Raw genomic sequence first — 288,358 nt, 5'->3', positions numbered from 1 at the left:
AGAACGTGAGTTCCATGTCAATCACTGCAGTTAATCCAACCTATAGGCCAAAACAACATCATGCATTGAACTTTCTGGCAAAAATGACAGTTCCCAACCACATCAACTCACTTACACTAAAGGACACATCCAGACAGCATTATCAAAATCCACAGCCACACTCCAGCCCCAAGAGAAATCTTCTGATAGACAGTGACGGAAGGGTAGCTGAAATTCCCTACAAAAGATTATTCTGCCTGTGGTGCTAGCCTCCACAAGCGCTGTCTTCGTCCCAGTAACTGTGAAAGAGAGAGAGAGAGAAGCTGGAGATGCAATTAGCCTCATCAGACCGACTTTGAAAGTGTTTAGATTAATGCAATTAACAGTGAGTTGAAGCTTTCTGTCTTCTAGATGATCCCCCCAAGACATGGCCTTGAAGAACAGCCTTAGCTCGGCAGAAAATGACTCCAGGAAAAAGACTGCCTTGTTTAAAAAAATAAATGCTACTGTGCAAATACATTTCAGCCATTTACCAGGGGAACAATCAAGTTTTAATTTGGCTGCTAATTTAATTATCCGCTAAGCTTCCCAGAAGTGTATTTATCAGAGAGCGAGCAAGCAAGGGAGGGAGAAGGGTGGCCATTTTACAGCAAAAAAGAAAAAGATTCATAAAGATTCCAAAACTTTCAGTTAGTACATGCTGTGAAGTTGAGACAATGATTCCTCTTTGGTCATGGCTTAAAATCCCAAGTTTCATATGAAAAAGGAGCCCAAAATCCTACTTCCATTCCTGTGCAATGACACAGTAAGACAATTCCAAGTGTATAGTTCACTTGCCAATGAAAAATTGTATTAGCCTGCAAGGCAACTTTTAACATTTAAACCAGTGTTAATATATCCAAATCAATAAGTGACTAAATCATTTTACTAAAGGCTAATAAGAGGAAGGTATCAACAGTCATTTGCATAATTATTATCTAAGCTGACTAAGCTGGCGTGTGATTGGGAATTTTGACTAATGGTGGTTTGGAGAAGGGAGGTTTTCTGGGTGTCTTTATGGGGATGCACAAATCCAAGGCATGGGTGGCAAACAGTGTATATGTGTGTGTGTGTGTGTGTGTGTGTGTGTGTGTGTGTGTGTGTGTGTGTGTGTGTGTGTGTGTGGTTCGATGTGCTGGGCTTCAGCAGGCACACAGGGACGAGTTGAGGAGGCAGTGAAACAAACACATGCCACTCAGTCTGCAGGCAAGGGGGCCAGGGGCTTCATTAGAGGGAGCCAGAGGCTGACCCTACCTGCCGCAGGGCACAGACCAGGGGGGTGCAGGAATCTCTGGATACTGGGGGGTGGTGGGGGCTGGGGGTGCGTGAAAGCTGAGTGAACCACCAAGGAGCCTCTCCCCTGGGTTCCCCTTCTGCCCGACCTCCCGGATTTCTGGACGGAGTAGAAAAATCAACAGCACTCCCCTTTGAAGCTGTCTCCTCTGTTTCTCTTTCTCCACGCTCCCTTTCTCCATGGACCTCATAAATCATGCATGCAACACACACACACACACATCATATTTTTGCTCTTTCTGTCTTTCTTTATTCTTTCTTTTTTTAAGACAGACTGCCTTTCAAACAAGCATGAAGCAAGCAACAAAGGATGGGAGTCTATTTGTGTCATGGCTCCATGGTACAGCCCATTATCTGGTATGGTTGACAAATTACTTAACATGGCTGTGATGCTGATTTGGCAGTAGCAGAAATTCATGATGCACCCACAAGCCTGAAATTTAACAAGCGAGCGACGCTCAAATGAGGTAGACCAACAAATCACCATGCACAGCAATAAAGAAACAGTGCTATCCAGAAAAATCAATTAGCAAAAGCCAAAAAAGACAGTTCTTCAGACGAGATGGATGATTATTTTAATGCAATAATTGGTGTGGAGATAATTCATAATTGCCATAATGAAAACGAGTTTTTCACATGAAAGGCAAGAAAATGAATTGAGAAGAGCATCTTGAAAGGGCCTGGGAATCTTGGGAGACTCTCAAAGATGATCTTTTATTCCTTCTCTTCAGAGTGCAATTCTGATGTGGAACGTCAGCAAAAAAACATGCCCAACTTGGGGTATCAAATCGGAATAAAGCCCCTCTCTCCTGCCCTTCAGGAAAAAAGGAGGTGGGAGGGGTAGAGAAACAGAAAAAGTTAGTTGGCTCCAAAACATCTTTGAACGTGGAAAAAATGGTGTGTCCCTTGGCATGCAACTCAGATCAAAGCAAGGGAAAATGAAATAATCATAAAGAAATATAAGAAGACAAAGTTTTTAAGAAGGGGGCACAGAACTTGTGGTGGAAGACACAGGCCTATTTAGCAATAACTGAGAAACGTCTGGCGGACAGAGTAAGTTTAACCAATCTGCTGCCTGTGCCTTGCTACTTATGACACTCTGTTCTGATCCAGGTCTATTTCAACATGTCTAGAGGTTAGGCTTTAAACTCATAGGCATACTGAAATAGACCTGGGTAATAACATAAAATGGGGGTTTGTCCAGGATCCTCCAGAAGTCATTCAGTTATAGTGAGAATGCCAGGTACTAAGAACAGGCTACTCAAAGTAATTTGTTGAAGCACATAGAAAATGAAATGTGTGCATATTTTATGCATTGCACACCCAAGATTGTATTCCTTCTAAGACTGTAATTTGCCCTACATGCAACAGTTATGAATTCAGACTATGTCCCAAAAGGTTTTTTCTCTCAAGTGCTTCTTTAGCCATTACCATCTGTTTTAATCTTTTCTTCAGGAGTTAGAGTTGCCTAGGATTTGGCTTGGCCTTGTGTGAAAAGAGACCTCACTGTAAAAGAATGTGGTACTACAGAATATCTGTCCAGCCCTCAGCATCAACCAAGAAAAGCTCCCTCCTGCAAATCAGGAAGATTCCCAGCAAGTCAAGTTTGAACCGCTTTCCAAGAAGTGGCAAGACATCAAAATTAAAAGTGATGACCAGCTTGTTACAGGCTAATTATAAACCCAGATATGGCTGTCAAACTATTCCTCAAGGGAGCCAACCAAAGATCCTCCGACATGAGAGAAATGAACACCATCTGTCTCTGGCCTGATTATTGCAAAATATGTATGTGCATGTGCAAGTGTTTGAGGTTGAAGTGAATGCCCTGTTTAAGATTTCAGACTGGGTTAATGGAAAGTCCAGTGGGTTCATCTAAGATCGGGGTGCGCCAGCTCAAGACACCATCATTTGGCATGTTGTTTGCTCAGAGCGGAGACACTGTCCCTGGCCGAGGGAAAGGGAGCTTTTAAAAAACGTCTTTTGATTGATGTGCTCTTATTTCAATCTTATGATCAGTCATTATCTAGGATAAATAATTTAGGGCACTAAAAAGTTAAAAGAAATTACGATGAACCTCATCATTTAAGCAGAAGGCATCTTAGAAGACAGGAAGGGGATTGAAGGTTCGATGGGGAGATGACAGAATGGATGGGTGGTCAGTAGGAGCAGAGAGAGGTGTGAGGACATACGGACAGTCAGGAAGGTGGAGGAAGAGGGAACATGGGAAGGAAGAGAGATAGGGAAGGAGAAAAGGTGTGGCAGAGAGGACCAAGGGAACCAGGCCCCTAATTGGTACTTAAACACTTGCACTACTCCAAACTGTTGCTATCATAAGAAATTGATGAATTAACAGAGAGAGAGAGAGAGAGAGAGAGAGGGATAGAGTACGGGAGAGGCTTCTAAATCTTTTAAGAGGATAACTTACTTGGGCAAAACAGCTGTTTATGCATTATTTGTGTTGAGAGCCATTTACCACCATTTAGGAGGGAACCAGAGCCCAGGTCTGAGGAGACACCCATTGGGAGTAAGGTCTGGATAGGATCATATACAGAAAAATAAAAGATGACAAATTAATCATCTAGTCATTTTTAAAGGCTTAAAAAAACCCAGCCTGTCAGCCTGTTTAGTGACAAACTGCCAAAGTAAAAAAAAAAAAACGATTAGCATGTTTTAAGGGAGGTCAACATGCCCCTTGCCGGTCTCAACTTGGTGCCTAATTAACCTGAAAATTTGACTGATAATCAGAGAAGATGAAAAGGAAAACAAGACATTAGGAAGTACAAGCTTACACTATATGGCCACCTGAACACCAACATACATATTTGCTTGTTGAACATTTAAAATTCAAAACAATGAAACATCTTCCACTATTCTGGCAAGGCTTTCCGCTTGATGTTGGAATATAGCTGCATGGATTTGCTCCCATTCAGACAAAAGAGCATCAGTAAGGTCAAACAGTGATGTTGGGTAATGGACCATGGCTCAGAGTCAGCAGGTCAGGTTCAGGTCTGTGCTCTGTGCAGGCCAGTCAAATTCTTCCACACCAGACTCAATACATTATTTCTTTATGGACCTAGCAGTGTGCACTGGGGCACTGTCATGCTGGAACAGAAAAGGGCTCTCCCCAAACTGTTACAATAAAGTTGGAAGCACAATTCTTTAGAATGCCACTGTATGCTGTAGCATTAAGGTTAGTCTTCACTGGAATTAATGGACTAGCTAAACATGTTCATTTAAAGGGGGTGTTCACAAACTTTTGGCCAAATAGCATATCTTACACAAAATTTGCAAAGCAAGTTTGTCCACTTCTTACAAAAGGTGACTGAGTTGAAGATTGTGAATTTGTACTGAATGTCTCTGTGCTTTTGTTGGTAAGAGAGGAGAAAAAAAAATGAGTAGAGCAAACAAGGCCAAATCCTTGTGACTGCTACATGATGTGTGTGTCACCTGAAGCCCCCATTGCTGGTTCTACACCTTCTGTGTGCAGCTCTGTTGTGCCTCAGGGTAACAGACTGCTCCATTTCAGCTGCCACAGACACTGATTGTAACTGAAAGATGAAAGTTTGCTCTCTGTATGTTATCTAACACATCGCTTTGTCAGTCAAATGCCTGCGGGTGACCAGCATGTGACAAGCCATGAGAGACTACTTCTATAACAGTGGTATTGCTATGGTCTATACTTAACTATAGGACAAATTCTGGAGCAGCATCTTTAAAGGCAAGTAAGGTGATTTTTTTTTTTATTTCTAAAAATGCCTCATGTGGCCTTATTCACATCCAGAAGAAGCCGTAAACATATTAAGGATGTCATGATTACTGAATTTTATTTGATTCCTCAATTTAAAAAGTTCCTCGATAACAAAATTGCTGAATCGACAAATCGAAAATAAGGCGGAAGTGGTGCACGCAGTCCATGGACGAGGGTCCAAACACAACAAGAGGTGTCAGCTGTGTAAGAGCACTTCACTTTAGATTTGAAAAACAATGTAGATGTCTGTTGACCTGAAAAACCATAACAATTTCAGCAATGCAACAGCGTTTGAAAAGATGAAAAGTGTCCCGCCGGACACAGAACGGTAAGTTCACTATGTTGACTACATGTGATTTGCGGTGCTGCATACCGATCTGGGAGAGAAGTTGAGCCCTGAGTTGGCACACATTGGAATGCACTCTAAACCTATTTATCGACACAATCATTTGCTATATAGGCTTTTATGAAGCAATGTAAAATAATGTCATGAAAAGACATCCGCTGGACTTGACTGAAGCTACACATGCAGTGGCGGATGCACAAAACACTTTGTTCAATAAATCTGACTGAATCCATGTGATCTAAGAAGGTTATTTTCAGCAAATTGTGGTTTGAGTTCCGTTCTGAGTAAATTAATTACAGTTTGAATGTAAATATGATCTTCCTCCTCATATAATTTAGATTTCATGATGATTTTGTAATTGTTTGCAATGCCCCACTTCTGATAAATATTTTATAGTTTGTGGCCATTCTCACAGGTTAAACTCAATATGGGAATCCAGAGAACTTAAAGTCACAGGTCTGTATGCTGTAAGTTAAAGCTCAACATGAACCTGACATTAAAGCCACACAGATGCGCATCTCTCGCCCTGCAGACGCAATATGAAACAGCCACTCCTAAGGGAGTAATGGCTATTATTGGCATGTGAAATTATTAAAAGTGTTAACTCAAGAAGGAACTGAATGTCAAGATGGTTAAGGGCATTTTACACGGTATTTGTTGAGCGACAAGCTTTTGTGATCTGGGCAGCATGTTGCACAAGCGCAACAATGTCCGCAACTGCTTCAGCTTTACGCAAGAGAGTGAAAACATCTCTCAATGACACAATCATTGTAAACAGCCTATTATATACCTTGTTGCATGTAAGTAATAGTAAAAAAAAAAAAAAAACAACAACCAAATATAATGTCTTTTATATCTCCATAAACTATTAAACATGAATATAACTCATCCTCAATAAACAAGATTGGTATAAGATATATCGGTCGGCCGATATTATCGGCAACAAGCTTACAACGAGCTTATAGCTAACTAGCTAACCACACAGCTACTTTCATTGCTTGTCAGCGTGTAAACATGTATTCACCAAACTGTTTTGTTCAGGATTCACAGTTTGGTGCCCCCTTCAACCGAACAATTCCAGTCGTTGCATATATAAAATTTAATATTTAAAAGTCTGGTTTTCCAGACATTATAATAGGATTCACTATAAAAGTAGATTTAATAAATAGTATATTTGCCCTGTGTAAATAATAATAATAATAATAATATATAGGAACAGTATCTAAAATCAAAATCAAATCACTTTTATTGACACACAACCATATACACAAGTGCAATAGTGTGTGAAATTCTTGGGTGCAGTTCCGAGCAACATAGCAGTCATGACAGTGATGAGGCATATACCAATTTACAATAACATCAAATTACAATACAAAACACAATTTAAAATCTAAGATACACATAATTACACACAACACAATATACAAATAACATACAATGTACATTATACAATACACACAATATAGAATACACATTATACAATTAAAAAAAATAGTATATATAGTATATATAAAATATACAGTAGGTTGGATTGTACTGTATTGATATCCAGGCTGTCAGTTGATAGTCAGTTGCCAGTGTGTTGTTAAGAGAATATAATTTATGACAGTCCAGTGTGAGATAATAAGATTAATAAATTGCAGTGCTGATGTATAGTGATTGTGAGAGATCAAGAGTTCAAAAGTCTGATTGCTTGGGGGAAGAAGCTGTCATGGAGTCGGCTGGTGCGGGTCCTGATGCTGTGATACCACCTGCCTGATGGTAGCAGTGAGAGCAGCCCATGGCTCGGGTGGCTGGAGTCTCTGATGATCCTCTGAGCTTTTTTCACACACCGCCTGGTGTATATGTCCTGAAGGGAGGGAAGCTCACCTCCGATGATGTGTCTGGCAGTTTGCACCACCCTCTGCAGGGCTTTGTGTTTATGGGCGGTGCTATTGCCGTACCAGGCAGTGATGCAGCCAGTCAGGATGCTCTCTACAGTGCAGGTGTAGAACCGTGTGAGGATGTGGCGGTTCATTCCAAACTTCCTCAGCCGTCTCAGGAAAAAGAGGCACTGATGAGCCTTCTTCACAACGGCCTCAGTGTGGACGGACCATGTGAGTTCCTCAGTGATGTGGACAACTTGAAGCTGCTGACTCTCTCCACCGGTGCTCCATTGATGGTGATGGGGCTGTGTTTCTTTGTCTTTTCTCCTGAAGTCCACCACAAGCTCCTTTGTCTTGCTGACGTTGAGGGAGAGGTTGTGCTCCTGACACCAGCGTGTCAAGAGTGTGCACCTCCTCTCTGTAGGCTGTTTAATCATTGTCAGTGATCAGACCTACCACCGTCGTATCATCAGCAAACTTAATGATGCCATTGGAGCTTTGTATTGCCACACAGTCATGTGTGTACAGGGAATACACTTTTACATTTTTACTGCAGGGCTCCAGTGTTGAGGGTGAGTGATGAGGAGATGTTACTGCCCATTCTAACCACCTGGTGTCTGCTTGACAGGAAGTCCAGGATCCAGCTGCACAGCAAGCTGTTTAAGCCCAGAGCCCGGAGTTTCTCATCAAGTTTGGAGGGCACTATGGTGTTGAATGCTGAGCTGTAGTCTACAAACAGCATTCTCACATAAGTGTTCCTTTTTTCCAGGTGGGAGAGAGCAGTGTGTATTGCAGATGCATTGGCATCATCAGTGGAGCGGTTGTTGCGGTAAGCAAACTGCAATGGGTCCAGTGATGGAGGCAGCACAGAGCAAATGTAATCTCTGATTAGTCTCTCAAAGCATTTGCTGATGATGGGGGTCAGAGCAACAGGATGCCAGTCATTTAAGCAAGTGATGTTCCTTGAGTGCCCGGTCTGTGTCGGCTTGTGGGGCGGGATGTACACAGCTCTGATAATGACCGCTGTGAATTCCCTCGGTAGCCAGAATGGTCGACATAGAAGCATGAGAAATTCCAGATCAGGAGAGCAGAAAGACTTGATAGAATGTACGTTCCTCTGATCACACCAGGATTTGTTGATCATAAAACATACACCACCACCTCTGCTTTTACCTGAGAGGTCTTTCGCTCTGTCCGCTTGTTGCATGGAGAACCCCGCGGGTTCGATGGCTGAGTCTGGAATCTCAGCAGACATCCAAGTTTCTGTAAGGCAGATAATGCAGCAGTCCCTCATCTCTGACTGGAAAGAGATCCGCGCTCTCAGGTCGCAGAGCTTGTTATCCAGAGACTGAACATTCGCCAGTAGAATACTGGGTAGCGGGGGTCGATCTGCGCAACGTCTTACTCTGATGAGAACGTCGGCTCTGTTTCCCCTTTTCCTTCTGCATTTTCGCGGCCGGGTAGCCCAGACAAAGGGCTCCGCGGGCGTGTTTGTAAACAGCGGGTCGGCATTGAGGAATTTGAAGTCCGGTTTACGGTGTGTTATTGTAGAACCAATGTCCAAAAGTGTTTGTCTGTCGTAGACAATAAGGCAGACAACATCCAAGACAAAAACATAAGAATTGTAAACAAAACACAAAAAACTACAATGTTGTTTCAGAGCTCGCAACGCAGCAGCCATACTCGGTGCCATCATGTATGTGTATGTATGTTTCCAAATAAATGAGGGGTGATAAATACTAATACAACAGGATGGAAAAAAAGACATTTATTCATTTTAATATTCTATATATATTTTTTGAATGTGTTGAAACTTGACACCAGGCGACGCACCCTAAAAACGGCAACGTTAGAACGGTTTCATGCTGAAGAACCACTTAAAAGTTTTTTTTCTCTTTCGTAAACGTAAATGAGTGTAAATGCCAACATCATCATATATGTCGAAAGGACTGATGCCTGTCAACCAAAACATGAGCTCATTGATGTCATTAAATGAGTCTCCTTTTTTTATTCCATCAGTTGCTCCTGGTCGGAGGCTGCCATATATATTTAGCTTATACGTAGGGTTACATTCTACCTTCACTACCGTTCAAAAGTTTAGGGTCACTTACTCATTCTTTATTTTTATATTTCTTTTTTTCACATTTTAGAATAATCGTAAAGTCATCACAACTTTGGAATAATAGAAATGGAAATATGGGAATTATGTTGTGAATCCAAAATAAATCAATATTATGTTATATTTTAGCATCTTCAAAGTGGCCACACTTTGCCTAGATTTTGCAGACATGTACTCTTGACATTTTCTCAACCAACTTCTTGAGGTATCACCCTGGGATGCTTTTTAAACAGTACTGAAGGAGTTCCCATCTATATGCTGGGCACTTAGTGGCTGCTTTTCTTAATTATTCAGTCCAAGTAATCCATTTAAAAAAAAACATTCTTTATTTTTTTAAATACAATTTTAGTTTTGTAATTAAATTAATATGTTGGCACGATTATATTTTTGTCTACAAAACTAATTTCAAACATTTAAGCATATGCCTTCAGATCAAAAGATTTTTAAGATCATGAGAAACATTTCAGGCAAGTGACTCCAAACTTTTGAACAGTAGTATAAATTTGATGGTGCAACGGTCAAATATTTAGTAGAGCGTAAATTCTGACTTAGTGCCCATTTACACCACAGCTAGGCTAAGTTGTAACATACGTATAGCTAGTGCAACCGGCCCCTGATGTTTATTTAGCTATTTGTTTTATTTTTATTTATTCTTTATTTTAATGGTCAGCAACTGACATACTAAACAGTTCTGATGTCTATTTAGCTACTTATTTTATTTGAATTTATTATTTATTTTAATGGTGGGCAACTGACTGATAGTAAATATACAGTACTGATGTTTTTTTAAGCTATTTATTGTATTTTTATTTATTCTTTATTTTCTCAGTGTTTATTTCTAGAATTTGTTGACAATGTATAATAATAATGTAAAATGTTCTTTGATAAAAAATATTTGTTTAAGAAAGCAGCCTTATGAGTACCTTTGCATAGTCATATCGGTGCAAAATCGGTGCACAATCCACATTGAAAAGGTCTGTTTTCATTCCAGCTCAAAAATTAACTATATCAGTCACATCGGTAATCGGTGAATTTTCCCTTTCTAAAATCGGTATCGGTCTCAAAAATCCCATATCGGTCGGGCTCTAGTGTAAACGTATTCACCAAACTGTTTTGTTCAGGATTCACAGTTTGGTACCTCCTTCAACTGAACAATTCCAGTCACTGCATTTACAAAATGTAATATTTAAAAGTCTGGTTTTCCAGACATTGAAATAGGATTCGTAATAAAAGTAGATTTAATAAATAGTATATTTGCCCTGTGTAAATAATAATGTATAGGAACTGTCTCTAAAATAAATGAGGGGTGATACATACTAATACAACAGGCTGGAATATAGACATTTATTCATTTTAATATCCTATATATATATATATATATATATATATTGAATGTGTTGAAACTTGACACCAGGCGACGCACCCTAAAAACGCACCATTGGATCAGTTTCATGCTGAAGAGCCGCTTAAATTTACGTTTTTTTTTTCTCTCTCGTAAATGTAAATGAGTGTAAATGCCAACACCATCATATATGTTGAAAGGACTGATGCCTGTCATGCAAAACATGAGCTCATTGATGTCATTAAGTGAGCCTGCTTTTTTATTCCATCAGTTACTCCTGGTCGGAGGCTGCTGTAAATATTTAGTTTATACGTAGGGTTATGTCCTACCTAAGTTGAATGGTGCAACACTCAAATATTTAATAGAGCATAAATTGTGACTTAGTGCCCATTTACGCCACAACTAGGCTAATTTGTAACGTACGTATAGCTGGTGCAACCGGCCCCTGATGTTTATTTAGCTATTTATTTTAATTTATTCTTTATTTAAATGGTCAGCCATTGACTGATACTAAACAGTACTGATGTTAGTTAAGCTATTTATTTTATTTGTATTTATTCTTTATTTTAATGGTCAGCATTTAACTGATACTAAACATACAGTACTGATTTTTATTTAGCTATTTATTGTATTTTTATTCTTTATTTAAATGGTCAGCAATTGACTTCTACTAAACAGTACTGATGTTTATTTAACTATTTATTTCATTTGAATTTCTTTATTTTAATGGTCAGCAACTGACTGATAGGAAACAGCACTGATGTTTTTTAAGCTATTTATTGTATTTTTATTTATTCTTTATTTTCTCAGTGTTCATTTCTAGAATTTGTTGACAATGTATAATAATAATGTCAAATGTTCTTTGATAAAAATATTTAAGAAAGCAGCCTTCTGAGTACCTTTGCATAGTCATATCGGTGCACAGTCCACACAGAAAAGGTCTGCTTTCATTCCAGCTCAAAAATTAGCTATATCGGTCACCATATCGGTAATCGATGAATTTTCCCTTTCTAAAATCAGTATCGGTCGGGCTCTAGTGGGCAGACATTGTTTCTGGAACAATAAAATATTTTCTTTCCATGGCCTGTTTTCCCATATTTGAGTTTTAAACTGAAATGGCTAAATCATGTTGAACTAGTTAATGAAAAAAGGTCTTGCAAAACATAGGCTAATTAATGCATTTTAGCATAATGTAGGCTAAAGAACACATTTTAGCAAAAAGTGACTTCACCTCGACAACAATTAAATTAGTTAAAAAATATTTTTTCAGATTACTTGATTAATACTCAGTCTAATCCTTAGATTACTCAATTACAGAAATAATCAATAGTGACAGCCCTAAAAAATATTTCTATATTTTTCACTGTTGGAGCTTAGGCACAGATGATCCTATAGATCCTCAAATGGTCCCTGAACAGTCCATGGGCAACAGACCAGTCAGAGGATCATGAGCTTCAAAAACAGTGTTGACTGGAAAATAAGTGTATTTGCATAGTATGTGCAATGCACACAAAAATCGGCAAACCCTGGGCAGTATTTTTTAAAAGCATTCTAAGCCTAAGTAGATCGTAGAAACCACTGGCGCCAATAGTCTCCACGATCAACTTTAGCTTATGATGCTTTTGGGAAACACAGCTCTGGTCAGTCAACCCTGTATCACTCTGTATCCTATTCAGTATTCAGCTCTGTATCCTATATAAAGTTTGCTCCCTGTAATTTCTTGTGTTCTCTCTACAATCCTATCAAACTGAAGCCATAAAAAGCCAATGAATAAACTAAATGAATAAATGATGCCAAAGGCTGCAACAGCCTGTAAATAACTCTGTACATTGCAACATTTCTGTTTTGCATTTGACACTTATCTGAAGAAACAATACAGATCAGTTTGCTCATTATATGAGATGAAAGACTATAAAGATTTCTTCTTCCTCTCCTTCTGACTGGATTCCACATTAATAACCACATAACCCTTAAGTGCCCCTCTCACCAATAACATCATCATGCAGGTCTGTGCTCGGACAGGCCGAGGTTAGCCATGATTATCCAGCAATTTATTCTCTCCCCACAACTGAGAAGCAGAGCACCCACATGGTAATGTGTTTAAAATGTCAGTGGAGAGGTAAGGATCTCATCAACCCTTGGTCACCCAGACTCTTTGAATATTCTTATTGGCGTCATGCATTAGTAATGCACTTTTGAAAAGTAAGTCAAATTTAACCTTCCCTGTACCTGGCCCCTGTCATGAATATTAACCAGGCCTATTATGTGTACATGATCTTAAAGAATTTAACCCCATGGCGCTGGGCTCCTGTGCCCAGCCACTTGGGCAATGGAGGGGGAGAAGGGAGGGTGTTTACCGTATAGAGATGGTGTTTGCCCAGGCTCTAGAATGCCTGGCCAGACTAATGGGTTATCAAGGAACAGTGCCCCAGAGATTGATGGGTCTATTGGAGAGTCAGGCAGGGTTACATGGGGAAGTGTTTGTTCAGGCACAGGGAGGTGCAGATGCTAATTTAAAGACTAATGTAGATGAAATGGTGTGGGCGGGGCCTTTCACACATGCATACAAACTGTTTCCATTAGAACTGGAGTGAATCTCACAAATGAAAATAGAATAAAGAATAAAAAAGAATAAAAACAAACACCCACAGGCAGGGAGTAAGGCTATGCAAGTCCTGATTGTAAATTAAAAATGCTAAATTACATTCCAATGTGCTAAAATGTCTCTAGAGGTTCCTGGGTAATTGAATCTTTGTACTATCATTTGTCCACAGACTAGTGTCATGATAGGACAGCAAACGATTGTAGGTGCAAAAGAACCACAATTCCTGTGGGTCTGCTCAGGCTTTCATATCTGAGATAATGTGGAACAGCTTGGGTCAGTCCTCATAAAAGTCACGCTACTATTATCCTGTCGGAAAGCTTTAAAAGAGCCAGGTCTTATTATGATCTGTCTATTGATTTGATGAAGAACAAAGAACAGTCTTTTCCTCATTAGCAGTAAATGAAGTCGTAATCCACTAGGCCGGCTGCCATCTTGCCCTGGCTATTATTATTCTACACCATCACTGCTGCTACACTGTGATGGTTGCCAAATCTTCAACAAATGAATTTCACAGGGACTATATCAGTTATTCAGTATCGGTTAGTGTGATATCGGTCTTAAAAGTACTTAAAATAAGCACAGATATATCAAGAACAACCTAGTGCAGCCTCGCTAAAAACTACACAAGTGTATACCCAGCACCTGTTCCTCTAGATTATCTATCAATCAATCAGCCTGTCAGTTGCCTTTCCTCTCAACATTCCTGCTTTTCCTCTGGTGTTTCAGGTGTATTTCAATCAACCAGGGATTTTTTTGCCCAGCCTTCTCATCGCTCTGTGCTTCGAGTTGTGCTATCGATTAACGAGGGGCCGCACTCACAATGCAGCCCGGGCCCAGTTCAGCCCTGCATCTTTCAGAGGGGGCATCGATCCTTCCTCTCTTTTTCACCCTCTCTTTCTTTTTTCCTCTTCAAAACATTTTATTCAGTGAAACAGAGAGAGGAAGATGTGAGGAGCAGAGGAGAGGGTAGAACAGGAAAGATGCAGTAAGCGTGCTGCCTGGGCCCTGGATTGCTAAAAATATTGGATTAGGAATCAATGCATTCCATATGCCTACTGGTCATAGCAATAACTTATTATGTTGTTGCCACTACCAAGGTGCAGTCTACTCAGTGCAGCTCAATGAGTGTCACTGGGGGGCATGACTTCCCCTTTAGGCTACTTGCCGAAAACTCGTTTTTTGTATGGGATGTCACACCTACAGTTAAGAATGGAAGTGGTGTGACAGACTAACCTGCCTCTGACATTTCAGTCTGATTCAATCTGATGCAATGCTCCATTTTGGCAACATATCAATTTAAAGCTGAAAACAAAACAATTGTAATAAGGGAAATATCAACACAATTCATTAAAGCATTACCCTATGAATGTGCATTTGACCCTTCGGCTTCAGGGCTTGCCATAGAAAGTATGTTCATGGACAGCTTCAGTGATAGAAATATTTACAATCAATACACAGAATGTTCTGCAATAGCTTGTCACTTCTTCAGTGCAAGAAGATTTTCATTGGTAACTGCCAAGGCCATAGATGTCCCTTCCACCATAAGAGGACTTGTTTACATTTGGTGTTAAGAAGCATATTGGACAATTTGATCATAAGTGGTCAGGCAAGGCACATCACCGTTGACACCTGCATCTCTTTTGACCACTTGTGTTCGGATTTCAAAGGAAAGGGTCTTTAATGACTGCATACATCTCTCACTATGTCAGAGTATTACTGCATGATGATAAAGCAGGGGAAAAAATTTCTGGAAGGATACTTAATTTTAAAGCCTCAAATATACTGGTTTAAAACTCTTGTTTTAGGGCAATGGTTCATCAACCGGTTAGTAGACACAGGGGTGCATTAAGGTACCTCGGGGCCCTTGGGCTGATTGTTACGTGGGGCCCCCCTGCTATATGTCCTACCGCGCACCGTCTCCATGTTTATAACGGTGTCTCCCGTTGAATGTGTTTAGATGCACGCTTCTTCCATGAATGTCAAGGGGGAGAATAGGGTGACAGACGCCGCAAATGGGGCCCAACTAGGAGTTGTGGGCCCCTTGGCTTCAGCCCGTGAACGTCTGTGCATTAATGCGCTCCTGGGTAGGCAGTGCGTTGCTGCTTTTCCAAAGCATTTGAAAGGATGAGCGCTTACACTACAAGCCACAATGTGTCATCTATTTTTTACCACTTTCGGCCACCTTCAAATGTGGTTGAAGTGGACAAACCTCAAAACATTTTGGACCCCATTTACACCTGTCTGCCCAAAATGCATATTACTACCAGGTGTAAATGGGGCAAGATAGAGAAAAAAAAAAAAAGGACGATGTTTTTGGAGAGTCATCGGGGCCAAAAATTCAACGAGTTGCTGGGGATGTGAACACAGAGACATAGGGCCCTATTTTAAGAGCACTAAGCCTTAAGCGCAGCATTATGCAATTCGTCATACATGCAAAGTCAGTAGGCATGTATGACGTTTTGATATTTTCCTGCAAGCATGTGCTATGTCTAGGTGTAAAAGTGCTAATGGGCTGGGTCAAGTGCATTTTAGTTCTGACATTCTTTTCCTGTTATTGCACTGTCTGTGTCCTATTACCTGTCAAGTCAGATTGATTTAAATGAAGACAGTCCATTCATATGATTTTGGTTGTGTAAATTGGCTGTAAATTATGCATTAGAAAAATAGAAATATGGACCATTTTTGCCTTACGTTCTTTTGAGCAATAACTAAGTCCTGGCTGTGAATTATTTCCATTTTGTCTGCCATTATTCCAGTGCTATGTTGTTTAGTGGTGAAATACTATAAAGGATGTTTGTGTTTCCTCCTGCCTCCGGACCACGATGTGTTCTCTATCGGCCTATCTTATCTGCAGTCTTGACGATGTTATGGGTGATGCTTTGCTGCTCTCCCATTGTTCATTGTTTTGTAATGTATATTTGTTGTTTTTCTGTGAATTTTTTTTTTTTTAAATTTCTGTACAGCATCCTTGAGCTTTGGAAAGGCACCATACAAAATAAACTTAATATTGCTGTTATTATAATTGATCTACTGACACACAAATCATGGTTTTAAAAGTGACTGATAGCTCTTCTCTGCTGGTAGAATCCCCAAACTGCAAATGCAGGAACTTTTTTTTTTTGACTTTGCACTGAGAACAGATGTGCTTCTCAAACGTCTAAGCACAATAGCTCATTTCTAAGAAAAATAGCAAATTGCGCATTGCACCACTTTGTTAACATACAATACACCCAAAATTTGCACACATTCAGACAGCACAAACACTCCCACCCACGGCCACTTGTGTTTTACGCTGGCATGAAAATTGCACATAGAATTAGATGTGAAGGCACGGTCGTTGAGCTGCGCCTAGCATGCTCACGAAAATAGAGCCCATAGTCGTATGCACCGACTTCGTCTTTTCCTTCAATAGCTATGTAAATGAAGCTATTGAATGAAAATCAGATAGTGGGACACCAATCTTTGACAATTCGAGCGCTGTTAGAGTGTTGACTATCACAGTCAATTTTCTTGAACATCTTTCCTTGTCATTCGGTACAAAGAAACATCTCATTCATGTCCAATTCTTTGGTCTCTTCTGCCCTTAATGCCTATCTCAACCAGTATGTGTATGGATCAAACAGTGTTTGTGAAACCAGAACAATGGAGGAAGCCACATAACATGTCTGTTTAGTGCTGATACAACATCTGTGCTATGTCAACTGCTTGCACTAGAAAAAAAGGAACAGAATAGGCATTGATACATGAATTTGGAGATGAATTTGTAAGGTTAAAGCTGAACCATTAATAAACAGAGCAAACAAAGCACTAATTAATGCATACAGTAGAGAGGGATGCTCCCACGAGGCCTGCTTTAAGTCATTAGTCAGGCTGCATATGTATCTACAAATAAACTCTAAGCCCTTTGCTTTTATTAGATGTGTTAAATGTTGAAGGCAGACTGAAGATATCAGCTAAGGCCTTTTTTTTTTGGGTTTAGTACGTCAAAACTGTGTAACCCCAGGCAACTTTCACATGAACAATAACATGGATCATAACAATATACTTTCCTTTTTGTCACAATCAGTTATAATCTCAGCTGATATTTACTGATTCAGAAGCAATAACATTTTTGTTAAGTATGACCCCCCCACCCCCAATAAAAAACACAACACCCTCACACACACATTTTTTCAGCGCAAGTTCACAGTAATTTGATGTTCCAGTGCGGGAGATTGTTGGCTTTAATACAAATCATGTTCGAATCGTTTCTTTAAGACCTTAAGCCCTCCCTGGGCGTCAGGAGGATTCGGATAATGAGGTCTGCCGGGAATTCAATCATTTCTACATCTGTTGAAAAATGAAGGGGAAAAAATCTAATTCATTTTGAGGATTAATAATAAAAAGAGACTCTGCTCTTAACTCACAGACTTTTGTGCTCTCTAAATTTATTGGCCTTGAACTCCCTCAGTACTTCAATGCTAAACTCCCCAAACAATTTCAAGCCTGCCTTCAAACACCCACCCCATCAGAAAATAAATAAATCCCTCAGATATCGCCTTTCAGACACCTCTTTATTACGTTTCCCTCCGTTTGTCTACATTCACTCTATCTCCAAGGTTTTACACATTTTGCCTGCAAACAGGCAATAAGTGCACTTGAGATCCTAGGCTGACATGTATTGAGTTTTTTGCAAGTTTTAGCAAGAAATTGAAAGAGCTGGAAGTTTAAATAATTTGTTTTGAAGACTCAACCCAAGTTTTAAGTTGACAAAACGGTTTCGAGAACAGAAGTTTTTAGAATGTCCACAAAGAGTCATCTTTCGATTCATTTGGCAGGCTTATTGTTAATTTGAACACCAATCAAATGAGTAGAGAAAGTGCAATCATGGCGTCATCCGTTCTCTCTCTTTTTTTTGTATTTCTTTTTTTTTTTTATGATGATGATGATATTAACAAGTTTTAATAATGACAGGAAACAATGACTTGCCATATCAGTTCATGTGTTCAAAGACATTTTATGGGGATATGATGTGTATGATGTGTATATAGTCAATGGGGTCCAACACTTCAAAGCTCCAAAAAGCTGCTGTACAAGCATTCTGTGCATGGGTCAAGCACAAGGAAGTGTAATCAATTCTCAAATCATGATCCCACAAAGGAGACTGCAGATGTCAAGATTTTTATATATATATATATATATATATATATATATATATATATATATATATATATATATATAGATAGATAGATAGATAGATAGATAGAGATATATATAGATATATTTATATATATATATATATATATATGTGTATTTATATTTGTTACAATTTGGTTAGTTTCTTACTCAAAATGGACCGTACCGCTTCATAAAATAAGTGTTGGACCCCTTTGAGTTTACTTATATGGATATAAACACATATCTCCATCCAAAATCTTTGTGTGTTCTCTGCATAAAGTCATACAAGTTAGATGGCATAAGGGTGAGACATTTTTGGGTTTACTGTTTCTTTAAACATTAATCCTAATATGCTACATCTCTGTATGCTATCTTGAGTCCTAATCTAGCCATTTTTTATTCATTTAAAAATAATGATGCTGATTAAAATGCTTTAAAAAAATAATAATAATCCCTTAAGCAATGTAATTCCCCTTATATTAGACTACTGTATAAAACTTCTTCCTTATCAAAATGCCCAAAACATTCCAAGAAGATCAAGTATACGTTTATTAAAATAACCTACTACAATCATCTCTGTAATCGCAATTTATGAGTCTCAGCATTGAGACGTTCAACTTTTTAATTAGTAACAGCACACTATCTTACCAGAGAATAGTTTTTCAACCGTCGACTACAGTGCAAACGTGCAAACTCAAGTTTGATAATACAGCAACACTGCCATCTGTCGGTTACATTTCGTAACGTACACCATGATTTGTTGAGTTGCACAGATCATTTACCTGACTTTAGCTTGATAATTGAACAAGATGTGTCTGTGTCTTTTTAAATAATAAAACTGGCCAATGACATTACATTTTAGCCACAATGTGCACATATAACGGTGGAATAATCTCAAATGTATCCTGTGTGTAAAGACACACATCACCACTAGATGTAGACAAACCCTATGGCGCAGCACTTCCATTTGTGTGACATGCTAATTGCGGGGAGCTAATGTCTTAGCTAATCTCTTATCGTCACCCTTAAAATTTCAGAAACAACAAAAATGTATTCTGTACATGTTCACACCAGCTTGTGGTACAATTATTAAATAAATGTTTGGTACTACTTAGTAATAGGCTACTGGCATTTGTAAATTAGTGATAAGCTGAGAAATAGTAAAAACACATGCACACAAATCATAAAAAGCCACACATGCAAAAACAGGTAATTTTATAAATCCTAATTCACTTAAATGTATTAAGTAACAAGAAAAAAAATATGTTCCTGCTTCAAAGAAATTATAAATTGAGGCATGTATGATTAGCTATGTATATACTGTCCCTGCTAAAAAGGACCAGCTTAACCAGCATGCAATTACCATGCTGGTTATGCTTGTTAGTGCTGGTTTGGTGATGGTCTAGTAGCTGGTGGACCAGCATAGCCATGCTTTGGACCAGCTAAGCCATGCTTTGGACCAGCTAAACCTAGCTGGTGAATAGGGTTGCCACTTTTGAAGTTTTAAAATAAGGAACACTTAAATGCGGGACAAATTGACGATCCTATATTTTCCGGGATGGGTGGCAACCCTACTGGTGAAGCTGGTTGACCAGCATGATCTCTCTGATGAAGCTGATAAAGGTAAGTTTAAAAGCCAAGTGGGGACACCAGCACAGCATTCTTCTGTTCTCAGCCAGCAATGCTGGTCTTTTCAGCAGGGGTAATATAGATAAATCACATGATGAGCTGACAGTCAACCCCTCTTTAGCTCTTTAGATTTTTCCTGGATCAGGCAACATTGACAGTTACAAGCATAAATATAGCTGCAAGCAGCAATGACGGGCACAACTGGTCCATTTCCACCCGGTGGCTTTTGGAAAACAATGCAAGGCGGACACATGCATTTGCCATTATTCTAAACAATTTTGAAGCAATTTGGGTAAATATAAGAGGACTATTTTGAAGTCTGTTGTAAAAGCCACACTTCCTGCTGCCAGGTGTTGGTGCTATGTGACCCAAAATAGTCAAATTCATGTGATTAGCCCCCAAGACTAAACATACATCTCAATTTTGATCTAAATCACACATTGCACACAGAAGATATGAGACACTTCCTGTTTCCCATTTTTTGCCATTAATTTAATGCCTCGCAATGGCAACACTGTTCCATATATCAAAATTTGTTCTCAGTTTAGCATCTTCAATGTCTTGGCATAATTTCTCTAAATGTGGTGACAGTCTCATGAATCAGCTAGGAGGAGTATTTAAAAGTTCAGATACTGCAATATTAAATAAAATCCAAAATGGCAGACCTAATGACTATAATAATGAAAGTTGTCTGGCTTGATGAGAACTATATATGTACAAATTTTGGTGACTGTAGGTGAAAATGGGGGTGCTACAGATGGCGTCTTACACACCCATTTTAAAGGGGGCACTACAGAGCTCCCCCCACACACGCCCATGTGTGAACTTTTGCCCAGAACTAATGGCCAATGACTCTGATGTGTGTGCAAAATTTCATCAGCCCCCATTAAATGCATATTCAATACAAAATGGCTAACTTTCTGTTGGGTGGAGTTAATGACTGTAATTTTTAAAGTTGTCCGGCTTGATGAGAACAATATATGTAGCAAGTTTGGTGACCATAGAAGAAACTGACCCTACCACTTTTGTCAAAAGGTGGCGCTACAGAACTCCCCAGCCACGACCATGTGTTAACTTTTTCCCAGGCCTAATGGCCAACAACTCTGATGTGTGTGCAAAATATCATGAAAATTCAAGCATACCAATACCTCAAAAACATGTAAATATGCATAAAAAGGAATAATGAAATTTAATGCATTGCCATGGCAACACTATTTAAGATATCAAGAATCCCTTCAGAATTTTAAATCTGCACTGTCTTTAAAAAAAATGTATCCCCTTTTCTCCCAATATGGAATGCCCAATTCCCACTACTTAGTAGGTACTCATGGTGGCGTGGTTACTCACCTCAATCCGGGTGGTGGAGGACAAGTCTCAGTTGCATCTTCTTCTGAGACATTCAATCCACGCATCTTATCATGTGGCTCGTCGTGTATGACACTGCAGAGACTCCGCATGTGGAGGCTCATGCTACTCTCCGCATTCCATGCACAACTTACCACATGCCATATTGAGAGCGAAAACCACTAATCCCGACCACGAGGAGGTTACCCCACGTGACTACCCTCCCTAGCAACCAGGCCAACTTGGATGCTTAGGAGACCTGGCTGGAGTCACTCAGCACACACTGAATTCGAACTCACGACTCCAGGGTTGGTAGTCAGCATCAATACTCGCTGAGCTACCAGGCCCCCAAATCTGCACTGTCTTGACATTATTCTTAACATTTTTGAAGCAATTCAGGTAAACATAAGAGGGATATTTCAAAGTCTGTTAAAAGTGCCACACTTCCTTTCTCCAGTTGGTGGCGCTACAAACGTGTCCTACAATAGCCACATCAATGTAATCAGCCCACAAGGCCAAACATTTGGCTCAATTTTGATGTAAATCACATGATGCACACAGAAGATATGAGACACTTCCTTTTTCCCATTTTTTGACGTTAATTTATCTTGTCGCCATAGCAACACCATTCGATATATCAAAAATCTGTTTGTAATTTAGCATCGTCAATGTCTTGGCATGATGTCACCCACATTTGGTACCTGTAACATGAAATTCGTAGGAGGAGTATTTCAAATTCCAGAGCGTGCATTTTTCAAACAATCCAAAATGGCCGACTTCCTGTTGAGTGGATCTTATGACTGTCAGCATGAAAGTTGTCCTGCTTGATGAGATCTATATGTGTACAAAGTTTGGTGATGGTAGCTTTCAGTGCTTGGGCCCTAATAAAGAATCATCCTTAGAAGAGCAATAGCGTCTCCGCACTTTCAGTGCTTGGGCCCTAATAATAATGATCCTTACAAGAACAATAGGGTCTCCACACTTTTAGTGATTGGGCCCTAATTAGAAAGTCAAAGAAAGAGCAAAAGTCTGTTTTATCAACTGAGAACAATCACAAAGTACAAGGGAAATGCTGAAGCAAACGTAATCATTTCCTGAGCATGCTAAAGTCAAGCGGTGCGAATGAACTTAATAAATATAACGGCAACGTAATATTGTTTCCTGAGGAGGAAATACATTTAGGATAAGCATGCCACTAAAGTATGCCAAGCTTGAGGATACGCCAGAGTCAAACAACACAGGCCAAGTGTAGATGGAGCTGAGCACAGATATAACCATAATGATGCAGAGATGCACAATGTGTTTCTTAGAAGTCTATGAATTGCTGAATACTGAAAATATACAACTAAATTAGTAATTTGATGCCATCCTTATAGCTTAATTTTATAAAAAGGCTGTTCAATTATCCTTTTCCACAATATTTAGCAACATGCGCCTATATGCAACTAGGCCAGGCCTTAATATTCCTAAACAAAAAAAGTGTGTCGACATGGAGTGGTGCATAAGGGGGAAGATCTTCAGCAGGTCACTCTTAGAAAGTAAGGATGTTGATGGCTAGTGTGATGTATAACTTCTTCCTTCCTCTGAGCTCAATGGCTCCCCTAATGGGCGACCTGGGGCCTCTTGGTGGAGTAGTTGTCATCGCCTGTTTCCGGTCCGCAAGTGTGGGAAAGTGGACGAGGCCTCTGCTGAATCCCCCAACCCATCTCTCTGCCTGCTTCCTGACCACCGCTAAATATACCGGGCCTTTTGTTCCGCACAGGCCCAAAAATACGCTGGCGCTGACATCAAAGATGTTCTTTCCAAGTTCCTCCCGATGGCTTTTTCAGCCACTGACGTTCTTCCCGCTTGGCAGTGGGATTTTCCTGAATGCTGTGAAGTAGCAGGAATAGAGAAGAGAAGTGGGAAAAGGAAATGAATGTAGCCCTCTGAGTCACTGTATTATCAGAAGTCGATTACACAGTGACTGACAGCCCTGCTACAAATGCTAAATACATTTTTTAAGTACAATGCTGTTTGCACCACTGACAGTGACAATAATTTTCTTCTTTTAAGCTTTTATCCTGCTGGTTATATTAAACAGACTGAAATAAAAATTAAGTTTTAACGTATTGGATTTTGTTGCTTTCATTTAATCTCTCCTTGTTTTTGAGAATGTAAATGTTTCACATATGTTGATATAGCATTTTTTCTATATTGTAACTACTGCTTGAAAGGGTAAAATTATTTGAAACAATGACAGGACTGCATCTATCATCACTACACTTTGCCTATCATATGCTACTCTTTGGCTAATCAGCTAATTAGGCCTCTAGTTTAGCCTCCAGCGGCTAAACAAAACATCAACAAAAAAGGGCTTCATTCTCAACCTTTTTATTTTGTCACCTTCTTAAAAAGCAAACAACATGCAAAATGTAAAGTGAACTCACCACAACTCTCTCTCTCTCTCTGATTCCCTGTCATGTGGAGCTCGCCAAAATAACAACATGAGTAACGTGTGAGGAGAAACAATTGCAATAGAGTGATTTAGGGCGTTTTCATGGCAGTAGCATGCTTAATTTGTTTCCGAAACAGGGGCTAAAATAGTTACAGTGCTGCACTTTCCTCATGGTTCGGTTTGCTTTCATAGGGTTATATTTTAAAACAGACCAAAATTGTAAACATTTCTGTTGTGTTTTTTTTTTTATCCATCATTAGTTGCTTTTCTATTATTTCTGCATTCAAAAGTACCTGTTCTCACGGTCACAGAGCTCTCTCTCTCTCTCTCCCTTAGGTACCCGCACACTCGTACACACACATACTGTACACAGAGTGAAGCCACGTTTTTATTTGTCAAAAAGTTTCAGATGCCATCCTACCTGTGTCTGTTCCGCTGCTATCCAAAAGAGAGAAGCGATTGTGAAGATCGACCTATATCTAATATAGCCGCCAAAAGGTTATATCTATGTTTTGATGATGAATTACAGTGATGAGCTGACCTACAGATTTCTTCTCTGTCCAGGTGTTCTCAGACCAATTGTTTTGGTGCGGATCTGAGTGTGATTGCCATGTTCATATGTGCCTATAAGAAGCGAAACAAGGGAGAAAACACAACAGCTTCCGAAAACAAATTCTGCAAACGAGCCAGGTGTGAAAATACCAATAGGATGTGATTCATGGAGTAACTTAACCTTGTGAAAATGCGTGATTGTGTATTTATCCCATCGAGGCTTGTCGCAGAATGCGCACATCCATATGCAGCTTTTAGTGAGTAAAGAAATTACGTTCAATAAAAACAGAGTGTTGTGGCTCCGCTTTCTGATGTCATTTGAGTGTAGGAAAAAAGGCAGGAAAAATGCTTGGTGAAAGAATCACCATGGATTACTATCATCAGCATTTGTGATAATATGCAGCTGAGTACTATGTAAGTGTTCAGATCAGCTTGATGTCTTGTCAGTTCTTTAGTAAAAGAAGTTAATTGGTCACTTGACAAAAATGCAAGAGCCTGCCTCGGCGAGAGAAAGATTTTTTCAAGCAAGTCTGATGTGCTTTTTCAGTTTTTGAAGCCATTAACTCAGCAGGGAGTCCCGACATTCAAGGTATTAACAACCTCCCGCTGGCATACGAAAATGCGCACTTCATCTCCCTCTGCCTGGCCGGCTATTAATGAAGCTCACACCTGAAATCTGTTGTGGCGGATTTAGTGGTTTAGAGCAGCAAGTGCACGTTTACCATGGCAGCTGGGGTGGTGAAAGGCCATTCTGGATTGTTAACATCTGTATACCCTCCCCAAACCAACCAATATTACATGTTCGTTGCAATTTCACCAGTTTCAGTCAAAGCTTAATTTGTCAACATTTCATTTGGGAACACTTTTTGGTGTATTTCATGACATCATAGAGCACTATTCTTTTTGCTGAGTGGGATAGGCACAAGTTAGGGGTCCAAGCACAGAAGATGTTGGTCCAACTTCAAAACCCAGACAGATGAAACATGGCCTGTGAAGTTTATATCTGTCAGACTTTCAACATTTTCGGCAACAGAATTCTGAACTGCTAACCTCAATCTTTATGTAATGTCAAGAGAGTTAGAGATATACAGCTGTGAATATCTTTTATGTATCTGTTAATGTGCCAACTTTGATAACTGCGTATGGGGACAAAATAATTCTATGAATTTATTTTCATAAATGTACTGTATAGTTTTAAAGGCATTTGTGGAATAATTACTACAGAAAAGAATCTTGCCATTTATTTAAAAAAATAAGCTACAAAAATTGTGGTTACAGTAAAGCACTTACAGTGGAAGTGAAAGTGGCCAGTCCATAAATATTAAAATACACACTAATTCAAATGTGTAGCCAAAACACGATTTTAGTGTGATGAAATTGCTTGCTAGGATTAAAGGGTTTACGGCCGTTCTGTTGTCATGACAATGAAGCTGTATATCACTTTACACAGATAATGTTAAGCGATTTTAAGTGATTTTAAGCGTTTTTATCACACTACAGTGAGGTTAACACGTGTAATGTTTATGTCTTGTGGCTATTGTTCTGAAACAGTGTGTACTTTAATGTTTATGGACTGGCTCCATTAATTTCTGTCGTAAGTGCTTTATTGTAACTGCGATTTTTGCTTTTTTTTTTTTTTTTTAAATAAGCAATGGATAAGTCAAAATAAAAAAAAAAATTGTGTTAATTAACATTATGCCACAAATTGTATTGAGCCTAAATATTCCTTTAATATTTGGTTTGTGCTTTTCCTGTCAGCTTGTGAAAACAGAGGTAGAATGTGCCAGCTACCAAAACTTACATAATTTACAACAGAAAACATTCATGTTCAGAGTCTCCCTTTAAAATACTGAATGGACCCTGCTCTTTACTTGCGTTAGAAGGCAGTGAATTTGAGTGAGTACTCAGATTTGATAGAATGCTCTCAATAATTTATTTGTCTTTCTTCATTGGATTGCTGGAATTTCACAATTCATTTTGCTAGAATTTCAGCCTCGCTTAACCTTATTCCCTTCTCTTGCCTCTACCTTCTGTACGTGCAAAGAGAAAGAAAACATCACCAAGGCTGCCTTGACCATCAGCAGCTGAGACTTCCTGCCTGAATTGGCCAACTATTTATCCGCTTTCCTTTCGGAAGGACTGGACATTTCTATTCTTTGCTTTCCTCTTTTCAGTCTGAGTCACGCATCAGGCTTGTTAAACCAGAGCGACTGGTTATTGGTGGTGTTAAAGCTGAGTAATCACCCAGGCTCTGGTGACTAAAGCCTTTTTGGACTCCTCTGATACATCCTTTCATAAGATACAATGACCCATTTTAATGTAAAAAGCACTATTTTGTGCATTACTGTATTTATCTTTTCAAGTTGGGATGCAGTTGCACACTGTCATAGAATTGATGAGTATTTCGGTGTGCACAAAGTGGCAGGTTATAAATGGGCCCACAAATCTTGAAATACAGATTGTGTGAGTGAAACAGAACAGATAGTTTTTTAGTGCTCTCTCCCACATGTGCATCTCTCTCTCTCTCTCTCTCTCTCTCTCTCTCTCTCTCTCTCTCTCTCTCTCTCTCTCTCTCTCTCTCTACTCCTTTTGATTTCTCTCTCTCTTTACTTCCCAGGTCAGTGGTTATGTTCAGTCAAAATGATGTGATCAGCAATTTGCAGCATTTTGAAAAATGCAAGGAATGCAACAGTGTTTCCTGTTTCCAGCTTTCAGCCACCCAGGATTACACACACACACACACACACACACACATACACACACACACACACACTCACAGTAGGTACAGCAGGGATCATATGCGCCAACATCTCAACCAGTATCACACATTCAAATCTATATCCAGAGAGTCTTAATGTATGTCTATCAATTACATATCTTATCAACCATATTGTACTGTACAAGTGATATTTCCATAATCAACCCCAACATTTTGGGCTGTTCTAAGGACAATTCTATTGCTCAAAGGTCTCATTTATGTTTAACTGAAGTTTCAACTTTGTCTTAGATCGATGTTTCTCCCAAAATTCTTATAGGAAAAATACAAAGAGAAACAAATGAGAGAATTTTTGACCTATAGCATGAAAGAGTGTAGAGATATATTGTACTTTGCAAAAGTCTTTGGCACATTATATTTTTCACAAAAACATTTGTCTTAGGATGGTTATTTGATATATTCTGCTTTTAGTGTATCAGAAGGAAATATCAATTTTAGATTTCATCATTCACTTTGCAAATAGAATTGAACAGAAGAAGAACAATGACCTCTACAACAGATGGTATGGCCCTCAAAGAGCCCGGATCTCAACATCGAGTCAGTCTGAGATTACAGAGACACAAGCAATTGAGACACCCTAAATAGATAGAATAACCATTGCAACCAAGTTCTCCAAGAAGCTTGAAACATCCTGTTTATATGTTTGAGTTCATATTGAGATCTGTGACTTTTAATTGCAGACTTACAAATCTGAGCACAGTGTTGGGTGTAATCAAATTACAAAGTAATTAATTACTGTAAACTAATTAATTTTTAGACAAAAATGTAGTGTAATACATTACATTTTAAATTATTGTAATCAGATTACATTTATTGATGTTCAGTAAAGTGAATAACTTTTAAATACATAACTTACACTGTAACACTACAATAAAGTTCTATTCGTTATCATTAGTTAATGCATTAGGTAACATGAACTAATAATGAACAATACCTTTTTTAAAGCATTTATTCATCTTTGTTAATGTTAGTTTACAAAAAAATATATAATAGTTCATTGTTAGTTCATGTTAACTAATGCTGTTAACTAATGTTTACAAATAGAACCTTATTGTAAAGTGTTACCACATACACATAATTCTAAAATAATACTATTTATGTAGAATGTATTTAAAATCTTAATTATGTTAATATTTGTGTTTTTTGTACCTAACAAGCCATTGTAAGGGAGAAATGTGTGTTAATGAGTGAATGACTTATTATATTGAAACTGTTTTGAATTTCTTGAGCGAAAAAGACAAAAATATCTGTGAAGTGTCTTTGAAAGTAACTTAAAAGTAAAGTAATTAGTAATGTGATAACTTTTTTGATGTGCTATTGAAATACTAAAGAGAACTGATTTAATGTCTGTTTTTCTTTCCTGTGGGTGCATGAGCTTGTCTCTCATTATGAACTACATGTATGTATTATATCGATTATAATAATCATAAATAAACGGACCACCAGAAAACAAATATCGCTTTCGTCCTCTTACCACACCAGTGACATATCTGATATTCAATGACTTGCTCCCAAATTTTCAGAGGAAAACAGACTCAATCTAAAATAATGTGGGGAAACCCTCAAAGGGCCTGGGTCAGCATTATCGTTGTGAGAATCTCTCCCTTCCTTGCCCCCAAGGGAAATGTATAACAGCAATCTTTTTTTAGACAGCGGAACACAAGAGGATATTGGATCACCACAATCGAGAACATCTGCATGGAGATTTTGCACTGCTCATTCCCTCTAGTGCATGTATGTGTGTGTGTGTTTGTGTGTGGGTTCTGTCATAATTTACTCACCCTCATGTCATTCCAAACCTGTAAGACTATCTTTATTATGCTGAATTCAAAAGGAGATGTTTCCCCTCTGTCTTTTCAAAACAATGGCAGTAGATAGTGCCTCACTTTGAAGCCATAAAGAAGAACTTTAAATCAATTTTTCAGTGAAACAACCCAGAATTTCAGTGCGTTTTAGAGCTAAAAGCAAGTTCATATACTGTAAGTTCTTCCTGAAATTAACCCCATTCTGCTGAATTACTGACAGGCGCCGTCCTCCATCAGACATTTTTGCATCAATTCAAACTCGTTCACCTTTCCCTGTAGTGCATTGTGCAAGCTATCTAAAGACATGGGTTCTGCTCCCATGGAAGCCAGAAAGTAATTGCGTTCACATGAACAATGGTGAAAATGATTTAAAGGTTGCACTTTCACACTAAAATAATATTTTCACTCCACTGATGGTTAGGTTTAGGGTAGCAGTTTGGGTAAGGGGGTAGAGTTAATAAAATATGCATTCCAATTGACTGTATAACATCATTTACCACGAAAAGTACAACTTGCTTTTGGCTCCACCATGTGGACATTTCACCTCAACGACACTTCCAGCTTCTACTGGGGACAGTAGTTTGAAATTCAATAAGCGGAGACCGATTTCAGCAGCAAAACTTTTGACCTATGATAGCCGAATTCACATGTGATCAGCCTGGTGCCACTGTTAATGTGATCCTCTCATAGCGATCATAGAAGAGCAACAGGCGTCAAGATTTTAGGCACTATCCACTGCCATTTTATTGAAAAGATGGAGGGAAATCTTCATTAAAAAACTTTTGTGTTCCACATAAGGAAGAAAATTATATGGGTATGGAACGACATGATAGTGTGTAAATCACGACTTAATTTTCATTTCTGAGTGAACTATCTCTTTAAGATAGTGAGAAACACACACACAGATGATGAGAGAATCATGTTACAAAAACATGCCTGTATCACATTCAACCCATGCTATCTTGTCCCTAAGAGGCCACACTAACTTTTCTACAGAGACATGCTCTCTCTTTCTCTCTCACACACACAAACACACATACACACACACACACACACACACACACACACACACTCACACTAATGCCCTTTAATGGTAGTGCAGTGTGTGCTGCTTCCCTGGCTGGGGCCAAATAACAGATATTATCCTCATCATAGTTTGGCCTCTTTGCACAGCTGTAGCAAGGGCCATCAGAGCACAGAGAGAAACACAACCACTCGATATGCACACAACCCGAAGATCTCAGCGTTTCCGCTGTTGAAATGACAGAGCTTCATGGATCGAGCAAGGGCAGATCTATATTACAGCTGCAGCAGTGGATCCATACTGCCATTGATTGACTGGTGCACACACACACACATATGCATGTAGGCCACTGCATGGATGAAACACATTAAAGTTACAGATGTGGGTTGGAAAGATGGAAAAGATTATATGCAGTCTGACACCAAGGAGGACTTTGGACACATTGAACCCTTCCTCTGCAAAAATCATTTTCTTGATCAGTATTTTTGTCTTGTTTTCTAGTAAAATATCCATAAACATCTCTAAAACAAGATTAGTTCACTTGAGAAGCAAAATTTGTTAGAATTAAGTTTAAAGGGATAGTTCACCCAAAAATGAAAATTATCTCATCATTTCTAACCCTTATGCCATCCAGATGCGTATGGCTTTATTTTTTCTACAGAACACAAATTAAGATTTGTAGAAGAATATCTCAGCTCTGTAGGTCCATACAGTGCAAGTATATGGTGATCAGACCTTTGAAGCTCAAAAAGCACGTAAAACCAGCATAAAAGTAATCCAGAAAACTTAATCCATGTCTTCTGAAGAGAAATGATAGGTGTGGGTAAGAAACTAATCAATATTTATTTTGATCCAGGAGGTGGCGATAAGCACGAAGAATGTGAATCTTTAATAACAAAATAAGAAGAATGTGGAAGTGAAAGTGGAGATTTATATTAAAAAAATGGTATTACCAAGATATATGATTTAAAAAAAATGGTAATTACATGGTACTTTAAGAACATACATAAATACACACATAGGGCCAACAAAAGGAAGTGAGGAAGAGAAAACAGCTGAAAAGGGAAGAAACATGGCTTAAACACATACACACACATGCTTGAGTAGGAGCTGGAGGAGCAGAATTCCAGAGACTGGAGAGCCATGGGGCCGGCAGCGGAAGTGTGCTAAAGCTCTCTCCAGTGACCCCTGACCCTGCAGATACCATTCCCATCAACTCCTCCTCCAGCTGTCTGCACTCAGCCACCCAGCAGGCCCACAAACCACCCTCCTCCCCTCCCCCACTCTCTCCCTCTTTCTTCCCTCGTGCTCTTCAGTCTCCCCCGCCACACATCACTCAACCACCATGCTATCCTTTCATCACGTACAGTCCCACCTCAGCGCAAAGCACGGCTCTTTCATTACAACTCACTGACCAAACTGCTCTGTTCTTAAGAAGGTGAATCTCTGTATGACTAATATTTTAATAGTATTTTCTGTTGTGTCTAATTCTGTTTCCATAAATGTAACTTTGTAAGAATAGAAAAAAATACAGAGTAAAGTAAATACAGTGGCCCCCAAAAGTAATTAGACACTTAAGCCTCACTTAATATTGTATAAATGAGATACCAAGTGGCATCTGCAAACAAATAATGCCAGAGCTTTTTTCAGAACTAATTTCACTTTTCTGAGCCATTTTGGCAATGACTTTTAACCAAATGGTCCCAAAGTATGTGTGAAAACAGTCCATGGAAAAGACGGTGCTGGATGGCAGTATATGTTGCTCCAAAATTTGTACATATCTGTCTGCAATAATGGTGCCCTCACAGATGTGCGAGTTACCCATGCAATGGGCACTGACACACCCCTGACCCATACAGACACTGGTTTTTGAACCTGATGTTGATAACAGCTTGGATGGTCCTTTTTCTCTTTGGCCCGGAGAACACGATGGTTGTGTTTTTCAAAAAACATTTGAAATGTGGACTCATCGGACCAAAAAAACACTGTTCCACTGTTCTACTTTCTATCTAAGATGAGACTGAGCCCAGAGATGTCAGCAGCACTTCTGGACAGTGTTGATGTAGGGCTTCTGCTTTGCATAGTAAAGTCTTAACTTGCTTATGTGGATGCAGCAGCGAGTGGTGCTGACTAATAAAGGTTTATTAAAGTAATCCCAAGCACATGTTCATGATATCTATTACAGATGAATGATGTTTTTAAGGGATCAGAGATCATGCTCATTCAGAAGTGGTTTTCGTTTTGCCCTTTACCAGATTCCTTGAATCTTTTAACTATATTGTGCACTGTAGAGGGTGAAATGTCCAAAATCCTTCCAATTTGTCTTTGGGGAACATTGTTCTCAAAGTGCTGGATTATTTGCTGAAGCATCTGCTGGCAAATTGACAAGTCTCGAATGATCCTTCCTCTTGAAGGACTAGACTGTTTTTGGAGGTTCCTTATATACTATGACACGATTGCCTCACCTGTTTAACATCTCCGGTTTCACATTGCCTTGTTATTTTAACTCGTCAAATTGTTATTAGTTTTAAATTGCCCCTTTTGGAGCGTGTTGCAATCATCTGATTTGAAATTACTGTACATAAAAAAAAAAAATAAAAAAAAAAAGAAATTCACAAAGTAAAACATCATATAATGTGTAGTTGTAGTGCTTTCAATATAGCAAAGGGTGAATATAATTTACAAATCACTCCTTTTTGTTTTTATTAGCATTTTTCATACTGTCCCAACTTTTTTGGAATTGTGGTTGTAATAAAGTATCATAAATATCCCAGGTTTTTTAATGCATTTGAGAATGTTGACTATTACTTATTTCTCGAGGGATGATGGAAAGAAACTGCCAGGAATTTAAATCCCACTGGGTTGAAAATGGTTCACTGGGAACATGTTAACAGAGAGGAAATCTCTCATCTCTCCCAAATTTCCTTTTTCCCACCATCCCATTGCCCAAATAAGAGCAGCAGGATCCACAGACCCGCCTCAGCCTCTCTGCCATCTCTCCTTTAAAACACACTTCACCAACTTTAACACATAAACATCACTAGCCTCTGACCAATCACTCAATCCAGATGGGCCCTCGGCAATTCAACAGAATGTCATTTAAACTCTATCATGGCCGTGGCCTTCAGCTATGTCTAGAAAGTCCATAATTGGGATACAATTACTTGGACTATACCCATCCATTAACAGACTGAAATGAGGAGAAAACATTTTGTACATCATTTTGGATCAACCCACGCTTTTAACAGTAATGAATACTGCTCATGTCTTGTAAATAGAAAATGTGAAAACTAAAATGTAAAATTCTGTCTTGTAGAAAGAATATGCAGTTGTGAGAGACAAGATGCAAAAGCTGTGTTAATGGCAACAAACATGTCTGACTCTTTGTTATAGGGGCAAAGAGGATATACGGCCAGTAATGCCCTGCACTCTTCCAAATCCCTGTTATGAGGCATTGTAGGCTGGCTCCACTCTGCCCCGGCGCTCTGGCCCTCCTCAGGCCCTTTCAGCTCTCTCTGGCGCCTGCTTCTCCATCACACCTCCACCTGTCAACAGCTCCAGTTCTCCCCCCCACCTCGGAGACTCCAGTGCCCCCCAGGGTGGCTCAGGCCACGGCTACAAGTCTTACCTTTTGGGAGCCACCATGTTGGAAACCAACCACTATGTATTCAAAACAGCCATAGTAAAATTGTCTAAAGTTATAGATATGTTTCAATTTGATCAGTGCATACATGAGAAGGGATTTAATGTCTGAACTGTTTTTGGAAAGGCTGATGATTACCTTGATGTGGATCATTACTTAATGAAGCATAAGGTATCATGAAATAATGCCTACTTAAAAGGGAACATTCCAACAACTTTGGCTAACATCATTTAAAGGTTAGGAACAAATGTTGTAAAATAAGGGTAATGAAACATCCTGATGATGTTATTAGCATATTAAAAGAACATTCTTATAACACAGTTACTGGTATTATAAAATGAAATGTTTTCAGGAAGTTTTCACATTTTCTGGAATGCAATGCTAACCTTTAAATAACGTTCTATTGACATTTAGAAAACTGTACATTTTCATGTTCCTACAATCAAAATGTAACGTTTGGAAAACGTTTTTCAAAATGCATTTGATAGTTGGGAACAATGAACAATATGCAAAATATTTTTTACAGCATTTATTAATCTTGTTTAATGTGTAGGGTACAACGGGGCTAAAGGCCACATAGGGTAAAAGGCTCCTATGATTTTATTTTCTCCCATTACACGAAATTACAACAAAAACTAACACAGTAATTTCCTAAACACACGTTTGTCACTATACACTGGAAAATTTTCCTGTTCCATGATATCTTTGCGTGTGGTGTCTAAAGGTTGATTTTGAGGCAATTTGATCTAATTTTTAATATTTTTTTAAAATGTTGCAAATTTATGTAACTAATGAAAATCCCTGAAATTAACAAATTTCTTTTGAAACAAAATACTTATTTATCATTTTTAGTTTTGTTTAAGGTCATTAAATGAACATTTTACAATAACTGTCCAATAAGTGAAAGGATAGTATTTGGGGTAAAAAGCCCCCCTGTTGCAGGGGCTAAAGGCCCCTATTAAACAAATATTGTCTTTTTTAAAGTGGGGCGAATAGATTTGTAATGAAAAATGTTCAAAGTGGGTTCACTTTGACTCATCTAAATATAATAAAGTTTAGCTTTTATAGAATACTTGAGACATAATAAAATGTCAAATGTGTTTGAAATTAACAGGAAATGGTTGAATATTTCTTAAGTAGTTCTTCTGAGTAGGCATCATCTTAATTTGTTACTCAAAAAAGCATCTTGCTGTCTCAAAATTATTTGCATTAGTTGACAAATTGTGCCATATAACTATTGCCCCGGTATCTACACAATATCACTTTAAACCCCCTAGAGGCCTTTTACACCAAGTGAGGGAGCCTTTAACCTCAAGTGTGGGGTAAAAGTCTCCCTCACCACCTTTTTTTTTTTTTTTTTTACTGAATTTTAAAAGAAACAACCTTCTGTTTTTATTTCTTTTCACATAAATTATGTTGCTCTATCAATATTCAATAACAATAAATAAATTTGTTTGAGCTTGAGACATTTTGTGACCAGAAAAAAGCTAAATTCCTTAAGGGGTGCCTTTAGCCCCGTTGTACCCTGCTTTTACTATTGTTTATTGTTAGTTTGGGTTAGTTCATAATCCATTAACATACAATATGTTGACATGCATTAACACAGGTTAAAATATACAACTTTTAATGTTAAAAATGTACTAAGATTAAAACGTTGTCATGCATTAACACATTAACATACAACTTTTAATGTAAAAACAAAAAATATTAAACTTTAAAATATTAAATTTGCATACAAAGCACACGTTTTCAATAATTGTATGCTCTTGTTTATTGCAATGCTTAAAATACTCTAACTTTGCATGCAAAGCCATATTGTCTCTAATTGTTTGCTCTCATTCATTGCAAAGTTTAAACTTATTTTAAGTGCTTTTAACATGCTCTCTGTCTAATTGCATTGCAATTTTTAATATATGTAGGATTTCACATAAACCAAAAGCATTGTTCATTGTTAGCTCATGGTAACTATTGTGTTCATTTTAAATAATGTTAATGTTTACAACTTTAGGCTAAAGTGCTACCCGAAAAACTCTCAGCATTGAGCATTGATATTGCTCAATTATGTAAGTGATTTGTAAGCTCTAATGCTGCAGCTTTTAAGTGGAACGTTTTTACATTTGGATTAGGGTGGCTTAGAAAAGGTTCATTTTCACACCCCACTGCACTGTGATTGACATCTGCATGGATCTCTGACTGACAGCCTCTATAGCTCCATCCCTCACACTGCAGCTTTGAGCCTGACCCCTGGAGTGTCCTACAAACAGCCTGTCCCTGCCTGACAAGGGCCACATAGGGGGATTAGCTGGTTACAGAGGGCACAGGGTCAGGATGGTAGAAGATCAACCGACCCCATCCCTACTGGCTCTTTATTAGTTGGGTTAAAGGTTAAGAAAGCAAGGAGCATCGCTCCAGAGTCAGCTTCTGCTTGGGTACAGAAGTATTTTCTGACTTTTGACAGCATTGGTGTATACTGCTCTTATCCCATCAGGCTTCTTAATGAACTCTTGATAATTGCACACAACCTCTGTTTGAGTACACAGACCATAAAAGTAATCCATAAGACTCCAGTGGTTAAATCTGTATCTTCAGAAGTGATATGGTAAGTGTGGGTGAGAAACAGATCAATGTTTAATTCCTTTTTTACTATCAATCTCTACATTCACTTTCTTCGTGCAATTCACATTTTTCGTGCATATCGTCACATACTGGGCAGGAAAGAGAATTTATAGTAAAAAATTACTTGAGAGTTTTTCACCCACACCTATCATATCGCTTCTGAAGACATGGATTAAACCACTGGAATCATATTGATTACTTATATGCTGCCTTTATGTGCTTTTGGAGCTTCAAAATGTTGGTCACCATTCACGTGCATTGTATGGTCCTACAGATCTGAAATATTCTTCAAAACTGAATATCTATGTTTGTTCAGTTGAAGAAAGAAAATCTTCTAAAAGCACCAGACCGATGTATGTATGTCTGAATTTATACACACACAACTAGATGTAAAAGTGTTTGCACAAGGACTGAATCTGTATTATTCATGCAGTGTCCTCATGTATATACAAAGTCAAAAGAGAGGGTGGGTATTGAGATGTTGGGGTACAGTGTACAGTGCACAGTGTAATGCTTCTCAAGCTCTGGGAAAATGGGGAATGGTTGTGTGGTGGCTGTTATATACTTTACACTCTTCTTCATCTGCCCAGGTATCTCTAGTCACTCTTTTCCAAGGCCATTAGTACGAGCTGGCCTTGATTACTTATTTATGAGGCAAACAGGCAAAAGTGTGGGGAGTGGAGTAAAGAGACAGACAAAGACCGGAACTCCCCTGACACTGAAACTAAGATGCACCCACACACACAAGCTCACTATTTTACAGCATTTTGTTCTAAACAGACCACTTACACACATAATAACTTAATCAGACTAGAAGTGATTCTTGCACTAATGTCATACACCACAAAACTCCATATTCAGCCACATGGTACTGTGACCACATAGATTCAGTATCTGATTTCATTTGTAGCTGTGGATATTGAAGGTACTTTCAAAGTCTTGCATAGCTGAGTAAAGCTTAACTTTCCCTAAACATCTCGACTCTGCATCAGAGATCTTAAGTGATCTTAAGTTCAGTCATAAAATTCTACATGGGCCAAGCTGAGCTGGACAAGGTTCTTTGAACATGTAATCTGTAAGCCAATCAACTTGCTTTCTCTCTTTTTCTCTAACATTTGATATGCCTCAGTTGTTTGCAGGTAAGCCGGTTTCACTGCACCGTGCTATGGGAGGCTCTGAAAATAAGAGCTGAGAGATGAGAGTTTCTCTGACATCCTCCTCCTCTCCATCACCACTTGTCTAGATCTGCTATAAGGAGATTGTACGTCTAATTGTGCGGCAGTAAGCCTTACATGCTTGATGCAGCATGTCTGTGTATGTTCTAGCAGTAGCAAGTCTTCACACTTGCTCTGAAGCAGCAGTGTAAGCAGACCTATACCGCCAAGACCAAACCTACCAACCTACCAACTTGTCACAACAATTATAACACCTTCATTTTATTCAGAGAGTTGTCATGACTGAAATTTGATTTACTGTGCTCATGATCACAGATTAAAAACTATAGTACAAGCTGGCTATTTGAAAACATTTTATTCCATATCCTTGGCCCTATGGCCACACCCAACACTTCACTCTGAAAAAAGCTGAAATCATCACATGGGTATTTCATTTAATGTTTTTTCAGCATTCACCCAAAATAAATACATAGCTTTCCTTGCAACCATTTAAATAAATATCTGTGGCTTTATGATAATAACAGCAACAAAAATGTGTAATATATATATATATATATATATATATATATATATATATATATATATATATATATATATATATATATATATATATATATATGTTTATATATTCTTCTTAAATTCGTATAACTTATAAGATGCCAATTGTACCAAAGCAATACTTATTAATACAACATGGTGAACTTTTAGTGGTTAACTTAAGAGACTGCGGACAGCACCAGTTAGGTATTCCTGTAAACTGCGTGTACCTACACATTGAAACCCATACCCATATAATGGCCTCTCCTTTGAGAACCCATTCTTTTGGGATGCAACTGTGGAAGAGAGGTCCCTTCTCACTATTTAACACTGTACAGGGCTGTCAGTGTTAACTGTTAAAGCTTGCCACTAATTTTGATACTGATGCATGTTTTCTTTGCTCTCATGCTAGCAAAAGTAAAGGCAATATGTCTAAGTTCTGCAGCTAGACATAAATTGGCTACTTAAGACCTCGTCTCAGAAACGGCCTTGTGAACATTAAATTCTGAGCTGTTTTGCACATTGAAATTTTCCACAATGTGTTAGGTCTCTTGTGTATTGCAATGCTCTGGTGTACTTGTATGTGGAAATATGTGTAATGAATTGCTTTTCGTTTTAGGGCAAAAATAATTTGTGATAAGGGCTTAAAAAGGTGCAACCAAAATAAAGAGCTCAATTATTAAGATTTTTTAGTAATTACAGCAGTGCAATGCAAAACAAGTGTTATTCACAAGGGACCTCTCCTCCACAATACAAAATCAGCCTTTTGTTAGTCTTAAGAATTATCCAGGCCTCTGACAAGGTTAATGTCCAACAGTAATAGAAAATAACGGTAATAATAATAACCAGATTAAACCAAATGGAATAAAAATACAAATACAATAACAATTCTATGTACATACAAAAATATAGCAAAGGAACTCACAAGGATGTGCATTATTGGGGAGAAACACACACTTGAAACAGTTTTCATTCATCTCATGTCACAGTTTTGGATGCCTGTGCATCTGTTTCACTGTTCCCAAATGTGGTACTTTACTGGGTTCTGGTCAGGTGACTAGGCCCTTGTCCTTATCCCTTCTTCTTGTCAGCTGACACAATAGTCTCCTTTTACCTCACTTCCTGTGGATCATTCAGGTCAGATCAAAAAAGCTCTGATGTTCATGGTCCATGTATGGCAGAATAAGGGGACCCCCAATGGCCTCCTTTTACTGATACTGCTCAGGGCTGAGGGTCTGATGTTAATCTAAAGCTTAGCTTACATAAAATCCTTCATATCCTGCGTTGACATGATCCTAGTGTTTTTTCTGGCCAATTTGCCCAACGGCTCTCCAAGTAATGGCTTGTTTCTCATCCTGAGATCACTGTCAAGGTGGTCAGACAGTAACTTGTGAAGTTTGGTCCCACAGCATGGCTGGATGCAGAAAAGGTCAAGAATCCTATCAGCAGTTGGAAAGCACAATGGGCAGTAGAGGAAAGGAGAGTTAAGGATGCAAGAGCAGTTGGGAGAGGTTGGCGTCAGGCTGCCCTGAGCTGGAAACCTGACCAGACACTTTATCTTTCAGAGTTGCTCCTCTAAAAATAAAAGGAGAGGCTTCTGCTGACAGCAGATGCCGGCCTGAGACTGCACACACATACATACATGCACACACACACACACACACACACACACATTTTACCTCCGTCTTTCCTTACACACTCTCGTGAACACATAGCGTCTCTACCCCTCTTAGGTGAGCTTAATATTCTGATTTCAAATGGTCCCATTTTTGGTGTCAAACAGAATTCAATTACACAGTCAGAATTTTTGGTTAGGCTCTTGTTTCTCCTTAACCAGAACCACTTTATCTGTGTAGAATCTAAAGTCAGCTAGCTTTCTTACAGTTTGTCCATTCAATAAAGTTGAAGAAGACAGACTCAAGACTAACTTTCATGATGCTATGCAAGCCAATCCTTACCAAATACAGCCTCTGCATTTTCTGATAGCTTACTCCCTGTATGTGTTATATATGGTCCGCATTACCCAACCCTATCCAGGCATGTCTAATTAATAAATAAATAGACCAAGGGTTACTAAAAAGGGGAAGGAGGTTGCATGAAGGACATGATGCAGGGAGGCCTGATTGGTTTAGAGAAGGTCAGTTCATTGAGCAGAATACCCTGGCTGCTTCAAGGAAGAATACAAGAGGCTCATCCAGGCTGTCATACAGGCTTCTCCAGGGATTTGCGAAAAGGTGCAGGATTGGTGGCAGAGATCTTGCGGCACACAGTGTTGGTGTTGCTGCATCGGCAGCCAGGACGGGTGGTGCGGTCATAGCCACGCTGGCACAGGGTGAGGCACAGCTTGGCAGGGGGGTAGCAGCACAGGCAGGGCAGACAGAGAGCCAAGAAGGCCATGGCACTCCAGCGTGAGCAGGCATGAGCCGGGGTGCAGGAGCAAGGACGGTCAGCGCAGTTGTCCTCTTTATCTGCTGAACAGTGGTAGAACAGACCTTTGACACAGCACAGGCAAGTGCCATATTCCAAGACATTTTCGGCCGAGCACAAGCAGCGTTGGCCACAGGTCCAACAGGAGGGCAAACTGCGAGGGGCACAGCACTCCTGGCACTTGCAGCGACCACAGCATTCACAGATGAAGAGGTGCAGGCCTAAGTCCTCGCCGTCAGCCAGTCCTTTGCCTAGCGAGTCAGGTTTCAAGTCACCTTTGGGCTGGGACCTCACCACAGTGGCCAGACCAGAATGAGATGGCGATAGTCCCGTGAGAAGTCTCTGATCTGAGGTGGCACTGCCACGGGACATCGAGCTGATGGTACTGGAGCGGCTCAAGTGAGCCAAGTGGGAATGTTGATGCTGACTTTGACTGCGAGGCATCTGAGAATGTCGCTCATTATGTGCACAGAAGATGCCAACCTGAGAGGCAGGCTCCAGCGCAATGGGGCGCTCCACGTAATCATTACTAGCCCTTATAGCACGGATCTGGTCAATGGATAATACAGGAACCTGCTGGAGGTCCAGACCTTCAGGGTCCATCCGAAAAGGAGGTACTGGATCCATTCTTCTGTCAGGGCCACCAAGGTAGGGGCTGAGTTGCAAGGCTGACCAATATCAGGGTACATCGGATAAACCTGTAGTAAGATAAGAAAGAAATAAAGCCATCATTTTTAGATTCAGAATTAAATGTTGAAGTTTTTCAATGAAATGTTTGAAGTTTAAAGAGATAGTTCACCCAAAAATTACAATTCTGTCATCATTTTTTTCTAGACCTGTATGATCTTCCATGGAACACAAAAGGAGATGGCAGTCAGAATGTTAGTGACTGACCACCCCAGTCCCCATTCATTGTACAGGAAAGAGCAGTGTTGACAAATTTTCTCCTCTTGTTTTCCACAGAAGAAAGTAAGTCATAAAGTTTGGAACAATATGAGGGTGGCTAATTAATGACAGAATTTTCATTTTTGGGTGAACTAACCCTGGGCTGAGACCAATATGGGTCCAATCTGTCGTATGTATAAACTATTAGCAAAAACCCACGTTTGTTTAAGTCCCTTTTACTTGGATGCTATAAAGCTTATTATAGGTTATTATTAGACACAGAGGATGGAGAGATAATGCTATTGACATCACACTGTAATTTAGCATCTGGAGAACACAGCTGTTGACACAAGGGAAGGGAACCAGAGCGAAGAATTTGACAGCAATGAATTGTGAGAAACTGGGGAACCCAGAAGACTTAGTGTCAGTGTCCTGAGGTATCTCTTCCTCAGCAGCTTGGAGGAATTTGCTGCAGCCCCTCCCTACAGTCCTTCTTTTGTTAAGCCTTATCCTCCATAAACAGGAACAACATGGTTATTGGAATGTGCATGGAAAAAATCAGCATCCTGGAATTGGGAAACATGCTGCTTGCATTATTGAATGTCATAGCCAAACAAGACCTCGGCTTGCATTGAATTAGGTAGTTATGGATTTTGTTTAATTCTATAGAGAAATGTAGAAATAGAAGAAAACTTTCTTCACATCTGTCACAGCCTTTTTTATTTATTTGGACTCCATTAAAATAAACAATCTCAGATTGTTCCGAAAATGATAGGGACAAACACATTTTTAGATGTTTAAGACATGTTTTGAAGGGATAGTTCACCCAAAAATGAAAATTCTGTCATACTTTACTTAACCTAACATCTCCTTTTGTTTTCATGGTAGAAAGAAAGGTACATAGGTTTGGAACGACATGAGGGTAAGTAAATGACATCAGAATTTTAATTTTTGGGGTTAACTATGCCTTTAAGTCAATGATAAAGAGATTGGATAGGAAAGGAAAAATGTGTCTGAGATAACTAAGAACAGAAATCCATAGACAAGAGCAGTGATTAGAAGAAGCAACGTCTGCTCCCCAAACTGTCAGCTGAATTCCTGGCAAAAGCCCTGAATGCTCCCTTGAGAAAAAAAAAAAAAAAAAAGGTAAGATAGCATCCACCCCCACCCCCACTGCCCATCCACAGACTCAAGATAAGGAGGCACAGGTCGGAAGCACAAAATGCATTTGCAAATTACACGGAGGAGGAAAGAGAAGTCCTGTAGAGTAATTACATCAAACCCAGCAGTGAGCTGTAGTCAGGTCCTATCAGTCCATCTAATTATTGAAAGGGGTCTGCTGTTCATTTTCATGAGCTCATTATTTGAAGTTCGAAAACATCCCATACATAAATCTGGTATATGGCAACACATGTAAAACGTATATATATAATATGTATGCTCATGAATTGTTTTCACTGATAAAGAAAAAAATGTCACATACTTGCTAATATGTGCAACAACCTGTGTATTCCAAAATACTTCAAAAACAGCTATTTTCATATACAGTATGTACATTTTCATATATATTTTCCATCCAGATGGATGGATGGACAGACAGACAGATACATACATTCATATATGCATGCATACATACAGTACAAACATGCATACATACAGTACATACTGTACATAGGTGTTCATATATGGCTATATATCAAGTTTCTGTAAGCGCAGCATTGGACTTTTAGTCTTGCGTTTGCAGGCATGCCAGAGAGGAAGTTTTGGGTTAGCTCATCTGTGTCATGTCAGGCACTTTTGGTTGCATATTTGTTTGAGCATTTGCACATGTCCTCTCCATGTGGTTTTCCTCAAGTGTGTCGGCACTTGGGAGCATTTATCACTCGCGGCTACACTTATTGGAGTTTATTTGGAACTTTCCACTGACTTACAGTGCTTTCATGAAGAAACAGACCCAAACTACACCTCAAAAAGTTGTTTTCTGGGCTCTTAAGGGTAGAGTATATTTAGTTTTTCTGCATGCGTTACATTTTGTGCATGGCAAGAGTATACTCCTTTGATTGTTACTGTGCACTATAAGTGCTTTGTGATACTCTTTAGTTCAGTCATCTTCAGACACATGCGCAAACAAAGTGCACAGACACATACAGGTGTGTGAGGTTACGAAAACTGGTGTGCACACTGAAAGTACTGATGGACTGTGCTGATGCGCACTGTTTGCGAGATGTCAGCATGTGGAAAACCAAGGTATACTTTAGCAGTACAAATGGCACAGAGAAAATTTCTACATTTTGCAACTCCCACTTACTAGTTAGCTGCTCTTCCCTCACTGACTTCATTCACATTCATTCTTCTCAACCTATTATCTACAAAATAGCCTTTTCTACTGTAGATGGTGGTGGTGGAAAGCCACCAACCATTAACTGAAAACTGCCTCCCAATAACGTTCCCAATGCTAACTCTGTCAATGACCATAGCACATTTGCAAAGTAATCTGTAAAGCAGAAGACCACAGCAGAAGCAGCTATATAAAAGCCCCCCACCCCCTCCACACATACTTCCACCCCACCAAACACCAACAGCCAGGGTGTCAGAGGATCAATAAGCCACACTCCAGTGGCAGAGCAGGCAAGGCGCTGACATCAGGAAGCCCAGCAGTTCCCCCCACCTCTCCAACCCCCCAACAAAGAGCACTCTACCACTCCCTACCAAGTCCCAGAGCACTCTTCAGCCCACGTGCCCCAGAACACAAACCAGGGCAATAAACTGGACTATCATGTCTCTAAAATGGAGATAGCACAATTGTTTTCACTTAAATTTATGCTGTGGATAACTGTTACATCAGAAGCATCATAAAGTGCTGCTGTTTGTTTGTTTAGTGGACGTTCCATTGACTGAGGATGTGTTGATTCAAGTCCACTTGCACTGTGACAGTGTGCACTGGAATATTGATTGTGTTTGTAAGATTAAGACTTCTCAGTCTTAGACCATGAACTCCAAAAGTGTTCCACTAAATGAGGCCGAAACTTGTTGAAAATTCTTAAAGGGATAGTTGACCTCAAAATGAAAGTTCTGTTGATGATTTTTGGGTATACTATCCTTTTAAGATTAAGAATAGACATTAATTTTAATTGAGTGATGACTGTGAATGTCAAAGAAAATAGGAAGGTTAAACTGCACCACTTCAGCATTTACTCTGAAACAGATTGGCTTAGACCGGCTATTCCAGAAGCCGGGTTTGGGATCTGTTTCTGCAATCCAGCATTCATCCAAAGCATCGCTTCCTGCAAGGTCTACACTTTTTTTCCGGTCCAACATCTGAAGACTCCATCTTCCATTTTTTTGTGAATGGTTTTATCATTTAAGTGGATATCCTGTACTGCACTCTACAAACTTGATAGCATATCTTACACTGGATGAAGTAAAGCAAATCCAATAACCATTCACCATTAATGGCCGTCTGTATTTCACTTGATTTTCAGGATACAAGTGCCCCAAGTCCTGCTTTGTGTCACTTCCAAACCAATTATAAACCAGTATAGTTAGAGGAATAGACAAGCAACAGACATTTGATCTAAAGAATAAAAACTTATAAGAGCTTAAAGAGTTTATATCACACAAAAATGAAAATTCTGTCATTTTCTCACCTTCATGTTGTTCCAAACACATATGACTGTCTTTCTAGCATGAAACTCAAAAGGAGATTTTTGGCAGAATGCCAGCCTCAGTAACCATTCATTCATACATTGAAAGAAAATGGTGACTGAGGCTCCTGAAACTTTGTCCACTTTTGTGTACCAGTTCCTGTCCAAGGTTGAGACTCACAAGGAAGTGCAGAGCCTAGCACTCAGGTCAGAACGAATAAGAGACAGCTGCATCTGGAGCAGTGGAGAGCAAAAAAGAGTGGAGAGAGGGACATGTTTATTCAGCCCTGCCTGCCATGAAGGGTAACCTGAAGACAGGCCCCTGCGCTCTGGGAGTATCAGTGCTGAGTGAGCTGTGCCTCACGGCTCTGCTCCGGGGCTACTTGCACCCGTTACCTTGCACACATTCTTGGCCAAAGTAATCGAATCCTGGGCAGGAAGATGATGAGAAGTGCATATTATTCATAAAAGTCACCACACACCACTGACTGGGAGAAACTTTAAACCTCCAAACAGGGAGGAGAGAACAGGCGAATGAGAAAAGGCAAAACAGTCATCCTGTAAAGGATTGTTGGACAACTTTAGAATGGACACATCTGAAGATCTGTTTATAATGGGATATATCCAGACAGTAGAATGAAAGTGAGTTTGTAAAATGATTTATAATTTTAGTTAACCATATGCCCTAACACAAAACCTAAACCTAACTGTCAGTTGAGTAAAGTTTTAATCTTAGAGGTAAAAATCCAACCTCAGAATAGCGCTCATCGTTGATTATGTGAATGCAATTACTTCCTGGTTTTCATGGGACTAGAACCAGTGTTTCAGTGGTTGCTCACATAATGTGCTATCAATAGTGCCAAAGGATAAGGTAAACGTTTAAATTTATGCAAAAATGATTGCGCTTGTCAGTAACTCTGCATAATGGGGTTGATTTCAGGGTACCAGAACATCCTGTAGCAATATGTCCAGTTCTCGTGTGATCATGTTGATATACCAGTGGGTGTAGCCATCAGGTGAATGAGGTGCTCATTCTGTCTCAATGTTTGGGGATGTTATGGGATGTGGGCCAATGGCATCATGATGTGGTGCTATTTTAAAGCCTCCAGTCTCCTTTCATTGACCCATACTGCAGCTGATAAGCATCCAGCAATTCTCTAGCCAGCCATCAGGCCACTCTGACTTCCTGCAGGCTAACTGTCATAAGAGATATCCATTTTCCATTTCTGCTCTCTCTCTCTCACTCTCTTTCTGACTCAGATGGACTGGCAGATTGGCAATTGCTGACTGAGGCTTGATTATCTGGTAGTTGTGGGGGGGGGGAGGGGGGTGGCTGGGGCCCTGCAGAGGGCTAATATAGGCTCCTAGGGGTCAGGCTTAACTAAAGGCTGGACTTGATGTTGGCAGGCACCAGGACCCTGGGATCTGCCCCTCTGGCCCCTCTGGGAACACAGTGGGATTGAATGACAATAAACTGTATGAGATTCCGGATGTGCTGAATCTGACCCCCAGGAAGTACTGAAATAGACACTGCAGACCAGCAAGTTTGGGTGAGAGAGAAAGAGACAGAGAGAGAGACTGAGAAGACAAAGGGGGAGGGTAACTTAAAGATAAGAGGAATAAAGATGGAATGAAAAAGAGAAAGATGAAAACTTAACAGAAAGATTGACAAATATGCCAGGAAACAAAAAAGGTAACTCAAAATATCAGTAAGTATCTTAAAATAAAATCATATGCAACATCGCCTACTAATGTAACAATATAAACAGTTAGGCCTATCTGCTATAACTGACAGATATTTCAGCCAATCAAGACCTTTTTGATATTGTAAACGTGCTTCACTCACAAAAACATCACTCTGCCGCCCTCCACTACAAAAAATGTATCACCCAGGTCCAAACAGTTAGTACTCTTCTCTTTGGTACTTTTCTCTACAAACAAACAGAAACTTCACGAACACTGTGTGTCGTGCGCACATGTAAAGTGCTGCCCCATGTCCTCTCCCATTCCACTTCCATGCTCTCCATCAGCCCCTGCCAGCACAAACTGAGTAGTATTGACATATCCGACCTTGAGGACAATCAATTGCATGCCTATACGCCTGCAGCCCCGTGCATCGGCTGGGTCAGGGTAGGACTTGAGTTTCGGGAACTACGCGACATGCAACGGTCAACTCTCACTTGTATTATGTTGTCCACAACATTATTTTTCATTCTGAGAATATCTAGATTTAGAAATGTAAAAAAACGTGAGAGCCAAAAAGAAAGAAAAAATGAAAGATTAAAAGACATTGAATCAAAGAAGCACTTACCCCTAAAAGGAGGGCGATCCATTTTGCACCAAAAAAGTGTTTTATCTTTGTTTGTTTCTTGTTTTTCTCTCTTTCCTTTTTGTTTTCTTGAGCAGTTTTCTCTCTTCTGCCTCCTTATGTGTCTTTACAAATGTCCCACACGTGCAGGCAATCCTGGTTCCTCAGCGCTCAGTCATTCCTTGTGAAGAACCCCAACAGCCTTTATCAGGGAACAGCCAGAGCACTGCACGTTCAAAGAGCGCTCAGAGGACAGCCACAATTCTCGTGGAAATGAGGGCAACATGTCACACAGAATATCCCAATTTATTTGAAAAAGAAACAAAAATGTCCTCTGGGGGGCAAATTAATGTTGAGTTTTCAGAAGTACTTCCACAACACTGTGGAAAGAGCGCAGCAGAAGCTCTGCAGTTTGTCTTCTATCAGTATGAGGTGAGAGTGCTGGATTGTCTCTCTCTAACTGTCTCTCTCTCTCTCTCTCTCTCTTTCTCTCTCTCTATCTGTGTATGGTCAGCTCTTCCTGCTTGTGCGATCATCCACTCACTCTCAAAGCGTGTGTGTGAAACAGACAGAGAGATAGAGATGGAGGGTGGGAAACAGTAAGGGGGAGAGGGAGGGAGAGAGATGGGAAAGGGGGGAGGAAGGGTGGTTGGATATGAATGGCAGAAGGAGGGAGGGCTGGGCTAGATGGGGGCACTTGGTTTTGCTGGAGATAGTTAATGGCTAAGTGGCATCATCAGGCTGAAACCCAATCTCTCATTTTCTCCCCCTCAGGAACTGTTCTATATGATTCTCTTAGCCAAGCCTAACAAGATGGAGAGAGGGAGGAAGAGAACAGGAGATAAAGAGAGAGATGAGACAGTGAGAGATAGAGAAAGAGAGAGAGAAAGAAGATATGAGTCAACAGTATGTTAGGTGATGAAAACAGTAAAGAAGAGGGAAAGAAGAAACATGGAACCATAAAGAGTAGAAGCGCTCTGTCAGCATTGCAAAGAAATATCAACTATTCCATTCATTCTTGCTTCTGTTTCCCAGACATACAGGTATTTGGACACTTTAGCCACATAAAAACAAAATATGCATGTCATTGCATTATATAACAAAATATCAACCAAGTGCACTTAGGATACAAGCACACTTTTCACGCAAAACATTTCATGAGAAGTTTGTTAGGTTTTAAAATAATAATAATAAAAAAAATAGATATATTTTGTTCAAAGTTAAGAAGAAAGTTGTCAGAACTTATTGGTACATATTTATAGTAAATGTGATGAACTTCACCTGTGGTTACTCTACTAGGACACCTAAGGGGAACTGACTTCATATCCACTAAAAACCACCTTAACACCAGTTAGTTAAAAGCAGTTGTAAGAAGTACATGCAAAAATGGCTACTAAAATAATATTAGTCTAAGTTAATTGATTTTGGCTGAAGTGTCCAAAAACTTTTGGGGGGCATTGTTTAGCAATACTAAGTAGATGGCAACTCTAAAAAACAAGACTAATTCAGAGAAACCGTCAAACTTCGCCATTGACATCAACAGAGTGTGGAGGTACATGAACATCATGGCATGCTGTTTTTCAGAGCTTCACATGGATGTAGACTCAACATTTGTGAACTCACTGTCCCATTCTGATGTGTTTGTGCCAGCTAGCAGCTGTCTTAGTGCAGGTTACATCCTAGAACAGTGAATAATTCAGTGTCTCAATTGAGTGCATGACGGATTGGAACGCAGCCCATGTTCCTTTCCAGTTCACTTCAGTCATTGCCAACAGACAACATGATGCCTTATCATAATGGCAACAAGCTCGCTGTGAAATGATCAAATATGAACAAATGTGTGTGAAACACCATCAGTGTGAACTACTGGTAATTTAGAAGAGTAAATAAAGGATTACTTATGGCTTACATTTTTGAAAACTTTATGATTTTTCTGCATAGACTGTGATGGATTCTGAATGTATTGGCTGGAAATGTAGAGCACAAAACATAAAGGAGTTTCATACGTGTTCATGTCAGCCTATTGATAGCACATGGATGGTATCTCCAAGGTAACAGGACACATTTTTTGTGTATGTGTGTGCATGTGTATGTGTGTGTGCATAATGGGGCAGGAAGAGGGGTGCTTCCTTGCTTCCTGTTGAGGGAAATAGCTAAGATGGCCAAACAGTACAGAGAATAGAGAATGAATCAGGTTTCTCTATATTGAACACACACAACCTGAGGTTCAAAATGCATGACAGAACAGCTCAATTTCTAAAACAGAATCTCTGCTTTATGAATCTATGCATCATAACTCTTATAAAGTTAACATTTTTAAAGTTCAAAAGTTCAAGAAAAAATGTCAAGAATTAAATAAGACATTGTATTGACAAATGTAATTTACACTGTACATATAAATTCCTGACATGTAAGTGGGGTCCAAAATTAACACTCAAGTACCACATATGTGAAATATTTCTCTCATTAAGCCACCAAAACGAAAATGTGGGGAGCTAAATCCCTTTTATTTTTGTAACAGGTGCAGTATTAACGAAACACAGAGTTTGCTCATCCAACCTGAATTTTTTTTTTTTTTTTTTTTATAGAAATAATGTGAAATGCCAGAGATGCGGCCAAATGGAAAGTGAGCATGCTACAACATGTTGTGTGGTATAGTGCTAGTGTGTGAGCGGGCAACCCAAGTTCGAATCTGACTTGGGCCCACCACCCATTTCCTGTCACTTCTCCACTGTTGTGTAAATAAAATTGCCAAAATGCACAAAATAATAATAATGGCAAATAATGATACACAATACAGTTTCTGGCTGGTAAGGAATATTTATGGCTGGTGAAAATTTGCCCGCCATAGACAGGTGTGACAAAATATAATTTTGGACCCTGTACATACTGTAAGGCTCTAGGTCTGTACATACCAGATATTGAACTGAATCTAATGTCCTGAAACCTGTTACCTGAAATTGTTAAACTTTAAATTCATCATCAGCTTATTGAATAGTTCTTTTACATCCGAGTATAGTACTTTATAGTCTGATTGTCGACCGTGTCCACATTTGAATCAAGTTCATCAATCTTCAGCGATGGTTGTAATTAAAATGTTTTAGCACCCATTGAAGCTCCCTTACAGCTTTAGGTCAAAGACCTAAAGTGTTTTAGTGACTGATGAGACATGTGAATTTACATTTTACATTGACATGTATTTCAATGGCTTTTTAAGAGAAGGTAAAATGCAGTGATTGATTAGCTTGTTAACTCAGAAAGAAAGAAAAAACAAATCTTTTATAAAACATCAGCCATCGACCTGTCTATGGACGATCGCAGTTTTTCTAAATAAATGTAGCCAACTTGGATGTAGTAAACATCAGACGTTTAATTGTTTCTTTGGATTAACACAGCACTTCACCATATGTGTTATCTACCACTTTAATGTGTAATAGTATCTGAGTGAGGCGATTATCAGCACAGAGTTTTCCCATTTCATGAGGAGCTACACGTGCTGTTCAGCTAACTCCCAGAGGATTATTATGCTGTATATAATACAGTTGTAGACACTGGGACATTTTCATCTTTATGTTTTATTTACATTGCATTCGGTCACGACTCGCCAGTGGATGCTTCCCCAAACATCGTACTCAATCCACAAGGATATAACTCCACGTTTACAATGATTAAACCAGTTATTTTCTGTAGTCGGACTCTGGGATGGAAAGGTTTCTTTATTTGAACATTTTTAAATGGATCTTATGTCATACACTGAGATTTTAATAAGTAAGTACATGAAAGCAATGTGATCATTATCATAGCAAATACTCTGTATAATCTTTACTCTGAATATATGTTTTTTTGTGACTTACTGTATACCCCTGTCTTGTTCCAATGTTCATTAATGTGTAAAGGTACTCTTGTTTGTATTATTTTCTTGTATTCCTCTAATAAAAAAAAAGCGTACTTCTACGTTCTAAGTGTCTGAGCAGGGAACTTCTAAGTGTTCCCTGCTCAGATACATCCTGTTTAAAATAATAAAACAACATGACACTGTTTTTCTTTACTTCATCATCCTTGAGTAATGATTGTACAGTGAGGTAAATCTGTTTAGATTAAGTATTTGAGATGAATTGTACATAAAATAGTCCATAATAATTCTGCGCTGTGGGCAGTGTCATCGAAACAGACTGCAGAGGAAGCTGTTTTACGCTACTAAGCGAAGCTTCCGCTCTGCGAACGCGGAAGTGTGATAAAGGGCTATATATAAGTAGGTCCTATTGAACTTGCAGGGTGTAAAAAGCTTCTTTTTTTCATAGAAATGTAAATGTGTAAGAGTACTAGTAGGCTACTAGTTTCAAGAGTACTTGAGCACAAATTCTCCATATATTACTGATCAACAAATACTCAAGCACTTCTTTTTTTATATCAGTAACCATTTGTATCATGCAATAGCATGTATGCATCTCTCATTCTCTCAGTATGTGAGAGTAACGGGAGCAGTGACTACTGTATCTTTCGTCCCCCCAAGGCTGTTCCCCACTGCCTCAACCTCAGCTCATGGCTTATGATCATACTGCCAGAAATAGAGAGAGAGAGAGTGAGTCAGTACAGGGCCATAGTAGGATCAATGTTAAATGGCCTGGTTAATGACCGGCACACAGCTGACAAAGTCATTCATTTCTGGGCGCACTGTATCCTGTGTGTGCGAGCAAGGGGGAAAGATTTGCCAGTTTGTCTGCTGGAAACACAAATATGAAAAAGAAAAGCAGAAAAGTAGGCGGAGAAGCAGACCAACCTGCTAGTCAGGAAAACAAACGAAGGCTCAAGTTGATCCTCCCGCTCACAGATGTCTGATAGTGGTGTTTGATAAATAGGGAAACTATGTTTTGTGACAGAAAGCATTTGTGTGAATGAGAATGTGTGTTCTGTTATGATAGTGTTAGTGTAAAAATCAACTCCCATGTCAAACCACCAGTGTGGATGGAGCTGTTGGATTGAGTTACAAAACACCACTCACTTCCTTAGCTCTGTCTCTTCCATAGCGCTTAAACTAAACCCCAGATAGAGAAGCAAGCCAGTCAGCTCGATTCCTTGAAGTATCATTTTTTAAAGTGGTCTTAACCCCATGCACTCAGGCTGAGCTTATTCCTCCAAACAACTGGTCAAGCTCCTTCATCCTTCTGCTCTGTATAACTGAGCTACATAAACAGCACCATCTGTATCTGATCAGAATTAATGCCCACCCCTCTCCCTCTTTTTCTTGTTCCCCGCTGCCCCTCTCGCAGCCTGGTCCCATGCACACATGGAGATACTTACACATCATCACCCCCTTACAAAGACATGGGTGAAGATACATACGTTTGTTTTTCTAGCATGTTGTAGACTCGTCATTGACTTTAATTGTTGTGTAACTGAGCTTTCTCCTACTACCCCTAAAACTAACCCAAACTGAAACCGTTTTGCATTTTCATGGAGACAACATTTAGTATGTTTATGAGGCTATTTGTCTTTGTAGGGACCATTGTTAAAGATTGGAGGGGTACTCGGTTTATGCACCTCATGCCACTGGGTTTGGCCATTCTTGTATTGTATACTTCTATAAAATAATGCTACTTATAATTACCACAGACTAACTTTAACCAAGACACTAATTCTACCCCTAAATGAAAACCTTATATACTTTATTTATGAATAATTTTTCCACTTGAGGATGTCCCCAAAGGGACGTTTTGTCAGACCTTGAAATCTCCTGGTGATAATTTTGTTCCCAAAACAGTGTTGGGGAACCTATTTTGAAACTGTGCTGTAGATTCCAACAGGTTTCTCATAACTTAAAGGGAGAGTTGTGGCGTAAGGAAAAAGGTGTTCTCGTTTACACGACTTTAGCCCTAGAATAAAAAGTTTTCTTAAGTGCATGTAAACATGGTCAGTATGATACATGAAGCATTTTGTGATGCTACAGTGCTTCTCGCCGGACAATTTACCTTGTTATTGGAAAAGCTAGACCAAAGTATAGCTAAGTTCACCAAACATACAGTACACACAACTAATGCCCTTTGCTCCTGACACAGCAAAATCCATTCATATCCACCAAATCACACCCCAAAACTCCTTTCACGCCACACAACAATTGTTGCTAATAGTTTGGGGGTGAGGTATCCATATTCCATTAAGTGAAGCAAGCTCTCTGATTGGCTGAGCCGACGGCCTCTCTGAATAGTTGAGCTGGCTGCCAGCCAGAGGCACATTTCCTGCTGTCCTGAGAGCCTCCAGCCGCTCCCACTGCAAATGCACTTCCTGACTATGTATAAAATTTTTATTAATGGCCAGGAGTGCATCAGCAAAGGCTCCGCGAAGGAGAGAGAGAGAGAGAGAGAGAGAGAGAGAGAGAGGATGACAGAGATGGATGGAGTGAGGCGAAAGACAGCATTAAGTATGATTGAGCTCTGATAGAGCGAGGGAAGAAGACGGAGGGAGAGAGACAGAGAGTTTCCAGCATGTCCTTTTAAGAGCATCTTTAAAACAGTGCAGACCTGCCTGTTCACTTGTGTCTGTTCGTTATCTTATAAATAGATAAAGTAGGGAAAACAGAGAAAGAAATGGTTAGATAAAATAAAAAGACAAGATATAATGGATGAAAACTAGAGAAAGCACTCTGAGAAATCAATAACTTCTATTAAAGTGTATTCAGTAATTTTTGTTTACTGTATGTTTTAATTACCAATACTGTACAATGAAGGTCTTTGATTTTATACTGACACCTGTAGGTGTGGATGCAGAATTTTTTCAATACCAATGCCATTGTAGAAATTGTATTTGCAGGCATATTTGTGGGTACATGAAATTTGGCAAGAATTTTTAGACGAATACTGCTCACTGTATTCATATAAATGCATCATGTATGCAAATTTACTAGAAAAAAACAAACAAACAAACAACTTTTTGGTCTTATTTGGTAAAGCCAGGCTGTACATTGACAGTACTAGAGATTTTGATATGTACTTTATATTTGGTATTATGAATTCTCCCTATTTCTTGATTTGTTTTGTTCCTTTTTGGTTATTTTCTTTTTATAGTGTAACACGTCTCAGTGTAAGGAGGAGGCGAGAAGCAGCTTTCCTGGTTCAGGTAAGGATTTTTATTTTCTCTCTGCAGCAGAATTACACTCTCAGAGTCTTTGCATTGTTCACAAAGTCAGTCTATAATCACACACACCACTTCACAAAGTAAACTCTCAGCATTTGTAATAACAAACTCTTTGCTTCGTATTCCGCTCTCTGGTGCCCAGGCTCTGTCTCTTCTACCTGCGGTGTGGCTCTATTTATGCCACTCTCCCCGTGCTCACTGAAATTAGAGACAGGTGTTAGACATAATTTAACTCAGGTGTAAGCGCCCTTACCGCTTTCTCTCTCTCCGGAGAGATGCTTGACCACGCCCCCACTGCCACATATCCCCACCGCTCGACTCAGGCTGGGGCGGCATCCGGCCTGCCTACCACTCCCCCCCCATTCCTGGAAAGGAAGTTGGCGACAGCCATCTGCGCCCCCGGTCTTTGGACCACCTTGAACTTAAACGGCTGAAGAGCCAGGTACCAACGGGTGATCCGGGCACTGGTATCTTTCATGTGGTGGAGCCACTGGAGTGGGGCGTGATCGGAACAGAGGGTGAAGTCCCACCCCAACAGGTAGTATCGGAGAGTGAGGACCGCCCACTTGATGGCGAGACACTCCTTTTCTACGGTGCTGTACTTAGTTTCCCTCAAGGAGAGCTTACGGCTAATGTACAACACCGGGCGCTCCTCCCCCTCCACCACCTGCGAGAGTACGGCCCCCAGCCCCCTGTCTGAAGCATCTGTCTGTAAAACAAAAGTGAGAGAGAAGTCAGGTGAATGTAAAAGCGGCCCCCCGCAAAGTGCAGCTTTAACTTGCTTGAACACCCGCTGACACTGCTCCGTCCACTGGACCGGATCTGGAGCTCCCTTTTTAGTGAGATCAGTCAGCGGGCTGGTGACGTCCGAATAATTAGGCACGAACCTTCTATAATGGCCAGCCATCCCCAGGAACTGTCTCACCCCATTTTTGGTCTTGGGTCTCGGGCAGGTCGCAATCACCGCTGTCTTGTCAATGGGGACGCACCTGCCCGTGGCCCAAGTGGAACCCTAGATACCGTACCTCCACCCGTCCAATTGCGCACTTCTTTGGGTTCGCTGTGAGTTCCACTCGGCGCAGCGATCTCAGAACCGCCCTCAGATGTTGCATGTGCCGCTGCCAATTATTGCTATAAAATGATGATGTCATCTAAATAGGCAGCGGCGTAAGCTGAATGTGGTCTGAGGATTCGGTCCATGAGACGCTGAAACGTAGCCGGGGCTCCAAACAAACCGAACGGAAGTGTCACAAATTGGTGTAATCCAAACGGTGTGGAGAAGGCGGTTTTCTCACGGGAAATTGGTGTCAAGGAGATCTGCCAATAACCCTTCATCAAATCCAATGTCGAATAAAATCAAGCAGTGCCCAAACCGATCGAACAACTCATCAACACGAGGCATTGGATATGCATCAGATTTAGACACCACGTTAGCTTTTCTATAATCCACACAGAATCGCACAGACCCGTCGCTCTTAGGCACTAGAACAACTGGGCTGGACGAATCGCTGTGGGATTCTTCTATTACCCCCATATCAAGCATTGCATCCAATTCTTCCAGAATTATTTTCTTCTTGTGTTCGGGTAATCGATAGGGGCGGCTACGTACCACGACCCCCGGCTCGGTCTTAATGTGGTGCTGAATGAGGTTTGTTCGTCCCGGTAGAGGGGAGAACACATCCGCAAACTCCTGTTGTAACCTAGCAACCTCCGCGAGTTGACTCGGTGAGAGGTGGTCTCTGCAAGTGACCGGGGTGAACTGTTTATGTTTTGAACTCACCTCCGGTCCGAGCTCCGCCTTCTCGGGAACTACCGTAGCCAACGTCACGGGAACCGCCTCCCTCCACAATTTCAGGAGATTGAGGTGGTATATTTGACGTGTGCCCCCTATCTCGGTTCGTTTAACCTCATAATCGAGATCTCCCACTCGTCGTGTGACCTCAAAGGGTCCTTGCCACATGGCGAGTAATTTAGAGCTCGATATGGGAAGCAATACAAGCACTTTATCTCCCGATGCAAATTCCCTTAGCTGAGTTCCCCTGTCATACAGTCGGCGCTGTCGTTCTTGAGCTTGGAGCAAATTCTCCTGTGTTAGCTGTCCCAAAGTGTGGAGTTTTGCTCTAAGATCAAGAACGTATTGAATTTCATTTTTGCTGTTTGAAGGTCCCTCCTCCCAGGCCTCTCGCAATACATCAAGCACGCCACGTGGGCATCGCCCATACAGCAGCTCAAATGGGGAGAAGCTAGTGGAGGCTTGCGGGACCTCTCGTACTGCAAATAACAGGGGGTCGAGCCATTTATTCCAATTTCTAGCATCGTCGTGCACGAACTTACGAATCATGTTTTTGAGGGTTTTATTAAATCGTTCCACCAGGCCATCCGTTTGAGGATGGTATATGCTGGTGCGAATCGATTTAATATTTAACAACTCGTACAGTTCGCGTAGTGTCCGTGACATAAACATTGTGCCCTGATCGGTGAGGATTTCTTTCGGAATCCCCACCCGGGAGATTATTTTGAAGAGTGCCTCCGCAACACTGCGTGCTGAGATGTTGCGAAGAGGCACTGCTTCCGGATATCGTGTTGCATAGTCCACTAGGACCAATACAAAGCGATGTCCGCGTGCTGACCGTTCTAATGGCCCGATGAGGTCCATTCCAATTCTCTCAAAGGGGACCTCGATCAAGGAGGGCTTTTGGGGTGGCCGGTGGGTTAACCAGTTGGCATTCGCGGCATGCCGCACACCACCTGCGGACATCGCCGCCAATGCCCGGCTAATAGAAACGGGCTATTAGATGGTTCAGTGTTTTCCTTTCTCCTAGATGACCCGCCATGGGATTATAATGAGCCGCCTGGAATACCATTTCCCGACAGCTCCTTGGAATCAAAAGTTGGGTTGTATCCTCTTTAGTTTGAGTGTCCTGTGTCACTCTATACAACCGCTCATTTATAATCACAAAATAGTGGTATGAAAGGGCGATGTCCGGCTGGAGTCGTTGACCATCGATGACTCTCACTTGGTCGAAGGCGTGTTTGAGGGTTTTGTCTCGTGACTGCTCCAAAGGGAAATCCCCCTCAGGGAATTCCCTGAGAAGGGGAGGGGTTGCAGCCTCTCCCCCTCTCTCATCATTATGACGTGGAGCTGTCGAGGACGGCCCCGGCTCTGCCTCCCCTGCCAGTGCATCGCACATTACACATCTCCCTAACTTCGTACAGGACCCATCCGCACAAATTCCCTTTAATAAAACTCTAAAATCAGGCCAATGGGTCCCCAAAATCAGCGGATGGGTGGGAACTAACCGCGGCCTCCACTGTATGCTTTTTCCCCACGGAATTTAATCGTCAGGGTCACCACCGGATACTTGTGAATATCCCCGTGTACACATTTCACCTTCACCGTTTTAGTTGTGACCAATGCCTCGGGTTGAACCAGGCGTTGGTGGATAGTGGTTTGATTACACCCGGTGTCCACCAACGCTTGGTGAGTACCCCCCTTGACACTTACCGGTATCCGGTACGCTCCGGCCCGGTCGGGGGCAGCCTGTGGGAGGTCAGAGACCCGCACCACCGTCCCCAGCTCCATCAGAGGGCACTGATCTCGGAAGTGGCTTGGGTCTCCGCACCTCAAGCAGGCTGGCCCAGGCACTACGCCCGCACTTGCGTTGTCGGGCGCCCCCACCCCCCCCCCCCCCCGAGGGGTGAGTGGCGGGGCATTGGAATAGGGGAAGGTGTCGCCTCCCACACCCGGGGAACTGGTCTCAGGTGCTGAAGTCCTCCTCGTCTGCGTGGGGCAGGAACGGGACCTGGAGAGAGAGCAGAACGAGAGGGGAGGGGGAAGAGACAGAGGGAGGAGAGAGAATGTAGGAGGGATCACCGCCATGTGGTCCTCCGCAAGCCAGACAGCTTCCTCCAACGACGCCGGGCGGTGGCACTGGACCCACTCCGCCGTCCCTTTTGGCAGTCGATGTGTTAATTGCTCCAGTACCACCTGGTCGATAATTCCTTTGACGTCGCGGTCCCCCACTAGCAGCCATCTTTGGCAGGCGTCATGGAGCCGCTGGGCGAAGGCAAATGGGCGGTCGGAGCTCTCCAACTTTAAGCTCCGGAAGAGTTGACAACTTTCCTCCGGAGTGCGACCAACCCGTTGCAGGATGGCTCTCTTTAAATCTCCGTAGGCCAGGAGGCTCATCGCTGACAGTTGTTGAGCCGCGAGCTGGGCTTCCCTGGACAACAGTGGGATAAGTCGGGCTGCCCATTGGCCGAGCGGCCAGCCCCAGATCTCGGCGGTCCGCTCAAACAAATCCAGGAAGGCCTCGGGGTCGTCCGCCGTCCCCATTTTCTGTAATGCGGGCGGGGGTAACGGCCTGTGAGTGTCCGGGGTCGTGGTTGGGGACGCCTCCTGGCTGAGGAGGCTCCGGATCGCCTGCCGGTCCTCGGCTTGAGTGTGTAGGAGCTCGACAAACCAGCAATCTTGATCTTGTCGGAGCTCAAGCAGTGTCTGCTGGTGGCTCTGATGTCGGCCAGCGAGGGCTTGGAGGATCTCCGCCAACTGGTAGGACTCTATGGGGTGACTTCCATCTATCTTCAACCCAAACTTCAATTCCCAGGTTTCAGCACCAGTGTAACACGTCTCAGTGTAAGGAGGAGGCGAGAAGCAGCTTTCCTGGTTCAGGTAAGGATTTTTATTTTCTCTCTGCAGCAGAATTACACTCTCAGAGTCTTTGCATTGTTCACTAAGTCAGTCTATAATCACACACACCACTTCACAAAGTAAACTCTCAGCATTTGTAATAACAAACTCTTTGCTCTTATTCCGCTCTCTGGTGCCCAGGCTCTGTCTCTTCTACCTGCGGTGTGGCTCTATTTATGCTGCTCTCCCCGTGCTCACTGAAATTAGAGACAGATGTTAGACATAATTTAACTCAGGTGTAAGCACCCTTACCGCTTTCTCTCTCTCCGGAGAGATGCTTGACCACGCCCCCTCTGCCACATATAGTTTTATGCATACCTTACTGTATAATTTTTAATGTTTATAATTACGCATTTTGTATAATTCTGATGTTTATTGAACACACACACACACACACACACATACATACATATATACACTATATTGCCAAAAGTATTCACTCATCTGCCTTTAGACGCATATGAACTTAAGTGACATCCCATTCTTAATCCATAGGGTTTAATATGACGTCGGCCCACCCTTTGCAGCTATAACAGCTTTAACTCTTCTGAGAAGGCTTTCCATGAGGTTTAGTGTGTTTATGGGAAGTTTTGACCATTCTTCCAGAAGCGCATTTGTGAGGTCAGACACTGATGTTGGACGAGAAGGCCTGGCTCGCAGTCTTCGCTCTAATTCATCCCAAAGGTGCTCTATCGGGTTGAGGTCAGGACTCTGTGCAGGCCAGTCAAGTTCTTCCACACCAAACTCACTCATCCATGTCTTTATGGACCTTGCTTTGTGCACTGGTGCGCAGTCATGTTGGAACAGGAAGGGGCCATCCCCAAACTGTTCCCACAAAGTTGGGAGCATGGAATTGTCCAAAATCTCTTGGTATGCTGAAGCATTCAGAGTTCCTTTCACTGGAACTAAGGGGCCAAGCCCAGCTCCTGAAAAACAACCCCACACCATAATCCCCCCTCCACCAAACTTCACAGCTGGCACAATGCAGTCAGACAAGTACCGTTCTCCTGGCAACCGCCAAACCCAGACTCGTCCATCAGATTGCCAGATGGAGAAGCGTGATTCGTCACTCCAGAGAACGCGTCTCCACTGCTCTAGAGTCCAGTGGCGGCGTGCTTTACACCACTGCATCCGATGCTTTGCATTGCACTTGGTGATGTATGGCTTGGATGCAGCTGCTCGGCCATAGAAACCCATTCCATGAAGCTCTCTACGCACTGTTCTTGAGCTAATCTGAAGGCCACATGAACTTTGGAGGTCTGTAGCGATTGAAGTTGGCAACCTCTGCGCACTATGCGCCTCAGCATCCGCTGACCCCGCTCTGTCATTTTACATGGCCTACCACTTCGTGGCTGAGTTGCTGTCATTCCCAATCGCTTCCACTTTGTTATAATACCATTGACAGTTGACTGTGGAATATTTAGTAGCGAGGAAATTTCACGACTGGACTTGTTGCACAGGTGGCATCCTATCACAGTACCACGCTGGAATTCACTGAGCGCCTGAGAGCAGCCCATTCTTTCACAAATGTTTGTAGAAGCAGTCTGCATGCCTAGGTGCTTCATTTTATATACCTGTGGCCATGGAAGTGATTGGAACACCTGAATTCAATTATTTGGATGGGTGAGCGAATACTTTTGGCAATATAGTGTATGTACTGTGTATATATATATATATATATAATATATATATATATATATATATATAAAAAAAATGCATGGTCATGTAATGGCCACTACCATGAGGGTGCACCCACCCCCAGCCTTTTCTAGGCCACTGATATGATTGGATTCTTTGCCTTAAAGGAATATATTCCAGGTTCGATTCAACTTAAACTCAATTGACAGCATTTGTGGCAAAATATTGATTACCACAAAAATTAATTTTGACTCGTCCCTACTTTTCTTTAAAAAAATCTGGGTTACAGTGAGGCACTTACAATGGAAGTGAATGGGGGCCAATCCCTAAATGTGAAAATACTCACTGTTTCAAAAGTATTCAAAAGTAAAAGCCACACAACATAAATAATATAAATGATTTTAGTATCATAAAACCTTTACTAACCATAAATTTGTCCCCATGCTAACCTTTTCTGTGTAAAATTATAGCCAATTTTACAACTTTGTTGCCATGATGACGTAATGGCATAAGCCCTAAACTACAATTAAAACAATGATTTTACCAACTATACAGCACAAAAAATACACAAGTTTTAACAGAAGAATTAAAGTGCTTTTATAAAATTAGAAGCTTCACATTCCTGTATTTAAACCCTCCACAAATTGGCCCCATTCACTTCCATTTTTGTGGTAATCAACATTATGCCACAAATGCTGTCGACTGAGCTTAACTTATATTGAACCTGGAATAGTACTTTAAGTGTACATCATAAATAAATAAATAAATAAATAAATATATATATATATATATATATATATATATATATATATATATATATATATATATATATTAATTTCTATAGAGATTAAAACTTTTTTTTTTTAAATGAGAAATACATTACTGAGTATACCTTTAAATATACAAAACAGAAATTAAAATACTGAGTTAATGCTTCACTCCTAACACGACTTTATAACAGGTATATAGACTGCAGGAGCAAGTGGGTAGATAACAAAGTGAAAGAGATAATGTCTGCTACCTTTCCCCTGGAGGAGGTCTCCAGTGAGGTCAAATATGAAGGGGGTCTCCAGTGACCCTTGACAGGGGCCCTAGTTATAGCAGCAAGGGGGTCGACAGGTCAAATGAAGTAGAAACACTGAGATGTCACCACTCACAATTCTTCTGCCGAGAATTTAAATGGATAGTTCACCCAAAAATAATCATCCTGTTATTATTTACTCACCCTCATGTTGTTCCAAACCATTGAGTTTCTTTCTTCCATGGAACATTAACGTTAATGTTCAGGAGAATATCCAAGTGGTTCTGTTCCATACACCGAATGCATAGAGGCTGTGATGTAATCCATACAACTCACATGATATATTCCAAGTCCTCTGAAGCCTTATGATAGCTTTGTGTGAGAAAGAGACTGAAATTTCAGTTGTGACCATTAAAAAATCTTCATCTTTAAGAGTCGTAGCCTTGTGGGCAAGTCCTCTGACACATGGTGTGGAAGCATCATGGGCAACCTGAGTTCGAGTCCTGACTTGAGGTCCTTTCCCGAACCTGGTCTCCCTCATTTCCTTTCTCTCTTCACTGTACTATGAGGATATAAAATATACCTTATAAAAATCTTCACCTTCACTCTGAAGTCATTAAAGCTTTGACTTATTCAAACACGTCGCAATCCGTTAAAAGACATGGTGTGCACACATTTGTGTTGATTAACTTAACTGCACTAAGCGACCACCCAATGACAAGATGGGACTGTATGCTAACTAACAGGCGCCAACTCTGGCTGTATGTGATGCAGAATTAAGCTATTCATTTATGCTGATGTGACAATGGAAAATTATGTTGGTGATGGGATCAGTCATACCACAGAGGAAGCTGAGGGTGTTCTGCTGACATGATATGCAATTATGAATATTAATTATTGAAGTGCAGCTATGAGTGAGGAAATATGAACCTGTGGCGGAAGCACTTCTGTCCGATCACTGTCTCTGTCTCTCCACACTGCTGAGTACAGAGTAGACAAAGGCCTAACAACAACTTACTGAAAGTCTTCACTTTTCTATCACTCTCCTGCCATTAGTGTTGAGCAGACTGAAGATGTACATTTAATTGGGAAATATTCATATTACTAATAAACATAATGTCATTATACAAAGCTTAACAGATCATTAGTTAATATTAGACCAATCAATTTATTGGTTAATGTAGTGCGTTTAAATACATGAAAAATAATGCGTTAAAAAAATTCATGCAGTTCATAACGCCCCCGAACTGTGTCAGTTCCGTAATAAGGAATGTTTCTAATTGGACCAGTTCAAGCTTGATGTATCACCTTGATGCAGTAGGGGGCAGTTATTGTTCCAGCTGTACAGGCAACGCTCCTCATCAAACCAACAAACAGGCAGCTAGGCCTTCAACAGATGCAATTTTGCACTCAAAGACAGCTGGACCAAGCACAACAGAATGGGGGGATCTCAAGACGTACTTTTCAAAAGTTTCAAACTTCATTTAACTTGACACATTGTCTTATAAAACAACAGTTAGACGCGACTCAACCAAAGTGAGACGCACCAAAACCATCCATCTGACGCAAAAATACAGAGGCCAACGATTACAAATGGAGCAGTGGGAAGTAGGCTAATAATAGGGTTGTGTTCAATGACACCGAAATAAATTAAACAATATTTTCACTTTTAAAGCCACTTTTTGTATTGTCTAAATACTTGTCTGATGCCAGAATATGATGTAATGTATTATCTGAATTATAATATTTATGTTTTATGGATTTGCTGTTTAAAAAAAAAAGGAACATTTATTATATTTTAGAAGCTAAAAGTAATTCCACGTTCTTCATAAAACATTTTTTGTCAGAACTTTGTGTTTGTTAAGGCTCCAGGCTGCGAATCATACATGAAGAATGATGCACAATGCTGGATATTATAAAAGACAAGATAGAACAGATAAGCATGTTTTGCATAAACTTTACCCTTTTTAAACAACCAAAAAATCCATCTGAGCATACATCTGATGGTCTAATTCAAATACAGATTTTTAAACAATAAGTTGGTTACTGCAACCTTTTGTAAAATGCATTTGCGATTAGCTGAAAATGGTGAAAACACTCTTGTGAAAAAAGCAAGTGTGCAGAGGATTCCAGACACAAACAGACACATCTAAATAAATACAGCGGAGACATACTTGTGCAACACAGGATAAAAGATCATGGAACACATGATTTACACAAGAGAGAGAGAGAGACATCCTGACATACACACAAACATACAGTACACAGAGAAGGATACAGTGCAGGTATGCATACATACACACACACACACACACACACACAATCATACAGCAACCAAGGATGAGAAAGAGGAAAAGCGATTGCACAACCAAACACGAGTTTGCAAACAAGGAAGAAAAAGAGAAAACCTTCCTCTTGTATAATCAATTTAATGATTAATACAGTATTTTAATGCTGTATAGTGACACCAAAATGTACTTGGATACATAAGTAACACTTGTATAAATGCCATTACAATAGATATCAAATCAAGTGTCATCTGAATACAAAGGGTCTTTTTCAGAACTGATTTCACTTTTCAAAGCCATTTTCGAAGCCACTTTTAACCAACTGGTGGCGAGATGATTTTTAGTGGCTGCATGAAGTCAGCTCTCCTCAAGTTCACATAAGTGTAGCAGAGTAGCATTAATACATACAGGACTTACCTAGCGGCCAGTAAGAGGCGCTAGTTGAAGTTGGACATTTATTTTGAAATTTGGGATGTCCCGATACCAACTGTGCTCATATACTGGTACTCGTAAAAATGTTCCAATACCAACTGACGTACAAATGTAATTACGTAAACATTCAGCCTACAAATTAAAATCACGTTATATCTTAGTGAGGTTATTGCAGTTTAATAATCACTTGAGTCACTTAGCAACCGACTTTTCCAGAGTGGGAATCTGCCATCATAACATCAGAACTCCTTGGTCAAAACACAGAAACAATTCAAAATAAAAGCTCTGTCAAAATTAAAGGTAAATTTATAGGAAAAAAGTATGACAAATACATCACTACTGTAAAGTTACGTAATACTCACTGTAATACTACTAATAATAATAATAAATCAGTAGTAATTGTATTATACTCAAGCAGTACCTAACATCTGTGATGCTCTGTTATGCAGCACTTTATTTGTCAAAATATAACTCCAATGTTGTATTTTGGATTGTGCTGCGAGGTTTTCTAAATATGCACTTCATATGATAAAAATAATACATTATGTTGAAAATTGTTATATTTTCATTTGATTTTTAAACACCATTTTGATAATAAAATTAAAATAAACTGTTAATATGGTGTTTAGAAAAAAAAATAAAAAATAGGTATCGGCGAGTACCAAAAAAAATGGTATTGGGACATATCTATTTGAAATACTGTTCTTGATTCTTGTCTTGTCCTGTTTCCCTGGTAATTAGTCCCAGGTGTGTCTTGTTGAGTCTTGTTAACCTTGTTAGCCCTTTAATATATAATGCCCTCATGTTCTCTGTGTCTTTGGCAGTTCTTGTAAGGCTGTAGTGTTTGTTGTGTTCTGGTTTCTTATTTTATTCTTATACGTCACATTGCATTTTTTTGGCTCTTCACCCAGCAATGCCTCTTTGTCAGATCTGTGAGCTTGGAGGAGGAGAAGAAAGGCATTTGTTCCTGTTGTGATGTCAGGGATACCTTACCCACTCCGACGGAGGCCCCTTCGCTCCCTGCTCAGGTGGTCCCAACAGAGACCCCTCCGCTCTTCATTCCAGTGGTCCCGGAGGTCCCCGAGATGGAGGTCACTCAGCTCCCTGCTCTAGTGGTAACGGAGATCCCTGCGACAGTGGTACCAGAGGTCCCTGCAATAGAGGCCCCTATGCTCCATGTTTTGGTGGTCCTGGAGGTACCTGCTATGGAGGCTCCTCTATTCCTTTCACCTGCATCCCTTAATGCTTCGCTGGAGTCCCCAGCTGCCTCGACCTCGCTCTTGCAAGAGTGCCCTGGTCTATGGCCACCACCCGAATCTCTAGGTCTGTCAACACCACTTTGGTCTCCTGATCCATGGCCACAACCTGGGTGTCCAGATTGCCCGGGGTCTCCATCCCCTCTGCTGGATCCCCAGTGGTCTCCTGGTTGTCCATCGGTGGCCCGTGGTCCCTAGTCACCTGCTGGCGCCCCTATTGCCTCCTGTGGTCTTCTGCTCCATCATGGTCTCCTGCACTACTGGTCCTAGAGCGTGCTCCTTGCCAGCCCTCACCCGCTTTGAATTTGAAATTGAACCCTTTTTTTTCTTGTTTGAGAGTCAGGAGCCACCCATTATGGGGCGCTAGTTGAAGTGGAACTTTTCATTCGAACTATTTCTAGTTGTTCCTTGCCTTGTCTCATTTCCTATTTCCCTTGTAATTAGTCCCAGATGTGTCTTGTTAATTAGTCTTTTTAACCTTCCTAGTCCATCTGTAAATAATGCTATCATGTTCTGTCTCTTTTCTGTTCTTGTAAGGCTGTAGTGTTTTTTGGTTTCTTGTGTTTTTATTTAAATTTCCATTAAAAGCTGAACTTAGATCCACATCTTGCCTCTCAAGACTTTAATCATTACAGTAACCACAGGCATAGCTCATCACATTAACAATGGACATGTTCCACAAACGTTTGACAAACAGAAATTTTCCAAATACTTCTTGCCTTCGTTTTAAATAATGTTGTTTTATAATTTGAAGCCTAACAAAAGGTTTGTTTTAAAAATGTTTGTGGAATATTTCTTAAAAAGAAATGCCACTTGGTTTACTATTTTGTTATGCAAAGGCATTCATACATTTTTAAGAGTGGCTTAAGTGTCTAAATACTTTTGGGGCTACCTTATAATAAAATACTCTGCTGCAAAAAGTAAAAAAAAAAAAAAAAATCTTTGCATAAGAGAGGGATTGAATGATGCAGAGAGAGAGAGAAAAAAAAAAGAGAGAGAGAGCATGAGTGAGCGAGCAGTGTCTGTAAACCCAATATCCTCTGTGGCCCCAGGGGCTGGGAGTGCATGACCAGTGCAGGAAGAGATGGGCTGCATTATCCACATCAAAGCTCTGAATTATCAGCCATAATCAATGCCTTTGCATTACTGACCCTGCTCTCCTACCGCACCGTACAGCACAGCAGGGCCGTGGGATCATCCAGAAAGAGAGTGCGCTAGCAAATGAGTAAAATGCGAAGGGGAAATGAAGGGGTAAATGTCATTGTCTGGATTGATGTCTGTTCTTAAAGTCTTTGTAGTTGCTGTGGGACTCTTGTACAACACTAGTTTGATGGACAATTAACAGGAGAGTTTAGGGACTACTGTACACTCAATTTGTTGTTGGGTGTGGTCTTTTGAGTTGGATGACATTTTGGAAAGGATCTACTTAATTTGTGAATAGCAAAAGATTAGATCACATTTTATTTTTGATTGTCATTATCAGTTCCTGCACTTCACTTTTCATATGTGCAATAGGTTGCATTTAAACTGTATCAGCCTGATATTAAATAGGTTGCACCCTAATATTACATTTGACAAATTATCTTTGTATTTACAATAGCCTAAATAAAAAAGAAAATTGTATTTGATGCCACTACCACTGCTTGTACACTCTATAGTTTTGAAAATGTCTTTTAGGCATTTAGAAAAAATTGCAATGGTATTTGACCAAAGCTGTGAATGAATTAAAATGGTAGCCATACAAGCTATTCCAGATATGATTAGCTCATTTTGCACATGGAGGGGCAGCTTAACCACTGTCCTGTGATAGGACAATTGGAAATGACGGCCAATAAAAATGATCATGCTTACAGGTGATCTTCATCTTGACTTTCCTTTGTTTTCTTCAAACATTACTTGTCTCATTTTTGACCCCAAGCATGCTCTTCACTGACACTTTTGTCGATTTAACAAGTATACTAACTTTTGAAAAAACTTTATTGGGGGCAAAATTGTTTTGTGTGGCGGAAATTACACCACAACTGTGGGACAGCTGTAATTTTTTCATTTACACACAATAAATATTGAAATGGTTCATGTTTATTTCACTCTTTTTTAAGATCATCAAAATTTTAAACATGTAATTTGCATTTTGATGGATTTTGTTATGGAGTCAATAAACAACGCTACACCAGGGTATATGAATGTTTACTTTACTGGTTTAATATGCTGTCAGATGAAATGGCGTGAAACACATAACACTTCTTCACCTCCTACCGGAACACACTCTTCCTCCACATAAATAACATTATACTGATATCTAGTGGCAGCTCAGGAACAGGGCGTTGTTCAGAATAAATCAGTGCAGAACACAACACCCCCCAGGATGTAGACAAATACTAATAAGACTGAGTAATAAGCAATACAGGACCCTCTATAAAGTACTAATGTAGACAAAGCAATAAGCAATTCAGGACCCTCTATAAAGTAACTGACAGTTCATTTACACAGAGCATTAATATAAAACTTCATCTGGTGATGAAAGTACTCCATCGTTGAATGGCTTACCATAACACTGTTATACATAAAACATAACTTAGAATATGCAGATGAAATAAGCAATTAAACCCCTTGAAGTAAACATATGAACAAGGTAACAGCAGAATTGAGCATGCTCATCTCAAATGTTACTCTGCCAGTTTAAGTCTGGTAATCCTTCAACCAGTTTGTTGGTTTGTGGTTTCTAGCAGGACACATTTGATTGTTCTGTACTACCCCCAGTTCAGCTGATATTACAATTGTCCCCTTATTTGAAGATTCCAACTTTTGCAGTGCCATAGGCACTTGAGTGAGGTGAGATGAATGCCAGAGCTTTCCATCAGCTAAAGCGTACGTGCAAGGGCTTACTTGTTTACAGATTACTGTGGGATTGGATAATTTTGGATGTCCCTTAGGAATGAGAGTCTGCTTGCACACTCTCACCTTGTCCCCAGTCTTGAAGGTGGGCAACCGCGCTCCCCTTTTTGCGTCGTAATAGTCCTTTATCTTCAACTGATGATTAGAAACGCGCTGTCGCATGTCAGCATCACACGTTGAGGATGAGTTTTGTTCTCATTTTTCGGCCATGCATCAGTTTATACAACGAAACCCCCGTCATGGCATGTGGCACTGCATGATATGTTTGAAGAAACTCTCTCACTGTTTCCTTCCACAGTGTAGATTGTAGGATGGCAGTTTGCACACACCCTTTGAGCACCTTATTGAATCATTCCAGAGCCCCATTTGAAGCAGGGTAATACACAAGGGCTTTGACGTGAGTGATGTCCCGTTTTTTCAAGAATGCAGCGAGCGCACAGGCAGTTAGTTGCGGGCTGCTGTCACTGACGAGACATTCTGGGTTGCCATATGGACCGATTACGCTACTCTGATATCCAATCACAGTATACATTGTGATTGAGTATGTGAATACTACTTCAGGCCACTTTGAATAGTAGTCAGTAAGGGTGATTGCATACCTACAGTCCCATTTTGCTGCTTTGAATGGACACACTATACCTAGGGCTACCTTAGTCCAAGGGGCAGGTTGCACTGCAAATTTGCCACCAATTCTTCCATGTGCGGGAGAAGATAACGGTCAACAACTATGGCCTTATTAGGCTCTCTAATGTCCACACACATACGTATGCCACCAGTTTTCTTTTGCATCACTATTAATGGTGAGATCCAGAGAGACATGTCAACGCATTCAATAACGCCAGCAGACAGCAACCGGTTCAGTTCTTCTGACACCACAGATCTCACCGAGAAGGGTAAACATCGCAATTTTTGACATACAGGTGTGGCGATCTTGGACACTTCTACCACGTGCATAAACCCTTTGACACAGCCCAGTGGAGGAGGTTCCCCTACTGCTGTGGCGAGCTGCAGAACCGGGGTAGAAGCAGAGAATGACACGCTTGCACTCAATGCAGGTAACACTGTATTCCCTTCAATAAAACGAAAAAATGGTTAAGTGTCCAAGTCAGTTTTAATGTGACCTTTATATAACAAAAAGAAAATTTTTAATAAAAATCATACCCTAGGAGTTGCCAGAAGTTGAAGAAACACCTATCTGCTGATCTGTTAAGCATTATACATGTATTATGCTTGCTAATGATTCATTCATGAAAGTTAATATCAAGTGTTACCCTGTTTGACATTTGTGCATGTGACAGATAGTTAGAGACATTTTTAAAGCTATTGTAAGCTATTTTTTAAAAATGTTATTAGTCCATTTTGGATATACAAATTAATGGACATATTACATTTTAGAGGCTATTTATACAGAAATGCAAGTAAGATGTCAAAACTCTGGGTCTGTAAAGTCTCCAAATGTGCGAAACCACAGGCTCCAGCAGTCATACATGAAGATGCACAATGCTAGATAATATAAAAGACAAGATAGAGCAGCTGAGCATGTTTTGCATGAAATTTGCGCTTAAATTTAAAAAAAAAAAAAAAAAAAAAAAAAAAAAAAAAATCCAATTAAGCATATATCAGATGGTCTAATTCAAATACAGCTTTTTTTTTTTTTTTTTTTTTTTTAAAAGGGGTTGAAACAAAAAACAAAACCTGAGAAAAAACCAAGAGAGCAGAGAATTCCAGACACAAACAGACACAACTAAATAAATAACGTGAAGACATACTGGTGCAATATAGGATAAAAGATCATGGAACACATGATTTACACAAGAGAGAGAGAGACATCCTGACACACACACAAACATACAGTACACAGAGGATACAGTGCAGGTATGCATACATACATACATACATACACACACACACACACACACACACATACATACACAATCATACAGCAACCAAGCATGAGGAAAAGCGAGTGAACAGCCAAACACGAGTTTGCAAACATGGAAGAAAAGAGAAAACTCAACTTCCTCTTGAATAATCAGTATAATGATTCATAAAATGCAGTATTTTAATGCTAAATAGTGACACCAAGATGTATTTGGGTAGTTAAGTCATACTTTTGTATGAATGTCATTGCATTAGATAACAAAATAACAAACCAAGTGTCATCTGAATACAAATTAAGATTTTGCATGAAGAATGAGTTCACTTTTCTTAAGTGGATATGTTGAAGTTTAGCGCCCTCTGGTGACTGGACCAAGTATTTCTCGAATGTGCGTCGATGTAGTCAGGCTGTTTACTGTTGTGCCAAAAATATATATATATATATATATAGCCAGTTGATGTGTACGTTATTCAGAGTACTTCTGAAGTTTCTCAAAATCTCCTTTCAAAAATCTATACTGTGCCATTATCATGATACTTTGATATATAACTTCTATATGCTGTATATTCTATATACATGTTACTCAAGAGGGTATTTCATAGGACACCATTGCAGGCCTACTACCACGATACATATATTGTCAAGACATTAAAATATCATGGTAGCCTACTTTATCGTGTAGAGCCTACTGTAATTTAGACTTTCTTCATCACTGGCAAACGATAATACAGGGACGATTTCAATCGTTTGAAGGTAACTATTCCACTTCATCCCGCGCTAGTTCTGTTCCAAGTCAGGTGAGACAAACGAAAACACTCTAAATGATTCAGTGCGTGAGTGAGCTGTCCAAATGATTCAAACTGAACCTCGAACCGATTCAGACCGTTTTGCTAACTCATTAGACACACTCATTTCAAAGAACTGCATTAAAATCGATTCATGAATCGGACATTTTCTAGTTCTGATTCTGAACTGCCGACAGGAAAATCTCGGGTTGACCAGGCCTACTTGATTTCATAAAGTTCACTGACTGATTGTCAAGTAATATTTACAAAGAATATTGGACTTGCTCTGATAGTTTTGCCCACTAGCAGCCTTTTTTTCTCCTTTCAACATTTTTTGTTGCCATATTTATGCGTTATGGTTAGCTAAGGCAGCTGAGTTTAACATTTATTCAAATACATCAACTTTACAAAGTGTTAAACTGTGAAAAGTTGCAGAAAGTCAAAGCAAACACAACAAAGATGTATATACTGTATATTTACTCATTCCAATTTGGAATAAAAAATTTGGCAAAAAAGCAAGGTGCTTTGCCAAAACTACAGGTTCAATAAAACAGAAATTAACACTCTCAAGTCCATCGAAGGTCAAAATATACTTTATTTCAAGCACACACCGTTACAGCATGTTAAATTCCATCCATTAAAAAAAAAAAAAAAAAAAAACAGTTAATGCTACAGATGCAACACTGTAATTGTGAAGTTTATGAATTTAAAGTGGCTCTCCAAGATATTTAAATAAAAGGTGCATTTAATTTTCTATGAAAACAGCATTAATCGAAGAATATAAGAGAACAAAAGAAGCTCTGGATTTCTAATGTCACTCAAGTATTTTAAAAATTGAGATATTTCAAAAGCTTTTTGAAGCTTTACCACTTCAAATTTTTTTGATGTCTAAACTACCCATTTTGCAACCATTTACCTCTTACTGACATCAGAAATGGCTCTTTTCTGGCCATTCTCTTACATCGTATACCACTAACTTGAGCAAAATGAAATCTTGACGTTTTGCACTTTAATGAAGGTAAACCCAGCAAAACTCTACACTTAAAAATAACAGAATGTCCCATGAAGTCCAAGATTCCTTTAAGGCACATTACATTGAATATTAAGAGCGGAAAAAAACAAAAAAACACTTGAGTAGGTCAGGACAACTGACAACTACAGCAGATACTGTAGAAATAGACTATGTGCCATAACAAAAATACTCCCAGCAGTTGCAGAGATTAATGAATAATTGTGGAGGCCCTGTAGCTACCAGCATTTTCTGAGCAGTTTTGCTTTTACTGACATTTCAAGAGCCTTAAAAATCTATTTTTATATGATATCTATTACGTTAAATACAGCAGTGATTTCTTCTATCAAATTTGTCAGAGTTTTGGATAGTTTAAACCTATCACTGTTATTCCATTTGGCGTAAACCACTTAAAAAAGCAGTAAAACCCTACACCATCTTAAATTGCGTATAACCGGTATACTGATCTATCGGCAAGGCCGGCTAATTGCCAGATTATCAACATAGCCGATGACTGTGCCTCTACTGACAGCTTTGTAAATTAATAATGTAGATATCAGCATCAGCCATCGAAAAGCCCTTATCAGTTTGTATACAAAGCATCACCTCTAATGTTTTCAGAACATAAACATAAAAAGCAAAAAACATCATAAAATTTGCTAAAGTAGCACAGCCAAACAGATGGGAAGAAAACAAACAAGACCAGCAACCACCATTTACATTACGGACAATACTTGACTCAGTTTTATTCCAGTAAAGACACATTTCTCTCCAAATATGTACATGCTTACAGTAGTGCTGACCAGAGGCTGCTGAAGGTTTTGGTGGTACATATGAGGAAAGAATGCTATTTTTAAATGGCATTACCTGGTTCCACAGGCCAAAAATGTAATGTTAGAACCACCATCACCATTAGCCCCTGAGATGAGGGAGAGGGCAGCATGCAAGGTGAGAGCCAGGGAATCGGGTCTGGAGGAGGAAATGGAGAGGCCTCTGGGTCTTCTTCCAGTTGATTCTTGTCGAAAAAGAAGCAGTTTCTTTAAGGGTTGGCAATTACTTTCTGCCCAAAACAGAAGACACAGCATTCATTACAGCCTAGAGAAAGGTTTGCACATTTTGTTATATTTGCTTATTTGATTAGTGACCTAGAAATAAAGCAGGATCTTTAATATTTTTTCTTCAGTCACATCATAATATTTCTTTGTTTTGAATTTTCCTATGCTTAAATTTCCAAGTTTAAATACAAATTTAAATCCCAGATTTTCAATGTGTTCAGACTTTGTTTGAGCACTTATTTCGGGCAAATGAGACAGTCCTAGGTACCATTAGCAGGTACGGCTGGTTAGCAGGGGCAGTAAGCAAAGATGGCAGAATGCAGGTTGCATACCTCCGGGGGAATGCAAACGGATAACTCTGTCAAGGTATTATACACCTCCTTGGTCTATCAGAAAGATGTTGTAGTGAGTATGCATCAAAGCATTCTCCTTTATCATTGTGCATTTGCATCATTAATTGCATGTAAAGTAATTATGTCACTGTCAAATATGTGATCACATAATTAGGTTCAATCAGAACTTGTTTATGAGGTCAGACACTAACAGAAGGACAGCCCCATTCATTTATTAGTTACATGTTCTAGTAGAATTTAGCATGGTCCCTCGATACCAGGGGGAGCAATCTATCAGCAACCACTGAACACAAATGTTGACATTCTGGAAATTCTAGAAATTATGTGAAACTTCTGGTGCAACCAAAGTGAACATTTTCTTCATACCAATTCTTTATCATTCTTAATTTACACTGACAAATACACTGAATCAATGAAAAGAGAAAATCAATGGGCAAACTCATTTCATGCTAAATGACCTTGGTAAGACCGCATGGGCCATTTCTACACTAAACCTGGTGAAAAATGTGTCCCTTACCAAACAAATCCCAACGTTACAGCCTAGATAACCCGCTTGGTAATCCCTCCTGTTGTCTCGATGACGACAGTCCTGTCCTCTTTAATGGGTGGTGTGTACTGGTAATCATCACTCAGCAGACCCAGAATAGGGTACTGGCTCATGTATCTATTCAATGAAAAGAAAGAGCAGACTTCAAAATTAGTAATTATCGTTTGCATTGAATGGCATGGAACAATTTATCTTGCACGTGACATTTTGACTATTTATAAGTAATAAAGTATTTTCTCTGCAGATGCCTTTTCTTTATACAGTATATTTCTACATATGACCAGAGTTTTACTATTTCTTTGATAGAGTTAAATCTATTAAATAATGTCACAAAGTTCACTATCCTGTTAAATATATAGGCTACAAGTCATGAAGAAAACACACATAAATTACAAATGACATCGTTTTCTGAGATTTAACCATATTTATACAGTATATCGGGTAACAACTTACAATAAGGTTCCATTTGAACTAACAATGAACAATAATTATTAAGCATGTATTAATCTTAATGTACTCATTCATTTTTTAAATCAAAAGTTGTATTAGTTAACATTATTTATTGCACTATGAACTAACAAACTAACAATGAACAATTGAATTTGGATTAACTAACATTAACAAAGATTAATAAATGATGTAACAAATATATTGTTAATTGAATGTTCATGATACAAAATGCATTTACTAATGTTAAAAATGGAACCTTATTGTAATGTGTTACCGTATATCATTTAAGCACTTATCCCCACACCTCCACCAAAGACACACACACACACACCTCTTGGTAACGACAGTTCTCGATGTACTGCTGGAGCTGTCGCTCTGCTGCTGCTTGAGTCGCCTGAGCTCCTAAGGGAGTACACCAAAGGTCAAAGGTTAGATGCATTCAGAATGAAGTACTGCGGTAGAAATCTGGAGAATTATCTCTCAGTCAAATTCACAGTCTACTCTGCATTCGCATTCCTCAAGGGTAATGAAGCTGAGGTAATGCAGAGAGGGAAAAAAACGAAAGAATGCGTTTCATCTATGATGTCAACTTCTGAGCAATTGGCAGTCTTTATGATGAGGACAACATCCATGTTCACTGATTCAATCGGAAACAGAAGAATGTTGTTTTCCTGGAGTCTGTCAAAATGACCTGCTAAATACTTGGCATTATCTATTTTTCCTACAGCTAATCTGAAAAAGAATGGTGTACTGAATGAATAGCTGATTTAAGCTTTAACCATGGCTTGTTCCGCTGTTCTCAGGAATACTTGATTTTGATTAGTCAATCAAATATTTTTGTGTAATAACCATTAAACTGTTTAACTGACCGCTATCCCAAGCAACCCATTTCCTACATATAAATTATGAAATTAGCATTCGCCACGCACCAAATTTGGGTATTTCATGCACAATGGTGGGTAATTTTGCTCATCTTCCCATCACTGTGGTGGGTAGCCTGTAAAGGCCAAAGTATACGTTGCTGATCGCTCCGCACACAGTATGCGTGATGTAAATTTTGCCATAATCCAGTCCGCGCGGTCAGGCCAGATTTTCTTGACTCACGGACGTGGTTCTCGTCTGTGCACATCGTTGGCACATGCACCGGCCACTGACTCTACTATCAGAAAGATGTTGTTGTGAGTATGCATCAAACACGTTCATATATACGTTCGCGGCCAGAGGCGTATACTCAAAGGCAACGTGGTCGACCAGGCGCAAGCCAAAACAGAACACGCAAAATCTAAGTATACCTGGGCCTTAAGAGGTCTCGCATATGAAGAGTTGTCACTGTTTCTTCTCTGTCAGTCATCTGGGAACAATTTGCAAGAATAGTCTTATCTATAAGAACGCTGCATATGATCTCAGACCATCTCAGGGTGCAACGACATTGGGACTACAGGTGAATTATCGGTAACACTTTACAACAACGTTAAATTCGTTAACATTAGTTAATGCATTGGGTAACACTTAACAATTTATATATTTTTTTACAACATTTATTAATCTTTGTTAATGTTAGTTAATAAAATACAATTGATCAATGTTAGTTCATAGTGCATTAATTTTAACAAATTTTAAAATGTATTTGTATATGTTCAAATTAACATCAACTAAGATTAATATATGCTTAATTATTGTTCATTTTTAGTTCATGTTAACTAATGTTAACAAATGGAACCTTATTGTAAAGTGTGACCGAATTAGCATGCGTGTCATAATTCAGTACAGCCTTAGGAATGATTCTTGAATAAGTCTCTCTTCTTGTCTACTCTTTAGCCTCAATTTTAATGTTGCAAAATTATCATTATGATAATAATAATAGCCTGGAATCATGTTATATTTTATATTCTAAAATGATTTTTAAAATTGTGACAAGCCCATTTGTGTGTCCGGCAGCAGATGTCTGTATGTAGGTGTATGTTTATGTACCTCCTCCTGGTGTTTGATGACACTGTCACGTTGCTCAAGTTTGGTGAGGAGCTCAGTGATACGCAGTTCCAGGCTGCTGTCAGAGGTCTTTGAGATGGTGGTGTGCTCTGTCTGGATCTTTATCAGCTGAGACTAAAATACACACACAAATAATACAACATACAATATAGATATGATTTTAGAGTAAAAACTAACTAGATGAGGCACATTCAAAGTCATTGCAAAAAACATACATTATACTATACTGTATATGATGACCTGTGATGGCTAATTACTATAATAATAATAATAATAATAACAAATGTAATTATTCACTGATTCATTATTCATTCTTTTATCATATTTCTGTTTTCTAAAAGCAATAATATGCCATGAGAGGTTGTGCATTACAGTTCTTTTAACAAATGATAGACAATAACCATGAATGATGAGTGGTCATAAATTCACTGTAACAGATGGTCATTTGTGACTTCTGGATTTATAATAAAATGGATAATCATTCTAAAATGGATAAGCGGATAAAAACACACACACACCAGTGACCGAAAATTCTATTTTAATGCACAATGTTGCTACAATCAGAAATCTAACTATTTACTGAACGTTTGTATCTTATCATATTGCATTTTATAAAACCACTAAGCCATAAGAAACTGTGTATGACAGGAACTTGGACATGAAGGGGGTTTTAGGCACATTGCTTATGCACTGCCTCTTCTAGGTTATTGCCTTAATCCTTAAATGCACACCTTGGGTCTTTAGAGACCAGACCTCATTCCACCCCCTGTACCTCATCCATTTTTTGGGTATGTGCCCACACCTCTTTAGTATTCCTCAATCTCTCTCATAAAGAGTGTAGCACAAAAAATATAAAATAATGGCAAAATTGCAAAAAAAAATAATTATAATTTAGTACCAAAAGTGTATAGGGTCTTTAGAGACCCGAGGTACATAAGTGTGTCGGTTTTGTTTTTGCAATTTATTATTTCATATCTATTTAAGTTTACTATCACAGGATATCTATTTCTCTGTTTATTACAAGAGAAATGAGTACTCCATCCATATAAATAAATACTATATCACATTGAATGTTCTGTGCAGCAATGTATTACCAACCATGGTGAATTATCAGTATCCCATATGCATGTACACATACATATTATACATGTTATTTCTTATTCAAGGTGGTGCTGATGTTTCAGTGATTGATTTGATTTATATTTGACATTGCTAGCTGATGTAGAAACAACACTGAAGTAAACTATAGCAAGTGTTACACATGAACAGTATGATATGACTATTGTCATTTGGGTGTACTACTGAAATTATGTAAGTTGTGCACCTATTTAGACTCAATAAGTGCCTGAGAAAATACTTGTGTAACGTTTGGGTAATTAATGTGTAGCTTATGTGTATCTTACATGTATTTTATGTGTAGATTATGTGTTATGTGTAGCTCAGTATGTGTTTGACAGCCAGTTGCATCATGAAATTTCAGTGTGAAAATCATGAATCCTGTTCTAGATTTGTCCCGATTTGTTGCATTTTCTCTTTGATTTATGAAAAATGAAACATCAAAATATATTTTATTATTTTCTAATTGTCTTGAAAATATTTTGAAATTTTGACACTATCTGCGCATTTTGTACATCCATTTTTGATAGATATAAGTGCCGGGTCACTAAAGACCCAAATATGTAAGAGTGTTTGGGAAAATGACCATGCATTTAAGGACATACTGAGGAGTCATCATTAATACATTCAATAAAAATTAATCAATCCCTATCTATTCTGTCTTTATTTATTTACCCGCAGGCTCTTGAGTTCTCTGTCCTTCTCCTCCCGTAGATCATTCAGCATCTGTTCGTACTGTTTGGACAGCTCTTGTGTTCTGATTTGGACAGTGGAACTGCTGCACTGACCTGCCATCTAAGAGACACCCATAATTTCACATACACGCATATTCACACACAAAGAGAGAGGGGGAAATGTAGAATCAGAGACTATAATTATGTGGATTTCCACTGCATAATCTCTAGTTTACTGTTTCTGAAGTTTATAATGGTACCAGTGGCCACAAGATTCAGGACTGCTAATTACAGTTTTACTCTGTTTAACAATACATAAACAAATATTCGAACATAAAGTTAAAAAATGTATAGTTCTGGCTCTGAAATCATTTTCTCACCCTCATATCGTTTCCACACCACAATGACTTTCTTTAAAAAAAAAACAATCGTTTTGTGTTCCATGAAAGAGACAAAGTTTGGAACTTTACAAGGGTGAGTAAATGATGACGGAGTTTAAGTGAGTGAACTATTGCATTAAGATTTGTTTTGGAGCAATCCCAACGAGGTCCTTCAGAAGTGCCCACCTTCTTCCTCAAGAGCTCATTCTCCTCCTCAAGAGCCCTCTTGCCACACTCCAGCTCCTTGATGTGGAAGTCTTTGTTGGGATCATTGCTCTGGAACATCAGAAGCTGACTCTCTAAAGTACGCCGAGCATTGTTACTGTCTTTCACAGACGCCTGAGAAAGTAAGAATGTAAAGATCGTGAAGATCGAGATGGGCATCTTACAATGTACAAAAATTCTAGTTATCAGTATGGAATTGACCACCTAAACCATTACCAATTAACTAAAATTAGACTTTATTAATCATATAATGCCATGAATTGAGTGTTACTGGTGTTGTATTGTTGGCAGGAGTGATGTTTGGAAGTGAAGTTAATGTTGTGGTTTTATAGTGGCGCCCCCTACCTGCAGTTGCCTGTTGTGCTCACGTACGGTCTCCAGCAGTCTGTCATACTGCGAAGCCTGATTGGCCTTAAAGCTCAGATCTCTCTCCAACTCCTCCTTCTCACTCTCCAGACGCTGCAAACACACAACAAATCCAGCTTACAGTACAACTGGACACACAAATGATAATGCTTTATGTAGTGGAGTGTATCCAACAATCATGTCAATCATTTCAATATTAAAGGTATGCAGGTTCACAAAGGAACAGTTCACCCAAAAATGAAAACTTTTTTTTATTTGCTCAACCTGATGTTGTTTCAAACCTGTATACTAAGAATCTTTTAAGAATCTTCACACTGTTCTTTTTGTAACACATTTGGTTTCCTGACACAATCCTGTCTTATGGTTTCAGAAGACTTGGAATATAGCCAACAGAATACATTTATAATATTTTTATGGTACTTTTATGGCGATATTTTGTTCTTTTGGACCTTGAAAGACATGGTCACTGTGAAGTATGAACTGCTGTTGTATTTTTATATTCCACTGAAAAAATAACAGCATACAAGTTTGGTCAGTAAATAACAAGACAGCACTTAATGACAGAATTCTCATTTTTGGGTGAACTATTCTTTTGATGAATCAACAATGTGATTAAAGATTAAAATGACTACACTAGCTGAAATTAAACCATTTTGATGATGTCAAATTTATCTAAATCCAGATAAATTCCCTCTAAATTTGATTCGACCCTCAGACAAAATAACCAATGAATTGAATATTCCCCCCCAAAAGATTCCCTTCTTTAGCTACTGATTAGTTGTTGCATGCACACGTGCACAGTGCATTCAGCATATTTTCATGTTATTATATTTCCAGCTCCCAAAGAAACCTCACACAAACTTAATTACAACTAATTAAGTTTAATTTTAGTGAATGAGTATCTATTGAGAAGTGGAATGACATTGTTGGATGCCATCTCAACTTCAAATTTCAAAAGATACTGAAGTAGTTGCTTGCAATAAATCTTTAGTAGCTTTTGGCAGCATATGCTGGCTTCCGCCTCTGGTATTTGTGGAAACCCTACGATGGTTTATGTTTAACAAACTGAACAGAGGCTTTGTTTAGTCAAACAGGAAATTAACTTTCTGGAAAATTACACCCTTGCTGATCATGTGTACCAACAAAGCAGGCTGGCTCTTTGTGGTATACATTCACAGTAACCTGAATTTTAAGCCTTGTGTGTCGTGAACAATATACTGTAGGTATTTTATTATTTTTTTTACAGAGGTTTACAAACCAGTTCAATCCATTGTATTGTGGTCCAATATAAAACATTTTTGGGAAGTTTACATTTACATTTAGTCATTTAGCAGAATAGTTGACATATATAAAGGTGACATCTCACTGGCCAATTTTTCCAATGATTTTCAGGTATTAGCTTCATTAACATAATCACCGGCCAGGCAGAGGGAGACAGAGCACCCATTAGCGTCTCTCAGCGGAAGGTGTTAATCACTTGACTGTCAGGACTCCCTGCTGAGTTAATGGCTTCAAAGACTGAAAAAACATCCAATTTGTTTGAAAAAAATCATTCTGTCACTGAAGCGGGATCTTGTGTTCTTGTCAAGTAATCAATGAGCTTCTTCTTTTACTGAAGAAGGGACAAGCTGATGTGAATATTCATCGCACTCAGATTCTGTCGCCAAGCTTTTTTCTTGCACTACAATTTGCCACAACAGTCAGTTTTTATTTGAGGCATTTCTTTACTCACTGAAAGCTGCATGTGGACATGCGTTCTATGACAAGCCTCGATTGGATAAATAATCATGCACATTCACAAGGAAAAGTTACTCCATTTTTATGATCACTTCTTTTGTATTGCGGCACAAGACACAGGAAGAGAGTGGGCTCAGTGACTGTAAGAACAGGTACTTTTCAATGCAGAAACAATGCAAAAGCAACTAATGACAGACAAAAATAACCACAGCGTAAATTTTCCAGTTTTGGTCCATTTTAAAATACAACCTTGCAAAAGCTGACCGAACCTGCATTTGATGAAAAGCTTATTGCTCTTTGGAGTCAACAAGTATGTTTGTATGACATATCTAATATGTCACATTAAGACAGACTACTAAAAGAAAAACATTTCTGCTGCCCAGATCTTTGCACAACTTGACTATGTGTAAAATCTTTTGCATTTAATACTTAATATTTTATATTATTTTATATAACGTAAACATAAGCTTTATATTTGTATACAGCTTTAGATTATATAAATATATTGTAGTCTACATTTATTTAACATTATGCATACCTTACAAATTTGTACTTTTAATGTACTTTTGAATAGTTCACTTTCTACCAAATGACACACGTTTGTTGCCAAGGAGGGGCTGTTGACCCCGCTCATGCCTGGACCATTCCATGGAAAATTCCCCAACCTTCACAGAGCCCTGTTTCAGATTCCCCTTTATTTTGATCACCATCACCATTCCCCCTGGACACTATTTTCCCCATTTATGAACATTTTTGTTTATTATTATTTTTAATAAATGCCTCTCCGAGGTGTGATACCACACCCACTGTGTCGGTCTCTTCTCACCCCGCCAGTGTCCAATAACCAATATGCAGGAGCAATTTTATAATTATATTGTTAATTAAATAATTAAAATAATAATTGTTTTATTTCTGTTTTTTGGCACAAAAAGAATGAAATAATCATAAATTTAAAAACAACAAGTTTAAATACTTTAAATATTTTAGTAAAAGTCCAAATGAATTTTAAATACTTTAATAAATATTTCTATATTTATATAAAACATTATTTTAAAAAAGATTTGTATGCACTTATATGTATGCATCGCATATTTTCATCTTGTTTTAGGCTGTCAAAGTGTTAAACTTTAAATGTTATGTGTTTCTCACTTGAGAATGAATTTTACATAAAAGATGAGTAATTTATGCAAAAATACATTAAATATGCAAATTACTTTACCTGTGAAAACCTTTGATACACAGTGATGTAATGGTATTGCTGGGTGCTACTTTTAATAGACATACCAAATTACACAATATATCAGACTCAATATAAAAAATATAATTATATAAAATTATTATATAAAAAAATATTGAAAGTAAAAATATTGGTCAAACTGATATCAGTCTCTCTCTACTGTACTTTGTCATCTTTTTGCCTTCAGGAGTTCAATAAATAGAACAGAATATTCCTGCACTATATAAAATGAAATAATCCATGTAGTCTCAATTAATATAAGGTAAAAAAACTTGTATAATGTATAGTAATATCAAGCAATATAATTGGAAAGATGTTTAAAACAGTTTAAAATAAATAATCAAATGTCACAGCTCACTTTATGTTGAAAAACCTATGTAATTTCATGTTAACTACCCAACTATTAAAATAACAGCTAGTGTAATGTCAAATGGCTTGGATCTGTATGAGAGATGTCACCACATACTCTTGAATCTGTGTACACAGGCATCACACCTTTAAAAAGTCAAGGTCAGCTCAAAGCTGTTACACAACAAATGAACACCCACACGGTAGGACCAAATATGGTTAATTTTTGCATCTTCAGTGGAAACTAAGGACTGCATCAGCAGGACAGATGACTGATGGCTGGTTTAGAGGTAGAAAGATCTTTCTCTTACCCTCATATCCTCCTGCAGATGCATAAGCTCCTCTCGTAGACTGCTAAATGTGGTCAACATCAGACGCATGGTCTTATCAGCCGTCATACGAGTCTAGATAAGAAAGACAGAAAACAATAGACTTATGATTGATCTTTGTGTATAATACTACAGTAAAATTGCTCAATTCAACTCATTTATTTTATATATATAAACTCAGCAAAAAAATAAACGTCCTCTTTCAACTGCTTTTATTTTCAGCAAACATAAATTTAAATATAAAATATATGTAAATATTTGTATGAACATAAAAAGATTCAAAAACTAAGACATAATCTGTACAAGTTTCACAGACATGTGACTAACAGAAATGGAATAATGTGTCCTTGAACAAAGAGGGGGTCAAAATCAAAAGTAACAGTCAGTATCTGGTGTGGCCACCAGCTGCATTAAATACTGCAGTGCGTCTCCTCCTCATGGACTGCACCAGATTTGTCAGTTCTTGCTGTGAGGTGTTACCCCACTCTTCCACCACTTGCAAGTTCCCGGACATTTCTGGGGGGAATGGCCCTAGCCCTCACCATCCAATCCAACAGGTCCCTGACGTGCTCAATGTGATTGAGATCCGGGCTCTTCGCTGGCCATGGCAGAACACTGACATTCCTGTCTTGCAGGAAATCATGCACAGAACGAGCGGTATGGCTGGTGGAATTGTCATGCTGGAGGGTCATGTCAGGATGAGCCTGCAGGAAGGGTACCGCATGACGGAGGAGGACGTCTTCCCTGTAACTCACAGCATTGAGATCGCCTGCAATGACAACAAGCTCAGCCCGATGATGCTGTGACACACTGCCCCAGACCATGATGGACCCTCCACCTCCAGAGTACAGGCCTCGGTGTAATTCTCATTCCTTGAATGATAAACGCGAGTCCGACCATCACCCCTGGTGAGACAAAACCATGACTTGTCAGTGAAGAGCACTTTTTGCCAGTCCTGTCTGGTCCAGCGAAGGTGGGTTTGAGCCCATAGGCGATGTTGTTGCCAGTGATGTCTGGTAAGGACCTGCCTTACAACAGGCCTACAAGTCCTCAGTCCAGCATCTCTCAGCCTATTGCGGACAGTCTGATCACTGATGGAGGGATTGTGCGTTCCTGGTGTAACTCGGGCAGTTGTTGTTGCCATCCTGTACCTGTCCCACAGGTGTGATATTCCGATGTACCGATCCTGTGCAGGTGTTGTTACACGTGGTCGGCCAATGCGAGGATGATCAGCTGTCCTTCCTGTAGCGCTGTCTTAGGCGTCTCACAGTACAGACATTGCAATTTATTGCCCTGGCCACATCTGCAGTCCTCATGCCTCCATGCAGCATGCCTAAGGTACATTCACACAGATGAGCAGCGACCCTGGGCATCTTTCTTTTGGTGTTTTTCAGAGTCAGTAGAAAGGTCTCTTTAGTGTCCTAAGTTTTTATAACTGTGACCTTAATTGCCTATCCTCTGTAAGCTGTTAGTGTCTTAACGACCGTTCCACAGGTGCATGTTCATTAATTGTTTATGGTTTATTGAACAAGCATGGAAAACATTGTTTAAACCCTTTAAAATAAAGATCTGTAAAGTTATTTGGATTTTTACTAAATTATCTCTAAAATCCAGTGTCCTGAAAAAGGGACGTTTCTTTTTTTGTGGAGTTTATTATACTACATAATATTATATGATAAATTTACTAATATAATCTAAAATATTATTTAATTATATTTATATGATTTGATATGATATTAGATTATTAGGACTGTGGATAGAATAAAATAATCATGATGATTAATTTCATGATTGCTTGTTAATGCTCTAAATCACAAATTTGCAGAGGTTTTCCTCTAGAAACACACACACACGCACACGTACAAATATTCCTTTCAAACTGAAGAGCATTCAGTTATACATTGATGTATTCAGATCCCCTTTTAAGGAAAAGAAGCTAAATAATATGCTTTATTTAGGCTGCAGCAGTTAAAGGGTGGCCTTCTATCATTATAATAATGCTATATCATCAATAGTGTGTTTCTCATATATGTGATATTTCATACTTGTTATGATTCATTTACAATTAAATTAAACAATACACAGTCTTTAAAATACTTTTCTTAAAAGTCTCATATAGATTTGGGTCATCATTTATGGTTTAGCCGTAATATACTATAATTTAGAGCATGGCAATGGGATTGTAATGGTGTGAACTTGGACAATTGTGCGCAGGCTTTAGAAATCACACAAAACAATGTAACAGGTGTAGTGTATTGGATAAATTGAAATACATTTAACTGAGTTAAAACCATTCACTTTTGGAGCTTTATTTTATATGTATTAATTTGCTAGATGTTAAACAACTTCAGCATATTATTTTGAGGTGACTTGTATACATTAGTCTTACTCCCTTGTGGAATAAACAGAATGAGTGTGTGTCTCCATTGTGCCTGCAGGGTCATGTGTACCAGGGACAGGTTAATACTCTAAATAAGCAGTCAGGAGAGGTGTCTACGGGTGGGGTGCACTAAAAGATGGGTGGGGCAGAGTGGGAGTGAACAGGGCAGCCATTCATCATGTGTCCATGTGCTCTCACCTGCAGCAGGTAGCGGATCTGTTGCTTTGTCAGTTCAGACCCTCCTTTAGGAATAAGAGCCTCTATTTCTTCTTTCTCCACCTGTTTCGAAAACACATGTACAGACAGAAAAAATATTTATCAACTGACATATTCTGTATATTCTTCTGGAATAGCTAAAGAAATAGCTGACCCAAATATGAAAAATCTGTAAAATCTGCAAAAACTTGTCTTTGTGTTGTTCCAAACCTGTATGACTTCTCTTCTTTAGTGAAGCTGCACTTTTCCAGGCAATGGAAGTGAATGGTAACCTGGAGCTGTAAAGCTCCAAAAATGACAGAAAAGCACCAAAAGTATTGTTAAAAAAAAAAAAAAGTTCATTTGACTCATGCACTATATTTCAAGTCTTCTGAATTCCTTCAATAGCTTTGTAAGAGGAACAGTTCAAAATTTAAGTTCACCTCAAGCTTCACCTCAACCTAAGCTCTAAAATCTCATTAACCTTTAATTATATTAAGATATGGTGCATCAAGACATTTCAAGCAAGGTTTGATGTCAATGATACCAATTTTTCATTGGTCTTTGTGTTCCTTGTAACCAATCATGATCCGGCGAATCAGAATATGTGCATATCGGTGGCGACTGCTTAAAGACAACACAGGCAGCGATGGTAATCTTAACTTTTGCCATTGGCAAATGTGTATGTTGTAAATAAAAAATGTATATTTACAATATCATGTTTTTTTTGTGAGTTGGCAACATAGCTGCTTACAGGGTCAAAATGGCAGACACTGCTAATGTTGTTGACTAAATTTTGGAGAAAATCAATCAAATCAAAATGGACCATTTCGTGCAAAAAATAAATAAATAAAATAAAAATAGGAGAGCAGACTTCACATTTAAGTTGCCTAACTAGACCAATACCTCCCCCCATTTTATTAAATAAATAAATAATATTAAAAATGAAAATGTGCAAGTACACTTTTTTACCGACATCTGTGCTTTCCCTCTTTTTAAAACCACCAGCCGCCACTGATGCATATTAAAATCACCCAAATGAGATTTAAGAGTAACGGTAAAGGGTTAGATTGTCAGTGATTAACAGCTTAAATTTCAATTGGTATGGTATGGCCTTTGAAGACTTGGAATATAGCACACAGGTCATATGGACTACTGTCAAGGTAGTTTTGGCATGTTTTTGTCATATTTGGTTACCTTTCATTTTCCTTGTACAGAAAGGAGCAGCATAAACATCCCACCTCAACATTTACTTGTGGACTATGTAAAACAGGTTTAGAACAACATGAGGGTGAGTAAATGACGGCAGAATATATTAATTACACAGATTAACATAACTATAAAGCATAGCACCAAACTATAATCAGTGAGCTCACAGAACTGCCTGGAATATAACATACTGAAGAAAACTTTCAGCCAATGTCACAGAATCAACTGATTAACCTGCCACTCCCTACCTTATAGTCATTGGTGGGGTCCAGATGATGTTTCCTGCAGAGACAGAACAATTTAAATGAGTAAAAAAAAAAAAAACCTTAAAGCAGAGGTGTCTAGAGGTGTTACAGTTGTAAAGTTAAAGTTGAGAATCTATGAGGTCATTATGAATCACTGGATTGAGCATTGCTCTTAGACAGTTTTGGGCAAGGCCTAGGGGTTTCACTCTGATTCATTTGAGAAAGTGACTGTAGTGTTCTCAGACTAAATATACCTGCTTTCAATTTTCCTTTAAGTAAAAGATAAGATTTTCTATTAGATAAGGCCCTTTCCCACCTACAGTTCTGGTACTTTTCCATTAGTAACTTTCTAGATTATAACTTTTCTGAAGAACGGGACGCCCGAGGAGACTTTTCCCCTGTTGTATTCGCATTCATCGTAGTGACGTCATCTAGTATTGACCATTTTTATTCTGGCGTTATTTGCACATGCATTTCAATAGCAACAACAACAACAAAATCAACAACACTGACGGAGGACGCCAGGATCGGAGTTACACTTTTGTTTGCTTAGGGCTGTTTTATACGAACTTGGCTGCAACGAAAACGTAGGCAGTTAATGGTTTACACAACAGTGTTTTTGGATGAATGGAATTATCTGAACAGTTTAAAAAAGCACCTTATTTCATCCTTCATCCATTTTTATACAGCCTCCGAAGGCAGCATTTTCCAGTTTACAGACGCAGCCTGTGTCTTCAGGTTACAGTTTAAACAGGGCGTGTGTGGGTGTGAAAGTGACGAAAAGCACTAGTCCCACAGAAAAGTACCTAAAACAGGCTTTAGTACCGGAAGTGGGAAAGGCCCTATAGTGATGTCTCGCAGGCGTTAATAGCTTTCCTCGCATATTTTCATTATTCTAATTTCTTTAGTCATCTAGATAGAGGTTGACAGGGTTAATGGGCTGTTTCGTCTTATCTGCAAGCACATCTTCAACTTAAAATCTCCATCAAGACACACATGATATATGCCCTCTCGCTAGATTGACAAATGTGGCAAAAAGCAAACCTTAAACACTAGATAAATTAGTAATGATGTATGGATAAACTGACCCCTGGAGCTACCTGGGATTAAGTGATTTGTTTTGGGCCCGGCCCCCCAATTTGGGCTTAACTTACAGCCTTGACATCTGCAGCCCATATTCTTAAGACATTCTGTTGCCAGCATCTAGAACCATCGATATTTGTGTCCTCAATATTTCTATTATGTTGTACCAGTTTTAAAAACATAATAACCATTGCACCTAACAACAGCCTTTAGCCATGACTTTACTGACAGCATTGCATGACCTCTCGCATTATTCCTTAAATATTCTTTACCTTCCCCTGATCTTGGAAACATGCTCGGAGATGCAGGTGTGAATGTCGCAGTTCTTGCGGTAAACCTCGGCAAGAAGCTCGCCAAAGAAGCGGTTGTCCATCTTGGGGACCGGCTCCACCTCGGTCACCTCGGTGGTCGTCTGAGTGGAAAACCCATTTTTCACCTCCACAACCTCCTCCCTGAAGCTTGTGTTCTCCACCGACTCTGACTGGAAAGAGAAAGACAGGATGTACATGTATAACAGACTTGTCAGATTAGTCGACCAAGGTTCTGATATATGGCCGAGATAATGGCAAAAGATACAGATCAGGCACAACATTAAAACCACCTGCATAATATTGTGTAGGTCCCCCTCGTGCCGCCAAAATAGCGCCAACCCACATCTCAGAATAGCATTCTGAGATGATATCCTTCTCACCACAATTGTACAGAGCTGTTATCTGGGTTATCGTAGACTTTGTCAGTTCAAATCAGTCTGGCCATTCTCTGTTGACCTCTCTCATCAACAAGGCATTTCCATCTGTAGAACTGATGCTCACTGGATGTTTTTTGGTTTTTGGCAAAAAACCTTGATGAATTAAGTTAAACGCCACACCTCTGTGTCAAGCCAGAGCAGACACTCCTGACTGACTCTATGTGTAATAAATGACAATGCTATTGAAGGCAGCAAATAAAACTACATGCCTTACACTGAGTGGATCATACATCCTGGAGAAAAAGTTTGTTGCATGCGGTTACTGAGGCTGCAGATGCAAATCGCGCACCTTGTTCATTGTCATACAGAGAATGAATTTATTTTGTTTATATGAAAAGTGATATAAGTTGTATCAATATTTGTCAATCACAATGACCAATTCTGATGTCCAAATGTGAACATCTTTCTCATTTCTACTTCATCTAAACAAGAATGGGAGGTAGTTTTGTAGTTGTAGAGATGCACAATATACAGTACATTTGTATGATAATATTCGTATCAGAAAGCATTTTATTATTATTGATATCTGCCTGATTAGGTGGATATGGGAGGCAGATAATATAAGGTCTTATTTTTTTCCAGTTCAAACAGCACAACCTTTTTCTACGCCTTTTATCGGCTTCATACATCTCACCCATCTTGAACATGTGGTCACATCCTTGGTTCTAAACAATTCTCAGTCTTTCCAGATGTACATTATGTTTTGATGTCTGCTTTCACTTCAAACATGTAAAATTATAGTTTGAAGCTTTAGTGCCAAAGCTGTTTTTATATTTTCACAATGTCGGCAATCACATCAGTTATTGGCCGTAACATAAAAATAGCTGATATATATCAGTGTATCACCTAATAAGTGTTTTTCTAAACTGACGGATGGCATTGCATTTAAGAAGTATTCTTAGCAGCTTTTAATGATTCAAACTGATTGATGGTGTACCATTGAATTCATGACACAGAGCTACAGTTTTGTCAGTCCTCCACTAACATCCAGAACTAGAGGTGTGACAGAGTGGTCGGGCTGGAATCCAATGAACCGTGAGAGCGAATCAGACAAGGTGGTTTCGTGCAGGGTCTGGTTTCATCCAGATTTATATAAGGACTGACACTAGATCAGATTGTTGGTTTAAAAATTAATCACATCCACATCATAGTTAATCATTTACTCAAACATCTATAATCAGGATTCTGATCCTTAGTCATTTATTGGCTACACTCCTCATTTACCCTCAATTTAAGTTAAAAAATAAAAAGTTTGGTGATAAGACTGGATTTGAGGTGCATTTTTGGTACTCTTTGGGACTCTTATGATGAATCCTGACTTGTGCTCTGATCCCCCCAGGGCATAAGACACCAAAGAATGTAATTTTTATGTGTTAACCCATAAAATTACTTTTGTTGGTGTAACATAATTTGTCAGTGTTTGATCTAGCCATTAGATCAAATAGAAACAGATCCTTGAAGTAACAATTGCAAGTTACCACTTGATTCAGTTTGTGTATTCCCTGTGAATCGAACCCATGACTTTGGCATTGCTAGCTCTATGCTCTAACAGATGAATTATAGGGGCTTCAAACGAAAAACCAACAACCACCAAAAATATACAGTAAAGCGGTTTATCAATGCATGACACTTTTCCACGCACACAGCAAAAATGCACATTTAGGAAGGAAGTTGATGATATTACGGTAAAAAGAAACCTGTCTTGAAGTTTGCATTGGTCAGCAGATGTTTTTGCATGTTGAGAGAGTGCTTAAACAAAAACAAGTGTTTTTGACGGAGGGTGTGACACGCCTTGAGGACATTCCACACATTCTGTGGCAAAAACACCAGCCTTGATGGTGTTAAGGGGGGGGGAGGGGAGGGTGTGTGTGTGTGTGTGTGTGTGTGTGTGTGTGTGTGTGTGTGTGTGGACGGACTCACTACTGATCCTGCCATGCGGAAACCAGTTTGAAGTTGCAACAACAAAAGACAGAGCTGAGTTATTAACAGTTGCTCCTATTACTAAACTACTTTTCCACTATGATTAACTTATCATGTTTTAGTAGGATCAGCAGATAGGGTGTGAATGTAGAGTTGTGTGAATTAAAGATTGTGTCTGGGTGTGTTCTTCCGAGATTAGGATGATAACAGATGTTCATGAGACATACTTTGGACATTACAGTTACTTTTACTGTCTAACAAGACGTAGCAGGTACTGCACACGGCAAGCGAGGGCACATAAGAGTTTAGTGATTCTAGTTTTACTGACATCACTAGAACTAATAATCCAACTACTACAAAAATTCCCACTTATGCATAAGTCTACTTGTTTTGGTGCATTACAAGACTACACCAGAGTTACATTATACAGGTGCATCTCAATAAATTAGAATGTCGTGGAAAAGTTCATTTATTTCAGTAATTCAACTCAAATTGTGAAACTCGTGTATTAAATAAATTCAATGCACACAGACTGAAGTAGTTTAAGTCTTTGGTTCTTTTAATTGTGATGATTTTGGCTCACATTTAACAAAAACCCACCAATTCACTATCTCAAAAAATTAGAATATGGTGACATGCCAATCAGCTAATCAGCTCAAAACACCTGCAAAGGTTTCCTGAGCCTTCAAAATGGTCTCTCAGTTTGGTTCACTAGGCTACACAATCATGGGGAAGACTGCTGATCTGACAGTTGTCCAGAAGACAATCATTGACACCCTTCACAAGGAGGGTGAGCCACAAACATTCATTGCCAAAGAAGCTGGCTGTTCACAGAGTGCTGTATCCAAGCATGTTAACAGAAAGTTGAGTGGAAGGAAAAAGTGTGGAAGAAAAAGATGCACAACCAACCAAGAGAACCGCAGCCTTATGATTGTCAAGCAAAATCGATTCAAGAATTTGGGTGAACTTCACAAGGAATGGACTGAGGCTGGGGTCACGGCATCAAGAGCCACCACACACAGACATGTCAAGGAATTTGGCTACAGTTGTCGTATTCCTCTTGTTAAGCCACTCCTGAACCACAGACAACGTCAGAGGCGTCTTACCTGGGCTAAGGAGAAGAAGAACTGGACTGTTGCCCAGTGTTCCAAAGTCCTCTTTTCAGATGAGAGCAAGTTTTGTATTTCATTTGGAAACCAAGGTCTTAGAGTCTGGAGGAAGGGTGGAGAAGCTCATAGCCCAAGTTGCTTGAAGTCCAGTGTTAAGTTTCCACAGTCTGTGATGATTTGAGGTGCAATGTCATCTGCTGGTGTTGGTCCATTGTGTTTTTTGAAAACCAAAGTCACTGCACCCGTTTACCAAGAAATTTTGGAGCACTTCATGCTGACCAGCTTTTAAAGATGCTGATTTCATTTTCCAGCAGGATTTGGCACCTGCCCACACTGCCAAAAGCACCAAAAGTTGGTTAAATGACCATGGTGTTGGTGTGCTTGACTGGCCAGCAAACTCACCAGACCTGAACCCCATAGAGAATCTATGGGGTATTGTCAAGAGGAAAATGAGAAACAAGAGACCAAAAAATGCAGATGAGCTGAAGGCCACTGTCAAAGAAACCTGGGCTTCCATACCACCTCAGCAGTGCCACAAACTGATCACCTCCATGCCACGCCGAATTGAGGCAGTAATTAAAGCAGAAGGAGCCCCTACCAAGTATTGAGTACATATACAGTAAATGAACATACTTTCCTGAAGGCCAACAACTCACTAAAAATGTTTTTTTTTTTATTGGTCTTATGATGTATTCTAATTTTTTGAGATAGTGAATTGGTGGGTTTTTGTTAAATGTGAGCCAAAATCATCACAATTAAAAGAACCAAAGACTTAAACTACTTCAGTCTGTGTGCACTGAATTTATTTAATACACGAGTTTCACAATTTGAGTTGAATTACTGAAATAAATGAACTTTTCCACGACATTCTAATTTATTGAGATGCACCTGTATACTGTAATTAATGTCAAGCATTAAGCTTGAAAAGGTTACAGAGAATAACTCAACCTCTTGAATTCTCTCTTATATGCAAATTCTACTAGGTTAGAGTATTGCAGAAGCCTCATTCTCATTGAACAGAGCCTGATTCCCACAGCAGTGTTGAGCAATACCACATGCTGCACATGCAACACTACAATGCTTCTTTGATGCTGCGGTCTGATACCTAAAATAAACAATATGGCATGCCTAAACACTTCTGTATTCCAAGAATTTAAGTAGATTTGAAAATACTTTGTGCTTAGCCTTTAAATCAACAGTAAGAATTTAAATGACAAAAACAAATTTTGGTTTCTACCATTAATGCTTTGGTCCACAATACTTCACAGTGTGCAAAAACAGGTCAACGTGTGAGCCAAAAGCTTCTCTGTTCCAGTGTAAGAACAGCAGGTCATTGCTCTGGTCTACAGTGAAAGGAAGGTGTGGCTTGGTTTTCAAACTAAAGCTGTGTCTGGCCACAGGAAGCTACTGAAGAGAGAAATTAAGAGATTTAATATTTGAAGGGCTGAAGCACCAGGATGTTTTGTCTTTTATCATAGTAAAAAAAAAGGCTAGTTCTCTCAAGTAAAACATTATGAAGCAATTCATCTATTGGTGGAATCAGGTCATGTTATCAAACTTTAATTATGTGATCAAGTTTTAGTTATCTGGTCAGCTCACACACATGCACACTCTTCAAAAACCTGTAAGAACGCCGCTTATGAGTTTACATGGCCACATAAGACACGTCCTCCGGGAGAAACCCAAGTGTGTTAAACCGCCTTCTCTTAATCCCTTAAATGGTGTAAGGAAAACGGTGTTCTCGTTTACATGACATTTCAGACAATGCTTTCTGCAAAAACCCTGGAATAAACGGTTTTCTTAAGTGCATGTAAATGTGGTGATTAGGTTAGACCAACAAAACTTATTTTTAGGGAATAGGGTTAGGTGGAAATATCTGCTTAAGGTAACAACTGCACATGACCGCTTTTTACATTATAATAAAGTATAAATGAAGCAAGATTACAAACCATTACTAAATGTACTTCTAATAATATTTGTAAAGCAATCTGAATTTCACATATAATTATTAACCTGGAACTTTAATCTTAAAGCTCTATTTTAGTGCATTCTCTGTGCCACCAAACGGAATTGCAAAAATAATTACTGTTTTCAAACAAGTTTCTTGAGCACCCCCCAACCCCTCCATTGGCCAGCAAACAGATAGTCCTGATAAGTACTCGTGCCATTGGTTGAGCCAATGTTGCTACTGTATGTTGGGCTGGTTTTAATATCGCCACTGTGTTTACACTTTTGGAGGGATCAACCAAAGAATGGCTTACTTACAGTAACACTGCATATCAAGCTGAGAAAATATTTTTAACATTCAAAATGTTACACACATCGCCTTCAAGTCTAAACCCTATGTAAAGTAATTCCTATCAGCAAAACTTTTTCGGTAAAGCGTTTCACACCAGTATTGAGAGGTATGGAGTGATGACTTCACACTGCACGAATGTCTGGTTTTGAATATACAGATTCACAGGGCCCATGATTTTGTACATTCATTTGTAAAATAACGCAATATCAATAACAGCAAACAGAATAGCTAGCTCACCCCACTATACTGTGGATAACATTAATAGTTTGCCAATTGTTTGCTACCATCCTTCAGCCTTATTGTATGAAAATGTGTTGTCTTCAATGGCAAATTACATGGTGCAATTGTTTCAGATCTGCACATATTTGACACTTCCCTCACAAATTGCTACACAACATCTCAAATCATCAGCTCAAACCCCAGTAAAGTCACAAGTGCAATCATGTCAAAGTCGAGACTTGTGTCTTCTGAATTACAAAGTCGTTAAAAAAGACTCCAGGTCACAAGGTTACCATCCACATGTCTATTTAAATTAATTTGCTGATGAAGTATCCTCATCATATGGCTTAAGCCCCATAACAGGCCTTAAAAGTTAAATAAATAGCACCTGCTTTTTACGTCTATTGATTTTCCAAATCTCAGTTCATCATTTGCTGCAGCCACTACTAATGTACTTTTTGTATTCAATATTTTGCATACTTCCATCACTACAGCTACTGTATATGATATCATAATGATATCATGTGAAAAACCAAATTCAATGCTACCACACATAACCCTTACATTTAAGACAACCCAAGTGTGTTGTGTGAAATACGCCTCATTATAACCAACTAAATCCACCTTTGTGTATGAAACTTGCAAATTATGTCCTCCCAACTCCTGTTCCAGCATGCCTAGAAACACAGCCCTACAGTGACAACTGACTTCAAATTGCTGTAATGCTTTAGAAAATTAGGGATAGGCCGTATAAAAGCCTAATGACTCATCTTCAAATGGAACACACAACGCCTGTATGTCCATGTATTAGAACATCAGAGAGAACAAGGAGCCCCCAGGCAATCTCTAGAAACCAAAACCTTGCAAATCATGGGTCTCATAGAATCACATTACCTACATTTTTGCAAAATGATTTTTTACCTGGCTCGTTGTACATATCGCTGCACTTTCCTTGTGAAATCAACACTTGAGATGCTACAGCAATAATGACTTTTATTGTCTTTTATACAAATCACGAGTAAAAGGGCAGATTATCAGTTCATAAACACTTTTCAATCTGTTCCTCACACAATGCTATCTTACGACATCAAAACACTTTTACTGTAGTGTATGATTTTTAACGCAATACATTTTAGCATCTGCATTATATTTACAAGCTTGTTTAAGAGCAACCGTATTGTGTGGTTGCTCAATTGATAGACTGTTACACTTGCATTGCAAAGGACTAGGGTACAAGTCCTGAAGAGCATGTGAATCGACACGTGAGCCAAAAGTGTCATAGAAGCTCCATAAAATGACGTGGTTGCTTCAACAATTGCATTTTTCATGTTTGCTTTTTATGACACAATCAGTTAGGTTTATGGTAGGGAGGTAGGTTTTGTGGATTTAAAACTCATTAAAGCATTCACATTAAAAACCTCTGTTTGGAAGAAAATTAAACCCTCTTTTGGTGTCACACAGTGAACATTTCACTCAGAACTGTGATACGTGTAAGAAACCACACCAGTGGCATAACTACAAGCAGCCAAACTGGAATTCATGGGTGAATGGGGGTCCCATGACGGCCGACCGAAAGGGGCAGATGAAAACGAGTGTTGGCCCGATGACGAGAACAACCAAGGGGGAAGGCAAACAGATAAGTCCTGTCCCAAATGAATGCCTTTGATTAAGTCAGTCTGGCTGCTCGAACAAATTGAGCATTGTTTTGACAGCGCCACAATGTTTTCAGGGAAATCAAATGAATGGCTGACTTATAGTTGTTATATCATTGAACTGGGATAGAATAAAGTATTTTAACATCGAAAACATCACATTCAAGACTTCAGACATTACCTGTTTGGTGTTACACAGATAAGCAATAACGTCCCTCTACATAGCGAGTAAATCAGTAGCGATCAGTCGTGGATTCAGCCTCGTCTTTAACAGCGTGTTGTGTCTCGTGAGTGCGCCCTTAAGGAAATTTACCTTATTTGGCTGCATTGGGTCTGGATCTGTCGTGATCGCGCCGTCTCCATCACCTTAGTTGAGCCTTGGAATGTCACTGACATTGCATTTAACAACGTCAACTCTGATTTTGGTTAAACTGTTTCACGGACTGTTTTCACAACATTCTCCATTTTAGAGCAAGCCTGCTGGACTTCAGTTAAAAGGTAAAAAGTGTTGAAAAACTCGAGAGCTTGTAGATTTGAATTTGAGAACGTGTAAAATAAGTATCTGTACAAGCAAGTCATACACACCACACAAGTAAAAGCTTATTTTTGCTTCATTCTGTGTATTTTGTATCCAAAGATGAGACCCAGGCACCCCATTTTCATTTCATTTCGTCTCTTTTAATATCCATTCTGTTATTTACAGTCAGTTGGTGATCAAAAAGATAAAAAGAAACATTATTTATAATCATACATTGCACGGATGAGTAAAACCACCGTGCAACTTCTCTCTTGCTATACATAATGTAAACTCAATGTAAATCGCAGAAGTGTTTATCTTTTTTTAGCTTTCAGTTGCATTACGCTTACATGTTGTCAAAAGTCTGGTGAGTAAAAACTAAAATGTACTAGCCAGTGACTTAATTCTTCAATGTGTCCATAGAGGGTTGCTAGTTGACAGCAACAGTTGTGATTAAAGGACAACTTCCTCCAACACTTCACTTATGAATATTGGCAGGCCCAAATGTAAATGGGCATCTCTGCTGGTAATTACTGAGTCCGTACTTTTTCAGATACACACACTAAACCCTGCAGGTACTGCACTTTTACTCCAACTCAGAAATTGCTGTTACATAACATAAGCATGTGCGTGCAACAACACACACAAACACACACATGCTACAGCCTGAGCAGAATTCATCCGTTTCACACACAGATGAGAAAGGCTTATGCTTTTTTTTAAAAAAAAAGAGTATTCCATGATAAAAGCATCAAAGTCAGGAGGTCAAGCATAAATTTGGGTGTGTATGTTTAATGTTACTGTGTGTGCAGGAGGCATTATTTACCTCTGAGGGTTCAGGGCTCTTGACTGGACTAGACGACTGGCTGAAGATAGACGAATTTTGTCCAGTGAAGCTCTGAATATAAGAAAGGAAATACAATAAAATCAGGAGTTCTTGCGGGAAGCCAAAAAAGCAGAGTACAACAGGAATGATTGTACAAATATTTCACAAAGCTCATAATAAAAAGGTTGACACCATACTGGTCCTCTTGTGCAATGTGGTCCAAAGAAGATAAGTAATGAATAAAACCATTGCATTATGCACATATTTCATATTAAAACCTGTCTGACATAATTTTGCAACCTCAGATGAAGTTTTTGAGTGCATTAAACATAGTTCAGTCAGTGAGAGAATTACGTCATTCTGTTCTTCTCCTTAATTTTGTTATCTGTTATTATACAAAACCACCTGCATAATTTTGTGTAGTTCCCCCTTGTGTGCCACCAAAACAGCGCCAACCCGCATCACAATAGCATTCTGAGATGATATCCTTCTCACCACAATTGTACAGAGTGGTTATCTGAGTTATCATAGACTTTCTCAGTTCGAACCAGTCTGGCCATTCTCCATTGACCTCTTTCCTCAACAAGGCATTTCCGTCCACAGAACTTCTGCTCACTGGATGTTTTTTGTTTTTGGCACCATTTGGAGTAAATTCTAGAGACTTTTGTGTGTGAAAATCCCAGGAGATCAGCAGTTACAGAAACACTCAAACCAGCCAGTCTGGCACCAACAATCATCCATGTGATTATCTAATCAGCCAATCATGTGGCAGCAATGCAGTGCATAAAATCATTCAGATATGGGTCCGGAGCTTCAGTTAATGTTCACACCAACCATCAGAATGGGGGGAAAAAATGATCATTGATTTGGACCTTGTCATGATTTGTTGGTGCCAGATGGGTTGGTTTGAGTATTTCTGTAACTGCTGATCTCCTGGGATTTTCACACACAACAGTCTCTAGAGTTACTCAGAATGGTGCCAAAAACAAAAGAAAACATATAGTGAGCTGCTTGTAATGACACAGTAACTGTTGTTATTACTATAGCAATAAAGTAATAATGTCATACAATTTATAGTTTAGCAACTATGTAAAACGTGTAATTTGCACTGTAAAGGAAAAGGCAACAAAGTCCACAATAATGTCATAATGTGCAAATGAACACTCACTACTTGTCTGTAGACGTCAGTCTCGTCGAGGCTGCTGACGCTCACCGGCCGAATGTTTTGAATGTACATCGGTGAGACGACGCGCGGCGCCTGACTCATGTACACGTACGACTCCGCAGGCCGCTGCTGAACGGGCACCAGGTAACGCGTGCCCCCGTACATCACATTTCCGTCCACCCCATGCGAGCCCCCGTACACCACATTTCCATCCACCCCATGCGAGCTCCCGTACACCACATTTCCGTTCACCCCATGCGCGCCCCCGTACATCACATTTCCGTCCACCGCACTGTTGAAGTACTGGACCGGCTGCAGCTGAGCTCCCGTGAGATTCACCGTCCGGTACGTCGTCGTGCCTTCGTTCATCGCGACCGGAGTGTGTGACAAGAGCGTCGGAGTGCTCTGTTCCGCTACGTTCACGGTTTTGAGAGTCGTCACGCTTTGGGTGTAGGGAAGCGTCATGTTTTCGGTAGTGTTATGTCCAGAAGTTAAAGAAGAAATAACATTAATGTTGAAATTAGTTGTGTATGGTCTTATTTCAACACGCGCGCGCGCTTCTGCTGGACTCCTGAAGTGAAGTTGTGTAAATGAGAGGCGGTCTTTATCTCGTAGCTCAAATGTCTGATAGGAAGCCACAGAACAGGGCAGGGCGGAGGTGACGAATAACTATTGTTTTCTACCTGTTCACTGTGGTTGTGTCTCAAAACCTAGTGAATTAAATACCCAGACAACATTGTGGGCATCAGACTGCACGTGGCATGTGCTAACACATACAAGAGGCTAGTTAGACACTGTTTAAGGGTTTAAAACCTGACATTAAGTTTTAATAAAAATACATGCATGTAGCCTGGTGGTTAAAGGTCTGGGCTGCTACTCAAAAACAATGTTCAAACCCATATGTGCTTGAATGCACAAGAATGATCTCATATTATCATTAATTAAAATGACACTGCACACTTTTTTCATTATATGATTCAGGTAAATATAGCCTCATAAGGAGTTACCCAAATCAATTCACACGGTAAGTAGTAGTTACTGTTTCTTTAGCATGTAGACCAGTGTCAGAAATTAACTTGCCCTCTTAATTTGATTTCTGTGAGCATTTTTTACCTTTATAGGGGCGACTGTTTTCTAACATAAAAAATATACTGCGAGTCATCCTTTTAGGTTAAATGCTTCCATTTAACCAGTTCATTAACAAGAGACAAAAAGCAAAACTATGCCTACAATAAAAAAATTAAGGCCTACATCAGATGTTACACACACACACAAAAAAAACAAAAACAAAAACAAAAAAAACTGGTGAATTCATTGAGGGCATTTTTTGCCCCAACATTTAAATTCTTTTTTTATTTCTGGCCCTGATGTAGACTTACAAATGTCACTAGCTGATACTTTTGTATTTACTACATATTTAGGGATACTACCCTATGATGTTATCGTTTTTAGCAAGCATGAGTTTCTCTATTATGAGACTTGAGCAGCTATTTAAAGCTAAATACAACTGAATGAGAACTAAAATCATCCAACATTCAGTGAACATTTGTATTTATTTTTTATTGTCAGGGTGCATAGTTACATATGACAAAGCAAAAAGAAAAAACACTAAAAAGGGCATTTTTAATACAACTTATAATTTATTCATAATTTGTTTTCCTCACTTATTCAACACTGTGCAGTCTGAACAATCATCGTGCCTTACATTTTGTACCCTACAGAAATGAACTGCTAACAAACTTAAAGTACCTCTACTGAACTGTATATTCATTTAGAAATACAAATGTAAATTAAATATCCTCTGAATAATTTTTTTTTTTTAAATCATTGAAGATCTTCAAAGCAAAATAATTAGCAAATGATAAAATGAATAAAAACAGTGAGAGAACATAATAGCAGAGAATGTGAGATTCTCGACCTTGATCTGGGAGCGGCTCAAAGTACATTAAAGTGAAAATACTGGCACATGAATGAATGTGGTTCTTTGTCTTACCTACACATGGGAATAAGCATTTTCACAAGTTAACCAGAGAAGAACATCATGCACCATGCTGTAGTCACCAATCCAGCAAAAGCCAAAGTTTGAGAAAACACTGGAAGCGGGTATACCAAACAGGAGAACACAGGACTTAACCTCAACCCCTTAGTCATATAAATAACAGTTTACCCATATAACTAAAGGGATATTTCACCCAAAAATGAAAATTCATCATTTATTCACACTCATGTTGTTTCAACCCAAAGTAGGGCGGTCAACAGGGCTGAGAAACTAAATTATTATTATTTATTTTTTTTACTTTAATATTACCATAATTCAAATTATATTTGATTTAATTTGAATTTTAAAGACATTATTTCAGTTAGGAAATAAAAGCAACATCAGTGATCACCAGATTTACGTTTTTGACCGTTGCTCCGCGTTCTCGCTGATTTTTTCAGTGTCTCTTGAAGGAACAATGCGTATTTTAGATGCTGTGTCAAGTTGAAAAGAACTGAAACCTTTAAAAACGCCTCTCGAGACACCTGCGTTCTGACATATTTGTTGCGCTGCGTCTAGCTTTTTCTAGCGCAAGAATGTGATCGGTCTGAACAGTCCAAATATCATCGTCAGTGCTTGGCACACATTCAAAATTCAAATGCACCATTTAGCATTTGAATGTGCATTTTTTTTCCCTTCTAAAAGTTGACGAATATTTGAATTTTTAATTTGAATTTGACAGCCTTATAGGGCAGAATGCCAGCCTCAGTCACCAAATACTTTCATTGCATGGAAAAGGATGGAATTAAAGTAGTGACTGATGCTGTAATTCTACTCAACATCTCCTTTCGCGTTTCTCGGTAGAAAGTCATATGGGTTTGGAACAAGAGGGTACGTAAACAACAACATTTTTACATTTTTGGGTAAGCTATTTCTTTATGAAAACACTTAAAACACAAGACTTAATGTTTGCTTACAGTTTGATTCATTTATGAGCAAGTTACATGTTATGAACAATGGTGCAATATAAATATCTATAATTCTGTATAATTCTTTGATTTGTTAAGCACAATACGAGGCAGAAACAGATCAGGCGAAGGCATACATATAAAAGCAGGAACTGATAAGGCTTGAAATATAGATGACAAACAGTTATGCATATATAACAGTACTTTACCAATATTAGTACTGATGTGTCACTTTTGAAAACTCCGCAACAACAGTACAGTTCTGTTTCAATACATGCACACTTTGGCAATGTGGCAAGCACCCAAAATACAACCCACCCTGTTATACACATAGTCCGATTTAAAACATAAAACTCTGTATATGCTAATATTTTAATCTATTGCCCAGTAGCAGTATTTACACACTTTGACGCTTGCCAAAATATGACATTTTGCATGTGCTTCAGAACACAAACCCACACACTTAAAACACAAGTAATTGACAAAAAAAGATATCAACAAAAAACGAACACAAAAACACAAACAACAGGACACACCTTGTGCAATTTCACAGGTGCTTGGAAACTGGAGTTCAAGCTCAGCACAAACTATGTTACAGACTTCTTGAATGTGGGGGGAAAACGCATTTTGAGCACACAAGTGTTCAAAGGATTCAACAATTTATGATTTGAAGCATGAACAACCAATCATGTCTGCACTGTATGCATAACACAAAAAGGCATTCCTGTTATTGACGCCATAACTAAATGAATACCATTGTAATTTAAAAGCTTTTATGCCAAATTTGGAGCGTGTTGACCGCAAATATTTCTAGGAGTTCTGATATGAAACAGCCTCTGCATATTTCCACTAACAGCATTCAGTTAAACACTAAACTCCTTCTACATTTCCATCCAGTGGACGAGTCCTCAGATACATTCGTTACAATGCTATGCACAAAAAGATGCCGAACTCCCAAGCCAGTGGCAAGAAACAATGCCTGGTGGTTTCCATTTTAACCTATAGCCCTTTACCTCAAATGTACACCTGTGTGGCTACAGGCTGGCCAAGTGTACATTAATTTAACTCCACCTGGCTTCAGAGCATGGCGCTGACAGACCATATCTGCCAGGAGAGACCAAGGATATAGGTGCAAAAATATTAAAATGTTTTAAAATGTTAAATATATACAATTACAAACGAGGACGAAAATAAAACAAGTTCCTAAATAAACATACAGGTGAGTGATGGAGATGGGATGGTGAACGCTTAACGACCGAAGCCTCACATACATGCACCTGCACACAGTCCAGTCTAATGAGTCACAGACTCACTCAGCTACAATGGAAGCTTCTTCAGCTGCTCAAATGTGATAAAGAACTGAAATATAAGTCAAGGATAACAGGTATATTGTATTTGGGTATGTGTAATTCACACACACACACACGCACGCACGCGCGCGCACACACCCACACACACACACACCCACATGCTGCTTAAACAAGTTTTCGCAAGTTTACTGGGCACTTGTTGTCTGCTTTTCTTTCACCATCTGTTCCAACTTGTCTATTTCAACTCATCTTTTACGTTTACTTTCAAATATTTGAACATAAGCCTATAGGACTTTAAGGTCATTAAAAACAAATTCAGCCTAAACTTGACAGTACAGTAAAAATTTATTTAGGTAACTTTTGCTGTCAAATGAAATTAACTTCCACAAATTGATCAGTATAAGCAAAAACATCAAGATTTTTTAATGACTACTGTGAGACTCGCACTAAACAAACGTCTTGTTGCAGTGCTGACCTCTATTGGTTGAACTATGCAAACAACAAAAACAAGGAAGCTATTTTTAAATGCAACGTTAACAAACAGATATTTAATTGCTAAAGGATACAATGATATTCCAAGGCCCCAGACGCAGCCAATTGGGCCAGAAGCCTTTATAAAGGGCAAAGAAACCCTCATTTCTCCAGGTCTGCATGAGTCCGTCCAGGGTACCTTTGTACATAGGGTTACCAGCAAGCACGCGCTGGTTCATCATACGTGTCCTCACAACGTCCACTGGGTTGGAGGCCAGAGCCCCTGCCAGACCACATGTGAAACTGGAACTGAATAAACATAAGAAATAATATGGGTCACATTCATTATGAGGTCAATGTTGCGACAGTATAAATAAAAAATAAAAACATTTCCTCCATCAGTAAGTGCGATTACATGCACAATCTTGTAAGAGCTGACAACGTGTAAGGTCATGTAAATGACTGAATGGTTTTCTTATCAGGGTACGGTCATAAATGGCTCGAGCATAAACTGACTGACACCCGATTTCACCTTTACCGTCATTGTTACGAGCTTATCCAATGTGCGATATTGCTGTGCGCATGCCTCTACTTTTGGAAATCAATAGCAAACTCAGTTTTCTCGCATTGTCGGACTCTTAAATAAGCAGAAGTATCAGTATGTGAAACACTCACACTCAGTAATGTACCATGACAATTTCAAAATCTACCAACAGCCATGCAAATAGATAATGCACATTTGTTTTTAAATATTTTTGTATGAATTCGATTAAATATCGTTTACAAGTGTTCACTTAATTTCAGCAATTTTGTGTACGTCTCATTTGCAGCCATTTAATTGTATTCAGAAGTATATCGCTATCTGCCACCCCGGCAGGTGTGAAAAATCCACACCGGCCGACCCCTATATCTAATTACATTAAAACAGGGACCAAATTTTATATTAACACCAAGTACTGGTCTAGAAAATCTCACATGAAATGTGTGAAGACTGTGTCTCCCATCAGCCCTGAATGAATCAGGTGCTTTTTGGTGATGTCATAGACCGGTAGCTCCACACCCACCACAATGGCCGCTCTTTGTGCTGTGGGAATGACACCCTGAAATAAAAATACTGATTGATGCTAAAGCTTAGAAATGTTGACAGCTTCTAGTTTTGTTAAGAAGTTGAAATGCAAATGAGAAATTCTTACTAAACATGCTCTAAAATCTCATCGCAGGTGTCAAGCACTCACCCTCCACAGGCCTCGAGTGCCCTCTGTCTGGTAAATGCTGATGAAGTTGGACATCATACTGCCTTGTAACAGACTGCCTTGAGCTTGCATTCGGATCTGAGAACAAAACCGAAGGAAATAACAGGATACCAAATACAGTATGTATATCAGGGTTCCCACACCCTTTAAACAATTCATTTTGAGGAGTTTTCCAGTTTGTGATTACTGCATAAGTTTTATTAATCATTTTATGAAGACTGCACACACAAGAGCTATTTCTAGTCAATTAAATATTTATAGCTGAGCATAACTGGGAAAAAATGTGTAATTTTTAAGGCCTGGACAACACATTTATTAAATTCCCTAATATTTCCAGGTTTTTCATGACTGTGGGAACTGAGAACGCTGGTACATATAAGCATTTTGTCGGCCAAGGCTACTTTGGGGGGGATTTTTTCCCCAATTTGGCATGCCCAATTCCCAATGTGCTCTAAGCCCTCGTGGTGGCATAGTGACTCACCTCAATCTGGGTGGCGGAGGACGAATCTCAGTTGCCTCCACGTCTGAGACCGTCAATCCGCGCATCTTATCACGTGGCTAGTTGAGCGTGTTACCGCAGAAACCTAGCGCTGCGGAGGCTCACGCTATTCTCCAGCATCCACGCACAACTCACCACGTGCCCCACCAAGAGCGAGAACCACATTATAGTGACCACGAGGAGGTTAACCCAACATGAATCTACCCACCCTAGCAACCAGGCCAATTGGTTGCTTAGGAAGCCCGACTGGAGTCACTCAGCACGCCCTGGATTCGAACTTCCGACTCCAGTTGTGGTAGTCAGCGTCTTTACTTGCTGAGCTACCCAGGCCCCTGGCTACTTTGCTCTCTAGATTATCAAGCAATTAAAAAAACCTGTAATAGTGGACAATTTACATTAATGTTAATACCCTTAAATTAATGTTAATAAAACAAATAGATGTGATCTTAACAGAAAAAACTCATATGCTCATATTTTCTGCTTACTTATTCTAGTATTTTTGTCATCACTGACTTATATTGAATATTTAATTTTGATTTCACATACCTTTAGCACATCAGTAGGATTTGCCAAAGAGGATGACAAAACACCAGAAACTACACCACAGAACACATTAATCACCATGGTCTCATCTGCAAAGAGCAAAGATGACAGCAGCCATTAAACTCTGAAAATGCAATTAAAGTTTCATTAAAGATTCACAGAGATGGAGCCTGGGAGGCTCAGCGAGTATTGACGCTGACTACCACCCCTGGAGTTGCGAGTCGGAATCCAGGGCATGCTGAGTGACTCCAGCCAGGTCTCCTAAGCAACCAAATTGGCCTGGTTGCTAGGGAGGGTCGAGTCACATGGGGTAACCTCCTCGTGGTCATGATTAGGGGTTCTCGCTCTCAATACGGCGTGTGGTAAGTTGTGCGTGGACCGCGGAGAGCAGCATGCTGGGAGTCTCCGCAGTGTCATGCACAATGTGATAAGATGCGCAGACTGACAGTCTCAGAAGCAGAGGCAACTGAGACTTGTCCTCCGCCACCCGCAATGAGGTGAGTAACCACGCCACTACGAGGACCTATTAAGTAGTGGGAATTGGGCATTCCAAATTGGGAGAAAAGGGGATTAAAAAACAAAACAAAACAAAACAAAAAAAGATACACAGAGACAAAGGACAAAATGCAAGAAAGAAAGAGAAGCCACAAAACGAAGGGGGTATTTACACTTGGTCACTTCATGCGTTTTTACTAATCAGATTGCTATCCGACTGAATAAGCATATTCCATTTACACTTGGCCACATCAATAGCTATGTTTCCATTAGGGATGTGCGTATCGTCTAATTTCATTCACGTTTAAATTTGAGTAAATATGTGAATGGAAACCCAGCTAGTGTGTCTCCACTACAAATGGATACAAATCCAATCTTCAATTCCCACGCTATATGCAAATAAACCGGAGCTCACCTCCATGATTATGCTAATGCCAGGCAGAGTATTTATAAGATGTGCTTATATTATTTGATTCAAAGTGACTTTGCCCAGCGTATGTGTGTCTGTGTGCACGCGTTGTATGTGTTTCCCCCTCTTGGCTTGTAGGCAAGATATGTTCATGTGCATCAGCTGCGCTTATTTTCAGTGTTTAGTTGCAGTTTTGTCAGTGATCTGCATCAAGTAAATGAAGAAAAAAAGTCATGTCTTTGCTACAACTTGCATCCGTTCATTTGTTATCATTTACTGCGCAACATAAGCCCTATGGAAATACTTGGTAACAGCTGTTTATGTTTTGTATTTTTCCTATGCTGACAGAGCACTGTTTGGGTGGGATGCATCTCAAACCACCTCTTGATTTGTTTGAGTGATCGGATTTATATCCATCTTGAATCAGTCTTGGAGGGCATGTACACCTGGGATATTGAAATGTGCGTAAGCAATTTCCAAAGAGCATATCGTGATTTATAAAAAATAAACTTGGCGTAAATATTTGCGCACCATCCGGACACTCTTGTCTGTGCGTATGCACTCTTTTACTGGTGTGTGTGAACTGATGACTCCAGCTGGACAAATAATGAACTGAACAGACCGATTATAAAACTCTGATTTTCATTTAATTCACATTTAGAATAAAGTATGTAGTTAAGCACTTGAAACAGTAATTGTTATCAAGCCAATAGTAGGCTCTATTATTATAATTATGTAACGAATTGAAAAGGCATTCAAATATAAGCTGTAAAAGGGAAATATTGTTTTGGGATGCGCTGCGTTTGGAGAACTTTCCATTTCATCATAGAGAAGGAACATACAGAAAATAAAAATGAGTTTTCCTAGTTTGAGATATTGTCTGTTCTATTACAATCACGTACTGAGATAAATACAGCCTTTGAATAAAGATGATCTGTAATGCGATGCACACTTGATTCTGACTGACATGAAATGGCTCAGTAAAACGGACAGTAGCTATAAGACAGGCACTGCTGGACACATTCAGTAGTCACACGGACCATTGGAGAGACATGTCTCATCAGAAACAGTATTTTACAGCTGCAAACAGGTACAGTAATGCACATCAAATGCGCATCAAATGTGCTGCCTGCTCCACTTCATCCCGACTCTTAAGGCACATGTGACATTTACAGTTTTATCTCTTATAATACAGTTTCTCGTACCATTAAACGCAGTACTCATGTGTCTGGATGGTGAAATGCATATGGTAATTGTATGCTGATGAGGATATGCATAGTAAAAACAGACGCTGTACACTCCATATATGGTTATTTTGGGGAGGAGACGGGGTGGGCAATGAATCACATGCATGTATGCACAATTTTCCGCTAGCTGGGATTTAAGGGAACTATGCACAGGTTCTGGCATACATACGGTTTTACAAATCTGAACTGTTTTGTGCGTACACAAAATCTGACTTTTGTGCTTACGCATAGGAAGAAATCTAAGCAGAGATTTATACATGAGGCCCCTGGTCTTTTCATGATCGGATAGCTATTCGACCAAGTGACCAAGTGTAACTACCCCCAAAGAGTGGTTTAATTCTGAAGGATTAGCTGTCAATCATCTCTCAACAACATTACATTCACAAATACAATAGTGCCGGAGAGCCATGCAGTTATCAAATTAATTCACATAAATGTTAAAAAGCCCTATTTTTACGCACTAAACGCATACTCTTTACACCTGTATACATGTGGCTCGGTTGTGGCTTTTTCCACCACAATGTAATTTCCCAGTGACTCGTGTAAATAACAAACATAGCATCCGAGGAAGACTTTACCATTTTATTCTCAGTTACTTCACTTTATTTCCAGATATTCAAGAGTTCTTGCTGTGTTTATTTTCTTGAATTACCATTGCGACCTGCAGCGGAATTGCGCTGCAATAGTGAGGTTTCCCTCTTACATAAAACTGGGATTCCCCCAATGTACTTGAACGCATATTCAGGACGTCCGTTAAAATTTTTTAACGGACGTGAAGGACAGCAGTCGATACTTTACATTGATTTGTATAAATAGCTATAGTTTATGGTGTATGAGATTTTCCCACTGTACTCCCAGAAATGCTGAATTCTTTCCACTGTGTTGACAAGTTGTTGGGCTCAATCCTATGACATTTGTTTTCCCGGTCTGTTCCATGCACGCGCACTCATCCAAAACTTTCAAGAATTCTGCTTATGCGTTTACATGGCCACATAAGCCACGATCTCTGCTAAGAAACCCATGTGTGCTAAACTGCTTTCTCTTAATCCCTTAAGCGGCACAAGGAAAATGGCATTCTTATTTACATGACGTTTCAGAACTCTGCTTTCTTCCAAAAAACCTGAAGTAAATGGTTTTCTTAAGTGCATGTAAACGTGGTCAATGTTAAGACCCCAACAGAGGTGAATGAATCGTCAGTCAGTATGTTTACATGCATTTTAGAAGCTCGATTTCAGTCTGTCAAAATTAACAATAATTTTTCTTAGAAATTGGCATGCAAGCACTTTTGTCTAACTGAAAATGTACCAGCCAGATTTTGTGAAGTTGGACTAACAGATCTAGTTAAAGATATTGTAGCTCAGCTTTTTCCAGCAACACATTAATCAGTCCACAATTGGCCTTGGTGTTTTGCACGTGCTTCAAAAGAAAGAGGTGCCGCACCATGTTTATTTAACAGTTCCTCAGCTGATGTGCTTTCTTTCAATTACACATTGTGTCATGTATACTTGGACAGACAGACTGGAGCTTGACTACCCAAAAACCCGCTGTAGCTCAATTTTAACTGTGCATGTAAATGTACTGAGTGTAAGATTAGTGTTAGTCTTCTGTTCAGATTTAGCCATAGTGACAGGAGAACAGTGGAAAAAGAGAGAAATGAAAACATGGATGAATTTTAGAATGATAATTACAGTAATGACTGAATCCTTGATCAATGTGACCAACAGTGTGTGTGGTCCAGGACGCACCATTAATTTCGGCAGGAGAATGGCACTGGTACCCCCTTTACCACCACGCAAAGCCTGTATCAAAATAAGCATTCGACATACAGTGGCAACATCCTTGTAACAGCATGCAGAGAGAAAACAACAGAAAATGGCAAAAAAGAAGCTGTCTGGATCCTCTCATAAACTGCTAAATATAATTTAAAAAAAAACCTGTTGGCATAGCTGTGACCTTTCTTGAAGTGGTCATGGCAGGGATTCAAGTAATACAGATGGTGTTTGCGGGAACAGGAGATCCTGTATCCTGTCAGATTGAAATGTAATGACGCCAGATCGAGATAAGGTAATGTTGGAAATGTACAGTCTCGGAGCATATTCTGTCTGCCTCTTTGGCTCTCGCTGTTTGGACCGCACATTAGTGATGGTGATTACACGTTGTTTTGGAGCCGTGGAACAAAAAAGTCTGGTATTGAAAGAGCTGAGACCAATCAGGGACTGGTCACAATGGTCAACTAGTTTTCCCAACAACCAACAGGTCGATTAGTGTGGTTAAGTAGTTTTTCTACAATATATATTTGGTTACGACTTTAGTGCTTTAATTAATGCACTTTAGCTGTTAGTTTACAGTTTTGGCAGGAAAACCCTCTCTGAAAATTATTTTAAACATCTTTAAATTAAAATCGCTTTAAAGAACCATCACCACAGCCATACACACGCAGACAAACAAATTTGGGTGTACCATGTTGTTGCAGTTGTTTTTTTGCCACCCACCATAAGGTTTGCATTGAAGATGGTGTGTAGTTAAATTGTCCAATTTTTAAAACCTTATCTCAATGACTCTGGTTTCTGTTCCATTATGTTGCATTCCGCCTCACTGTTTTTTATCATCTAATATACGTCTGGCAGATTGCCTAAAATTGTCATTCAAGCAATCCACCTAATTGCTGATTTTGAAAATATGTAGTTTTGCATATCCCTAGCTTTTACGGTGCAAATTTTAGATACGAGTCCTTTTAGAGCTCAAACGATAATGGTTATTCTTACTGTGGATGTTTTTATTCACTATATGAAAAACACCCCTTGCAGAACGTTTGAAGCAGATTTTTTTATTATTATTTAGTACTGCCCTTCAGAAGCAACATAACAGATATTTACATATACAAAATAATACACAACATAAAATAATAACAATCTACTCAAATCATCCTGTTCAAAATTTTATATCCCCCTTGGTTCTTAATACAGTGCGTTGCCTTCTTGTGCATCAATGAACATTTTCAGTTTTTGTAATAAATAGTTGGGAGTCCCTCAATTGTCCCAAGCGTCAAAGTTGGATGTCAACTAGAGGTCGACCAATAGTGTATTACTGATAACTTGTTGGTGGAAAAGGTGATAATTGACAATTTGGCCAATTAAAGTGATTTATAGAATCTAAAAAAACTTTGTCTTTCCTTACAAAATTACAAAATCAAAAAATTTGCAGTATCTGGAAGATGATTTTCAGAAGAATATCTCAGCTCTGTGGGTCATTTAAATGCAAATGAATGATGGACACACCTTTGAAGCTCCAAAAAGCACATAAAGGAAACATTAAAGGAATCCATTCAACTTTAGTTTAATCAATGTCATCTGAAGTGATCCAGTCGGTTTTCGGAGAAAACAGACCAAAATGGAACTCCTTTTCACTGTACATCTTGCCACTGCAATCTCTAGGCACTATCATGATTTCAAGCACGATTATACTCGTTGCATGCGCAGAGCACTAGATAACGCTACAGGAAGTTTAATCAAGCTTGAAATCATGATTGCCAAAGAGACTGCTGTTAAGATTTATAGTGAAAATGGAGATATATTTTGGTCTGTTGTCACCCAAAACCGATTGGATCGCTTCAGATGACATTTATTAACCCACTAGAGTCATATGGATTACTTTTATGCTGCCTTTATGTCCTTTTTGGAGTTCTGACCACCTATCGCTTGCATTGTATGGACCTACAGAGCTGAAATATTCTTCTAAAATTCTTTGTGTTCTACATAAGAAAGAAATTCATACACATCTAAGATGGCATTAGGGTGAATAAATGATGAGAATAAAATTTTTTGGGTGAACTATCCATTTAAGAAAGCATAATTAGCAAAATGGAAACTAATAAGTGGTTAATTTAGACTAAAATAGTGAGATCGACAGAAGGCCAAAGTATATGTCGGTGTTCCGAGTTGCTGATCGCTTCGCGCACAGTATGCCTGATGCAAATTTCTTCATTAGCCCAGTTGACGCGGATTGTCCATGTGCGGCCCATATTTTCTTGACATGCAGAGAGTTTTCGTATGTGCCCATCGTAATTTGTACTAAAAGAGCAGTTATAGTATGCATGCGTCAAACGTGTTCATATTCGATCACCGTCAAAAGAGTATACTTTGAAAGGCAATGCGGTCGACTGGGCATGATCAGATCCAGAACGCAGAAAAGCTAAGTATACCCGGGCCTTAACACTTATAGGTTCATGATTCTAATAGTATCTGGCATTGGCATGTTGCTAACGTCACAAATGAATCCTCTAATGAGCACAAAAATACATAACATACACAAATATTGGAAGCAACATTATTATTTTCTACTGATACTTTTCAGTATTGGATAAAATGTACTTCGGTGAAGGGTAAATGCAATGCTAACATTTTTGGCAAAAACAAGGTATCTCGGAAGATACTTTTTGTTTGGAACAGCGTAAATATCAGTAGTGCAGCTATGAGCTAAAATTGCCAGCACACTCCATTTTGATTAGATATTTGCAATATTTTGCGCATACACGATGGACTATTTTCGTGACTGTGCTAGAAATTTACGCTTAGATGCATAATTTTCTCAGGAAAATAGCAAAATGCGCTTTTCACCACTTCATTAACATACAATGCATCTACAGTTTGCGCGCATACAACCACAGATTGCACAAGCAAGTCCCAGCCACGCCCACTTGCGCTTTGTGCTGGCACGAAAATTGCGCTTAGAATTTGCATCCAGCCCATGTACAATACTAAATTCTTATGAATGGGCTATTTTATATCGACGTTGCTTAACAGGGAATGGAATATTTAATAGGAAGCAGATGGTGCAATAACCAGAGAAAAACGTCCGAATTCATTTGCACTTGTGCCAGCCCAATAGCACTTTGTGCGCATGATTTCACCAGACCACTTGCACCTAGACTTAGCGCATGCTTGCACAAAAACATCAAAACTTCATGGCCATGCCCACTGGCTTTGTGCTCATGACAAATTGCATAGCGCTGCGCTTAAGGCGTAGGACCTAAAGCGTTAATCACCGACATGCACCTACATCACTCATTGCATTAATGCATTGTACCTACAACACTGATTCAGTCAATCACTAATACCCATGTCACTGGGGTCATTAAATATAACAAATCACATAAATGTTTTATATGGAATTTAATCACATATCCAACCTTTTTCCTGAACATGGAAGTGTTCCACGATTCATAACAGATGCCTGTTTTTATTTTCTCCAGTGTTTTCACTCGCATCGGCATAAGTTCTTAATGGACAATGTGATGTTTTGTTTAGCGTATTAAATTCGCAAAAATTGTGCCGATACTTTAGAGTGGCAATGATCATTTTTTCCATTAGTAACTAACCATTAGTTCCTCACTGGTCAAAGTTTAAGGACTGGGTGAATAACATGAAGCTATGAATCGAGGTGAGTTACGTTGATATCATTAATTATTTTATGACAGCCAACAACTGCACAAGTTGAGCCTAAACTAATTTTTACTCCAACTAACACTTAAAATGGTAAATTGTTTGGAATGCTCGTATTGGTTGTTTCTTATGGAGACCGGAACCAGAAAACAGTTTTGAGGCAATTAGAATCATAATGGTGCTACCCAGTGGTTAATAAGGAAAAATGTGGATATGTGCAAACATTTTGTGGAGGTGGAGGTCTGTGGTGCAATGACTGATTCATCAGAAGACACTAACATAAGATAAAACTATTCCAGGCATTGCTCTAATGTGTTTCTGTTCAACCAAATTATAGAAATGATGGATGGAGAAGAAACAACAGTGATTAAAAAAAATGTATTCTCTAAACTCACCTTCAGGATGACTAACAAACAGTTTCTTTAGTGTGTTGTATGTACCAATCTTGATTGTCCCATATGAAGCCTGACGAAGCAGTGCGGGGGAAATCCTGAGAAAAGCAAGACATACACAGTTTCAAGGCCATAGCTTTATTTTCAGATTGAGATTCATGGAAATCGGAATAAGTATATAGTTCAAATTACAAAATAAAACACTTCACAAAACCCTGGAAATTAACAAGCAAATCTATGAACATAGAATACATAAAAATAAATTAATCTCGAAGAACAAAGTTTAAATTAAAGAGCTACACCCCTGCAATCACAATCTTCAAAGACAACCTTAAGACAGAATAATGCAAAGCATGCATGCAAATGTTGTGCAAATCAGATCTGCATCTCAAGAATATAATATTTTTAAATGTTGTACAAAATATACATACACTGGCAGCCAAACGTTTGGAATAATGTACAATAATGTAATGTACAGTGGCATTCAACTGATCACAATGTATAGTCAGGACATTAATAACGTGAAAAATTACTATTACAATTTGAAAAGAAGTGTTCAGAACTTCTTAAACTACTTCAAAAAGTTCTCGTCAAAAAATCCTTTACGTGCAGCAATGAGAGCTTTGCAGATCCTTGGCATTCTAGCTGTCAGTTTGTCTAGATACTCGGGTGACATTTCACCCCACACTTCCTGTAGCACTTGCCATAGATGTGGCTGTCTTGTCGGGCACTTCTCACGCACCTTACAGTCTAGCTGATCCCACAAAAGCTCATTGGGGTTAAGATCCATAACACTCTTTTCCAATTATCTGTTGACCAATGTCTGTTTCTTTGCCCACTCTAACCTTTTCTCTTTGATTTTGTTTCAAAAGTGGCTATTTCTTTACAATTCTTCCCATAAGGCCTGCACCGCTGAGTCTTCTCTTTACTGTTGTACATGAAACTGGTGTTGAGCAGGTAGAATTCAATGAAGCTGTCAGCTGAGGACATGTGAGGCGTCTATTTCTCAAACTAGAGACTCTGATGTACTTATCCTCTTGTTTAGTTGTACATCTGGCCTTCCACATCTCTTTCTGTCCTTGTTAGAGCCAGTTGTCCTTTGTCTTTGAAGACTGTAGTGTACACCTTTGTTTGAAATCTTCAGTTTTTTTGGCAATTTCAAGCACTGTATAGCCTTCATTCCTCAAAACAATGATTGACTGATGAGTTTCTAGAGAATGCTGTTTCTTTTTTGCCATATTAGATCTAAAATAGACCTTAAGACATGCCAGTCTATTGCATACTGTGGCAACTCAAAAACAAACACAAAGACAATGTTAAGCTTCATTTAATGAACCAAATAGCTTTCAACTGTGTTTGATATAATGGCAAGTGATTGTCTAGTACCAAATTAGCAATTTAGCATGATTACTCAAGGATAAGGTGTTGGCGTGATGGCTGCTGGGGGGCCTGTCTAGATTTGATCAAAAATGACTTTTTTCAAATAGTGATGGTGCTGTTTTTCACATCAGTAATGTCCTGACTATACTTTATGATCAGTTTAATGCCACTTTGGTGAATTAAAATACCAATTTCCTTCCGAAACAGCAAAATCTCTACATTATTCCAAACTTTTGTCCGCCAGTGTGTGTGTGTGTGTATATATATATATATTTATATATTATATATATACACACACACACACACACACACACACACACACACACACACACACACACACACACACACACAGTTGAAGTCAGAAGTTTACATACACCTTAGCCAAATACATTTAAACTCAGTTTTAGTTAGGATCACTATTTTAAGAATGTGAAATGTCAGAATAACAGTAGAGAGAATGATTTATTTCAGCTTTTATTTCATTCATCACATTCCCTTTGGAGGTATGCTTGGGGTCATTGTCTTTTTGGAAGACCCATTTGCGACGGTCCCTTACAGAGTCTTACGTCACTGCTCTCATCATTGGACTTCCCGTTCCTGCTGGCACACAGGACAAGTTTTTGTAGCCTGCTTAGCATTGCTTATTCTTATTCTCATATGTTCATCATTTTATCCTTTGTCATTTTACCACGTGTTTTGGGTTTTTCCGCTTTTCTACTGTTTCATCCGTGTGTATTTTACCTGTTGCTGCTAGTGCCTAGCTCAAGTCTGTGTTTGTAGCCTGCTAACTTTTTTAGCATCGCTTATCTATCGATCTGTTTTCAGCTTTTAATCCTTAACATCTGCCATTTTTCAACGCGCATCCGGCTTTCCCCTGCATTAGTCTCTTATCGCGATTCAACTGCGTGGATTTTCCACGTGCATCCACTTTCTATTTTTAATCACGATTAAACTGCACGCATTTTACAGCACGCACCCGTTTTTCTCCTCGGTGTTACACGGATTATTGCATCGATCTCAAAGCACCGCTTATCAAGAACAACCATGAACAATTGCATGAGGGATTCACATCGATCTCAAACCCTCACTGCTCAGGAACAACCAACAACAATAAACAATTGTGGTAAGTCATGGCATCTTCTCATGTTATTTCTTCCTGCATTGCATGTCACATGCTTACTATAGCATCTTCCATCAGCAGTGAAGGATTTACATGTGATAAATGCAAGGAATTAGTCAGGCTGACGGAGAAGGTTAATGAGTTAGAGACACGCATCAGAACGCTAGTGGAGGTCAGTGAGAAAGAGAAGCCGGTAGATACTGTTTCAGATGCGGGTAGTACAACGAGCAATGCTCGCACTTTGGTTCTGGCTGTAGAGCCCCCGCAGCAGGGCGTTTGGGTGATGTCTCGGCAGCATACTCGCTCAGCAAAGTGACACCACACTCCCGTTCCTGTTAAGGTTTCCAGTCGATTCTCCCCACTCAGTGATGCACCCACTAAGAATCATGTTGAAAGAGCCCTAATAATTGGTGATACTATTGTAAGGAACGTGGAAATAGAGACTTCAGCCACTATTGTTAAATGCATTTCCGGGCTCGAGCGTCTGACATCAGATCAAATTTACAAGTGCTGGCTAATGCTAAACTTAGATTTTCTAAAACTGTTATTAATGTCGTCACTAATGATGTCCGGCTTCACCAGTCGGAGATCACTAGAGATAATGTTAAAGAGCAGGGCTCCAGACTAAAAAAATTACTTAATGACTGATTGGCTCTTAAACTGAAACATTAAGGAGCCAAATGGCCGTTTCTCGACGCCAAACAACAGAATTGCTCGATTTAGATTGCTGTTCAGAAACAAGATAGACAGCCAAAGACAGCTGATAACCCATAAATAAGAGGTTTACAGTATGTATAAGTTTGCATTCCCTTTTGTCTCATAAATGTTCACACCCCTTTCATAATTTATACAAATAAGAGATAAAATATTTTTTTATTTAGTACTGCCCTTCAGAATCTACATGACAGATATTTACATAAATTATAGTATGCATATAGTAGTGTGTTGTCTTCTTGAGCATCAATGAATGTTTGCACCTTGTGTTAATAGTTGTGTACAAGTCCCTCAATTCTAAGTGTCAAAAGCTTGATTTCAGTCACAACATTAAAACCACCTGCCTAATATTGTGTCGGTCCCCCTCGTGCCGCCAAAACAGCGCCAACCCGCATCTCAGAATAGCATTCTGAGAAGCTATTCTTTTCACCACAATTGTACAGAGATGTTATCTGAGTTACCACAGACTTTGTCAGTTTAAACCATAAATAAAATAAACTCTAGAGACTGTTGTGCGTGAAAATTACAAGAGATCAGCAGTTTTAGAAATACTCAAACCAGCCCGTCTGGCACCAACAATCATGCCACGGTCCAAATCACTGAGATCACATTTTTTCCCCATTCTTATGGTTGAGGTGAACATTAACTGAAGCTCCTGACCCGTATCTGCAAGCTCCTGACCCGTATCACCATCCCTCCAGGGAAGGTGCCGCTCTCCTCTAATAATTTGGCTCATAGTCATAATAATCATAGTATTTGACTAACTGGGGCCCAGGTCAGGAAGCAGACAAACTGGTTAATCCGAACGTCTGCTAACTGCCTTGAGACGTCACACAGGTCACATAAACTTCAACACATAGAGACTGTATCACCTAGATATCACATAGAGACTCTGTCTGTTCCCCGAACTACCAAACACAACACTCTCACTAAATCATTTAGAAAAATTTTTGATTAAGGTCAAACTTGAAAAAGAAAATTAAGAAAAATAATAATAATTAAAGAAACACCATATGAAGGTAGGGCTACTAAAGATTAGATCACTTTCTACCAAAGCACTAATTGTAAATGAAATTATTACAGATCATAGTTTGGATGCGCTCTGTTTAACCAAAACCTGGCTTAAACCGGATGAATATATTAGTTTAAATGAATCTACTCCCCCAGGTTATTGTTATAAACATGAGCCTCGTCTAAAGGGTCGAGGAGGTGGTGTTGCTACAGTTTACAGTTACGATTTTGGTGTTACTCAGAGGACAGGATATAAGTTTGTCTTTTGAACTAATAATGCTATATGTGACACCGTCAGACATCAACAATACTCTGTCGTCTTTTGCCCTTGGTACAGTATATAGATCACCCGGGCCTTATTCTGATTTCTTTGGTGAATTTGCTAAATTTTTATCAGATATTGTGGTTACTGTAGATAGAGCTTTAATTGTTGGTGACTTCAACATTCACATAGATAATGAAAATGACACATTGGGATTAGCATTTATCAATATTCTCAACTCTCTTGAAGTCAGACAAAATGTGACAGGACCAACTCATCACCGTAATCATACGCTAGATTTAATAATGTCGTATGGAGTTGATGTTGATACTATAGAAATTCGCAGAGCGATGACATCTCAGATCATTACCTCATCTCTTGTATGCTGTGATCAGCTAATGTTACTCAGTCTACACCACGCTATCATTCAGGTAGAACTATTCTTTCGACCACTAAAGACAGCTTCACTAATAATCTTCCAGATCTATCTCACACACTCAATAAGCCCCAAAGTCTAGAAAAACTTGATGAAATAACAGAAAATATAAATACAGTCTTCTCTAGCACTCTTAATAGTGTCGCCCCCCTTCGATTAAAGAAAAAAGCCCCGCACCATGGTACAATGATCACACTCATGCTCTCAAGAGAGCAGTTCGGAAAATGGAGTGCAAGTGGAAGAATACAAAATTAGAGGTATTTTGCAGTGCATGGAAGGATAGTGTCTGCTACAGACACAGTCCTTCCACAGACAGGCACTAAAAGCTGCCAGGTCAGCATATTTTAGCAAACTCATAGAAAATAACCACAACAATCCTAGAGGTTTATTCAGTACTGTGGCTAAATTGGTTAGGAATAAAGGCTCAACTGAACCAGATATTCCGTCGCAGCACAATAATAATGACTTCATGAATTTCTTTATGCTAGAATTGAAATAATCAGAAATAAAATTGGAATTGTGCAATCATCTGTCACAGTACCTCAGAAAACAGTGTCTCATAATTTTCCTCACATGCAACTTCAATCCTTCGCTGTCATAGTTCATGAAGAGCTAACAAAACTTAGCGAAACATCAAAAGCCATAACATGTATGTTAGATCCAATACCAACTAAACTCTTAAAAGAGGTATTCCCTGTAATCTCAGAGCCTCTCCTTAATATTATTAACTCGTCGCTATCCTTAGGACATGTCCCAAGAAACTTTAAAATGGCAGTTATCAAACCGCTTATTAAGAAGCCACAACTTGATCCTGGAGAACTGACAGATTTCAAATCGCCCATTTATGTCAAAAATACTAGAAAAGGTAGTGTCCTCCCAACTATGTTAAATTCTACAGAGAAATAGCATATATGAACAATTTCATTCAGGATTAAGGCCCCATCACAGTACAGAGACTGCACTTATCAGTTACAAATTACTTGCTCTTATCATCTGATCGCAGCTGCATTTCACTTCTAGTGCTTTTAGACCTTAGTGCTGCCTTCGACACGATAGATCACGACATTCTCTTCAATAGGCTAGAGAATTATGTTGGCATTTGTGGACTTGCATTAGCATGGTTTAGGTCCTATTTAGCAGACTGCTACCACTTTGTCTATTTAAATGAGGAATTGTCAAGCCAAACAAAAGTCAAGTATGGAGTGCCACAGGGATCAGTTTTAGGGCCTCTGCTTTTCTCCTTATATATGCTTCCCCTGGGAGATATTATCAGGAATCATGGAATAAGTTTCCACTGTTAAGCTGACGATACCCAATTTTTTATTTCTTCAAAACCTGACGAGTGCATCAATGAAATCAAAGATTGGATAGCCACTAAAAACAAGCTGCTAAAATATAATTTGACTCTCAATGGATGTACTGTTACATCGTCTTCAACAGCGAAGAACTTAGGCGTTATGTTTGATACCAGTCTGTCCTTTGAAAATCAAATTACCAATGTTTGTAGAACAGCATTCTTCCACCTAAGAAACATTGCTAAATTATGACACGTGCTCTCTGTTGCTGATGCCGAAAAACTAATTCATGCGTTCAAGACCTCAAGACTAGATTATTGTAATGCATTACTGGGAGGATGTCCAGCAAGATCAATAAATAAACTTCAATCGGTTCAAAATGCAGCAGCCAGAGTGCTGACTAGAACCAAGAAATATGATCATATTAACACCATTCTATCGTCGTTATATTGGCTACCTGTTAAATTTCATATTAATTTTAAAATTCTGTTTACTACGTACAAAAGCTTTGAATGTTCTAGCTCCACAGTACTTAAGTGACCTTCTACCATGCTATATTCCATTACTTTCATTACGATTGCAAAACTCTGGCCTGTTAATATTTCCTAGAATATCAAAATCCACAAAAGGAGGTAGATCCTTTTCATATTTGGCTCCTAAACTATGGAATAGTCTCCCTAACACCGTTCGAGATGCAGACACACTCACTCAGTTTAAGTCTAGACTAAAGACTCATCTATTTAGCCAGGCATGCACCTAATTTATCCTTCAACTCACAATTAGGCTGCTTTAGTTAGGTCTGCCGGAACCAGAAACCAGAAACATTGATCATGATCTATAACCCTGCAATAAATTTAATGGCATCTATGCTAATATTATTCTATTTGTATCCATGTCTCAACCTCGGGACTCCTATCGTGAGGTCACCAGAACCGGCTGGATCCAGCTCCACTCCTGCTTCGTGTTGGACTCCAATGCTACGTGTCTGAGTGATGACGACTAAATGCAGCCGGTGCCAGTCAAACATCACTTCAGTCTATTACGATGGACTTCAGAGGATGAACTGAAGCCAACATCATATGCCATTGCCTGAACCTTGGATTTAGGACAGACCTCACCGAAATTACCGGCCAGTTGAACTGCAATGCATCTCACTGATCTCTGCCTGCATCACCTCAATTTAATGATGGACTACACTCTTATAATGGAATACACAGACTATCAATTAATTGCCAACAAATCCCTTCATTAGCCAACTAACAAAGGACAATGCATCTATGTGAACTTCTGCAGTTAATCCAGGATGAACTTCAAAGACATTAGTAATTAATCTTACCATTCTTACAAAATCTTTGTTTAAACACTGACCCTTAACACTTACTTAGTTTAATAATTTTAAACCATGACTGCACTATACATAATTAAGTAATATTGGCATTATATTCATGATGTTAGCCAGAGGGGAACTGGCCCCACAGTGAGCCTGGATTCTCCCAAGGTTATTTTTCTCCATTAACCAACATCTTATGGAGTTTTGTGTTCCTTGCCACAGTCGCCTTCGGCTTGCTTACTGGGTTTCTAAATACAATTATTATTTAATTACTTAGTTGTAAACACAATTCACAATCGTATTTTATCAAACTACACAATGATGACTGACATTACAGATATTACGGTTTCATTTTCTGTTAATGCATGATTTTCTGTAAAGCTGCTTTGAAACGATGTGTGTTGTGAAAGGCGCTATACAAATAAAAATGACTTGACCGATTTGTGACCAAGCTTTAACTTCCTGGCTGATGTATTGAGATGTTGCTTTAATATATCCTCATAATTTTCCTTCCTCATGATGCCATCTATTTTGTGAAGTGCACCAGTCCCTCCTGCAGCAAAGCACTCCCACAACATGATGCTGCCACCCCCATGCTTCAAGTTTGGGATGGTGTTCTTTGGCTTGCAAGCCTCACCCTTTTTCCTCCAAACATAACGATGGTCATTATGGCCAAACGGTTCAATTTTTGTTTCATCAGGCCAGAGGATATTTCCCCAAAAAGTAAGATCTTTGTCCCCATGTGCACTTGCAAACTGTAGTTTGGCTTTATGGCAGTTTTGGAGCATTGGTTCTTCCTTGTTGAGCAGCCTTTCAGGTTATGTCGATATAGGACTTGTTTTACTGTGGATATAGATACTTGTCTACCTGTTTCCTCCAGCATCTTCACAAGGTCCTTTGCTGTTGTTCTGGGATTGATTTGCACTTTTCGCATCAAACTAGGTTCATCTCGAGGAGACAGAATGCGTCTCCTTACTGAGTGGCATGATGGCTGCGTGGTCCCATGGTGCTTCTACTTGCGTACTATTGTTTGTACAGATGAACGTAGTACCTTCATGCGTTTGGAAATTGCTCCCAAGGATGAACCAGACTTGTGGAGGTCCACGATTGTTTTTCTGAGGTCTTGGCTGATTTCTTTTGATTTTCCCATGATGTCAAGCAAAGAGGCACTGAGTTTGAAGGTAAAATACATCCACAGGTACACCTCCAATTCAGTACACTTCCTATCAGAAGCTAACTGGCTAATTGTCTAAAGGCTTGACATTATTTTCTGGAATTTTCCAAGCTACTTAAAGGTACAGTTAACTTAGTGTATGTAAACTTTTGACCCACTGAAATTGTGATATAGTCAATTAAAAGTGAAACAATCTGTCTGTAAACAATTGTTGGAAAAATTACTTGTGTCATGCACAAAGCAGATGTCCTAAACGACTCGCCAAAACTATAGTTTGCTAATATTAAATCTTTGGAGTGGTTAAAAAATTTTGTTTTAATGACTTCAACCTAAGTGTATGTAAACTTCTGACTTCAACTGTATATGTTGAGAAGTGGAACACATTGGTGAAATTTCAGGGTCGCAGCTCGAGCTATTTAAGCATAAATATTACATTATTAGTGTTGCTATGGCTCAACTCAGAACATTGCCAAAGTACAAACATTGATTCAAAGGGAATACACGTACTGATATAATATTTTCATTAAATGTAAATACAATATTTAAAAAAACCATTGCTAAGCAACCGTGGCACCAATCTATCCAACAACTAAGATAAATAAAATTAGCCACATTATAGAGATAGTTCACCCAAAAATAAAAATTCTCATTTTCTCATTCTCATGTCATCCCAGATGTTTGACTTTCTTCTGCAGAACACAAATTATGATTTTTTTGAAGAATATTTCAGCTCTGTAGGTCCTCATAATGCAGGTAAAATGGTGGCCAGAACTTTGAAGCTCCAAAAAGCACATAAAGGCAGCATAAAAGTAATCAATATGACTCCAGTGTTTTAATCCATATCTTCACAAGAGATATGATAGGTATGGGTGAGAAACAGATCAATATTTAAGTTTAATTAAGTATTTTTCTCTAGAAATTCTTCTACCTGCCCAGTAGTGCATGAAGAATGTGAATCACCAAAAACACAAGAAGAATATGAATGTGAAAGTAGAGATTGACTGAGCAGGGAGGACAATTTATGGTTTAAAAAAAAAAAAAAAAAAGGACTTTGGTATTGGAGAGAAACAGATCAATATTTAAGTCCCTTTTTTTTTTAACCATAAATTCTTCTCCCTGCTCAGTCAATCACTACTCTCACTTTCACATTCTTCTTGTGCTTCACAGTATTCATGCATGTTACCCCATACTGGGCAGGTAGAAGAATTTCTAGCAAAAAAGGACTTAAATATTGATCTGTTTCTCACCCACACCTATCATGTCGCTTCTGAATATATGGATTTAACCACTGGAGTTCTATGGATTTCTTTTATGCTGACTTGTGAGATTTTTAAGAGTTTCAAAATATTGGCACCCATTCACTTGCATATATGGACCAAAAGAGCTGAGAAATTCTTCTAAAAATCTTCTTTTGAGTTCAGCAGATAAAAGAAAGTCATACACATCTTGGATGGCATGAGGCGAGCAAATTATGAGAGAATTTCCATTTTTGGGTGAACTATTCCTTTTACAACCTGTTTGTTTGTTAACTTTTTACCATAGTCACAAAGTTATTATAGCTTTGGCTATTTATTTGTATAAAAAGGATGAAAACCATAAAGTAAAATAAGTCCACAAAAAGCATCATGTTTATAGGGACCCCTAAAAAGATACTAGAAATTCTCCCCATGCTGTCAGTAATTGTTTGGTTTGACAGCCGTTTTCATGAGTATTAAATGCATAATCCTAATTAAAAATGCTTTAACCTGACTAAAATAATTTTTTTTTTTAACAAATTAAGAATAAAACAATTTAAAGAGGCCCTATTATGCTTTTTGGGATTTTTCCTTTTCATTAGTGTGTAATATAGCTGTTTGTGCATGTAAAAGGTCTGCAAAGTTACAAAGCACAAAGTCCACGCCAAAGGGAGTTACTCTCTCCCACAGAAAACACTGCTCGTGAACGGCCTGAAATGCCTGGTTTGCAGTCCAGCCATTACTTCCGTGACTTAGCTATGTCACTATGTAACACATCTGCATAATGCCCGCCTAAGGGATACTTTAAGCTGAAATTCGGTTATGGTAAGGGCCATTACATTTCCGACACACGCTCTAAGCGGCTGACCAATCACAACAGACTGGGACAGCTGACCAATCGGAGCAGACTGGGCTTTTCGGAAAGGGGGGCTTTAAAGAGACAGGAGCTAAAACAGAGCGTTTCAGACAGAGGGTGAAAAGAGGTGCTGCAGCAATGTACAGTATGAGAAAAATAATGTGTTTTTTGAACATTAAAGCATGCAAACCTATTCTCGTAGACCCAAAATAAAATTATGAACCTGTAAATGAGCATAATATGGTCTCTTTAAAAAAATTATATTAATAGCAAGTCACTAGCCACAAAGTTTCTGGTGTGGCAAGTCACAAAATAATGGTTTGAAAAATAAGATGCTCACTGATAAATATATACCGCCACCAAGTTCAACTCAAGCGAATGCAGTCAAGCTGTTCATGCCAAATCAGATGGCCGGTTTTACGTTACTCAGCTCCTCTACAAACCCACGCAGATCATGTGGATTTAATATCATCTATATTTATTTTCTCTGTTTATTACACTTCCAAGTTTTAAGACCCCTAAACCAAAGTATGGGTTGCAACTACAGTGCATTCAGAAAGTATTCAGACCCCTTAATTTTTTTCACATTTTGTCATGTTGCAGCCTTATGCTAAAATGCTTTAAAAAATATTTTATTCACATCAATCTACACTTCATACTCATAATGACAAAGCAAAAAACAGATTTTTCATAACTTTGCAAATTTATTAAAAAGAAAAAACTGAATATCACATAAGTATTAAGGCCCTTCTCTCAGTACTTAGTTGAAGCACTTTTGGCAGCGATTACAGTCTCAAGTCTTTTTGGGTATGATGCGACAAGCTTTGCACACCTGGATTTGGGAATTTTCTGCCATTTGTCTCTGCAGGTCCTCTCAAGCTCTGTCAGGTTGGATGGGGGACCATCTGTGGATAGCCATTTTCAGGTCTCTCCAGAGATGTTTGATTTGGTTCAAGTCTGGGCTCTGGCTGGGCCAATCAAGGACATTCACACAGAGTTGTGCCTAAGCCACTCTTGTGTTGTCTTGGCTGTGTGCTTAGGGTCATTGTCCTGTTGGAAGGTGAACCTTCGGCCCAGTCTGAGGTCCTGAGTGCTCTGGACCAGGTTTTCATTAAGGATATCTCTCTCTGTATTTTGCTGCATTCAGCTTTCCTTCAACCCTGACCAGTCCCTGCTGCTGAAAAACACCCCCACAGCATGATGCCACCACTGAAAAACCATGCTTCACCGTTGGGATGGTATTGCGCAGGTGATGAGACATGATGTTTGGAATTTAAGCCAAAGGGTTCAATCTTCATTTCATCAGACAAGAGAATCTTGTTTCTCACAGTCTGAGAGTCCTTTAGGTGCTTTTTTGCAAATTCCAAGTGGGCTTTCATGTGTCTTGCACTGAGGAGATGCTTCCATCTGGCCACTTTGCCATGAAAGCCCAGATCGGTGGAGTGTTGTAAAAAAAATTATTTAAAGCATTTTAGCACAAGGATGCAACATAACAAAATGTGGAAAAAAAAAATGAGGGGGTCTGAATACTTTATGAATGCACTGTATGCCGTTAACAGGGAACACAACTCCGATATTAACAGCCCTCCAGCAAGTACATAATAAACCACTTTAGCACAAATGCTGCCACCATGAAACAATTATGCTTCACTGCAAATGACAATTTTGTGGTCGATCAGAATATGCAAATAGTTTGCTCTCACCCAGAGTATAACGCCCGGATGCCTTCTTCCCGTCCAATCCTGAACAAAGCGTGGAACATGCCCCGATAGCGGACCTCCATACAGTGAGTCTGCCCTTGAACCTGCAGCCGTGTTTTTGTCAGATCAATGGGGAAGGTACCTGCAGCATTCAATCACAGATTACATTTCAAATCCTAATCTTCACTTTTGTGACTTTAATGTTTACGCAAGCATTTCAGAGATCTCACCAACTGTTTACGTGAACATTTCCTGTCAAATCTTTCGTTTAGTGTCCTGTTCCGTGCACTGTACCCACCGTGTGGTGGGGAATGTCGTTTTACTCATTCTGCTCTTTTGTTTTCTTGTATTCTATTGTTAAGAGATATTCTGTACCTCCAACGTGGCAAATATAGCGAATGTGATTCTAAACACACACTATGGTAAAACTCCATATAACAATATTTCCAAACAGCAACTTGATATTTCCAAGCAAATGGTCACTAATAGACAAAAATAGTTCCCATCAGCTTTATTTTATCCTGAATTACTTTAAGAGTAATGCAATATTCTGACTACATGCATGCATCTGATGCCGATATTTTGATCTTATTTATCAAATATTAATATGAATTATGCCACTTCCATTAGAGATATTAGCAACTGTGCCAAGAAAGACTCGTATTCAAATGATCTGAGAAGGGATCTGTAATATAAATGATGATGCAAAAACAGCAGGTGCACAGACTCACCGAATTCTGCGACAATTGAGGCCATTCCCCCGTAGACAAACGGCTTCCAGTTCAGGTTTGCCATTTCTGTTGCGGCCCCCTCGGCTTGATGGAGTCCTACTAAAAACAGCAAAAACCCAAAATAGGAGTAAACGAGCTGTTTTAATCTCACATTGTACAACATAGCGCTACCCGTCCGTATGTTCCAGATGCAGAGACAAATGTGGCCTGAAATAAGACAGACCGCATTAAAGATTCATTACAAGCGCCAGAGGAAATTAGCGGGAATCCTATTGGCTGAAAACTCCGTCAATCATTACAAAAGCGATCCTGGTTGGTTGGTTGGAATCTAAAATTCCCCCCACTTCCGTTGGCAAGGAGCTTGAGTACCAGCAACGGCTCGAACATTTTCTGCGAACGATGTTCGTACGTTTGCGTTTCAAATTAAAAAGAGCACTCATAGCGACCATATGGGAATTTCTAAACAAAATGTGTCGACGCCTTAAAAAACTGTTGTATTTGAGTTAGTATCGGGCGACTAGTGGTGATCTAACGGCTCGTGAGTCGTGACTGTTAGCCAGTTAGAAGAGAACTACTCACGCGCTTATAAAGTACAAAATTAAATGATCACTTAAGTATAATCAATATCACCTCGTGAATTCACATACCTGAGACCTGGCGCTTCCGTCGCCTCTGTTATTTTATTTCTGACTCCATCGTCTCGACCACATGTAGAATTGCTGTACCTTTCGCAGTAAAACTCATGGAGCGCACGTACAGCTTTCAGTTTCCCATCTTGCGGGTCAAACAGGAACTCAACTCGCGGTAAGCGGAAGTTCCCGCCCGGAAGTTTGAGAGAAACGTGACTTTTTTAAATCACTTCCACTTAGTATGATGAATATAATAGTTTCCTTGTAAAAACAAGTAATTAATTATATCAAAACAATGAAGTACCATTCACCAGAACCGGCTGGATCCAGCTCCATTCCTGCTTCGTGTTGGATTCCACTGCTACATGTCTCTGATTGATGACGACTAAATGCAGTCGGTGCCAGTCAAACATCACTTCAGTCTATTACGATGGACTTCAGAGGATGAACTGAAGCCAACATCATATGCCATTGCCTGAACCTTGGATTTAGGATAGACCTCACCGAAATTACCGGCCAGTTGAACTGCAATGCACCTCACTGATCTCTGCCTGCATCACCTCAATTTAATGGACTACACTCTTATAATGGAATACACAGACTATCAATTAATTGCCAACAAACCCTTCATCAGCCAACTAACAAAGGACAATGCATCTATGTGAACTTCTGCAGTTAATCCAGGATGAACTTAAAAGACATTAGTAATTAATCTTACCATTCTTACAAAATCTTTGTTTAAACACTGACCCTTAACACTTACTTAGTTTAATCATTTTAAACCATGACTTGCACTATACAGGTGCATCTCAATAAATTAGAATGTCGTGGAAAAGTTCATTTATTTCAGTAATTCAACTCAAATTGTGAAACTCGTGTATTAAATAAATTCAATGCACACAGACTGAAGTAGTTTAAGTCTTTGGTTCTTTTAATTGTGATGATTTTGGCTCACATTTAACAAAAACCCACCAATTCACTATCTCAAAAAATTAGAATACATCATAAGACCAATAAAAAAAACATTTTTAGTGAATTGTTGGCCTTCTGGAAAGTATGTTCATTTACTGTATATGTACTCAATACTTGGTAGGGGCTCCTTTTGCTTTAATTACTGCCTCAATTCGGCGTGGCATGGAGGTGATCAGTTTGTGGCACTGCTGAGGTGGTATGGAAGCCCAGGTTTCTTTGACAGTGGCCTTCAGCTCATCTGCATTTTTTGGTCTCTTGTTTCTCATTTTCCTCTTGACAATACCCCATAGATTCTCTATGGGGTTCAGGTCTGGTGAGTTTGCTGGTCAGTCAAGCACACCAACACCATGGTCATTTAACCAACTTTTGGTGCTTTTGGCAGTGTGGGCAGGTGAAAATCCTGCTGGAAAATGAAATCAGCATCTTTAAAAAGCTGGTCAGCAGAAGGAAGCATGAAGTGCTCCAAAATGTCTTGGTAAACGGGTGCAGTGACTTTGGTTTTCAAAAACCACAATGGACCAACACCAGCTGATGACATTGCACCCCAAATCATCACAGACTGTGGAAACTTAACACTGGACTTCAAGCAACTTGGGCTATGAGCTTCTCCACCCTTCCTCCAGACTCTAGGACCTTGGTTTCCAAATGAAATACAAAACTTGCTCTCATCTGAAAAGAGGACTTTGGAACACTGGGCAACAGTCCAGTTCTTCTTCTCCTTAGCCCAGGTAAGACGCCTCTGACATTGTCTGTGGTTCAGGAGTGGCTTAACAAGAGGAATACGACAACTGTAGCCAAATTCCTTGACACATCTGTGTGTGGTGGCTCTTGATGCCTTGACCCCAGCCTCAGTCCATTCCTTGTGAAGTTCACCCAAATTCTTGAATCGATTTTGCTTGACAATCATAAGGCTGCGGTTCTCTCGGTTGGTTGTGCATCTTTTTCTTCCACACTTTTTCCTTCCACTCAACTTTCTGTTAACATGCTTGGATACAGCACTCTGTGAACAGCCAGCTTCTTTGGCAATGAATGTTTGTGGCTTACCCTCCTTGTGAAGGGTGTCAATGATTGTCTTCTGGACAACTGTCAGATCAGCAGTCTTCCCCATGATTGTGTAGCCTAGTGAACCAAACTGAGAGACCATTTTGAAGGCTCAGGAAACCTTTGCAGGTGTTTTGAGTTGATTAGCTGATTGGCATGTCACCATATTCTAATTTTTTGAGATAGTGAATTGGTGGGTTTTTGTTAAATGTGAGCCAAAATCATCACAATTAAAAGAACCAAAGACTTAAACTACTTCAGTCTGTGTGCACTGAATTTATTTAATACACGAGTTTCATAATTTGAGTTGAATTACTGAAATAAATGAACTTTTCCATGACATTCTAATTTATTGAGATGCACCTGTACATAAGTAATATTGGCATTATATTCATGATGTTAGCCAGAGGGGAACTGGCCCCACAGTGAGCCTGGATTCTCCCAAGGTTATTTTTCTCCATTAACCAACATCTTATTTAGTTTTGTGTTCCTTGCCACAGTCGCCTTTGGCTTGCTCACTGGGGTTGTAAATACAATTACTATTTAATTACTTATTTTTAAACACAATTCACAATCATATTTTATCAAACTACACAATGATGAATGTAAGACATTATAGATATTACAGTTTCATTTTTTGTGAATGCCTGATGTTCTGTAAAGCTGCTTTGAAAAGATGTGTGTTGTGAAAGGCGCTATACAAATAAAAATGACGACTTAAAACTGTTGAGATACTGAGTTCTAAATTCAATTTCAAACTCAGAAACTGAGACATCCCATGCCAAAAGGAAGTTGAACAAGTACATTCAAAACACAAATGGACAGTAGTTTCCTTTTCACCATTACAAAATTAACAATCTATTTATTTCCAGATGAAATCATTTTAATGTACCTTTTGTACATAATGTACCAAGCAATCTTTAAGGACACCTCTTCAGTTTTATTTGTAGCATGGTAACGATTACAAACTCCTTAAATATTTTTCCACACAAAGGAGGGAAACACTGTATTTACCCACACAAAACTGGGGAGAAGAATGTTAAGTCTATTCTAAATTGATTTTAGGGGAATGTAAACAAAATGAAGGTGGTCCTTCATGCAAGGTCATTATGATTCAACCCCAATTCTGAAAAAGTTGGGACTGTATGGAAAATGCTATTAAAAACAGGAAGGAGTGCTTTGTAAATTCTCGAGTGTTTACCGCATTGAAACATCACCATTTCTTCTTATAACACTTAATAAGCTTTAGGGCACTGACGACATACGTTTTTTAAGTTTAAGAAGCACAATTTTCCCCCCATTCATCCATTATTCAGGTCTTCAGCTGTGCAACTGTACGGGGCCTTCGTTGCCGTATTTAGTGCTTTATAATGCGCCACACATTCTCAATTGGAGAAAGGTCAGGACTGCAGGCAGGTCAGTCTAACACCTGCACTCTCAGCTTACACAGCCATGCACTTGTAATCCTGGCAGTATCTGGTTTGAAGTTGTCCTGCTGGAAAATGCAGGGAAGTTCCTGTAAAAAATGGCGTCTGGATGGCAACATATGTTGCGCCAAATATTTTTACATTTCTTTCTGGATTAATGGTGCCCTAACAGATGTGCAAGTTACCCATGCCATTGGCACTGGAACCCCTCCATACCATGACAGACACTGGCTTTTGGACCTGATGCTGATAACATTTAAGATCCTTTCCTCTTTGGGCCGGAGAACGGCCCCCCAAACTATTTGAAATGTGGAGTCATCACACCACAAAGCACGATTCCACTGTTCTTCTTTCCATCTCAGATGAGACTGAGTCCAGAGAAGTCTGTAGCGCTTCTGGACAGTGTTGAAGTATGGCTGCTGTTTTGCATTATAAAGCCTTAACTTGCATTTGTACATGCAGCGGTGAATGGTGTTCCCAACTTTTTCAGAATTGGGGTTGTAGATGTAGCGTAAACCCACTTTAAAATTTGGGTTGTGAATTTGGATTTATTCCATTTCTGTTGACCAGTACATGTGAATTGTATATATATATATATATAAGTCTATAAAATAATCAAAGATCAAACACTTTGAACAACATTTAGCAAGTTTATTTCATTTTTAAACATTTTTGTATCACTTAGTCAGGAAGACAATAAGGTATTCAACAGTCTGCACTCTTTTCCCTGTTAAAAAGTATGTCTGGGCAAATGATATAAATTCCCATAGCAGGCCTTGTACATTTAACTTCAGTTGTACACATAACCTTCCTTTTATAACAATTATCCCTCAGGATTATGAAGGTCATGGTTTAAGAAACTCTGGTTTCACTGGATGTCAGTCTCACCTCAAGACTGCAAAGAAAAAAAAACTTTATTTATAATAATGTCTCTTTGTTCAACCAAAGAATCACATATTGTCTCTCTCTATAGTATCTAAGCATTTGGTCTGTGTATTAAGTTTTGATATAGCATATTACGTGGAGTTTTACTGCAAGTAAAATATTCCTTCTTTATCAGGACTACCCTCTCACAAAGACAACAGCATCATTCCCAAATGCACTCTTCAACCTGCAGAGAGATCAAATAAAGTGGCATTACCATTGTTAATCATTCATATGGCTTAATATGCAATATCAAGTTCTTTTTGTAAAATGTATTCTTTATGGACCATTAATTTTAACACACAACCCCATCTTAAGCACATGCACCTTTAATCATGTTGGTGAATATCTTTTAAAGTTCTCATGCTCAAATGTCCATAATTTTATATCAGTTATACTGATTTGTCTCTTGATAAGTAGTCTGTAGATGATCCTTGTGGTTTCACCTTCTCTCTTGTTTGAGAAAACTCATAGAGTGGTGCGTAGGAGCCTTATCACACGTTGGTACAGCTGCTGAATAACTGATATCAGATTCCTACAACACCATGAGAAACACAAGAGATGTTGCTTTTCAAAAGTGATTACTTCATGAGTTTCAGATGAAGTTATTCCATAACAGGATTGAATATACTGCCCATAAAGTGTAGAGAATACACTTAGACTAAATGCTTTCTTAGTTTCTTAGAGGCGTTTATGATTTTCTATGAATGCTGTTCATGACCAAATCTGAGACACCTTGCCCTTGCCCCCAAACTTTTACATTCTTACACAAACAAGAGGTAAAAGACAACCTGATGTCTTTGCAAGATTCAGAAACACAAAATATCACTTAATGATCAATATCCCTTCTGGGCAAAAAAACATCTTCATCCAGCCTAAACTGGTTTACTGGTCTTAAAATTGGTTTCCCAGCCTGGCAAAGCTGGTACCCAATCTGACCAACAGAAAAGCACCCAAAACCCTTCTATGCTAACAGACAAGCCTGATCAGGCTTGATGACAAGCTAAGACCAGCAAAACAACATATCCTGAATCTTACAGGCTAGCATAAGGAAATACACAACTCCAACAAAAACTCACCGGGCACCATGTGAGACACAGTTGTTTCTGTCCGGGTTAAGGCAGAAGAGTGATGCCACGCAGTACACACAGCACAACAACATGGAGAGTAGTCTCCTCTTTAAAGACATTTTCAGTCAAGACCTCTAAACAAACTGCCCACTGCTTCAAAATTGATCTTCAGATCTTTACAGAGCTCAAGGTAAAGACGGCCAGTGATTTGCAGGTGAGGGGCGGGCACAGTTCGGCACAAACAGCATCCAAGAGCTTTCAGAGAGCAGAGAGGTGGGCACAACAACTGCTGACAAAAATTGGCTTTCAATAGCACTGAACAGTCTAGTAGGGGTGAATGACACTACCACATTGTTGGCCGGTGGGAGTCAAGCTTTATTGTGTAGCATTGTTATAAAAAGATCTTTCCTCAGTACGGAGGCCTGTGTACAAATTAGAAACAAGTTTTTAAGTCCATTGCACTTGGAGACTTTGACTCAATTATTCACGTGACTCAGGAGGGAAGTTCAAGGGGTTGCTTCATTATTGTAGTAATAATATAAAGGTCAATGTAATTAATTCACCCTAAGTAGTTTCCCAAAAAATATATCCATTTATGTGCATTCACCTTGGCTGCTATCGTAAAATCGGAGGGGTTTGGATTTTATATGGTAAATGTTTATTTACCCATGAGAGATTTTGTTTATTCATAGTTCATTCACTCATGAGTAATGACAGCTATGCTGCTGGAGTCCATCCCCCAACCCACCTCCCAGCCCAGTCTCTAAACCCAACCCTCTCTCTCCCACTTTTTCTCAGTTTCTCTTCCCCTTTTTAGTTTGTTTAAAGTTAGGCATGATCAGAGTTATCAATGGATGACAACTAACGCAGGACTGTACAGAGACTGAATAACTGGGGATATTGCAGCCAACAAAATGGATTACCCCATTTTTTGGTGGAAGTTCTAAGTGAGCTTGGTCTTTATCCTAGAGCCATCCTGATTGGCTCAAAGATGTACTGAGAGAGGCTTAATACAGGAAGAACTATTCCACTTGGAATCTTTGTTCTGGACATATTTATGCTTTTTTGGAATATGTTTACTGCTGAATTTATTGGACTTTTCCAGGATGATGAGAATGGACTTTCCCAGGATTTTCATTAAAGGAATTCATCTGCAAGTATTCAATCCTTTTTGTCAATAGACAAGCTTTGTCTTATTAGTTCAGTAAAGTTATGCTTCAAATGCATAATCAAAACCTCATGGATAACAGTCTCTTCCAGAAGGAAGTATGCTCTTGAGAAACATTGATGGGATCTGGATGACAGCCAGAGAGTACAAGGGTCAGAAAATTTAAACCACTGCAGCAAAAAAGGAACGATGTCCTACCTGTGGGAGAGAAGACAAATCTATGTCCGTCCTCCATTTCCTCCTCTTTAAACTGACAGTATCTGTCTGTTGGAACTTGAGGTCCTCTTAACTTGAACTTGAAAATAAAACAAGACTTAAAGATGATGTAACATTTATGTGGAGTCCAGAAAAAGTAAAATACGTTTGACACAATGATGATAATTTTTAATGCAACTCCGGAGACTTTCTCAGAAAAAATGAGGGAACAGTACAGAGTGACATCGGCTAGTCCAGTACTTACAACCCCTGCCACGATACAAAGAGTAGTAACAACCATGGGCTATATTCTTAGTGCAGGATCCATTTCGATAATCTCCACCAACCTTCTAGTAGCCATTGCTCTGGTCCTGCTAATCCGCAAGAAGGGCTACCATAGCTGGTGCTTTGTCTTAAACCTTTCCATTGCTGACACCCTAGTGGGTGTAGCCATCACTGGAATTGCCATTGATGCTCTTGAAGGACGGACTGCCTCTATGCAAAAGGACATATGCTTGTTGCGCATGGCCTTTGTCATTGCACCAACTGCTGCCTCTATCCTCACCATGTTCTTAATCTCGCTGGATCGCTATGTCGCCATAAAATTGCCATTGCGCTATTCACGGCTAATGAGCAAGAAGGTGGTTGCTGGAGGTCTGGTTCCACTCTGGCTGGGCTCTGTTACTGTGGGCTTTTTGCCCACCATAGTGGAGCCAATGCAGCAGAAAGATTATCATAATGTTTGTACGTTCTTCTCTGTCATAGAACCACAGAGCATCATTGTGATCTTCTGCGCTTTTTTCTTCCCCCTGCTTTCTGTCTTTATCTATTTCTACATGGACATCCTGAAAATTGCCTGTGGCCACCAGCAGCGCATACGGCAAATGGGTTCACGCTTTCTACCGCCCGGACATTACTGGGGTCACGTAAAAGCCCTGCAGACAGTTGCTGTTCTGGTGGGCTGCTTCACACTCTGCTGGTGCCCTTTCTTTGTGGTTAGTATTGTGCAGGTATTGTGTCCCACCTGTAAACTTTATTACTTCTTGGAGAACCATCTTTGGCTGCTAGGAATCACAAACTCCCTGATCAATCCTCTTGTTTATGCCTGCTGGCAGCGGGAGGTGAGGAATCAGATCTCTGAGGTCTTCGCACATATTAAAGACAAGTTGTGTTGTATGACACACTCCAAGACAGCAGACAGATGCCACACAGACCAAACACCTGTTGGTTCGGCTGTAAGACTTCATGATAGGACACTGCCTGTCCATTTACACTGCAGTGAGCCTGTCACAATTCCTGATCAACATCCTGAAAATAATCCCAACAGACTGAGAATGTCAGTTTAATCCAAAGGAAACTGTAAAAGTCCTTTGACATCAGCAAATGGCAAATGTTCCTTAATGGATGTGAAGTGCAGAGTATATGTTCTTCTGCACATTAAACAGAGCAGATGCCTTTATTTGCTTTCTGTTTCCTCTTGCACTCGACACATGGCCTTCAGAATAACCAGAACATAGTTCTTGTCCAGTTTCCACTTTTATGACATTATCAGTTGTAAAATATAAGACTGTATACAGTATATACTGTTAATATAGACTATATAATATAATAAACATTTATTCATTAACACTAAGTTGTTTATGGGTGTTTCTTTAATTTCTGGCATTTTCATTTCACAGGGGTTGATTTTTATTCAAACAAACAGATTTGAACTGAAGGTCACATTAACTTTGAAACACACTGACTTTGAAACTTTTTACACAAACCATTTAAAAAAAAATTTTGTGAAAATTATTTCTATAAATTTTTCGAACATTATGGCAGTTCCACATGTGGCACCATATCCAACACCAAACAATTCTGCCCCTAGTAAAGTTTTTCAAAAGTTAGTTTACTTTTTAACCAAGTCGACAAAAATATAAATGAAGAGCTTGAGATGAAATACAATGGTTGTTTGAAGAACACATAGAAAAATCAAGGTAAACATCACTTTTGCGGCAGAATATTTTATTGGGCGTCATTTTTTAATCAAGTTGTAATTTTGCCAATTTCTGCAAAAATTGTGAAAATATTATTAAATTGTGTGTATCAGAATCAGAATCAGAATGAGCTTTATTGTCAAGTATGCTTACACATACAGGGAATTTGACTTGTTGACAGAAGCTTCCAGTACCCAAACAATACAACAATATGTTATGTTATGCTATGTTATGAAATAAATGTCTACGTGTTTGTCAAGCCGGTCACAGCTTCCTCCTTGCCCATCCAAATGGAGACCCATTACATATACGTATATACAAATACAATCTGTTATATACAGATAGTGCAAGGGAATGTAATGGCAGAAGAGGTAGGATATGTTAAATATAATTTACCACGCTTGTTATTGCACATAATTATTGCACAATGCGGCAGTTGTAACTGTTCATAAGACGGATAGCCTGGGGGGAAAAACTGTTCTTCTGCCTGACGGTTCTGGTGCTCAGGGTTCTGTTGCACTGGCCAGAGGCCAACAGTTCAAAGAGGTAATGGGATGGGTAAATGGGGTCCAGAGTGATTTTTCCAGTTTTTAAAAATATATATTTATTTTATCCCCTTTTCTCCCAATTTGGAATTCCCAATTCCCACTACTTAGTAGGTCCTCGTGGTGGTGTGGTTACTCACCTCAATCCGGGTGGCGAAGGACAAGTCTCAGTTGCCTCCGCTTCTGAGACAAGCAATCCGTGCATCTTATCACATGGCTGTGCATGACACCGTGGAGACTCACAGCATGTGGAGGCTCATGCTATTCTCCGCGATCCATGCACAAATTACCACGCGCCCCATTGAGAGTGAGAACCCTTAATCGCGACCATGAGGTTACCCCATGTGACTCTACCCTCCCTAGCAACCGGGCCAATTTGATTGCTTAGGAGACCTGGCTGGAGTCACTCAGCACGCCCTGGATTTGAACTCGTGACTCCAGGAGTGGTAGTCAGCGTCAAAACTCGCTGAGCTACCCAGGCCCCCTGAAGTGTACAGTTTTTGGAGGGTGGGAATGGGAGAACTAATAATTCACTCAGCAGTCCGAACTGTCCTTTGTAGTCTTCTGATGTCCGATTTCGTAGCTGAACCAAACCACACAGTTACTGAAGTGCAGAGGACAGACTCAGTGACTGCTGAGTTTAACTGTATCAGCAGCGCCTGTGACAGGTTGAACTTCCTCAACTGGCGAAGGAAGTACAGCCTCTGCTGGACCTTTTTCACAATGGAGTCAATGTGGGTTTCCCACTTCAGGTCCAGTGAGATGGTAGTGCCCAGGAACCTGAATGACTCCACTTCTGGGGGGGTCATTAAAAAACATTAATCTCCTGTGATGCATGTACTGTTGGACTTTGTAAGTAGACAATATATATATATATATATATATATATATACACACATACTTACAGGGTTGGGAGGGTTACTTTTGAAATGTATTCCACTACAGATTACAGAATACATGCTGTAAAATGTAATTTGTAATGTATTCCGTTAGATTACTCAAGGTCAGTAATGTATTCTAAATAATTTGGATTACTTCTTCAGCACTGGTAGATTTTTTCACTTGTTTTGACTATAAAACTCTGCCAGTACAGTAAGACAAAATACACATGTTAAAAATACATTCTCTGAAAAACCTAAATATCTAATGCAGTGTTGTTTCTAAAACAAGATTAATCTAATTGATCTTGTTTTAAAGATTTTTAGATATTTTTACAGGAAAATAATACAAAAATTATTATCAAGAATATGATTTTTGCCCTAATATCAAATGTCTTACAAGAAAAAAAGAAATTATGATCCAACGTGAATTTTCTTGATAAAAAAATATGATCATGCCTGGTAACGTGCAAGTTAAATGGCTAGAAATAGCATTTTAGCTTAACGTAAAGCTGCCAATTTTATTTTATTTCTATTTCTTCTGCTCCAAACTTACTTCAAACTTACTTCTCTGTCTGCTCATATGAATGTAACACATCATAAGAAAGTGTTTCACTGCTGTTCAAATGCACTTTGGATCACATCATTTATATGTATAAATGTTTTCCATCTGAAAGGACTAAATATTACATGAAACAAATGACAATAAAATGCAAAGTAATCTTTTCAGTAGAGAGAGAGAGAGAGAGAGAGAGAGAGAGAGAGAGAGAGAGAGAGAGAGAGAGAGGAGCCTCACTTTAAAATCTGAGGCTTTTTGCTATTGAACTATAAATCCCACAATCCCCTTCACTGTTCAATCCGGAATAATATAATACCACGTGTCAGTGAAATTAAATTCTTCCGGTTCTGCGGTCTGACCATAATGAAGTAAGTGATGCTCTGTGTGTTTGCATTTCATAGACATATCTCCCCTATATTTGTAATCATATATATATATATTTTTGAGAATACAGTTATTTAAATTCTGAGTCATGATAAAGGCATGTCACTTGAGCAGAAAGCGAAAAACTAGTCTCAATCCTGCAGCAGTAGCTAAATGCTAAACATTCCTGTAGTGTGTGTGTGTTATAAAACAGTTCTTCCAAAACTCGATAGATTGAATTACTTCTGTTAAACAGCTTCTCGAACAGTAATAAAATACGAAGTACTAAGAAGCTCTTCCTAACTTCTCAGCAGTACATTTTAAGATCCTTACTTTAAGATGTATTGCTGTTTTGTCATGGTAAGTGGTAAACAATATAAAGGGTGAATTAAGTCTGTGACATTTTTGTTCGTTCGACATGTCGATTTTAGCATATTCTTCTTGTGACCGCATTAATTTAGTCTAGCTCACCCTGTTACTTCAGTTGATTTTACGAATACAATGTAATTCTGATACATGCTGATCTCTTGTTGCATACACAAAACAACACAAGCAGCAGGACAGTAAATACAGTATAAAATAAAAGTGTAGAGTATGTATATGTAATAAAGTTCATGATGTATGTATTCATTACCTCCATACAGTCCCCTCACCAAAGTGAAGCTCATCAATGAACTGAATGAAAGAGAAGCTGAACTGGGCGTCAAAGACAATGTGTCCTGGCATTCAGTCTATAAGAACAGCGCCTGGATCTTCATCGGTGAGCAGCTTGATAGCATTCTCTTCAGATTAACATTTTTATTGGTTAATTCTCAAACATGACACAGAACAAAGCATTACCCCCATTAATTCCCTAACTTGATAGCATACTCAAATTATAACATCATATTCCAGAACCCAGTCTGCCTATCTAGACTGCATTTGTGAGCAGCATAGGCACATTGAGAACATGCATATGATGTTATAAAATTCTCACAAGACAGGCAGCTCACTAGGTTTTGGGACTTTTAGACCTGACCCAAACAAAGAGTTTGCTTTCAGCCAGATGGTGGCAGCAGTCACCTATTTCTCTAAAGTCTTAATCATTCTCTAGAAACCCATGTTGGTACACCGTGTACTGAATATGATTTTTTTGGAATTTTTATTGTATTTGTTCCACCTTCTCTTAAGCCATCTTTACACTGACAAGGTGGCACAGAAGTGGCATTTAGATGCATTTACACAGACTGTTTAATGCTGCTCAGAGCAGGCTTAAATGCATTTACACAGAAATTACAATTGCATACATGATATGAGATTAATGTTTTAAATATAACAGTTTGAATATAGAAATATGAAATGAATGAAAATATGAAATTATACCTTAAAAATGAAACTAAATTATGAAATGTAAGCTCTATCATGACAAAAACAAAGTTTAAGTCTGCTCTGAGGTGGTTTAGAGCAGGCTTAATTTAGACTGGCTTTTGTGCTGCATTGCGTCTTTACACAAATTTTAAGCAGGCACAGAGCAGGATTAACTCGGCCTTTAGAAGCTTTAAATTATGATCGGTTCTGAAGCCAAGCCTAATGCGAAGATCTGCCACACTAAAGAGAACAACTTCAAGATTTACAGAATAATTTGTCAGTGATTTCTGTAAATTAAAAGTGTTTATAGAACGGTGACCAATTCAGTATTGTATGGCTGCTATGTGACTCAAAACATGTTGTAATCTGCAGGTGGCTTCCCTTATGAGTTGACAGAAGGAGACATCATCTGTGTTTTCTCGCAGTAGGTCCTTATGGCTCAAGCTCACATTTTTATTTATTTATTTACACTTCAAACATATCTTTCCTTGCTAAAGAAATCAGTACTTATTGTATCAGTACTTGTGTATCTCAGGTATGGAGAGATTGCCAACATTAACCTGGTTCGAGATAAGAAAACTGGCAAATCAAAGGGATTCTGCTTCCTGTGCTATGAGGATCAAAGGAGCACTATTCTGGCTGTGGATAACTTCAATGGAATAAAGGTGAATTCATTTTTACATATTCAATTGTGGCCCATTTGGGCCAGTAGTCAAGATTTTTACTTGCCCTGCCAACATTTATTAAATGTTTTTTTTAAACATTTTATATAAAATATTTACTAGGTTTTTAATTTGCAGTAATTATACATATATTATATAGCTCATCCTTACTGTTGAGCCCTGTGTTGCACTGTGCATCAGTATAACCTACCATACATACTATTACCATATACAATTACTAGGGCTGATCGATATGGCTACAAAAATTATATCTTGATATTTTTCAGCCTATTGACTCTCTATAAAACGTAATGGCCAAATAAAAATCATCATATTGCGTGTATTAAAATCATTGCAATATTTACAATATTGCTTAATTTTATATTGTCAGCAAAGTCATCATGATTATATCTTGAATATTCTATTTACTGTATCATCCAGCCCTAACAATTACCAGTATTACCTAGCATACTCTTATTTTTTTTATATAGTTCTCAACTTTATAAAAATATAAATTTCCATTATTAAACTTCAGATGCATTGTATAGCAACCTTAAGGCCTATTCACACCAAGACCGAATTGTCGCTACGATTGTTCGTTCCGAACGAGCTTTTACTAGGAACAATGAATTCCCATGGCGCTATTCACACTGGGTCCAAAAATCGGAAGATTTATTTTTGTAGGGAGGTGTCCACATTTTTTCTTCCGAACTGTGATGAAAACTGACTGAGCAATAAGATGAGAGCTTCTTGTCATTTTTCCAGAGTCGCCGCTGCTGCACAATTCAGTGTGTTTGTGGCGCAAATAACTAGCAAACACAGGCGCTGTGCTCTTTTACTCGTCTTACGCACAAAGTCTGAGTTCAGCAAATGCATAATCTAGAAACTGTAAACACATTCTTTCTTATTAGAATATTTATGTAATATGCTGATACCTCACATTATACAGTATACCTCATGTTTTGTCTTGGTGTACATAATTTAATATGTATAGTGCATGTTATATTATCCTAGCATTAAAAATAGCAATGAGGTTCGGCAATTCATTTGCACTAAGCTCGCAGTAAAATATCTCACAAAAAAACTCTTTACATGCAATATTTTACTATGAGTGTAGACAAACAAATTGCCAAACCTCATTGCAATTTGTAATGCAGTGATAATGTACCAACAGCGCTCAGCACAAGAAACCCTGAATTCAATACAAATATGCAATAATAGAATTAAAACCATGATGCTGTGTTTTTTTTATATTAATTTAAATGTTATGCATCATATTGTATACTATACCTGTTTTATTTAAGGTACTCTATTTCACATGTATGTACAGTTGAATTCAGAAGTTTACATACACCTTAGCCAAATACATTTAAACTCAGTTTTTCACAATTCCTGACATTTAATCGTAGAAAACATTCCCTGTCTTAGGTCAGTTAGGATCACTACTTTATTTTAAGAATGTGAAATATCAGAATAATAGTAGAGAGAATGATTTATTTCAGCTTTTATTTTTTTTCATCACATTCCCAGTGGGTCAGAAGTTTACATACACTTTGTTAGTATTTGGTAGCATTGCCTTTAAATCATTTAACTTGGGTCAAACATTTTGTTGTGCCTTCCACAAGCTTCTCACAATAAGTTGCTGGAATTGTGGCCCATTCCTCCTGAAAGAACTGGTATAATGGAGTCAAGGTTTGTAGGCCTCCTTGCTCGCACACGCTTTATCAGTTCTGCCCACAAATTTTCTATCAGATTGAGGTCAGGGCTTTGTGATGGCCACTCCAATACCTTGACTTTGTCGTCCTTAAGCCATTTTGCCACAACTTTGGAGGTATGCTTGGGGTCATTGTCCATTTGGAAGACACATTTGTGACTGAGCTTTAATTTCCTGGCTGATGTCTTGAGATGTTGCTTCAGTATATCCACATAATTTTCCTTCCTCATGATGCCATCTATTTTGTGAAGTGCACCAGTCCCTCCTGCAGCAAAGCACCCCCACAACATGATGCTGCCACCCCCATGCTTCACGGTTGGGATGGTGTTCTTCAGCTTGCAAGCCTCACCCTTTTTCCTCCAAACATAACGGTGGTCATTATGGCCAAACAGTTCAGTTTTTGTTTCATCAGACCAGAGGACATTTCTCCAAAAAGTAAGCTCTTTGTCCCCATGTGCACTTGCAAACTGTAGTCTGGCTTTATGGCGGTTTTGGAGCAGTGGCTTCTTCCTTGCTGAGCAGCCTTTCAGGTTATGTCGATATAGAACTCGTTTTACTGTGGATATAGATACTTGTCTACCTGTTTCCTCCAGCATTCTTCACAAGGTGCTTTGCTGTTGTTCTGGGATTGATTTGCACTTTTCGCACCAAACTACATTCATCTCTAGGAGACAGAATGTGTCTCCTTCCTGAGTAATATGATGGCTGCATGGTCCCATGGTGTTTAAACTTGTGTACTGTTGTTTGTACAGATGAACGTGGTACCTTCAGGCATTTGGAAATTGCTTCCAAGGATGGACCAGTCTTGTTGAGGTCCGCAATTTTTTTTCTGAGGTCTCGGCTGATTTCTTTAGATTTTCCCATGATGTCAAGCAAAGAGGCACTTAGTTTGAAGGTAGGCCTTAAAATACATCCACAGGTAAACCTCCAATTCAGTACACCTCCTATGAGAAGCTAACTGTCTAAAGGCTTGACATCATTTTCTGGAATTTTCCAAGCTGCTTAAAGGCACAATTAACGTAGTGTATGTAACGTCTGACCCACTGGAATTGTGATAGTCAATTAAAAGTGAAACAATCTGTCTGTAAACAATTGTAGGAAAAATTACTTGTCATGCACAAAGTAGATGTCCTAAACGAATTGCCAGAACTATAGTTTGCTAATATGAAATCTGTGGAGTGGTTAAAAATTGAGTTTTAATGACTTCAACCTAAGTGTATGAAAACTTCTGAACTGTATATCAATCCTTGTGTTATTTTATCCAGGCATAAAAAGAAGCTGGGTTTGGGAGTTTGTTTGGAATATACTTGTAGCAAAATACATGCATAAATATATAGACAGAAGACACAGGACGTATGCAACAGCGCTCTTTTTACTCCTCTCACTCGCACAAAAAAAATAAAAAATAATAATTATATATTCCTAAAAACGCATTGCATTTAGTTTCCATGTTCCAACAACATGGAAAGAACATTTATAAAACAATTATGCCAAATTAGGTAAATAACTGCCTTAACCGCATTAAATAATCTCATGCATTGACAGCTGAATGCTTATACACTGCCCGGCCCAAAAAAAGTCACATACTCCATTTCGTTGGAACGGCTTTAGCTTTGATTATGGCACGCATTCATCATGGCATTGTTTTGACAACCTTGTGCACCATCTCAACATTTATTTCTGTCCAGAGTTGCATTAATTTTTGGCTGAGATCTTGTATTGATGACAGGAGAGTTGAACCACTCTGTAAAGTCCAGCACATCCCAAAGACTTTCAATGGGGTTAAGGTCAGGACTCTGTGGTGGCCAATTCATGTGTGAAAATTATTCCTCATGCTCTCTGAACCACTCTTTCACAATTTGAGCCCGATGAATCTTGATATTGTCATCCTGGAATATGTCTGTGCCGTCAGGGAAGAAAAAAATCTATTGATGGGATAACCTGGTCATTCAGGTAGTCAGCTGACTCCATTTTATTGCCGCATAACATTGCTGAGCCTAGAACTGACCAATTGAAGGAACCCCAGATCATAACACTGCCTTAAATCCAAACGGCGACTTTCTTTTTGGCCAGGCAGTGCAGATCCATGCAGCAGAATAAATGTTTGTAGAACAGTGCTGCCTACTGTACAGGGGTGAAATATTTTTTCATTTTATTAGTTTCGGTCTCCGTATTCTGCTAATATTAAGCTCAAAAGACTTGGCATAATGTTGATTACCACAGAAAAGACTTTTGATTCATCCCTTGTTTATTTAGAAATAACGATTACAGTGGATGTGAATGTGGCCAGTCCATAAACAATAAAATACACAGTTTCAAAAGTAAAACCACAAGACGTAAATACTATGTGTTAACATGACTATATTGTGATAAAACCTCTGTTCTACATTATTTTAGCTTACTGTTTTAGAAACAATTGCTTATAGGTTTTATCAGTTTTGCATCGTCATGGCAACAAAATATTAGATTTTAACTTAATTTTTTTTCACACTAAAATCAAGCTAACACTAATAATTTTTGTATCTTGTGGTTATACTTTTGGAAAAAACATGCATTTTGATGTTAATTAACTGGCCCACTTAATTTCCATTGTAAGTTCCTTACAAAGGAATAGTTCACTCAAAAATTAAAGTTCTCTCATCATTTAATCACCCTCATGCTATCCCAGGTGTGTATGACTTTCTTCTGCTGAACACAAATTAAGATTGTTAGAAGAATATCTCAGCTCTGTATGTCCATACAATGCAAGTGAATGGTGACCAGAAATTTGAAGCAAAAAAATGCACAAAGGCAGAATAAAAGTAATCCATAAAACTCTAGTGGTTAAATCCATGTCTTCAATAGCGATATAAGTGTGGGTGAGAAACTGATTAATATTTAAGTTATTTTTTATTATAAATTCTCCTCCTTGCCCACTAGATTACAATATGCAAATCACCAAAAACAAAAGAAGTAAAGATTTACAATAAAAAAGGTCTTCAATATTGATCTGTACCCACACCTATTATATTGCTTCTTAAGATATAGATTTAACAACTGGAGTCTTATGGATTACTTTTATGCTGTCTTTATATTCTTTTGGAGATTCAAAGTTCTGGTCACCATTCACATGCATTGTATGGACCTACAGAGCTGAAATATTCTTCTTAAAATCTTCATTTTCTGTTCTGCAGAAGAAAGTCATGCACATCTGGGATGGCATGAGGGTGAGTAAATTATGAGAATTTTCATTTTTGGGTGAACTATACCTTTAAGGTCAAAGTATACTTTGGTTGTCCACGTTGCCGATTTCTGTGACACAAATTTAGTCATCAGCACAGTCTGCATGGACTCAGTGTGCGGCTCAGATTTTCTTGACATACGGACAGTGCTCGTATGTGCACATCGTTAGTGTGGTTGACTGTACTAAAAGACTATCACAAAGCAGATGTAGTGCACAAGCGTCAAAAGCTCGCACTTACAGTGCTTGCTGTCAAGAGAGTATGGCTTAGTTCGAAATTGCATACTACCTCATACTCGTATACTCCTATTATGTCTGCCATTGACACATATGTAGTCAGAGTAGTATGGGTAGTATGCCATTCCAAACTCATACCTTGCCTATACCTTGAATGGCAAAGTGGTTGACTGGGTGCAATCCGATCCGGAACGCAGAAAAAAAAAAAGTATACCCGGGCCTTTACCTTAACTGTGATTTATTTATTTTTTTAAATGGACGAGTTAAGTATTTTCTGTGGTAATCAATAATATGCCACAAATGCTATGGATTGCAGTTAACTTGTATTTTACCAGGAACATTCCTTTAATTTTAATAGGTCTATTGAACTAATTTGTTCTTTTTCTGTTTTCTTTCTCTATAGATTAAAGGCCGAACCATACGTGTAGACCATGTAGCAAATTATCGGCCACCTAAAGACACAGATGACATAGATGATATCACTGAACAATTGCGAAAAGAGGGTTGCGCTCCCAAAGTGCCCCCTCCTTCCTCCTCTGACTCAGAATCTGAGAAAGACGATGCTGTACCTTTGAAAAAGCCAAAAAAAGGTGAGAAGAGGTTGTATCTCTTGTGTACACTCTGTATATAGTTTTTAAGATAAAACTAAATGGCTCTATTTTTGGTCTTGTACTTAAGATAAAAAGGAGAAGAAGAAAAAGAAGGACAAAAAAGAGAAGAAAAAGGCATTAAAGGAAGAGAAACGTGAGGCACGGACTGAGACGTCAATGTCATCCCCACTCAGAGTGGAGGAGGAGGAGGAGGATGTGGCGTATGAGAAGTATGCTGAAAAAGGACCGGCAGACAACAGACGGGACAGACGTGGACAAGAGTCAAGAGGACATCCACAGCACAGAGCAGGGCAGGTGGACCGATTCAGAGACGGATATGGAGATGATAGGAGAGTTGAAAGAGACAGGGATAAAGAAGACAGAAATACAGACAGGAGCAGAGAGGAGAAAAGACATGAAGACACACGAAAGCGAGACAACAGGGATAGAGGAAGAGGGGGTGATAGAGAAAGAAATGGAGAAAGAGTACAAGATGAAGGGAGAGACAGGGGTAGAGAAAGAGAGAGAGACAAAGGAGGGGAGCGAGACAGACACCGAGAACACAGGCGAAACTAAATGCACGGCTGTTTTTTTCCCCATTCAAAATGGACTGTTTTATCAGAGGTGATTTTATTTTCTACAAGTGTACCTCCGAAAATGTAAATAAATGTTTAGAATTTGTGCTTTACACTTTACGTACACCCGTTTGACAAATAAATACATTTTATTTGCATTTATATGGTACAAAGACCAAAAAATATTCTGATGAACAGTGACAACTGAAAACGTTTTTCCAAAATCAAAATGATGCTCTCAAAGGACCCCAACCATTACAGATTTCGGTTGTAAAACTAGTAAAAGATTTAGTTAAGGACAGGTGTTCAGCAGAAGGAAAAACAATGTGCACATTACCCATTTATACCTGCTCAACAGGAAACAACAGCATTTCTCCATCGCTAATATTTCAAATAATCTCTAGAGCCATATCAACAGATTTTAATAAACTAGCAAGAGAAGATGAAACTGAACTACACAGTTATACTCTGAATAAATAAACACACAGAATTCATTAGTTATAAACATTGAGATTCCGGCAATTTGTTTCACTAAATGTGTATACCTCAAAGTATACCAATTTTTTTTTTTCCACATTCAAAATAATTGCTTTCAGTACTGAAACAATTTACAGTTAGCAAAAAAGTGACTGCATAGGTTTACTGAGTCAGGGCTTTTCTCAGAAGTTTCTCTGATACCGTAGGGAAAAAAGTGAATCGCCCAAAATAACGTTCTAAATGTAACTGGTTATAGCCTGTAGTGGCTGTGGGCTGTCCAAATCATAAGCAGTCAAATATGAACAAACTGGCCAGGAGCGCTGAAGATGTGACTCCACTGGTTTTGTTCTGTCACGGACACTTAACACTCAGGTCAGTACTTAAGGTTAAGGGTCAAATGTCTGTTTGCACGGAGCTTTTATAATGTACACTGTCTGGTCACGATCATCTGACGTCCCTCATTGCATTGCTCATCCGCTAGACTGCATCACCAACCCTGTTTTGAATTAGCTATCAAATAATACAGATAAAAACATGTTTACATCAGTTCTTAATTGGACATCACCAGTATCTAAAATATAAACAGCAGCCATAATGTTGTCAGGTCTTTGGAATTAGCGGGCTTCTATAACTAGCACTCTTGTTGTGGACATTTTTAGCCCATTTAATGTTGTTTTTGCAAGCTATCTTTAGGTCTTGAGCCCAATTGTCTTCACCATCACAGTATTTGCCAAACTAATTCAAGAAGACTTTAAACATTTGCGACTGTTCTTCAACTCTTCTCTCTCAATGTATTATAATATTAAAATGAGTATTAAGTTTCCACTTGACTCATTATGGTAAATTAAATCATAATCACAATCTAAAAACAGAATATTAAAGAAGATTTTGATGAGATAGCCAACAATAATGCAATTGAGGCTTTTGAATTTGGGTAGTGAATGTGAACTGCTGTTGTAAAACCCATGTCCCTTTTAATATAATATTTTTTTCCAACATTAAAAGTTTTTTCTCTAACATAATACATTTAATTGAACTGATAAGGAATAATCTGGCAATTAGATTTTAATATGTATACTAACAGTTGGAAATGATCTCCAAAACAGAAATTGTTATCGCTGGGTCGGCACAGGAAACATCAAAGCTGCATCATAGATAAAGCTTGCCATTTCACTGCCATACATGTTAAGTATTCTGGTCCTTGGCGGGAACTTGTTTATTCACAAGTTTATTAGGATGTGGAACTCCATATTGATCCTGATGGCTTGATTGCAAGACATGGCACACAGCTCAGGGAACCACCTGCTCACTTCATTCAAATGCATTTATTCAGTTTTGTGTTCACTTCTATTTAATGGAGTCTGAAATGCTGTGGAAGAGGGACAGATGGCTGGTGGGCTATTTTGACATCAAATGTCTTGTCTCTGTTCTAGAGCTACAACAATTTGCAACATGCAACAACTAGCTGCATGGTCATACCTGAATGAATATATTAATGTAATCACTGTATATTCATTTTATTTGAAAATCTAAACAGATCAGCCTAAATGGGCAAATTAAAAGGGATTGTTCAACCAAAAATGAAAAGTGTCATCCTCATGTTCTTCCAAACCTAACATCATCTTTATATTCCATGGAGGAAAAAAAGTCATGGGTTTGGAAAAGAATTTTCATTTTTGGTTGAAAAATGTTCTAAACCATTTACACTCCACAAACATTCGATGCTTGGAGCTTCCTTCAGGGCTCATGATTTACATGCAAATACTCCATCCTGTTCAACACATATTTGCTATTTTTATACCAAATTTTCTAGTGATGGGAGTGTTTCTAACACCATTTGACATCATTTTTCCAGATCTCAAGAGGAATGATCTGTGTCAGCCAAGTACCTTGAAAACTACATTGATATCTTTGATCTCCGCTATCTACAAAGCCTGCAAATAGGATTTCAGGTTTATCCAGAGAATTACAAAAATGTACAAGAATATTTTTCTAGGAATGAATTAGCTAGATTTCTCATTAGCATATTTAGTTGCCATGACAACTGCATGTCGAGCGCACAAGCATGGGGGACGAGAGTCGGTCCACACATCTGTGGAGCAGAGACACTGACCAGAGGACTTGAGCTTGATGCTTTCGCCTCTTCCTATAGGTCTATAAAAGGACATACGGAATATATTTCCTCTACAAAATATTTATAAAACATTTCATTTACGTTTACTTTAAATAGAGAATGAAGCAGAGAGATAAAGAAGGGCTGAAAGTGTCAGTTGTGTCAAACTCAGGATGTCTTAAATGGAACCACCCGCTTTCAGGGAGATTAATGCAGTTCTCGTACAGACATCTCCAAAATCGTAGAGGTATTTGATTAGAGGCTGGGTTCAGTGTAACTGTTACCAAAGTTGGTTTTCGTGCCAAAGTAGGATAACCAGTGAACGTGCTATGTCCTTCAAGCCCATAAAACAAGCATGTGTCTCTTCCAGTCCTTTCAAGACACCGGAGGTTTAAATCATAGTGACCTGAATTTGAGACTGAGTCCTTAAAGCAGGCAGACTCTAAAAGACTGAGTTTGTATACAAGTAAGGCATTGTGGGTTTTCTGACCAAAGGGGCGCTTAAATATTCGCTCATACCTTGCTGGATTGCTGGAGTAAACAACTTCAACCTAGACTAAACGATTCATATTAGAGACATAACAATAACAACAAATATAAAAAACAACTAGATTTGTGTGTATATTTACAAAACGTTTGCGTCTTCTTGGTTCAGATATAAGACAAAGTAACATACAATGAGCGTGTTTACATGCACAATCTTACACCGATTATGCCTAATAAGCTGACAAAGTGTGTGGTCCTGTAAACGCATTCCTTAAACGGTGTTTCTTTAATGAGGTAAGGTCATAAACGGTTTAAGGATAAACTGGTTGACAAATGTAGATTTTTCCCTGATTTTGCGTTGAAACACCGTTACTGGAGTTCTTTTCGGCTTATCCAATGTGCGCAAGTGTTGTTGACGTCAAAAGCAAAGAATAAACCAATGATTTCAAATCTCCTGTAAAGATGGTTTCTTATGTTGTTGTTTTTTTTTAATAAGCTGATTTTTTTTTTTATAGTTGTCAGAGTATTGCTGCACATGTAAACACAATAGCTGGGTTTCCTTCCAACTATTTTCATGCACATTTTGTAATTGCGCATAAGAAATCCTGAATGGAAATGCCTGATATGCAAATAAACTTTCTAAGTTAGCTTAAAATTTAATGCGCTAGGAGGAGGTGAATTTTCTAGTTATGATTAGTTAAAATGCTCATTAAGGTGATGGAAACAGTTTATTCACAAAACGATGACATGTTTTGACCATGTGTGCACGTGTTATGTGTTAAATAGCTTGATGTGACAAGTCCAACGAAAGGTCCGATCTTGGCACACAGTTCTTCGAACATAGTCCTTAACACACAGCTGGTCGTTAAAGTGATTCCTCAAAATCCACCAAAACAGTTTTGAACACGGGCACTCCTAGGTATGCTGATGGCGTGTGGGCATCGCAGCCATTTCAGCACTCATTATATTAGATATTACACTTATTCTGCAGCAACTCATGACAACATTTAATAGAACAAGGTACAATTGGTCCAATCCTGCAATTAAAACTCTCCCTGGAGCAAAGAGATGATTCAGCTGCTTCATCATGACAAGGCGGCTCCCTCATGATAATGTGCAAACGCAACAATTTATTTTCAGAGAGTATTTTCATTAGTTGAATTTTTAGAAATGCACTTTAAAATGTGAAACATTTTGATGGAAACCCAGCTAGTGACAACAAAACCAGTATTATGTGGTCAAATGCACCAACAAGGATAGCTGGTTGTTTGCAATTCTGCACTGGCTCCTACGCATACTAAAAATCCAAGGTGGTGAGAAACATACTTTTAAAAAAATTAAGTCTCAAATATAAATATATATAACCATATAGCAAGATCAAGAGTATTTGAAGGTCTAAAAAGTTGTAGTTCTGTCACTAATCCTGTAGCTGATGATCAACTTCGTATCTATTCAGTAAATCAAAAACTTAAACAGCCCCCCTCTTAATCAGTTTCAACAAAGAACCTTATTCACAAATTGTCTTAACAGTAAGGACAGGCAGAGTAAAACTATTCAAAAGAGAAGCATGGTGAAGAGGTCAGATTCTTACCTCACAAACATGGTGGCTATGCAGTCTTTTTTTGTAAGTGAATTTTATTTCCACCATGCACACTCAGCATTGGGCACTCTATTTCATAAAGACATTTAAAAAATATTACCATTTACATTGCCATTTACAATTGTCAAAGTTCCATTTGATATTCCAGGGGAAAGCCAAAGCAGTCAATGCATTTTTGTACTCGTAGGTTTTGTACGCTTCTGAGGCAAATGTTCCGCTTTTCATGCCTAGACTTGGCCCAAGGCCCGGATGATCAGATGATTTTCATTTTTGTGAAACTATGCCAGCTGATTACAAGTTCCTGTGGATTTTGGGCTTGATGAAGGTAATCCCAGACACTAAACAGGGTCATCCATACCCAGACTCTACTGTGGGCGTAGTCAGATGGTTGAGAATGTTGAGGTGTTGGTATGCTTGGGCCGTGCAAGAGAAAATCTCAACTGCACCAATGCCTTCAACTGATTGCCAACACCTGCACACTCGAACCCCTGTTTATCTCGAAAAGAATCTCTGTCATTCGTCTAGCAAACTAACCTACAAGTGAAACTTCAGTGTGGGCTGTTTGAGCGGAAGAGTCTTGAACAGAAATATACACAAATGTATACATCTCCCACTCGTTGTCTTCAGACTCTCCTGTCTGAAAGGGAGCAGCAGTTGTCCAGGGTTTCCGCCATTGGGAAAAGCCGTCTCTCGGGCTTATGCTGCCACCTCAGCACATAGAGATGGTGACGTTGATACCCAGGTTGCCATTGTCGGCAAACAGATGGGCAATAGAGGTATCAAATACAAGACAGTCACTGTTCATGATGGCCGCTGCAACACCATCGTGGATTGAGCGTGGTGTTGCCTCCCATGTGAGCCGCCTACGATTGCCGTTCAACTCGAGGCGGTAGGCAAAGTTCTCAGCTTGCTTTCGCGTGCCAATGAGCAGCACGATGGCAAAGAACTGCTGGTGTCCCTCGTATTTCTCCTGCTTCTCTAAAACAAGCATGAAGTGGTGGCCGAAGCACGACTGCATCATGACCCAGTCCACAGCCCCAGGCAGGTTAATGTCCGTGGCCAGGAAGACAATGTCCTCCCCCTGTAAGGTGGTAATGGATTTGTGGGCATGCATGAGATGTGGCATAACCGCCTCCAGGGAGCCCTGCCACTTGCAAGAGGCCCCTGGACAAGGGCAGGTGTATGGGCGGAACTCGCACACCTCTTCGTGCTCCGGTTTCTCAGTGTGATGTAGGGACAGAAGACATCCAGCCGAAACATACTGCAGGGAAACAAAAAGAGAGGAAAATAAAAGCATGTACAACAATAGAATAAACGGGTGTTTTTTCAACTTCAAGCACTTTTAGCACTATGGACTTCTAGAAAGTAGTATCTTTCAAAAAAAAATTATATTCTCAATAGTTTTTATTTGTCTACTAACAATATCCAACAGTGTAAGTACATGCATCACAGAAAATGTGTAATTTTTTTTATTTTTCATAAAGTCATGAAAATTTCCACCACAGTGTCATTTCCAGCACATCTCAAATTCTATATTGTGTTTAAAAAAATTCTGTGTTGGAAATGACGCTGATGGAAATTACATTAATGCTAATTAAATGGCGGGCTCCTTTGCCTTGCTAAGGATAATTTCATAGCTAACATTTTATGTTATGTTATACACACAGTTAAATACATTTGACACTTTTTGAATAATTTAGCAAAATTACAGTTTGATGGGAAATTATGCAATAAAACATTCTGCTACCATTTTCCTTGATGTTTTTTTTAAACATAACTTTTCTCAATTTTCATTTCAAGCATGCTCTTTAATGACACTTTAAAATAAAAACTTAAATAGGGGCAAACTTTTGTGGTGGAAATGACACCAGAACTGTGGGACTGTTTCTTTGAAAAACTGATGTGACATAATTTTCACATAATAAATATAGAAACGGTTTATTTCACACATTGTTTAGATTATCATAGTTTATAAAATGTATTTATTTATTTTTAAATCTTCATAGTTTAATATTTAAAAGTCTGTGTCTGGGACAAGGCTAAAACAGTAAAATCTGTACATAAAAGGAATTTGACAGTACCAAAAATAAATAATTAAGGCCTGGTAAATGTTAAGTCAGTTTTAATGTGACTTTCATATAACAAAAAGAAAAAAAATTGGAATCTTTTCATTTAAATAAAAATCAACCCCTGGGGCAAGAAAGAAAAAAAAAAAAAACATTCCTCTATGGAGAAAGGAATTTGAATGACATGGTTTCCAGACCTTTTGACCAAAGAATTTCCATGACTTTTCCAGTCTTTTGTAATAACAGGATAAGGATGAAAAAATAAATAAAAATATTGCACACAAAGAGCAATTTCTAGCTTAAATATTTTAGACATCACAAGAAAACAAATGTAATTGACTAGAAATTCCCATGATATTTCCATGTTTTTCTATGACCGTGGGAACCATGGAATGAGTGAAAGAGAGTGTATAAGTATGAGTAACAGATGATGAAGGTCGAAGACAGAGCAGCTCAAGAAAGATGAGCGAGAGGCCAAGAAATAGTGAGAGAACAAAGAAAAATGGGCAAGTGAAGGGAAAAGTAGGATGAGGGGATTTAAGAAGGGCAGGTGAAAGGCACAGAAAACAGGAAATAATATATAGGTAAAAGCAGAGGGAACTAGGCCCTGTGTCTAATGTATCAATATCATTCCAAGCAAATTCATAAATTACAAAGAATTATCTGTCTACTCATGTGTGTACCATACAAGCAACATTACTAATCATGTGTCAGGTTATTACCCCCCCCCCCCCCCATTGCTTGAAGATGAATAGCACAGCAAACCTCTCTCTTTGATTAATCTCAGAAAGGGAATATCAATGAAGGCCAAATATGAATCTTCCCCAATCTGCTAACTTTGTAAATGTGCAGACTACATTACTTTCACTGTGCACTTTAAAATCAACATTTATCACACTCACTGGACTACAAGATTAAAATTACGTCAACAAAAGGTGAATATCCCACAATAACCTAAGAAATGCCCTTTTTAAGGAATTCAATCAGCTTAGTAGAACTGCATTAAAAAAAAAAAAGGTATTCAACTCAAGTTATAGGTGAAGGTTTAGAATTCAAGACTCAAGGTGATAACAGCAACAAAAGGAAGTAAATCCTCTAATGAATGGGCAAGGATAAAGGAGAGAACCTACAAGTTTTCTGACAAATGAAAGCGAAATTACGCCAGAACAGGAAAGAGCTAAGGCCTTTTCACACCAAATCCAAATTTTTGGCACACAAAACACGCACAACAAGATTTAAAAATACAAAATAATTTCTAGAACTTCTTCAAAGACATTCTGAAATATCTTAGTGAAACATCTATCATTTGTCTGAATTTAAGTACTGTATCTTCACTTTTTCAAAGCAGGGCTCCAGGCTACGACTAAATGGACCATTTTTCCTAACAGTGCGATTAAACGAGGTCGCACCACAAAGTTGCCCCACTCTCTGATTGTGCGCTGTCATTTTTTATTGTGGATGAGAAATATCAAAAGGCAAACATTCACAATGCGAAAGAAAACAGCTCTACCCGGATCAGTCAGCGCAGCTCAAGGCTCAATGGACAGATCAGTGCAGAGATGTGCATTTACACGTGGACCTGTCTCGAGCTCTCAGCCACGCAGATCATCATAAACAGCACTGCGAGAAGAACGGGCTGGGTAGCGGATTCGGCATTGATTATTTGTTTAAAACCACTATGAAAGCCCATAATGTGTCGATGATTAAACTAGTTTAAAATCGTATTAAATGGCCCCAACAAACTAACCAGCACTGAAAAGGAATAAAGAATAAAGATTATAAGCCAAGGCTTTCAATCCACACTTCACAGATATTAAAAAATATTTACCATGTACTTAAATCAATATATCAGGGTAGTGAGGGAATACAATTTAATTTCAGGATGTATTTCTCTTGTGAAAAATGGCATAATTTGTTTTATGGTTACTGTCCCATGTTATTATGGTTTTACTTTTACCTTTGGTTGCTATGATCTTATTGCAAATACCAGATCCTGATGAAAAGAATCAGTGAAAGAAAACTAATTCCTACTGTCTCTATAGACACACACAGGCTCACACACACACACACACACCTGTGGCTCGTTTTAACTTTCTCTCTGATTCCGTCACATGGAGATCGACGAAATAACAGAGTACTGCGTGAATGTGTGAACATAAAAAATGGTATTAGACTGAATTTTGATGCGATTCATAAAGTAACTTTGCCCTGTGTATGTGTGATTGTGTGCTATCCTCGAGATTTGTCATAGAAAGTGTATGTCCATACGCAGCTTCAGTGAGAAAATTAGGTACTTTCAATAAACAGACTGTTTCATTTGAACATTGTAATATCTGCTTCTTGTCATTTATAATAATTTTTGTGAATATCGCAGTATTCATTAATGTGTCAACATTTTTGCACTTTTATTTTTTGCACTTTATTTGCAGTGAACAGGGATTTATGTTTTTTCACTGAGGACTCAAATGAACATTCATATCGGATTGTATTAAATATTTTGCTTAAATTATTCTAATCGGCTCCTTTTTCAAAGTTTCCTGTAAATCCCTTAATTTATTACAGTTAAACCCTTGCACCACAAGACCATCCTTATCTAAAAGGGTAGTGTAAGGATGGAGGTGTGGGTGATCTGCCCACTCCACACCTCCCCCCAAGTGTGTGCTTCAATATATGCCAAATTAAATTATTAATCTGAGTGGCAAGTCACTGGCTGCCTAGCAAAAATCAATGAGTGACAGCCGTTACCCAGTGGTCTAGAGAGCCCCAGAGGCTGTAACTGCCTTAAAACACTTACAATTATTGTCAAAAGCCGTTAATAAGCAGCTGGGGCAAAAGAATCATCATATCACATCTCACCTGCGTTACGCCATGTTTTCCAACCTGTCTTTCATTAGGACATGGCCCGTGTCCAAATTCCCTCAAATTCATTTCTCTAATCCTTCCTCATTTCTCAGCCTTTCTTTTCTGAGTCAAACAATTTGACTTCTGGAGGTGTTAAAGGGATTAAAAGCATCCCATCTCTCCCCTCCCAATCAGACAGTTATCTTATTATCCACCTATTTTAATGAGAATGATAGGATTTTGAGCGGTAATCCTGAAGGCAGTATGGTGGTGATAAAGCCCCTCAAGAGCCTGTTGGAGCTGAGGGCACTGGTATATCGGGATGGATGGTGTGCATGGTACAAAACAATAGTATCAATTGACTGTTTAGGAAAGACAAAACTACATATTTTCAAAATTGCCTAAATGCTGTGTTTTCTTAACTATTAGTCGACTAGTCTTCAGGAAGCCCCGAGTAAATTTTGGTCAACCAGACCTTGATCAAACGTGTTCAGATGTGTAGCAAGTTATCACACAGGATGCATTCTTGTGTTCAAAAACAGCTAGAAGCATCTTGGTGAAGCATGGTGATATTTCATACATCTCAACTTTCAATGGTAATTAAATAACTCACTGTGGTCATTAAAAATCCCAGGGCACATCTCGTAAAAGAGAAGGGGTGTAAGCCCTGTGTCCTGGCCAAATTCCCCCCACTGGCCCTTATCAATCATGGCCTCCTAATAATCCTATATACATGAATTGGCTATATCACTCTACTATCTCCACTCTACCAATAGTTGGTATGTGGTGAGCGGACTAGTGCTATACAAGTGTAACGTTCATTCATTAATTCAAATAGCACAAAGACCTCCTTAAATGATATGTAATCTTTGGTACACACCTTTGTTTTTGTGTCAATAAAGTGGTATTTACGCCTTACTGATGGATTTGGAGGGGTACTTGCAGCAAAAAAGTTTGGCAAACACTGCTCATCCCCTTTAAAGCACCGCTGTTAAAAAAAATAAAAATTAAACTAGTCAACCTCACTAATCCAATAGTGGTTGTTGGCTAGTCAACCATCCTGCCCATCCCTAGTTAAGGGTACAAGATGCACTTAATCGGAGCGAATTTCAATCGAAAGTAAGCATCTTTATGCCCTATTCACTCCGAAGGGCAGAGCCCTTTAAGTGGGAACTCTAAAGGGAGCATGGCATTACTTTTGCTTTGCAACAACTTTGTTACTTTAGCTAATAGCCTTGTGGAACAGCCGTTCGTGAGGGCATTCAGTTGCTCACTTTTATTTGAAATAACCCTTTGAATGACATTCCCCTCTTGCACTGCCCTTCAAGGGTGCAAATATGCTGTTTGGTATTCACTATTAGGGCTGGGCGATATATTGAATATTCATGATATAACCACAATGATTTTGCAGATGATATAAAATTAAGCAATATTGTATTGATGATTTGAATGTGCTTTTTATTTGGCCATTAAGCTTCACAAAGAGCGCATCAGCCTGACTAACTTCAGAACAAGTTACTATACAGATCTGCAATAGCACCACAGTATAACAGAAGAAGAGATGACAACGTTTCACCAGATGCGGAACATTGTAAACTACAAACTGCAATTTCAGTGTCAAAATAAAAGCTCCAGGTAAAGGTGACGTAAAAAGGTCATATATATATTACTTTTATATAAAACAAATCTAATCCTCAAAATAATAATGATAATTCAGTATTATATTATAATAATTATACTGGGTCCCATGATAATAATTTAGTATTTATGCAATATTCAACTTGGTTCCAAAAAATAAGTGGAATAATTTTTGCACCTGTGAGTATAAGTAGAACATATTGATGGCCTTAGTGCAAGAGCCTTCAGCCACTACTATACCTGTAACTGTCATTGCTGTGAACTGCAAAACTACCCTGGATCACATGCTTTGCATTGATTAACCCCTAGAGCAAAACAATTTACTGTGCCTTTCAACAACACATTAAGTCAATGGCAGCCAAGCTCAAGTACCAATATGCATGCAACTTTAAAAAAAAATCAATTAAGATAAAAATAAAAAATAAAAATAAAATACAAACGCTCAGGACCAACACACAAACAAGTCTGTCACTGGCTAAAAATTCAAATCTCCAGCTTCCCTTTCTCATTCACTATAATTAACATTTATAATCTAGCACCAGTGTACATGGCTCCAGAGACCTGCTGAAATAATAATAAGTATTTTCTTTCTAGTACACCCATGATGCTGTGCCAAGTTATCCCTGTGGAGATGCACAGACAGACCCTGGGCTTGGAGCTTAGCTACTGAATTATGTACACATTTCCGCATTTAAGTTGCAAATTATATCTTGCCACTTTAAGCCGAGAGGGGAAGTCATTGGATATGCTCATTCTGATGAAAGACAAAACATCTTGACATTCTATTAATTAGTTTTGTTTTGTGTTGAAATGAAAATGCATTTAAAATCAACAAATTAACATCACATAAATAACAGCACAATTAGGGGACGCAAAAGCCTTCAGACGATTATTAGTGGTTTTAATCTCACCCTAGGCTAAAATGCTTATTTTCAAAACATTTCAAGCTAAAAAAAAAATTTAAATAAATAAAAAACAGGGCATCTGGAAAATAATAAAAATAAAAGAAAAATATTGGCAATTTTATTACACAATGAAACAAAGCTAGAGCTTGAGGAAAAACCTTAAGTGTACTTAATTATACTAAATTATTCATTTAAAAACAGATCTATTCCCAAGTCCTCTCGTTGACATTTTTGCACTTTTAAGGCAAATCATCAAAACCAGAACTTACAAAAAATGCATAAAGCTGTTAAGTAGATTAATTTTTTTTTCCAAAGTACCATTCAGATCAAAGGTACCTTTCATTTTACAATATTACAATCTGGAGAGTTGGGATGCCCTTGGTAGCCTTGATTCAAAAGACTATTGATGTTTCCCATACACCTATTCACACCAAAAGAATGAGCGGCAGGCTTAACTCCCCACCACTAACAAGTGGGAAGACCTTGAGTTCCAATCAACTGAAGTGTCAGTAGAAAAGAATGGTGTCGCCATGCTCGAGAAACGACATCATTACAGTCTCTTTTCCCTCAAGGACAGAGTGAGAGCATATGAAATGGAAAGACAAAGCGCTCGAGACAAAAAAAGGCCACCATCATCTTGGTTCCTTCTTATAAGACACAGTGTCCGCATATGACTTCATCTCCGCTGGGAAGAGGCTGGGGTCATATTTAGAACCATCTCTGCTGGGGGCTCAGACATCAAATTGCCCCCAAAACGGTCTATACATCAGGAAACCAGAATCTGATTTTGCCCAAGACTGGTAGCAAGCCATTGCATTGCGGCAGTGGAAGCCTAGATACTCGCCCTGCCACTCTGGAATCAATAGCAATTTAGATAAAAGTTTCGAAAGCTGAAATCGGTCCAGGGAAGGCCAGAGTAATTAGGTTAGAAGGGGGGAAGGGAATTCTTACCCTGTATTCCTCTCTCAGTCTCATCCAGCTCTTCAATTACACAATGTTTTTATGGAGCAATTCATGTAATGTGTCTGTTTGCACATTGTAATCAGCATTGAGGAGGAAATACGCGGCTCTTGAGACTGCTGTATTGCATTTTCTTCCAAAGACTGTCCAAGAATCATATTACAATTAAAGGGATATTTACTTGATAAATTTTAAAGGCATAGTTCACCCCCAAAAAGATATACCTTTATGTTCACACAGTGTGACTTTCTTTGTGGAACACAAAAGATGATGTTAGGTAGAATGTTAGTCTAGTTCACATTAACTTTCATAATTTGATCAATTTATTAACACAAATTCTCAATCTGAATAATTAAATGAGAATCAATTTCCACCTACCCATACAAGTAAATCAACATCAAATCATATTTTATGTGATAATGTACATAACTAGGCTTATAGAATATTAAGAACTATATCAGAGGTTATACAGTATATTAAAAAAATTAAATGTATTATGCCCCCATATTTTTAATTTCAGGTGCATTTTTGTCACTTTTAATAGTATTTTTGCCCTGAGTGCCCCTTAATTTCATCAAAAAAACAAACAAAAAAAAGATCTCCTTTTGTGCTTCATGGAAGAAATAAAGTCATACAGGGTTGGAAAAGCATAAGGAACACCATCATTTTTGGGTGAAACATCCTTTTAAAATGTTTCCTGGGCAAGTAAACGCTTTCGTTAAGTGCAAACTGAAGCATATGGAAACAAGTCAGATGAGTGGAAAACTATGACAAGCATTATATTCATGCACCTAAACAGCAAATGAACAAGTATTACAAGACATCCATGGATAAAATCTTTGCAAATCCAAATTTCAAACACTGAAATCTGATCTTCAGGTGCAATACTCACCTTGCTCCCTGGCAGTGGTTTGGTGTGACAAACCGGTCGAGTTGTGCCTGCGACACAAACACCTCGTTGTCGTGGCCACCCGAGCAGGCACCGCAGCTGGGACAAATCCCTCAGGAGTGGGAAACAGGAGGCCGGGCACAACATCACCAAAAACTGAAGTCTGCCTTGTCCGAGAAAATTAAGCTAACCCAATTCTAGCTTCAGTATCCTTCAGGAGATTCAGTTACAGACCGCAGATGGTCTCTCCATTCATTTCCAGAAAAAGTCGAAAGCCAAACATGTTAATCTCAAGAACCTTATTGTACAAAGCAATTTGCTTCTAAACTGCGAGGAATGAATCTACTGACCTACAAAAAGTCAAGCAGGTAAACTAAACAGACTGTACTCTCTCACTCAAGTGAAACACCATTCCCACGAGTGCATTTGAACAAGTGAGTGTGTACGGCAGTGCCAGGTAATTATACTCGATGCCTCCCCATTCATGTCAAATTGTGACAAGGATGCTTTTGTGCCCTGAAGGACACTGCTGGCAGAGATCTTGTTTCACATCTACTGCCAAGAACGCAAGCCTTGCGGACTCGTTAAAGCGACGCGGCCCCCTCATCTGCTGGTCGACACACAAACGCAACACAGCAACAGTAAAAACAAAATAATATATCGATTCAAAGCATGCACCATGAACTGCATTGTCTTCTCAAAGAACCAGAAAGAGCCCCACAGTATGACGTGCAACACGTAGACGAACTGTCATTGTCAAAACACATCAGTTCCAATTAGAATTCTGTTATCATTCCAAGATGGCACAAAAATTGCTTCACTTGCGGTTCACATTTCAAGGTTTTCGGTAAACATAGGTTGGTTCTTCAAACAGCTCTCAGAATATGCGATGAAAAGCCACAAACACATCTACAAATCACAGCATCCAATTAAAACTGATCAACCTCCAATAAAAGAGCTTTAAAACACAGTCAGTTATTGCAGGTAAGCCGCCATAGTCCGAGAGAAGTAGCAATCTCTTCTCATATGTTGCAAGAGCCTACCGACACACTGCTTGCCAAGTGACTGTGATTCCTGCAAAACAAACAATCTTTTTTTCTCTCTCTTTCTCTCTCTCCCCTGTTGTTGCTGCGCTCCGGAGGGTGACAACTCAGCAGAGCTGTGGACGCGGAAAAACATTCTGGACTGCAGCACTGGCAGCACGTTTGCACACGACGGGAGGGGGGAAAAGGAGGCGGCGGTGGAGTGTGAGCATGAGTGTGTGTGTGTGTGTGTGGGGAGGGTCTCACCTCCCCTCCCCATTCCTCTACTCACATTTTTTTCTATCTATCGTGCCTGTAGCACAGCCATTTGGGGACCAACAGACGTAATCTACAGATCTTTCATGTTAGATTTGCACTTGTTTATTACCCTGTGGTATTTTGAAGGGCAGATATGAGAGTAAACACTGTGCATATACACAAGTGAGTGAGCCATAAGGGAAAAAGATGATCAAACTGCAGCAAAACGTACAAAGTGGCACGTAAAAGTCAGTTTGCAAAAATGTATACAGAGTAACGTTCATTCTATGAGACCAGGTTGGCTGGTTTGCCACATATGCCTCCAATTTCTCCACACAGCTCGAGCAATTCAATGTTCTTTTCATTTTCCATTTCCCTTCATTTTCTTCCCATCCGGCCCTCCTTTGACCTCTTGCAATAGGCTTTCAGATGGGCCTGGATGCATTCACATATCTCCATGCCTTGAGGTCTATAGATTCAACTGCCACTACCATAGGTTTTATTTACATTCATATACAGAGTGAGAGAGACAATCTGTCTCCCTGCATTCTAAACAACTTCACCCCCTTTCACTTTCCTAGACGAATGGCCACGCACACAAACACACACACAACACACACACACGTTCTTTGTACTGAGCTAATGATATTTTACTCCTCTAACCCTACCAATAAACCTAACCCTCACTCTAAAATTTTCATAAAGAATTTTTTTTTTTTTTTAATTCATGCACTGTCTTACACCAATTATGCTTAAGCTGACAATGTGTGTGGGTCATGTAAACGGTTTTCTTTTATCGGGGTAAGGTCACAAACAGTTTAAACCGATCGGCACACATATGTTTTTGCCCATTACCCCGATTTCACTCTGCATGCAAACACCTTTACTGGCGTTCTTACCGGTTTATCCAATGTGCGCAAGTGTTGTTCACATGACTGTTTACGTTTTGAAATCTACAGCAGACAATAATACTTATTCAAATCTCATGTTAATGCAGGTTTCTTACTTTGTGCTTTTTTTATTTTTTATAAGATGACTGGTTATCAGTGTATTGCTGTACATGTAAAAGAACTCATTGGTATTTTTTTCATTGCAAGGAATTTCCATTGACTTCTATTGTTTTTATATTGACCTAACACTATTTTCTATACTCTATCCCTACCCTTTACCCTAAACCTTTTATAAACTGTATTCAATCATTAATTAGTACATTCATTAAGCTGTTTGAATTGCTGGGACAATTGAGAGGTCCAATGTAGTTAATTTCAGGTTTTCCTACATTATGGGGACATTTACGTCCTTACAATGAAGGTGAAATAAATAGAAACGCGCACACACACACACACACACACACACACACACACCTTGTATCTCTTGACTTCCTCGTAGTGAAACTGGTGCCTATTTTTAGCGTGATGATGACTGGCAGCCCAATCCGATGGTTACAATTAGAGGGGTACATGAGAGAGGCACACACTGGCATTCTCATTTCATTACAGTGCCAATAATACATGTGCAAATGGGCATAAACACACACACATACAACATATAAGGGGATCAGTGTGGCAGAATGTGTACCTGTCCAGCTGAAGAGCCTATTGCATTTCCATTTGGACCTCATGATGAGAGATGAAGGATACACTCGAGATGGGGGAAAGAGGGAGACAGAGAAAGAGAGGGAGAGAGATAGACATGCTCTAGTTTCTCAAAAGCAAGCAATTCAATTAAGCGGTAGTGCATGTGGATTTATGGGGCACGTTAGAGTGATCGGTGATTGCAGTTTAAATTTAATGTTCCCTGTGCACAAACGGAGACAGATTTTATTGATACTGATTCAGCACAACATAAAGCTTTTTCATTTAACAGGGAACAGTTTAATGTTTTCATGGTAAGGTGTTATTCAGGTAGAGCAATCCCATTTATTCAAACTAGCTAGAAAAAGAAGCTATGAACAGCTATCTCTTGAATAAAAACAACCTTCCAATTTCACAGATACAGCTGGTACTGTCTGAGGGCACATTCACGAACGTCATTGTTTTTTTTTGTTTTTTTTAAGTATACTGTAATGGAGTGTTTTTGGAAACGCTGTTCTAGTGCGGATGAGAGGTGTAAACCTAACATTTTTTTCTGTTTTTATTTGAAATGCCATTTTCAGTGGTAACTTGGAGCGTTTTCAGTGGAGGAAAAAGCCGTTCCAGTGTGGATGAGAACTGTAAATGTAGTAAATTTTCAAATGAAAACATAATAAAGCGGATGTGACCCTTAAACTCTGGCTTTATAATAGAAAGGGTAAAATAAGATTGCAATATATTGTTCAATTTAAATACTTTAAATGGTCTTTTGCAACCTTTTCTCTTGCTGGTACGACTAAAGTTTGTCAGATTATCAGCACGGGCCCAATGGACAGAGTGTGGCGTGAACACACAGCGCTGTAACAGCGCTGCGAGAACCAGTGTGAAGCGAGTCACGGGATCCATTTGAATTCTGCAAAGAATTCTCTATTGCAAACCCATATGAAAACTACAAACGTTTTGGTAATTAAATTAGTTTAAAACTGTTTAATAACCCCAACATTGGGGCCTGGGTAGCTCAGTGGTAAAAGACGCTGGCTACCACCCCTGGAGTTCGCTAGTTTGAATCTCAGGGCATGCAGAGTGACTCCAGCCAGGTCTCCTAAGCAACCAAATTGGCCCGGTTGCTAGGGAGGGTAGAGTCACATGGGGTAACCTCCTCGTGGTCGCTATAATGTGGTTCGTTCTCGGTGGGGCGCGTGGTGAGTTGAGCGCGGATGCCGCGGTGGATGGCGTGGAGCCTCCACACGCGCTATGCCTCCGTGGCAATGCGCTCAACAAGCCACGTGATAAGATGTGCGGGTTGATGGTCTCAGACACGGAGGCAACTGGGATTCATCCTCTGCCACACGGATTGAGGAGAATCACTACGCGACCACGAGGACTTAAAAGCACATTGGGAATTGGGCATTCCAAATTGGGAGAAAAAGGGGAAAACATAAATAAATAAAATAAAAATAAATAAATAAAACATTCTCCAACATTCTAAAGAGCATTAAAAAAAAAAAAAAAAGAATAAGAAAAAGCAGAAGGCTTTTCAATCAACAAATTATCACCCTTACAAAAAAATAACAGATTTACTACAGCGTAATTTGGCAGATAGGCCCGTCGCGATTAAATAAATCACCTGATCGCAGTTATTCGATCCAATCGTGGTTATTTGAAATAACCGATTTCCGATTATTGGGCATTCTAATTCCAATCACATTTTCATGCTCAAATAAGAACATTTTAAGCAAATATACTGTATAAATGCTATGAATGACACTTTTCATTCAGTTGAACTCAGAGTCAGAGCGTCACTGAGCCGCAGAGTGGACGACAACCAGCTCCTGTCCGGAAGTGTGTGTGAAGCACTCTGATATGCGCACTGTCAGCAGAGGCTTGCGCAAAAACTCCCGCGAATATATAAACAAACAAGTATAAATTGTGATAGTGAACACAAAGTGCTTCGGCTTCACTTTAAACAATCGTGGAATGGCAAATGTTCCTGGTTCATACACGCAGTGACACAGAGGATGACACGCATGCTTACTCTATTTCTGTGAAGTGATGAAATGAAATCTCAAAGGTTTTGCTTCTTGAGAAATAAGGGCTCTTATTGGGTTTAATCAGAGCATTAAAATAACGTGTGTAGGTGAAGAAATAAGGACAGATTAATTTTACTATTGTATAATATAAATATAATAAAAATACTGTTCATAAAAAGGTATATTTTATTTTAGATATTTATATAATATAGGAGTTCCAAAAACAACAATGTAGTTGACCAAATAGAGAGACATATTTTAAGTATTTAGAAATATTTTGATATTTAAAACATTTATTTTTCCATGTCATTTATAAGTTTTTACAGCCTTACAAATCACAGTTTATCCCTATTGTATTATTTGATTTATATGTTTCAAGTTAAATATGTAAAAATGACTTCTTAAGTTGTATGAAAAAAGCACACCTTAAGAAATATGACATTATGACAGTTAATCATGAAAGCCCTTAAAGAGACAATTATCAGAATCAGAATGAGCTTTATTGTCAAGTATGCTTACACATACAAGAAATTTGTCTTGGTGACAGAAGCTTCCAGTACACAAACAATACAACAACAAGACAGAGACAATAAAATAATAAAAAGTGAATAGAAAATATGAGTATATAAAAATACACAATAAGACAAAATATATATATATATATATCTATATATCTCACATCACACACACACACACGTATGTTCAATTACATATGTGTTATATACAGGTAGTGCAAGGGAATGTAATGGCAGAAGAGGTATGGTATGTTGGATAAATATAAATAGACGAAGCTGTGTATTGCACATAATTATTGCTCAACGGGGCAGTTTTAACTGTTCATGAGATGGATAGCTTGAGGGAAAAAACTGTTCTTGTGCCTGACGGTTCTGGTGCTCTGAAGCGTCAGCCAGAAGGCAACAGTTCAAAAAGGTAGTGGGTTGAGTGGGGTCCAGAGTAATTTTTCCAGCCCTTTTCCTCACTCTGGAAGTGTATAGTTCTTGAAGGGGGGGGGGGCAGGGGGCAACCAATAATCTACTCAGCAGTCAGAACTGTCCTTTGTAGTCTTCTTATGTCTGATTTCATAGCTGAACCAAACCAGACAGTTATTGAAGTGCAGAGGACAGAATCAATGACTGCCGAGTAGAACTGTATCAGCAGCGCCTGTGGCAGGTTGAACTTCCTAAACTGGCGTAGGAAGTACATCCTCTGCTGAGCCTTTTTCACAATGGAGTCTATGTGGGTCTCCCACTTCAGGTCCTGTGAGATGGTAGTGCCCAGGAACCTGAATGACTCGACAGTGCTAAGTTCCCTCTTAACTTTATGAAATTCATTGTGGTCTTTGTTTTTAAAAGCCATTTTTCCCTGTTAATCAGCTGCTTGATACTCTTAGTCACATAGCTCTTACTGTTTGGATACATTTTCACTGTCCGAGATGGTATTACTGTCTGTGTACAAAAGTTTATATAATCTGTTGTAACTATTGTGGTACCGTCTATATTATCCTCATAAAACACATCCCACAGAGTACAATTAAAGCATGCTTTGAGCTTGTCGGTGTTTTCCTCTGACCATGTCTTAATTACTTTGTGCAACAGTTTGCTGCTCTTCAGTTCAGTCTTATATAGTATATTGCGATCAAGAAGACCACATTGTGATCTGAACTGGAGATTGGTGGTCTAATGCGGGACTCATACGCCCCTGCCACATTGACAAAGCATTTGTCCAGTATATTGTCCTTTCTTGTTCCATGCTTCACATACTGAAAAAATCTGGGGAACGTGTGCTCAACTGCACATTTGTTAAAGTCCCCAACTACTATAGCTGGTGTTGCTGCTGTAGTTTGAAAACACAGTCAGCGACTGTCTCAGCAGCTTTGGAAGCTATGCCATTCGGAGGAGCATACATGACCACAAGCAGTACACAGCCAAATTCCCTAGGCAGATAGTAAGGCCTGAGTTGAATACTCAAAATTTTAACATTTGTGTCACAGATCCCATCTCTCACAGTGTATTGTCCACACCATTTATTGTTGATATATATATGCAGATTCCCCCTCCTTTCACTTTCCCGGAGTAGATCGTTCTATCAGCCCGTATTAATGTGAAACCATCCAAGTGATAAAAGCTGTCCGGCACAGAGGAATCTAACCAGTATTCAGTGAAACACAATCAATGTTTCATGAAATTCTTAGCAGTACCTTGGTGTTTGACAGCAGCTCGTCCACTTTATTGCCAAGTGAACGAAGGTTACTCAAGATAATAGATGGCAGCGGCGGTCGATTGCACCTTCAGCGTAGCCGATTCCTGATACCGCTCCTCTTCCCTTGTTTCCTCCTTTTCCATGTTCTTAGCAGCTCAGCAGGTATCTCTGAGGACATCCAGGATGCTATGCACTTAGCCGCTGATGTCTCCTGGAGCTTCAGCAACGTTTCCCGGGTGTAAGATAGAGCAATCGCCCTGCTGTGTGGATCCATACCAGCTCTATCGCAACTCAGATGTATTATCCACCCAAGCAGTTGTTGGCCTACTTCGAGTAAAGACAGATTCCACAAGATAAGTCCCCAAACGAATCTCATTGTTGTCTGTCGTACTTTAAGCAACAATTAATACGCAACGTATAATTGACAATACATCAAATAAAAATAAAGAACAACTCGGTACTTAACAAGTTAACAACAAACGACACTAAGTGGTGATGATGATCAGATGTGGTTTGCAGCCGTGCCGCACCCTGGAAGTATATACATCCGCAATTGATATTTTTAAGTATATATATCCGCAATTGAAGTTCTAAGTTACAAACCAAACCAACCAGCTCCGAGGTGAATCACAACACTACAAAATTGGGTTTGAAGCAAAATTATTTGAAAATCAGACAAAAAGGTAAAGAACAAGACCGTGTACTTACTGTCTGTCACGAGGGCATGAACTACAATCCCTAAAATAAAATAAAAACTATTGATATTAGGTTGTCAATTACAGGGCTCCAGAGTGTGACTAAATTGTCGCGTTTTGCAACCATTTTTCCCAATAGTGCGATTAAACTTTGCAAGAGGTCGCACTGGTGCAACTACAAAATTGGTCGACTCTGTGCGCTGTTGATTTTTGTTGCGTATGAGAAATATCAAAAGGCAAACGTTCAAAATGCAAAAGGAAACAAGGCTCAATGGACAGATCAGTGCAGACACATACATTTACACATGGACCTGTCTCGAGCTCTCAGCCACGCAGATCATCATAAACAGCGCTGTGAGAAGTGCATGCTGGGTTGTGGATTCTGCATTGATTATTTGTTTAAAACCTCTATGAAAGCCCATAATGTGTCGATGGTTAAACTAGTTTAAAATCTTATTAAATGGCCCCAACATACTAACCAGCACTGAAAAGGAATAAAGGAGAAATCTGTACCATGAACAGATTGCTTTCAATCCACACATCACAGATATTGACAAATATTTACCATGAACTTAAATCAATATATCGGGGTAATGAGGGAATACAATTTAATTTTGGGATGTGTTTTTCTTATGATTTCTTACATACTGTCCATGTTATTATGGTTTTACTTTTACCTTTGGTTGCTATGATCTTATTGCAAATGCCACATCCTGACGCGATCCTTCTCATAACAGTATATTCAAAACTTTATTTTTGCCAAGGATGTCGCAGACCTACGGAATATTGCGTTTGAGGTCTCGTTCTCTTCAACCGGAGCTCTATAGACACACACAGACTCACACGTACACACCGGCAGCTAATTTTTACTTTCTCTCCGCTTCCCTATCACATCATGAAGATCGACGAAATAAAGTACTGTGTGAGTGTGTACTTTAAAAAATGGTAATAGACTGAATTTTTATGCAATTTATGGGTCTGTTCAAAAACCTAGTGAGTGTCCTCCGGAGGCAGCATTTTAAGAAATCATAGGCATGCTCCTGATGCAAAGGCTGCTCCAAAGGCTAGTCATCTTAATTATGCTGCAACTAATGATTATTTTGATAATCGATTAATGATTATTCGACGATGAGAAGAATATAATCTCAGAATGCTATTCTGAGATGCTGGTTGGTGATGTTTTGGAGGCATGAGGGGGACTTACACAATATTAGACAGGTGGTTTTAATGTTGTGGCTGATCGGTGTATGATCACTGCAGTATCGCGTCACATCTGGTTAAGAAACGCCCCCACCCCCTCCCAACTCAGGTGCTGGTGCGACCATCTGTAGAACTTAGTGGCACCGGTGCTACCGCTCTCAAATGTTAATCTCGAGCCCTGAATTATGAGTATAGAAACAATACAATTTAAGTTCATTGAGAAATGTTCCGATATATACAAATATACAAGTAGTTTGAGGGTGAAGGGAGACTGACTCGTTAGCATCATTCAGAGTACATAATTGGAGTGGGTGGTCAGTTATTTCGGTGTTGGATTATAGGTAATGTAGTTGTTCAACAGGAACTATAAAACTATAAAAGCTATAACACACGATTTTTAAACAATGAAGCTGAAATAACTCATATTGATGGCGCTAACACAAGAATATACCATCGGTGAACAACCTCTGAGCTCATGGTAGGTCTGTATTTAAGTTATCAGCAAAAATCAATTTGTCTTTGGAACTAATTAATGGGATTTTTACTTCCGGAACCAGACTGTTGCGATATGGGACACATGGCCTTTGATTTCAAAAATCAAAACATAGGGTAAGAGTTTTCTACTCCATTTTTAAGGCAGAAAAGCACATTAATTTTGTTATCCGAGCTACAGAATGCATGATTATATGGTTAATTGCATTTAATTTTTTGCTCTTAGCATTGTTTTTCCCTATTGTCTGCAACCCCATCAGAACAGTCCTGTGACCCATTTTAGAGTCTCAACCCACTAGTTGAGAAACACTGGTATAATATAATTTTCACACAGGGTTGCGTCTGATGCTCCAAAGCTTTCAGTACTTGAGGGACAGGCCGCTAAAGTATAAACGTTATCTCTTGCTTTCCAACAGGCTATGATTTCTGCCAAAGCCGTACCCCGAAGAGATCAACAGAGCAGACCCCCTGTCAGTCAATCAAAAACACCCCAACACTGAACACTCAAAGAGCCGAGTGTGATGGTGATGGGATGAGATTGGCAGCTTGCCAGTATGTGCACACTCTAACATCATTCCTGTTTCCATTTCCTAGCTCACACACACACACACACACACACACACACACACACACACACACACACACACACTAGAGAGAATACCAGCTCTAACAAAGACATGAGCAGAATGTTAAGAGATGAGAATGTGGAAATTTAAGGGTCGACAGAGTGTGAAATGTAAGTGATGGAGAGACTATGATGGGGAGAGAGAGGCAACATGAGAAGTAATGAATTAAAGGAGGGACGTTTACCCCTAACAGATTGGAAGCAGCAGTCAACGTAAATACTTCCATTCATAATGTCCTACATTATACACATTTAAATTCTGCCACAAATCATTTTGTCTAAACATAATTTATTACGCACAATCGCATGGCATTTACACATGGCTAAGCTAAGCGGTGTAATAACACATCCATCCACAAGGGGCACTATATTTAAAACGGCCTTCCACCTTTACACATGGGCTATTTTTTCTGTACAATTTATATGTATACTGGGGACAGCATGCACATTTTCTGTATGCATAGAATCCCCCAGATAATCTACTACATTTGCCATGTGCATTAGGCTATACAACAGAGAGCTCTGTATGGAATACTGCATACATCCCACAATGAACATTTCTTAAAGGATTATTTCAGGTTCAATCCAAGTTAAGCTAAATCGACAGCATTTGTGGCAAAATGGTGATTACATTATGTCCCAATTCTAGAAATATTGATAAGAAATGAAAAATTATCGTAATTTTTTTTAGGAAATTATACAGTAGCATATATTAAAGTTTTGGCACCCGTGCAAGCAAATAGTAGGTGGTCGCCTATTTGACACCATCAGAAGCCTCTGTCAACCAGTCGGTTTGGCAGTGAAGAGAACCAACGCACAAGCGGTAAACAGTACAGAACAAGGACACCTTTCACCTATTGATTTTCAGGACTACATGGCAAACAATGTCAGGTTAATGAAAGTATTTGCTACATCATAACATTGTATGGAGAGTACTGTATAATTTACTTTTGCATTAAAAGGGGCATTTTCTCACCATCAGTGCATGAAAGTGCGCACTCTTGCTCTCTTTACACACACATACACGCACCATGCACAGGAAGGGAGAGAGAGTGAGAGAGAGAGAGCATGCTCTCAATGTTCCATTTACGTTACTGCAAAAACGTTTGTTCACACACATATACACTCCCTCACGAATCCCCTGGAGTACCTTCACAAACCTCCAGTGTTTCGCGAACCCCCATTTAGGAAACGCTGCTTTAAAGGGATAGTTCACCAAAATATGAAAATTCTCTCATTATTTACTCACTCTCATGATATCCCAGATGTATATGCCTTTTTTTTTTTTCACCAGAACACATTTAAAGAAAAATAGAAAAATATCTTAGCTCAGTAGGTCCTTAAAATGCGAAGTGAAAGAGAAAGTGAATTGAGGTTTATCTTTTGAAGCTCCAAAAATCACAGTCAGTCAGCATAAACATCGTCGATACGACTCCAGCGGTTATATTCATGTCTTCTAAAGCGATACGATCAATTTTGGCGCAAAAAATTCAATATTTAAGTACTTTTTTGTTTTTTCTGTGGAGTGATAAACGATGAAACGAAATCTCAAAAGCTTTGCTTTATGAGAAAAAAAGTGCTCGTGGGTTTAATCAGAGCATTAAAAATATGTGAAAGTGATGAAATTAGGACAGAAATATTTACTATTGCAAAACAAAATATAAAAATATTACATAATATTTTTATAAATTATATTAAAATTATTAATTACTATATTTTATAAAAATATATAATATAAAATACAGGAGTTCCAAAACAACAGTTAATGTAAACCTTGACCAAAAAGAGAGACATATTTTAAGTATTTAGAAATATGTTTATATTTAAACATTCTTTTTCATGTCATTTATACGTTTTTAAAGCCTTAAAAGGAAATCACATATCCCTATTTTATTATCTGATTTATATCTTTGAAGTCAAATATGAAATATGACAAATTTTATGACAATTAATCGTGAAATCCCTAAAGGAGACAATTAATCGTCATAATCGCAAATATTTGTTTGACAATTAATTGTCAGCCAAATTTCATAATCGTGACAGCCCTAATGCGGACTGTCTGTGATTTTTGGAGCTTCAAAAGAGAAATCTCCATTCACTGGCATTTTAAGGACCTACTAAGCCAAGATATTTTTCTATTTTTCTTCAAATGTGTTCTGGTGAAGAAAGAAAGTCATACACACCTGGGATATTATGAGGGTGAGTAAATAATGAGAGAATTTGCATTTTTGGGTGACCCATCCCTTTAAATCATTATTTGACTGGATTGCCAAATGTTAAAGACATTTTTACACGCTACCACCCCTGGAGTTCGCTAGTTCGAATCCCAGGGCGTGCTGAGTGACTCCAGCCAGGTCTCCTAAGCAACCAAATTGGCCTGGTTGCTAGGGAGGGTAGAGTCACATGGGGTAACCTCCTCGCGATCGCTATAATGTGGTTCATTCTCAGTGGGGCGCGTGGTGAGTTGAGCGTGGTTGCCGCGGTGGATGGTGTGAAGCCTCCACACGCGCTATGTCTCCGTGGCAACGCGCTCAAGCCACGTAATAAGATGCGCGGGTTGACTATCTCAGACGCGGAGACATTCTTACACAAAATGTGATTAAAAATACAAAATAACTTTATTTTCAAGATAAGTGGATGCAACTGACTGAATTAAATATATGTAATATGAAATGTAGTGAAGTCATATTACAACAATATAACATACAACATAAACTTAGTCTCTTCAATGACATGCACTGTAAAAAGCTGTATAAAGCTCATAGATCACATCTTATTTTACTCAACTCATGTTTTCTGGAGTTTCTTGTCTTTTTTTTGTCTCTTTGTTTCTCATGCTGAACGATTCAAAACATTTAAATAACAGGACAACCCATGGAAGAGACCGTCCGTCTATCCCTCACAGCCTCGTTGTCATATCCGTCAAAAACTAAAGATGGTGGTGCTGTGAATAAGGTCACTTAAATAAGAAATAAACAGAGCAAACTACACAATATTAAGTATTCCATTCCATTCCAAATATAGCCATGATGAAACAAAAGCCAACAATTTGATGATGACTATCACCATAATCAAAATGACAAATTTACTGCATTTCCCATAATATAAGTCACGCTTTTTTCATCTGAAAGGTCCTGCTATTTATAGTCCGAAACAACTTACATACATTATTTTTGGGCTACGTAACCATCCGGTCAAACAAGCTGCATAATAAAACACATATGCTCACACACAAAGAGATGACAACAATAGACATACAGATGGTAGTAGCATTTTAAAGTAGCCTATTCAGAGTATTATTCCTTTACAAAGTATTTATGCTACCAGTTTAAATATTCTGTGCATCATAACATTATTGTTCTAACAAACTCTAGACCACTGTCAAACGCAACTCCTCACATGCCCATAAAATTACGTTTCATTTCACTCTTAGTAAAACATTCAGTCAGTGAACAGGATAGTGCATACTGTAGCAAAGAAGATTGCAAATAAAGACAGACAGACAGTCTCTAACGTTAATGAATGAATAGAATACAACAGGCGTACTGTTTTACTCACAGACTAACAGCTGTTTATTTGTGCACAGCATAGAGTTACAACAGATGTGGCTTATTTGTCGCATTTTTTTCATGAAACATAAACAGCATATGAAAACTGTTACACATGATTACTCAAGGCCAAAGTATACTTTGGTTGTGCGTGTAGCAGAATACTCCACGTACAGTACGTGTGATGCAAATTGCGTCATCAGCACAGCCACGCGGCTTTTACTACTAGACAAGCAAACTCAGCAAAGTAGCTATCAAATCACTTCGGTGGTGGTGTGGGAAGCGGATTTCCATAACGTTGGCTTGAATGTCGCTATGGATGTTTTCACATTTGATTCTTCTCTAAATCTGTGCGTGCTTTTAAGTTATTTTTCTGCTGAGCAGGCTTTTTTTAAGTGCAGGATTGTCACCTCAGGTGAGTCAAGTCCCATCTTTCACCGGATCATGATGACGTGTTAATTTTGCTCATCAAAAAATGTATGCCTTTAAGTAGCCTAGAAAATTACTGTTTAGTCTAGGTATGCCATTTTTTTAATCTGCTGATTAAGGAGGCTATTTTCAATGAGGTGCCGATTTTTTATTATTTATTTATTTTTTACAATGAAACTGTTATTGGTTAACGTTCTTTACCAAACAGCTGCCATATTAGATCAATGGCTAATGCACGACTACACAGTGAAATACTCCCAACTTTTCAGCACATTTTTTTCTCTCTCATAGATTTGGCTTACCTGCTTATTATTCTCAACAATGTCCTGACTGTTAAATGTTAAGTAACTTTTACTTGGTGAATTCTGTTTAAACAGGCTTTTGGGGTTGCTCTATTGGTCCTACACTATTCATTCATTTTTTTCTTATAAATATGCCTGTATTCACTAACGTTGATTCAAAGAATGTGTGTCATGTACTATATTTAATGTACAATGATCATAATGCAAAGCAAGCACATCACAGATAAATGCCCCTTTTCAGTGGAATTTAGCGTCAGATATGGAATAGATTAAGTATATGAAATGGGTCACATAAACCCAAAAAATATTTTTTACTGTTTTCTGAGGGTTGGTTTCTTTTTAGACTAGTCAACTCCAAACTTTTAATTTAAACATCAGTGAAATTAGTCATTCCACACATGCCTAGTTTATATCCATACAATGCAAAACTTTCAAACTCCAAAAAGGACATAATGCAAAGGCAGCATAAAGGTAATCCATACAACACGAGTCGTTTAATCCACGTCTTCTGAAGCAATACTGATGTACTGAGAAACAGACCAGAAGGTAACTCCTTTATCACTATATAAATCTTGACATCTGCAGTCCCCTTGGTATGATGAAGAGAAGGTCGATTCCACTTCCTTGTGCTTCACGCATGCGCAGAGCACATATACATTTTGGTCGGTTTCTCACCCAAAACCGATCATATCATTTCAGAAGTCATGGATTAAACCACTGGAGTCATATGGATTACCCTTATGCTGCCTTGTCTTTTTTGGAGCTTGAAAGTGTTGGACCCCATTGACTTGCATCATATGGAATGAAAATATCTTTGATTGTGTTATGCATAACAAAGAAAGTCATGCGAGTTTGAGAAAGCATAAGTGTAAGTAAATGAGAGAATTATAATTTTTAGGTAAAATGTTACTTTAGTATATAAAGATGTTTTAGACAAGTATATGTAGGCAAATATTATCATTTATTACTATGTTCTGTCACATTAGGGCATACACAAAGCAAGAAAATATAATTGTTCCTTGTGTTCATTTAGCGATAAACATGCCCTGATTATTTCTAAAGTGATGTCAATGATGGTTCCTCTGACTGAGGAAATACATAAATATTAAAATATCTATATTGAATTCCATCAAAAGTCTTAAAAATATTGAAATATATTTTATGAGCTATATCGTTCAGCCCTAGTACTACCATGACAAGAAATTCTGAAATAACTTGCTTGCAAATCCATAATTTCCAGCAAAAACCTCATGTCCTACTATCAATATCTTTCTATTCCTCAAATCCTAATAGGGTGGAACAAGGTTCAATTGCGATTTCATTCCATTTGTGCCCCATTGTATGACAAACTGCTCAGTCCCCTTCAGCTTTGTCTCCAGGGAGTCTTTCATTCCAGGCACAATAGTGCAAGCTGTCCATCTCTCAATGTGTTCACTGCTCTAAATGGACCCTGATTAAAAGTCTCCATTTAGTGAATGGACAGTGACTGAGGAAGCAGCTGGTTGGGGACAGACTGAAGCTGTAAAGCAGGGATACAAAGAATAGTTGATTGAGACAATTAAGCCATCCCATTAATCCTGGCCAAGTTCCTTTTATCCCATTCGTTTAGAGGAACTGATCTGGGAAGGGAAGAAATTGAGCTATATATTCATCTATAGAGAGGATTGGTGGGCCCACACTTAGCTGATTTAACCTGTCCATGGTCTTAAGGTAAGTTCTCACTGGTTTAATGGGATAAGAAAAGGCCAACCAGTAAGGGATTCATTTATGGCTGGCTAAAGAGCTCACTGACTGCACTACAATGAACATTAAACCGTGCTTAACTGATGGGGGCTGAAGTTTAGATGACAACAAATTCACTAAAATGTCCAGATATGATGGCTGATAACAGATTATTCAGCCAATAGTTTTTAAAATCGATTTATAGAATGTCTAAAAAAATAAAAAAAATAAAAAAAAATTTCTTACTGTGAAGAGTACAGACATAGAGGCTACATGAGTACAAAATGAACAAAATCCCAGATGTAGTATATTGTGCAACCAAAATCCCACTGAAGATTTGGTGCATAACAAACATTTTAATATAAACAAGCCCGGAATACACTTACTTATTTCAGGACTCTTATTCAAATGATGGAATGCTCTACATACTGTATAAATATTTACCAAATTAAGCTTATTTACAGTATATTATATATATATATATATATATATATATATATATATATATATATATATATATATATATATATATATATATATATATATATATATACATACATACATACACACACACACACACACACATTAGATGGAAAGATAAAAAAATATGGATTAATATTTTCAATGATGAAAGGTCTAAATTCGGCAAATTGCAACGAGGTGTCAGTGACCGTCTTTATTTCACCTCTAGAGGCCGCTGTTACACTGTAGAACAAAGAAGTTCAAACAGTAGGATCCTCCAGTGCTGACCACGGAGGATTAGAATCTTCACCGATCAGCCACAACATTTAAACCACCTGCCTAATATTGTGTAAGTCCCCCTTGTGCCTCCAAAACAGCGCCAACTGAATCTCTCTCATTCTGAGATGATATTCTTCTCACCACAGTTGTACAGAGCGGTTATAACCGCTCTGTACAACTGTGGTGAGAAGAATATCATCTCAGAATGCTATTCTGAGATGAGGGTTGGAGCTGTTTTGGTGGTACGAAGGGGACCTACACAATATTAGGCAGGTGGTTTAAATGTTGTGGCTGATCGGTGTATATCAGCATAGATTTTGCCAATTATTGATACTTTGAGAGAAGAGCAAATCGCAATTTAAGTCGTTATTCACTGAAAATCTTCCCCTCCACGGCAGCTCTTAAATTGTACTTACATCCGTGATCAGATTGGAGCATTGAAGTGCCACGCAAGGTTTGACGTCAATGCTTTGGTTCTTGAATGTCTCATAACTGAACGCAGGCACGCCAGTTTGAATAGATGAGAATGACATTTGAAAGCTGCAGCAGAAGTGAAGATTTTCAGTGAATAACAACTTACATTTTGGTGTCCCTGACATAAAGCTGTCGTATTGCTTTAGAGAACCTTATATAAAGCATTACTCATATGGACTAATGACTAATTTATGTTTTTTATTTTATTTTTGAGCTTCATAAAGATTCTACTTTGTGTGTTCCATAAAAAAAAAAAATAAAAAAAATAATTAAAATCACAGCATTTGGAACAACATGAATGCGACTAAAAGACAGAATTTTCTTTTTTGGGTGGCCTTTAAACCAGAAGCTTTTTTTGTGATCAAAGCTTTATTGAAACCATTTCCCAATGGCAAAATTTAAAGTGCCCAAAGTTCACAGAAAGCTCAATAAAGCCATTAACTTTTAAATGATTAATTGCTTTTTCTGTGGATCGTTGTACCCCAACTCCCTGTCCAAGCTCCACATTGGGCCATTTTCTTAGTGGCCAGTGAGCCATGAACGGTGGAGAGCCACGGAAGGCTGAGCCCTTTGGGCAGAGTATTATGCAAGGCAGATGCCACATCATTAAACAGGCATAGCAGGGTGGCAGCCCTGACTGAATGTGGTTCAGAATCACTGCATCCATCATTAGAGTTAACGGGCAAGAAAACCAAAGAATGACGCATCAATGTGCCCACAATGCAGATACAGAAAGCTGCTGACATAGCACTGGAGGTCAATACTGTTTTCCACAGGCTCCCTCAGCTGTAGCGAGAGAGCAGCAAGAAGGCACTTTAGGTGCATTGCATTCTAGTGCATCAGATAATCTAATTTTAAAACGGAGCTGAGGATGATATTGCTCAGTGCGTGATGAAAAGCAATTCTGTTCCTATATTAAAAGGGCTGCACAGCAAATTTTAACTAATGTGCTTTGGATTTCTTTATGAAGTGGGAAAAGTAAATGCCTGGAACAGTGCAGCCTGGTACAAAATATGCTACAAAAACACATTAGCTATGGCTTTTGGGTGAACTATCCTTTTAAGGCCTACACAGTCCAATTCTTCAACACATTAAACATGGTGTTACATTCTTAGTGGTGCAAAGAATTGCCCTTGATCGATCAAAAAAAAAAAAAAAAAAAAACGTGTAAAGATGACCGTGTCCTGCATTACCTCAGATGAATGCACAAATGCACAAATTAAAGCACCCTGCATAAACCTTAATACCTGAGTTGGGTCATTCTTTCTCCCTCAGAGATACAAGTCAGTCTTTCATTTATCATTTCTGTGCATTCCAATAGACGACTTTGCCCTCTGAAGTTCATATGTCAATATGCTGACCATGTCCTTTCTCACCACTACCTTCAAATACACACAAACAAATGCACACATGCGGCTTGTGCGCATACAGCTGCAAAGGGGCAAGCGAGTCACCCTGTGAGCAAGTCATCTGTGAAATTAATTATGAGCTGTTCACATTCATTACTCCAGTGACATGATGAAGGGGCCACAGTTATAACGCAGGAAGAGGGAGGGGGGAGCTGTGTGTTAAAGTGGGCTTTTGATCCACCTCTCAGTGCAGCTCATGTATGAAAACGTTGCTGATTTCTCATTAATCCTTCCATTTCATTTTTTAAATTGACACAGACAGCCTGGAGAGCTTTGTGCATGTGTGTGTACATTTGTATAAAATATTTGTGGACATATTTGTGTGTATATGCATGTTCTGTGAAAAGCTGTATGCTTGCATGCCTATATTTCAGAAATAAATATTATATATATATATATATACATACACACACACACACACACACACACACACACACAACCGGTCAAAAGTTTTGAAACACTGAAATGTTTCTCATGATCTTAAAAATCTTTTGATCTGAAGGCGTATGCTTAAATGTTTGAAATTAGTTTTGTAGACAAAAATATAATTGTGCCACCATATTAATTTATTTCATTATAAAACTAAAATTTAATTAAAAAAAAAAGTTTTTGAAATTGATGACTTGGACCAAATAATAAAGAAAAGCAGCCAATAAGTGCCCATCATAGATGGGAACTCCTTCAATACTGTTTAAAAAGCATCCCAGGGTGATACCTCAAGAAGTTGGTTGAGAAAATGTCAAGAGTACATGTCAGCAAATTCTAGGCAAAGGGTGACTACTTTGAAGATGCTAAAATATAACACAGTTTTGATTTATTTTGGATTTTGTTTAGTCACAACATAATTCCCATAGTTCCATTTATGTTATTCCATAGTTTTGATGACTTTACTATTATTCTAAAATGTGAAACAAAAATTATAAGAATGAGTAAGTGTTTCAAAACTTTTGACCAGTAGTGTGTGTGTGTATATATAAATCAACTGAAGATGATATGTAGACGAAATGCCTGTTAGTTTAAGCTCTGCGTACAAAAATAAAAAACCCTTACAAGTACTGTGGCTCCACAATGGTACAATAATATTATAAAATGTAAAACCAATGTACATTCATATATAACAAGGTACAACATGAATGCCATATTCGTAAACATGTATCATAGTATTTATATGGGACCCCAAGGAACTTGCTTTAAAGAGTACAATGGTATTACGAAATAAATAAATGTAAATGTAAAACAGGTACTAGGATCCATGGTTAGTATAGCTTTGAATTTATATTTTATTGTAAATTTGCTCTTTCAATTTGTTTTATAAAGTTTCAGTTAGTTTTCACTCTTTGACTGTTTTAGTGTAGTTTTATTTTTTTAAGTATTTTTTTTTAACTTTCAGTATATTCACCCTGCATCCGAATATGCATACTCTCCTTCTGTATAGTATGCTAAAAGCAGTATGTCAGTTGAGCAGTATGTCCGAAACCTCAGTATTCATAAAACGGCAGGCAAGGATTAACCAGATGTTCTACAACATCCGACGAGTGTTCAACCACTGGACACTTTGCGATCCCATGGGAACTAAAAAGACATCATATTCACAATACTAAATAAAAAAATGTCATGCGACTTAAGTGTAACTAACTATAAGTGCTATTTATACCAAAAAGGGGTTCCTTGTGGTTATCTTAAATTAATTTTGTAATTGTTATTGCATCATACATTCGGACATCACTGGTCCATGCCCACATTCCTGTATGAAGCATGTCAGGGAATGCATTTATACTCCTCACCTGCATACCTAAAGAAAATACTTTAACGGCCAAGAAGTACATTCTTCATCAAATGCAGCACATACTCTGACAGTTCGCAAATTTGGATGCAGCATTAGTTTTTATTTTAATTTTGGTATTTTTGGACTGCCAAAATTAATACATTAACTGATATAATTTAAATATGGTTAACAATGTTACATCTCTCTATCTAGTATATATTTTTAATTAAGACGAGTTGTATAGGTTTAAAAAAAATAATAATAAACTGTATTAAAAACTAAAATAAATGATTGGTCATTTATATTTTATAATTCGGGCTATCAATTTGATGCATTTAATTTTGTGTAATTATTTATCTGAGAAATAACATAAAACATAAATAAAAAAAATAACACAATCATGCCCCTGACCCTCTACAGCAGTAAATTTCATAACAAGGAATGTTTTTACTATTGGAGCAATTCAAATTTGATGTATCACCATGATGCAGCAGGGGGCAGTCAGCACTCCAGCTGTACAGGTAACACGCCTGTCAAATCAACAAGCAGGCAGAACAGCCTTCCACAGATTATGCGCTCTTGCACTCAAAGACAGCTGGACCAAGCAGGGATCTCGAAAAAGGATTTTTTTTTTAAGTTTCAAACTACGTTTAACACAGTGTCCTAAAAACATAGTGCTTGTGGACTAGAAATGCTAAAACCTAGTGAGACACAACACAACTAAAGTGAGACGCACCAAAAGCATCCGTCTGACACACGAGTACATAACTAAAAATAGAGCAGAGGGATATACAGTAGGCCAATAATAGGGTTATGTTCAATGATAAGGAATTAAAAAAAACAATAGTTTGACTTTTAAAGACTTTTTGTATTGTCTAAATATTTTAATTAACTGTTGCCACAATATAAAATTTAATCTATTTGAATTGTCGGAATTATAACATTTATAATATATATATTTTTATTATTATTTTATAAATTATAGACCAAGATGAGGTCTAGTATATGCACATCTGACATCTCACTCTCTGGCACGCACATAAGTGCCTCTGTGCTGTCGCGGTTTAAATTGAACTCAGAATCGATTCTGAATTTTTGAGAATAGATTCAGAATCGCAATGCATCTTAGAATACATTTTCCCCCCACCCCTAATTACAAACCTCTAATTCGCTTACACCCATCTCTATTCATAGTGAAAGCAGCTTGTGCCTTCACAAACCCACAGAACAGGCTCAAAATAGACTCGCACAGCAAAATAAAATATCCCAGCCCGAGGGGACTAAGTGTATCCATGTCTAATCTGGTTATGTATGGCAGACGGACACAGCCGCCCGCTGCCAGAGCCTGGCGTGAAAAAAGAGCAGCTCTCAGCTGACAGCTCTGAGGAACTGCACTTTTCCTGCCAGACTCTCTGGACTGTACTCCAATTGGACATCCTACTTGAGGTGCGCTTCGAAGGCATCTGTGCAGATACTAAGGCTGAGTTCCAAGTCTTCCATTTCCTTTTCCACTTCTCCTGAAGCTTATTTTCTCATAAACCAAATCAATCAGTTTTAGATTGTGGAAGAGCAGTTCCTGCTTCAGAGGTTCAACTCAAGTATGTTTGTGAAATACCTGTTGTATGGTCACAGTACAACAGTATAAAAAAAAAAAATAAATAATTCTCTCATCTTTTACTTACCCTCATGCCATCCCAGAAGTGTTTGACTGACTTTCTTCTGCAGAATGAAGATTTTTAGAAGAATATTTCAGCTCTGTAGGTCCATACAATGCAAGTGAATGGTGACCAAAACTCTGAAGCTCCTAAAGCACATTAAGAACATAATACGACTCCAGTGGTTAAATCCAAATCTTCAGAAGCGATCTTATAGGAGTGGATGAGAAACATATCAATATTAAAATAATTTTTTTATTATAAATTCTTCTGCCCAGTAGGTGGCGATATGCATGAAGAATACGAATTGCCAAAAACAATAGAAGAATCTGAAAGTAGAGACAGATAGTAAAAATGGACTTAAATATTGATATGTTTCTCACCCACACTTATCATATCGCTTCAGAAGACTTGGATTTAACCATTGGAGTTTAATGGATTACTTTTATGCTGCCTTTATGTACTTTTGAAACTTAAAAGTTTTGGTCACCATTCACACAGCATTGCTTGGACCTACAGACACCTTTAAGAGTGAGAAGGTATCATTAGCCAAAGGCATCCTTTTGATAGTGTATGGCTGTAGAGCCATTGCTTGAAGGGGATATAAAGGAATAGTTCACCCAAAAAAAGAATAATTCTGTCATCATATACTCAACCTCATTTGACCCTAATATTCAAGCCCATATGATAAAATGAGATGTTTTAATGAAGACAGCTCTTCATCTCTTCACAGTTCATGAGCACTAGAGAAGCTTGTTTGCAGTGGCTCTCCCGTTTATGTGCTATTTTGCATTGTTTGGTGCTAAAAGCAATGCAAGTTCTGACGTGAACACTTTTCAGTTACAAATATCAAAGTCAAATGGGTTTGAAATGACATCATTTTTGAGGGTTTTACCAAACAGATGGTAAACTAACAGCTAAAGCCGGCGCCACACCTGCCGATTTTTCCAGTGGTTTACAGGTGTGAGCTTCATTTACATAATCGCCAGGCAGGCGGAGGAAGATGAAGCGCATTAGCATCTGTCAGCGGGAGGTTGTTAATCCCTTGATTGTCGGAACTCCTTGCTGAGTTAATGGCTTCAAAAACTGAGAAAGCACTTGCTTGAAAAAAGGCAGGCTCGTGTTCTTGTCAAGTGACCAATGAGCTTCTTTTACCGAAGAACTGACAAGACGTCAAGCTGACCTGAACGTTTTACTCTGCGATCGCACTCAGTTGCATATCATCACAAACGCTGATTTTAATCCATAGTGATTCTGTCACCAAGTGTTTTCTCCAACACTAAATGACTAATGAAATCAGAAAGTGGAGGCACAACAGTTTGTTTTATTGAACATTATTTCTTTACTCATTGAAAGCTCCATCTGGACATACACATTCTACGACAAGCCCGAGGGGATTGTGGCGGCAAGTTTTGCACAGGCAAGCTACTCACATTTTATTCCAAATGTAAAAATCTAGTTATGCTAATGGTCTCGTATCTCGAAGTGTAGTTTATGCAGAGTCATCTCTTTCCTCACCTTCTCATTAAGCCCACTAATAAGGGGACCAAATCCATGATACTGTGCTTTTGCATAAAGTGCCAAACCTTTTTCTAAGGCCCAGTAAAGCCACTCTAGCTCTCTGCTTATCAACTGACATACAGTTGAAGTCAGAAGTTTACAAGTCATTTAACCTAATGACTGTGAATGACCTTCACAGATTTCATATTAGCAAACTATAATTTTGGAAAGTCGTTTAGGACATTTACTTTGTGAATGACACAAGTAATTTTTCCAACAATTGTTTACAGACAGATTGACTTTTAATCGACTATATCACAATTCCAGTGGGTCAGAAGTTTACATACACTAAGTTAACTGTGCCTTTAAGCAGCTTGGAATATTACAGAAAATGATGTCAAGCCTTTAGGCAATTAGCCAATTAGCTTCTAACAGGCTAATTGGCATCAATTGGAGGTGTACCTGTGGATGTATTTTAAGGCCTACCTTCAAAATCAGTGCCTCTTTACTTGACATCATGGGAAAATCAAAATAAATCAGCCAAGACCTCAGAAAAAAAAGAAGAAAAAAATTTTTGGACCTCCACATGTCTGGTTCATCCTTGGGAGCAATTTCCAGACACCTGAAAGTACCACGTTCATCTGTACAAACAATAGTACGCAAGTATAAACACCATGGGACCATGCAGCCATCATACCGCTCAGGAAGGAGACACATTCTGTTTCTTAGAGATGAATCTAGTTTGGTGCGAAAAGTGCAAATCAATCCCAGAACAACAGCAAAGGACCCTGTGAAGAAGCTGGTGGAAACAGGTAGACAAGTATCTATATCCACAGTAAAACGAGTCCTATATCGACATAACCTGAAAGGCTGCTCAGCAAGGAAGAAGCCACTGCTCCAAAACCACCATAAAAAAAGCCAGACTACAGTTTGGTAGTGCACATGGGGACAAAGATCTTACTGTTTGGAGAAATTTCCTCTGGTCTAATGAAACAAAAATGTAACTGTTTGGCCATAATGACATCGTTATGTTTGGAGGAAAAAGGGTGAGGCTTGCAAGCCAAAGAACACCATCTCAACTGTGAAGCATGGGGGTGGCAGCATCATGTTGTGGGAGTGCTTTGCTGCAGGAGGGACTGGTGCACTTCACAAAATAGATGGCATCATGAGGAAGGAAAATTAGGTAGATATATTGAAGCAACATCTCAAGACATCAGCCAAGAAGTTAAAGCTCGGTTGCAAATGGGTCTTCCAAATGGACAATGACCCCAAGCATACCTCCAAAGTTGTGGCAATTGGCTTAAGGACAAGGTATTGGAGTGGCCATCACAAAGCCCTGACCTCAATCCAATAGAAAATTTGTGGGCAGAACTGAAAAAGCATGTGCGAGCAAGGAGGCCTACATAACTGACTCAGTTACACCGGAATGGGCCAAAAATGACAGCAAATTATTGTGAGAAGCTTGTTAAAGGCTACCCAAAACGTTTGACCCAAGTTAAACAATTTAATGTTACCAAATACTAACAAAGTGTATGTAAATTTCTGACCCACTGGGAATGTGATGAAAGAAATAAAAGCTGAAATAAATCATTCTCTCTACTATTATTCTGACATTTCACATTCTTAAAATAAAGTAGTGATCCTAACTGACCTGAGACAGGGAATGTTTTCTATGATTAAATGTCAGGAATTGTGAGTTTAAATGTATTTGGCTAAGGTGAATGTAAACTTCTGACTTCAACTGTATCTCGAGGACAATGGTCATGGATACAGCACATTACATAACCTGTGATCATTTAGAAGGATTCCATGTGCATAGCTGAGGAAAGGATGATGTGAAGAGGACTGTGTTTATACAAGTTCACTTTGCTAGATGAATTAAACTTAGTCAACATGAAATGCTATTCACAATAGAAATGGGCATTATCGATTAATTTTGTAGTCAAGTACCCAGAGAGAGAGGAAAAAAAAAAAGTAATCGATTACTCGTAAATTAAAATACAAGTTACAAATGACATGTACATGAAATTTATATTTTGTTTTATTCACATAAGTTACAAAGAACGGTTTTCACTCCATCCCTCTGGAAAGAAAACGGACACGTGTTCAATTATATCAAGTTGTTGGTACAGAGGGTCGAATAACTAGCTGACAAAGTCCTTTCCTGCAACAACAGTGGATCCAGCTTTGCTTTCACTACAAATGTAGTGGGCGACTATCCTTTACTCACGGCTGGTATCATTTTAAAACTCACCCTCTAGAAACTGCACTACATCACATAGCAGTCGCTAAGTCCTGATTATGGCCGCTGTGAGGAGGAAACATTACCCCAGGGAACAAGGGTTGTGATCAACTTTCACAGGCCAGCGATAACATAGAGAATACAACTTTAATGTACTGATGATGCAATCATGGTGATGTTTCAGGCCACAGAAAAATAAACTTAAAGCTCAAACAGTGTTAAAAAGGACATAAAACAACCATAGAGAAGTGCCTGTAAACACAAATCAATTTTTTTAGGTGATGTATCATGTTTCAGTTAAAATAGTTTCTCTTATCCAAGCTTAATATGTAGAGACAAGAGTCCACTTCCACATTCTTCTTTTGTTTTTTGGCGATTCGCATTCTTCATGCACATCGCCACCTACTGGTCGCAGATGGTCAAAGGTGGAGATTCATAGTAAAAAGGACTTAAAGGAATAGTTCACCCAAAAATGAAAATGCTCTCATGATTTACACACCCTCCAGATGTGTATGACTTACTTTCTTCTGCAGAAGACAAAGATTTTTAGAAGCATATTTCAGCTCTGTTGGTCCTCACAATGGAAGTGAATGGGTGCCAAAAATGTGAAGCTCCAAAACCCACATAAAGGGAGCATAAAAGTAATCCATACGACTCCAGTGGTTAAATCCATGTGTTCAGACACGATATGATAGGTGTGGATGAGAAACAGATCAATATTTACGTCATTTTCTTTTTTTTATCATAAATCCTCCTCTCTGCCCAGTAAGGGGCGATATGCATTAAGACTGTGAATCACCAAAAACAGGAGGAGAAGAATGGGAAAGTGAAACTGAAGTGGAGTTTGAACAGGGAGGAGAATTTATAGTTAAAAAATAAATAAATAAATAAATAAATGGACTTATATATTGATTTTTGTCTCACCCACACCTATCATAACACTTCTGAAGACATTGATTTAATCACTGGAGTTGTCTGGAGTAGTTTTATGTTGCCCTTATGTGGATTTTGGAGCTTAAACATTTTGGCACCCATTCACTTGCATTGTGTGGACCTACAGAGCTGAAATATTATTCTAAAAATCTTCATTTGTGTTCTGCATAAGAAAGTAAGTCATACACATCAGAGATGGCATGAGATGATGTGATGATTTTCATTTTTGGGTGAACTATCCCTTTATGTATTGGTCTATTTCTCACCCACACCTATCATTTTGCTTCTGAAGATTTGGATTTAACCAATGTTGTCATATGGATTAATTTTATGCTACCTTTGTGCTTTTTGGAACTTCAAAGTTTTGGTCACCATTCACTTGAATTATATGGACATACAGAGCTGAGATATTCTTCTAAAAATCTTCATTTGTGATCTGCAGAAGAAAAAGTAATAACCTCACGCCATCCTAAATGTGTGAGTAAATGATGAGAGGACTTTTATTATTGGGTGAACTATTCCTTTAAGAAAATGGTTTATTCTGGGTTTCCCGCGGCATTCTGAAACTGCTCACACATGGAAACACACATGGTTTCTCTCGAAAAACCCACCTTATTTGTCTATGTTAAGGAATAAGTGGTGTTCTTACATGTTTTTGAAGAGTGTGCATGTGCTGAAGTAAGTTGGGGTAACCCCAAAGTCTCATGTAGAGGGAAACCCCACTATTGCAGCGCAATGCATCTGTCGCATTACACACTCCACTTTAATCCACTCATGTCTTCAGCAGCATTTGCGCATTAAACAGCTTTATGGTGTACGTGTAAATGACACAAATTATAATTTGATATCCACATAAATTAATACACCACCCCCTGCGTAACATCATTAACAACAGCTCTATCTTGTTGAAACAATGTGGTTCGAACGATAAATGTGCGACACAGTTAATATGGTTTTGGGAAACAGATGTGACTAGCTAGTTAATTTCTTAAACGATGCATCTTAGTATGGTGGTTAAGCAGTGGGATACGTTGTTGAATGGGAAATGCACCCCAGTCCGACACAGCAACAATAGCTCAACCAATGGCACAAGTTTGGGGAGGGATTATCTGTTTTCCGACCAATGTTCCGGTTAGTCGGGGCATTCAAACATACAGCGTAACGTTTGATCCAGAGGTGTGACTAGGCCCTGGCTATTGGTCTATAGCCCTGAATGTTTTTTCTATAGCCCCGGAAATAATGTTTTTTTTGGGTTTTTTTGGTGCTCCGGGTCTTTTTTTTATTATTGTTTTTTTAAGTTTCAACACTTCGCTTCAACAACTGATTTGAAATAAACGAAATCTTAAAATAAATAAATACATGACTGGCAGGACTACAACTAGTCTAGTTTGCAGGCGGCGCGAAGGCGAAGCACGGCCGGACGGCTCAAGTTCAGCTCAGGAGGCAATTAATGTCAAGAGCAGAAATTCGAGGGATATAATCTAAATATGAAAAAAGTCAGACAAATACCAGTCGTATCACACCTGTATGTAGTTTATCATTTGTTTGTGTGCAATTGTTGTTTTTTGTTGTTTTTGTGGTGGGAGAGGAAATGTTTTTCAAATAAAATGAGAACATAATGATCACATTTAACAACATTAAGCATATTTTACATATTTAAGATATTTAGCTATGTATGGTGGAATATAAAGTGTCCAAGAGGTGAAACAACTAAAAGAGGCTGTTCGGTAACATTCAGGAAAATGCAGCGGTGTTGGTCCAGGCTGGAGCGGATGATCCCATTCTGATCACCCTGGTCTTCTGTATAGCAAGGTCAACGCCTTTAGCTAGCTGCTTCCTTTTATAATATGTTAATATTATTAGTTTTCAATAATATTTGAAATTAGTTGTTCATTCTTTTTTTCAGGCAGATATTAGACAGTTTTTTACATCACGATAAGAACAGGATCCAAAACATTCAAAGGACGATGGCATCAAGAAATGGTAGGCAGGTGCTGGCACCGCACGATAGGGTACAACAGAGCTAAATGTACACCTTAAGGAAAATGTGTTGTTTACTAATCTCAGTGTATGATTACAGAAATGTTTTATTTTTATTTTTATTGAGCATTGATGAAGCAACACAATTTGAGCGGGAAAAAATGATAAAAAAGGTTTGTTTTGATTAAAAACCATATAAATAAAAAGGCGGCAAGGGGTAAAAGTCCCACCAGCATGGGGCAAAAGGCCCACTGTCCGCAGATATATCTACATATACTTACCATACCAGTCACTAGCTGCACATGTGAGCAATCATTCAGTTCATTGAGACACCTCCACACATGGCTATGCAGTACTATGGGCCAAACTCATCTGAACATCTTAGCAATTCTCTCAATTAAAAGGAATGTGGTTGACATCATTGATAACTTGGGTCAAATGTTTTGGGTAGCCTTCCACAAGCTTCTCACAATAAGTTGCTGGAATTTTGGCCCATTCCTCCAGACAGAACTGGTATAACTGAGTCAGGTTTGTAGGCCTCCTTGCTCGCGCACACTTTCAGTTTTGCCCACAAATTTTCAATCAGACTGAGGCTTTGTGATGGCCACTCCAATATCTTGACTTTGTTGTCCTTAAGCCATTTTGCCATAACTTGAGGTATGCTTCTTGTCATTGTTCATTTGGAAGACCCATTTGCAACCAAGCTTTAACTTCCTGGCTGATGTATTGAGATGTTGCTTCAATATATCCACATAATTTTCCTTCCTCATGATGCCATCTATTTTGTGAAGTGCACCAGTCCCTCCTGCAGCAAAGCACCCCCACAACATGATGCTGCCACCCCCATGCTTCACGGTTGGAATGGTGCTCTTCGGCTTGCAAGCCTCACCCTTTTTCCTCCAAACATAACGATGGTCATTATGGCCAAGAAGTTACATTTTTGTTTCATTAGACCAGAGGAAATTTCTCCAAACAGTAAGATCTTTGTCCCCATGTGCACTTCCAAACTGTAGTCTGGCTTTTTATGGTGGTTTTGGAGAAATGGCTTCTTCCTTGCTGAGCAGCCTTTCATGTTATGTCAATATAGGACTCGTTTTAAGGTGGATATAGATACTTGACTACTTGTTTCCTCCAGCATCTTCACAAGGTCCTTTGCTGTTGTTCTGGGTTTGATTTGCACTTTTTGCATCAAACTACGTTCATCTCTAGGAGACAGAATGCATCTCCTTCCTGAGCGGTATGATGGCTGCATGGTCCCATGGTGTTTATACTTGCATACTATTGTTTGTACAGATGAACGTGGTACCTTCAGGTGTTTGGAAATTGCTCCCAAGGATGAAACAGACTTGTGGAGGTCCACAAAAATTTTTCTGAGGTCTTGGCTGATTTCTATTGATTTGACCATGATGTCAAGCAAAGAGGCACGGAGTTTGAAGGTAGGCCTTAAAATACATCCACAGGTACACCTCCAATTCAGTACACCTCCTATCAGAAGCTAACTGGCTAACTGTCTAAAGGCTTAACATCAATTTCTGGAAGTTAACTTAATGTATGTGAACTTCTGACCCACTAGAATTGTGATATAGTCAATTAAAAGTGAAACAATCTGTCTGTAAACAATTGTTGGAAAATTACTTGTGTCATGCACAAAGTAAATGTCCTAAACAACTTGCAAAAACTATAGTTTGCTAATATAAAATCTGAGGAGCAATTAAAAAATGAGTTTTAATGACTTCAACCTAAGTGCATGTAAAATTCTGATTTCAACTGTATATTGATATAATAAATGTATTCTGTAAATAAGAATCATATAAATCATCATACTCAACACCCACAGTTATATGGTGTGATACTCTGTTTTAAATGACAGAACTGAATTTTCATTGTTTGTACTGTTTATCATTTAATTCCATTTGTTCATTCATTCATAGAAAAAGATGATTTCTATATGATTTATTTTTTTTCCTGTCATAAACACTTTTTAATATTAAGGTTGGTAGGTAGATTTTGTATTGAACTTGAAGAGACAATAAAATTGTGTAAAGTAGATAAAATGTATGACCTTGAGTAACTTATCCATAACTGTTACCATCAAGTAACCTTGATGATTAATGTCTCACTTACAATGGAATCAGTATTTCCTTAAACACAGCCTAGACCAGGCTAAGGTGGTTTGCTGGTTTTAGCTGGTCTCCCAGCCTGACCAGCCAAAAAGTGATCAAAACCCCTCTAAAACCAGCCAACAGACCAGTCTGACCAGGCTGGGAGACCAGCTAAAACCAGCAAACCAGCTTAGGCGGGGGTTTTTTTCCAGCAGGGTAAAGTTCACTCAAAAATTAAAATTGTCATTATTTACTCACCCTCATATTGTTCTGTATGACTTACTTCTGTGGGCAAAAGAAGATGTTAGACAGTCACCATTTACTTATACTGTATCTAAAAATTGATTCAATGAAAGTGAAGAGTGACTGAGACTAACATGCATCTCCTAACATTTCCTTTTGTGTTCCATGAAAGAAAGTAAGTCACATAGGTTTGGAACATAATGAGGGTGAGAAAATTATGATAGATTTTACATTTTTGTGTGACCTAACTTTAACAGGCATTTATAAATACATTATTATTATTATTATTGGATAACTAATAATGGTTAAATGTCCTAAGAATTATATACTCTTTTAGCAAATATAACTGCATTTGCAAGGGGGTTAAACATTTAGCAAGGCTGGAAACTCATTCAGAAAAACTTTGTTGACAGTATACCTCTTATGTCTAAAATGGACCATGGGCTCAGCCCCTGATCTTGGCAGACTCTAGTCACACCCCTGGCTTGATCTAACCACAGAATTAGTGTTTCCACTTTTCATGTCACTTTGGCTTACTTAAAGTTGTCTTTGCATGTTAAGGTATAGTAGAAAATAGCTTAACATCAAAAAACATTTACACACATCAGAATATGGACTAAGCCATAGTGAATACTGATCTCTCTGACACTGTTATTTTTTTTAACCAAATCATCAAACTCCTTTAAATCTTAAGGATGATGGTTCCTAACCCGAGTTAATTTCACATGACACATGGTTACTTGATATCAAATTGTGAGGAGGAGAGGGAAGGAGACAAAAAAATAAATAAATAAAAAAGAATGAGGGAGAAGCATCTAATCTTCTTGGCTTGATGTAACACACACCTGTGGCATCTGAGCTTTAATTACACAATATAGCCACACTTTCTTAACTAACTGCTAATTCAGTGTCATCATATAGTGCTGATTGAAACATGTTGCTAACAGTGTGTGATCACAGAATGCTTAAAGGTCTAAAGTCGCTTAAGAATTTATAATCATAGACTGCTGAATGTAACTGCCACTTAGAATGTGGGATCATAGAATGATGAATAATATGTTGTTACTTGAGCGTGTGGCACAGAGTGCAGAATGAAACAATGTTACATACAGTGTGTGAGATCATAGAATGCTGAAAGAAACAATGTTGCAGTCAACTTTCAGTGTGTTATGAAGGCTGATCAGAGCCCTGTGTGAGCCTGTCAGCCGTACTAGCGGTCGTTCTTACCTTACACGGAAACGGCAGAGTGGATGCAACTTTTTCCATTGCCAAATTCCTTATGCTCGGTGTCAGAGGGCCGCGACAGGTCGGGCAACAGCTGAGCTTTTGGCGACACTGATTACACACCAGATGCCCTGCCTGGCACTGCAAGATCGGAGGCAGCACATAGTCGAAACACACCGGGCACTCAAACAGCGCTGTCAGTTCGGCTGATTGTCCTGGTAGCGCCGCGGCTGGAAGGGCTACAGCGGCCGGAGGGACCGAGCCGGAGCCCGCAACGGAGCCAGATACCCCCGCGGCGGAGGCGGCGGCTGCTACTGCGGCCGCAGCGGCGGTCGTTCCTCCGGAGCCTCCATGCTTACTTCCTCCTGCTTTGCCAGCTCCGAATCCTCCGGCCGCACCACCCGCAGAGGACGGACGGCTCATAGCGAGGAGTGTAGATCTATAATGATGTAAAACCCAAACGAGCTCAAGCCCGAGAACCCCGCCGTGAACTCCCGACTGAACCCAGACTCCGTTCCGTGCGAAGGATCTCCAATCCCCCGCGGATACAACATGGCCGCCACCGTTTGAGAGCGAGGAAAGAGTCTATTGGACTAAGGAGCTTTGATAGACACTCTCATCAGCCAATGAGACAGCTGCTCTGAACGTTTACGTAATCGGCCTTTACACGCACGAGAGAGTAGTGGCTGTAATGAGCTTTGTGAGGTAAACAGTAAACAGTTGGACTGTGGACAAGGATGTTTCATAATTTTAGGCAATCAAAAGACATTTATATGCTTCTTTATAAACCACGGCAAACTAAAAAGAATGAAAAAAATCAGTCATGTAGATAGAGGTTTGGATGGAGGCATGAATTACCCCTATTTAAGGGAACAGTTCACCCAAAAATGATAATTCTAATAATTTACTCACTCTTATGTCGTCTCAAACGTGTATGACTTTCTTCCACGGAACACCAGCAAATATATTTTAATGGAGATATTGTGTCTGTTTGACCATACAATGCAAGTGAATGGTGACCAAAGGTTCAAACTCTCAAAAGGACTTAAAGGCAGCCTAAAAATAATCCATAAAACTCCAGTGGTTTAATCTGTCTTCTGAAGCTAACCAACCAGCTTTGGGTGAGGACAAACAAAAAATATAACTCCTTTTTCACTAGAAATCTTGACATCAGCAGTCTCCTTGGCGATCATGCTTTCAAGCATGATTACACTCCCTAGCGCCATCTAGTGCACTGTGCATGCGTCAAGCACTAGGAAGTGTGATCAAACCTGAAGTCATGATCGCCAAGGAGACTGATGATGTCAAGATTTCTAGTGAAAAAGGAGTTATATTTTGGTCTGTTCTCACCCAAAACCGATTGAATCGCTTCAGAAGACACGGACCAAACCACTTGAGTCTTATGGATTACTTTAATATTGCCTTCATGTCATTTCTGGAGCTTAAAAATTTGGTCACCATTGACTTGCATTGTATGGACAAACAGGAATCATGTCTATTCAAATATTGCAGTTTGTGCTCCACGGAAGACAGAAAATCATATGAGTTTGACACAACAGAAAGGTGAGTAAATGATGACAGAATTATAAGTTTTGGGTGAACTATTGCTTTAAATTCCCTTTAAAAACCATAATTCCTTTATATTCAACATGCATATGTTCCAGCTAGGACAAACACTAGATGAAATGTGTTTGCGCATGTTGATATATTCAGTTAAATCATTTAAATTAGTTACAGTACTCATTTTCTCATCTAAATGTGAAGAACCATTTATTTTCACAGCCCTTGGATTCTTGGAATACACTTATTTTACTTTGTGTTTGGACTGTTTTGTCATTAAATAGACTTGGATTGCATTCAGTCCCTTTTCATACTTATACATTTTCATCCGAGTTAGTTTAACGGTCACTTTTCTGTTTAGGACTGTAAAACATTATGCATAATGTAGATTCACAATACTTTAAAATAATTTGGCATAAATTACAAGGCATTGTCCAGTTATTACCATAGACGCTATACTGTATTTTAAAAGGCAAAAGGGAGTTAGAGAGCATTAGACAATAAGACCATAGCACTACTCCTGGTCCCTTGTTCTCCAAACCCTCCCTCAAAGTCTAATAAAAGTAAGAATGTGCAAGAAGAATGCCTAAATGCCTGAAACTAAAATATACATCATTTTAGATTATTACAATAGTATTGAAGAACAAAGACCATTCATTCCTAGAGTGAAGGTGCATGGATCTTTTTTCATCCAACCAGCTCCCTCTGCTGGTATTTCATTGAATACATTACATTTTATTTTACACTTAATTTTATGCAATTTATGGAAGTAATAATAGATAAATTATTATTATTTTGTTAAAAGCCCATAAGTAAAACAAAAACAAAATGTTAAATGTGATTAAATGCAATTGAATGGGTAAAAACTTGGTTCTTTGCACTCGTCAAAGATTTCTTGTAGCAAAGTCAACTCAACTAAAATTGTAATGAAACATTACAAAAACTTACAAACCCACTTTTTCTTTTAATCAATTTATGTACAAAAATAATGGCAACACTGTATTGTTTAACCTAAATAGCACAAGACTAATGAGGGGCAGACTGACAACAAATGATTGCTTATTTACAGAATCACACACTAGTAAGAAAACACAGCAGGTCATAAAGCATCATAGTCATCCTCATCTTCATGCTTTCTCTTGAGTGAGGTCGAGTCACTGGATGAATTCTGGGAGACCATATTAGTAGTGATGAGGATGTTTTTGGAGCCGATGAGGGAGGGGTTGATGAGGACATTCTGAACGGTGGGAGTGGTTGGAGTAGCTGTGAATTAAAACAAACAAAATAATTAATTAGTTAAACAGTTATTAAGCTCATGTTGTACTATTAGAATTTACAATATGCTCAAAAACATGTCTATACAGAGGTTGCACTACAAATAGTCACTTTGATGGACTTGGTCACCAATTTAGCTGAAAATACAAGTAGCTGAAATATAAGAACTGTATTAATATTCTACCATTCTAAAGCATACTTCGGTTAGATGCAAACACTAGCCGTCTTCGTACAGGACGTGTGACGCAAATTTCATCATCAGAAGGGTGCTCGAGCACTCAATGTGTGCGGCCCGACTTTTCTAACCGTGCGTCCTCTGAATGCACAGTATGCGCACGTGCAAGGAATCATGTGCATTAATAAGTGGGGCCACAAGGTGGCGACACTCTCAATTGAGCCATTGCAGTCACAAAGAAGCACTAGAAGATCTAATCACCGCTAAACATCAGGAGACAAAGGTGGAATCATCAAGAGTGTATGTGCATGTCAAGAGCCCGTGTTGACGAGGTCAGGAGATACCTGCATTTGTATAACTCAAATCTGAAGGACTATAAAGACATCTTTATGGGTCTAAACTCCTGAAGAGAAATAGTCCAGTATCTCATAGAAGTCAAAGCATGCATGCGCTAACCACCTGTGTATGCATGCACAGTCAAATGAAGTATACTTTGAAAGGCTTGTTCAACTCTACGCAGATGCCAAGTGTTCACGTCAAAACCGAAGTATACTTTGGGCTTTTGATAAAAAAAAAAAAAAATACAAATAAAAAAATGGTTCTAACCTGATTTGACAGAGGCAGCCTGTGAAGAGGGAATCTGAACGGTGAAGCGCTGGCCCGTCAGTGACACTGGTGTCCCTACTTTTGTCCCCACTGTCTGCATTGAGGGTGCGCCTGTGAAAAACACAGTGATGATCATATAAATTGAGTTTCACAATAGTAGATCATTTCATTGTTCATCAATAAAAGGAATAAAGTAACAACTTAAAGCTCTTGTAATAAGAGAGCTCAGAAGATGTATTTTAGAAACGAGACATGCTTGACCAACTGACCAAGAGTTGGAGTGCTTGGCCTACTGGAAACTGCCCCCATACTCAACCGTGGCACTGTTATTCTGCCCGCAGACGAAGTCACCTAGACATGCAAATCAGAACCATATTTTAAATCATACACACTGCCTCACCACCATAAAGAGGATGTACTTTCTGGCATCTACAGAGTACCCTACAGGTACTAAAATGGTCACTAGGTAGGTATAGTTTGTCTAGACTTTGATGTTGTCTTGACAAACTTTGTCTCAAAGTTTAAACTAGCTTTAACTATTTTAATTTTGATGGTTATGCAGATCGTTAGCCGGTCAGAATTGTCACATAGATAAACCGTCAGTCAGATGGACGGCTATACAGACAGACAGATAGAGAGCAACTTAAAGTAGACTAAAAGCCTTCAGGGGGGTTTATTTACATTCATTCCGTTTGCCCATTTGAACAATTCATCAATGTAAAGGGGGTCGCACACCGAACGCGTCAGAGCGCAACTCGCTTATTTTCCATTAAATTCTAACCAAATCATTATCAAAGGACATACAGTGCATCCGGAAAGTATTCACAGCGCTTCACTTTTTACACATTTTATGTTACAGCCTTATTCCAAAATGGATTAAATTCATTATTTTCCTCAAAATTCTTCAAACAATACCCCATAATGACAACGTGAAAGTAGTTTGTTTGAAATCTTTGCAAATGTATTAAAAACGAAAAAAAAAAAAAAAAAAAAAAAAATTCACATGTACATAAGTATTCACAGCCTTTGCCATGACACTCAAAATTGAGCTCAGGTGCATCCTGTTTCCACTGGTCATCCTTGAGATGTTTCTACAACTTGATTGGAGTCCACCTGTGGTAAATTCAGTTGATTGGACATGATTTGGAAAGGCACATACTTCTGTCTATATAGGGTCCCACAGTTAACGGTGCATGTCAGAGCACAAACCAAGCCATGAAGTCCAAGAAATTGTCTGTAGACCTCCGAGACAGGATTGTATCGAGGCACAGATCTGGGGAAGGGTACAGAAAAATTTCTGCAGCATTGAAGATCCCAATGAGCACAGTGGCCTCCATCATCCGTAAATGGAAGAAGTTTGGAACCACCAGGACTCTTCCTAGGGCTGGCCGCCCGGCCAAACTGAGCGATCGGGGGAGAAGGGCCTTAGTCAGGGAGGTGACCAAGAACCCAATGGTCAGAGCTCCAGCGTTTCTCTGTGGAGAAAGTAGAACAACCATCTCTGCAGCACTCCACCAATCAGGCCTGTATGGTAGAGTGGCCAGACGGAAGCCACTCCTCAGTGAAAGGCACATGACAGCCCACCTGGAGTTTGCCAAAAGGCACCTGAAGGACTCTCAGACCATGAGAAACAAAGATTGAACTCTTTGGCCTGACTGGCAAGCGTCATGTCTGGAGGAAACCAGGCACCGCTCATCACCTGGCCAATACCATCCCTACAGTGAAGCATGGTGGTGGCAGCATCATGCTGTGGGGATGTTTTTCAGCGGCAAGAACAGGGAGACTAGTCAGGATCGAGGGAAAGATGAATGCAGCAATGTACAGAGACATCCTTGATGAAAACCTGCTCCAGAGCGCTCTGGACCTCAGACTGGGGCGAAGGTTCATCTTCCAACAGGACAACGACCCTAAGCACACAGCCAAGATAACAAAGGAGTGGCTATGGGACAACTCTGTGAATGTCCTTGAGCGGCCCAGCCAGAGCCCTGACTTGAACCTGATTGAACATCTCTGGAGAGATCTGAAAATGGCTGTGCACCGACGCTCCCCATCCAACCTGATGGAGCTTGAGAGGTCCTGCAAAGAAGAATGGGAGAAACTGCCCAAAAATAGGTGTGCCAAGCTTGTAGCATCATACTCAAAAAGACTTGAGGCTGTAATTGGTGCCAAAGGTGCTTCAACAAAGTACTGAGCAAAGGCTGTGAACACTTATGTACATGTGACTTTTTTTTTTTTTTTTGTATTTTGTGTTTTTTATAAATTTGCAAAGATTTCAAACAAACTTCTTTCACGTTGTCATTATGGGGTATTGTTTGTAGAATTTTCAGGAAAATAATGAATTTAATCCATTTTGGAATAAGGCTGTAACATAACAAAATGTGGAAAAAGTGAAGCGCTGTGAATACTTTCCGGATGCACTGTATATTATTTACTGTAGCATTGTTCATTCTTGAAGAAGGGAAAAACCTTGACAACTTCTCGTGTGTGCGACCGCCTTAAGTCTATAAGATTCTGAGATATTTAATCATCTGCAGTGCAAAAACCCTGAGTCTGACCAGTTAGAAAAGACAAAGCACACTATTCTAGAACAGTCTGAGGCTACGCCCACATTAATCAGAATAAATTTTAACCAGCATTTTAATTTTCAAAAGGCTCTTCGTCCACACTGCCGTTTTCAAACGTTTTCCAAAAGTTGCTCTTCCACACAAACATCTAAAAAAATGCCTAAACCCTCTTACTGCACATGCAAAAATATAGGAAAAAAAGTGTGGCCCTGAGTCATTTCCATGTCCGGTCTGAAACGCAATTGTCCTGGTGTTCCACCGCCGGACAACATTTTGAGTAAACTTCCCATCGCCTTTAAAGGAATGTAATGTGAATGTTGTACAAAGTAACATTTATCTTCAAAAACGCTCTCAAAGTTAATAACAGGAACAATGGCACTTTCATGGTGCTTTTTTGTCTCGGCACCCATATTAAGAGATTACAGCCTTCACATTGCAAGCGGGAGCCGTGAGGTGTATTGTTCCAGATGCGGCAGTGAGTGGATAGTTTTGCCGTTGAGCCAATTTTTGCCACGCGTGTAGTAGAAAACTAAAACAATAAGGAGAAAGGACAAGAGACACAAAAAGAAAAATATTTAAACCAAACCTACAATACACTACAATTTCTAGGTCAGCATACAAACAAACACAAAATAACTAAATAAAGGAAAGAATAAATAAACTGCAGGACTTTTGCCTGTTTATGTACATGTAGGAATATAGTATAGGCTTTACAATGCTAACCATTCACGACCACGTACGCTGATAAACATAAGTGCATGAGACTGGCTGCCGTTGTCATTGAAGCAACAATTGACTTCATTCGGATTTGCAAGGCCACAACACTGGATGATACCCGACTGACTGTGGAGGTTGAGAATAAAGAAAGTGCTGTAAAACCCTCAGCATTTATTATAAAAGCATTTATTATCAAAGAAACATGCGTGGGATGCAGTAGCTTCAGCAGATTTGTGCAGTAAGTTAAAGTTTCTGTTATGTGTGTCATGTTGTAAAAAATTTGTCTAACGCAGTTTTGTCAGGTGTTTTAACAAAGAAATGCTGTTATTACATTCTTAACTTAAATATTTTTTATTACTATTTAATAACTTCTGTTGGGCTAGATGCAAACTCTCGACATAGAGACACACAACAGTTTCTGTTCTCTGACTGAATGCAAACGAATGAAGCACCCAATACTGGGGGTAAAGTAAGTAAATTATTTACCATTGTGAAGTAAATGTGGTCCTACTTATGTACTTAAGATTTCATGAAGACCAAATTTGTTATATTTATCAATTACCCCCGCTCAAAAAATTTTAAGTTATGGCATAGGAACCCAGAGATGTTTATTTTCTGCACAGAGCCACAGCACTATTTCGCAGAGAAGCGGCCACTATGAAAGCCTGAAATGACCCCGCTGCTCATGCCCTGCATGCAGGCGTAAGTGTGGACGTGGCCTGAGGTTCTGTGCCAAATTTGATGGATGAAGTTTGAAAGCTCTTGGAGGAGTTACAGTCTAGACTTGCCACGATATCATCATTTTCACACCGGTGCGGTGTACATGTTCAAACCGACTAACACCGGTATTACCGCTAGTTGGATGCTAAGTGGTACTATGGGGTAATTTTCATTAAGCAATAGCCTATACAATAACACAAGGGAGCTCGATTTCAAACTTTTAACTTTATTTTTTATTTATTTTAACCAAAAATTCAAAAATGTAACCATTGCAATTAAAATGTGTGTTGTTCAACTTTTTGAAAGATGGTTTTTCAACAGTTGTCAAGGGCAACATCTCTTTGTTACCGGTTGGGTATTTTGTTGTCCGGGCAAATACATCACTTACTGTAGGTTGTTGCAGGTTTAATGTTGGTGTTTTATTACCTTTCATCCCAGGACCCAGTTTAGCTGCTTTGGAGGGTAATGACTTTGAATGTGTGTGAATAAATTCTCACCTAGGGCTGGGCAATGTGCAAGAAATATGTTCACAATATTTTTTTATAAAAAAAATAAATAAAAAAAAAGAATATATATTATATATATATATATACATATATATATATATATAGCTCACAATATCCAATTACGTCGTCAACCCCCCCAGCTGAGGGATCTTTGAATATTCTTGTTTTAGTGATTTGCATTGAAAATTTAATTCATTTATTTAAAAAACAAAAAACTTAAACCAAAGTAGGGCTGCAACTAACGATTATTTTGATAATCGATTAATCTAACGATTATTCGGCAATTACTGCAACGATTAATCATTAGCTCTTAACCAATTATTCAGCTTGTGCCAGAATTAAAAGGTTGTATTAAACGTGCTTACTAACAATAAAAGGACAAAATCATCTTTTAAAAATACCTCTAAATGACATTCACTGAATTAAAGGGAAAAAAATACTTTGTTTCATACAGAAAATAAATTCACTACAAAAAATCCTATTGTTAAAGTGTTTTTGTCTTGTTTTCCATTTAAAATTGTCTAAAATTGTCTAAAAAACAAGATACATTTACTTCTACATCATCTGAAGCTGTTTGGAAAGCTTAGAGTGCATCTGAACTGTGATCTGTGTAGTTCTTCCTCAGTCAGGAGCCAACTGCAGTGCTGCTCATGTTACTTTAAATGAGAACAAACAACTATTCGACATGAACATTTTTGTCAACAATGATTTATTGTCAATGTTGTTGATAACGTCGACTAATTGTTTCAGCCCTAAACCAAGTACATTTCTAAATTCAAATTGCACTTCAAATGAAAAAGCAATTCAAATAAAGTGGTAAAAAAAAAACAAAAAAACATATATAACCACCGTCATGCAAGTATCCGTCTATGACAACAGGCGGAAAATTACTAATACATATTAAGATCTAAAAATAATGATAAACGTAAATATAATTATAATGACTATAATAATCACTGAAATATAAATCATGGTTCGAGGTGAACGTGTTTTTGTATTATTTTATGATTTAATCGTGGATGTATAGGCTATATATAGAGTGACCCTGCAGAGCTGCGCTCACAACGAACTGCTCTGTGGAAATAAAGCAAACTTAATTCAGAGCACCTTCTGAGCTGAGATGGTCTGAGGTCATTTGCAGCATTCTCACAGACAATACTTTTCTTGAAAATTTCAGAAGACTGAAACAAAGAAAGAGTGAGAATCCTTTACATATGCATGTTCCACAAGACTGCACACCTCCGAACAAACAGCGCGTCAGACATGAGCATAGACAGCTTTTCTGTCATCTGTTCTTTAAAATATAATACATGTGTGTTTCTTCAAGTGCGTGTCTGTGTGTCTAACAGCATTTCTTGTGTCATTCCGAACCAGAGACATCTTGCAGTTACCCACCATGCACATTATATTAGGGATGCACCAATCTGATACCTGGATCGGTATCGGCTCCGATACTGACGTTTTTAGATGGATCGTATTGGTCCAATAAGCTTGATCCAAATCCGATACTGTGTGCTAGTCATGTTCGTTACTGTCAAGCTCAAAAAATGACATAAAAGAACCATAAAAACACAATTAAAGTAGTTCATATGACTCGTGCATTTTATTCAAAGCCACTTGAAGACGTGCAATAGCACTGTGCATCACAAAAGGCTGTTTAATAAGTAAATATATAACATGCATGTGCAGCTCCAGCACGTTAGTGAATGGAGCTGCTCTGTTTACACAAACACTCGCGGCTGTTTTTAGCCTTCAAGCGTTGTGCAACATTTGAGCGCTACTCACGAACAACATCTCAGATGTAGATGCTCAATAGTTCGGTTCACTTATAATATGCAATTAGAACGGTGCCAGAGGTGCATTTTACCAGAATTTGAATAAGTGAATTAAACTACTGTGAACTTGCTAAAAAAAAAAAAGACACATACAGAACTTCCTGGAGAGTTCAGAATGTCAAAATAAAAGCCTGAGCGTTTTAAAGGTGTACGACTGAAATATATTACTGTTGTATTTAAAATTCTAAAAGTCAATAATAATGTATTATTATTATTTGTTTACAAATTATAACAATATTTAAGTTTAATGGGTTCCAAAAAATAACTGTGAATGAGAAGTGAGCTGATATCTTACAACTAAATTGAACAAAAAAAAAAAAGAGATCTGAATCCTTTAAAGTTCAGATACAAGTTGAATGTTTTTTGCAACAAAATAAAAATAAATAAATAAAAAAAAAAAAAACAACTGCCTTCTTTTCTACTGAAAACTTATACTGGAATTACTGTTAATTTTGCAGCTACTTTATCCAGTATACTAGTTAATAAAGTTCTTCTTAATAAGCTATACATTTATATTGAAATAATGTGTTGTTAGAGGTTTGTGTATCTTTACATAAAATTAGTATCACTCAGTGAGGTATATATATTCTAAACTGATTAATTCAAGATTGCGCCACGGATGGTGCCATCTTGAAGTTGTTTTTGTTTGTTTGTCCTGTGTTTAGTAATCTTTTTCCAGTCAGTTTTACCAGAGACGAACTGCTGAACATTCGACAGCTTATACCAGACAGTCTTTTCCCGGTTTTTGAAAATTCAGACGTTTTGCTGGACATTTTAGTTGGAGGCGCGGCTTTGTTGTTCAGGAGACGCAGGCGAGGGAGACGAGCCGGTGCGCTGGTCAAACTCTGTCGGCTCGGCTTTCGAACAGCCCTGCCGAGCATTCATCTTGTGAGTCTCCGCTCTCTTCTAACAAAACGGACGAACTACATCTCCTCACCCGCACAAACAAGGACTTTTCAACCTCTGCTGCCTTGCGCTTCACAGAAACCTGGCTGAGTGAAGCCATTCCGGACAGCACGTTACCGGGCTTTCAGCTGTTCAGAGCGGATCGCATCGTGGAGTTAAAGGGGAAAACGAGAGGCGGTGGAACATGCTTTTACATCAGTTAAAGTTGGTGTACAGATGTAATAACGGTAAAGAGGATGTGCTGTCCTAATTTGGAAGCGCTCTTTATTAACTGTAAGCCTTTCTACTCGCCGCGGGAATTTTCCTTGTTTATTCTGGTGAGTGTGTATATCGCGTATAACACAGCGCTGCAACAGTTGGCTGATCAAATCACAGACACGGAACAACAATACACGGACTCAGTTATTATTATTCTTGGGGATTTTAACAAAGCAAACCTTTTAACTGCCCAAATACAAACAGGACATTACATGCCCCACCAGAGACAGGAACATACTGGATCACTGCTACACAACATTAAAGGATGCATATCGCTCTGTCCCTAGAGCAGCTTTGGGACTCTCTGATCAATGTCTGGTTCATCTTCTTCCAACCTACAGGCAGAAATTTAAATCAATCATGCCAGTAGAAAGACTGTAAAGAGATAGACCAATGAAGCAGAGCGGGAACTACAAGCCTGCTTCGATTGCAGGGACTGGAGTGTTTTTGAGGCTGCAGCCACAGACCTGGACGAGCTCACAGATACTGTTACATCATATATCAGTTTCTGTGAGGATATGTGCATTCCTACTAGGACTTATTTAAAGTTCAACAACGACAAACCGTGGTTTACAGCAGAGCTCAGGCAGCTTCGTCAGGCCAAAGAGGATGCTTACAGGGGTGGGGATAAAGTCTTGTACAATCAGGCCAGGAACACACTGAACAAGGAAATCAGAGTGGCTAAAAGAAGATACTCTGACAAGCTGAAAACAAGTTTTCAGCTAACGACCCTGCATCAGTGTGGAGTGGCATAAAACAACTCACAAATTACAGGACTCCTACCCCCAACCCTGTGGTGGACCAACAACTGGCTGACGACCTGAATGTGTTCTACTGCAGATCTGAAAGACCCAATCTCACACCCACTCTGACCTTCACTTCACACAAACACCAACACCTCCTGCAACCCCCCTCCTGCTACTCAACCTGCACTTAAGATCAGTGAAGATGATGTGAGCCGCGTCTTTCGAAAAAAAAAGGATAAGGAAAGCACAGGGCCCAGATGGCGTCTCACCAGCGTGTCTTCGATCCTGTGCTAACCAGCTGGCCCCCATCTTCACACAGATCTTCAATAGATCACTGGAGCAGTGTGAAGTCCCATGCTGCTTTAAACATTCCACTATCAACCCCATCCCAAAGAAACCAAAAATCACAGGACTTAATGTCTACAGACCTGTCGCCCTGACGTCTGTGGTCATGAAATAATTTGAGAGACTGGTGTTGGCCCACATGATGAACATCACTGGACCCTTTCTAGATCCCCTTCAATTTGCTTATCGAGCAAACAGGTCTGTGGATGATGCAGTCAACATGGGATTGCATCATATCCTGCAACATCTGGACACACCAGGGACATATGCAAGGATCCTTTTTGTGGACTTCAGTTCGGCTTTCAACACCATCATCCCAGCTATACTCCAGAATAAATTACACCAAATCTCTGTTCCCATGTCTATCTGTCAGTGGATTACCAGCTTTCTGACGGACAGGCAGCAGCTTGTGAGACAGGGGAAACTCACTTCCAGCACCTGTACAATCAGCACTGGTGCCCCCCAGGGATGTGTGCTCTCCCCACTACTCTTCTCCCTCTACACCAGTGACAGCATTGCCAAGGACCCCTCTGTCAAGCTCCTGAAGTTTGCAGACGACACCACTGTCATCGGCCTCATCCGAGATGATGAAGAGTCTGCATACAGAAGGGAGGTTGAACAGCTGGCTGTCTGGTGCAGTCAAAACAACATTGAGCTGAACACGCTCAAAACGGTGGAGATGATTGTGGACTTTAGGAGGAACACCCCAACACTGACCCCCCTCACCATTCTAAACAGCACTGTGGCAGCAGTGGAGTCATTCAGGTTCCTGGGCACTACCATCTCACAGAACCTGAAGTGGGAGACCCACATTAACTCCATTGTGAAAAAGGCCCAGCAGAGGTTGTATTTCCTTCGCCAGCTGAGGAAGTTCAATCTGCCACAGGCGCTGCTGATACAGTTCTACTCAGCGGTCATTGAGTCTGTCCTCTGCACTTCAATAACTGTCTGGTTTGGTTCAGCTACGAAATCAGACATCAGAAGACTACAAAGGACAGTTCAGACTGCTGAGAGGATTACTGGTTGCCCCCTGCCACCCCTTCAAGAACTATACACTTCCAGAGTGAGGAAAAAGGCTGGAAAAATCACTCTGGACCCCACTCACCCTGCCCATTACCTTGAACTGTTGCCTTCTGGCCGACGCTTCAGAGCTCTGAGCACCAGAACCGTCAGGCACAGGAACAGTTTTTTCCCTCAGGCTATCCATCTCATGAACAGTTAATACTGCCCCATTGAACAATAACTATGTGCAATAAACAGTTTAGTCTTTTTTATATTTATCCAACCTCTTCCGCCATTTCATTCCTCTGGAGAAAAAAATCAAAAAGAACATTTGCAATGTACATAACAGATAACAGATTTGTATTAGATTGCACTACGTATGTGTATGTACGTATGTGTATAACTATTTTTATTTTTTATTATTATCTATGTCTTGCTGCCGTTTTTGTATTGTTGTACACTGGAAGCTTCTGTCACCAAGACAAATTCCTTGTATGTGTAAGCATACTTGGCAATAAAGCTCATTCTGATTATGAAAAAAACAACACTGGTATCGGCCGATACTGAGATTTCAGATATCGGAATCGGAAGAGAAAAAGTGGTATAGGTGCATCCCTATTCGCAACCTGCAATTAAACGTCTTCTGTCAGTGCGCATGCTTTGCTGTCTGTGTAATTTGATGTGCTGGTAAAGAACATCTGGCTTTCGATGCGTTATTTAGGATTATTTATGATGGGTTGCAAACTCTTCATTAGGCAACTATTCTTTATTTAAAGCTATTCTAATCATTAGGCTATTGTATTGATATTGGAAGTTCCATTCATAATGTTTACCCCTTTAACCCGGTATAAAATTTCACACCGGTGTTGTCCCTTGTACTGAGTTAAACCGGTAACACTGTGGCAACCCTATTACAGTAAGAAACTTAGGTCTTTGTTTAGGGAATAAAAATAAAATAAAAATAATAATAGTTTATAGAATAACAGTATTTTTCAAGCCAACATAATAATGTCTCCTAAGATCTTGTTATAAAGTAGCAATACCTTTTTCTGCAAGGACTTTAGCCTGTAGTTGGGTGCAGTTAGACAGTAACGGTCCGGTGGAAGACGTGGACCAGTGTATGGCTTAATAAGGGGTAATGGGGCCAAGTTCTTCTGCCTCGCGATTTCCAACAGAAACTGAAATGACAGACAAACCACCAAATGATTAATTAAAGCACCAACTATGTGGTCAAATTAAGTCACAAACATGTAAAAAAAACATTTTTTTAGAAAAGACATAAAGAGAGACTTACATCTCGAGGTGGAGGTGACGTGAAGGACTGATCCACTCGACACTGTATTGCTAACCTTATATCATCTGCATCCACATTGGACTTCTTAGCATGGGTGGAATATATTTTTGCATCTTCAATAATAGTTGTTACATATCCTATACATATATGACAGGTTGACATTTTTATTGAGCAGTTTACAACAACAAAAAAGCAATTACAAGACTTTGTTGGCAATTGCTATAAAATCGCTCAATGAAGGGAGTTATTTCAAATGCATGCTGCACTTACTGTATGTAAACTCCAGCATTTGATTGATGACTCTGGGCTCATACTCAGTGATTCCCATGTCTTTAAGAATCTGGATCATTACCTTTAATTAAAAAGCATGAAAAAAATAAGAAAAAATTACACTTAGGCAACATTACATGTTATACTAGTCCATGTCAATAGCTTGATACTCTGGTCATGTTTGCGTTAATCTGTTTTTGTTATGGCGATGCGCAGGTACAATTTTATTGCTTAATGCTCAAAATGCATTCATGCAATTACATATAAATGATCGATGTGACTAAAAAAACTAATTTATACCACAGCGGTTAATGAATCACGCAAATTCAAAAATAGAGCCATTGTGGAGTACAGTAGCTCAGTTAGCGTGCTAACACACGCGCATGCACACTAATAAGAATAAATCAGATTAATAAAAATGTGCGGCTGCACTTTAATCACGCTAATTTGTTGGCTGTTTAAAATAAATACATTGAATATGCTAGTATTTCTACAGTACTAAATATGCTCCTGTGGCGTCTCTTTTATTTATTTTTTATTTTATTTTTTTACCTGTGCATCTTTAGGCACTGTTTTCGGAGACGCCATTTTCAGACGAGCTCAGTTTCCCCTCCTCTCTCAGCACACTGAGTGTGCCCAAAAACTAGTAAGCTGCCTACCTAGACAGCATTTTTGGCTACCATAGGCGGTGCCGAAGCATCACAGCCACTCTTGGAGGGAAATCCGTGATTGACGGTGGCAAGTAACCAATCACAGTGAGACATGCAAATATTCAGCCAACCGTGACGAGTTACACAAACGCTCCAGACGATTCAAGTAGCCAATCAGCAGCATGGTTAGACGTTCAACTCAACAATGACGCTCGCCAGGTTTAGAGAGAAACCAGCTACAATTCCCACTGAAGCCACTTCCTCCACTACATAAACATAAAAACACACACGAGTTTATTCCAGCTAACTCTACACACTAGAGTTCCTCTTTCAGCGAGTATATATAACATCTGTCAGGCCATTTATTAACGGTTTTTTTTCCGTATGTACGGGGAAAACATGGCTTGGAAAGACTAGCTGTGCTGGATTTAGTGATGTTGATGAAAGCTAAGCTGATCTTTTCTATCGTTTTAGAGCGGAAAAGGATTGAATAAACCGCTCAAGATTATTATTTATGATTATGACTGTATCTACAGTGTAAAGTGTATTGTGAATAGCTGCGTCAGGAGTATCTATTTATTATTGGGAGCTTTTGTGGTTGTTGGATATAATGTGGATTGCTAACTGAATCATTAGCCACCCAGTTACAGGATTCTTCTGTTAGTGAAGTTACTCGGAATCCTCTAAAACCAGGACACCAGATACACTAAGAGGACAGGTAAGTGAAATTAATGATCAAGACACCTAAACATTAGTATGTTTCATCTAGCCACTGTTTTGTTTGCTTCAGTGAGATTACATTATAAGCAAAAAAACAGCTTTGTAAACCAAGTAGTTGGCTAAAAGAGAATCTCTTATTATTATAAACACACTATTAGCTTTCTGTCAAATCTATTAAAACTAGCAATGTCATCATCACCTCATATCAAAATAATGAAGTCCATTTCCACTTAAATTGCAATATGCATTTACATAATCCTATGAAATGGATCTTTGTCTTCTTTTCTTTCTTCAGTGTATTTTTGCAGACACCCATATAATCATGACTGCCATGCGAGTGGATGCTAAAGTGGTCATGCTTGGCAAGGAAAGTGTTGGTAAGACCAGTCTTGTGGAGAGATATGTACACCACCGCTTTCTTGTGGGCCCATATCAAAATGTAAGTCTGAGTTGGAATAGAAAGCTTTTTTACTATTAATATTCACTTTCAAATAGCCCTCCTAAAGCTCTAATCTCTAAATTTAGGGGCGAGAATTTATAGTAAAAAAGGACATTAAAATGTATTTGTTTCTTACCCACACCTATCATATCACTTCTGAAGATACAGATTTAACCACTGGAGTTGTATGGATTACTTTTATGCTGCCTTTATGTGCTTTTTGAAGCTTCAAAGTTCTGGCCACCATTCACTTGCATTGTATGGACCTACAGAGCTGAAATATTCTTCTAAAAATCTTCATTTGTGTTCAGCAGAAGAAATAAAGTCATGCACATATAGGATGGCATAAGGGTGATTAAACAGGGGCATTTATATTTTTGGGTGAACTATTCCTTTAATAGTAAAACCTGTGGTTTTTACGGCCTTGGGTCATGAGCTGGTGACCTTCAAAGATGGTTTGTTCCCACCAAAATAATAAATTTTTGTGTATAATGTCTATTTGGTTATGTTTGGCCCGTTACATTGGAGAGGTTTGACAGGGTATGAGCAATACTTAAGCATGTCACATAAAACCAGCTCCACAGGTAAAGCCACCTTTCTTTAATGTCAGTGGCGTTTGCCATTTTCATGACCTGATGTAATGCAGCTAAGTTTTATGTGTTCACTTGATTGTCATGTTTTTCTCTCAATAAGACTATAGGGGCTGCATTTGTTGCAAAAGCCCTCAATGTTGGTGACAAGGTGGTTACGCTGGGAATATGGGTAAGTGTAGTTACCAAAGGGCCCTTTTTATGTGCTCAAAGATAGACTTCTTGATAGTGACATCATACTTTCTGTTTCATTTCAGGACACTGCTGGGTCTGAACGTTACGAGGCTATGAGCAGAATGTATTACAGAGGAGCCCGTGCTGCCATTGTTTGCTATGGTACATATCCTTTTCCATGGTTCCCAGTCATGAAAAATCTTAAAATGTCAGGGAATAATAATTAAAAAAAAAAGATTTCCAGACCAGAAAGAGACATGGAAATTAATATAAACGTAAAAAGTCATGGAAAAGTCTATAGAAATACTTTAAAGTTGTGCTTTTTTGAGTGCAATCTCTATAAAATCGTAAAAAAAAAAAAAAAAAAAACAACTCTTCTCCAGTAATCAAGAACAACTATACAACTGAAAGTTCATTGGTCAAAAGGTGTGGGAGCCTGGTCGCTTACGATTTGACTGGATGATTAAAAACTTTTTTTTCTAAAGAGATCCAAAGTCCAGTGTGTAGGCCTTCTAACTATTCTAGTGTAGCAGTCAGGTGATTTTGAGCAAGTGAATTGCTCATATGTGCTCACTCTGTACATTTTGCAGTAGTTCCATGTCCTGCTACGCAGTTTATGTGCTTGGATGAAAGAAATTGTGTTTTTTATTTTAACTGTGTGGCTGTCCTTGAAATTTGCTCTTAGACTTGACTGACAGCAGCAGTTTTGGAAGAGCCAGGTTCTGGGTGAAGGAGTTACAGAACTGTGAAGTGGTAAAATGTGCCCACCTTTTCCCACAAAAGAACAAAAGGGTCTCATTCACTAATAATTGCTTAAGTTATGTACTTACAGTATGTGCGCTGAAAAAATTCTTCCGAATTCATAATAGGTGTATATGTGCATATATATATATATATATATATATATATATATATATACATATTTAACACATATTACACACACATGTATATACTAGAGTTGATGCTTTAACATGGCAATTTAGCATGATTAATCAAAATAACGTGTTAAAATAATGAACACAATTATTCATGAAGATCGTAATTTCCTACAATCAGAGCAATTCAAGCTTGAAGTACATTTAACTGTGTTTTTATGAGCCGCATCAGCAGGGGGCAGTCAGTGCACCTCAACATCCTCACAAGCAGCACAGCCACAGAATGAGAGGCGGTCACACAGGACATGTTTTTTTAAAGTTGGATGAAGCACTGTATAATGCAGGGATCTCAAAATGCGATTTTCAGTTTCGACTACTTTTAAATTGACACAGCGTCTTAAAAGTGTGGAGTTTATGATGCTGAAAACCAGTGAGATGCTCCAAAAGCATCCATGTAATGCATATGTACATAGACTGGCAAAAAATAGTATATCATATGGATGAACTCAATTGCCAAATGGATTGCTGTCGACTGTAGGCTTATGTTCAATGACATGGGAATAAAACAAACAATACATTTACTTCTAAAGCCACTTTTGCATTGTCTAATCAATGCTTTACTTGTCTGCCACAGTAAAGCAATATATTTCAATCTGAATTATTAATATAATTACTTATATAATTATTTTAATTATTATGTATTATTTACAATTAACTATCTTTATTTGGGGGCCTTACTCAGTAAATTTTGATATTTGTGAGTAAAGGGATAGTTCACCCAAAAATTAAATTCTCTCAACATTTACTCACCCTCATACCATCCCAGATGTTTGACTTTCTTTCATCTGCAGAAAACCAATGAAGATTTTTAGAAGAATATTTCAGCTTTGTAGGTCCATACAAAGCAAGTGAATGGTGGCCAGAACCTTGAAGCTCCAAAAAGCACATAAAGGCAGCATTAAAGTAATCCATTCGACTCCAGTGGTTAAATCCATGTCTTCAGAATTGAGATGATAGGTGTGGGTGAGAAACAGATCAATATTTAAGTCCTTTTTTCTTTTTTCTTTTTTTTACTAAATCACCATTTTCACTTTAACATTCTTCTTCTTTTGTTTTTAGTGATTCACATTCTTCATGCATATCACCACCTACCAGGCAGGCAGGTGAATTTATAGTAAAAAAGGACTTAAACATTGATATGTTTCTCACCCACATCTACTTTATCGCTTCAGAAGACATGGATTACACCACTGGAGTCGTATGGATTACTTTTATGCTGCCTTTATATGCTTTTTGGAGCTTCAAAGTTCTGGCCACCATTCACTTGTATTTAATGGACCTACAGAGCTGAAATATTCATCTAAAAATCTTTCTTTGTGTTCAGCAGAAGAAAGAAAGTCATACACATCTGAAATGGCATGAGGGTAAGTAAATGTTGAGAGAACTTTTTTGGTGGGAACTATCCCTTTAATTCGATTCATTAATCAGCATGTCATGTAATTAATTTGATTAAAATATTTTTCGATTGACAGCCCTAATATATACATATATATATTTAACACAACTTTACACATTCCATGTTTCGAAGGCCACAGGGAGTCTCTCTGGTTTTCAATTTTATCATAAATTTAGAATAAATTTAAGTGCAAACCTATTAATGATTCATAATTTCGCCCTGAAAATCTTTGTACACAGTCAAAATTACATGCATATTTATGGTTAGTGACTGAGACCTAAACACACATAAATAAACCTCACAAGATGAATCAAACCACGCTTTATGCATACATTATTTAATTCTCAGCACTGCAAGATTTATTTGTGTGGTACCAAGAGTGACCTTATTGAAGCAGACAGAAGTATGCGGCAAGTAGACTACCATGATGTGCAAGACTTTGCAGATGGTAAGCACATATTAAGCTTCTTGTGTTCATCTGTATAGAACTATTTCAATCTTTATATAACTACAATTATAGCTACAAAACCTTCCACTTCAGAAATAGGTGCACAACATTTTGAGACCTCAAGCAAATCAGGAAAAAATGTTGGTAAGTGATACTTCAAATTATCAGCTCCATAGAGCACTACAGATGTGTAACACACGGTTAGATACTGAGAGGTTTCACTTCTTGAATTTGTTGTATTTTTTTATACAGATGAGGTATTTCAGAAGGTCGCAGAGGACTACGGTAACTGTGCTCTGGAATTCATGCAAGGTGGGAACTTGTCAGACTGCCAAACTTTGAAAATTCACAACCAGTGTGTAATAGTAGGATTAGGACATCTTCAGTATTCCATCCAGACTTTCCACTTCCCTCTTTATGCTTTGTATCTGTAGCACATGGTGCAAGGCTTTTTATGCCAATTTATCTGCTAAGAAATGTGCCATTCTCTTAATAATTGTTACTTGATAGATAGATAGATAGATAGATAAAGATCTTTAGAAGAATATCTCAGCTCTGTAGGTCCATACAATGCAAGTGAATGGTGACCAAAACTTTGAATCTCCAAAAAGCACATAATGGCAGCATAAAAGTAATCTATATGACTCCAGTGGTTTAATCCATGTCTTCTGAAGCGATCCAATCAGTTTTGGGTGAGAACAGACCAAAATATAACTCCTTTTTCACTGTACATCTTGCCATTGCAGTCTCTTGGCACAATCATGATTTCAAGCTCGATTGCACTTTCTAGTGCTTGACGCATACACAGAATGCTAGATGGCGCTAGGAAATGTAATCGAGCTTGAAACCATTATCGCCAAGTTGACTGCTGATGTGATGATTTATAGTGAAAAAAGGAGTTATATTTTGGTCTGTTCTCACCCAGAACTGATTGGATCGCTTCAGAAGACATGGATTAACCACTGGAGTCATATAGATTATTTTATGCTGCCTTTATGTGCTTTTTGGAGATTCAAAGTTTTGGTCACCATTCACTTGCATTGTATGGACCTACAGAGCTGAAATATTCTTCTGCAGAACACAAACAAAGATTTTTAGAAGAAAGAAAGTCATAAACATCTGGGATGAGAGAATTGTAATTTGATGAGAGAATTGTAAATGATGAGAGAATTTTAATATTTGGGAGAACTATTCATTTAATTCTGAGAAAGGCTCCAGCATCCTTTGTTTGCAGATGAAACTTGGTTTGATATTTTATTATCTATGCAAATATTGACAAATGTGTCCAAATACATTTTGGAGCCACTGTATATGACCTGACTAGGTTCTTTGTATTGTGTCATCCTCACAGGGGAGAAGGGAGTGGACCTGGGACAAAAGAAGGACTCTTATTTTGACAACTGCTGCCATAACTGACCTATCGCTGCAAAAAAACTGCTGCATCATATGGTCTTTTTTGGAATGACTGGAGGCTTGCTGTCTTTTACACCCCTCAAGGCATCAACTAGAGTGTCCTGCTAATGTTTTGCTCATATCTCTCTTTTTTTTTTGGTTTTTTTTTGCTGTGCAGTATGTTGAGATCAAGCTGTATGAAGAAGATAAAGGATTCTACTTTTCTTGTTCTGAACACTTTTTCTTTTAAGAATACTTTCTGAACCTGAGAATGTTGACTCAAGCAAATATCAACAATGCATGGCAATCCATTTGACCAAAAAGAGGAAACCGCACAAAGAAGCGTGACCAAGGGAAAGATGCCATTGCATGGTGATGATTGTTGCCAATGTTCCCAAAGGCCACTGCTTTCACCCAAACAATGCCTTGACTGATTTGAATCATCTTTTTTTTAAATTATATATATATAATTTAAAGTGTTTTCATTTTAGCGGTCTTTGGATTTTGAGCATCATAATGTTTACACAAATGTTCATTTGTCTTTATTTTGATCTATGAACAGTTTTGTTTCATATAAATATAAGCCCATCACTTTGCCACACTAAGCTGGAGTGGTTTAAGTTGCAGTTTTCATAAATCTGAGAACAGTTGAACTATTGTTGTCATAATGGTAAAGGTTTGGATATTGAATGGGGTGGATAATTACTGATATAACTTTCCACCATTTTAAACTAGAAGATTAGTAAAGCTCGTACCACCAGAAGAAAAGCTGTTATAAGCTCATAAGGTAACACTTTACAATAAGGTTTGTTTAGTTAACATTAGTAAATGAATTAGGTGTCATGAAAATGACAATGAACAATATTTGTTTTACAGCATTTATTAATCTAGGTAAAATGTTAATTTATAAATATATATTATATAAATATATATATTCATAATGCAATAACCTGTGTTAACATATACATCTTTTAATGTTAAAAATGTATTAATAGATATTATGTAAGTGTTGTTCATTGTTTATTCATGTAAACTAATGCAGTTAACTAATATTAACAAAAACAACCTTATTTTAAAAGTGATACCGCTCATAATTATACAACCTAAGAAAATAATACCATTGAAGATACAGCAATGACCCCCTGCCCTGACACGTGTAATGTGTCATTTTTAACCATTCAAACATCATGATGTTCTGTGAATCAATTTTTGAAAGCATGTGCATAAATGCTGCCTGTCTGATGCACCTTTAAATTTGAGAATGTTTGCCGTGTTGGATAATCAAGCCAAAAGTTTAGTGTGTAGTGTTGTCCCTTATTTGCAATTGACTGTTTGACGTCGTAGAACTTGTGTCGAGTTCCACAAAAAACAAATGGACTGGCAGTATGAAGAATGTGATCTTAATGTTTACAATGTATTTTAAAATTTCATTTTACTGCAGTTTTGATAAGATGTTGTAAACTGGGACACTGTCAGTTATAAACATTTTTGTGCTTGTGAAATCTTTGTAATACAGCCTTAGTTTGCTTAGTTTATACTGTGCCTGTATTAAATAGTACTCAAAGAGGCCTGTAGCTAAAGATATTGTTCTCTTTGTGAAAAATTGCATACTTAATGCAAACTTGTTGTGAGAGATTTTGAAATTGTGCCATTTTAGCAGGCCCCTATTTTGAGTTCATTTGTTACATTTCAATGTAAATTCCATGAAAACTACAGTGATCGTAATCACAATATATTCCAAGTTTACACGGCTAATGTTGTAACTTTTTGAAACACCCAAAACATCTATGGGAACTTTAACAATTATTTAATTTACTGTTTGATTAAATAAGAGATGTATGTTACCAGTTAGGTAACAATTTACAATAAGGTTGTTTCTGTAAACATGAGTTAACTACATTAGTTAACATGAACTAACAATGAAAAAATTTTTCAGCACATTAATCATGGTTAATGTTCATTTCAACACATACTAATAAATTTTTTAATTAAAAGTTGTACATGTTCAGTTAATGCATTATGAACTAACAGTGAACAATTGTATTTTCATAAATAATCACTAACAACACTGTAAAACATATTGTTCATTATTAGTTAATAATCCCTAATGCATTAACTAACGTTAGCAAACAGAACCTTATTGTAAAGTGTTACCAATGATGCCATAAAAAGAAGCAGACCTAAGTAATTTTTTGACCAGATATGGAATTTATGGGTAAAATATCAAACCAAGAAACTCTGTACTGATTACCACATGAAAATGGTTTGTGGTTGGTTCACTTAACTTTAAATCACCTTGAGTGTGCATGTGTTAATATTGTAAAAATGAAATGCTGAGGAGTAATCACTATAGTTTTCCTTTTAAGATGGGCTTTCTCACCAACATGAGAACATAAGCAATGCTGTCTATCACATCGGAGGAATGGATTTCATTTAAATGATTACAGATATCATCTTGAAGCAAATCTGTACATTAGTAAAACCTTTTTGGGCCCTCAGTAAGATGACTGAAGCTGCTGTGGAACCTGCTATCTATATTTTCTATAACAGTATATACTGAAAATAAAAAAAAGTCTTTGTAAAATGTCAAATCTGAATGTTGTATTGTTTAAACTTGGCTGGTGAAAAGTTCTGCTTGCATTTGATAAATGTGATCTACTGGACAACAAATGCAAATATACTTCAAAAACAGTACAGACAGCAGAAATAATTAATACAAATAATTAACTTGTTAATAAATAATTAAATAATAGTCATTGAGGCAACAATTTACAGTAAGGTTGTATTCATAAACATTTGTTTACTACATTAGATAACATGAACTAACAATTAACAATACTTTTACAGCACTTATTAATCTTGGTTAATGTTTATGATATACTAATACATTTTTAACATAAGTTCTATACTGTATGTTACCATTAGTGAATGCATCATGAACTAACATAAATTAACAATGAACATTGACAAAGATAAATAAATGCTGTAAAAGCATGTTGTTCATTGTTTTTTTATGATACCGAATGCATTAAATGTTAACAAACAGAACCTCATTATAAAGTGTTACCTAATAATTAATAGTCAAACAGTAATAATTTTTCCCGAGGCAAAAAGCACAAACATTTTGTACTGTTGTTTATTCTGTACAAAGCACTACAGCACACTTAAAATCTCAATCATGGCAGCAGATATTTGCCTTTTTGCCTGATATTCTGTGAATACCCTAAAATGGAATGATTCTTAGAGCAGCGTTAAACCATCAAGTGCAATAACATACATGAACACAGTAAAAAAGTTGAAATGCTGTGCAACATTTAGAACACGTCGGCCTGTTAGATTGGAGAGGTCAGGAAAAAACAGAAGAGCAAATTCAGGAGTGTTAACATGCAGATAAGCAACAAGCCCACATCATTTGTCATATAAATTAACTTTACAGACGACTAGTCCATTTGCAAATATTAGTGTTTTACATCTATAATAGTTGCAGTCTCAGTTCACATTTTATGTTGAACAACATTCACAATATCAGCTCTTAAGGATATTGCCAGATTTGAAGCCAAATACTTGACTTGGAGTGCTTGTAAAGCGGCTCGCAATGTCACATTCTCCTTTATAGCTTTGATGTATAAAAACCCCCAGTATAAAACAAATGGGTTTAATCCTTTTGCCTATCTGCCCAATCCATTAATGATGACATTATTCAATAACTGACTTTAGCAGATCTAACGTTGAAGATTCAAGGCATAATGGAGTTCGATCTGAAAAGATGTTGAATATTTGGATGTCAAAGAATTTTCAAATAGGATTATGTGTCTTTAGAGGATGTGGTAAATCAAAACATATCGTATCATTTTATCAATTCCTATCAAAATTGACTGGACTCTTAAAGAAATAGTTCTCCCAAAAATGAAAATGCTCTCATCATTTACTCACCCTCATTCCATCCCACATGTGCATGACTTTTTTTTCATCTGCAGAACACAAACAAAGATTTTTAGAAGAATATTTCAGTTCTGTTGGTCAATACAATGCAAGAACTTTGAAGCTCAAAAAGCACATAAAGGCAGCATAAAAGTAATCCATAGGATTCCAGTAGTTAAATCCATGTCTTCAGAAGTGAGATGAAAGGTGTGGGTGAGAAACAGAACAATAATTAAGTCCTTTTTTCCTATCAATCTCTACTTTCAGAATCTTCTATTGTTTTTGCATTCTTCGTGCATATCGCCACCTACTGGTCAGGGAGGAGAATTTATAATAAAAAAGGACTTGATCTGTTTTTCAGATCTTCTGAAGATTGAGGTTTAACCACTGGAGACGTATGGATTACTTTTATAATCCCTTTATGTGTTTTCTTGAGCTTCAAAGTTCTGGCCACCATTCACTTGCGTTGTATGGACCAACAGAGCTGAGACATTCTTTGTTTGTGTTCAGCAGAAGAAAGAAAGACATACACATCTGGGATGGCATGAGGGTGAATAAAAGGGTGAACTATTCCTTTAATGGAGCTGAACCACTTATTGACAAGCAAAATTGACTCTACTTACCTTATTAAGGTGTGTAACATCTGCTCACAGAGCAAATGTACAGCACAAACGTGTTTTGTTTAATATTCTCTTTCCACATAAACTTCACAACAATACTCCTCTTCATTTTTTGTTTGTGATGTTCAGAGTATTTCACTAGTCTTGTACGTGTGTGTGCAATGCCAGTTGTCTGCAAATAAATAATTCCTGAAGACACAATGCTGGGCGCAATCCCATGTTTTAAACTGGTGATGAAGATGGTCTTGGATGTGGATACTGTCCAATCAAAGTTTCTGAATTGTACCTGTGCTGCACGGAAATACAGTTATTAAAATCAATGATCTTCCAAATTTCCAGTCTCATTTAATCTCATAAGAGATTATCTTCAACTAAATTTACTAATGGACCTCAAAGTGCAGAATTTCAGAACAAGGCATCTAATAGCTTTTACTGTTTCCACCAGGTGGCCAGACAACAAGAGCATGGCTATAACATAGTTTGATAATCCGAAGAAACCCCAAGCCAGCTAGCTTCAATACTTAATAGATTAAACCCTCATCTGAAATTGTTCCAGATTTCCATCAGGTATGTTCTTCTTGCCCTTACAATCCCTTTCTAATTCCATCAAATCCTCCTCCTCTTCTTCATGTTCTTCTCCATAGGGAGAAATGGGTGAATATGCACAGTTCAGAGATATGTTAAACATTGGAGGGCTGCTGGAGGGGTCAAAGGAGATCTGAGGAGCTACTTCAGGGTGTGAGACAGACTCTGGGATAGATATAGTGTTTAGAGGTGTGGATTTAGGGTTGGCCACACTGATAAGGTTGATAGGGTACGTGGTGGTGTGTTCCGACGCATATTCCCGGATCTCGCCAGGCTCCAGGGGCTCAGGGCCACAGGGGTCGTGCTCGCTGCATGACAAGCGCCCATCCAGTTTGGATATGAAGAGCATGCCGTCCCGATGTTCTACGCAGTAGGAGCTAGGGCACATCTCGCAGAAGGAAGCCGCCTCCTTGCCACACAAGTCACACTGATGCCAGGGACACTCCCAACGGCCTGAAATGCAAACTGATGGTTAAATCTCTTCTTAAATGAAAACACATTGCTTTCATAGCTATACTAAAACATAACTAAAAGTCATTAGAACACTTGTCTCCAAGAGTCAGACTAGGCATCAAGAATGGTCAATATCGGTGTTGGGGAGTAACTAACTAAAAATACCAACACTACTAACGTAACTACATTTTTCAGTAGCTTGACAGCAGCTCAGCTGTTTTCAAAACAGTGTAGCTTTTCCAGTAGCAGTACAGTATACTTTTTCCAACGAGTAGCCATGTCACAAAACGCTACATCTGTCGTATTCCACCGAGGGAGTAATCAATTCACCAATTCTTATTTGTTTTTTTTGTTGTTTTTTTTAGCAAAAGGGAAGTCAATTCATTTTAGTAAATTGGTTTGTTCGGACAGTTCTTGTAAATGAATAAGTTCAAATAAATGATTCCCTGATTAATTTGCTTTTTTGTCAATTTTTGAAGTGAAATATTGAAATATTGAGTTAATTGCAGTTGTTTATCACTATGTACTCAACTCAGTTATATAAAATGTGTTTTCTAGTTTTATTTAGTGTATACATTTATGTTCAATTTAATGTTGTGACACTAAACTTTGTTTTTGAGCCTGTTTTAAATCAGATCAGTATTTATGTGGTACAAAAGCAACAATGATCTTTTTAATATATAACTATATTTAAGATGATTTTATAAATATATCTATATTTATAGTTCATATATCTACGTATATTTATATTGACTAAACTATATAACTATATTTAATGACCTTAATAGACCTGATTGCAAAATTATATAATATAATCTGATAGTTCTATATTTAAAAAGATTTTCTTCCTTAAACAGCTTCAATATAATTAGCTACTTTTTGTTAGTAGCTTGCAGTGTAGCTAACTAAAGGTTTAATGGAGTTGCTTGACTGTTAAAGTTGTGCAAGGTAAGGCAAGTTTATTTATATAGCACATTTCATACACAGTGGTAATTCAAAGTGGTAAAAGAGGAGTTATATTTTGGTCTGTTCTCACACAAAATCGATTAGATCGCTTCAGAAGACATGGATTAAACCACTGGAGTCTTATGGATTACGTTTATGCTGCCTTTATGTGCTTTTTGGAGCTTCAAAGTTCTGGTCACCATTCACTTGCATTGTATGGACCAACAGAGCTGAAATCTTCTTCTAAAAATCTTAATTTGTGTTCAGTAGAAGGAAGACAGTCATACACATCTGGGATGGCATGAGGGTGAGTAAATGATGAGAGAATTTTCATTTTTGGGTGAACTATCCCTTTAAGTTATGAGTAGCTTGCAGCATGGTAAACTACAGTTTCAAAGTAGCTTCCCCAACACTGGTCAATATTGCAGCTCATTCTGACCAAGAACTGCCCACTTTTGAAGGGTTGTCTGACCAACTATATAAAACAACCTGTGCACCCAGACTCCCAGGAGTTTGAGCCCAGCCAATCAAATTGGAACTGGCTATTTTAGCCCAAGTCCACACTAAAACGTTCCGTGCCTTTTCCGTTTCATAACCTGTGGTACTAGAGAGTGTTTCTGAAAGTCTCAGTGTTTGGTGGACGAAAATGCCATTCCAGTGTGGATGAGAGGCAGCAAAATCAATGCAATTTCATTGGAAAACATATTAGTGTGGACGTGGCATATTTAGCTCTTGCCGTTCTTGGGCGCAATATGCATCAAACAGTCACTGAACATCCTGTAGGTGGCAGTCAAAATGCCGTCTGTGGCCGAGACTACTAGAAAACTGACCTGCGGGTCTCTTGGTGAGATTGAGGCAGTCTGCGTGGTAAACCTTCGGACAGCCTGGCCTCTTGCAAGTCACAATCTGTCCTCCATCTCCACAGCTAAAACACTCATCCTCACGCTCCTTGACCACTTCCTGCTGGGATTTGCGCTTCATCTGAGACTTCTTCTTTAGTTTACGGCCCTTCTCATCTGATGGGGGGTTATTCTGACAGACAAAGAGACAATTGCATCAACTAATCACTATTAAAGGAGAAAGAATCAATGAATTTGTAAAATTTAAGGATCATCTCACTTTGGGCCTCACTCCCAGGAATCCACTGCAATTAGATGCACCGCACTTGCACACCGTCTTCCCATTACCCAGACACTCAAGATTATAGTTGAATGTTAACTCTGTGCCTTTAAAGAAAAATTCAGCACATCAATGTGCTTGCAAGAGCGGTTTAAATGCAAAGTGTGTGCTATAATATTTTTGAAATAAAAAAAGATTTGACTTACCAGCAGGGATATCTGTAAGTGAAAAAAGCCCAACACGTGTGTCACCGTTGACTGTCCATTTTTGGGTCTCGCAATTCGGCTGGCAACTGTGGTTCATGAAACGGGCTTCATTTCCCTTGGGTCCGGCATCAATAATTCGATCCTAACAGAATTCAAAGAATTTAAAGACTGACAAAGAAATATATTACAGGCATAGTTCACCCATAATTGAAAATTCAACCATAATTTGCTCACCCTCTTGCTGTTCCAATCCTGTATGACTTACTTTCTTCCCTGGAGCACAAAAAGAGATGAAAGGCAAAATGTTAGCCTCAGTCACCATTCTCTTTCATTGCATCTTTTTTCCCCATACAATAAAGGTGAATGGCGACTGAGGTGGCCTAACATTACCTTTTGTGCTCCATGGAGGAAAGAAAGTAAAGTTTGGAACAACATGAGGGGCTCTATATTTGTGAGTGTGCAAAGCAGAGCATTACATGCAATGACTGTGCGCTATGTCTTATCACATTTTCGTGAGAGCACTAATTCTAAGTGCAATTTTCTTGCCAATGCAAAGTGCAAGTGGCTGTTTTGGGAGTGTTTGCACTTTCTGTGGGTGTATGCGCGCAAACTGTGGGTGTATGTGTGTTAAAGAAGTGGCGCAAAGCACAATTTGCTATTTTCCTGAGAAATACAGTAGGTTATCACGCTAAGGCGTTTCAAAAGCAGGTCTGTTTTCAGCACAAAGTCCAAACTCAGTTCCTGCATTTGCAGTTTGGAGATTTCACCAGCAGGTGGTAATAACATTCATGTCCAAACTCTGAAAATAAAGTGGAACATCAAATTATGTCCCTGATGATCACTGTCGTAGCTGTTTAATGAAACAAAAATGTATGAGATTTGTGTTAAACTATCTATAGGTCATGGTTTATTTCTCAATTATTATTATTGTTTATATATAATTTATATTGGTATTTTTCCACCTGTTGTCATAGAGTGATTTTTAAGTTACTGCAAAAGGTGCCGGTGAAAGAAGGTGGAGAGAGAAAAATGTTTGGACTTGATATGAATTTTTTGACCACTTCATTATTTTGATTATATTTTTGTTTCATTTGAAGTGAAATTTGAATTTAGAAACATTTTTGGTTTCATTTTGTTTTGTTTCACTAAATTAATTCAATTGTTCAAAATCAAAATCGACCGGTAAAAGTTAAGATTTCTGATACAATCACTGTTAATACCAGCCATGATTTGTGTCAGTAGATGAAAATTATTAATATTACTTAAATTCCCTATAATTTAATGGAGCGTACATCCAAATTCTGAAGAGAATCACATTTTCTATGCATATAAAAGGAGCGTGTCACTGTCATAGAAATATTTCTATTCTTCTAATTCATTGCATACAGTCCCTTTACACTACCAACATCTTATAAATATGCTGTCTTTGTTTATATCGCTGGAGTTTAACAGGGAATGGAGTATACAGTATAACAGGACACTGAAGGTGCAATAACAGGAGAAAAACCTCTGAATTAAATTGCACTTGACCCAGCCCATTAGCACGTCGCACGCTCTATTTTGCCAAACCCGTTTGCGGCTAGAGTTAGGCCATGCTTGCACGCAAACACCAAAACTTCATGGCCATGACCACTGACTTTGAGCTTATGACTTAAAGCATAGCGCTGCGCTTAGCGCTAGCGCAATAGGCCCCAAAGGTGAGTAAATGATGACAGAATTTTCATTTTTGAGTGAACTATCCTTAACAGAATGCTAAGGACACTGAAACATGCTTGTAGCTGTAGTATCTCACCTTGTCCAGTGTAAGCATGTAGAAATTGCCAATGTCGTTCTCTTGAGCATGCTTAATCCGGGCACGGCATTCCTCCTCGTCAATCATCTCTCCAACATACTCGTTAACAAAATCCCCCTTAGTCAGGGCATTAAAGACACAGAGTTAGTCAGAAAGGAGACTTGACCAACAAAAGCGAACTTCCTCCACATCCACATTGACTATCAATATTATGTCTTTTACAATGGATTGTTCTGTATTTCAACCGAAAATTAAATTTACAGGACTTAGTCAGCTGCTCACTATCAAACCTAGGATGCTAAAACTTGTAATGAGGTTCCATTTAATTTACAATACTGCCTCAGAAGATAGCTGCCTATGTAGACAACAGATCACTAGGTTTTGCTGACAAGCTTAATTTTCAGGACATTGCACTTTTTACCTTTTTGATGTCATGCACACAGCGCAGCCCCCAGCCTCGAGACAGTGTCCTAAAGATCTCCACCTGGCAGTACTGACGTTTGGTGAAGCACTGGTTCTGGCAGCGCTCACCTGCAGGACACACCTGTGGGTGACACTCATACAGCAGCATACGGTTGATGCACTCCGAGTCCATACCGCAAGGGTTCTCATCCGTTGCTTTGCAGTTACAGCGAGGAATCTCCGAAAGGTCTGCCGAGATGATCTGCACTTTGCCGATTGGTTTGTTCACCTACAAGATTGTCTTGTTAAGACATACACTGGCATTATAGAAAGACCGTTATTGGTTTCAACAATTAGTAAGTGAGGGGGCCTGGGTAGCTCAGTGGTAAAAGACGCTGGCTAACACCCCTGGAGTTCGCTAGTTCGAAACCCAGGGCGTGCTGAGTGACTCCAGCCAGGTCTCCTAAGCAACCAAATTGGCCTGGTTGCTAGGGAGGGTAGAGTCACATGGGGTAACCTCCTCGTGGTCACTATAATGTGGTTCATTCTCGGTGGGGTGCGTGGTGAGCTGGGCGTGGATGCCGCGGTGGATGGCGTGAAGCCTCCACAAGCGCTATGTCTCCGTGGCAACGTGCTCAACAAGCCACGTGATAAGATGCGTGGGTTGGCGGTCTCAGACACGGAGGCAGCTGGGATTCATCCTCCGCCACCCGGATTGAGGCGAATCACTATGCGACCACAAGGACTTAAAAGTGCATAGGGAATTGAGCATTCCAAATTGGGGGGAAAAGGGGAAAAAATCCCCCCAAAAAATAAAAATAAAAAATGTAATAAGTGCCAATAGTTGCTTTTTGGGACTCTCGTTTTTCGGCAAAAATCTATGCCGATAGTTTCAGATAATTGTTTTTTAATTCCTCCGTGTTCCTCCTCTGAAGGATTCTAATTAAAGCTGAAAAAGTTATAACTTTTTCAGTGTTAAAATACTTCTATCTCAGCTTAATATGCGGAGACAACTATAAGAAAGCCATTCATAGGTTAATTTTCTCGAAAACTGTAAACACTGTGTCTCTGTGGCACTATAAAAATTCCTGTGTTTGTTTTGAGGGACCCGCTTAGACCCACCCCAACAATGTTACTCAACCAATGGCATGAGTTGGGGGCAGGACTATCTGACGGTTCGAAGAACAGCAGACTAGGGGCAAATTCGGAAAGCTGTATAGAAAATGTTATTTTTGCAATTACGTTCGTGGTGCTAGTTTCGCAGAAATTACATACTTCAGCTTTAAAACGACTTTGTTCTACAGTATAAAAATGGCCTCTAAAGGTAAAATAAAAACAATCTATCATCATTGACAATATTAATCCATATTTTTATCCTCACTTCAATGCATATATTGTTATTTGATTTTATAATCAAATTGAGGGAAGATATGCAAAGAAAAATGCAATTATATGGAAACATGCCCCGTCAGCACATCATGTCTCCAACTTCAATTACAATGTCCTTAATCTAGTACTTAATCTAAATCATTAATAAATAAAAAATACTTAAAATAAATAACACTTAATAAATTAAAAATACTCAAATATAGAGCACTGTACCGGAGCCAAGTCTCTGTCATTTCAAAATAAGAGTCCCAAAATAAGTACGTATATTTTGGGCTTGTTTATAGATAAAAGTCCCGCGTAATTAGTGGGATTTTGGTTGCAAATGCAATTCTGGAATTTTATTCATTTTTGGTTCTTGTAGCCTCTATGTCTGTGCCTGCCATAGAAAGGCAAAACTATGATTTTATTTTTTTTATATTCTATAAATCGATTTTAAATGCTATCGGCCGATTAATCGGTTGTCAGCCTTTTCCACCACCTTAGTTATCGTACCGGCAAAATCCACAATCATTCAACCTTTATCTGGTATAACTAAAAGCTGGGATTAAATCTCTTAGTGTACATCTCACTATGGACAAGTACCTTGATGTGTTTGTAAGGTGGAGGTTTCTTGTGATTTCTTCTGTCCTCCTGGAGTTGTCTTAGTTCTTTCTCGGCCTGCAGTTCTTTAAACCTTTTGGCAGCTTCTTCCAAAGCTGAAACCATATTGAGCATTTGAATTTGAGAAATATTACTCTTTTTTTGACAATTATTTAAAACTCTGATGCTTCAAAAGGGGCCACCTCATGAGGAATCAGATTTTCCTTGATCTTTTAAGATAAAAAAAAAAAATAATAACTTGATAAAGGAATAAAATGCAATGTAACTTTCAAAACCCAAAATTTCCTCTCCAGTCAAAAAAAAGAAAAGAAAAGAAAATTACTTACTGATATCAGACAGATCAATACATTTTGGCATGACCTGGTCACGGGTGCGGTAATAAGAAAAAATGTCAGATAGATATACAACTGTTGTCTCTCTGCACATCATTATGACTGTTGGATGGGGCAGTTCAAAACTATGTTTTAATAAAAAAAGAAAAAGAAAGGCCTTATCTTAGGATCAGAGAGAGGGTGGGAAAAAACTACATCTTTAAAAACTACATTCTGACTGCTTTTGCTGGCAAAACTTTACTTACATTACTTACAAGTGAATGTAAGTGGAAAAAGTTAAATAATAAAAATGTCTGATATGACCTCTTTAGGGACACTTCAACACTCATTTCAGCTACATAAAGAACCACATTTTAGCAGTAGGTTATGCAAAAGATACCTTTCTTATAGGTAGAGTCAATTCCCTTTCCCATTTTTTCTTTACTGTTGGCGTCACCTTCCATGTAAGGGAAAACACGGGCTTGGTAGGTCCACAGATAGTCATTAGAGCCAAAGAAAAGAACCGGGAACTCTCCGATATCGTGTCTTATGCGTAAGATATTCTCTGGGATGTTTTTGGGATGGCTGACCTCTGCTGGCCACCATCTAACAAATAATAGAACAAAAACTGATTTAAAAACAGTGTAGAATGATTGTACAAGTCAAGAATGATGATATTATTAAACGTTTGAAAGGAAGTTTTGTGCATGCTGACCTGTAGCGGCCCACTTTAACCCACACTACCTCCTTGTAGTGCGGTTTTCTTCCAGCACGACAGTCGTTGCAGTACCAGCTGCCTTCTGGCATGTCAATACTCAGACACTCTCGGTGGAATGCTGCAGGACATGATTCACAACACAGCAGACTACCTCCTGTACAGAGAAGTGATACAAACACAGAGAGGAAATGCTTCTGATGAGGAAATGTGTCTGATAAGGTCATAGAAAGTTTCTATAAGGGAACAATATATTAAAAGTTCCTTAACACGAAATTAATAAGGTTAGGCTAAATTAGTTTTAACAACTCATTATAATGAATTCTAAGGCTATTAATTTTAAGGTGATTATTTTTGCAATTCTGTTTGGTGACACTGGTGGTGACACCGTGCATTTACTGTACAGAGAATGGAGACTTCACGTGCAAGCAGTGAACCAGGCGTGGACCAATTGCCATATCTCTTTGCATTGCCTGAAAACGCTCACTCGCTTTCATCTGAAAGCCAGAAGATTTTGACCAACTTCTAATTACAGCATGTCCACTGATTTTATGGCATATATACATATACTTATACCAAAGATTATTACCTGTAAAATGTGTCAAATTAATTCTATCCGCAAAAAACCCCCTGAACATTTTAACCTGAACATATTTAAATAATGAAAATAAATGATGACTAACCAATTTCTTGCAAGTTCTTTGAGACAAAGTATTGACAAAACAGTGAGAGCACTACAAAGAGACCCAAGAGCAGAGGAACAGTTCAAAGGATTTATTAACAGTAAATAATAAACTTCAGCAGAGTCGTGAGAATCCTCCGTGAAGAGTGCTCCCACAGGTGAGCACAAGCTGTGAAGGCGAGGAGCAGAACCACAAGGAGTCCTCCGCTGAAGAGCCTTTTTAATGAAGAACTAGTGCACAGCAGACTGGAGGGTAACCACTCTCCCGACACGCGGGCAGAGACGAGGAATCCTCCGTTGCAGATTCGTGAGGCAGGGAACAAGTGTACAGCAGACTGGAAGGAAACCACACTCCTGACACTCGGGCAGAGACGGGCAACCAAACAGATACACGAGACAGGACCAACTAGGCAGAGAGAGTGAGGGAAGTTACTTCACATCAAACAGCTTTCTATAATGATAACACACAACATACTACAGACTACATTCAACAATACAGCCCCGACAATGTCACAACGAAGGCTTTAAATGGGCAGGGAATCAGAGAGGAGACAGGTGCTGCCAGTACGTTAATTAGCGGCATAATCAGCGTTCCCATGGGAACAATCAGTGTTCCCATGGACACACTGATCACACACGCCATCAGCTTGAGAGACACATGAGGGAGAGAAAGAAAAAACAAACAGAACATGAGTGTCCGAATCCCGACACAGACCGAAACCGAACCAGACAGGAAGTCAGGATCCAGACAACATGCTCCGGACACGAACAAGACCAACTGAAGAGCGCACGGCGGTAACTCACAACCAGACCCGTGCGCTCACACAAAGAATGTACACGAAACACAAGACAGACAGGTAATGACGATGTCACGGTCCCGCAATACAAAATCCCAGCCTGACAGAATGACAGGATTGCGACATCACCGAAGAGCGAATGGTGGTAACTCACAACTGGACCCGTGCTCTCACACAAATACAGGACAAAATGGGAACATCAAACAAAAGACAAGACAAACAAAACAAGCACTAACATTGTTTGTCCGGAAATGGGGAAAGTATTTGGAGTTTTTGGAGGGCTCTCAGGTGTGGCGTGGAGAGTGTAGTATAGTTTTAAGCGAGTATGATTATTATATATTTATATATATATATATATATATATATATATATATATATATATATATATATATACACACATACACACACTACCGGTCAAAAGTTTTGAAACACTTGATTGAAATGTTTCTCATGATCTTAAAAATCTTTTGATCTGAAGGCGTATGCTTAAATGTTTAAATGTTGATTGTATATATATATATATATATATATATATATATATATATATATATATATATATATATATAGCTGTGGTAAGCTCTAATGTGGGCACTTACTGCGGCAGGGGAATGGCCTCCATGGATACTGGCCGTGACAGGGGAAAGGCCTCCGCGAGCACAGAGAGCTGCAACTGGGGAACGTCCTCCGTGGCTGTGAGCACAGGTAGTGACAGGGGAACAGCTTCTGTGGCTTTGAGCACTGGCAGTGACAGGGGAACAGCCTCCATGGCTGTGAAGACCGATATGGACTGGGGAACAGCCTCCATGGTTGTGAGTACAGGCAGTGCAGTGACAGGGGAACAGCTTCTGTAGCTGTGAGCACTGGCAGTGACAAGGGAACTGCCTCTGTGGCCGTGAAGACCGACATGGACTGGGGAACAGCCTCCGAGGCTGTGGGCACAGACAGTGACAGGGGAACGACCTTCGTGGTCATGAGCACAGGCAGGGAAGGGGAAACGGCCTCCGTGGCCGTGGGCACAGACAGTGTCAAGGGAACGACCTCCGTGGTCGTGGGCACTGGCAGCGGCAGGAGAACGGCCTCAGTGAACGTGGGCGCTGGCAGCAGCAGGGGAACGGCTTCAGTGAACGTGGGCGCTGGCAGCAGCAGGGGAATGGCCTCCGCGGCGGTGAACGCCCGGCTGCTCCTCAGCCTCCTCCGGGCAGTGATAGGTTCGTCAAACTGGACCATCAGAACTTGCAACTTGGACACCACGTCGATATTCTTGAAGCTCCCTTCAGCTCAGGCATCCACCAAAGCAGAAACAGCATGACTGGCTGATCCACACTACAGCAGGGCCGGATCAAACACTCGGCAGAGCTCCGTGGCAAATTCTAGGACTAAACAGTGGCACTTCCGGTGAGGAGTGTGATGACGTATGCCACCTTCACTGACTCCGACGGGAAAGCAGAGGGCTGCAATGAGAAGTACACAGCACTTTGTTTAAGGAAGGTGCAACAAGAGTCCGCCTCACCTGAGAAAAGGGCTGGAGGATTGGGGCAGGGCTCGAAGCGTCCAGAAACGTGGGGAATTGCCAGAGTCAGTTAGGGCACTTTCTGGGTGAGGCCGGTATCGGGAGACTGGTGGAATTGTTGTATGACAGAGGTGAGCTCAGCGAGCTGCAATGCCATCATCACCAGAGCCCGGTAATTAGCAGAGATTTGATCATGCTGACGTCCCAGAAAAGCTCCCTGCTGAGACTGGGCGGAAAGAAGAGTAGACTCCTCTGCTGGGTCCAACATGGCTGGATTGTTTTGTCAGAGAGCGAGAGCGAGACAAAGAGACCCAAGAGCAGAGGAACAGTTCAAGGTTTTATTCACAGTAAATAATAAACTTCAGCAGACTCGTGAGGAATCCTCCATGAACAGCGCTCCCGCAGGCAAGCCGTGAAGGCGAGAAGTGAAACCACAAGGAATCCTCCGCTGAAGAGCCTTTTGCATGGAGAACTGGCACACAACAAACTGGAGGGTAACCACTCTCCCGAGGAATCCTTCATTGAAGATTCATGAGTGCAGGGAACAAGTTTATAGCAAACTGGAAGGTAACCACACTCCTGTCATGCAGGCAGAGATGTGCAACCAAACAGATACACGAGACAGGACCAACTAGGCAGAGAGAGTGAGGGAAGTTACTTCACATCAAACAGCTTTCTATAATGATAACACACAACATACTACATTCAACAGTCCAGCCCCAACAATGACACAACGAATGGTTTAAATGGGCAGGGAATCAGCGGGGAGACGGGTGCTGCTAGTACGTTAATTAGCGCCATGATCATCATTCCCATGGGAACAATCAGTGTTCCTATGGAAACACTGATCACGCGCGCCGGTAGCATGAGAGACACACGAGGGAGAGAAAGAACAAACAAACAGAACATGGAGCATGAGTGTCCGGATCCCGACACAGACCAAAACCAAACCAGACAGGAAGTCAGGATCCAGAAACCATGCTCCTTACACGAACAAGACCAACTGAAGAGTGCATGGCGGTAACTCACAACCGGACCCGTGCGCTCACACAAAGAATGTACACGAAAAACAAGACAGACAGGGAACGATGATGTCACGGTCCCGCCAGACAAAAACCCAACCTGACAGAATGACAGGACCGTGACCTCACCGAAGAGCGCACAACGGTAACTCACAACCGGACCCGTGCGCTCACACAAAGACATGACACGAAACACAAGACATGGGACAACGATGTCAAGGTCCAGCTATACCAGTATAAATTAAATATATTTATGGTGACATTTTTTTAATGATTGTTGTGATGTATCATGAACCATAATTAATTCAGATTAATTCTTTAAAATATGTAATCGATACACAGCCCTAATTTCCATACAATGCAAGTCAACAGGGTCCAAAACCTCCAAGCTCCAAAAAGAGCATAAAGGCAGCATAAAGGTAAATGTCAAGATTTATAGTGAAAAAGGAGTTCCATTTTGGTCTGTTTCTCAACCCAAAAACCAATCGTATTGCTTCAGAAGACATAGATTAAAACACTCTAATTGTATGGATTACAGGTTGACTGATATATCGGTTTTACCAATTAACAGGTGCTGATAGTTGCCTTTTGGAACTATCGGTTTTCTGCAAAAATCTGTGCCGATAGTTAAAGATTCCGAGTTTTTTCTTATTATTCTTTTCATCAGTTTTTGATTCCTCAATCAATAAAAATCAACTGGTGAAATATACACTGGTGGCCAAAAGTTTGGAATAATGTACAGATTTTGCTGTTTCGGAAGGAACTGGTTTAATTCACCAAAGTGGCATTCAACTGATCACAAAGTATAGTCAGGACATTACTGATGTAAAAAACAGCACCGTCACTAATTGAAGAAAAGTCATTTTTGATCAAATCTAGACAGGCCCCATTTCTAGCAGCCATCACTCCAACACCTTATCTTGAGTAATCATGCTAAATTGCTAATCTGGTACTAGAAAATCACTTTTGAAAGCTATTTGGTTGGTTAAATAAAGCTTAACATTGTCTTTGTGTTTGTGTTTGTTTTTGAGTTGCCAAAGTATGCAATAGACGGGCATGTCTTTAGGTAAATATTAGGTCAAAAATGGCAAAAAAGAAACAGCTTTCTCCAGAAACTCATCAGTCAATCATTATTTTGAGGAATGAAGGCTATACAATGCTTGCAATTGCCAAAAAACTTAAGATTTCATACAAAGGTGTACACTACAGTCTTTAAAGACAAAGGACAACTGGCTCTAACAAGGACAGAAAGAGATGTGGAAGGCCCAGATGTACAACTAAACAAGAGGATAAGTACATCAGAGTCTCTAGTTTGAGAAATAGATGCCTCACATGTCCTCAGCTGACAGCTTCATTGAATTCTACCCGCTCAACACCAGTTTCATGTACAACAGTAAAGAGAAGACTCAAGTATGCAAGCTTTATGGGAAGAATTACTAAGAAAAAGCCACTTTTGAAACAGAAAAATAAAAAGAAAAGGTTAGAGTGGGCAAAGTAACACAGATATTGGACAACAGATAATTGGAAAAGAGTGTTATGGATCTTAAACCTACTGAGCTTTTGTGGGATCAGTTAGACTGTAAGGTGCATGAGAAGTGCCCGACAAGACAGCCACATCTATGGCAAGTGCTACAGGAAGTGTGGGGTGAAATGTCACCTGAGTATCTGGACAAACTGACAGCTAGAATGCCAAAGATCTGCAAAGCTGTCATTGCTGCACGTGGAGGATTTTTTGATGAGAACTCTTTGAAGTAGTTTAAGAAGTTCTGAACATTTTTTTCAAATTGTAATAGTAATTTTTCACGTTAATAATGTCCTGACTATACATTGTGATCAGTTGAATGCCACTTTGGTGAATAAAAGTATCAATTTCTTTTCATAAGAGCAAAATCTGTACATTATTCCAAACTTTTGGCCACCAGTGTGTGTGTGTATATATATATATATATATATATATATATATATATATATATATATATATATATATATATATATATACACACACAAAACTCTTCATCTGGTGTATATATAGGCTATAAAAACTTAATTTGTTAAATACTTACATACAGACCATTGTAATGGAGCCAAGTCTTTGTCATTTCAAAATTGAAATTTTTCTGGTTATTATTCGGATTTTGGTTGAACAATAAACTGCTTCTGGGGATTATAATAATTTTTTTTGGCCTCTATTTCTGTGCCCGTCATAGTAAGGAAAGACCAAGAAATGTTTCATTCTATATATCAATTTTAAAAAAACTATCAGCCGATTAATCGGTTATCGGCCTTTTCCACCACCTTACTTATCGTATCGGCAAAATCCAGTATCAGTCGACCTCTGGTACAGATTACCTTTATGCTTCCTTTATGTCCTTTTTGGAGCTTGGAGGTTTTGGACCCCATTGACTTGCATTGTAAGGATATAAACACATATATTTGATGAGAGAATGATCATTTTTGGCTGAACTATTCCTTTAACCTTTAATATTATGGTTTAGAACAATACAAGTAAAACATTTATATAAACAGAGGTTCAAATGATTCTAGCAGGACAATCCTTTATTACACAGCAGGGACTGACCTTCTGAGCAGACAAAGCACCAGCTGACGTTGACGTGTTCATGGTTGCGGCAGCCTTTGCGTGGTGTGAAGTGATTGGGACACACTATAATGCTGTCGGTCAGTGTGACAGTACCAGCAGGTATACAGTCGTCATTGGCATGATATGCCACAGGGCATCTGACACAGTGAGTTAGCTGGCCTGAGACAAAGACACAAAACACTGTAAATTTCAGAATAAATGCACCCACAATCATACTGTCAAATTTTCAGATAAAAGTGCACAAAATGTTTAAAAATCATTATTACAGTTATATTCTGCTTTCAATAAATAGAAATAAATGGGATTAACTGTGATTATTTTATTGTATTGACAGCCTTAGTTTTTAACAGTAGGAAAACAAATCTGCAACAAGTTTTGTGAAAAAATAAAATAAAAATCTTATTTATGAGTATTCATTCTTCAAGAATAGTTTGTACTTGTGTCACTCTATTGTGATTCTACTTGCCACTGTTGCCTTTAGCTTGCTCAGTGGGGGATTGTAATATAATTTTCTTTGTAAATCTGCTTTGGAACAATATTTACTGTAAAAAAAAAAAATAAAAAAAAATCGCTACACAAATGAATCGGAATTTAATTGAAAATGTTTCTTTTCAGGTTTATACATCTAACATCACTCTAATATTGGGCAGAAAAGGATAAAATGTCAACTTACGATAATATTAAGTACATATTTTACAGTAAATATTTGTATAATTTCTTTTGGCTATAGTTCAATGACAATATAAAAGCTAATTATTTAATTTAGCAAACAAAATGTTGCCTTTAAAATACTGCATCATGCTTCTTATTTTCTCACTGAATATAAATAGGTCTTTATAAATGAGAATATATAGCTCCCTTTATATTATAATACTTTCAAACTTTGAAAGATGAAGCCCATTTATCGCACTAAGCACAACAAACCTTTAGATATGGCCGGATTGGCTGGGTTTGTGATGAAACACGCCAGACAGACATGGAGGGGACAACGAAAGGCCAGGTTCAGAGGCACTGTGGGCGCATGGCTGGCAACACACTCTCCATGGTAGAACTTCCCACATTCAGGAAGCATACAACGCCTAACATCGTCACTCAGGCCCTTACAAGTAAAGCATGAGTGTACACCTATTGCAACATAATAATGATAAATAAATAGGTTACACTTCCAAGAAGCAATAAAACAGTAAAATTACTGGAAGCCTTCAAAAGTGTTAAAAGTGGCATGTGTATTATGAAGCAGGTACTCACCAGATGTGCACTCCTGACATAAAAACTGTCCTATGGGAGACTCTTTCAGTCCTATGCATTGTGGGTGAAATGTCCCACAGCACTGTCCCTCACATAGAAGCAAATCTCCCTGCTTCTCACACACCTTTAGAAACAAAGCAGAGGAAGAAGTCATTAAAATATTTCTTACATTTCTGGCTATCTTTGGAAAGCAATACTAGCATAGTCCACTACTACTGCACAGTCTGTGCTGTTTACTGCCTACTATTTTCTAAATAGTGTGTGAAATAGCAATGCTATGCAATGCTTAGAATTTAAAATGGTTGTATGCTACATTGTTGTCAAGCATACTGAAAATCTGCATAATGTGTACAGTATACATACTGTATTATGTAATGAGTAGCATGGTAGTATGCTTTTACAAACACAGCTATTGTCTATTGAAATTAGTGAGAAGTTTATTTTGAATGATTAGCTAAACCAATTAGCTTTGCAAAACTGAGATTAAGCTATCTATTTTAAGTCTTAAAAATGTTACAAAAGTGTGTCCAACTAAAAATATCATTTGAAAGTGTACTTTTGTTTGGTGTGGGAAAATTTGGTCTATGGTTTAGCTTGGAGAAATTATCCCAATAAGTATAACAAATACAGGTCATTGTCATTCTGTATAGTGCTACAGATATGCAGTAATTTTTCATGCATATAGGGCTGAAACAATTAGTCGATGTTATCGACAAAGTCGACAATAAAAAATTGTCGACAAGCATTTTCATTGTTGAGCAGTCGTTTCATCTCATTTAACGTAACATGAAATCACAATAAACTCTGATGATGACGAGCAAAAGCAGCACTGTAGTTCGCGCCTGACTGAGAAGAAGAACTACACAGATCACAGTCCAGATGCACTCAAAACTTTCCAAACAGTTTCAGGTGATGTAGATCACAAAGTATGAGGGAATTGTAATGCAAAAATACAAAATAAGTAAATACAGAAACACTCTCGTTGTTAAATAATTGGAGCTAGATTAAAACGTGATGGCTCGCGACTTATTGAATCATAATATATGTCATTGTGCGTTTCTTATCGTGAAGAAGATTGGCAATACGCAGCTTTATTAATAAGAGTTTTTTTTGTGTGTGTGTGTGTGTGTGTGTGTGTGTGAGTTAAAGATGGATTGAAGTGAACAGAAAGGTGAGAGAGGTAGTCTTCGCCCCATTATACACTCACAGAAGTATAACCATGTGAAAAAATACACTTACAGTTGAAGTCAGAAGTTTATATCCACCTTAGTCAAATACATTCTAAACTGACATTTAATCATAGAAAACATTACCTGTCTTATGTCAGTTAGGATCACTACTTTATTTTAAGAATGTGAAATGTCAGAAAAATAGTATAGAGAATGATTTATTTCAGCTTTTATTTCTTTCATCACATTCCCAGTGGGTCAGAAGTTTACATACACTTTGTTTGTATTTGGTAGCATTGCCTTTAAATTGTTTAACTTGGGTCAAATGTTTTAGGTAGCCTTTCACAAACTTCTCAAAATAAGTTGCTGGAATTTTGGCCCATTCCTCCAGACAGAACTGGTATAACTGAGTCAGGTTTGTAGGCCTCCTTGCTCGCACACGCTTTTTCAGTTCTGCCCACAAATTTTCTATTGGATTGAGGTCAGGGCATTGTGATGGCCACTCCAGTAACTTGACTTTGTTGTCCTTAAGCCATTTTGCCACAATTTTGGAGGTATGCTTGGTGTCATTGTCCATTTGGAAGACCCATTTGCGACCAAGCTTTAACTTCCTGGCTGATGTCTTGAGATGTTGCTTCAATATATCCACATAATTTTACTTCCTTCATGATGCCGTCTGTTTTGTGAACTGCACCATTCTCTCCTACAGCAAAGTGCCCCAACAACATGATGCTGCCAACCTCATGCTTCATGGTTGGGATGGTGTTCTTCGGCTTGCAAGCCTCACCCTTTTTCCTCCAAACATAACTTGTTCATTATGGCCAAACAGTTCAATATTTTTTTCATCAGACCAGAGGACATTTCTCCAAAAAGTAAGATCTTTGTCCCCATGTGCACATGCAGACTATAATCTGGCTTTTTATGGCAGTTTTGGAGCAGTGGCTTTTTTCTTGCTGAGCAGCCTTTCAGGTTATGTCGATATAGGTCTTGTTTTACTGTGGATATAGATACTTGTCTACCTGTTTCCTCCAGCATCTTCACAGGGTCCTTTGCTGTTGTTCTGGGATTGATTTTCACTTTTCACACCAAACTACGTTCATCTCTAGGAGACAGAATGCATCTCCTTCCTGAGCAGTATGATGGCTGCGTGGTCCCATGGTGTTTATACTTGCATACTATTGTTTGTATAGATAAACGTGGTACCTTTAGGCATTTGGAAATTGCTCTCAAGGATGAACCAGACTTGTGGAGGTCCACAATTTTTGGAGGTCTTGGCCGATTTCTTTTTATTTTCCCATGATGTCAACAAAGTGGCACAAGGTAGGTTCCAATTAGCCTATCAGAAGCTAATTGGCTAATTGCCTAAAGGTTTGACATAATTTTCTGGAATTTTCCAAGCTGCTTAAAGGCACAGTTAGCTTAGTGTTTGTAAACTTCTGACCCACTGGACTTGTGATATAGTCAATTAAAAGTGAAACAATCTGTCTGTAAACAATTGTTGGAAAAATTACTCATGTCATGCATAAAGTAGGTGTCCTAAACGACTTGCCAAAACTATAGTTTGCTAATATAAAATCTGTGGATTAGTTAAAAAAATAGTTTAATGACTTCAACCTAAATGTATGTAAACTTCTAACTTCAACTGTATATACAAAATACACTTATATTTAAAATACCTTCTCTTAAAGCAAGTCTAAATATCTTATATGTTGCTTCTCAAGTAAATGTATCTTGTTTTAAGGCTTTTTAGACAATTTTAAATGTAAAACAAGACAAAAACACTTGATAACAATACGATTTTTGCAGTGAATTTCTTTACTGAATTAAACATAATAAAAAGTATTTTTTTCCCTTTAATTCAGTGAATGTAATTTAGAATTATTTTTAAAAGATGATTTTGTCCTCTTTATTGTTAGTAAGCATGTTTAATACAATCTTTTAGGTCAGGGCACAAACTGAATAATCGGTTAAGAGCTAATGATTAATCATTGCAATAATTGCTGAATAGTTGAATAATCGCTCTAATAATCGTTAGATTAATCGATTATCAAAATAATCGTTAGTTGCAGACCTAATATCGGTGCTTTCAGTTTTGGTAATAACAAAATTTGTGACAGAGGGAAACATACTTACCTGACACACATTCTCCTTGAATAAGGTGCAGCCCCCTTTCTCCCCCGAGAACTTCTTATTAGCCAAATGTCCTTCATCAGACTGTGAATTGTCTTCTTTCACAGAACATAAGTCAGAACTAGGTACAAACATCTAAATGAAATGTCAGATATGACGGTTAGTTTTGAAATGACTATACTTTATTTTAATGCAACATTTAGGAAGGTTGATGTCTTAACTTTGAGACACCAAAGCTGCACATGTAACATGTGAACAGACTACGTGAGCAGCTACAGTAGTTATAGCACTGCAGAATTACCAGCCTGATCTCATAAAAATTTCGTGACCATGGCACCATTTTTGTAAAATAAAAGTGCATGCATGCTTTATTACATGTTTTGCAGCAGTTTCCCAGTGAAATGTCCAGCGGGGGGTGCCAAAAGCGAGTGAAATGGTTTTGTAATCACACAAGGTTTTTAAGCCAATGTTAAATTTTAATCAGTGAAACGTACCTCCCTAATTTAAAACTTTTACTTAAACCTAACCAATAGTGTCCTAAAACAAAATGAGAAATGAAAAGCACATTTTCTGAAGAAACCACATCATCTTGTTTCTCTTCTATGACACTTTCATCTCGCGTGTCAGCTTGCGTGTTTGACTGGTCTTGAACCATGGTCCAAGTCCAAAGTCCAACACTCTGTCAGGTGAGCTACCCCGGAAGCTAATTGCATTGGATTAAGTGTGTAAATGTAGGTCAGTCTGTAGTACAAGCGTTAAAATGTATAGTTTTTCTAAATAATACGTTAGAGTAGAAGTGTTTCGATGACATAATAAAGCAGTGTGTGAGTAATAGAGAAAAATATGTGTTTATAAATTCATAATCAGCCATTGTACACATAATTTGTGTGAAAGTCAATAAAACTCACAGTTGTTGTAGCGCCACTACTGTTAATTTTACCAGGAAACTGCGATGAAATGTGGCATGTGAACTCAGTTTGCAAAAATTCCGTTATATTAACATTTATTCTATGAGACTAGGTTGCGAATTACACTTAGTAGCCATGTTATAAGATACACTTTTCTAAGGCCACAGGGAAGGACAAGTAGAGTGTATGATGGAAGGGAAAGCTACTTACACTTGTAAGTTAAGTTAGGTACATTAAAAAGTTTGTCATTGGAAGAGGTTAGATTGACATTTAATGCACAATACTTGTAGCTACCTTAAGTTCACTGTTTGTTGTGGCATTTGTTAAGTGATCGAGGGCTTAGGCAGTTCCATGGAGAAGTTGGCGAGTAAAGTATGTTAAATTAATTAAGTGAATGCAGGGAAGGTTTTTATAACACTTTTGCTGCTACATGATCGGCTGAAAATACATTTGGATAAATGAGTAGTGTTACAGGTATTCCAAAAAAAGTCACCAATAAGTGTATAATATTTGTATAAGATTGAATTTATTTTGTTTTTTACAATTTTTGTTTCGATTGAACTCTATTTTGAAGAGTTCATTGTACTGACCTCTGAGTCCAGAGCATCTGAAACAATCTCAGGTTCTGGGTTAACTGGCTGAGGAACAGTAGGGGCCATTTCTGTCTCCTTCTCTGTGCTTTTTAAGATTGGGGCAGTTGCTGTGTTGATGGCATTAGAAGATATCTTAATCTTACATTTTGATGATTGTTGACCCATCCCTTCATTTACAAAACAATAAAAACATACTTATTATACATACAAAACTTTAACATAATAAAGAAAATTGCCCAGACATTTGGCAAACCACATGATACCTGAATATATTTTGACCACCAGTTTAACTTCCGCTACCAACCAGTTAATAAGATGATGGTTGTGGGACTCAATGATACAGGTTAAATGGCAAAAAAACGAGGACACCTAATTCATTCTTTTCCTTGTGTTTCTGTGATGTCATCATTGACTTAGTTCTGATGTAATCCATGTTTACTTTGTAAACACACCAATAACTGCTGGATGTTCTGCAGCAGTTCATAATTTGTAGAACCTGATTTCAAATTATGACAAGACAGCTCAACATGCTTATGTTATTCATCCAATATTAAACAAAATGGTCAGTTTTCAGACTAGATTAGTGCTGAACAAAAGGGATGGACATCTATTAGTCCATTGTGAAATGGCCTGGAATTCTCTCTGACTGCCGGCTATATTCCTAAAATAATAATGCCTTCCCATATATTAACTTTGTTTTGATTAATTAATAGTTTTGAAGGCTCTCAATAAACAAACCTGAACTAGCAGCATGTCCAGATGTCTTCTGTGACTTCACCTGTGAATGATAATAGCATTAGGCCAATCTTCTCATTTTAATTTCTTCCAACAATAATATTTGCAATATTTTATCTGCCAAAAAAGCTACAATGGTCTTTTAAGGCATTACCACAATACTATATGTCCATATATTCCTAATAAATTGTATTATTTGAGCAGGCTAGAGTTATGCTGTTAATTCTTTTTTGTCTTACAATTGTGTTAAAATTGTCTTCTATCAGTGCATTGTATTTTATGTGCTTAAATTTTTTCTACACTAAAATCTGAATAAGTATTAAATGTACTTGCTGTTCTTTATAACAAACATTCACTGGCTAACTTGAGTGAACTTTGCAAAACACTTCTAAGTAGTGGTCGTCCGATACTGGTTTTTCAATGGCCAATGCCAATACCGATATCTAGAGAGCAGGATGGCTAATAAAATTGGCGAAATACATAATACATTTTAACAACAGCCAATCAAATCTACACAACATTTCTAAAATGACACAATTATACAATATTTAATTAAATTTGCTTAAACTTGGGGTAAAAAATACTTTGTAAAAAATTGTTCTTTGTAGATTTTGGAACTGACATAAGGGAAAGTTAACAATTCTGTTAATCGGCCAAGTGAACACAGTTATCGGCCGATGTTGATAATCACAAAATGGCAAAATATCGGCCTGGCCGATATATCTGTCTATCACTTATTGTAAGTTTTAGAAGTACCTTCCTTTTAGGCATGAGAATTGGTTCAGCTTCAATGGAACTTTCAAGAATCTTTTTGGTGGGCTTCCTTTGTCTCTTTGTGCTTAGACACACACCATCACCTATTCATAAATTATGAAAAATATGATGCAATAAATTATTTTTGACTTGAGTAAATTCATTTTCTGCATGTACTTAAGACAATCAGTTTTCACAAAATACATATGTTTATATGAAGCAGTTCCAGTCCATGGCCTCTGCATCTACCATTTTAATATGAAAAAAAGAGTGTCATCTAAATTTTTAACAGCGATCAAAATTTTTGCTTGCATAGGCTACAGTATAAATCCCATCTTCAGAAAAAGGATGGATGGGTGCATTCATTTACAGTTTAATTATTATGTAAACTTAAGAATTACTTACCAGCTGCTATACCATTTTGGGTTTGAAACTGCTCTTTTTGAGAAATGTCCCTACACGGAGATGGGACAGTTTCAGGTGGCGGAGTTAGCGTGTCTACAGACAAAACTTGACTCTCTTGACATGGAGTGGTATTTATCGAAGAAGTACTCCTAGACATCTCTTCTGGAGGAGGAGTCTGTACTTCTGACAGTGATTTCGACACACCTTGTTCCATTACCTGAGGTTCCTGTATACTTTCACCAGATGTTTTCTCCAATGGGCCACTGCAGTTGTGTTTTTCAACCTATTCCCAAATGCATAATATTTATCAGAATATTATACTAAATAATAGAATATAAGAAAACTTTAAAGAGTTACTTCCCCCAAAAATAAAAATTCTGTAATTTACTCTTTCTCACGTTGTTCAAACCAATCTGTATTTCTTTAATGGAACAAAACGTTGGTGAAAGGTGACTGAGGCTTCATTCTGCCCATTATCTCCTTTTGTGTTTCATAAGAAAAGAAAGTCATTTTGGTTTTGAACAACATGAGGGAGAGTAGAAAGTGCTAGCAGAAACTATTATTCTATTAGCTGAAACTGAGCTACCTTCGAAAATGACTCAGGTTTCTTTTTTGCTCTCTTCTTAGTGGAAAACAATTGATCGTATTCCTCTGTCCATTCTATGAGTCTTTTGCTAGGTTTTCTTATACGTTTGCATTCTGTGAAAAACAAACATTTTTGAGCCCACTTAAAGCAAGTTAAAAATTCAAGACTACAAAGATAACATTATCCATTGATTACCTATACCAGTAGGGATGTAATTTAATGGACAGTTGCCTGGAACAATTTCTGGTGCGTTTGTATTCACTTCCTTCCCAGGCGCAAAAGAACTTGACTTGTTTGTGCCACCCACCAAGACGTGACAATTTTCAGAGGGTAACTCAGGTAGTCGTTCTGCTTCTTGTTCACCATTGCCTATGTCTATATGTAACACATTGTCAATGACTTGATCAAACTTCTGCCAACGCTTTTTGGGCACACTGACAGAAAACTTGGTCCCTGGTTCCTCTAAAGCCAGTTTGTGCTCTGGTATCAGTATGTCCAATGAATATTTGGAATGGACATGCTCTGAGATCTCACAGGGTGCCGTGCTGATACAAAGTTTCTTTCTATTTTCCAAAGGTTGAATATTTTTGCTAGACCTTGGAGCATACTTCGAAATGATAGAAGTTAGCTGTTTTTCAGGGATAACACTGCTGTTGTTTGTGTCACTCTGTGGGATTTCAATTGTCTTGTTTGGCCCAGACTTTAGCTTGATCTTCTTCTGTTTGTATTTGAAGCCAGACATTTTGCCAGGTTTACATTTTTGTGAAACTACCATGTTTGTTTGGGTCAACTCATCCTTTATGCCCTTTGCCAGAATCTGTAATGGCTCCTCTTTAATTAGTTCATCTACAGGCAAAGGTTCAATTACCAATGGTGCTCCATCTTTTTCACGGCTATCATGCATATCCTTGAGCAGCATTAAGAATGTGCTAAACTTATAGTTTGGGTCAGGCAGAAAAGACAGAGGCTTGCCACTATGTTTGTTTGATAAAGACTTGAAGGTTATTTCTTGCAAGTTCTCAACATCTTCTATGCTTAACTGCAAAGGAGATGGAGTAGAGCTATAAGACAAATCAGAAACATGGCTCTCTTGTTTGCACTTGGATGAATGAAAGACAACAGGTGCTGGAGATATCAAAGATGTTTCATCCTCAGATTTCACTACATCATCTTCAAAACATGGACAATCAGAGGACAGCTCTGAGTCCATTTTCCGATCATGGCTTGCTGTAGTTGCTTTCTTATGTGAAGAGAAGTGGTTATCAACACCTGTTTTATCAGGTAATGAAAAATGAGAGGAATTCTCTGCTTCAACATTTGAAGTCGACTCTTGAAACTGGTTTGAGAGTTGATTCTTCATGTGTTCTGCCTCCTCCATTGCCTTCAACGCTCTTGTCATCAGACGACTACTTGCAGGAAGGCACTTCACTCTCCTATCAAGAGCCTTTTTGGCTTCAACAGACAAATGTTTGAGTTCTGTGATGTGATTGTCTTTGGATTTCATGCATGCTGAATCTGGCATCTTAATTTTGCAAGATACCTTTCCAAAGGAACAATTAACCGATTTAATTCCTGCACGACTAAGTCCTCCATTTACTTGACCTTTCCCTGCTTTGCTGAACCAAAGGCCACCCTGATTCTCAATGTTCTTCTTTACTTCTGTATCATTTGTAACAGTAAGTTGGCTTGTGGTTGATTTTGACAGTTTATCAATAACACACTGCTTTGATATTCGCTCACTACTTTTGGGACATCTGCGAATCTGAGGTACTGAATCAATGTCAGAGTAGGGACTGTCCAAAGCTTCCACAAACTTATCCTTCTCACAACTGAAATCTTTAACTTTTCTGAATTGTGTGGATGATGACTTTCTTTGCCTTTTAGTGTTTTTAGACCTTTGGTTATGTGGGAAGTTGTGCAGGTGGTCTTTTTGTGCAACTCTTCCATTGGTCACAGGTATAATGTTGGGGAATTCCACTGAAGACTTCTTTGTCACAGAGACATTGTTTTCACTGTCTGCTGTGGTTCCATCAGAGATGTTTTGGATTAATTCTGAGCAGGGAGTGTTTACTCTCGGCTTCTCCAGGACATGTGCTTCTGCTTCAGCCACACTAGCTCTCCATGAGTTCAGAAAACGCTTGGGTACCTGCAAAGTAACCCAAGAGTAACAATTTCACAAGAGTTTTGAAAAGGTGTATGTAGCACAATTTCCATTTAACTGAAAGAATGTTTAAAAAATTACAGGGTATCTGCTGTTTTCATTTTGTTGCCGTCCACTTCCTCTGACAAAGGGGAGATTGTTAAACTGATATCCACCAACGAAAATATGAGTAGATCGCTCAGGAACCCATGCATGCTCTTTAGGTTCTCCAAATGTCTTGAGGAAATACTGATGGTTGATCCTGTCTGTTGGCTCTGAAACACAATTGCACAAAGCAAGCAGATGAAGGACAATGTTTTTTTTTTATTGGAATATAAATCATAGTCTACTCACCATCACCACTAGCTAGAAGTTATGACACTAAATGAGTGTCCACATTGATTAAACACCATTGAAAAAGTCACAGCAAGTTAATAAAGAAGAGGGTATCAGTTTCTTCTGTGGTTATGTACTTACCTTTAATTCTGTGGTAAACTCCCTCAAGTGGGTCAACAGTCACCTGGCATGGCCACCATGGTCTGTGGTTGAATTTGGCCCATATAACTTCACCTTCCAAATATTTCACAGGTGGTACAGCCTTTGTTTTTTGCTTTTTTGTCTGCTATTAGACATCATATAAGAAAATAAGATCAATTCAAAGTACAAAAAAAGGGTTCAGCATCAGCTACAAAAGCATTTTTCAGAAAATATTTAATATAATTCAGATACCATTTATCAGCAGCATAAATAAAAATGTCACTCACATTATATGTTAATATATTTAACTGTATATCCATTTGTGTTTTATATTTTAAATGCATCTCCAGAATATAATATCATAATATTGAATCACTGGTTCACATAGTCCTGGAGCGCATTAAGGTAAACAGATTTGGCATGCCGTCCATAATGGAGGGGCTCAAGCACAGGACTGGGAAAAGACGGCGTCTGGGTTGCAGCACATGTTGCTCCAACATTTGTATAAATCTTTCTGCATGAATGGTGCCTTCACAGATGTGCAAGTTACCCATCCCATGGGCACTGACACACCCACAAACCATGACAGGCACTGGCTTTTGGACCTAATTCTAATAACATCCTTTTCCTCCTTGGCCCGTAGAATGCAACGGCTTTTTTTTTTGTTTCTTTCAAAAACTATTTGATACTTGGAATCGTCAGACGACAAAAGACGATTCCTCTGTTCTACTTTCCATCTCAGATGAGACCGAGCCCAGAGAAGCCGGCAGCGCTTCTGGACAGTGTTGATGTACAGCTTCTGCTTGCATCTGTGTATGCAGCAGCAAATAGTGTTGACTCAAAGGTTTACAGAAGTATTCCAGAGCCCATGCCATTAAATCCATTACAAACTAATTATAGTTTTAAATACAGTGATGTCTAAAGTTCAGAAGTGGTTTACGGCCTTGCTCTTCAAGCACTAAGATTGGACCGGATTCCAAGAACCTTTCAACAATTTAGTGCATTGTAGAGGGTGAAATGCCCCAAATCCTTCCAATTTGTCTTTGGGGAACATTGCTCTCAAAGCACTGGATTACTTGCTGATGCATCTGTTGGCAAATTGGCGAGCCCCGACCAATATTTGCTCTTGAAGGACTAGGCTTTTTTTGGAGGATCCTTATATACAGTAACATAATTGCCTCACCTGTTTCACATCACCTTGTTATTTCAACTCTTCAAATTGTTATTAGTCGTAAATTGCCCCTATCTCAACTTTTTTGGAGTGTGTTGGAATCATCTGATTGGAAATTAGTGTATATTTTAAAAAAAATCAATTCACAAGGTAAAACATCAAATAATGTGTTGTTGTAGTGCTTTCAATGTAGCAAAGGGGGAATCTAATTTACAAACCACTTCTTTTTGTTTTTATTAGCATTTTCCATACTGTCCCAACTTTTTCGGAATTGGGTTCTGGGATTGTAAATATAAATATGGTAAATTAGGTATGAAATTATAAACTAATTATTTTAGTTAACAACTACAGTACTAAATAACAAATAATTATATTCACTTATGAATCTTGTTTTAAATCTATGATAAACTGTGTAAGGAAGTTAACTTTTTCATATTATGTTCTGTGGATATCTTTAGAAAAGTTTTAATCCTTTACTTAGAAACTAACTACCTATCCAGTAACCCCCACCATTACTCAGTAGTATCACAAAACATTTGGTAATAAAAAACAAAAGGTAACTCTGATTTGCCCAGTCAAAATATATTTATAATTTTGTAAACCAGGGATCTTCAACTGCCAGCCTGCGGATCAAATCCAGCCCGTCAATTATTTTATCCAGCACTCAGATTGATTTTGATAATTGATTTCACTCTTTGTGCTACACTAATTGGTGAACTTAGCAATGCTGAACAGTAAGCTTAACAGTACACATCAGTGATTTTTCCTTACTGAATGGGAGGATTATAGAGAATGAGGAAGAATAGAACAACAACCCCGCAATACTTGTGAAAGTGAATCAATACTTATTTGTTAGTTGAGGATGTCAAGTCACGATTAATCTCCAGTCATTCTCCAGTCATATTTTAAGACATTTGGCCAGACCTTAAAAACATCCCAGACTATTTTATTATAAATAAACGCAGGGACTCCTGGTAGCAAAAACGTCAACAATTGTTTAAAGAAATATACCTTTTTTATAAATATGGGCAAAAACTGCACATCCTAGCAGCTGAAATTCTGAACTGTATCATAGCAAAAATGTTGGTGTCGAAAAGATTTCATGTTGAGTCTCAGCTTGCATGTCACAAAATGGTCAATAAAACCATTTCTTTTGGAACAAATGTAGCAATCTTTAAAGTAAGTATGCAAACTGCAACAGTGGGCCTCAGTAGTAAACATTTTTCAGTGTGACAACAGCATTCTGTCACTAGATGTTTCCATCCAAGTTGCAAATTAAATTAATGCAAAAAACAATAATATTGCAAAAACAGTGTGCAAATAACGTCTTGGTTACTCTTGTAACCTCCGTTCCCTGATGGAGGGAACGAGACATTGTGTCGATGTAGTGACACTAGGGGTCGTACTTGGGAGCCCCTAACACCTCTGATATTTGAGAAAGGCCAATGAGAATTGGCGAGTGGAATTTGCATGCCACTCCCCCGGACATACGGGTATAAAAGGAGCTGGCTTGCAACCACTCATTCAGGTTTGTGCTGAGGAGCCGAGACAGAGTCCCGGCCATTTCAGCGGGTAGCTCAGTGTTGTGGCAGGAGGGACACAATGTCTCATTCGCTCCATCAGGGAACGGAGGTCACAACAGTAACCAAGACGTTCCCTATCTGTCACTCACTCGACATGGATGTCGATGTAGTGACACTAGGGGTCCCTATTCAAAACGCCACAACCAGCTGAACTGTGTTACATGGATCGGCGGTGCAGGCAGGCCATGCCTAGTAACAAGTGCACCGGCCCCATCGTAACCTTCCCAACACTCCACATAAGTCGCATAGTCCCTCGTACCTTAAGGGGGGGACAAGACGTACTTACAATGGGAACAGGCCACACCAGCTGCTTCGACCTTTGCTTTTCTTTTTCTCCCAAAAAAAAAATTAACTTAGCTGGGGCCAGATGTATTCGCGTCGGGGAAGGTGTTTTTTTCCCTGGGGAAAAGACACAGTGGAGACCACATCCTGCCCGAAGGGGAGGTTAACATGTGGTGAATACGTCACATGGACTTACCAACCGGGAAGTACCACACATGGAAAGAAGCCCCCCCCCCTGTAGGTCCTACCTGGAAGGGAGGAGCTCTACAAGCGCAGTGACTGGTGGCAGAGCAGGGCTCTGCCCAAGGGAAGACACGGATTTACCATCAGGAAAACTGTACCATGGAAAAATACGTCATATGGGGTTACCGACAGGGACCTACCTATCCCAGTACAGGGGCTTACCTGACAGGGCATACTTACACGAGTACTGGGCCTGGCACTGAATTCCTCTGCCAAATTCGCCTGCCGCAGGATGCTGGGGGAGGAAAGACATCCAGGGTTCACCGATCCCAGGAACTCATGTGGATGAAAAAAGCGCACGTTTCCCCTCAGGGAGGGGAAAGGTGCTGTGTGCAAGCGGTACACCCAGCCAGCTGCCCGCATACTTACCTGTTTGTACCTTCTAACACACAGGACGAAACTGCCTCAACCCGGAGATTGTAAAATCTCGCAAAGGTATTGGGTGTCACCCAGCCCGCTGCTCTACATATGTCTGTTAGAGAGGCGCCGTTCACCAGGGCCCAGGAGGATGCCACACTCCTAGTGGACTGTGCTCGTACTCCCAGGGGGGACGGCACGCCCTGGTATGAAAAAGCGATGGCATCCACAATCCAGTGGGAAATCCTCTGTTTGGAGACAGCCTTCCCCTTCTGCTGTCCCCCAAAACAGACAAAGAGCTGCTCAGAGCTTCAGTCGCTGCTGACTCCAAAGGAGGAGATGGCAGGAGAGTTGCGATATGCAACGTGAATGTAAACCGCCTTGGCGATTTATATACGCTACCATCGCCGTGTTGTCCGTCCAGATTAACACATACTTGCCCTGGATTAACGGCCGAAACCTCCGCAGAGCCAGCAATACCGCCAGCAACTCGAGGCAGTTGATATGCCAACGCAGTCGAGGTCCTGTCCAGGAGCCCGAGGCTGCATGCCCGTTGCAAACGGTGCCCCAGCCTGACTTGGACGCGTCTGTCGTGACAACGACACACCTGGACACTTGTTCTAAGGGAACCTCTGCCCGTAGAAATGCAAGGTCCGTCCAAGGGCTGAATGTGCAGCGACAGATCGGCATGATAGCCACGTGATGCGTATCACGGTGCCATGCCCATCTCGGGACTCGAGCCTGAAGCCAGTGCTGAAGCGGTCTCATATGCATCAACCCAAGCGGCGTAACTGCCGCCGAGGACGCTATATGCCCCAGGAGCCTCTGAAATTTTTTCAGTGGGACCACTGTTCTTCCCCTGAATGACTTCAGGCAATTCAGCACCAACTGAGCATGCTCGCTCATGTCATAGTGACCGAGTCCAACTCCATCCCGAGAAACGAGATACTCTGCACTGGAGAGAACTTGCTCTTTTCCCAGTTGACCTGATGCCCCAATCGGCTGAGGTATCCGAGCATCAGGTCCCTGTGCGCACACAATAGATCTCGAGAGTGAGCTAGAATCAGCCAGTCGTCAAGATAATTGAGGATTTGGATGCCCACTTCCCTTACTTACGTAAATACGTGAGGCGACAGGGACAGACCGAAGCGGAGGACCTTGTACTGATACACCTGGCCCTCGAAGGCAAACCGAAGGAACAGTTTGTGTCGAGGCAAAATCGAGTCATGAAAGTACACGTCCTTCAGGTCTACAGCTGCGAACCAATCTTAATGACAGACGTATGACAGAATGCATTTCTGCATCAGCATTTTGAACGGGAGCCTGTGCAGGGCCCGATTCAAAGGTCGCAGCTCCAAGATTGGCCACAACCCACCGCCTTTCTTCGGTACAATGAAGTAGGGGCTGTAGAACCCCTTCTTCATCTCAGCTGGAGGAACAGGCTCTATCGCATCCTTCTGTAGAAGCTGCCACTTCTGCTGCCACGTCGAGAGGCCTCTCGTCCTGAACTCGTGGCTGTGCTGAGAGAAATGTTAGAGCACTTACCTTGCTCCGCATACCCACCATAGGACCGGTCAGCGACAGGAGAGGAGGCTGAGCGTCCTCGTGGCGCGTCACAACCGCCTGATGTGTGTGCCGCAACTGGGTGCGCGAAGGCAGAGAACCCGTGCCCGCAGCACCCATGCTGCGAATGTTCAATGTGCGGCTGTCGTGACAACGGGAAAAAAAGATTTTCCTCCCGGCCCTCCACCAGGGGATGGAGTGGTCTGTGTACCACCTCCTGACTTACAGCGGGTCTCCTCACCCCTGGGTCGCCTGTCTCAGAGATGCTTTGAAGCCTTCTTGGGGTTCTTGGTGCCAGACCGTGGGACGGGGGGTGTCAGCTTCCCGTGGGGGGCTCTATGCCAGGGCCAAACGGTTGGCTCGGGCTGAGGCGAAGCCGGTGTTGCTGCCACAGGAGCAGGCCCTCGGCGACGAGCAGACGGGGTGCGGGATCTAGCTGGCCCATAGGATGAATCAGGCGGGGGTAAGATGTGCTGGATTGCCTCCGTCTGCTTCTTGACCGCGAGAACTGCTTGGCAAAGACATCAACAGTGTCGCCGAACAGGCTACCTTGGGAGATGGGGGCGTCAAGAAAGCGAACCTTGACAGTGTCCCTCATCTCCGCAAGATTAAGCCACAGGTGGCGCTCCTGGACCACCATGGTGGACATCACCTGCCCGAGAGCCCACGCCGTGACCTTTGTCGCCCGTAGGGCAAGGTCGGTTGCCGAGCACAGCTCCTGCATCACTCCCGGGTCAGGACTACCCTCGTGCAGCTCTTTCAGTGCCTTGGCCTGGTGGACTTGCAGGAGGGCCATGGCATGCAGGGTGGAGGCAGCCTGTCCAGTGGAACTGTAAGCCTTGGCCGTCAGGGACGACATGAACTTACAGGCCTTGGATGGGAGTCTAGGACAGTTCCGCCAGGTGGCAGCATTTTGCGGGCACAGGTGCACCGCAATCGCCTGCTCCACCTGAGGAACCTCCGTGTACCCCCTGGCCGCCCCACCATTGAGGGTAGTGAGAGTGGAGGAACTCGGAAGCCAGGTCCGGGCAGTAAAAGGTGCCCGCCACGACTTTGTGAGTTCTTCATGCACCTCCGGGAAGAACGGAACTGGGGCAGAGCGCAGGGTGGAGGGTTTCACTCCACGTCCGACTGTAACAGTCTGCTCTCCAATGCTGCGATCGAGACCTCAGCCTCCTCCCGAGCCCCGAATGAGACATTAAACTCGCCCTGGGGTGAGCCGCCTGACTCATCCATGAACTTGACTGGGGCAAACGAGCGTACTGGGGAATGGGAGGTCTGTGGGGATTCACCTGGCGGAACCACTCCCATTGAGGTACCCAAATCGCCCCCAGCACTAACCGTCGCGGCCTTGTGCCCATAGGCAGAAGGACCGGGGCAGGGAACGGCTGGAGTGGCTTTCCCTATGAAGAAAGAAAGCCGCGACCGCAACGTTACCATGGTCGTGCTCTCGCAATGAGAACTCGAACCATCCACGAATGCTGCCTCAGTGTGCCTACGGCCCATACACGTGAGACAGCGATCGTGGCCGTCAGAGGTGGAGAGATAACGACCGCATCCAGAAACTGCACATAAGTGGAAAGGCATCTTTAAAAAGACGCTCTCCATCGGTGCTACTCTTTTAGAGAAAATTTACTCTTTTAATATGTTCAAGTGTGGCTGCTGAAGCGCCCAGGGGCGTTCTCTGCACTTATCTGTGCAAGAGGGGGAGAACCTGCTGTAATGCGCTATATATCCAACAGCCTTCTTAACACTCTCGCTTTTGCTCTCGTAGTCAGAGGTGAATGGAACGGCAGTGGATTCCTCAACACCGCTCGGCTCCGAAGAAAAAATCTGAATGAGTGGTTGCAAGCCGGCTCCTTTTATATCCGGGGGAGTGGCATGCAAATTCCACTCGCCAATTCTCATTGGCCTTTTCTCAAATATCAAAAGTGTTTGGGGCTCCCAAGTAAGACCCCTAGAGTCACTACATCGACACAACGTCGAGTGAGTGACAGATAGGGAAAGCCGCGTTTCCATCCCATGTGTTCAAAAGAACAAAATCATCACTTCCGGATAATTTGTAGCCACTGTGACTCTTTTTTTAATAAAATATTTGCAGTTTAGAGCTCAACTGGGCCTTTCTGTGTGGAGTTTGCATGTTCTCCCTATGTTCGCATGGGTTTCCTCCGGGTGCTCCGGTTTCCCCCACAAGTCCAAAAACATGCAGGTTAAGTGAATTGGAGACTCTACATTGCCCCATAGGTATGAGTGTCCCCCCAGCCACTGGGGGCTGCATCAGGAGGGGCATCCGGCGTAAAGCTTGTGCCAAGTCAAATATGCAGATCATGGATGGTCCACTGTGGTGAACCCCTAACGGGAGCAGCTGAAAGAAGATTTGCGGTTTAGAGCATGCAGACAAAACACTGTAAAGAACGTTGTCTCATGTCTGGGAGTGACAGAGCGTCACACAGTTCTGGCAGCACTATGTGTGTGCGTTCCTCCATTCTTATGACTTTACCGTCCAGATCTATAAGATATTTTTCAAAAGTGTCAATAAACCTGCTATTCAGCACAGTTAAAGTTTTTATTTGACTTATTTGCTCTGCAAACTCTTTGCTGGTTTTGGATTTTCTGGACACTGTTATTACAGGATGACCAGAGCAACATTTCAGATGTGATGATTGGCCAGCTGGTTAGTCCAGTTATAAACGAGTTATTCACTCACATGACTTTTTTTGTATTCCTAATCAATTCAATAGGAGTTTATACAGTAAATGTGTTTTTATCATAGTTTATGCACATTTCTTCTTATCAAATAAAAAATTATCTACCTCAAGTAGTATACATTTTTTAAGGCACATTTTGAAGATTTTTTTTTAAAACTTGGTGTTTCCATCAAGCAGTTTTTAAGCAATATCCCAAAATGTGCATAAATATATGTGTATGGACACCCAGCTACTGAAGTGTCTACCTTACATTAACAGGAGTCACAAACAAAATTTGAGAGTGCATGCTTCACAGTTTATTTTCTTGCTCTCCATCACTAATGTTAGGACTGTTAACCTCTCTCAGGTTTATGACTCCTGTGGAGTGTTTGGCAGAGGAGGGAATACATGAAAAAAACTGAACTGGAGTTGTTGACCACAAACTATATCTTGAAATGATGAAAGCACTGTTAATGTCCTGAAATGCAGGTGAATGTACAGTACAGGACAATTTAATAAACACAGTTGTCAATTCCAAATGTTGATTGTGTGAACGTAGTCAACTTTACATGAAATTGTACTGCCTGAAATCAGTGCCCAAACTCTCATAATGATGATCAGCTCCATAACTGATAAATCAGCAGATTAAAAAAAATAATAATAATTTATAGTTTGATGGCACTTATATTATATTGTGAGAAATTTAATAATAGTGGTGTATTTTTAAGAGTTGGGGTAGGAGGGACAGATTCAGAACTTGCCATAACAATCCCAGCAGGACTGCTCACAAGAGAAGAAAGGCCACAATCACTTTTTGACTTGTCTTCAAAGACGACTTCTTGGCCCAGGGATGCGCAAGCCTTTGAGAATTTGCCTCTAGTCGGACAAGGTTTGATATCTAATTTTGTCTTTAAATTTGTATTTGTTGTATCTTCTCCTCTTGAACTGCACAAGGTGCTTTCCAACAGAGACACTGTCTCTGTGTCCACAACTTCATCCTCGTCCTCATCTTCGAACAAAATTGACTCAAAGTGCAGTCCATTTGCAAAGGGACTGGATGAGTCCAGACTAAAATCAGGACTGGGTGGAGAAGTGCAGCTGTCATTGTCAGCTCTACCATCAGTCAGAGCTGTGTCCATTTTGGTATGGCACCACCGTGAGACAGTTATCTCAGCTAACGCAATCTGGCTACCATGCACAGAATACCCTTTGTGCACATTGTTTTGTAAGCATTGTGGGTCCCTGTCAGGCAAAGGCAGGTTCAGGTTCCAAAGGGTCAGATCCCCAAGGCTTAACAAGGGACTACAAGTGGGATTTGAGCCCTATAGACTAATGAAACAGGTAAGGCAACGTCAAAATCAGGCATCTTTTTTCTGATGGGTAATGTTTTCCATATGTTTGATGTGTTGATACAGTATTTTCGAGTGTATCAGGCACCTGTGGACAGGTAAAGCAACCTCCAGAGAGTCAGCTCATGGGGATAAATGATACGATCATTGCTCCGTTATCTGAAAAAAAAAAAAAAAACATAGAAACTTTTTAAACTCATCTTATACATCACACTTAAGTACTTTCATATAACAATGTCAGTGTTAGATCACTTTAAGGGTCCTCTATTTGTGTGTAAAACATCAAATTATGAATAACAATTCTATAACCAACTGGTGTGCTGCCTTGTCCTTGGTTATGTTTGTAACAGAATAATAGAGTACAACAGTCTGGTTCCGGAAGTAAAAAAATCCCTTTCATTTTTTCCATAGACTAATTGATTTTCTATGATAAATTATAAACATTTAAAGACAGACCTACCATGAGCTCAGAGGTTGTTCATCAATGGTATATGCTTCCACTGAAGCCACCAGTCTGTGTTATTTCAACTTCATTGTTTAAAAATCATGTTTGATAGCTGAGTTTCTGGTGAACAACTATATCACCCATGATCCTGCAGAGAAAGATCCACCAATCAGAGAACCGTGGCCAACCAAGCCCACGAAACAAGCCCAGGAGCATGACACACTGTGACTGGTGCAATCGAGTTGGTCTCCCTTCACCCTCAAACTACTTATATGTTTGTAAATATCTGGATATTTTGAATAAATGAAAACTATATAGTTTCTATTATTATAATCGACAACCTAACATCAATAGTTGTATGTATTTCTATTGCTTCATATTCTATTACATCATTCGCAATGCTCAATGGAATTTTAGCTTGTGCCCTCGTGAAAGATGGTAAGTACACAGTCTTGTACCTTTGTCTTATTGTCGAATTTCCAAATACCTTTTTTGGCTTTAAAATAAAGTTTGTAATGTTGTGATTCACCTCAGAGCTTGTTGGTTTTGTTCGTGGCTTAAAACTCTGTCATGAAGGATTTTGTGAAAAGCCTATGGAAAAAATTATGAATGGGTTAAATACTTCCAGAACCCAGATGGCTGAAAAAGTGGGCGGGCACTGTTGCGCTCTATAACGTACTGCATTCTACATTCCTAGTAGGTGTAGTAAGGTAGTATGCAATTTCGTGCATACCCCACAACAGGCGCAGGGATATGACATAGACCTTACTCCAGAGACTGGCACATTTCACATGAAGTACAACATGATGTGATATAGTTGTGATGCATGCTGCAAAACTGGCACCGCTGTGCTCACTCAAATAAGAAAAACACCCGCGTGCTTGTGATGGTCATTAAAATTTATGATCATAATGATGTCTCTCGCGTGAACACACATCAGTACAGAGTTCACAGAGTTAAACCAGACCCCTGCTTTAAATTTCGTTCATTTTAAACCAATAAAATTGAAAAAAAAAAAAAAAAAATTGGGAAACACCGATGGGATCTTACCATTTGCATGCTGGCCAGTGTCATTCATATGGAAAACTCGTCGTTTGTGCGCGCGAAATGACCTTTTCCCCCAAATTGTGAAAGTGGATCAAGAAAATCCCAGCCGCGGCTGCAGCAGTAGGCCAGAGAACCTGAGAAGATATTCATGCCATCATCACTCTACCCCTTCCACAAAAAACAAAACAAAACAAAACAAAAAATAGATCAAATGCACATGCATTATAACACTCACACAGAGAGAGAGACCCATCCGGCGCGCGATGTCTGCGTGACAACGAACCTCTGGGTTACGATACAGACCATGTACTTTTCATTCTCAATGATTATGGTTTCCTTGCTGTCGACCTGCCCCTGGTTCTGTTTCAAGCCCGTGACTGTATGAACAGTGTCTATGAACAGCAGCCAATCGGCAAGGCAACCCAACCCCCTGTGAGAGGAGCTCTCCTCAACTCATGTGCCTCACTTTATCCCAAAATACAATTATGCATGACAATTAAACGCTCAAATGCGTGTTTAAAACTCGCCTCTACCACATTAGGTGTCCTATTAATATTTTTCCACTCACTTGCAAGAAAATGCAACGTGCACTTGCAATGAGATGACATCATCACTACCCTTAAGTGATTTTGTATATCTGTTTTATTCTTGAATCCAATGACAGTTATGAGTGACTATCCTAAACTCAAACCGATAAACACTCGGTTCCGTATCGACGATACTCAAGTTCAACTGTCTTTCTGACCATTCAAGATGGAGTCGCTTGTGTGGTGCTGGCACAGGCCACAAAGTGTTAAATTTCGTTTTGAAGCACGGCTTTATACATTCAAGAAGTTTTGTCTCATTTTTCAACGACATATTTTCACATTGGAGTTACTAAAATAACAGTCCCTGTGAAGACTGAGACACATGCGTCCGGTCTATAAGCAGTGCTGCGCTATAAATATTGTAATAGCGCTGTATATTTATGTACACTAGCAGGATTTTGTGTAATAGTGCGCACAGATAGCGCAGGCAACATAACAACGCAATCATCCGTTTCATTCATTCACATCTGAAATATGGTGGAAATGACGATAACTCGGAGATGCGTTGATCCATGAGAGCTTTTGACGTGTCAGCATTTAAATGACGCGTTTGTTTTCTTCTCCTAGGCCGTTTTTTTTCTTCTTCTTCTTCTGAAGGGAAAATGGAGACCGACACCATCTCTATCAGCATTCAACGATTAGTGCCAGAGTTTAATGTCGTGAGACCGTGACACTGGAGCGCTTTAATGCGACGAACAGATGCAAACACCGACGGCTTTTCGTCTCGTTTCTTTAAACGACCAGCCTCTGGTGCTTGGCAACACGTCTGTTCACTATTCTGCATTACTCTAAACATTTTACAGGAACAGTCCCGTGAGGTCTATTTTTTGGGGGGTAGGGCGTGTTTAGAGCAAGGGAAGTGTCATAATGTCGTTTGGGACGTCGTTAAACACGTTTTCCTCTGGTACCACAGAAGGAAATTTGCGAAAGATGTACAAATTGGCGATGAGCTGAGAGAAAGTGTTTCAACAGTAGCGCCCGCTGTGTGTGTATGTGGGCCTGCTGCTTCTTTCCAGTCCGCCTAAACAGCGCCTCACCTGACTGACGACAAAACACAACATCTACAGCAGTACAGTTTCACAACCTCACTAAAATGAGTTTTTTTTAACCAATATATATTCTTAATAATCTGTCTCTGTCGTTTTAAAGAGAGAGGAGTAATCCCTGATAGCACACGTACATCACCCAGACGTCTATTTGATGTGTTTGTTTACATCTGGAAGACATGTTTTTTTAGGTTGTTCGCTCATCTGCAATACGTCTGTAAGCCGTTGACTCTTGGATGTTAATAAGACATTCAGCAGATGTCTCTGAGACGTTTGAATAAGAATGTTTATAAATCTGATCTTTTTAAGATGTTTAGCTGATGTTTATTAGATTGCAAAGCTTTCCAGATGAAAAGATCTAAAACGTGTGCTTTCTGAGAATATTTATTTCCCAAATACTGTGTGTATTAGATTATATGAATTAATAGCCCCCTGGTAATTAAAGGAATGTTCCGGGTTAAATACAAGTTAAGCTCAATCGACAGCATGTTGATTTCCACAAAAATTTATTTCGACTTGTCTCTCCTTTGGAGGTCACAGTGAGGCACTTAAACTGGAAGTGAACGTGGCCAATTATTTTAGAGTTTGAAAGCAGAAATGTGAAGCATATCATTTTATAAAAGCAATTGAATTCTTCTGTTAAAATGTATGTATTATTTGAGCTGTAAAGTGGTTTATATCAACATTTTTACAGTCGTTTTAGGATTTTAGGTTTTGTTGACATTACATAGTCATGGCAATGAAGTTGTAAAATTGGCTATAACTTTACACAGAAAAGGTTAGTACGTGTTTTTATCACTCTAAAATCATGTTGACAAGCATATTGTTTATGTCTTGTGGCTATATTTTTGAAACGTTAGCATAAAAAATTGGTCCGCATGTACTTCCATTAAGTGCCTCATTGTATCCCAGATTTTTGCTTTTTTTTTTAAAGAAAAGGAGGAATGAGTCGAAATTCATTTTTGTGGTAATCCATATTATGCTACAAATGCTGTCAGTTGAGCTTAAAGATGTTGTAAGCGATTTTTTCATGGAAAAGAATGTAAAAAATGTGGCTAATTTAAAGGCCCAGTCACGTGAAAGCGTCAGAACGCTAAAATCGCTTACAGCATCCTTAACTTCTATTGAACCTGGAATATTCCTTTAAGTACTTACAATAAGTGGTTTTCAAGCTCAAAGTAAATACTTCGTTCTTTTTTTACACTCAGAAAATATATTTTAGCCTGTTTTTAAGATTTATGCATTTTAATTTCATAACAAAATTCCATCAAATTGAATTGTGTAATTTTTAACAAAATTACTAAATTCAATTAATAAAACTTTAAATATTTAATATTTGTTTCTTTTTATTTAGTTAAATATTACTCAGTACAACTTGATGGAAGTGTGTTATTTTCTTTCCTTCTTTTTTTTCTTTTTTTCTTTCTTTTTTTTTCTCTTTTTTTTTACGCCCTCTAGTGGTCAGTTTTTTTGTCTTGACCTATTACCCTTCAACAATCGCTCTGTGAAGCTTGTCTATTGCTGATTAGGTTACAGACCTTCGTTGGTTAGTTTGCAGGCTCATTTAGTTTCTCATAAAAATAAAAAGATTACTTTTGCTAGAATTTACACTTTGGTGCATGTAAATGCTGTTAAACAAACCAGTTTCCTCTGAAATATACAGGAGAATGCTAATTCGGGAACTGATTTTGGAAAAGAAATCAGTATATTATTAGATAATTTTAAGGAATAATATTATTAAACAAAGCAACATTCATGTAATAATTATTGGTGAAGTACTTTAATTATAGGCCTACAAGATTAAAACGGATCAAATGTAGTTACAAATAATGCTGGCAGAGGGCAACACAACCCAACAAAAGAGTACAAGAACTCGACATCCCTGGGCCCGATCCGAAATGGTGCACTTGATGTGGACTTGCAATCTTGTGGTTCTAACCATTAAAACCAACATTTATTAAATTTGATAGATTTTGTTTAACCCTTATGTAGCTTTGATGTAAAAAATTACCTCTTTTGAACTTTGCTTCCTTTAAAAACATGGTTTCCTTCATCTCAGTGGCATGCGATTTGGTGACTTTTCCTACATTTGCTATCCATACACACACAAATTGGGCTGGACTGAGGTTGTGTGAAAAACAAACAAACAAACAAACAAACAAACAAAAAAAAAAAACTCACTTGTGATGTTCGGGGTCAAATTTGACCCCACACAGGAAATGAATGGGTGAGAGGATAAAACGAGCATTTAAAAAAAAATATTTGTCACATAAAATTAATAAATCAGCCACAATGCAGAACACACACAGAGAGAAATGAAGGGGTAAGACCATAACACATCCAGAACGGAGAACACACACACACACACACAGGAATGAAAAGGTGAGACTATAAAAGAGAGTATTTCTTAAAGAATTTGTCAAATAAAATCAGCCACAATGCAGAACACACAGAAATTAAGGGGTGAGACCATAACACATCCAGAACAGAGAACACACACACTCGCGCACGCTCGCACGCTGCATGAGTGTTTGTAGCCTGCTAGCCTGCTTAGCATTGCTTATTGTTATTCTCATATGTTCACCATTTTATCCTTAGTCATTTTACCACGTGTTTTTCTGCTTTTCTACTGTTTCATCTGTGTGTATTTTACCTGTTGCTGCTGGAGCCTAGCTCGAGTCTGTGTTTGTTGCCTGCTAGCTTTTTTAGCATTGCTTATCTATCTGTTTTCAGATTTTAATCCTTAACATCTGCCATTTTTCAGCACGCATCAGGTCGCCCCCCCCCCCCCCCCGTTTTTCGGCATGTATCCGCTTTCTATTTTTATCAAGATTAAACTGTGCTCATTTTACAGCACGCACACTTTTTTCTCCTCTGTGTTACACGGATTATTGCATCGATCTCAAAGCACTGCTTATCAAGAACAATCATAACAACAAACAATTGCGTGAGGGATTCACATCAATCTCAAATCTTCCGGCATTGCATTTCACATGTTTACTAAAGCTTCTTCCGTCAGCAGTGAGGGATTCACATGTGATAAATGTAAGGAATTAGTCAGGCTGACGGAGAAGGTTAATGAGTTAGAAACACGCATCCGAACGCTAGTGGAGGTCAGTGAGAAAGAGAAGCCGGTAGATACTGTTTCAGATGCGGGTAGTACAAGCTACATACACACTTTGGTTCTGGCTCTAGAGCCCCGGCAGCAGGGCATTTGTGTGACGTCTCGGCGGCATACTTGCTCAGCAAAGCGACACCACTCTCCCTTTCCTGTTAGGGTTTCCAATCGATTCTCCCCACTCAGTGATGCACCCACTGAGAATCATGTTGAAAGAGCCCTAATAATTGGTGATTCTATTGTAAGGAACGTGGAAATAGAGACTCCAGCCACTATTGTTAAATGCATTTCCGGGGCTCGAGCATCTGACATCAGATCAAATTTACAAGTGCTGGCTAATGCTAAACGTAGATTTTCTAAAATTGTTATTCATGTCGGCACTAATGATGTCCGGCTTTGCCAGTCGGAGGTCACTAGAGATAATGTTAAAGAGGTGTGTGAACTTGCAAAAACGATGTCAGACACTGTAATATGCTCTGGCCCCTCCCTGCTCATCGTGGTGATAAGGTTTATAGTAGATTAGTGTCACTGAATGGCTGGATGTCTGAGTGATGTCCGAAGAATAGCATAGGATTTATAGACAATTGGAAGAGTTTTTGGGGTAGACCTGACTTGCTAAAGAGAGACGGACTCCATCCCTCCAGGGAAGGTGCCACTCTCCTCTCTAATAATTTGGCTCATAGTCATAATAATCACAGTATTTGACTAACTGGGGCCCAGGTCAGGAAGCAGACAAACTGGTTAATCCGAACGTCTGCTAGCTGCCTTGAGATGTCACACAGGTCACATAAACCACAACACATAAAGACTGTATCACCTAGATATCACATAGAGACTGTGTTTGTTCCCCGAACTACCAAACACAAAACTCTCACTAAATCATTTAGAAAAAAATCTGATTAATGTCAAACTTGCAAAAAAAAAAAAAAAAATTAAAGATAAACATCATACGAAGGTAGGGCTACTAAACATTAGATCTCTTTCTACCAAAGCACTAATTGTAAATGAAATTATTACAGATCATAGTTTGGATGTGCTCTGTTTGACCGAAACCTGGCTTAAATGAATCTACTCCACCAAGTTATTGTTATAAACATGAGCCTCATCTAAAGTGTCGAGGAGGAGGTGTTGCTACAATTTACAGTGAAGTTTTGGTGTTACTCAGAGGACAGGATATAAGTTTAAGTCTTTTGAACTAATAATGCTTAATGTGACACCGTCAAATATAAATAAAAAACTCTGTCATCTTTTGCCCTTGCTACAGTATTTTGATCACCCAGGCCTTATTCCTAGGTGAATTTGCTAATTTTTTATCGGATCTTGTAGTTACTGTAGCTAGAGCTTTAAATGTTGGTGACTTCAACATTCACATAGATAATGAAAATGACACATTGGGATTAGCATTTATCGATATTCTGAACTCTCTTGGAGTCAGACGAAATGTGACAGGACCAACTCATCACCATAATCATACGCTAGATTTAATTCTGTCATATGGAGTTGATGTTGATACTATAGAAATTCTGCCGCAGTGCGATGACATCTCAGATCATTACTTTGTCTCTTGTATGCTGTGATCAGCTAATGTTACTCAGTCTACACCACGCTATCGTTCAGTTAGAACTTTTCTTTCGACCACTAGAGATAGCTTCACTAATAATCTTCCAGAATTGTCTCACATACTCAATAAGCCCCAAAGTCTAGAAGAACTTGATGAAATAACAGAAAATATAAATACAGTCTTCTCTAGCACTCTTGATAGTGTCGTCTGAAGAAAATTAAAGAAAAAAGCCTCACACCATGGTACAATGATCACACTCATGTGATCAAGCACACTCAGCTTTGAAAATGGAGCACAAGTGGAAGAATACAAAATTAGAGGTATTTCACAGTGCATGGAAGGATAGTGTCTGTAGCTACAGACAGGCACTAAAAGCTGCCAGGTCAGCATATTTTAGCAAACTTATAGAAAATAACCACAACAATCCTAGGTGTTTATTCAGTACTGTGGCTAAATTGGTTAGGAATAAAGCCTCAACTGAACCAGATATTCCGTTGCAGCTCAATAGTAATGACTTCATGAATTTCTTTACTGATAAAATTGAAATAATCAGAAATAAAATTGGAATTATGCAATCATCTGTCACAGTACCTCATGAAACAGTGTCTCATAATTTTCCTCACGTGCAACTTCAATCCTTCGCTGTCATAGGTCATGCAGAGCTAACAAAACGTATCGAAACAACAAAAGCCACAACATGTATGTTAGATCCAATACCAATTAAGTTCTTAAAAGAGGTATTCCCTGTAATCTCTGAACCTCTTCATAATATTATTAACTCCTCGCTATCCTTAGGACATGTCCTAAGAAACTTTAAAATGGCAGTTATCAAATCGCTTATTAAGAAGCCACAACTTGATCCTGGAGAACTGGCTAATTATAGACCGATTTCAAATCTCCAGCTTATGTCGAAAATACTAGAAAAGGTAGTGTCCTTCCAACTGTTCATTTCTACAGAGAAATAGTATATATGAACAATTTCAGTCAGGATTTAGGCCCCATCACAGTACAGAGACTGCACTTATCAGAGTTACAAATGACTTGCTCTTATCATCTGATTGCAGCTGCATTTCACTTCTAGTGCTTTTAGATCTTAGTGCTGCCTTCGACACAATAGATCACGACATTCTCTTGAATAGGCTAGAGAATTATGTTGGCATTTGTGGACTTGCATTAGCATGGTTTAGGTCCTATTTAGCAGGCCGCTACCACTTTATCTATGTACTGTAAATGAGGAATTGTCAAACCAAACAAAAGTTAAGTATGGAGTGCCACAGGGATCAGTTTTAGGACCTCTGCTTTTCTCCTTGTATGTGCTTCCCCTGGGAGATATTATCAGGAATCGTGGAATAAGTTTCCACTGTTTTGCCAATGATACCCAACTTTATATTTCTTCAAAACCTGACTACATTTCACAATTCTCCAAATTAGCAAAGTGTATCAATGAAATCAATGATTGTATGGCCAGAAATTTCCTACTCAATTCCGGCAAAACAGAGGTACTAATTATTGGACCAAAAACCTCTAAAAACAAGCTGCTAAAATATAATTTGACTCTCAATGGATGTACTGTTACATTGTCTTCAACAGCAAAGATCTTAGGTGTTATATTTGATACCAATCTGTCCTTTGAAAATCAAATTACCAATGTTTGTAGAACAGCATTCTTCCACCTAAGAAATATTGCTAAATTACGACACATGCTCTCTGTTGCTGATGCTGAAAAACTAATTCATGCGTTCATGACCTCAAGACTAGATTATTGTAATGCATTACTGGGAGGATGTCCAGCAAGATCAATAAATAAACTTCAATTGGTTCAAAATGCAGCAGCCAGAGTGCTGACTAGAACCAAGAAATATGATCATATTAGCCCAATTTTATCGTCGTTACATTGGCTACCTGATAAATTTCGTATTCATTTTAAAATTCTGTTAACTACTTACAAAGCTTTGAATGGTCTAGCCCCACAGTACTTAAGTGACCTTCTTTCACGCTATATTCCATCACGTCCATTACGATCGCAAAATTCTGGCCTGTTAATAGTTCCTAGAATATCAAAATCCACAAAAGAAGGTAAACTATGGAATAGTCTTCCTAACACTATTCGAGATGCAGACACACTCACTCAGTTTAAGTCTATACTAAAGATCATCTATTTAGCCAGGCATACACCTAATTTATCCTTCAACTCACAATTAGGTCTTTAGTTAGGTCTGCCAGAACCAAAAACAAGAAATATTGATCATGATCTATAAATCTGCAATAAACTGAATGGCATCTATGCTAATATTATTCTATTTGTATCCATGTCTCAACCTCGGGACTCCTATCCTGAGGTCACCAGAACCGTCTGGATCCAGCTCCATTCCTGCTTCGTGTTGGACTCCAATGTTATATACATCATGGGATACATCATATGCCATTGCCTGAACCTTGGATTTAGGATAGACCTCACCGAAATTAACAGCTGGTTGAATTGTGATGCACCTCACTGATCTCTGTCTGCATCACCTTGGTCTATTGATGGACTACACTCTTATAATGGAATACATAGACTATCAATTAATTGCCAACAAAACCCTTCATCAGCCAACTAACAAAGGACAATGCATCTATGTGAAATTCTGCAGTTAATCCAGGATGAACTTTAAAGACATTAGTCATTATTTATAGTTCTTACAAAATCTTTGTTTAAACACTGACCCTTAACACGTACTTAGTCTAATAATTTTAAACCATGACTTGCACTACACATAATTAAGTAATATTGGCATTATATTCATGCTGTTAAGCCAGAGGGGAACTGGCCCCACATTGAGCTTGGTTTCTCCCAAGTTTATTTTTCTCCATTAACCAACATCTTATGGAGTTTTGTGTTCCTTGCCACAGTCACCTTCGGCTTGCTCACTGGGTTTCTAAGTACAATTTTTATTTAATTACTCTGTTAATGTATGATTTTCTGTAAAGCTGCTTTGAAACTATGTGTGTTGTGAAAGGCGCTATACAAATAAAAATGACTTGACACACACACACACACACACACACACACACACGCACACAGGAATGAAAAGTTGAGACTATAAAAGAGAGCATTTCTTTTAGAATTTGTCAAATTTGTCAGCCACAAAGCAGAACACACACAGAAATGAAAGGGTGAGACCATAACACATCCAGAACAGACACACACACAAACAATTGAAAGGGTGAGACAATAATATACTTAGCACACACCAAGCATGCTTACACACATGCACGCACACCAACATGCACACACAGACACACGTTGGTGCAGCTATCATTATGAGGACTCTCCATAGACATAATTATTTTTATCCTGTACGAACTATAGATTCTATCCCCTAACCCTACCTCTAAACCTAACCCTCACAAAAAACGTTCTGCATTTTTACATTTTCAAAAAAACATCGTTTAGTATTTTTTTTTTAAGTTATTTGAATTATGGGGACACTAGAAATGTCCTCATAAACCACACTTATAGCATAATACCCTTGTAATTACCAGTTTGTAACCTAAAAAAAAGTACTTGTAAACCACTTAAACCTGCCCACACACACACACACAGATCAAAGGCTGAGTTTTAGACAGTTGATTTTTTCCACTGTGAGAAAGTTTACACTTAGGGGTGGGAGCAAAATGTATATTCTAAGTCTTATGTTCATTTTCTTTAAGTCGAGATGGTGCCGCGGATGGCAGCATCGGTGTGGAGCTCTCCATTTCTTTTGTTGTTTTTGTTTGTTTGTCTTGGGTTTTGTAATTTTTTACACACATACCAGACAATCTTTTCCTGTTTTTTTTTTTTTTTTTTACTATTCTGATGTTTTGCTGGACATTTTAGTCGGAGGTGCAGCTGTGTTGTACAAGCGCGTTATGAGACGCAAGCGAGGGAAGCGAGCCGGCACACTGGTCAAGCTCCGTCAGCGCGGCTTTCGAACAGTGCTGCCGAGTATTCATCTAGCGAATCTCCGCTCTCTTCCTAACAGAACAGACGAACTTCATCTCCTTACCCATACAAACAAGGACTTTTCAAACTCTGCTGCCTTGTGCTTCAGAGAAACCTGGCTGAGTGAAGCCATTCCGGACAGCGTGTTACATCTGCTGGTCTTCCAGCTGTTCAGAGTGGATCTCATTGGGGAGTTATCAGGGAAAACGAGAGGTGGTGGAACATGCTTTTACATTAATGAAAGTTGGAGTACAGATGTAACAACGTTAAAGAAGATGTGGTGTCCTAATTTGGAAGCGCTCTTTATCAACTGTAAGCCTTTCTACTCGCCGCAGGAGTGTTTATATTTCTCCACAAGCGTGTGTGAGTGCAGTGCTGCAACAGCTTGCTGATCAGATCACAGACACGGAACAACAATACCTGGACTCACTTATTATCATTCTCGGTGATTTTAACAGAGCCAATCTCACCCGTGAACTGCCAAAATACAGACAGAGCTTTACATGCCCCACCAGAGACAGAAATATTCTGGATCACTGCTACACAACATTAAAGGATGCATATCGCTCTGTCCCAAGAGCAGCTTTGGGACTCTCTGATCACTGTCTGGTTCATCTTCTTCTGACTTACAGGCAGAAACTTAAATCAGCTAAACCTGTAGAAAAGACTGTAAAAAGATGGAAAAATGAAGCAGAGCTGGAACTACAAGCCTACTTTGACTGCACTGATTGGAGTGTTTTTGAAGCTGCAGATACCAATCTGGACGAGCTCACAGATACTGTGACATCATGTATCAGTTTCTGTGAGGATATGTGCATTCCTACTAGGACTTATTTAATGTTCAAAAATAACAAACCATGGTTTACAGCTAAACTCAGAAAGCTTTGTCAAAGAGGATGCTTACAGAAGTGGGGATAGAATCTTGTAAAATCAGGCCAGAAACACAATGACTAAAGAGATTAGAGTGGCTAAAAGAAGCTACTCTGAGAAGCTGAAAAACAAGTTTTCAGCTAATGACCCTGCTTCAGTGTGGAGAGGCCTGAAAGACATTACTACCTACAAGACACCATCCCCCAACAATGTAGGGCATCAACAACTGGCAGACGACCTGAATGTGTTTTACTGTAGATTTGAAAAGCCCTGTCTCACACCCCACACCCACTCTGACCTTCACTTCATACAAACATAAACACCTCCTGTAACTACCCTCCTCCCCCTCCTGCTACTTAACCTGCACTTAAGATCTGTGAAGAGGATGTGTGCTGGATATTCTGGAAACAAAAGACAAGGAAAGCACAGGGCCCAGACGGTGTTTCACCCACTTGTTTAAAATCCTGTGCTGACCAGCTGGCCCCCATCTTCACACAGATCTCCAACAGATTATTGGAGGAGTGTGAAGTTCCCTGCTGCTTTAAATGCTCCACCATCATCCCTGTCCCAAAGAAACCCAAAATCACAGGACTTAATGACAACAGACCCATCTGTGGTCATGAAGTCATTTGAGAGACTGGTGTTGGCCCACCTGAAGAACATCACTGGACCCTTTCTGGATCCTCTATAGTTTGTTTATCGAGCAAACAGGTCTGTGGATGATGCAGTTAACATGGGATTGCATCATATCCAGCAACATCTGGACAGACCAGGGATCCATAATCCTTTTTGTGGACTTCAGTTCGGCTTTCAACAACATAATCCCAGTTATTCTCTGGACTAAATTAAACCAACTCTCTGTTCCCACCTCTATCTGTCAGTGGATCACCAGCTTTCTGACAGATAGGTAGCAGTTAGTGAGACTGGGAAATTCACTTCCAGCACCTGTACAATCAGCACTGGTGCCCCCCAGGGATGTGTGCTCTCCCCACTAGTCCGCTCCCTGTACACAAATGACAGCACTGCCAAGGACCCCTCTGTCAAGCTTCTGAAGTTTGCAGACGCCACTACTGTCATTGGCCTCATCCAGGATGATGATGAGTCTGCATACAGAAGGGAAGTTGAACAACTGGCTGTCTGGTGCAGTCAAAACAACCTGGAGCTGAACACGCTCAAAACAGTGGAGATGATAGTGGACTTTAGGTGGAATACCCTAACATTGACCCCGCTCACCATTCTGAACAGCACTGTGGCAGCAGTGGAGTCATTCAGGTTCCTGGGCTCTACCATCTCTCAGGACCTGAAGTGGGAGACCCACATTGACCCATATTAACTTCCTTCACCAGTTGAGGAAGTTCAACCTGCCACAGGTGCTGCTGATACAGTTCTACTCAGCAGTCATTGAGTCTGTCCTCTGCACTTCAGTAACTGTCTGGTTTGGTTCAGCTATGAAATCGGACATCAGAAGACTACAAAGGATAGTTCGGACTGCTGAGAGGATTATTGGTTGCCCCCTGCCTTCCCTTCAAGAACTGTACACTTCCAGAGTGAGGAAAAGGGCTGGAAAAATCACTCTGGACCCCACTCACCCAGCCCACTATCTTTTTGAACTGTTGCCTTCTGGCTGGCACAACAGAGCACTGAGCACCAGATCCGTCAGGCACAAGAACAGTTTTTTCCCTCAGGCTATCCATCTCATGAACAGTTAATACTGCCCCATTGAGCAATAATTATGTGCAATACACAGCTTAGTCTATTTTTATTTATTCAACATATCCTACCTCTTCTGCCATTACATTCCCTTGCACTATCTGTATATAACAGATTTGTATTTGTACATACGTATATATATATATATATATATATATATATATATATATATATATATATATATATATATATATATATATATATATATATACATATACACACACACACACACATACATACACACACACACTGGCGGTCAAAAGTTTAAAATAATGTACAGATTTTCTGTTTCGGAAGGAAATTGGAAATTTCAGCTGATCACAAAGTATAGTCAGGACATTACTGATGTAAAAAAACAGCACCATCACTATTTGTAAAAAGTAATTTTTTATCAAATCTAGCCAGGCCCCATTTCCAGCAGCCATCACTCCAACACCTTATCCATGAGGAATCATGCTAAATTGCTAATTTGGTACTAGAATGTCAAACACTGTTGAAAGATATTTGGTTCGTTAAATGAAGCTTAACATTGTCTTTGTGTTTGTTTTTGAGTTGCCACAGCATGCAATAGACTGGCATGTCTTAAGGTCAATTTTACATCAAAAATGGCAAAAAAGAAACAGCTTTCTCTAGAAACTCATCAGTCAATCATTGTTTTGAGGAGTGAAGGCTATACAATGCTTGAAATTGCCAAAAAAACTGAAGATTTCATACAAAGGTGTACACTTCAGTTTTAAAAGACAAAGGACAACTGGCTCTAACAAGGACAGAAAGAGATGTGGAAGGCCAGATGTACAACTAAACAAGAGGATAAGTACATCAGAGTCTCTAGTTTGAGAAATAGACACCTCACATATCCTCAGCTTCTTTGAATTCTAATTGCTCAACACCAGTTTCATGTACAACAGTAAAGAGAAGGCTCAGGGGTGAAGGCCTTATGGGAAGAATTGCAAAGAAAAAGCCACTTTTGAAACAGAAAATCAAAAAAAAAAGGTCAGAGTGGGCAAAGAAACACAGACATTGGACAACAGATAATTGGAAAAGGGTGTTATGGATCTTAACCCCATTGAGCTTTTGTGGGATCAGTTAGACTGTAAGGTGCTTGATAAGTGCCCGACAAGACAGCCACATCTATGGCAAGTGCTACAGGAAGTGTGGGGTGAAATGTCACCTGAGTATTTGGACAAACTGACAGCTAGAATGCCAAGGATCTGCAAAGCTGTCATTGCTGCACGTGGAGGATTTTTTGATGAGAACTCATTGAAGTAGTTTAAGAAGTTCTGATTTTTTTTTCAAATTGTAATAGTAATTTTTCATGTTATTAATGTCCTGACTATACATTGTGATCAGTTGAATGGCACTTTGATGAATAAAAGTACCAATTTCTTTCCCTAAGAGCAAAATCTGTACATTATTCCAAACTTTTGGCCACCAGTGTGTATATATATATTGTCCTATTGTGTATTTCTATATATACTTAGATTTTCTATTCACTTTTCATTTTTATTCTATTTTTTATTATCTCTGTCTTGTTGTTGTATTGTTTGTGCACTGGAAGCTTCTGCACCAAGACAAATTCCTTGTATGTGTAAGCATACTTGGCAATAAAGCTCATTCTGATTCTGATTTCTGTTTATTGCTGTTGGTATTATTGACATTTGTTATTAATTTATTCTGTTGATTTATTGAATTGGAATGTTTGAAATGTAAAGGTAACAAAAACTGTACTCTTTGTAACACCATGGTTTGTAATCATAATGTGGCATCATTGCAAAAACTGACACTTCAAAAAACCTCAAACCAAAAAAAAAAACTTTGACAAAAATAGTGATTTTTTTAATGTCTTTGATAATGTCTAAATATATATCCAAATGCAGAACTTGTGATAAGATCTAAAAAAAATCTGTTTGCTACAACCAGGCAAATGAGTGGACCTCTGCAGCAATCTACTTGTTATAATTGTATAATTTCAGGTCATATTAATAAAAAATAAAAAAAATTCAGCAGATGAAAGCAATCTGCCTCTAATGCGTGACACCTTTTTCATATTTTCTCCCTGAATTAAATTGAGAAACGTAGATCTTCACTGAAGGGAATGTGACATAAAATTTTCTTATTTTATATGAAAATAGTGTAGTTTAGTAACTTAGAGAGAAAGAAGAAAAAATACCACAACCCCCCGAAAAACTGCACAACTCTAGAGTTATTAAATGAGTGAAGTTAGTGTTTGTGGTGATGGGGGCATGGCCGAGCGACGTCTGTGGAGAGCGAGGCCGAGAGTGAGTGCGGTAAGGGTTGGCACCTGTGGGAAATCACCTCTAACAGCTGTTTTGTGTTTGCAGTGAGAGCGGAGAGTGAGCTAAAGGGCGATCCAGACCGCCGGAGGGGAGAGAGAGAGCCGAGCCTGCACTTGTGTGTGTGTGTGTGGGCGTCATTTGCGTGTACAAAAAAACATTAGAGTGAGCGAAAATAAAGATACCTTTTGAGTTTGATTCACCGTCTCCCGCTTCCTCTTTGAGAGAGTGAAAGAACCATGTCACAGTGTTATTACATTTGTTTAAAAAAATTCCATGATTACAGTACAAAATTACACAGTTATTTTTTGGGGTCAAATCTGACCCCAAAGGCCTCAAGAATGAACCCATAATGAAGGGTGCACAAGGGTTAATTGTTTCGCCACTGTCTGTGTCGACAATATTTAGTTAAATCTATTGGGAGCACATTCTTGCATATTTTTTGCCTTTTACCACACACACAAAACACTCACATGAAACATCGTATATCGGTACTTGGCATCAGTACTTGGTATAGGACGATAATGTAACACTAGGTATTTTGTATTTGTATCAGACTTTAAGAATCGGTATCGGTGCACCATTACTTAAGATGCTGAAGGTGTGTTTGTCACCCTCTCTTGAAAAGAGTTCCAGAGGCCCAGACTTCTCTGTGTGTGTGTGTGTGTGTGTGTGTGTGTGAGTGAGTGTGTTTGTGTGTATGCATGTGTATAAGTCTTCTCCTGTTGTTATGAGATTCCTCTCTCCACCCCTGTTGTTTTCCTCCTTCACCTCTGACCCTCTGCAATCCCAGCTGACAGCTGTTTTAATTTGTGACAGCTCTCTCCCTCTCCTGATTTCTATATGTCTCAATCTTTCCCTCCTTTTCAACATCTTTCATCAATAGACTTTGGATTGCCCTCACTGAACTTCAAGATTGATTTACTAAAATTTTTAAACAGCTCAGTGTCTTGGCAATTAGTAGATGATGACAAGAATTGGCATGTAGAAACATGAGTAATTTAGAAACATTCAAATCAATAAATGAGAAATTTAAAGGTGCACTCAGTAATATTTTCCTCTTTAAAAATGTTTTACTCCAAAATAAATGAATAGTCATTTTGAAACATGTGTATAAAATCAAGAACACTCACATAAGATGAAGACTCCAGTCATATCAGTAACCTTTTAAAAGCTGGTTTAATCTACATGTAGAGGGTCCCCTCATGGTAGCTGCCATGTTGGAATCACATGGCCAGCCAAATTCTACTCACTTAATCTCAGTAACCACCCTGTTATTGGACACTTTTACCCAAGGATTAAATTCATCAGGACTTACTTTGAATAGTGAATTTCTACAATGGCTTCGGTAAGTGAAAACTATTGCTATTTGAATGATGCTGCATCCATGCCCCTAGGTGTAAGTGTAAAAGCCAAAGTATACTTCGGTCATCCGTAAATTTTGTCATCAGCACAGTCTGCGTGAACTGTTCTTGCACCCAGACTTTTTCGACACGTAGACATGCCTGGTCTGTGTGCATCATCAGACGTCAGCGCATGCGCCTGCCACTGACTGTGTGTGCATGTGTAACCGGACCTGCTTGACCCGCTCTGAGCGGGATTCAAACCGGCGTCAGCCAGCATGGGAAGTGTGCGCTCTAACGAGGAGTCTAAAGACTACAGCCTCTAGTGTCAGTCGCTAGTAAACCTCTTGAAGTCAGGGGAGTGAGGTTTACACATACCGCACAGCTATCGCATACCAGCTGGCTCCCGTTACACGTGCGTTGAACGCATTCATATTCGCTCGCAGTAAAAAGTGTATACACTGAAAGGCAACGCTGTCGACCGTGCGTGGTCCAATACGACCAAGTCCAAGATGACATGCATAAATTACTGAGTGCACCTTTAAAATTGTATTGAATATCCTGATTGAAGACTGTACTGCCCTACAAAGCCAAAACACAGTAACTACAGGACAAATACAGTAGCTTCAAAGTTTTAGATTGTCCATCCAAATGCAGATAATAAAACAGTCTCACTCTCTCTCTCTGAATTTGAGCATAGTTGAGCCAAACCCATATATGTTATTTCCGTATTTCAGTAATAACTCAGTTTTAACAAAATGAGTAGATACTGTAATTTGCCTTTGCAGGGCATTGCAAGTTTACAGAAAAAGAGATTTACAGAAATTGTGACAGTGAACTGTTCATTTCTTGGCAGAGAAACATAAACAGCAGAGTCTGATTTTAAACCAAAAAATACATAGCTAACCATAGAACTGTAATTTTTCTTCATGTGGATGAGGAAATGATATTCAGCATGCTACACTTGACTCAACTGACTGTGACGAATGACGTCTTAAGCTCAGCATAAGTAGCGTTACGTCCAATCTTGTGTTGAGGTATGATTTACAGGTGGTTTCAAACTGCTTTCATGCGCGGATTCGCACTGTGATCGTCGTGACCTAAATACATGCAGATGACCGTTCTATCCACTAGAGGGAGACAACTGCTCTTTCTTATAGATGAGGTACCAGGGCCCAGTCTGCAGATGAAGGCACACTAGAATGATCATTCTGGAGGGCATATTGTCCTGTACAAGCATTAGAATCAACATATCAGCATATATTAAATTGTATTTATAATTTAGCTTAATTGTTTTGCCACTATCTGTGTCAACAGTAGTTACTTAAATCTATGAACATCTCCTTTTTTGTTCCACAGAAGATAGAAATTCATACTTGCTTTGAATAAAGCTGTAAATTCCCTTTAAAGGGATAGTTTACCCTGAAATGAAGATTCAGTCGTCATGTTGTCATGTTCACCTTTATGTTGTCCCAAACCAAAATGACTTCAATTCTTCTATGGAACACAAGTATATGTAGTGGAATGTCCAAGCTGTTATTTTTCATGCAATAAACATGAATGGTGACCACAACTTTCAAGCTACATTTTCAGCAAATAACGATTTAAATAGCAGGTTTCCCCTACACAAAGCTATCATAAGTCTTCAGAAGACTTGGAATATAGTGGACAAGTTATATGAAATAGGGTACAATGGGGCTAAAGACACACCTTCAGGAAAATTGGCTTTTTCTGGTCACAAGATTGAAAAAGTAAAAATATTAATTTTTAATAAATATTGATGGAGCAAAATTATTTGTGTGAAAATAAAAAATGCAGTTTTTAAAAAAAGGCAGTGATCCACACACTTGGGGTAAAAGGACCCCAGGGGGTTTATAGTGATATCCTGTAGATATAGGGGCAACAGTTATAGGGTATGTTGGCATGTGTAAATGAGGATGTGTAAATGATTACATAATTTTTATTTTTATAGTGACCTATCCCTTTAATGCAGTGTTAGTAATGTCATAATTCAGAAACCCAGATTTCTCAATAGGCTTTGCTACTGACTCATTGACTGATGACATATGAACTGCATTTAGTACAGAATAAATAATCAACAGTTGCCTAGTCATCTTAAGCTGCCAACATAGTTTCTTGATTAGCACTGTTTCCCATGCTATATTCCTCATATGCTGTAAAAGTGAATAAGCCCAGTTTTTGGCAGGTACCATTTCCATTCATAAAAAAGCAGTGGGGAGGAGGGCTCAATATTTTCATTGATAAGATCTATTTACTCGAAGGGGGAGGCATCTGGTGCCTTTCCATTCACTCGGAGAGAGGGGTTCAGCCCCTCCAGTTAGGCGCCACAACGTATAAACAACCCAGCTCCACGTACTGCAGCATGCTGAAACATAGACTCCCCTGTGTGATGAACAAATCCCACCCAGCCTTATTTAAACCTTTTCTGTATGTATGCATATTCACAGCAATGATATCACCAGCTCTCTAGTGGATTGCTTTTGTTTATGGGTTTGACAGATTCATCTTTAAAAATTTGCCCCAACAAAGACATTTAGAATTGCCTCGACCTCTGTGCTGTGAAAAGACAGTTGCTATGCTAAAGTTTTAGTGGTTGTTGTCTGGAGTTTCATAGTTTAACCCCTACATTTCATCCAATATGAGGCCCAGGGAGCTTTGGGTCATGTTGAGTGTAACTTGATGAATGAGTGCTGGACTTTGGCAGACCCATTCAAGTTTACACTCGCATTTCTAAACATGCCCTTGTGTATTGAATGGCCACATGGACACTTGTTTGAACCGAGTGGTGTTTGCTAAACTGCTTTAGGATGTGTAGCCATTGTTTATTTGGTGGTTGCAAGCTTTGTGGCCTGCATGTCCCTGCCCAACAGTTACATTGCTAGAAACTTTTCTCTTGTGTTTCTCTATATAATTATAGTACTATTATATATAATATATTACAATTAATTATAACAGGATGTTACACATAAATTTACCACAAATATGATAAAAGTCAATTTTTGAGACCATTGCCGGCAGGTGTTCCCTGCCTTCTTGGACCTGGGAGGGAGACAAGGGGAGGGAAAAACCTCCCCGGGTGGATCGGAGGCAGTCCTCTGGCCTGGCGGACAGAATGCCCCGCCACGTTTTGGTGGATGCTAGGGGTCTCCTCCGCCCCTGGCAGTGGTTCTCCCACTCCAGGCGGTCGGCAGTGAGCCCCTCCCCGCTCACAGACAGTGGTCTTCTCTTTGACCCTGCTGCGTTTTAGCGGCCGGTAGGGGTCTCCTCTCCCCCTGGCAGTGGTCCGACCGCTGCAGGTGGTCGGTAAGGAGCCCCTCCTCCCCTCGTGGTCGGCGGTCATTCCTCTGCTTTCAGGTGGCCGTGCTCCTCCGTTCCCCAGCGGATGGCCGCGGCTGCTCCTTTGGGGTGTATGGTAGTGGCGAGGACTCTACTATGGCACATCCCTCCTCCTTCCCGGGTTTCGGCACCAATGTAACAAGGTTGAGGATGGGAAAGGGGAAAAGAGGAGGCGAGAACCGGACGAAGCATCAAAGTAATATTTAATTAAACAAAAACACACGAACATAAACACATACAGGGCAGCTGCCTGTAGCTCTCTCTCTCGAACTTTACCGTAATGCACAAAAAATCTCATTCTCATTGTCATAATGCATGCGAAACAAATCTCATTGTCATTACCAAAATGCACAAAAAATATAATTTTCAGTACCGTCCATAATGCACAAAATGTTTTCATTCTCATTACCATAATGCACAAAAAATCTCATTCTCATTGTCGTAATGCATGCAGAAACAAATCTCATTGTCATTACCAAAATGCACAAAAAATATAATTTTCAGTACCGTCCATAATGCACAAAAGTTTTTCATTCTCATTACCATAATGCACAAAAAATCTCATTCTCATTGTCATAATGCATGCACAAAAAATCAAATTCTCATTTCCTTAATACACAAAAAAATCTAATTCTCATTACCATAATGCACAAACAAATCTCATTTTCATTACCATAATGTACAAAAAACAAATTCTCATTGCCTTATTGCACAAAGAAATCACATTTTTATTACCGTAATAAACAACAAAAAATCTAATTCTCATTACCGTAATGCACAAAAAATCTAATTCTCATTGTCGTAATGCATGCACCAAAAATCTCATTCTTATTTCCTTAATACACAAAAAATCTAATTCTCATTACCATAATGCACAAACAAATCTCATTCTCATTACCATAATGCACAAAAAAAATCTAATTTTTATTTTGCGTAATGCACAAAAAATATCTTTCTCATTGCCTTAATGCACAAAGAAATCTCATTATTATTACTGTAATGCATAAAAAATCTAATTATCATTACCATAATCCACACAAAATCTCATTCTCATAAACGTAATGCTCAGAATAAATCACATTTTCATTTTTGTAATGCACAAAAAAATCTCATTCTCATTGCCGTAATGCACAAAAAGTCTTTCTCATTGCCTTAATACACAAAAAAATCTCATAACGTAATGCACACAAAATCTCATTCTCATAAACATAATGCACAAAAAAAAAAAAAAATCGAACTTTCATTATCATACTTTACACTCTACAATAACATAACTACAATAACAATAACATACTTTTACAGCATTGATGTTGATCTAAATTAATAATCTAGAGATGATGAACACACAAACGAGAGTTATTTATCACCATATCATTCTTGATTGGCAGCATTATATGAAATGCACTGCAGAAAAAAACAAACAAAGGGCAATCCTTCTTTAAAGCACACATTGAAAGAGGAGTTTATATCAGCACCTGAGTCTTCATTAATTTATGCTTTTTACATTATGGTTGTGAGGTAATAGTTTGATCGGGTGTTTTTTCCAATTTAAGCAGATTACTAGATCTGTGTTAAATATGTAAAGCAATTTTTAATATCAGTTCCTGTTTTTTTACCTTTATGTTGGTGTGCAGTCGACAAACTGTAGGAAAAAAAATAGATCTGCTGTGTTCTTAGAACATTTTACTGAAGTGAATAGATATGTAGACATGTTTTTTACACATGAAAATGTACAGACGTTATTGAAACTCATAATAATATAAGACTATTATTGTTGTCTTTTAATAACAGTCATGCTTAGCAGCTTACAAACGGAAGGGAAATGATAGATTTGCTTTGTTCTTATAATGCTCAAAACCTCTACTAAAGTCAATGGGACTCTCTATCCTCAGAACTTAGAGTTCAGTCTTTTAATGAATTTAAATCGTATCTTAAAATGTATTTTTTCCGGGAGGCTTTTAATTGATACTATTGTATTCAATTAATTTATTACTATAATTTTATTTACGTGTTTTATCATTAGTTGTTTTGAGATGCATGCTTTTTCTATTTGTATTAAGCTCTGTATTTTTTATTTTTTTTTATTTTTCCTTTCTATGTAAAGCGCCTTGAGAGGCCTCTTAAAGGCACTATATAAAATAAAGTTTATTATTATTATTAAAGTCTCGTTGTAGGTCTGTAGACATACACATTTTAAAGGATTACAATTTTCTTTTGATCTCCGATTCAGTGACTAACTCATTTCACACAAGACACTCATTTGTCACCACCTTATGGCATCACCAGAAATAGTCACTGAATCATTAAATGGATCAGAACGAATTTTGGTGAACGTAGTCAAAACACTCGAGCCACTTGGATACATTTAAATCCCACAATGCTCAAGCACAGAGTAAAAAATACAATTGTGCACATGCACAGTTGTCATTATTGTAATTGATTAAATAATTCATTTAGGACCAACTTGTGCTCAGTCCTTTATTGTCATGTGTGAAACAGAAGCAAGTGCTCCACAAGATGCCCTTTATTTTTGCAGCTAATTTTGCAATACTTGAATCTTTAAAACACTACAAATATTAAAAGTATATAATATGTATATATTAATATAATACTTATATTAAATATTAATATATACTGTAATATATTAATACTGCAGTCTGTGCGAGCCACCTACTGACAGCTGCCTCCCCCCCCCCCCGACACACTAAGATTAATAGTTGGTTTCTAAGGTGCTGTGCAGTAGGTGAACAAGTTATTTTATAACCAAATCACGAGTACACTAATTATTATGAGGTATTGTAGCTGTAGTTATGATTATTTACGATTATTAGCATGCAATTGACTGTAAGGTGTATTTTAAGACATCATGAACACATTAAAATAGTGCATTAAGAATGTCTTTATTATTTATCAAACAAAGGCTACGGGTTTTAAAAAATTCTAGTACTACCACCCCTGGAGTCACAAGTTCGAATCCAGGGCATGCTGAGTAACTCCAGCCAGGTCTCCTAAGCAACCAAATTGGACTGGTTGCTAGGGAGGGTAGAGTCACATGGGGTAACCTCCTCGTGGTCGCTATAATGTGGTTCACTCTCGGTGGGGTGCATGGTGAGTTCTGCGTGGATGTCGCGGAGAATAGCACCCCCCCCCCCCCAAACAAACAAAACAAAAACAAAATTCTAGTAACCAGAGAGAGGGAAAATTATTTTGAATTATTTAGTGTCATGTATATGTTGGTGTTTGTCTCCCTGAATGCTCATGGGTGAAGAGAGAAAGTGTGTTGTTGAGGAGCATGTGGGTGGGAGGAGGCTGTCTTCTCTGTTTTCTCTGTGACAGTTTCAGGGGGTTATTGTCTAGGATGGAGACATCCGGAGGCCAAAGCCTGTTTGAGGCAGAGAACAAAACAGCCCTGTATAAGAACAGAGCAAATGGGAATCACAGGTGGCAGAAATAGGCTGCATCTATATGGAAATGAGCTCAGTGTTCTCCATGTCCCTCTACAGCCTTAATTTGGTTGATCTGCTGCTGAGCTCTTATTTTCACATGGAAGGTGAGCTTTAGGTTGTCAGAGTAAACACGGAGTAAAAAGTTCCCTCTTAACATGCTCTATTTTAAAGGCAGTTTTCTTGTCCGTAGAGACAAATCACATTTTTGTTGTTGTTGTTGTGAAAAAAAATCTGAGTTGTATTTAGGTATATCCCAAATTTTGGTAACCTCATATAAAGTGAATAGAAAATACAACAGCTCATTTAATATGCAGTTTGACTTTCTGAGGTTGACGATCAACAAATTATCCTTTCAAAATACTTTATTTTGTACCCTATTTATGGGAAGTGTTATAAATTATACTAGTTTAATAGTATTTGAATACACAATTGATAACAATGTATAATCTGAATGACATTTAAGTGTGAAGAGACTTTGCTTGTTTTTTCTTGTTTTCAGTATGACAAATGAAGATAAATATTCTCTTTCCAGAAACAGCCGTCTTCAAATACACATTAGAATTGCAACAAGCACAGCTGTTGGTTTTCACCCTGGATGCGCAAAAGCTTAGTTTAAGCCAAAAAAGGGTCAACCCTTTCTCCTGAGGTTTCGCAATAATTTCCAAGTGTTTATCCTCCAAAAACAAGCTAGATGTTCAATTTCAACTCCAACTTATTATCATAAAAAAAAAAAAAAAAAAAATCCCCATAGACATGGTTCCATGAATTAACACCATGGGTAGTTCATGGGTAGTTGCAAGAATCTGTTTCATAATATCAAATTGGATGTTTGCCTGACATCCAACAAACATGAGAGAATTTTGCACTGGAGATAAGAGTGGGTCAAAAAAGTGTGTTTGTCGGATGTCTGGGGCTTTTTGGCTTTTTAGTGTGTAAATAAAGAAATAGAATGAATAGAAGGTCAAAGGCTGGGGATAAATGTGAGCAACATATACATGATTTTTGACACTGCTGTCATTTCAACAAAAATTCTGGTCCAGGTGGATGTGGGATAGTATGGTATTGCGATATCGTGTTGCCTGAGATTGTTAGCACCTGTATCCAAGCATTTTATGGCAAACTGGAAGCTTTTTTTGTTCATAAATGCATTAACCCTTGCTTTCTGGGACATAGAGAGAAGTTATTGTCACATATGTAGATGATGTGAGCTGAGCTTTCAGGAATACTTGAATTCAATAATATAGGAGGTCAAATGTTTTGCCCATTAAAACTGGCCTATGTTTTATGAATTTCCAAACTGCATGTCCCCCAGTGGCTGAAATTAGAACCTGGGGTGGGACTATCTGTTAGTTCGATCAATGGCAGATGAAGGGTGTGTTCAGAAAGCTGTTTGAAAACAAAGTTTATTTTTGCAATTCCGTTTGGTGGCGCAGGTAGCCAAAACAGCGATCTTTCACTTCTTTGAATGGATGTGAAGTGAAAAGCACAGTGTGTACTTTTGAGTAGTATTTACAATAGAATACTCTTAACCCAAACCCTAAACCTAAATGTAATGAGATCAAAACCCTCTAGATATATTTTCTGCTCATTTACCAAAATTACGCACAACATAGCAGGATATCTCTAAACCAGTCCTGGCAACAACTTCTATTAGCTGCTGGAGTTAATTTCATAGTACCCCTAACCAAACCACTCTCTGCATTAGTCCCATAATGGAGGCTGTACATGTCTGCATGCAATTCTCAAGCAGGATTAGTTCTCTATGAGAGCTGAAAAGAAAGACCCATGTACTCAATTTCCTGGGCTCTGAGACAAGTGCAGGTGGCTGAAGGATTCAGATTACACCCCAATGAAAGTTTCCCCTACCCTCTGGACCCTCCTTCCCTTCTAGCCCCCCTCTTACCCACCAGGCCAAACCTTCCGTGATCTGAGAATTCCTGCAGACTACTCCTAATTCTCCTGACAGATGGACACACTTAATCTGCAGCGGCCGGGCTGGAAGTAAATGCTACAACCTGTGAACAGGCAGCTCAGACAGCCACCTCTCCGGACCCCTGTCACATGACAGGCACCTCATGGCACAACTAAACTATTGTGGACTATATAAGTTTGGAATTTTTAAATCTGATTAAACAACTTTTTGAAAATTTAGTGTCTATTGAACAGTTAATGAGGTGGTTCCCTGCTGACAAAACAAAGGGTTTTTGGGCACTTTTCAGATGGTCAGACTGGGAGACCATCTTAAACCATCTTAGACCAGCAAAAAATCCTAGACTAGTTTAAGATGCGTCTTTCAGCAGGGTTGGTAGACAACTTTTGGGTTTATCAGTATGAGGCCATTTCAAGTGTAGTCAACTCCCAAAATCCACAAATTTCAGGAAACCAACAGGCCTATGTGGAATTTGCCACATAATTTGTCAAGAAAAAGCAGCTTTAAATAACTAAATCTTTTGTTGTGGGTCTCTGATCCATTTAAAGCTTATTCAAGATGACGCAGCTCTAACTTCACCACAAAAAGTGGTGTTTCCCTCAACCTGCCAACAGATGGATATAATTTTGAAAGTTTAAGTGTACGAAGAAGCAGAGATAAAGTAATTCTCTAATAACCCATCCAGACCAGACAACAGGTGAGCGGTTACGGTCAGCCGGCAAATCTTACTGATATTCTAACCTATTGAACTTTCCCAGAGAAGAGTTCCACTGTAGATGCACATTATTGCATTGCAGGACACATTTCTTGTGCTTTGATCCACTCAGTATGAAGCAGATCTGTGGCTATGGCCTCAACAGTAAGCTAATGAAAGAAGGCTGGCTTGAAATGGTTTGGGGAGAGATCTGGCCCTGCAGTAGCCCAGCACAATGCCTCTCTGTCAGGCCACTGGCATGACATGGTGGATCCTTGTACTACAGCTAGTAAGTGGCTTTCCAGATTCAGCATTTTTAGCTGGCAAAGCAGAACTCACACGGACTCTTTTTCTTGGATGAAGAGAAGTGCCTTACCTGTGTAACTATCAGTGTAAGGTAATTTTGAGCCACTTCCGATTTAAATCAAATCAAATCAAATCAAATCACTTTTATTGTCACACAGCCATATACACAAGTGCAATGGTGTGTGAAATTCTTGGGTGCAGTTCTGATCAACATAGCAGTCGTGACAGTGATGAGACATATATCAAATTTACAATAACATCAAATTAACACAACACAATTTAAACATCTGATATACACATAATTACACACAACACAATATACAAATAATAACATACACTGTACAGTATACATTACACACAATATAGATACACATTATTCAATAAAAAAAAGTATATATAGAATGTACAGTAGGTTGTATTGTACTGTATTGACATTCAGGCTGTCGGTTGATAGTAAGTTGTTAAGAGAGAATATAATATAATTATAATATAATTTATGACAGTCCGGTGTGAGATATAAGATTAAGAGTAATAAAGTGCAGTGCTGATGTATTTTGATCGTGGGAGATCAAGAGTTCAAAACTCTGATTGCTTGGGGGAAGAAGCTATCATTGAGTCGGCTGGTGCGGGTCCTGATGCTGCGATACCGCCTGCCTGGTGGTAGCAGTGAGAACAGCCCATGGCTCGGGTGGCTGGAGTCTCTGATGATCCTCCGAGCTTTTTTCACACACCGCCTGGTATATATGTCCTGGAGGGAGGGAAGCTCACCTCCGATGATGTGTCTGGCAGTTCGCACCACCCTTTGCAGTGCTTTGAGGTTGTGGGCTGTGCTATTGCCGTACCAGGTGGAGATACAGCCAGTCAGGATGCTCTCTACAGTGCAGGTGTAGAACCGTGTGAGGATGTGGCGGTTCATTCCAAACTTCCTCAGCCGTCTCAGGAAGAAGAGGCGCTGATGAGCCTTCTTCACAACGACTTCAGTGTGGATGGACCATGTGAGTTCCTCAGTGATGTGGACACCCAGGAGCTTGAAGCTACTGACTCTCTCCACTGGTGCTCCATTGATGGTGATGGGACTGTGCTCTCTGTCTTTTCTTCTGAAGTCCACCACAAGCTCCTTTGTCTTACTGACGTTGAGGGAGAGATTGTGCTCCTGACACCAGTGTGTCAGAGTGTGCACTTCCTCTCTGTAGGCTGTTTCATCATTGTCAGTGATCAGACCTACCACCGTCGTGTCATCAGCAAACTTAATGGCATTGGAGCTATGTGTTGCCACACAGTCATGTGTGTACAAGGAATACAAGAGTGGGCTGAGAACACAGCCCTGTGGGACCCAGTGTTGAGGGTCAGTATGAGGAGATGTTGCTGCCTATTCTAACCACCTGGCGTCTGCTTGACAGGAAGTCCAGGATCCAGCTGCACAGTGAGCTGTTTAAGCCCAGAGCCCAGAGTTTCTCATCTAGCTTGGAGGGCACTATGATGTTGAATGCTGAGCTGTAGTCTACAAACAACATTCTCACATAAGTGTTCTTATTTTCCAGGTGGGAGAGAGCAGTGTGTATTGTAGATGCACTGGCATCATCAGTGGAGCGGTTGTTGAGGTAAGCAAACTGCAATGGGTCTAGAGAGAGAGGCAGCACAGAGCAGATGTAATCTCTGATTAGTCTCTCAAAGCATTTGCTGATGATGGGGGTCAGAGTAACAGGACGCCAATCATTTAAGCAAGTGATTTTTGATTGCTTTGGAACAGGCACAATGGTGGACATTTTGAAGCATGTGGGGACTACAGACAAAGAGAGGGAAAGGTTGAAAATGTCCATAAAAACACCAGCCAGCTGGTTCGCGCACGCTCTGATGAGGCCCGGAATGCCATCTGGGCCTGCGGCTTTGCGGATATTCACCCGTCAGAAGGATCAGGTTACATCCGCTACAGAGACGGAGAGTGAACTAACCTCTGTAGCTTTGGCCGCAAGAGCTCTCTCCGCGAGGGCGGTGTTATTTCCCTCAAAATGAGCATAAAAAGTATTTAGCTCTTCCGGGAGAGAGGCAGCGGTGTTCATGGTGGAGTTTTTATTCCCTTTAAAGTCCGTGATGATGTTAATTCCCTGCCACATGCTTCTAGAGGTGGTGGTGTTAAACTGTCCTTCAATCTTGTTCCTGTACTGGTGTTTTGCTGTTCTTTTTCGGAGGGCATAACTGGCTTGTTTATGCTCCTTTTAAAAGCGGAGGTCCGCACATTAAGTGCCGCGCGGACATCGCTATTAATCCATGGCTTCTGGTTCGGATAGATCCGTGTTGTTCTGGTCGGAACGACGTCCTCTACGCACTTTCTGATGAAACACATTACGCTATCAGTGTAAAGCTCGATGTCGTCATCAGAGGCGGACCGGAACATCTCCCGGTCCGTGTGATCAAAACAGCTTTGTAGCGTAGAGTCTGATTGGTCTGACCAGCACTGAATCGTTCTGAGGGTGGGTGCTTCCTGTTTCAGTTTCTGCCTGTAAGCGGGCAGAAGCAGAATGGAAGAGTGGTCCGATTTGCCAAATGGTGGGTGGGGGAGGGATTTGTAGCCATCCTGGAAGGGAGAGTAGCAATGGTCCAAAACCCGGTCCCCTCGTGTGTTGAAACTAATGTGCTGGTGGTATTTTGGTGCGACTGATTTGAAACTGGCTTTATTAAAGTCCCCGGTCACAATGAACGCTGCCTCAGGGTGCACGGTTTCCTGTTTGCTTATAATCCCATACAGTTCCTTGAGTGTCCGGTCTGTGTCGGCTTGTGGGGGGATGTACACAGCAGTGATAATGACCGCTGTGAATTCCCTCGGTAGCCAGAATGGTCAACACAGATGCATGAGAAATTCCAGATCAGGAGAGCAGAAAGACTTGATAGAATGTACGTTCCTCTGATCACACCAGGATTTGTTGATCATAAAACATACACCACCACCTCTGCTTTTACCTGAGAGGTCTTTTGCTCTGTCCGCTCGGTGCACGGAGAACCCCACAGGTTCAATGGCTGAGTCTGGAATCTCCGCAGACATCCAAGTTTCCGTAAGGCAGATAATGCAGCAATCCCTCGTCTCTCATTGGAAAGAGATCCGGGCTTTCAGCTCGCAGAGCTTGTTATCCAGAGACCGAACATTTGTCAGTAGAATACTGGGTAGCGGGGGTCGATTTGCGCAGCGTCTTACTCTGATGAGAACGCCGGCTCTGTTTCCCCTTTTCCTCCTGCGTTTCCACAGCCGTGCAGCCCAGACAAAGGGCTCCGCTTGCGTGTTTGTGAACAGCGGGTCGGCATTGAGGAATTTGAAGTCCGGTTTACGGTGTGTAATTGCTGAACCAATGTCCAAAAGTGTTTGTCTGTCGTAGGCAATAAGGCAGACAACATCCAATACAAAAACATAAGAATTGTAAACAAAACAAACAAAACACTACCATGTTGTGTCAGAGCTCGCAACGCAGCAGCCATACTCGGCACCATCTTGAGTCCATCTTAACAGTCTATCTTGTGCCCTGCTCTTGTATACAGTGATAAAAACGTATGGAAAATGAACAACTTGAACAACTTGGTGCTAGCCCATGCAAAACTCGGCACCACAATGTTAGGGAGTTGTTGGTGATTGCCAGGGTGTTGCATTACTGTTGCTAAAGTGTTTTGAGTAGTTTTTTGCATTTGCGTAGTAGTGCATTGCATTTGCTTGGGTGTTCTGGGTGGTTGCTAGGTGATTGCTTACTGGCCCAATTCAAGAGAACCCACCAAAAATCTCTAAGATATTATATTCTGTAAAAATTATTCAGGTTTCTCCTTGAATGCAAGTCATTGGGTTTTTCATTAGGCTCATTGGGATGTTGCGCTCAAGTGGTGCTTTTGTTTGGGGGATGAGATGAAACAATAGGCTCGACTTCGGCTTTTGGTTTTTGGCCTTCCATGGGATTTCTGGGGGAAGGATCTTTCACTTTTCTGCTTGAAATAAGTGACTTCTCCTGTTCCACATGCACAATGGCTGCTCTGTTGGGCCCTTTTTAAAGGCGTTGAGCCTGCACGGTTCGGCAGCCCTCCCCACCGTTTGCTTAGCCACCCAAACGCCAGGCGCAAAGCAAACAGAGCCACCCTCCACCACAGCCTTTCAGTGCTCAGTCCTGCTGTTAAGAAGCTTATGTCCTCACCCAGGGGTGGTAGAAAGTGTGGGATGAATGGATGAAGGAGGGAGGGACAGGAAGAATGAAGGTATCGGCCCAATCAGCCATTACCGCTGAGATCAGAGGGACTGAAGAGTGGCAGAAACGTTGAACGGTAAAGTGAGAAAGAACATTGCTGTGCTCTAATACTCATTCACTATTCCCTGTTGTACCTATTTCTTAAATGGATAGTTTACTAAAAAATGAAAATTCAGCCATCATTTACTAACCCTCATGTTGTTCCAAAGCCACATGACTTCCCTTTTTTTGAGTGGAACACAAAGGGAGATGTTTTTCCATTCAATTATATTGAATAGTGAAAGAGTTTCCTTGATGTTGTTCGGTTTTCTGTGCTCAAGGGGTTTGGCAGAGCAGAAGCATCCATAATTATTTGGTAATCTGGGAGGAAGTGCTGTTTGCATGATAAGATTAAGACAGAGGCAAAGGATGGGTCTATTAAATAAGATCCCATTCAGTGAATGAATGAGAATGAAGGGATGAATAGTTCCTTACACAGATGAATACAAGAGTATTGCTTTTCACTGTGGCAGACCACAGGGACCTTTCTTTGAAATTGGGAGTTAATCTGGAAAATGCCTGGCAGCAGGCACCCGATGCACAAATTCGGATGTCTGGAGAAAGAAACCATGGCAGACTGGCACAATGTCAGTTTAATGCCATTTACAAGGTTTAACAGCCCCTATGCAAGTCCAATACAGAAGAGAAGAATACAGCCAGAAAGATTTCAAGGACTGTCTTGGCTAAATAAGAGGTATCATAATAATTGCTTCTTCTTTGATCACTTTTTTAAGATGAATATACCAAAAATTTAGTTATTAATTAACCCCAATATGGCAAAACGTCAATAACATCAAACATCATTGGTTCTTTTTACATATTCTATTAGGGGTATATAAACTTTTGAGCACAATATACATTGGCCACACATCTGTGGCATAGCTCGGAACTGTGATCAGATCACACTAACACAAGACTTTCATTCTTTATTGTACGACGGCACTTCACTTTTTTGTACCATAAGCCAGGACATCCCGGGTTGGCGTGCCACTTTGGCTACCAGTCCATTGTCTAACCCCAGCTTCAGAGGCACCATTGAAGTTCCTCATCCAGCTGTAAGATTGGGTAGAGAGGGAACCCCTTCTAAAAACAAGATATTGCTCCACTCAACCCAGTTAGACCAAGCTGAAGGTGTTATTTCCTGCCTCTTTTTCCTCTGGATTCCAGTATCCTGCCCAGAGTGATTGTGTTTCATGGTGCATTTCCCCACGTCCCCGCATGCATTCTGCAACATTAAGGAAGGCCAGATTAGCATAACAGTCCCTCCAGGAGTGCTGTCAGCAGTGAAGACATTTCCTCAGGAAGTGATTTGCTGCATAATCTTTACTACCCAACTACAAAAAAAAAAAAAAAAAAACCAGGAATATGTAACTGTCAGAAAGTATAAGTGAGCACAGCTTGTATGAATGAAAACAATGGTGGTCAACAAGGATTCTTGGGT

General features: G+C 39.0%; 10 protein-coding genes and 2 long non-coding RNA genes across 16 annotated transcripts; 4 read left to right on the top strand and 8 right to left on the bottom strand.

The window, feature by feature from the left end:
* Positions 1-38,460: 38,460 nt before the first annotated feature.
* On the bottom strand, positions 38,461-47,827 carry LOC127431140 (protein sprouty homolog 2-like). Its single transcript, XM_051681415.1, has 2 exons — positions 47,299-47,827; positions 38,461-41,156 (listed from the first exon to the last, which is right to left on the bottom strand). Exon 2 carries the CDS (start codon positions 41,083-41,085, stop codon positions 40,234-40,236), a length of 852 nt encoding a protein of 283 aa, XP_051537375.1. The 5' UTR covers positions 41,086-41,156; positions 47,299-47,827; the 3' UTR covers positions 38,461-40,233.
* Positions 47,828-71,887: 24,060 nt separating this feature from the next.
* LOC127431023 (protein POF1B-like) lies at positions 71,888-99,299 on the bottom strand. Of its 3 annotated transcripts, none has more exons than XM_051681212.1 (13): positions 98,696-99,299; positions 97,528-97,599; positions 88,510-88,718; positions 87,158-87,191; positions 85,704-85,784; positions 83,108-83,200; positions 79,454-79,567; positions 79,070-79,222; positions 78,505-78,624; positions 76,696-76,827; positions 75,056-75,126; positions 74,245-74,391; positions 71,888-73,414 (listed from the first exon to the last, which is right to left on the bottom strand). In XM_051681212.1, the coding sequence occupies exons 1-12, from the start codon at positions 99,155-99,157 to the stop codon at positions 74,268-74,270; spliced, it is 1,665 nt and encodes a 554-aa protein (XP_051537172.1). In that variant the 5' UTR covers positions 99,158-99,299; the 3' UTR covers positions 71,888-73,414; positions 74,245-74,267. The 3 variants fall into 3 exon arrangements, with proteins under 3 accessions (XP_051537172.1, XP_051537171.1, XP_051537173.1); XM_051681211.1 differs by having other exon boundaries at positions 71,888-73,379; positions 98,696-99,298; XM_051681213.1 differs by having other exon boundaries at positions 71,888-73,334; positions 98,696-99,298.
* A 2,333-nt stretch (positions 99,300-101,632) lies between these two features.
* Positions 101,633-128,356, bottom strand: LOC127431029 (brain mitochondrial carrier protein 1-like). The gene is made up of 9 exons (XM_051681222.1): positions 127,590-128,356; positions 126,943-127,041; positions 126,215-126,353; positions 113,702-113,796; positions 105,718-105,803; positions 104,655-104,750; positions 104,395-104,519; positions 103,515-103,728; positions 101,633-102,997 (listed from the first exon to the last, which is right to left on the bottom strand). Exons 2-9 carry the CDS (start codon positions 127,004-127,006, stop codon positions 102,956-102,958), a joined length of 861 nt encoding a protein of 286 aa, XP_051537182.1. The 5' UTR covers positions 127,007-127,041; positions 127,590-128,356; the 3' UTR covers positions 101,633-102,955.
* On the top strand, positions 115,597-121,686 carry LOC127431034 (uncharacterized). The gene is made up of 2 exons (XR_007895517.1): positions 115,597-116,201; positions 120,847-121,686. It is a non-coding gene; the product is annotated as an uncharacterized LOC127431034 (long non-coding RNA).
* Positions 128,357-131,661: 3,305 nt separating the features above from the next.
* Positions 131,662-133,629, bottom strand: LOC127431035 (uncharacterized). Its single transcript, XR_007895518.1, has 4 exons — positions 133,015-133,629; positions 132,382-132,470; positions 132,032-132,122; positions 131,662-131,906 (listed from the first exon to the last, which is right to left on the bottom strand). It is a non-coding gene; the product is annotated as an uncharacterized LOC127431035 (long non-coding RNA).
* Positions 133,630-133,793: 164 nt separating this feature from the next.
* LOC127431024 (glucose-dependent insulinotropic receptor-like) lies at positions 133,794-136,007 on the top strand. The gene has a single exon (XM_051681214.1). The coding sequence runs from the start codon at positions 134,545-134,547 to the stop codon at positions 135,712-135,714; it is 1,170 nt and encodes a 389-aa protein (XP_051537174.1). The 5' UTR covers positions 133,794-134,544; the 3' UTR covers positions 135,715-136,007.
* A 2,669-nt stretch (positions 136,008-138,676) lies between these two features.
* LOC127431025 (RNA-binding motif protein, X-linked 2-like) lies at positions 138,677-147,879 on the top strand. The gene is made up of 6 exons (XM_051681215.1): positions 138,677-138,697; positions 139,337-139,452; positions 140,412-140,463; positions 140,575-140,704; positions 146,276-146,462; positions 146,551-147,879. Exons 1-6 carry the CDS (start codon positions 138,693-138,695, stop codon positions 147,036-147,038), a joined length of 978 nt encoding a protein of 325 aa, XP_051537175.1. The 5' UTR covers positions 138,677-138,692; the 3' UTR covers positions 147,039-147,879.
* Positions 147,880-148,031: 152 nt separating this feature from the next.
* On the bottom strand, positions 148,032-193,932 carry LOC127431026 (E3 ubiquitin-protein ligase Siah2). Its single transcript, XM_051681216.1, has 2 exons — positions 193,377-193,932; positions 148,032-152,974 (listed from the first exon to the last, which is right to left on the bottom strand). Exons 1-2 carry the CDS (start codon positions 193,794-193,796, stop codon positions 152,423-152,425), a joined length of 972 nt encoding a protein of 323 aa, XP_051537176.1. The 5' UTR covers positions 193,797-193,932; the 3' UTR covers positions 148,032-152,422.
* An 812-nt stretch (positions 193,933-194,744) lies between these two features.
* Positions 194,745-208,825, bottom strand: LOC127431030 (transcription initiation factor TFIID subunit 9-like). Of its 3 annotated transcripts, none has more exons than XM_051681225.1 (7): positions 208,705-208,825; positions 208,153-208,234; positions 207,883-207,966; positions 207,632-207,766; positions 197,259-197,340; positions 196,990-197,100; positions 194,745-196,196 (listed from the first exon to the last, which is right to left on the bottom strand). In XM_051681225.1, the coding sequence occupies exons 2-7, from the start codon at positions 208,192-208,194 to the stop codon at positions 196,033-196,035; spliced, it is 618 nt and encodes a 205-aa protein (XP_051537185.1). In that variant the 5' UTR covers positions 208,195-208,234; positions 208,705-208,825; the 3' UTR covers positions 194,745-196,032. The 3 variants fall into 3 exon arrangements, with proteins under 3 accessions (XP_051537185.1, XP_051537183.1, XP_051537184.1); XM_051681223.1 differs by having other exon boundaries at positions 194,751-196,196; positions 207,883-208,019; XM_051681224.1 differs by lacking the exons at positions 194,745-196,196; positions 196,990-197,100; positions 197,259-197,340 and adding an exon at positions 199,357-200,082 and having other exon boundaries at positions 207,883-208,019.
* A 196-nt stretch (positions 208,826-209,021) lies between these two features.
* Positions 209,022-217,487, top strand: LOC127431032 (ras-related protein Rab-24-like). The gene is made up of 9 exons (XM_051681228.1): positions 209,022-209,520; positions 209,818-209,961; positions 210,655-210,723; positions 210,809-210,887; positions 211,411-211,478; positions 213,405-213,504; positions 213,598-213,648; positions 213,757-213,816; positions 214,856-217,487. Exons 2-9 carry the CDS (start codon positions 209,845-209,847, stop codon positions 214,918-214,920), a joined length of 609 nt encoding a protein of 202 aa, XP_051537188.1. The 5' UTR covers positions 209,022-209,520; positions 209,818-209,844; the 3' UTR covers positions 214,921-217,487.
* Positions 217,488-217,620: 133 nt separating this feature from the next.
* On the bottom strand, positions 217,621-255,102 carry LOC127431017 (histone-lysine N-methyltransferase NSD2-like). Its single transcript, XM_051681196.1, has 22 exons — positions 254,356-255,102; positions 245,709-245,853; positions 245,334-245,506; positions 243,287-245,237; positions 243,092-243,204; positions 242,506-242,788; positions 242,104-242,204; positions 241,351-241,390; positions 240,610-240,779; positions 239,115-239,246; positions 235,813-235,936; positions 235,489-235,689; positions 234,544-234,723; positions 227,955-228,111; positions 227,640-227,845; positions 226,911-227,023; positions 224,959-225,228; positions 224,538-224,654; positions 222,746-222,887; positions 222,540-222,646; positions 222,251-222,452; positions 217,621-220,475 (listed from the first exon to the last, which is right to left on the bottom strand). The coding sequence occupies exons 1-22, from the start codon at positions 254,731-254,733 to the stop codon at positions 219,967-219,969; spliced, it is 5,814 nt and encodes a 1,937-aa protein (XP_051537156.1). The 5' UTR covers positions 254,734-255,102; the 3' UTR covers positions 217,621-219,966.
* On the bottom strand, positions 228,188-231,464 carry LOC127431027 (uncharacterized). The gene is made up of 2 exons (XM_051681217.1): positions 230,030-231,464; positions 228,188-229,042 (listed from the first exon to the last, which is right to left on the bottom strand). Exons 1-2 carry the CDS (start codon positions 230,658-230,660, stop codon positions 228,732-228,734), a joined length of 942 nt encoding a protein of 313 aa, XP_051537177.1. The 5' UTR covers positions 230,661-231,464; the 3' UTR covers positions 228,188-228,731.
* Positions 255,103-288,358: the final 33,256 nt, after the last annotated feature.

Source organism: Myxocyprinus asiaticus, chromosome 40 (assembly GCF_019703515.2).
Source record: "Myxocyprinus asiaticus isolate MX2 ecotype Aquarium Trade chromosome 40, UBuf_Myxa_2, whole genome shotgun sequence".
NCBI classification, from domain to species: domain Eukaryota; kingdom Metazoa; phylum Chordata; class Actinopteri; order Cypriniformes; family Catostomidae; genus Myxocyprinus; species Myxocyprinus asiaticus.
The sequence above is the reverse complement of the archived record's forward strand: the minus strand, read 5'-3'. Positions and strand labels throughout refer to the sequence as shown.

What these genes read in the sequence shown, in the direction of transcription:
- LOC127431140 (XM_051681415.1), bottom strand. Translation starts at nt 41,085, where the DNA reads ATGGATCCAGTACCTCCTTTTCGGATGGACCCTGAAGGTCTGGACCTC.
- LOC127431023 (XM_051681212.1), bottom strand. Translation starts at nt 99,157, where the DNA reads ATGACGCTTCCCTACACCCAAAGCGTGACGACTCTCAAAACCGTGAAC. An exon ending in CTGACGTCTACAGACAAGTA is followed by an intron (nt 97,600 to 98,695) that starts GTGAGTGTTCAT and finishes TCTTATATTCAG; the next exon opens with AGCTTCACTGGACAAAATTC. An exon ending in GAGAACTCAAGAGCCTGCGG is followed by an intron (nt 76,828 to 78,504) that starts GTAAATAAATAA and finishes TGTGTATTTTAG; the next exon opens with TCTCAGCTGATAAAGATCCA.
- LOC127431029 (XM_051681222.1), bottom strand. Translation starts at nt 127,006, where the DNA reads ATGGCAAACCTGAACTGGAAGCCGTTTGTCTACGGGGGAATGGCCTCA. An exon ending in GTTTGTTAGTCATCCTGAAG is followed by an intron (nt 105,804 to 113,701) that starts GTGAGTTTAGAG and finishes TGCTCTTTGCAG; the next exon opens with ATGAGACCATGGTGATTAAT. An exon ending in ACAGTCTTCACACATTTCAT is followed by an intron (nt 103,729 to 104,394) that starts GTGAGATTTTCT and finishes ATGTTTATTCAG; the next exon opens with TTCCAGTTTCACATGTGGTC.
- LOC127431024 (XM_051681214.1), top strand. Translation starts at nt 134,545, where the DNA reads ATGATGATAATTTTTAATGCAACTCCGGAGACTTTCTCAGAAAAAATG.
- LOC127431025 (XM_051681215.1), top strand. An exon ending in ATCATCTGTGTTTTCTCGCA is followed by an intron (nt 140,464 to 140,574) that starts GTAGGTCCTTAT and finishes TGTGTATCTCAG; the next exon opens with GTATGGAGAGATTGCCAACA. An exon ending in ATAACTTCAATGGAATAAAG is followed by an intron (nt 140,705 to 146,275) that starts GTGAATTCATTT and finishes CTTTCTCTATAG; the next exon opens with ATTAAAGGCCGAACCATACG.
- LOC127431026 (XM_051681216.1), bottom strand. Translation starts at nt 193,796, where the DNA reads ATGAGCCGTCCGTCCTCTGCGGGTGGTGCGGCCGGAGGATTCGGAGCT. An exon ending in CTCTGCCGTTTCCGTGTAAG is followed by an intron (nt 152,975 to 193,376) that starts GTAAGAACGACC and finishes GTTTCCCTGCAG; the next exon opens with TATGTTTCGGCTGGATGTCT.
- LOC127431030 (XM_051681223.1), bottom strand. Translation starts at nt 208,740, where the DNA reads ATGGCGTCTCCGAAAACAGTGCCTAAAGATGCACAG. An exon ending in CAGTGCCTAAAGATGCACAG is followed by an intron (nt 208,235 to 208,704) that starts GTAAAAAAATAA and finishes TTTTAATTAAAG; the next exon opens with GTAATGATCCAGATTCTTAA. An exon ending in GGCTGCCTCTGTCAAATCAG is followed by an intron (nt 196,197 to 196,989) that starts GTTAGAACCATT and finishes TTTAATTCACAG; the next exon opens with CTACTCCAACCACTCCCACC.
- LOC127431032 (XM_051681228.1), top strand. Translation starts at nt 209,845, where the DNA reads ATGACTGCCATGCGAGTGGATGCTAAAGTGGTCATGCTTGGCAAGGAA. An exon ending in TGCTGCCATTGTTTGCTATG is followed by an intron (nt 210,888 to 211,410) that starts GTACATATCCTT and finishes ATTTGCTCTTAG; the next exon opens with ACTTGACTGACAGCAGCAGT. An exon ending in TGTGCAAGACTTTGCAGATG is followed by an intron (nt 213,505 to 213,597) that starts GTAAGCACATAT and finishes CTTCCACTTCAG; the next exon opens with AAATAGGTGCACAACATTTT.
- LOC127431027 (XM_051681217.1), bottom strand. Translation starts at nt 230,660, where the DNA reads ATGGTCCAGTTTGACGAACCTATCACTGCCCGGAGGAGGCTGAGGAGC. An exon ending in GAGGCCATTCCCCTGCCGCA is followed by an intron (nt 229,043 to 230,029) that starts GTAAGTGCCCAC and finishes CTCTCTGCCTAG; the next exon opens with TTGGTCCTGTCTCGTGTATC.
- LOC127431017 (XM_051681196.1), bottom strand. Translation starts at nt 254,733, where the DNA reads ATGGACACAGCTCTGACTGATGGTAGAGCTGACAATGACAGCTGCACT. An exon ending in AACCTGAGTCATTTTCGAAG is followed by an intron (nt 242,789 to 243,091) that starts GTAGCTCAGTTT and finishes ATTTGGGAATAG; the next exon opens with GTTGAAAAACACAACTGCAG. An exon ending in CACCTTACAAACACATCAAG is followed by an intron (nt 225,229 to 226,910) that starts GTACTTGTCCAT and finishes ACAATCTTGTAG; the next exon opens with GTGAACAAACCAATCGGCAA.